We start from the raw sequence: 272,184 nt of genomic DNA, 5'->3' as shown, positions 1-272,184 counted from the left end.
AGATGTGGTGCTGAGGGACATGGTTTAGTGGTGCCCAGGCAGTGATGGGTTAAGGCTTGGACCTGATGATCCTCTAGGTCTTTTCCAACCAAAAGGATTCTGTGATTCTCTGGCTCTAGGTCACAGATTCTGTACTCTAGGAGAATTCAAAGGAGAAGAAGCCTCTTTCTTCAGACCTACGGGCTGGGTGCACCTTGATGTTCACAGCTGTAGAAGACACAGTCCATCAGGCCCTGCTGCTGCGGAGGTGATGACTCATCCTTTCCACCAGGACAAGGCAACAGCTTGCAGGCTGCAGGCACGGCCAGCAGATGCCACCTATGTGAGCAGGAGTTTGGGGAGGACAAGTAGCAGACACTGGTCTTCTGCAAGAAACAAAGGGACAGAGTGAGGAAACCTCCAGCACTGCTGCTCAAAATCCTTCCCATCAGGACGCTGAGCAATTCTCACCTCTCCCTCTGCTAGCCTCAAGGCAAAAAGGTACATCAGCTGCAAGAGAGACAGCAGTCAGGAAGCCAACCACCCTGTTCCACCACGACACCCATCTAGAACCACTGCTTCCACATAAAGCCCTTTACTTCTGCCCAAGTCTCATGTCCTACAAAGACACCAACGAAGATTCTCTCACCAGTAGCCCCTGCACTGACCCTGCTGGAGACTCTGTGCAAGGCCAAGGGTAGGGTTCTGCACTTTGGCCACAACAACCCCAAGCAGCACTGCAGGCTGGGGCCAGAGTGGCTGAGAGCAGCCAGGCAGAGAGGGCCCTGGGGGTGCTGATAGAGAGGAGCTGAAGACCACCAGCCTTTCTCTTCACCCAGTCAAACTCAAGATCAGACTCTTCAGGTCAGGGCTGAGGACAGAATTCTGAGCAAGCCCCACCACAGATACATCACAGAGAGCAGAGAGTGGGCACAGCTACAGCAGTTTCAGGCAGCACTGCAGAGAGGACCAAGGCCAAAGCACTCACAGACCTGTGGCAGTGACTGCCTCAACCTGTAAATCACCTACTGGTGAGACACTGGAATGGACTGCCCAGGGAGCCTGTGGATGTCCCCTCTCTCAACTTGTTCAAGGCCAGGTTGGATGAGACCTTGACCAGCATGGTCTAGTGGGAGGTGTCCCTGCCACAGGGTTGAAACTGGACTATTGGTAAGGTCTCTTCCAACCCCACCCACTCCATGATTCTCTGATTCTACAGTGCTGGGGACATGCAGGAGAAAGCAAGCAGCTCTGCGTGAGCTTGAAAATGGGATGTGCTCCTCAGAGCTCTGCAGCCCCAGGCAGTGACTGGCCTGCAGGTCAGCCTGGGAGTCATCTGCTTCTCAAATCAGGAGCTCTCCAAGGAGCTTGCCTCCTCTCCCAGCTCTATAAATAGCTGGGGTGGCAGCAGGCCAAGAGCTGGAAGTTCAGCCAGGCAGCTCTGACAATTCCCCATGGATTCCTTGGCAAGGTCATCTCAGCAGCTTCAGAGAGGCAGCCAAGTCACCAGTGAGGAATGAACACTGCTTGGCCTTGGGTTAAAGCTTCCCTGGAAGCCCAAAACTACAAGAGAAAGAAGCAGAACGATGACTGTGATCCACAGGCGGTGAAACAGCAGCAGAACGAAGGTGCCCAGACACTGGCTCGTGAGAGATGCATCACAAGGACCTCCTTGGCCAATTCCCCTCTAACGAAGGATGGAGCAGGAACAAAGTGCTGGGCACCTGCTGCTGCTCCAGCAGGGAGCTGGGGAACCCATGGTGTCCTGCTCCCTGCAACACCTGCTGCCAGCTCAACTCAGCCTCTCAGTCTCCTGCTGCCTGTTCAAGCTGGGGGCTCTCTGCAGGTGAATCAGACCAGAGGTGGACACTGGTGGCTTCAAGCTGCTCTGTGGGACCCAGTCTGCAGTATGACAAGTGTGTGTTTGGCTTGGAGATGGGGGCTGGGTGTGTGAGGGGAAGGGCAAGGAGGAGCAAGGGGAAGGAAGAGAAAATGGAAGGGGAAGGGAGAGAAGGGGAAGGAGGAGAAAATAAAAAAAGGAGGAAAGTAAAGGAAGAAGAAAAGCAAAGGGAAAGGAAAAAAGAAGGGGAAAGGAAATCAGTAGAGAAGATCCTGTTCAGAACCCAGTCAGCAGAACTTTTCCAGAGCAAAAAGCCCACAAACAAGAAGGTCCTTTGGAGCTGTCAGAGCCCCTGGATGCCTCAGAGGAGCCCAGGATGCAGATGATGCCATACCCCAGGAGACAGCCCTCTGCCACCAGCACTGGTTACCAGGCCTGAAGTGCCAAGTGCTGTTCCAAGCAGATCCTTGCAGGAGAGCTTTGCTCTGGGCACCTGTGAAGGTGCCAAGGCCTCCACCACTGCCATAGCAATGCAGAGAAGGCCCAGAACATGACTCTTGGTGGCTCCAAGGTCAAGCAGTTTCCAGCCACTCTGCACCCAGGCTGGAGCCTTCCTGGGGTTGGTGTGAGCCAAGTGCAGGACCCAGCACTTGGCCTTGGTGACCCTCATCCCACTGGCCTTATGGAAAGACCCAGGCTTCATGGGAGGAAACAGAATACTGAAGGAAACTGTTATGATCTCTGCTGGTTCCCTTTGCCTTTTGAAGCATAACTTAAGAAATCTGAAGTCTCAGTCCTCTGACAAACAGCCTTAAGTTCCTTCCAGAAAGGCAAAGTGAGGAGCAATTCCCACAATCCCAACAAAAAATCCCAAGGAACTGGAGATGATGCCTTACATTCAGCATAATCTTGACTTCTCTGCTCCACTTCAGCTCGATTTTATTGGGACAGCAACCAGCTCCTGCCCTCAGGCACGTTACAAGCCTTATCCAACTCCTGTCAAATCCTTTTCTACAGCCCAAGCTTCCGGGGAAGAGAGCAAAACTCTTCCAGGTATTTTTTTCCCACTGGAAAAGAGTGGAGCAAAACCTGCCATTTTCACTCCCACTTCATCCTCTCTGGACCCTGCAATGACACCACCACCCCCCCAGATATATCAGACCTCCTGGGAAGCCTCTGATGCTGCTGGTCTCCAAAACCACCTCAGCCCCCAGCTCTACTGCACTCCATTATCACACAGACATGGAATCACAGAATCAGAAGTCTGATTTAATTCATTACCTGTTGTGCTGGTACAAGACTTATTTTCATAGAGACATAGAACCAACCAGGCTGGCAGAGACCTCCAAGCCCATCCAGTGCAACCTAGCACCCAGCCCTAGCCAGTCACCCAGACCATGGCACTAAGTGCCCCATCACTCCCCCACTTCCCACCCAGCTTCTCTTTTCCTATCACTGTACTGACCCAGAGATTACCTTTCCCAGCCCCTCCCAGCCTCCTCACACAGCTATCCTGGGCTGCCCTGCTTCTGCTTGGCCCTGCACATCCAGGTGCTGTCCTACCCAGTGCCTCCCAGTCCCTCCCTTCCCACTCCTACCTTAGCCCAGGTGCCCCTACCCCACCCACCCCTGCCTGTCCCCAGCACCAGCTTTGCCCAGCTGCCCCCAAACACAGCCCTCCCTGCTCCCCACAGCCACCTCCTTGGCCTGCCCCCCCTTCCCTTCCCTTCCCTTCCCTCCCCATCCCACCCTGCCTCGCACATCCCAGCCCCACCCCACGCATTTTAGACCCTACTCGGCCCGAGACCCACCCCACACACCTCAGGCTCTACTCAGACCCACACAGAGCCCCACACACCCCACACCCTGCCCAGGACTCACCCCCACGCTCCCCAGCCTGCCCGTACCAACAGAGCTCACTCCGACACTCACCGGCCCTGCCCCGGCTCACACCCGCCCCAGGCCCTGCCCCGGCTCACACTCACCCAACACACCCCAGGCCCTGCCCCGGCTCACACCCGCCCCAGGCCCTGCCCCGGCTCACACTCACCCAACACACCCTAGGCCCTGCCCAGGCTCACACCCACCCAAGGCCCTGCCCCGGCTCACACCCACCCCATACGCCCCAGGCCCTGCCCAGGCCCACACCCACCCCACATGCCCCAGGCCCTGCCCAGGCCCACACCCACCCCACCCGCCCCAGGCCCTGCCCCGGCTCACACTCACCCAACACGCCCCAGGCCCTGCCCCGGCTCACACTCACCCAACACGCCCCAGGCCCTGCCCCGGCTCACACTCACCCAACACGCCCCAGGCCCTGCCCCACACCTCCAGGCCCACACCCACCCCACACGCCCCAGGCCCTGCCCCGGCTCACACTCACCCAACACACCCCAGGCCCTGCCCCACACCTCCAGGCCCACACCCACCCCACACGCCCCAGGCCCTGCCCCGGCTCACACTCACCCAACACACCCCAGGCCCTGCCCCACACCTCCAGGCCCACACCCACCCAACACGCCCCAGGCCCTGCCCAGGCCCACACCCACCCCACACGCCCCAGGCCCTGCCCCACACCTCCAGGCCCACACCCACCCCACACGCCCCAGGCCCTGCCCAGGCCCACACCCACCCCACACGCCCCAGGCCCTGCCCCACACCTCCAGGCCCACACCCACCCCACACGCCCCAGGCCCTGCCCAGGCCCACACCCACCCCACACGCCCCAGGCCCTGCCCAGGCCCACATCCACCCCACACGCCCCAGGCTCTGCCCAGGCCCACATCCACCCCACATGCCCCAGGCCCTGCCCAGGCCCACGCCCGCCCCAAGGCCCCAGCCCTGCCCGGGCCGAGCTCACCCTGCCCCTCCCCGGCGCTCGCCGTGCCCCTCCCGGCTCTCCCCGCACCTCCATGGCCTGGCCCACATCCCGGTGGGGGGCGACCGGGCGGGCACAGCCCAGGCGGGCACAGCGGGGCCGGGCAGAGAGGCGAGCAGGGCAGAGGAGGCAGCGGCGGGGCCGGGAGGCGGCCGGGCACAGCGCCCGTGGCAGCGCCCCCCGGCGGCCGGAGGCCTCCCGCCGTGCCCGCACAGCGGCCCCGGAGCAGCGCTGCGCTGCGGGGTGGCGGCCTGGCGCCGCCGGTTCCGAGCGCCGAGGCAGGCGGTGAGTGCCCGCAGCCCGCCGGTTCCGCTGCTTGCCCAGCCCGCGGCCGCCGCCCCGGGGGCCAGCGGAGCCTGGCCCGGCCTGGCCCTCCTCGTCCCGGGCCTTTGCGTCCCAGAGTTTCGGGCCTCCCGGTCCTGCCTCTCTCGGTTCTGGGGCTCCGCGGCTTGGCCGTGCCAGCACCCTGGGCTCACGGGCTGAGGCCGGTGGCGTGGCAGGGCTGCGCCCGGTGTGGCCCGGGGGCTTGGAGGGGTGTCCGGCAGAGCCAGGCTGGGCGCAGGGTGGAGCTGGCCGAGGTAAACTCCCGAGGCTCACTCAGGACCTTGAGGCGCTGGGGTGAGTGGCTTGGGGCACCTGAAGCCCCTGGCACCAGGGTTGCCCTCTGGCATTTGCCCAGCGCTGGGCGGGCAGGACAGCATCGTGGCCTGCACCAGCAATGGTGCTGCCAGCAGCAGCTGCCCAGGGCTGCGGGCACTGCTCAGGCCACACCTGGAGTCCTGCGCTCAGCTTTGCGCCTCCTCACTCAGGGGAGGATGTTGAGGTGCAGGAGCAAGTCCAGAGAAGGGCAGCAAAGCTGAGGAAGGGTCTGGAGAAGAAAGTAAAGGGTGTGAAGAACTTGTGAGGAGCAGCTGAGGGGCCTGGAGTTATTGAGCCTAAAGAAGAGGAGGCTGAGGGGAGACCTTCTGGCTCTCTACAGCTCCTTGAAGGGAGGCTGGAGCCTGGTTGGGTTTGGTCTCTTCTCCCAAGGAACAAGTGGCAGGACAAGAGGAAATGGGCTCAGGTTGTCCCACAGAGAAGAGGAGGCTCAGGGCAGAGCTCATTGCTGCCTGCAGCTGCCTGCAGGGAGGCTGTAGCCAGGTGGGGTTGGGCTCTGCTGCCAGGTAAGCAGCAACAGAACAAGGGGACCCAGGCTGAAGCTGTGCCAGGGCAGGTCTAGGCTGGATGTTGTTAGGAAGTTGTTGTCAGAGAGAGTGATTGGCATTGGAATGAGCTGCCCAGGGAGGTGGTGGAGTGGCTGTGGCTGGAGGTGTTGCAGCCAAGCCTGGCTGGGGCACTGAGTGCCATGGGCTGGGTGCTTGGGCAGGGCTGGGTGCTAGGTTGGGCTGGCTGAGCTTGGAGGGCTCTGCCAACCTGCTTGGTTCTATGATTTTATGATCTTAGGAGATTTCCATGATTTTAGAGGAGAATCTGACCCAATAGCTATTAGGCAAACACAGAGGGAGGTCCCTTCACCACTTCAGATGATTTTCTGCCTTCTCCTTTGGCTGCATGTCCAAGACACTGATCAATGTAAAACTCATTTTAGGATTCCACTCCTGCAATATGACTCCATGGAAAGTGCTTCTGTGAAGAGAGAAGGAGAGAACTTGGCTCTGTGCTGACTTTCTGCCTGTGCTGGTTTCCAGGTCAGGGTAAAACTGTGAGATTTAATATTAATTTAAGACTTTAAACTATAGTTTTGATATCCCTCAGGTGTTTGAAGTGCTTTCAGCACCCTTTCTCATTCACAGGGGATTTCCTACTGCTTGGCTGCAGTGAAATCAGCTGGGTGAGACCCTTTAGGTTAGGATTAAAAGTGATTTTAATCATGAGACAAAGAATTATGGGGAAAAAAAATGTCAATTAAAAATAATTCAAGTTGTTTTGCCTCTATGTTCATCCTGTGGCTTTTCTGGCAAGAAGCAGCTGTGAGCTTGGGGGAGTTCTTCCCCCTTGTTTGCTTTGATAACTTGTCCTACACGTTTAGCAAGGGTGAAAAATTGAGGTCATCTCCAAGTGTGTGGGGGGGAGAAAGAAGATGATCAGGAGCAGTCAGCATGGGTTGACCAGGGGGAAATCATGGTTGAGCAATCTGAGAGCCTTCTCTGGTGGTGTGACTGGCTGGGGTAGTGAGGAGAAAGCAGTGGATGGTGTCCTCCTCAACTTCAGACAGTCTTTGGGCACTGTCTCCCAGAACATCCTCCTTGGGAAGCTGAGGAGGTGTGGGTCAGATGAGGTGGAATGAGAACTGGGTGTAGGACAGAGCTCAAAGGGTTGTGATCTGGATGAGGGAACAGAGGGCACTGTCAGCAGGTTTGCTGATGACACAAAGCTGGGAGGAGTGGCTGCCACACCTGGGGCTGTGCTGCCATTCAGTGAGACCTGGGCAGGCTGCAGAGTTGGGCAGGGAGAAATTGAATGAAATGCAACAAGGGCAAGGACAGAGGCTTGCATGGAAAGAACAACCTCATGGTTCAGTTTAGGGGTCCAGTATGGGGACTGAGCTGTTGGAGAGCAGCACAGGGGAAAGGGACCTGGTGGCCCTGGTGGGCAAAAGGAGGAGCATGAGCTAGCAATGTGCCCTTGTGGCCAAGAAAGCCAGTGGCATCCTGGGATGGGTTAGAAGGGCAATAGTAGGTGGAGAAAGGTTCTCCCTACCTCTACTCTGCCCTGGTGAGGCCACGTTTGGAGTATTGTATCCAGTTCCAGGCCCCTCAGTTCAGGAGGCACAAGGAACTGCTCAAAACAGTCCAGTGCAGAGCTACAAAGATGGTAAAGGGAGTGAAACATCTCCCTTCTGAGGAAAGGCTGAGGGAGATGGGGCTTTCTGGCATGGAGGGGACTGAGGGTGACCTCACTCAGTTTCATAAAGGTATGAAGGGCAGTGTCAGGAGGACAGAGCCAGGCTCTGCTTAGTGATATCCACTGATAGGGCAAGGGGCAATGGGTGCAAGCTGGAGCAGAGGAGGTTCCTTGTGAGCATAAGGAAAAGCTTTTTCACTGTGAGGGCTGCAGAGCCTTGGAGCAGGCTGCCCAGAGAGGTTGTAGAGTCTCCTTCTTTGGAGACATTCAAACCCTGCCTGGATGTATTCCTGTGTGACCTAGTCTAGGTGATTCTGCTCTGGTAGGGGTTGGCCTGGATGATCTTTGGAGGTCCCTTGCAGCCCCTAACATTCTGTGATTCTTTGATCAGTGGGGCAGGCTCTAGTTGGAGGCCTGGAGCTCATGGTGCTTCTCAGGACTGGGTCCAGTTTTGTTCAACAGCTTCATCAATGACCTGCATAAAGGGACATTCTGGACCCTCAGCCAGTTTGCTGATGGTGCCAAACTGGGAGGAGTGGCTGACATCCCATCAGGCTCTGCTGCCACCCAGTGAGACCTGGCCAGAACTGGGGAGAGGAAGCTCATGAAGTTCAACAAGGTCTAGCAGAGGGTCCTGCACTCGGGGTGGAACAACCTCCTGCAGCAGTGCAGGGTGGGAAGCAGCTCTGTAGAGAAGGATCTGGGGGCATTCTTCTGCCCCTCTACTCGGCCCCAGGGTGGCCACATCTGGAGTCCTGGGATCAGTTCTGGACTCCCCAGTTCAAGAGACACTGAGAACTGTTGGAGAGAGTCCACTGGAAGCTAGGATGTTGCTGAGGGGCCTGGAGCATCTGTGTGAGGAGGAAAGGCTGAGAGCCCTGCAGCTGTTGAGCCTGGAGAAGAGCAGCCTGAGAGGGGATCTGCTCAGTGCTCAGCAAGAGCTAAAGGGTGGAGGGCAGGAGGATGGAGCCAGACTCTTGTCAGTGGTGCCCAGTGACAGGACAAGGGGCAACAGGCACCAGCAGGAAGCCAGGAGGTTCCATCAGGAGCACCCTGTTGGCTGTGAGGGTGATGGAGCCCTGGAGCAGACTGCCAAACCCACCTGGCCATTGTGATCTGAGCAAGCTGCTGCAGGAGCCTCTGCTGGAGCAGGGGGTTTGGACTGGATGATCTCCAGAGGTCCCTTCCCACCAGCACCACCATGCTGGGCCTGGGAGATGGTTAACACAAAGTCTTTAGATGCAGTGTGCTGAGAGCCTAGAGTAGAAACCCAATCAATACTAGTTCATGTTAATTAGTAGTGTCAGAGTTCATTGTTCGTTAGTGTAGCACCTTAGCACCCCAGTAACTGACCACAGCTCCCTTCAGCAAGCTGCAGCACCATCCAGACCTGGGGGTTATTTGGCTTGAGCGTGAAGAAAGAGCAGGTTGAGGTCACCAAAAGCTGAGAAGACCAAGGGGTGTTGCTGGTCAGGACAACATCTGACAGTCCTACCACGGGAGCTGCTGAGCACTACCAGCCAGAGGACATCTGAGGGAAGGGCCTGCATTTAGAAGCAGAGAATCAGAGTTTGGGTTGGAAGGGACCTTAAAGATCATCTAGTTCCAAACCCCCCACCCCCTGCCATTTGATCTTCACTTTGATACCTCCTGAGGATTTACAGAAGCTAAGGACATGCCCCGGAGTATTTTTGGTCCGATGTTGTCTAAACACCAGAGCTTTTATAGCTCATTTCCTCAGCTCCTCTTGAAACAAACCCAGGGAGGCCTTTTAAACCCTGCTGGCTGTTTCTGCAACCCTCCTGCAAGGGGTGGGAAAGGTGTTTGCTGCTCCTGAGCTCCTCCAGCCTTCTGCAACGAGCTGCAAAGTGTATTTTTTTTGTGCAAGAGCAGAATTTAATCTGCTTAGCCCGGAGGGTTGGGCCTTCAGAGCTTTGGGCAGCTACCGAGCAGCTCCTCACAGACCCATCATTGCAAGCCTTTGAAGCGCCGCTGAAGCTCCTGGACCATATTTGGGCAAGAAAGGTCGTGCAGAAGTGGAGAAGTCTGCAGCTCTGCTCCTCACCCAAGCTGTGGTGAGAGCTTTTGCCGTGCAGAGGGCCCTGAGCGTTGGGAGGGAGGTGTGGTTTGGGGTGTGTTTTTTTTTCGGAGGGCTCCTAAGCAACCCGAGTCAACAGAAGATTTCGCAACCTCCACCGCAGCGCTTGCTACACTTTCATCTATAATTATCTCCTGCATCAGAGCTCTGGAGAGCAACCTGCCCAGATCCTGCAGGATCTTCTGCAGTCTGCCTTGTCTCTCCCCTTGCCAGGCAGGAGAATGCTCTCCAGACACCAGGAGGAACACAAATACCCTGCAGACCAGAGCAGAGCAGAGGAGGGTGCAACGCACTGGAAGCCAAGGAGTTGTCATCTCTCCAACTTTCCCTTCTGATTGCTGTTTATGTTCAGAGCTTTGTTATTTGAACAAGGCCTCCTTGGATGGTGTCTACCTGCACTTCAGCAAGGCCTTGGGCACTGTGTCCCAGCACATCCTCCCAGGGAAGCTTAGGAAGTGTGGGTCAGGTGAGGTAGGATGAGAACCGGTTGAAGGACAGAGCTCAGGGGGTTGTGATCAGTGGGGCAGGGTCTAGTTGGAGATGTGGAGCTTGTGGTGCTCCCCAGGGGTGAGGACTGGGTCCAGTCTTGGTCACCATCCTCACCTGGAGGAACAGATGTTGTGAACCCTCAGTCAGTTTGCTGATGGCACTAAACAGGGAGGGATGGCTGACAACCTATCAGGCTGATGCAAGCAATGAGACCTGGCCAGGCTGGAGGCTTGGGGAGGAGCAACCTTATGAAGTTCAACCAGGGCAAGTGGAAGGTCCTGCTCCTGGGGAGAAATAACCCCCAGCACCAGTACATGTGAGGGGTGACCTGCTGGGAAGCAGCTCCATGGAGAAGGACCTGGGAGTGCTGGAGGACAACAAGGTCACCATGAGGCAGCAGTGTGCCCTGGTGGCCAAGAAGGCCAAGGGTGTCTGGAGGAGCATGAGGAGGAGTGTGGGCAGCAGGTCACCTGGCAAATTGTCCATAGAAAAAGGCACTGCAGAGGAGCCAGCTGAGGAGAACCAGCTGAGCCCACCTGCCTGTTCCTCGGTCAGAGCTGTCTTGCAGATCTGTTGCAGGCACCAGCTCACACTTGGTTTCTCAGCCAAGAGTAGAGCCCAGCATCATGTTCTTATCATGGTCTTCTCAGCCATATTCTAGGTGGAATGGCTTGTCCAGAGATGTGGTGGAGGCCTCATCCCTGGGGACAACCAAGATCAAACTTGATGGGGCTCTGAGCAGTCTGAGCTAGCGGGAGATGTCCCTGCTGACTGCAGGGGAGATTGGACAAGATGACCTGTGAGGATCCCTTCCAACCTGATGGATTCTGGGATTCAGTGATCCTGTTTCTGGTCCTGCAGCCTCCTAGCAGCATGTGCCCCAAACCCTCCTCCAGGTGTGAAGCTTTGAAAGGCTTAGGTTCACTCCTTCAGTTCCAGAACTGGAAAGCCAAAGCTCATGAACCCAAACCCACAAATATTCATCCTCCTCCCAGGTCTCCTCTGTGGTGATCTTGAGATTGCTGCCCAAACCTGGTTTAGAGGCTTTTTGACTGAACTTCAGAAGCAAAACTTCCTTAGAACAGGGTTCAAAGCTTCAAAGAAGTGAACAAACCATCTCAGAGGCCCAGCAAGTCGCACAAGGAGACATGGCTTGGTGTGGCCCCACTGCTTGATGTGTAAATCAGGGACTTCAGGTAAAGGGTGGCAGCATTTCAGGCTCCAAAGTGGATTTAAGGACATGGCCTGGGCTGTGAAAAGACCTGCTGCATGTGTGGAAGACAGGTGAGCCTGCTCACCAGCCTCACTTGAGCCACACCTATCCCAGGAGGGCTCCAGCCTGGGGGCCAAAGGGGCCACCAGCAGCCTGGCTTAGGTCAGCAAGGGTACTGCCAGCAGGACCAGGGCAGGGATTGTCCCTCTGGACCAGATACTGGTGGGGCCCAAAACTGAATTCTTGGGGTCAGTTTTGGGCCCCTCACTCCAAGGAGGACGTTGAGGGACTGGAGCAGGTCCAGAGAAGGGCAACAAAGCTGGGGAAGAGTTTGGAGAAGTTGTGAGGAGCAGCTGGGGGATCTGGCAGGAGGGTTCAGGCTGGAGAAAAGGAGTTTGAGGGGAGACCTTCTGGCTCTCTACAAGTCCCTGAAAAGAGCTTGGAGCCAGGTGGTGGTCAAGGTCTTCTCCTAAGAGATGGGACAGCAGGAAGTGGCCTCAGGTTGCCCCGAGGGAGGCTTATGTTGGGTGTGAGGAACAATTTCTGCCCCTTGAAGGTTATTAAGGGAGTCTCCCCTCAGCCTCCTTCTCTCCAGGCTCAACAACCACAGGTCCCTCAGCTGATCCTCACAAGTCCTCTGGACCCTGCTCCTTCTCCAGGCCATTTCCCAGCTTCACTGCACTTCTCTTGACCTGCTGCAGCCCCTCAGTGTCTGTCCTGGTCTGAGAATGTTGCCCATTTAGTACTGCCTAACACTTGTGGTGGCATTTCCTGGCCAACCCCCCCAGCTCCCATCAAGACCATTATAAATGGTTGATTTTTCTCCCAGTCCTTGCTGGCTCAGTCCCCATTTTCCCTTGTTGGCTCCGTCCCCTGGGTGTGTTTGCCACCACAGCAGCTCTACCCAAGGCTTCCACAGCGGATCTGGCCAGAGGTTCTCCGGCCAACGTGGAGGTTCTCCAGCCAACAGAGGTTCTCCAGCCAGCAGGTTAAATTTTAACCCTCTATTTTCACATTTGTAAGGCCAAGGCCTCAACCAGAACAGTGAGAAGATCCATGGAGGTCAATCCAAGGGCAAGGATCCACCTAGGAACGATGAGGAGAGTTGGCTCAGTTCCCATTGGGATCCTGCATGGTGCTGGCTCTCAGAAGCAGTTTGATCAGATAGGAGGACAAATTTATGTGAGGAAGCACTGAGATCTTCTGAGCTCACTGAGGTCTTCTGAGCCCAATGGCCAAGACAAGGAGATCTCTTTGCAGACTGGGTTCTTCTGGCCTCTGGGTTGTCCCTTTTTCCTTCTCCCCATCGTTTTCCTCCCTCCTCATCCTCACCTCCCAGGACATGGTGGACCAGGTCACCTCAACCTTAACCCACTTACAACCCCCTGGCAGGACCCACTTCACCCACCATTCCTCCTCAGCCCCATAGCAGGTCCAAACTCCAGTGTCTCCTCCCTTCCCCCCAGTTAGTCCTGGTGATCCCAGGGCGTCATCCTCTGTCTTTTGTCCCTATCCCGGGTCCTTGTCTCCTGTCTCCATCCCACCTCTTCTGTCTGCGTGTCTCTTCTTCACTTCCTATCTCCTATCCCTGTCCCTATGTTGCTATCCCTCTCCCCTGTCTTTGTCTCTGGAGCCCCGTCCCTTGTCCCTATCCCTGTCCCCTGTCTCCATACCCTGTCCCTTGTTCCTATGCCTGTCCGTATGTCCCTAGACCCCCGTCCCTTGTCCCTATCCCTGTCCCCTGTCTCCATACCCTGTCCCTTGTTCCTATGCCTGTCCGTATGTCCCTAGACCCCCATCCCTTGTCCCTATCCCTGTCCCCTGTCTCCACATCCTGTCCCTTGTTCCTATGCCTGTCCGTATGTCCCTAGACCCCCATCCCTTGTCCCTATCCCTGTCCCCTGTCTCCACATCCTGTCCCTTGTTCCTATGCCTGTCCGTATGTCCCTAGACCCCCGTCCCTTGTCCCTATCCCTGTCCCCTGTCTCCACATCCTGTCCCTTGTTCCTATGCCTGTCCGTATGTCCCTAGACCCCCGTCCCTTGTCCCTATCCCTGTCCCCGTCTCCATACCCTGTCCCTTGTTCCTATGCCTGTCCGTATGTCCCTAGACCCCCGTCCCTCGTCCCTATCCCTGTCCCCTGTCTCCGTACCCTGTCCCTGCCCCTATGCCCTATTCCCGCCCCGCGGCTTCCCCAGGCCCCGCCCCCCAGCCCAGCCCCGCCCCCAGCCCCGCCCCTCCCCCGCTGCCCCCCCGCGCTGCCAGCCGCGGCGCCGCCGCCATTTTGAAGCCACCGGAGCTCCGCGCCCGCTGCCTCCCGCCGCCCGCTGTCAGCGCAGCCCCGGCCCCGCTGCCCGCCTCGGCCGCGGCCCAGGCCCATGCCCGCCGGCCCGAGCAGCCAGCTAGCGCCGCCCCCGCGGAGGGCCGAGGCCCGAACCCCCCGCTCCCAGCCCAGCAGGTGAGACAGACCCCGCGGCCCCGAGCCCCTCGCCGCCGTCCGCGCCGAGCTGTCACCGCCGCCGCTCAGCCTCCCGCTGCCGCCACAGCGGGGCCAGAGTTGGGGTTGACTGGGCTGAGCCCCACCGAGAGCTGCTTCCGCCTTCCTCCGCCGGGCTGGAAGCGCTGGGCCCGGCCCGGCGGGCGGCGGAGGCGGTGCGCGGCCTGAACCCCTTGCACCCTCTGCCACCCCCTGCCAGCCCCTGTCACCCACCGCCAGACCCTCTGCCACCCCCTGCCGCCCCCCCGCACCTCCTGCCACCCCCTCCGGCCCGCCGCCTTCTTGCTCTCCTGCCGCCTTCGCCCCAGCCTCCCGGGCCGCGGTGCCAGCCCCTTCTCCCCGGCAGAGCCGCGGGAGGGATCGCTCAGCGGGCCCGGAGCGCTGGCGGGCCCGGGGAGAGCGCTGCAGCGCCTTAGGGGTGTAAGCAGCTGGTGCTGGTGGCGTGGCCCCTCCGGCAGCTCTGGGCGCGGAGATCCGAGCCTTGCGACCCTGACCATGCCGTGCGCCCCCCCGCCCCGGACCGGCTCACTCCTGCGTTAAACCTGGTTGGGTTTTGTGCCCGGCAGAGTTTGGCTCTTTGGCTTGGAGAGCGCTGGTGGGGATCCAGGTGTGGTGACTTGTTAATGGTGACCCTTCCGAGAAGAGGTAGTGGCACAAGGTCAGAGGTGTGGGGGTCAACCTCCTGCCGAGCCGCTGGGGACCGGAGCTGGACGGAGCAGATCCCAGCAGCTTCGCGTGTGCTGGTGTGAGGATAAATGTCCCTCTGCTGAGCCTTCTCACCCCTCGCAAAGTGGGGGAGGGAGCTCGATCCGCAGGTGGAATCCCTCCAGCGCCTGATTGTCCGGCGAGGCGACGGCTCCGCGGTTCCTGTTCTGAAGGGCTTGTTTAGGTCTGAGGACAGCAGACAAACTAGGAAGTGAAAAAGAGAAACTGAGAGAGCCGGGGAGGGACCTGAGGTGGTTTTCATGTCTTTCTCTCCCACTTCAAGCTTTTAAAGTAGTCATTTGTCAGCTCGTTTAGTCATGGATTTTCTGTCTCCAAAACCGAAGGAGAAAGTTGTGCTTCCAGCCCTGTCCAGACTGCACCTTTGGAGCCGTCACTTCCTAGCAGATTCTGGTCCCAAAGCAACGTTTGGAGAACAAATGTTTAGGATTTCTCTCTTCTCTGACACTTCCAAAGCCCAGCAAGCTGCCAGAATACTTGGGTGGTGAAAAAATAACCCACCCCAACCTTTGGAGATGGTGATAGAGCCATTGCCATAGCAACTGGTGTGGTGATATCATGGGAAGCAAAGGGAGACTTTGGAACGTGCAGGAGGATCTGGACTGGTTTGGGTGGTAGCAGTAAAGGTTTGCTGGGGGAGAAGATGACTGAGGACTGGAGAAGAGTAAAATTTGGAGGCTTGGTTTGCTTTTTGTGCTGTTTCTGGTGGGGATTTTGTACTTTCCTTGCCTTCTGTTGCAAATCCAAGGATCCAGGACAAGACCTTGCCTAGAAATCCAGAAGGATTCATGGCACTGCAGCAGCTTTTTGGGAAGGCTTGATCAGTATCAGAAAGGATCACAGTTGGAAGTAGATGATCTTCACGATCCCAGCCTAAACCATTCTCTGAATCACAGAATTGTTTGGGTTGGAAAAGCCCTCTAAGATTGCCCGGTCCAACCATCAGCTGGAGGCCACTGTGGCCACTAAAGCACATCCCTGAGTGCCATGCCCCTGTCTTTCTTCAGGGTTGAGGTTTTGGGGAGCTTCCTGCAGTGCTCTGAGAGAGCAGCTGGTGTTGAGTGTTTGTTGTGGGCAGGGTGAGGAGCTCTGCAGCGTCCAGGAGGGACATTGAGGTGCAGGAGCAAGTCCAGAGAAGGGCAACAAAGCTAGGGAAAGGTCTGGAGAACCTGTGAGGAGCAGCTGAGAGACCTCGGGCTGGTGACCCAGGAGAAAAAGGAGGCTGAGGGGAGACCTTTTAGCTCTCTGCAGCTCCCTAAAAGGAGGCTGGTGCCAGGTTGGGGTTGGTCTCTTGTCCTAGGAAACAAGCCATAGGATGAGGGCAACTGGCCTCAAGTTGCCTCAGGGGAGGTTTGGGTTGGACATGAGGAACAATTTCTTGCTGTTGAGGATTATCCAGGCCTGGCCCAGGCTGCCCAGAGCAGTGGTGGAGTCCCCATCCCTGAAGGGCTTTCAGAGCCGCAGAGATGTGGTGCTGAGGGCAGTGGTTTGATGATGCCCTGGCAATGCTGGGTTAAGGGTTGGTGTCCATGGTCTTCAGGGTCTTTCCAGCCAAACCCATCCTGTGATTCTGTGATCCTCAGTCTGAACCTGGTGGCATTCCTTAGCTGAGCTGGAGGAGGGCCAGGGTGAATTTGAAAGCTCACAGCTCAGAAAGCAGAGCCGGCTGGGTGAGAAGCAGCCATCTCTGAGAACTTTGGTGGGGTTGTTGTTCCCTCAGCACTCAAACTGAAGCCCACAGAGCGGGGGTATGTGCTGTAGAAGGCTTCAGGTTGCTGTCAGCTTGTTTTGCAGAGGCTCTAGAGAGGCAGTGAAGACCAAACGCTTGTCAGCCCCTTCTTTCAGAGAGGTGCTGGTGGGGATCTTTCACAGCCGTGATGCTGTGAGCAGAACCTCTGCTCACAGTGTACTGGTTAGACTGGGAGTCAGCTGGAGCGAATGAAATTCTCCCTCTGTGATTCTGAGCTAGGAGGAGGAATCCTTCAGTTCCCCTTTCTCTCCTCTTTGGTGGGACATCTCCCATATGTAGCTGATCCCTGTTTTTCCATGCTCTGGGGAATGAGGGCTTCATTTGAGTCCTGCCTTGAGTTTGTTGCGTGGCAGAGGTCGCAAAGGTCTCTCCCTGAGATGCAAGCAGGGCTTGGTGGGACAGGAGAATTTCATCCAAGAAAGGTGTTTGAGGAGAGCTTGGAGTACAGGGGAGACCAGGATGAACCTTCCAACTTTTTGTTGCTGCTAATAAGGGGGGTGGAAGTGCAGGCAGAAGCTGTAGGAGTGCAAGAGTGGAAGCTGAAGTTAGAGGTCAGTGACTTCAGGTCCATAACTGAACAACTTGATGTCTGGATGGAGGTGGGTGACAAGCAGTGTCCTGCAGGGGCCCCTGCTGGGACCAGTGCTGTGCAATACCTCCATCAGTGATGTGGGCAGTGGGACTGAGCAGCAAGCTTGCTGATGAGAACAAGCTGACTGGTAAGGTTGGTATGGCAGAGGGATGGGGTCTATCCAGAGGGATCTGGACAAGCAGAAAAGTGGACTCAGGAGAACCTCATGAAATTCAACAAGGCCTAGTGCAAGATCCTGCACCTAGGTTGAGGCAACCCCTGCTGTCAGTCCTGGCTGGGGAGCAGCTCTGCAGAGCAGGACCTGGGGCTGCTGGTGGGTGAGAAGCTGGACATGAGCCAGCAATAGGTACCTGCAGCCCAGAAGGTCAGTGGTGTCCTGGGCTACATCTAAAGCAGTATGGCCAGCAGATGGAGAGGGGGGATTCTGCCCCTCTGCTCTGGGGAGACCTCACCTGGAGTACTATGTCAGCTATGGAGCCACCAACACAAGAAGGACATCCACCTGCTGGAGTGGGTCCAGAGGAGGCCACACAGATGGTCAGAGGGCTGGAGAACCTCCTCTGTAAAGAGGCTGAGGGGGGTTGGGCTGTTCAGCCTGGAGAAGGCTCCGGGGAGACCTTCTGGTGGCATTTCAGAACTTGAAGAGGACTACAGGAAGGCTGAGGAGGGGTTGTTGGAAAAGACCTGTAGTGACAGGACAAGGGGCAGTGGTTTTACACTGGAGCAGAGTAGGTTTAGGTTGGACATTAGGAGGAAGCTCTTCACTGTGAGGGTCGTGAAACACTGGAACAGGTTGCCCAGAGATGTGATGGAGGCCTCATCCTGGAGACATTCAGAGTCAAACTTGATGGGGTTCTTAGCAACCTGCTGTGGTTGGAGGTGTCCCTGCTGACAGCTTGGAGGTGTGCCCTGATGATCTTGGAGAGTCCCTTCCAACCCAAACCATTTATTGATGAGCAAGCAGCACATTTTTTTCCCTCACCATGGCTTGGACTCTGCAGTGTTGGTGCCTAAAGGGGCAGCAGCTAAAGCAGTGCTGAGCTGAGGTGTTCCCACATGGTCAAACTGGAATGCCCAGGGAGAGCAGGAGATGCTTCTGAACCAGCAGGGGAATGGTCAGAGCTGGGTAACTGGGGTGTAAGTGACCTGAGAGAAGTGGGTGAATGGTTGCCCAGGGAGATGGTAGGTTGCCCAAGGCATGGATGCCCATGGGAGATGCCCTGAAGACATTCCAGAAACGTGTGGCTGTGGCACTTAGGAACATGGTTTAAGGACCGTGGTGGTGTTGGGTGGATGGTAGGACTTGATGATCTTGGAGGTCTTTTCCAACCCAGACTGTGAGTGAGTGGAGAAGCAGGAGCAGAGTGGCTAGCAGAGCTTTGGATGTGGGAATATTTTGGAGGGCTCCTTGTTGTGTTGGGTCAGGAAGGAGTAAAACAGAGATTGAAGGGGTTGTGGTCATGACTGGTATCAGCTGTTCATCTGAGGCTTACCTCTCAGATCTGGAAGCCTGGTTCAGAGCAGCAGCTTCTTCTCAGCCCTGTACAGGCCCTGGTGAACCTTCTGTGAGTTGGAGAATCACTTGGTTACCTCCTGGTTAACTCCTTCTCACCAAGCATCTCCAGCTGGCTCATGTAAGGACGAGGGAGAGAATGTGGCCTCTGGGTGACCATCCAAGTTGGTCAAGTGTCTTCATGGATTGAGTGTTAGAAGCTAAAGGATGGTGGCTTCTGTGGCCTCTGCTGCGCTTCTAGGTCACTTGCTTCTCCAGCTCTGCATTTCTCTTTCCCTGTCCATCTTCCTCCCACCATCCTCTCCTCCCCCTCTGATGGGCTTCGCTGCTTCTGCCTTTGATCTGCTACAACAGTCATGGGGTGGTAGGGGCTTAAAGTTACCAGGCTGCCCATGAAGCTGTGGATATGCCCTCCCTGGAGGTGTTTAAAGGCCAGGTTGGATGAGGCCTTGAACAGCCTGGTAGAGGATGTCCCTGCCCATGACAAGGGGTTTCAGCCCAAACCGTTCTGTGATGATCTAGTTCCTACTTCCTCCTGAAGGCAGGGACACCTACTAGGTGATGATTGTGGAGGTCTTTTTCAACCTGACTGTTCTAGAAGGGCCACAAAGCTGGGGAAGGGTCTGAAGAAGAGAGAGGAGGGCATGGGGAACTTGGGAGGAGCAGCTGAGGGACATGGGGCTGTTGAGCCTGGAGAAAAGCAGGCTGAAGCAGAAACCTTCTGGCTCTTTACAGCTCCCTAAAAGGAGTTTGCAGCCAGGTGGAGGGTCTCTTCTGCCAAGGAAGAAGAGACAGGACAAGAGGAAATGGCCTCAGGCTGGCCCAGGGGAGGTGATGTTGGCCATGAGGAGCAATTTTTGCTGCTTCACAATGGGCCATGCTGGCCCAGGCTGCCTAGGGCAGTGGTGGAGTTCCCATCCCTGGAAGGGTTTCAGAGCTGTGGAGATGTGCTGAAGGCCATGGTTTGCTGGTGCCCAGGCAGTGCTGGGTTAAGGTTGGACTCTGTGACCTTCTCCAACCCAAACTAATTCTGATTCCATGGTCAGCCTGTGATCAGAAGCTCTGCTGCTTGGGCTTGCTGTCCTCTTCTTCCCAGTGTGCCTAAGTGCCCAGTTCCTCCCAGCACTCCAGTGCTAGCTGTCTGTTGGGTGCTCTCTGCAGCTCCTCAGGGCCCAGTGCCCGCTGGTGACACCAGTGCCTAAGGAGTCACTGTGATGCTGATGTCATTTGGCAGAACTGGGAGCAGCAGCAGCCAGGGGCAGCCCAGTGCTGCTTACTGGGAGGAGGACAACAGCCCCCCTACAGGACTGCTGATGGTTTCTGTGTCAGGAAGGAGGAAGTGGAGCAGCAGATATTTCACTTTCACTTTTGGCTCTGATTGTTTTAATTGGACACTTAATTAGCTGAGGAGCTGCACAGTGGCTTTGTCTTCACCCCATGACAGAAGCTGCTTGGGCTCTCCTTTGGGTTGTGATTTCTTCTCGTTCCTCATGGTCCTTCCAAAGCTGAGCTTGTTTCAGCTCCTGCCGTCTGCAGTGGGGTGGGAAGAGGAAGGTTTGGTTGCCTGCTCTGGATGATCTCTGAGGTCTTTTCTGACCTTAATGAGTTTGTGATAAGAGATAACAGATAAGAGAGTAACAGAATGGTTTGGGTTGGAGAAGACCTTGAATATTATGTAGTCCAACCATGCTCTAACTCTGCCAAGGCTGCTGCCAAACCATGGCCTAGCACCACATCTCCATGGCTCTGAAATCCCTCCAGGGATGTAGACTCCACTGCCTCCCTGGGCAGCCTGTTCCAGTCTTTGAGAACATGTTTAGTAAAGAAGTTTCTTCTGGTACCCAACCTACACTTTCCCTGGTGCAACCTGAGGCTGTTTCCTCTTGTCCTGTCCCTTCTTCATTACGAGAAGAGACAACCTCCACCTGGCTGCAGCCTCCTTTCAGGGAGTTGCAGAGAATCAGGTCTCCCCTCAGCCTCCTTCTCCAGGAGGTGGAGGAGGACCCAGTTCTCTCAGCTGCTTCTCACAAGCTCTCCAGAGCCTTCCCCAGCTTTGTTGTCTTTCTCTGGACCTGCTCTACCCCCTGAATATCCTAGAAGTGAGGAGCCCAACTCTGACCCCAGGATTCCAGTTGTGGCCTCAGCAGTGCCCAGTCCAAGGGGACAATCCCTGCCCTAGTCCTGCTGACCTCACCATTGCTGATCCAAGCCAGGATGCTGAGCACACCTCTTGCTCCTTCAGCAGCTGCTTTGCTGTGTCACTTCTCCCACTTCTTTCCTGCTCAGCCAGATTTCTTTCTCCAGAAGGACAATTGAGATTCTCCAGAGAGGCTGAAACCAAGATTCTGAGCCAGAGGGCAAAGGGCACCGTGCCACAGTGACGTCACTGGGCCCCAGGCCAGGTTGCCATGTGGTGGCCTCGATGTTTGTGTGGAGAGCTCAGAGCTTACCTGGCTGTGGAGGGAGCTAGCTCAGCTCCTTCTCCCAGCTCCAGCTGTGGTTGCACAAAGGGAGGAGGACCCAGCAACCTGTGACCCAGGAAAGCGAAGAGTGACAGGAGCAGGTCTGTGGCCCTGAGGTTTTAAGTGGGGTGTGGTTCAGCTGAACTCATCTCCATGTGTGGTGCAACATCTTCCTGCTGGGTCCTGCTGCCTTGGTGCTGCTCCTCTGCTTAGCAGAAGACCACTTCCCCTTCCCCTGCTCCTCCTCTGCTAAGCACCACTGCTGGAGAGGTGAAATGGGAGGAGGCAGGGAATAGTGGGGCTGCAGCAATGTTAGAAGGTAGGAGTCCAGGCTTGGGGTGAAACTTGGAATCACAGAATGGTTTTGGTTGGAGAAGGCCTTGAAACTCATGGAGTGCAGCCCTTAACCCAGTCACCACAGAACCACAGCTCTCAGAACCACAGCTCCATGGCTTTGATAATCCTTTGATGAGGACTCAACCAGTGCCCTGGGCAAAGGGCAGAAACTGTTCCTTGTGTTCGACCTGAACCACCCTTGGGGCAACTGGAGGTCATTTTCTTTTGTCCTGTCACTTAGAATTATAGAATCAACCAGGTTGGAAGAGAGCTCCAAGCTCATCCAGCCCAACCTAGCACCCAGCCCTATCCAGTCAACCAGACCATGGCTTGGCTGCAACACCTCCAGGCACAGCCACTCCACCACCTCCCTGGGCAGCCCATTCCAGTGCCAATCACTCTCTCTGACAACAACTTCCTCCTAACATCCAGCCTAGACCTGCCCTGGCACAGCTTCAGGCTGTGTCCCCTTCTTCTGTTGCTGCTTGCCTGGCAGCAGAGCCCAACCCCACCTGGCTACAGCCTCCCTGCAGGCAGCAATGAGCTCTGCCCTGAGCCTCCTCTGCTGCAGGCTGCACCCCCCCAGCTCCCTCAGCCTCTCCTCACAGGGCTCTGCTCCAGGCCCCTCCCCAGCCTTGCTGCCCTGCTCCAAACACCTTCCAGCACCTCAGCATCTCTCTGCAATGGAGGAGCCCAGAACTGGACACAGCACTGCAGGGGTGGCCTGAGCAGTGCTGAGCACAGGGGCACAAGAACCTCTCTTGTCCTGCTGCCCACACTGCTCCTGACACAGCCCAGGATGCCATTGGCTCTGCTGCCCACCTGGGCACTGCTGCCTCAGCTTCAGCTCCTCTCTGCCAGCACCCCCAGGGCCCTCTCTGCCTGGCTGCTCTCAGCCACTCCAGAAGTCACTTTAGAAGAAGCCCTTGACCCCCACCTGGCTCCAGCCTCTTCCAAGCTGTTGTATAGAGCCTGGAGATCTCCCCTCAGCCTCCCTTTCTCTAGACTAAACAACTCCATGTCCCTCAGCTGCTCTTCCAACCTGCTTGGTTCTGTGATTCTAAGACCTCTGAGACCATCAACTCCCAGTACCTAAGCTCCTGAGCCAGAGCACCAAATTAATGGTCAGGAGATGTTCTATCGATGCTTGAACACATTAGGAGATAGTAACGAATGGATTTGGGCTTTGTTCTGCTGCATGTTTCTTCTTTTTGTTCATAGATCCATGGAATGGGTTGAGTTGGAAGGGACCTTCCCAGATACCCATAACCCCCTGCCATAGGCAGGGACACTTCCCACTACAACAGGTTGCCCAAGGTCCCATCCAGCCTGGCCTTGAACACATCCAGGGAGGGGGCATCCACAACCTCCCTGAGCAACCTGTGCCAGTGTCAAGGATTGGAAAAATGATCCAAAGATCAAAACTGCTCAGAAAGGGCCAAGGGAAGCCTTGAGCTGTGGGACCTTCAGCAGAGCAAATGATGACACCAGCAAAGTCACACTTCATAGAATCACAGAATCACTTTGATTGGAGAAGATCCTTGAGCTCATTGAGTGCAGCTGCTGACCCAACACCACCATGGCCATTAAACCTTGGCCCAAAAGGCCATGTCACAGAATCACAGAATGTCAGGGGCTGGAAGGGACCTCCAAAGCTCATCCAGTCCTAGCCCCCCTGCCAGAGCAGATCACACAGGAACACATCCAGGCAGGTCTTGAGTATCTCTAGAGAGGGAGACTCCACACCCTCCCTGGGCAGCCTGTGCCAGGGCTCTGTCACCCCCACAGGGAAAAAATTCCTCCTCATGTTTACATGGAACTTCCTGTGCCTCACCTTCCACCCAGTGCCCCTTGTGCTGTCACTGGCATCACCCAGCAGAGCCTGGCTGCAGCTTCCTGGCCCTCACCCTTTCCACATTTACAAACACTCTTGAGGCCAGCCCATGTCCATGGGCTCTGTCCACATGGAGTTTCTGAGTCCTGACCTCCTGCAGAGTCCCCACCAGTTCAGAACTTCTTGGAGGACACAGAGGTTGGAAGGTGAAGGGCTGAGAGCCTGTCCTGCAGGGAGGTTGTCTCCCTTGGTCCTTCTTGGAGTGTGAGGTCCTGCCCAGTAGAGTCATGGAATCGGATGATGGGTTTGGTTGGAGGAGACCTTGAAGCCTCTGACTCCCACTGCTGAGCCAGCATTGCCAGGCCACCACCAAAGCATGGCCCTCAGCACCATGTGTTCACCAGCCCATGGTGCTCAGGACCCTGTCCAACCTGGCCCTCCTGTTTGCCATGCAAGATGGTTTCTCTTGGTGGGTGGTTGGTTGATTCCCTCAGCTTGCTCTTAGTTTGTAACATTTCTTGATCCTGAATTGCCTTTAACCACTCAAATTTTCTTCCATGGCTTTCCAAACCTTTTGTGCCTCTTCTGGAAGTCTTTGCCTTTGCTTCCAGGAGGTTGGAGACCTCATACTGAACTTGACCCATCTCTGGTGGCAGTGTCTCCTCCTGAGGTAACCAGTTCAGGCTGCCTTTTTTAGTGCCTTGTTTGCTTTTTGATGCAGAAGTCAAAAATAGAGTGGAGTTTTTGCTCCAGAAGTGCTCATTTCTGCTCTGCTGCCAAGGGAGCCTGGGTGACTAATTGAGCTTAGTCACTCCCAGCAGGAATGTCTCCAGGGTAGGGGAGATGGAGCCTGCTGGAGAAGACTCCATGTGCTGGGCAGAGGTTTTGCTGGTGACCTCACCTCTTTGAGGTTGCTTTAGAATCGTTTAGGTAGGGAGAAGCCTAGAAGATTGTGGAGTCCAACCTTTGCCTCAGCACTGCCAGGTCACCACCAAGCTGTGGGCCTCAGCACCACGTCTCCATGGCTGTGAAACCCCTCCAGGGACTGGGGACTCCCATCACTGCCCTGGGCAACCTGGCCAGTTCTGAAGGACAGAAATTGTGACTCATGTCCAAACTGCATCTCCCCTGGAACGACCTGAGGCTGTTCTCTCTTGTCCTGTTGCTTGTTCCTGAGGGAAGAGACCAACTCCCACCTGTCCCCAAGCTCCTGGCAGGGAGCTGCAGGTAGCCAGAAACTTTCCTCTCAGCCTCCTTTGCTCCTGGCTCTAACCCCCAGGTCCCTCAGCTGCTGCTCACAAGTTCTCCAGCCCATTCTCCTCCTCCTCCAGCCCCTTCACCAGCCTCCTTGCTCCTGATGAAAGGTGAGGGAGAAACTGGCTGGATTTTGCCATGTGCTCTGTTGTACCTTTAAAGGCCTGTTCCAACCCAAAGCATTCTGTAGCTTTATGGTACTCTGACTCTTCTTCCTCTTCCGTAGCTGGCAGATGAGTTTGAGGTGGAAAGCAGCATTGAGACATGACTCAGAATCATCATCTGAGCTCTTTAAGACCAAGACAATCAGCCAAACTTGGTGTTTTGCTATATCTATGACCAGCACAGGTGGTCTTCTAGCTTCTGAGATACACAGAGGCTAGCTGGAGGAGCGGCTGCACATTGTGACCATCTCCCTACTTTGGACCATAATTAAGCAGTAAACTGTGGTGCAGAAGAGAGAGATTCTCTGTGTTTCACCAATTCCCAGCAAGGTGAAGTGGGAAGGGACCTCGGGAGCTCATCCAGTCCAACCCCTCTGCTCCAGCAGGGGCACTTGCAGCAGCTTGCACAGCATCACAGTGGCCAGGTGAGGTTGGAAACTCTCCAGACAAGGAGACTTCGCAACCTCCCTGAGCTCTGCTCCAGGGCTCCACCATCCTCACAGCCAAGTTGCTCCCGATGGAACCTTCTGGCTTCCAGTTGGTGCCCCTTGCTCCTTCTCTTATCTCTGGCCACTACTGACAAGAGTCTGGTTTCATCCTCTTGCCCCTGACCCTTCAGCTCTTGCTGAGCACTGAGCAGATCCCCTCTTGGCCTACTCTTCTCCAGGCTCAACAGCCCCAAGGCTCTCAGCCTTTCCTCCTCACAGAGATGCTCCAGGCCCCTCAGAAGCTTCAGACCCTCTATTGGACCATCTGCAGTAGCTCCCAGTCTGTGTTGAACTGGGGGACCCAGAACTGGACCCAGGACTCCAGACGTGGCCTCTCTAGAACAGAGTAGAGGAGGAGGAGAACATCTCTTGACTTGCTGGCCGCTGTTCTTCCTGCTGCCCAGGACACCCTTGACCTTCTTGGCCACCAGGGCACATTGCTGGCTCATGGTGACTTTCATGTCCCCCAGCACTCCCAGCTCCTCCTCCATGGAGCTGTTTCTCAACAGATCACTCCTCATCTGTTCTGGTGCAGGAGGTTGTTCCTCCGTGGGTTCAGGACCCTGCAGTTCCCTTTGCTGAGCTTCATGAGGTTCCTCTCCCCAGCATGGCCAGGTCTGACTGAGGATGTGTTGCTGGCTCATGGGTAACTAATGTTAATATCATAGACTCATAGAATGGTTTAGGTTGGAAGGGACCTCAAAGCTCAGCCAGTTCCAACCCCCACCACTAGAACAGGTTGCTCAGGGTCCTATCCAACCTGGTCCTGAACACCTCCAGATCTTTGATCACATTGGGTGGTTCTGTGCTCCACAGCCTTCCTGGACAACCTGTGCCAGTGTCTCACCACCCTCACTGCAAAGAACCCTTTCCTGACATCCAGTTTCAATCTCCCCTCTGCCACTTCAAACCCATTCCTCCTCCTCCTGTCATTCCCAGACCTTGTCAATAGTCCCTCCCCAGCCTTCCTGGAGCCCCCTTCAGATCCTGCAAGGCCACTCCAAAGTCTCCTCCAAGCCTTCTCTTCTCCAGGCTGCACAGCCCCAACTCTCTCAGCCTGTGCTCACAGCAGAGCTGCTGCAGCCCTCTCAGCATCTTAGTGGCCTCCTCTGGACTAGCTCCAACACTTCCATGTGCTGCTTGTGCTGGGGGCTGCAGAACTGCTCCCAGGACTGCAGGTGAGGTCTGAGGAGAGCAGAGCCAAGGGGCAGAGTCCCCTCCCTTGCCCTGTGCCCACACTGCTCTTGCTGCACCCAGCACAGGGTTGTGTCTGGGCTGCACTCACACTGCAGGCTGCACTCACACTGCAGGCTCCTGTGGAGCTTTGCATGAGCCCAGACCCCCAGGGCCTGTTCCTCAGGGCTGCTCTCATCCATTCCCCACCCAGCCTGCAGCTGTGCCTGGGACTGCACCCACCCAGCTGCAGGACCTTGCACCTGGCCTTGCTGAATGTCCTGAGCTTGGCCTGGGCACAGCTCTACAGCCTGTCCAGCTCCTCAGGGACCTGCTCTCAGTGTGGCAGCTTCTATGGCCAGCTTGGTCCTCTTTTTCTTCTCCTTTGTAGGTATCTGAAGAAGGTTGAGTCTTGTAGAACAAAGCTTCACCACTTGGACTTCATTTCTTAGGGGCTGCAGTGAGTTTCAAAGTGGTGGTTTTTGAGTTATCTGGAAGAAAATGTTGGGAGTGAAGTGGTGCAAGCTCCCAAGAACCAAAACTGTTGAGTTATTTTTAGAGCAGGAGACATTTTTAGCTCCTAGTTGGGGGCTGGAGATTCAGTTGAGGTTTTTTAACAAGCGAAGTGAAACTGAAACCTTGCTGCTGTCAGTAGCCTTTGGAGAAGAGGAATGGTTGCATCATCCCAGTTTGTTGGTAGAGTTGGTAGAACTCTGTTCTGCTCCTCAAGGCACTGATTTGGGAAGAGTAAGGACACCCAAACTGCTGACTGAGGTTTGGAGAGACACTCAGAGCCCCTTCAGGGAAAGAAGTGGTCTTGGCTTTGGGTCTCTCGCTCCAAGGACATTGAGGGTGCTGGAGCAGGTCTGGAGTATGGCTGTGAAGCTGGTGAAGGGTCTGGAAAAGATGGAGAAGAAGGGTCTGGAGAGTTTGTGAGCAGCAGCTGAGGGACCTGGGGTTGCTGAGGCTGCAGAAAGGAAGCTGAAGGGAGACCACCTGGATCTCTGCAGCTCCCTGGAAGGAGCTTGGAGCCAGTTGGGGGTTGGTCTCCCAAGCAAAAAGAGACAGGACAAGAGGAAATGGCCTCAGGGTGCCCCATGGGATGTTTAGGTTGGACATAAGGAACATTTTTTGCCCCTTGAGGGTTGTCTGGCCCAGGCTGCCCAGGGCAATGTTGGAATCCCCATCCCTGGAGCAGTTTTGAAGCTGTGGAGATGTGCTGAGGGCTGCAGTTTGGTGGAGTGGTCTCTTCCAAGCCAGCTTGTCGAGTGTTGCATGGTTCCATGCTCTCTGCTGGTTTGCAGGCTCTGGTTGAAGTTCTAGGGGGCTTGGTGAGGATCCTTTGTGCAGGGGCTGATGTTCATTCCTTTCCCTGTCACTGCTGCAGTCCCTCTGGAAACTCGGAGGAGCCAGCGGCATCCTCCTTGGTCCTCTGAAGCCTTCACCTTTTCTGTTGGAGAAGCTTTGGGTTGTTTTAGTGACTTTTGCTTAAAATTCAGGCCATTTTCTTAGCCTGTGAATCCCTTGTTTAGACTCTGCCCTCAAAGGCAGGCTCTCACCTGCATTTCAGCTTGCCACTGCTGCCCAGAAGCTGTCCCCATCTTGCTTCTCACGCCGCTTCTTCACTTCTCCACCCTCCCTCCTGGTTGGCATGAGGCTTTGGGCAGCTCTGTCGTGGAGCAGGCTGGGGCAGGGGTACAGCTGAGTTGTTTCTGGTAAAACCACATGGAGAAAGGAGAAGAGTTGAGTTTTCACTGACATTGCCTGACGTGGCATGGCTGAGGGATGGGATCTGTCCAGAGGGACCTGGACAGGCTGAAGATAATGGCCTGAGGGAAACCTCACAAGGCTCAACCAGCCCAAGTGCAGGGTCCTGCACCTAGGTTGAGGCAACCCCTGGTACCATTCCAGGCTGGAGAAGGAGCCCTGTGGAGAGGCCTTTGGGGTGCTGGTGGGTGAGAAGGTGGACGTGAGCTAGAACTGTGCACTCCCAGCCCATTGGAGGGTGGGTGAAGAACCCTGAGGGAGGTGATTCTGCCCCTCTGCTCCACTCTGCTGAGACCCCACCTGCACAGGACACCCAGTTGGACTGGGGCTGGAGGAGGCCACAGCAGTGCTGGGAGGGCTGGGAGCCCTCTGCTGTGAGGCCAGGCTGAGAGTTGGGGTTGTTCAGCCTGGAGGAGAAGGCTCCAGAGAGACCTTCTGGTGACCTTCCAATGCTCAGAAGAAAGCTGAGGCCAGACTTCTGAGCAGGACCTGCTGGACAGGACATGGCTTGAACTCTGAGAGGTTCAGACTGGAGAGAAGGGAGAAGCATTTGAGGATGGTAAGAGCCTGTCCCAGGCTGCACAGAGAAGTGGTCAGGTTGTCTGGGGCTCTGAGCACCCTGCTGGAGCTGCAGATGTCCCTGCTGACAGAGGGGGGTTGGTCTAGGTCACCTTTGAAGGCCCCTTCAGCCCACCCTGTGCCAATTGGCACACAGTTCCACTTTGTGACCTGTGCTTCCATCTGGATTTCTCCAGGTGAAGCTTGTTGAGCTTCAGAGGGTGGCTCTGAGATTCCCTGATGCTTGTATCCCTCTCAGAGTGTTTTCTGATCAATGAAGCTTTGCCCAGAAGAAAGTCAGTGGTGGCATGCAAGGCAAGCAGGCTGGTGGACCATGGGCATGTATGGCACCTTCAGTCTTCTGAAGGGTCTTCATCTTTATCTGAAGGGCAAAAGGATGGGGCCAGACTCTTCTCAGCAGTGCCCAGTGACAGGATAAGGGGCACAAACTGGAACCCAGAAAGGTTGTGAGGGTGATGGAGCCCTGGAGCAGGCTGCCCAGAGAGGTTGTGGAGTCTCTTGTCTGGAGAGCTTCCAAACCCACCTGGAGCCTGTGCAAGCTGCCATGGGTGCCCCTGTTGGAGCAGGGGAGTTGGACTGGATGTGCTCCAGAGGCCCCTTCCCACCCCACCATGCTGGCACTCTGCAGAGCTGCTCAGGCTCTCTTCCTCTTTGCAGTGAATGACTTCTCCACCTGTGAGGTTTGGGCTCTGAACTCTTCCTCATGGCTCATGTTGGGTTGTTCTTCACCCCAGCCAACGAGCTGGGCTAGGGAACATGCTTGGTGTGTTGGAGCTGGCAGCTGAAGACAGGCCCAGGCTCAGGTGGTGGCTTCCTTGTCACAGGTAAATGATGCAGATTTCTCCCCAGGCCTGAGCTCTTCTCTCCCTGGGATCACAGTGGATCTGTAGAGGTTACAGGGTCCCTCCCTCCCCACCACGCTGTGTGAAGCAGAGGATAACCATGCCCTCGGAGGCAGCACGGAGCTGGTGGCCATGATTTGAGTTCCTTTGTGTGTTTTTAGGCTCCATCTGGTTTTGAGTGACCTAGAAAGAGAGCAGACTATTTTCTCTGGTGTGTGTGTAGGTCTCTCTGGTTTCTCCTTCTGGCTGGGTGTCCTGGAAGCCCTGCAGGTTCTCCAGCACTTGGGTGTGTGGGGTTTAATTAAAAAGGTTCCATTTCCATGGAGAAGCTGTGCAAATGTTGGTCCTTAGCATGGGGTAGGGCCTCAATTAGAAGGTTGTTCAACGAGATGCTAGATGAGGATCAAACTGATCATCAAAACAAAGTGCTCCTTGATAGCATCTCTTTATTATGGAGCTTCAGAAGGCTGGAGTAATGAGGAAGAGCTGTTCATTTTGGGTGCTTGCTTGTCCACCAGACAAACCTTCATCTTTGCTTTTAGTCTGCAGCAGCTTTTCAGTCAAGGAACAGAAGATCCCAGCCCACCGCAACCCCTTTCTCTGCTGCTTTCACCCAGCTCCTGCAGCGCTTCAGACTTGTTTGCTGTGCCCAAGGAATCTAAATGTAGATGTCTCTTCCTCTTCTTTCAGGTGGGAAGGGTCCAGCAATCCTCTCCCAGCCCATGTTTTGCACCAGTTTAACTTTTCCCAGTTACATAATCAACCTTTCAGTCCTCGAAGTGGTCTAGAAGGAAGACAGGGACAATGTTTTTAGCAGGGCCTGTTCTGAGAGGGCACAGAACTGGAACATGTTTTGGCTTTGGAGTCCCTCTCTCCCAAGAAGGACATTGTGGAGCTGGAACAGGTCCAGAGATGAAGCTGGTGAAGGGTTGGGAGAAGGAGAAGGGTCTGGAGAACTTGTGAGGAGCAGCTGAGGGATCTGGAGGTGTTGAGCCTGGAGAAAAGGAGGCTGAGGGGAGACCTTCTGGCTCTGTACAGCTCCCTGCAAGGAGCTTGGAGCCAAGTGGAGGGTGTTGTGTTCTAAGAAACAAGGGGCAGGACAAGAGGAAACAGCCTCAGGGTGGCCCAGAAGATGTTCAGGTTAGCCATGAGGAACAATTTCTCCCCCTTGAGGGTTGTCCAGGCCTGGCCCAGGCTGCCCAGGGCAGTGGTGGAGTCCCCATCCCTGGAGGGGTTTCAAAGATGTGGATCTGCAGTGCTGAGGGACATGGTTTGGTGGTGTCCTGGCAGTGCTGGGTTCAGGGTTGGACTCCATGGTCTTGGAGGTCTTCCCCATCCCATCCCATCCCATCCCATCCCATCCCATCCCATCCCATTGTGTGATGCTCTGAATCACTGTGAAATTGTTAAGAAGAACAAAAAAGATGTTAATTATTTCCAACAGAGGAGTGAAAAACCCCAGTCCTGAGGATATTCTTACATCTTCTCCAGAGCTGTCACGAGTTCACCCTCCAAAACAAGAGAGCAGCTCATCCTTAGGTCACGTTCATCCCTGCCATCTGCACTGCTGCACAGAAATTGGGGCACCAGGGGACTTGGCCAGAGCTGTGTCCTCATACCTCAGACTGATCTTTTTCCCTCCTGTGCTTCCATCCCTCTCCTGACTGCTATGAGGTGCCACCAGTCCAGCTGGGGAGGGCAAGAGCCTGGTTTCATGGAGTGGTTTGGGTTGGAAGGGACCTCCAGGGGTCATCCAGTCCAGCTCTCCCTGCAGTGAGCTGGGACATCCTCTGCTAGATCAGACTGCCCAGAGCCCTGTCAAGCCTCATCTTGAGTGTCTCCAGGGATGGGGTCTCAACCAGTCCCCAGGGCAACCTGTTCCAGTGTTCCACCACCCTCACGGTGAGGGACTTGCCAGCTCTCGTTTGAAGCCATTGCCCCTTGTCCTGTGACCACAGGCCTTTGTGCACAGTCCCTCTGCAGCCTTCTTGCAGGCCCCCTTCAGGTACTGGAAGGCTGCTGGTAGCTCTGCCTGGAGCCTCCTCTTCTCCAGGCTGAGCACCCCCAGCTCCTTCAGCTGCTCCTTGTAGCAGAGGTGATCATTTTCCTGGTCCTCCTTTGGGCCCACTCTGCCAGGTCTGTGCCCTGCCTGTTTCTCTTGCTGTACCATGCTGATGGACCAACCAGCTGGAGCTGGGCATTGGGAGAGTTGAAGCCACCTTTTGGTTCTTTCCATCTAGAAATTCTCCTCCTCAGGATTTTCCTCCTCAGATGCTTTTTGGGGTAAAACCCCCTCCTCTCATAAGTGTTAGTTCATGGCAACTGTGGGTGTGGGATGCTGGGGAGCCTGCTGACACTGGCCTGAGGTGTTGTGTTCAGTTTTGGCTCCCTCACTCCCAAGAAGGACATTGAGGTGCTGGAGCAGGTCCAAAGAAGGACAAGAAGAGGACAGGTCTGGAAAACTTAAGAATGACCTAGAGCTGTTGAGCCTGGAGAAGAGTAGACTGCGGGGAGACCTTCTGGCTCTTTACAGCTCCCTGAAAAGAGGCTCAGGTTGCCCCAGTGGAGGTTTATGTTGGACATGAGCAACAATTTCTGCCCCTTGAGGGTTGTCCAGGCCTGGCCCATGCTGCCCAGGGCAGTGGTGGAGTCCCCATCCCTGGAGGGGTGTAAAAGCTGTGGAGCTGTGGTGCTGAGGGCCATGGGTTGGTGGTGTCCAGGCAGTGCTGGGTCAGTGGTTGGATTCCATCATCCTGGAGATGTTTTTATACCCAAAACATTCTCTGACTTCTGATTACTGGGCACTACTGCAGCCCTTGGGAGCCTTTGGAGATGGACCCAGCCAGGGCTAGAGCTGCCTAACTCTGCTGGACCCAGAGCAACCTCTGTCAGAGGAGCTGTGCTGTGGGTGTGCAGTACTAGTCCTTCCTGCATGGTGCCCAGACTGCCCCTTCCTGCATCACTGTTGATGTTATCCTGGCACATGGTCGTGGAGGTGGTGGGTGGAAGGTTGGACTTGATGATCTCAGGCTTGTCCAGTTTGTTATTTGTGCTGAAAGGTTTAATGGAAGCTCTAAGTTAAGGCCTCTGAATGTGTTTTGCAGGATAAGGAGCTTGAGGAGCATCTCAGGCCGGATGAAGACCATTTTCTGAAGCTGGAGATATTCCAGGAACTGTAACCCAAATGTTTCTCTGTCCGTGGAGAGGATTTCACGTTTGAAAAGCTCTTCTACTGAAGGTGAGTGTGAACATCTGCCCTGTCTGTGTCAGCCCAGGAGGGACTCTGTCCTCGCTGTCACTGTGCTGTGACTTCTTCTCTCGAGGTTCTTCTTCACAGTTATTACCTGGAGACACAGAATCTTCCCATCTCGCTGGGAAGGGCTCTCTGGAGCTCTTCCAGTCCAGTCCCCCCTGCTGATCGGCGTCACCCACAGTGGTCTGCCCAGGATCACTGTGCCTAGCTGGGTTTGGAGTCTCTCCAGAGGAGGAGATTCCATTTGGCATAGAATCACAGAGCTGTTCTGGTTGGAGGAGATTTTTCAGGTCATTGAGTCCAGCCATTCTCTAGCTCTGCAAGGGCTGCTGCTAAACCGTGGCCCTCAGCACCACATCTCCATGGCTTTGAAATGCCCCCAGGGATGGGGGTTCAGTCACCTCCCCTGGGAGCCCATTCCAGTCTTTGAGAACCCTTTAAGTGAAGAAGTTTCTTCTGATGTCCAACCTAAACCTCTCCTGGGCCAACTTGAGGACATTTCCTCTTCTCCAGCCACTTGAGAGAAGAGACCACACCTGTCTTCAGAAAGTCTCCTCTCAGCCTCTTTTTCTCCAGGCTCAGCAACCCCAGGTCCCTCAGCTGCTCCTCACAAGTTCTCCAGACCTTTCTCCTTCCCCAGACCCTCAGCAGCTTCTGTTCCAATGCCTGCCCAACCTCCTCACCAGCTTTGGTTTAGAAAGCTGGAAAAGGGCCTGTGTTGGTAGAAGATTCATCTTCCTTTCCTGAGGCCATCTCCCCAGAGTGGAAGTTCTGAAGAGCCATCATTGACAGACTTCTGATGGATTTGAGCTTGAAAAGTGAGATTTAGGTGTCTTTTTTCCACCTGTGTGCAGAGAACATTTCTGTCTTTGGGTTAAGAGTGCACCCAAACACTCCTCATTTAAGGTCCTTTCCTGCAGCTCTTCACTTGGTGAATTCAGTAGGAAGCAGAGGTAGATAAAAATATCTGCAGAACACTTTGTGAGGAACACACTCTCCAGCCAAGCAGCATTTCTGTCACCACAGTGTCACCTGGGTTGGCAATTCAGATGCCTGCTCCCAGCTCACAAATTCACTTCCTTGAGGGTGCCTTCAGGAGCTGAAGGGACACTACAGAAGCTCTTGTGAAATGCCAGAACTTGACCTGAGTGATTTGTTCCAACACAGACTTGACTGGAACAGCTCCAGAGGTTCACCAAGGCTGAGTAGTGGGTTCTGCTCTTGGGTCACACCAACCCCATCAAGGCTTCAGGTGGGGATGGGCTGGCTGGAAGTGGTGGGAATGGACCTAGAAGGTTTGGTCAACAGTGGCTGGAGATGAGCCATGGTGTGCCCAAATGGACAAGAAGGCTACCAGCATAGAATCACAGCATCAGTCAGGGCTGGAAAGGACCACAAGGAGCAGCCAGTTCCAAGCCCCCTGCCATGCCCAGGGACACCCTACCCTAGAGCAGGCTGCACACAGCCTCAGCCAGCCTGGCCTCAAACACCTCCAGCCATGGGGCCTCAACCACCTCCCTGGGCAACCCATTCCAGCCTCTCACCACTCTCCTGCTCAACAACTTCCTCCTCACCTCCAGCCTCACTCTCCCCACCTCCAGCTTTGCTCCATTCCCCCCAGGCCTGCCACTCCCTCACAGCCTCAAAAGTCCCTCCCCAGCTTTTCTGTAGCCCCCTTCAGATCTTGGAAGGCCACAGGAAGGCCACAAGAAGGTCACCTGGGAGCCTCCTCTGCTCCAGCCTGCACAGCCCCAACTCTTTCAGTCTGTGCTCACAGCAGAGCTGCTGCAGCCTCTCAGCATCCTCCTGGCCCTGCTCTGAACATGCTCCAGCATCCCTCTTGTCCCAGAAGCTCCAGAACTGGATGCAAGCCAAGCATCCTGGCTTGGATCAGCAATGGTGTGGCCAGCAGGAGCAGGACAGGGATTGTCCTCTTGTACTGGACACTGGTGAGGCCACTCCTGAAATCCTGCGGTCAGTTTTGGGCCCCTCACTTTGAGAAGGACATTGATGGGCTGAGGCAGGTCCAGAGAAGGGCAACAAAGCTGGGGAAGGGTCTGGAGAAGGAGGAGCAGGGTCTGGAGAACTTGTTAGGAGCAGCTGAGGGACCTGGGATTGATGAGCCTGGAGGAAAGGAGGCTGAGGGGAGATCTTCTGGCTCTCTACAGCTGCTTGAAAGGAGGCTGGAACCAGGTAGGGGTTGGTGTCCTCTCCTGAGGAACAACTGACACATCAAGAGCAAATGGCCTCGGGTTGTCTCAGGGAAGGTTTAGCTTCGACATGAGGAAAAATTTCTGCCCTTTGAGGGTTGTCCAGGCCTGGCTCAGGCTGCCCAGGACAGTGGTGGAGTCCCCATCCCTGGAGTGGTTTCGAAGCCATGGTGATGTGGTGCTGAGGGCCATGGTCTGATGATGCCCTGGCAGTGCTGGGGCAAGGTTTGGAGTCCATCATCTTTGACATCTTTCCCAACCTGAAGAGATTCCATTCAGCAGTTGCCAGCAGCCTCTCAGCTGAGGGTGCAGTGTGGAAGATGCCTCACAGGGAGGCCAGACCTTTAAACACAGAGTAAAGGATTGAGGCTTTCTAGCTTTTCCCACTTGTCCAGCTCTGGTGAGTGGAAAGCCCTGGCCTCTTCTTCACCTTCCTGGAGCAGAAACTGTTGTGTTCTGAGGGATCATGCCAGAGCTCTGTCCTGGGTGTAGTTATGCAAGTGGTGGAGCTGGCAGAGGCCCAGGCCTGGTACCGTTTTTGGAAGCTGGAAGAAGCAAAAAAAAGTAATGAATGATCAGAGCAGAAATGTTCCTGCTGCTGAGAATCTTGGGATGTGGGGGAGGTTAAAATAGCTGTGATCCCGAGTTCTGGAATCACATGCTGAGGGACAGAGCATCTGGGAGTGCTGCGCTCTGACAGCTCATATGCACAGCATTCCCTGAGCCCAGCATGGTGGGGTGGGAAGGGACCACTGGAGCTCACCCAGTCCAGCCCAGCCTGTTCCTTCAGGGTCTCCTACAGCAGGCTGCCCAGGATCACAGTGGCCAGGTGGGTTTGGAAGCTTTCCAGACAAGGAGACTCCCACTACCTCTCTGGGCAGTCTGCTCCAGGGCTCCACTACCCTTAATTATAGAATCAGCCAGCTTGGAAGAGACCTCCAAGATCATCCAGTCCAACCTAGCACCCAGCCCTTAAGGTAACCCTTTCTTCCTTGCATTTAGATGGACCCTCCTGGGTTCCAGTTTGTGCTCCTTGTCCTGTCACTCAGCACCACTGATGAGGGTCTGGCCCCATCCTCTTGCCCCTTGTCTTTTAGCTCTTGCTGAGCACTAAGCAGATCCCCTCTCAAGCTGCTCTTTTCCAGGCTCCACAGGGCCCCAGGGCCCTCAGCCTTTACTTCTCACAGAGATGCTTCAAGCCCCTCAGCAGCTTCCCAGCCTCTGCTGGACTCTCTGCAGTAGCTTCCAGTCTCTCTGGAACTGGGGAGCCCAGAACTGGATCCAGAACTTTGGTGACCCTCACCACAGAGTAGAGCAGCAGGAAAGTCTCTTCGGACCTGCTGGCCACGCTCTTCATGTCCGCTGGCACACCCTTGGCCTTCTTGGCTCCCAGGGCACATTGCTGGCTCATGGGCAACTTGTTGCCTTTCCAGCACACCCAGGTCCTTCACCTCCAGGCACGGTGACTCCACCACCTCCCTGGGCAGCCCATTCCAATGCCAATCACTCTCTGCCAGCAACTTCCTCCTGACATCCAGCCTAGACCTCCCCTGGCATAACTTGAGACTGTGTCCCCTTGTTCTATTGCTGGTTGTCTGGGAGAAGAGCCCAACCCCACCTGGCTACAGCCTCCCTGCAGGGAGTTGTAGAGAGCAGTGAGGTCAGTGAGGTGCAGCTCCTCTGCTCGGTTGGTGAGTGCCAGAGCCTGACTGCTGTTGTTCCTCTGCCACAGCCAGTTGTGTCCCATCACCATGTTCTGGAAGTTCGATCTGAACACAACCTCGCATGTGGACAAGCTGCTGGACAAGGAGGATGTGACCCTGCACGAGCTGATGGATGAAGATGACATCTTGCAGGAGTGCAAGGCGCAGAACCGCAAGCTGCTGGACTTCCTCTGCCAGCAGCACTGCATGCAGGAGCTGGTCACACTCATCACCCATGAGCCCCCCGTGGACATGGATGAGAAGGTCCGCTTCAAGTAGGTATTGCTTTGCTGCCCTCCTAAGCCTCTTCCTCCACCTGCTCATTCTCCATCTCTCCCTTCACTGCCTCCTAAATATCTTCCTCCATTTCCTCCTGCTCCTCTCCCTCCTCCTCTTCCTAAGTTGAAGAGAAGATCTTTGCTCCTTGTGTTACTGCACTGCTTAGCAGCAGTAAGCCAGGGAGCAACAGGTACAAATTGGAGCATAGAAGGTTTCAGCTCAACGTGAGCAGAAACTTCTTTGCAGTGAGTGGGACAGAGGCCTGGAAGAGGCTGCCCAGAGAGGTTGTGGAGTCTCCTTCTCTGGAGACTTTCAAAACCTGGGGCAATGGGGCGAAGGTGGAGGTGGGTAAGGTCAGACTGAAGATGAGGTGGAAGATATTCATCAATGAGAGTGGAGAGAGCCTGGAATGGGTTGCCCAGGGAGGTGGTTGAGGCCCCATGGCTGGAGGTGTTTGAGGCCAGGCTGGCTGAGGCTGTGTGCAGCCTGCTCTAGGGTAGGGTGTCCCTGGGCATGGCAGGGGGTTGGCACTGGCTGCTCCTTGTGGTCCCTTCCAACTCTGGCTGATTCTGTGATTCTAAAACCCACCTGGAGGCATTCCTGTATGAACTGCTACTAGCTTGGCAGATCAGGGGAAAAAATCAGGCTTCCTAAGGCTCTAGAAATGTGGAGGTTAAATCTTGTGAAGAGCAGTGAAGGATTTGGGGCTGTGTAGTTTGACAAAGAGGAGGCTAAAGGAAGACCTCGTAGCTTTCTACAGCTGCTTGAAGGGACATCGTAGGGAGGTTGGTGCTGGTCTCTTCTCACAGGTGATCAGTGGTAGAACAAGAGGGAATAACCTCAAGCTGTGACTGGGTAGGTTTAGACTGGACATAGGAAAAACTCTTTTCACAGCAAGAGTGGTCAGACATTGGAGTGGTCTGCCCAGGGAAGTGGTTGAGTCACCAAACTGGATGTGTTTAAAGGTCATTTAGATGTGGTGCTTGGGGATATGGTCTAGGGATAAACCTTGTAGGGTTGTGGGTTGGATTTGGTGGTCCTGAGAGTCTTTTCCAACCTGAGCATTTCTGTGATGCTGTGAAATACATTAACAAAACTACCCTAGGGGGTCCTGCCCTGACAGGTTAGTTGGACTGGATGATCTCTGGAGGTCCCTTCCAACCTCTTAAAGTGATTCTGTGACCTTCCTGAGAGTTCTCCTTTCACCTTCAGTTGCTCCTCTTCTCTCCTTGCAGGTATCCTAACACAGCCTGCGAACTGCTGACCTCTGACGTGCCGCAGATCAACGACAAGCTGGGAGGGGATGAAACTCTGCTGAACATCCTCTACGACTTCCTGGACCGAGAGCCTCCTCTGAACCCTTTGCTTGCCAGTTTCTTCAGTAAGACAATTGGGAATCTCATTGCAAGAAAAACGGAACAGGTAGTGATTAGATTTGTCCTGCTACGTAAGCACCAATGAATTCACTGTCTGGGTTGTGTGCTGGGACCTTTACTACCCTCCTGAGATCTCCTTCTGCTCTTAGAGTTGAAAACTAGCTTGCTGGCCTCTTCAAGGTTGGACTTGAAGGGTAGATTGAAGAGTTCTTGGGGTTCCCCAATTCAGGGAGGTGATGGCTCAAGACGTCCTTGTGTAGCTTTGGTTACACAGTGGCTGAGATGTTCCTGTGCCACAGCTAAAGCCTTTGTTTTAATCCTGAGGCATGTTGATGCTTCCTTTAAGGATTTTCCTCACTCCAATTAGGACATTGAGGCTCTGGAGCAGGTCAAGAGAAGGGCAGTGAAGCTGGGAAAGGGTCTGGAGAAGCAGGAGGAGGATCTGGAGGACTTGTGAGGAGCAGCGGAGGGAGCTGTGGTTGTTGAGCCTGGAGAAAAGGAGGCTGAAGGGAGACCTTCTGGCTCTCTACAGTTCCCTGAGAAGAGGCTGGAACTGGCTGCAGTTTGGTCTGGTTTGCCAAGGAACAGGGGACAGGACAAGAGGAAATGACCTCCAGTTGGCCCAGGGGAGCTTTAGGTTGGACATCAGAAGAAACTTTTTCACTTAAAAGCTTCTAGGGGAGGTGGCTGAATCCCCATCCCTGGAGGGGTTTCAGAGCTATGGAGATGTGCTGAGGGCTGTGGTTAGCACCATCCTTGGCAGAGTTAGAGAATGGTTGGGCTGGATGATCTTTAAGGTCTTCTGCAGCCCAAACCATTACCTAAACAGTGCCTCAGTCTCATGCCTGGCATGGAGGTGCTGGAAACATGAGCCCCATAGAATCATAGAATCAATGAGGTTGGAAGAGACTTCCAAGATCATCCAGTCCAACCTACCCCCCAGCCCTATCCAGTGAACTAGACCATGGCACTAAGTGCCTCATCCAGGCTTTTCTTGAACACCTCCAGGGATGGTGACTCCACCACCTCCCTGGGCAGCCCATTCCAATGCCAATCACTCTCTCTGCCAACAACTTCCTCCCAACATCCAGCCTAGACCTGCCCTGGCACAACTTGAGACTGTGTCCCCTTGTTCTGCCGCTGCTTGCCTGGCAGAAGAGACCAACCCCACCTGGCTACAGCCTCCAGCTCAAAACTGACTTTCTAAAGGAAGGTCTTCAGAAACCCTTAGTGGAAAGGAACCTTCTCCAGCTTCAGCAGCTCCTCAATACTTTTCTTCCCATGGGCATGGAAGAAAGAAAAGAGAGCCCTAAAGATGTGGCTTAGCTTTACCTTGCAGAGAGTTTTCCTCTCTTCCTGTTGAGAAGCTCTCAGCGTCAGAGCCCTTTTGCCTCAGGCTTGGTCGCCGCCGTGAGGTGCAGCGTAGGAAGCTGTGTGTTGCCATGCTTCTGGGCTGTGCCACCAGCTGATGACCTCTTTTTCTTTTCAGGTGATTGCCTTTTTAAGGAAAAAAGACAAATTCATTAGCCTGGTGCTGAAGCACATTGATACATCAGCCATGATGGACCTCCTGCTCCGGCTCATCAGCTGCGTGGAGCCTGCCACGCTGCGCCAGGAAGTGCTGAACGTGAGAGTCTGCCTCTGGGCCTTACCCGGCTGGGAACAAGGGTGGGGGTGCTTGGTTTTGCCTTAGAAGTTGAAGGGTTTGCTCATTTAGCCTGAGAGTGGGTCCTGAAAAATGTTTTTCTGAGCCCTGGAGTCACCACGGTGGTGATTTTGGGTACTGCAGCTTGGTGGTGGCTCACAAGGCAGGTGCTTGGTGCGAGCCTCTGGCAGAAGGAGGCCTTCAACTCATTTTCCCATGTGACAGTTGCTGTTTGCTGGAGCTGGGTGTGCTGGAGAGCTTTCAGAAGGGGAATTTGTGGTCTCCAACAGTGTTCAGAAGTTCAGAGTGGTGGTCTGGGACAATGACTGGTTTCATTCCTCACTGTATTGAGCCTGGAGAAGAGCAGCTTCAGGGGGGCTAGGGGAATAGAGCAACCTGAGAGCGGGTGGGGAGCAAGAGGATGGAGCCATGTGCTTCTCAGTGGTGCTTAATGACAGGGCAAGGGGCACCACTTGGAGCCCAGGAGGTTCCATCAGGAGCAGTTTGTTGGCTGGGAGGGTAGTGGAGCCCTACTGCAGGCTGCCCAGAGAGGTGGTGTAGTCTCCCTGTCTGAAAAGCTTCCAACCCCACCTGGCCACTGTGACCCTGTGCAGGCTGCTGTGTGTGCCCCTGCTGGAGCAGGGTGGTTGGGCTGGGTGAGCTCCAGAGGTCCCTTCCCACCCCACCATGCTGGGGTTCAGGGACTGTTTGAGGTGACATGCAGGTGGCAGTTGATCCACCTGAGAGCTCTTTGCTTTATTTGTGGTTTTGCCCAGACTCTCACCAACAGCTCAGCTCCTTGATTTGAGGGGAGGTGTTGGCATGGTGGTGTCATGTGCTTCTGCAGGGCTGAGGGTAGAGAAAGGAGCAGAAGGTGACTGGATGAGCAGAGAGAAGCTGGTGGTGCCACTGTAACTGTTCTTAAACTGTTTGACCAGTCAAATTTGTGGTGCTTTTGCCCGTTCTTGACCTGTCATTGAGGACCTACAGTCAAGAAGAAAGCATGGTCATCCTTCATTTCCATCTCATCAAGCATGACTGCTCATGGAGCTTGTTTTTGTTCTTCTGGGGAGTTACTCCATCAGGAAGGTCCCTTGCCAGCACATGGTGATCCTCTGTAGTTCTGTCCTGATCAGCACTAGGACAAGGGACAGTGGTTTGAAAGTAGAACAGGGTAGATTTAGGTTGAACATGAGGAGGAACTTCTTTACAGTGAGGATGGAGAGACACTGGAACAGGTTGCCCAGAATCATAGAGTGGTTTAGGTTGGAAGGGAGCTCAAAGCTCAGCCACTTCCAACCCTCTGCTTCGGGCAGGGACACCTCCCACTAGAACAGGTTGCTCGAGGGCTCATCCAACCTGGCCTTGAACACCTCCAGGGAGGTTATGGAGCACAGAAGCACCCAATGTGATCAAAGATCACATTGGGTGCTTCTGTGCTCCACAACCTCCCTGGGCAACCTGTGCCAGTGTCTCACCACCCTCACTGCAAAGAACCCTCTCCTAACATCGAACCCTCTCCTAACATCCAGTTCCAGTCTCCCCTCTGCCATTTCAAACCCATTCTTCCTCCTCCTATCATTCCCAGACCTTGTCAATAGTCCCTCTCCAGCCCTCCTGTAGCCCCCTTCAGGTACTGGAAGGCCACTCTAAGGTCTCCTCCAAGCCTTCTCTTCTCCACTTGTAGCCTGTCCTCACAGCAGAGCTGCTGCAGCCCTCTGAGCACCTCTGTGATCTTCTCTGATCATATGTGGTGGAGTGCCCATCCCTGGACTGAGGCTCTGAGCAAGCTGCTGTAGTTGGGGCTAACTGCAGGGAGTTTGGACTAGGTGACCCTTGGAGGTCTCTTCCAACTCAAATAATTCCATGGTTCCATGAAATGTGTTTCAGGATGGTCCAAGTTCAAACACATTAAGCTCTCTGGCCTGAGCTCCTGTGTTGACACAGAGTCCACCTGGAATCTCTTGCCATGGAAGGGAAGCTGAGGCATGGCCTCAAGGGAGGGAGGAGAAGGACAAGTGAGGTTGGCCAGAAGCCTGCAGGAGTCACTGGAGTAGGACTCTTGTTTCCCCCAGAACCTTTCTGCCCCTCTGAGGTGATGAAATGGTTTAGGTTGAAAGGACCTTCAAGGCTTTTAACACTGAGAGTGCTGAGAGCCTGGCCCAGGTTGCCCAGAGAGGTGGGAGATGCCACATCCCTGGAACCATTCCAGGTTAAGCTGCCTGGGGCTCTGAGCAGCCTGCTCTAGTTGGAGGTGTCCTTGCTGACTGCTGGGGTTGGACTTGATGACCTTGAAATGTCCCTTCAGCCCAGACCAGTCTGGGGTTCTGTGAGTTGGACACAAGCAGCACTCTCCAAGGAAGCCTCCAGATCCATCAGAAGTGTGGTGAAGGAAACCTCTCTGTGGTCTACGTTGCACCTTTCCAGCCCTGAGCCCTGTCTGCTGCTGCTTTCTGGACTTTAACCATTGAAAGACTTCATCAGAAGCCTCTAAGGAGACTCCTTCCAGCAGACTCAGCCTTCAGGCACCTTCACTTTGCTATCCTTGGGGAAAGCTGCCGTGGTGCAAGTGGATGATGGGATGTTCTCTTTGGTCCTGAAGTGTCTGTGGATTTGGGAGAGGAGCAGTGCTGACTCTGGATCACTTCCTTCTTGAGCAGCAGGAAAGCTCAGATGTGCATCACTTCTGGAAGCGTTTGTAGCATCAGGAGAGATGAGTGGCACCAAAGAGGGCTCTCCTCTGTCTGCATGAGGCCAGGAGACACAGCCACTGTGAGAAGACTCCAGACTGATGTTGCTGGTATGTGCTGGGCATTGCTACAAGGTGGATCCAGTTACTGTGCAGATCTCTTCTGCTCTCCATCATCTTTTCATTCTTGCCCCAAAAAAGGCACAGCTTCTGTGGTGGAACCCTCAGCCTGTCTTCTTGGCTCAGGTCTGGAGGAGAGACTGCAGCATGGCTCAGCTGTGGCTACTGACATCTCACCACCAAACCTCACCTGTGGGCTGCAGGGAGGGTTACCCCTCACACCTGGCATGGTTTCCTCAGGAGAAGGTGGTATTTGTTATGCCAAGCCTCTCAGCCTTTCCTCCTCACAGAGATACTCCAGGCAGCTTCCCAGCCTCCACTGGACTCTCTCCAGTAGCTCCCAATCTCGCTGAAACTGGACCCAGGACTCCAGCTGTAGCCTCAGCAGGGTGGAATAGAGGTGGAAGAGAAGCTCCCTTGACCTGCTGGCCACACTTTTCTCAGGGTGTTGTCTCTTGATAAGAGCACATCTGCTGTGACTGAGGGACATTATCTCCACCAAGAAGCTCCAGGCACTCCCTGAAGTCTGGGATCTGCCTGACCATGACCTCTCTCAAGATGTCCATGCAGATGTGAAGCCTTCTGTGTGCCAGATAGAGTTGGTGCAGCTGGAGATGGGGACTGTGCCCTCTTGCATGTCTCCCCACTGTGGTTTCACCAATGTCACTGCCCCTCACAGCCTAGAGCTGCACGTCCACACCCCCTTCCTTGCCCCCTGCCTTGTCAACTGCCAAGTCTCAGTTTGTCTGCACCAGTTTGCATTGTGCCACTGGTTCTGTGGTGCCTGATCCAGGCTCCCCAGCAGCAGCTGAGCAGAAGCCCAGTGCTCCCTAGTTGGAAGGCACCAAACAGGAGCTGTGGGGGCCTGCAGGAAGACTGGAGAGGGACTATTGACAAGGTCTTATTATGACAGGAGGAGGTGGAATGGGTTTGAAGTGGCAGAGAGGAGATTGGAACTGGATGTTAGGAAAGGGTTCTTTGGAGTGTGAGTGGTGAGACACTGGCACAGGTGGAGGGTGGTGAGACACTGGCACAGGTTGCCCAGGAAGGTGTTCAAGGCCAGGTTGGCTGAGGCCTTGAGCAACCTGTTCTAGTGGGAGGTGTCCCTGCCTATGGCAGGGGGTTGGAACTGGTTGATCCTTGAGGTCCCTTCCAACCTAAACCATTCTCTGATTCCTGTGTTGACTCCCAAGGCCTGGTCTTGTAGGAGGGTTGGGTTGGAGGGAACTTTGAATCATAGAATGGTTTGGGTTGGAAGTGCCCTCCAAAGGTCATCTAATTCAACCCCCTCTGCAGTAAGCAGGGACATCCTCAACTGGATCAGGATGCCCAGAGCCCTGTGGATCCTCACTTTGAATACCTCCAGCGATGGGGCCTCAACTCAGGCAACCTGTTGCAGGGTGGGGTTGTACCAGATGATCTTTGAGGCCTCTTCCAACCCAAACCTTTCCATGAGGTGCTGAGGGTAAAGCTGTTGGTAGGTCCAAGTGGTTAAGACCTGTAAAGTGTCACAGCTTCTGTTTGAGGAGTGAGCTACAGAATGTTCCTTCTCTTATAAACATCAGGCTCCAGACAGAGAGCTGCTGTCTAGATTCTAGGTTTCCTGACTGCTCTTTGATTCACCACATTTTTATACAGCTCCTCTGATCTCAGCAGTGTTTCAGTTGGGTTTTGTTTCCACAGAATCCCCCAGTCCCAATGGTGGGGTGGGAAGGGACATCTGGAGATCACCCTACCCAGTCCACTAGTGCCATGGAGATGGCAAGAGGGATGTGCTGACACCCAGCAGCTCTCAGCTGCTCTGATGTCCTTGAGAACAAGGTTCAGGAGCTTGGTTCTGGTGCTGGAAAGCTACAAACCAGTGAGAGGACACAAAGAGATGCCTTGGTGGAGGCACTGGTGGGAGTCTGAGAGAGGTGGCTTGGTGGAGGCACTGGTGGGAGTCTGAGAGAGGTGGCTTGGTGGAGGCACTGGTGGGAGTCTGAGAGAGGTGGCTTGGTGGAGGCACTGGTGGGAGTCTGAGAGAGGTGGCTTGGTGGAGGCACTGGTGGGAGTCTGAGAGAGGTGGCTTGGTGGAGGCACTGGTGGAAGTCTGGAGAGGTGGCTTGGTGGAGGCACTGGTGGGAGTCTGAGAGAGGTGGCTTGGTGGAGGCACTGGTGGGAGTCTGAGAGAGGTGGCTTGGTGGAGGCACTGGTGGAAGTCTGGAGAGGTGGCTTGGTGGAGGCGCTGGTGGGGGTCTGGGAGAGGTGGCTTGGTGGAGGCACTGGTGGGGGTCTGGGAGAGGTGGCTTGGTGGAGGCACTGGTGGTTGAAATCCTCTGACTAGAGAACATACTGCTGAGCTCTCCTGGGGAGAAGATCTGCATGGAAGCTCCTGAGACAGAAGGGGAGAGCAGGAGCCAGTTGGTTCTCTCCCATGACTCATCTGATGCTATCGCTTGAGAGCTCTCCACAGGCTTTTGGCTTTTAATTAACGTTTGGTTAATGAGTTCCAAAGCAGCTGGGAAGCCCTTGGTGTGATCTGACTGATTGGTTAGGTTGATGGGAGGACATCACCACTTTGCCTGGCCTGCAGCCTGTCAAGGCAGACGCTGGGCTGGGAGAAGCTGGAAGGTGTCATTTGCAGGCAGCCTACTTGGTTTGCATGTGCTCAGAGGGCACAGTAGGTACCAGGCAGGTGAAGCCTGAGCCAGCAAGAGGAAGTAGTCTGAGGTTGGCTTAGAATGAGGAGGTGGCACAACAGCACTGTGGTGTCATCTGGTCTGAGAAGCTCTTTGGCTCAAAGAGCAGTGAGGCTGTAGGGTAGGAAGTGGCTTGAGAAGAATGTGTGGCTAAAGAAGCTGCTGCTGGAGCTGGGGCAGTGTCCCTGTTCTCCCCCTGAGTCCCATGGGCAGCCTGTACACACCAATGGAAATCAACATCTCAGTGCCTCAAGGACCTTATGTCCTACCTGTGGCTTTGGTGATGAGCTAGGAGGAAAGCCTGCCCTTCTAGAGCAGCTTGTGGCATGCAGAGCTTCCCAAAGAGCTTCTTACCTGCAGTTCTCTGGTGTCAAACCAGGCTTTTCTCCCCCTTCTCTTCCTTCAGTGGCTCAATGAAGCCAAGATCATCCAGAGACTGGTGGAACTGATCCATTCAAGCCAGGATGAGGATGTGAGTATGGCCAGATGGAGCTGTGTCTTTCTGGGTGGTGAGTCCTGTGAGGTGCAGAAGGCTCTCTTTGTCTTGGGCAGTGCCCAGGTGGCTTATGGAAGGAGATGATGAGGGGTGGTGTGTGTAAGTGGACATCCTGTGCTCTGGTTGCTCTATCCCAGAACATTTAGTTGTGCTTCCAAGCAGCTTTGGAGGTTTTACCACCAGTCTCACCAGAGCAGAGCAGAAAGGCAGAGAGCTCTCTCCACCTGCTGGCCACACCGCTTCTGATGCAGCCTAGGATGCCATTGACCTTCTGGGCTGCAGGTGCCCATTGGTGGCTCACATTCAACTTCTCACCCACCACCAAGTCCTTCTCCACAGGGGTTGTTTTTCACCCCTTCATTCTCCACCCTTCCACTTGGCCTAGTTGAACTTCACGAGGTTCTCCTGAGCCCACTTCTCCAGCCTGTCCAGGTCCCTCAGCCATGCTAGCCTTGCCACTCATCTTGATCCCTCTGTCCCTGTCAGTGGTGAAGATACTGAGCAGCTCTGGTCCCAGTATGGACCCCTGAGGAACACCACTTGTCACCCACCTCCATCTGGACCAGCTGATCACTGCCCTTTGGATGCAACATCCAACCAATTCTTTGTCCACTGACCAGTCCACCCATCAAATCCAGCTCTCTCTAGTGCAGAGAGGAGGGTGCTTGAGAGCTTCTGGGTCCTTGAGGTTTTCGCCTTCTCAGCAACGTTAAATTCTCTCTGAGGGCCAGAACAAGCCAAGCAGAGAGGTTTGTCCTGAACTGTCTTTTCTCCACCTTCACAGAGGCAATCCAACGCTTCCCAGACCCTGTGTGACATCATCAGGTTGAGCAGAGACCAGAGCAATCAGCTCCAGGAGATGCCTGAGCCTGATCCACTTCTCACAGCACTGGAATCGTAAGTACTGCTGAGACTGGTCCTGGAGACATTGCTGCTGCTGTTGTCACCTGCTGCCCCCTCTGCAGGCACAGCTGCTCTGTGCCCACCTTTGCTTAACCTGACTTTGGGGTCATGCATTTAAAACAGAATCACAGTACCACTGAGATCAAGTCCAACTGTCACCCAACACCACCATACCTACTAAACTGTGTTCCCAAGGAGCCATGGCTGCATGGTTCTAGAAGACCTCCAGGGATGGTGACTCTACCCCAACCATCAGCCCAACACCACCATACCCACTAAACTCTGTTCCCAGAGAGCCACGGTTCTGGAAGGCCTCCAGGGATGGTGACTCTACAGTGTCCCTGGGCAACATGTTCCAAATCCTGACTACCCTTGCAGTAAAGAAATTGTTCCTTATATGCAGCCCAAACCTCCCCTGGGCTGGGCAGTGAAGCTGGGGAAGGGTCTGGAGAAGGGTGTGGGGAACTTGTGAGGGGCAGCTGAAGGACCTGGGGGTGTTGAGCCTGGAGAAAGGGAGGCTGAGGGGAGACCTTCTGGCTCTGTACAGCTCCCTGTGAAGAGACTGAAGGCAGGTTGAGGTCGGTCTCTTCTCCTGAGGGACAAGGGGACAAGAGAAAGCAGCCTCAGGTTGTCTCATGGGAGGTCCCAGGTTGGACATGAGGAAAAAACTCTGCCCCTTGAGGGTTGTCCAGCCCTGGCTGAGGCTGCCCAGGGCAGTGGTGGAGTCCCCACCCCTGGAGAGCTGTCAAAGCCATGAAGATGTGGTGCTGAGTGCCATAGTTCGATGGTGTCCTGGCAGTGCTGGGTTGGGGGTTGGACTTGATGGTCTGCAAGGTCTTTCCAACGAGCCAACTCTGTGATTCCATGAGACAGCTGGGCAGGACCTCACACTCTAAGCAGCACTGGGGGGCAGACCTCAGACTGAGGTCTTTCAACTTAGAAACTCTGTGCCCTCAAGATGTTCTAGGCTGGTTGTGGCTACAGGGGATCAGGACTCAAACCCTCCATGTGGACATGGCCCCTGAGACAGGGTTTAATGGCCATGGTGGTGTTGGGTCAGCAGCTGCACTCAGTGATCTCAAGGCTCTCTTCCAACCAGAAATGATTCTGTGATGCTATGAAAAGTGATTTTGTTGGTGCCATCTCTCACTCTGCTGGAGGTCCCACAGCTCATGGCTTCCTTTGGCGGCCCCCTCTGAGCAGTTTTGATCTCTGAAGAGTTCTCTAACACTGAAACAGGTTGCCCAGGGAGGTTGTAGATCCCTGGAGGTGTTCAAGGCCAGGTTGGATGGGACCTTGAGCAGCTTGTTGTAGCAGGAGGTGTCCTTGCCCATGGTGGGGGCTTGGAAGGTCCCTTCCAACCCAACCCATTCCCTGGCTCTATGAATTAATGCTCATCTGGTGCAAGCACAAACCACAGCCAAGGTTCTGCATTCAAGATCACATCTCAGTCTTCACCAGCTCTTGGAAACCCTCAATCCAGTTAATCACCACCAGCTGCTTTGCATGCCCCTACCCCCACTTCTGCTGGTGGAGTGCTGTTCAGCTGTTCCTCATGCCAGTGAGTCCACCCCCTGCATTGCTCATGGGTTTCACAGGGGTTTGTCAGCTTTCATTTAGACAAAGGGAGATGAGATTGTGGCCACGGGCAGAGCAGAGGGAAAAGGAGGCTGTGAAGGTGCATTTGGAGGTGGGTGCAGGACTTGGAAGGGCCAGAAGGGCACTTGCTGAGTGCTGGGCTTTGGAGGAGTGTCACTGACAGCCCCACAGTGAGCACAGGGAGAGAGATATGGAGCTAAGCACTGCCCATGGGCCAGTAACATGACCTCATGGCCAGGAAGGCCAACGGTATCATTAGGGGCATGAAGAGGAGTGAGGCCAGCAGATAAGAGAGGTTCTCCTCCCCTCTGTTCTGCCCTAATGAGGCCATAGCTGGAGTCCTAGGTCCAGTTCTGGGCTCTCCAGTTCAGAGAGACTGGGAACTACTGGGGAGAGTCCAGTGAAGGCTGGGAAGGTGCTAAGAGGCCTGCAGCATCTGTGTGAGGAGCAAAGGCTGAGAGCTCTGAGGCTGTTGAGCTGGAGAAGAGCAGCCTGAGAGGGCACCTGCTCAGTGCTCAGCAGGACTTAAAGGGTAGGCCCACACTCTTGTCAGTGGTCCCCAGTGACAGGACAAGGGGCAGTGAGGTACCAGCTGGATCTCAGGTGATTCCATGGATCCAGTCTGGCCAAATCCTTCTGTAGAGCCTCCAACCCTCCAGTGAATTGACCTCCTCCCCAGCTTGGTGTCATCTACAAGCTTCTTAGCCTCACATTGTCTTTGATAAGTCAGCTTGACTGAGCTAGCATTGGATTTTCTTCCTCTGTCTAACTTAGAGCTCTGTCCTGCTGGTGAAGGAGGAGATCAGTTCAGTGTGGGCTCTGGATGGCTAAAACCACCTCCTGCCTTAGTCATGAGCAAGCGAGCTCAGAAACCTGCTGTAGGCCCATTCTTGTCACGGGCCACAGACTGCTTTGCTTTGGGAGGGGCCCTAAAAACCATCCTGTCCAACCCCTCTTCCATGGGCAGGGACACCTTCAGGTAGATCAGGCTGCTCAAGACCTCATCCACCTGGCCCTGTTGTGGGTTAGCTGAGGCTTTCTAGGAGAACATCTCTGTCTCTGTCTGAGCAGTCAAAAATGCAGCTGTTCATTTGTAACTCTTAGAAGACCTCAACCCGGGTCTAGTGTGGTGACAACAACTGCCCAACACTTCTCCTTCTAGCCCTGCTGACGTGTGTGTGTCCCTCCAACAGGCAGGAGTGCGTGGAGCAGCTCCTGAGGAACATGTTTGATGGAGAGCAGACTGAGAACTGCATAGTGAATGGAACCCAGGTCCTTCTGACGCTGCTGGAGACCAGGCGCTCTGGGTGAGTTGGCTTGCAAGGCTGGGAGCAGCTTCAGCCTAGGGCTAGCTGGGGGCAGGGGGTAAAAAGGACATTTCAGGGCTTGATGTGGACTTCTCTCTAGAAAGGAGCAGAAGAAAAAGCTGGTTGGGTTTTTGATGCTGTAGGTGCACCTCAGGGAACCCCTTGGCCACTGGGCCTTCAGTTGGCTCTTCTGGTTCTATTGCATGCCTGAGAGCAGAGCTCTTCTAGCAGAATGTGTGCAGAGGGAATGGGAGCTGCTCCAGCAGCATGGGCTGTGGGATGGTGTCTGCAGATCCAGGGCTGTGGGCATGATCTCCACCTTTTGTTGCATTTCATGGAGGTAAGGGAGAGAACAGGCAAAACTGAGGAGAAGGGGACAACCACAGGACCACCTGCCCTGCTACTGGGCCCATGGTGGAGGAGAAGCTGAGGCACCTGAGGCTGTTGTGATGAATCAAAGAATTATGAAATCAGGGATCTTCAGAGGTCCAACCCTCCTGCAGTCAGCAGGGACATCTGCAGCTGGAGCAGGTTGCTCCAAGGCTCAACCAGCCTGACCTAGGAAGGTTCCAGAGCTGGGACATCTCCCATTTCTGTGGGAAACATGGGACAGATTCTCACCACCCCCATAGTGAAGAGCATCATCATCTTTCCAGTCTAAAGCTCCCTCTTTTGGTCCAAACCATCACCCCTTGTCCCATCACAACAAGCCCTGCTCAAAAGTCTGTCCTCAGCTTTCTTTGGAGGAGAAAACTTGCAGAGGAAAAAATGAGGAGGAGTGAAGGAGCTAATGAAGGATCAGAAGGAGCTGCTGGAGAGGAGGACAGAAGGTGACACTGGGCAGACAAGTTGCTAGTCAGAAAATCGTGTGCAGAGTTAAAACTGAGATGTGGAGATCATGGAATCATTAAGGGTGGGAAAGACCTCCAAGGTCATCAGGTCCAACCTTGTACCCACCACCTCCATGACCACAAGACCATGTCTCATTTCTTGAAAGCTTTGCCAGTGAAGGGGTGGGGTTTTGCCTACTGAAGGTGGTCACCAGGCAGTGTATGCAGTGTTGCAGCCTGGGAGCAGAGTGGCTGGAATCTGTCCCAACAGAAAAGAACCTGGGGACATTGGTGACAGCAGCTGGAGATGAGCCAGAGCGTGCCCAGGTGACCAAGAGGGCCACCAGTGTCCTGGCTTGGATCAGCAATGGTGTGGCCAGCAGGAGCAGGGCAGGGATTGTCCCCCTGTACAGGGCACTGCTGAGGCCAGAGCTGGAATCCTGGGGTCAGTTCTGGGACTCTCTCCAAGAACGTTATGGGGCTGCAGCAGGTCCAGAGAAGAGCAACAAAGCTGGGGAAATGTCTGGAGAAGAGGGAGAAGGGTCTGGAGAAGTTGTGAGGAGCAGCAGGTTCTTGAGCCTGGAGAAGAGGAATCTGAGGGGAGGGAGAGCTTCTGGCTCCTGGCAGCTCTGTAAGTTGCAGAGAGGTAGAGTCACAGAACGGTCAGGGTTGGAAGGGACCTGAAGGCCCATCCAGTTCCAACCCCCTGCCATGGGCTGGGATACTTCACACTAGATCAGGTTGCCCAGAGCCACATCCAGCCTGGCCTTAAAAACTGCCACAAATGAGGCTTCCACCACCTCCCTGGGCAGCCTGTGCCAGTGTCTCACCACCCCTATGGTGAAGAACTTCTTCCTAATGTCTAATTTCAGTCACCTCTCCTCTAGCTTGGATCCATTTACCACAGTCCTACCACTACTCAAACCCTAAGAAGTCCCTCCCCAGCTTTTCTGTAGGCCCCCTTCAGATATTGGAAGGCCACCAGAAGGTCTCCTTGGAGCCTTCTCTTCTCCAAACTGAACAACCCCAGCTCTCAGCCTGTCCTCACAGGAGAGGTGCTGCAGCCCTCTGCTCGTCCTTGTGGCCCTTCTCTGGACACCTCCCAGCACATCCACACCTTTCTTGTAACAGGGCTTCCAGAACCAGCCAGGGTACTCCAGACTGGGCCTCACAAGAGCAGCATAGAGGGGGAGAATCACCTCTCTCAACTTGCTGGCCACACTTCTGCTGCTGCAGCCCAGGATCTGAGTGGCTCTCTGGCTGCAAGTGTCCACTGGGAGCTCATATGGAGCTTCTCATCCACAGCACCCCCAGGTTCTTTTCTTCAGGGCTGCTCTCAAGCCCTGCCCATGTTGATCAGTGCCTGGACTCTGCACTTGGTCTTGTTGAGCCTCATGAGGTAGGCATGGGTCCATCTCTCCAGCCTGTCAGGGCCCCTCTGGATGGATCTCTTCCCTCCAGCAAGCAGCTGCACCACACAGCTTGGTGTCATTGGGGAACTTGCTGAGGGTGCACTTGGTGACACTGTCCATGTCACCAATGAAGATGTTGAACAAGACTGGTCTCAGTGCTGATCCCTGAGGGACTCCACTTGTCCCTGGCCTGCACTTGGCCATGGAGCCATTGACAGCCACTCTTTGGGTGCAGCCATCAAGCCAGTTCTTTGTCCATCCAGTGGTCCATACACCAAAGCCTTATTTTCCCAGCTTGGAGACCAGGATGTAGGGTGGGACAGTGTTGAAGACTTTGTTCAGGCCTGGTTAAGTGATGTCAGCTGCTCTCCCCTTGTCTATTGATATTGTGACCTTGTCACAGAAGACCACCAGGTTTGTCAGGCAGGATTTGCCCTTGGTGAAGCTGTGCTGGTTGTACCCAGTCACCTCTTCATTACTCTTCTGCCTCAGCAGTGCCTCCAAGGGGATCTGCTCCATAATCTTAGCAGGCAGAGAGGTGAGACTTGCTGGCCTGTAGTTCCCTGGATGGTTCTTTGTTCCCTTGTTGGCAGTGAGGGTTGTGTTTCCCCTTTTCCAGTCAGTGGGGACCTCCTCAGACTGCCACCACTTTTGGAGTACACTGGGGAGCAGTTTAGTGACCTCATCTGCCTCAGTACCTGTGGCTGCATCCCCTCGGGTCCGTGGGCTTGTGCACACTCAAGTTCTTCAGGTGATCACCAACCTGATCTTCACTTCCAGTGGGCAGATCCTTCTTCCAGCCTCTGCCATTATCTTCTGTGGCTGGGAGTGTGGCTGGAGCCCTTGGCAGTGAAGACTGAGGTGAAGGAGTTGTGGAGAACCTTGGCCTTCTCCACGTCACCTGTCACCAGTTCCCTCTCTTTCCTTTCTGAGGGGCCCCACACCTCCTTAATTTCCCTTGGGCCATTGATGTGCCTGTAGGAGCTTTGCTGTTCCTCTTGATCTCCCTGGCCAGAGGTAATTCTAACTGAGCTTTGGCTTTTCTGACCAGGTCTCTTGCTGCTTGGACAGCTTCCTTACATGCCTCCCATTCTCCTCCCAAGTGATGTGACAAGAGGACATGGCCTCAAGTTGCCTCAAGGAAAATTGAGGTTGGATGTAAAGAACAATTTCTGTCCCTTCAGGCTTGTCCAGACCTGGCCCATCTTGCCCAGGGCAGTGGTGGAGTCCCCATCCTGGTTCAAGAAACATGTGGGCATGGCACTTTGGGACATGGTTTAATGGCTGTGGTGGTGTTGCAGTGAAGGTTGGACTTGAGCTCAGAGGACTTTTCCATGGATATGTAACTAGCTCCAGGAGCTGGAACTGATCATTTTTTTTCCTGCTCATAGTTTCTGTTTCAGTAGAAGACAACAACATGGGCAGTGGCACTGAAGAACAGCTGATGGTTTTGTCAACTGTGCCCTTGTGCTTCTCTCCCTCACAGGGTGGAAGGGCTGATGGACTCATACACTCAGGGATTTGAAAGGTCTTACACTGTCAATAGCAGCATCCTCCATGGGATTGAACCAAGGCTAAAGGATTTCCATCAGCTGCTGCTCAGCCCTCCCAAGGTAGGACATCTCAGCCTTTTCCAGAAGCTTCTGACCTGTTTCCATGGTTTCCCTGTCCTTGTTCAGTGCTGAAAGTGCCATTTGCTGGAACAGGCAAACATCTTGTGAAGGAACAGTCATGCTTGAGGTTCAGCATGGAAGAGCCTAGGGACTGGTCAGGAGGAGCACTGGAAGCCATCGTGTCCCAGTGACACCCACAAGTAGAGAGAGAATCATTAAGGGTGGAGAAGACCTCCAAGGTCAGGGAGTCCAACCCTTAACCCAACACTGCCAGGGCACCACCAAACCTCAGCACCATGGGCCCTCAGCATCATGTCTCCCTGGCTTTGAAACCCCTTCAGGGATGGGGACTCCACCATTGTCTTGGGCAGCCTGGGGACAGGGCCTGCCTAGACAACCCTCAAGGGGCAGAAATTGTGCTTCATGTCCCACCTGAACCTCCCCTGGGGCAACCTGGGGCTGTTTCCTCTTGTGCTGTCAGTTGTTCCATGGGAGAGGAGACCAATCCCCACGTGGCTCCAAGCTCCTCTCAGGGAGTTGCAGAGAGCCAGAAGGTCTCCTCTCAGCCTCCTTTTCTCCAGGCTCAGCCCCCCCAGGTCCTTCAGCTGCTCCTTACAAGTTCTTCAGACTCTTGCCCAGCTTTGTTCACAGGATCACAGAATGGTAGGGGTTGGAAGGGATCTCCAGAGATCATTTGGTCCAAGCCCCCTTGCCCAGCACGATCACCTAAGGCAGGCCACACAGGAATGCATCCAGATTGGCTTTGAAAGTCTCCAGAGAAGATTTGTAACCCTTCTCTAGACCTGCTCCAGCCTCTCACTGTCCTTCTTGCAGTGAGGGGCCCAAAACTGACCACAGGGTTGCAGGTGTGGCCTCAGCAGTGCCCAGTCTGGGGGAACAGTCACTTAGAACCATAGAACTGCTCAGGTGGGAAGAGGCCTTTGAGATAATCAAGTCCAGCGACTCAGCTGGGGCTCACAATCCCACCACTCCTGCTAAGCTACTACCAAGCAGTACTTCCCCAGTCCAACCAGTCCCACCACCAAATTGGCACTGGTGGCTTGTGTGGAGATGGGGCAGAGGTTAGAGGACAGTTTCAGTTTGATCTTCACGTTTGAAAGTCTGGGCCTCTCGGTGGCAGGACACCTTCTGTGGTGACATGCTTCAGGTTCACCTCCAGAGAGCATGGATGGAGTGAGCTGGTGCTGGGTAGCAAGTGATTGGCCTGAAATCGTGCCAGGGGACATGAAGAACAGTGTCTTGCCTGGCAAGCATGGTCAGGCACTGGAACAGGCTGCTCAGGGTGGTGGTGGAGTCACCATCCCTGCAGGTGGTCAGGAAATGTGTGGGCATGGCTGCTCAGGAGATAGTTTAATGGCCATGGTGGGGTTGGGTTGATGGTTGGACTGGATGTTCTCCTGGTTCAGTGGGCAGGGTGGTGCTGGGTGGGTGGTTGGAGTCAGTGACCTCCTGGTTCAGTGGGCAGGGTGGTGCTGGGTGGGTGGTTGGAGTCAGTGACCTCCTGGTTCAGTGGGCAGGGTGGTGCTGGGTGGGTGGTGGGAGTCAGTGACCTCCTGGTTCAGTGGGCAGGGTGGTGCTGGGTGGGTGGTTGGAGTCAGTGACCTCCTGGTTCAGTGGGCAGGGTGGTGCTGGGTGGGTGGTTGGAGTCAGTGACCTCCTGGTTCAGTGGGCAGGGTGGTGCTGGGTGGGTGGTTGGAGTCAGTGACCTCCTGGTTCAGTGGACAGGGCGGTGCTGGGTGGGTCAGACTCGGTGATCTCAGACCTTTCCCACCCCAGAGTGCTGTGTGGTGGTGTGAGCCAGGGGCAGTGCTGCTCCTGGCTGAGGTGCTCAGCAGTCTGTTCCTCCTGCAGAAGGCAGCAATCCTCACCACGATCGGAGTCCTGGAGGAGCCCCTGGGCAACGCTCGCCTGCACGGCTCTCGCCTGATCGCTGCCCTGCTCCACACCAACACTCCCAGTATTAACCAGGAACTATGCAGACTCAGTACCATGGATTTGTTACTTGTGAGTAAACCAGTTTGGTACTGGGAATGGGGCTGAGGGAAGGACTTGGCCCTGGGAATGTGTTTGCTTTTGGTTTGGTTCTTCTGAGCCAACATCTTCACTGTCTTTCTGATCTGAGGTTAGGAGCCTCAGGAGAGGTTTCTCCTCCAACCTGAGAAGAGCTTTTGTGATGCAGACACAACTGCTGGGTGTTGGAGCTGAGCCCCAGCTGCACCCTTCTGGTGGCACTGGTGTGTGTGACCAGTCTGGGCACGGAGGAGGCTTGGGTGTGTTGTGTGTAGCATGGAACCTCAGCATCCCAGCAGAGTCAGGCGGGAAGTGCCTTCTGGAGACCATCCAGTCCAACCTCACTGCTCAAGCAGGGTCATCCACAGCAGCTTGCCCAGGATCACAGTGCCCAGATGGGTTTGGAAGCTCTCTACAGACTCCATAATTGCTCTGGGCAGCCTGCTCCAGGGCTCCACCACTCTTACAACAGAGAAGTTTCTCCTCATCTTCAGATGGAACCTTCTGGGTTCCAGTTGGTGCCCCTTGTCCTGTCACTGGGGACCACTGACAAGAGTCTGGCCCCATCCTCTTGCTCCTCACCCTTTAGATTTTGCTGAGCATTGATCAGATCACCTCTCAGGCTGCTCTTCTGCAGGCTCAACAGCCGCAGGGCTCTCAGCCTTTGCTCCTCATGGAGATGCTCCAGGCCCCTCAGCAGCTTCCCAGCCTCCACTGGATGCTTTCTGGTAGTTCCCAGTCTCTGTTGATCTAGAGAGTCCAGAACTGCACCAGTTCTCCAGATGTGGTCATGCCAGGGCAGAGTAGAGGGGAAAGAGAACCTTCCTTGACCTGCTGGACACACTTTTCTTCATGCCCCCTGCCCCAGGACACCCTTGGCCTTCTTGGCCATCAAGGCACATGACTCTTTCATGGGCACCTTCTTGTGTCCCAGTGCTGCCAGGTCCTTCTCCATGGAGCTGCTTCTCAGCAGGTCACTCCTCACCTGTGCTGCTGCAGGAGGTTGTTCCTCCCCAGCTTGCTCTGGTTGAATTCATGAGGTTCCTCTCCCCAGGTCTCACTGGATGGCATCAGCCTGATAGGATGTCAGCCACTCCTCCCAGTTTAACAAGCTGGCTGAGGGTGCACAACAGAGGTGTTCAAGCACAGCCTGGATGAAGCACTTAGTGCCATGGTTCAGGTGACTGGCCAGGGCTGGGTGCTAGGTTGGAGTGGGTGAGCTTGGAGGGCTCATCCAACCTGGTTGGTTCTGTGATTCTACATCCCTTTATTGTGGTCATTGCTGAGGGTGTTGACCAAGACTAGACCCTGTCCTGACCCTTGTGGAGGACCACAAGGTTAAAGCAGAGCATACAGAGCGGGTCCAACCAGAAGTGGACACCGAGGCACAGAAATGAGGTGCAGGATTAGAAGGCCAAGGTGGGCAACCTCCTTGAGTGCTTTCAGCCTCGGTGCACGTAGCCCATCCCCGGTGGTGCCAACATCTGACGCTTCAGCACGAGAAGCTCTACCTAGAGTGAATTCTGTGATCTCTCCTTTTTGTCTTCCCCTCCCCAGGACTTATTTTTTAAATACACATGGAATAACTTTTTGCATTTCCAAGTGGAGCTGTCCATAGCAGCCATCCTCTCCCACTCTGTGCAAGAGGCAAAGCCGACGCCCAGCGAGCCGGAAAGCAAAGAGGAGGTGCTGAATGGAAACGTGAGCACAGAGACCCCTGCCGCTCCAGAGCCCACCCCCGAGAACATCATGGTTACTCATGTAAGTGGGGAGCTCACCTGAGGAGTTTGGGCTTGCTGCTTCTCTGACAGCAGGCTGCTCTGGGGGAGGGAGCTCTTGGTGCAGCTTATTTCAAGTGACAGAATCGCAGAGTGGTTTGGAATGGAAGGGACCTGAAAAATCATCTAGGACAGGGACACCTTCCACTAGATCAGGTTGCTCAGGGCCTCCTCCAGCCTGGTCTTTGCCACAGGCCTCAATAGCATGGGTAATAGGGTAAGAGACTATATCCAACAGGTCTTAAATGCTTCCAGGGATGGGGCTTCAACCACGTGACTGGGCAACCTGTTCCAGTGTCTCACCATCCTCAGAGTGGGCTTCTTCCTGATGTCCGACCTAGATGTTCCCTTTTCCAGCTTAAGCCATTGCCTCTCATCCTATCCCCACAAGCCCTTGTGAAAAGTCCCCTTTCAGGTACCAGAAGGCTGCTCTAAGGTCTCCCCAGAGCCTTCTCCAGACTGAGCAGCCACAGTTCTCTCAACCTGTCCCTGTAGGGAAGGTGCTGCAGCCCTATGGTTGTCTTCATAGCCTCCTCAGCAATTCCATATCCTCCCTGTGCTGGAGGCACCACAACTGGATGCAGTGCTCCACCTGAAGTCTCACAAGAGCACAGCAGAGGGACAGAATTACCTCTCTTGTCCTGCTGCTCACACTTCTTTTGATGCCACCTGGGGCACAGTTGCCTTCTGGGCTGCCAGCAGCCACTGTTGGCTCACACTGAGATGTCATCAGCCCCCAAATCCTTCTCCTCAAGACACTTCTTGAGCTGTTCTCCCCTCAGCCTATGTGTGCTGAGATTGTCCTCATTCAGGTGTAGGACCTTGCACTTGGCCTTGTTGAACTTCACAAGGTTGACCTGGGCACACCTCTCCAGCCTGTCCAAGGGCCTACGGATGGCATCCCTGTCCTCCAGCCTGTCACCTGGGCCACACAGCTTGGTGTCAGCCACAGACTTGCTGAGAGTGCTCCAGTCCTACTGCCCATGTGGTTGATGAAGGTATTTGACAGTACTGAGGCCCACTATGGCCCCTGAAGGGACACCACCTGTCACTCCATTTGGATGTTGAGCTGTTGACTGCAACTCTGAGTGTAGTCATCCAGCCAGCTCCTTATGCAGCCAGCTCCTTATGCAGCAGTCCATGATTTTCCAGCTTGGTGACCAGGGTGGCACATGGGCCAGTGTCAAATGCTGCACAAGTCTGGGTAGTTGCTCTTCTCTTCACTGCTGCTGTACTTCTGTCATAAAGTCTCTAGATAGAGCTTGGTTGTAGCTTTGGCCACTGAACATGCAGTTTGAACGTAAAGATGCCACCCACCACACCTCAGATGCTTGAGAATCCACTTTAAGATGGAAAAGGGGAGATTGAGACTAGATGTTGGGAAGAAATTCCTTACAGTGAGGGGGGTGAGACACTGGAACAAGTTGCCTAGGGAGGTCATGGATGCCCCCTCCCTGAAGGTGTTCAAGGCCAGGCTGGGTGAGGCATTGGGCAACATAGTCCAGTGGAAGGTGTCTCTGCCCATGGTGGAGGGCTCAGAACTAGATGATCCCTAAGGTCCCTTCCATCCCAACCCATTCTAGGATTCTATGAGCTAATGCTCAGCTGGTGCAAGGAGAAGCCATGATGGAGATTCCAACTACACTTCACCCTCTACATCGTGGTCCTGGTGAAGGAAAGTTGTGCCTCTAAAATGAGCAGAGTGCTCTTTGTTACTGCTCATGTGGAGCCCCAAAACAGATGGAAGAGGTTGGTGGGTGCTGGACCCTCTCATGCAATAACTGAGAGAGAAGAAGCTTGGAGATCTTGGGAAGAGACCAGTGATGAAGTTCCTGTTGGGTAGCAGTGGAGGGATGAACATAAGTAACCCCAGTGCAGGACAGGACTGTGTGAGGGGTGAGGCTGCCTCTTCTGAAATGTTCTCCTTATCTCTTTTATCTCCAGCTGTTCCAGAAGTGCTGCCTGGTGCAGAGGATATTGGATGCCTGGGAAGCCAATGACAAAATACAGTAAGGGATTTGGGGGTCAGAACATCCATCCTCTGTGGCCAGAGGTTCAGGACATGGCCTGCAGAGGCTCTGCCAGGCTTTGGGGTGATGGACAGATGAGTGGTGTGTGAAATGCCTGGGGTTTGGGATCTGGAATTGGGATTATTTGGATGTCAAAACCCAAACTGGACAAAGAGTTTGAAAGCAGAATTCCTCTTCTGCCATTTCTCACCCCAAACATGAGATGCTTTGCAGAATCCTAGCGTGCTGGGGTGGGAAGGGACCTCTGGAGCTCATCCAGTCCAACCCCACTGTTCAAGCAGGGTCACCTTCAGCACCTTGCTCAGGATAGCAATGCCCAGATGGGTTTGGAAGCTCTCCAGACAAGGAGACTCCACAACTTCCCTGGGCAGCCTGCTCCAGGGCTCCACCACCCTCACAACAGAGAAGTTTCTCCTCATCTTCAGATGGAACCTTCTGGCTTCCAGTTGGTGCTCATTGCTACTTGTCCTGTCACTGTGAACCACTGACAGGAGTCTGTCCTCATTCTCTTGTCCCTGAACCTTCAGCTCTTGCTGAGCACTGAGCAGATCCCCTTCTCAGACTGCTCTTCTCCAGGCTCAACAGCCCCAGGGCTCTGAGCCTTTGCTCATCACAGCAATGCTCCAGGCCTCTCAGCAGCTTCCCAGCCTGCACTGAACACTCTCCATTACCTCCCGGACTGTGTTGAACTGGGAAGCCCAGAACTGGACCCAATTCTCCAGCTGTGACCTCACCAGGGCAGAGAAGAGGGGAAGGAAACTTTGCTGAGGAGACAAGGCCTTGCTTTTCTCAGGAACTTAGAACATGAACCCTTCAGATTCCTCATTTCATTCTTTCTAGAGGGAGCAACTTTGTGGGCACTTTGGTCCCAGTTTTGCCACTCAATTAATGTTTGATCTTCATTAAACACTTGGGTTTCATGCTGCTTGCAGTGATTCCAAGAACCAGTGGTTGTGGCTTCATGATCATCATGGTGATAGGACTCAATGGGCTTGGAGACTTCTCCAGCCACATCAGTTCTGTGGTTCTGTGAAAGGAGATTGTGAGCTCAAGGTGAGCAGTTGGACTTGGTGATCTCAAAGGCCCCTTCCAACCTCAACAGTTCTATAGTTCTAAGTGATTGGCCTCTTGTACTGGGCACTGATGAGGCCACATCTGGAATCCTGGGATCAGTTTTGGGCCACTCACTCCAAGAAGGACAGTGGTGGGGTTAGACCAGGTCCAGAGAAGGGCAGCAAAGCTGTTGAAGGGTCTGGAGAACTTGTGAGGAGCAGCTGAGGGACCTCGGGTTGCTGAGCCTGGAGAAAAGGAGGCTGAGGGGAGACCTTCTGGCTCTCTGCAACTCCCTGAAAGGAGGTCAAAGCCAGATGGAGGTTGGTCTCTTCTCCCAGGGAACAAGGGACAATACAAAAGGAAATGGCCTCAAGTTGCCCCAGGGGAGGTTCAGATTGGACATCAAAAGAGACTTTTCCACCGAAAGGGTCCCCAAAGACTGGAGCAGGCTCCCTGGGGAGGTGCTTGAATCCCTGTCCCTGGAGGTGTTGCAAAGCTGTGGTGCTGAATGCCATGGCTCAGCTTGGTAGAGTCAGGGAATGGTTGGACTAGATGGACTTTTAGGGCTTCTCCAAGCCAAACCATTCTGTGAGCTTGTGACAAGTGACTTGGAAGCTGCTCACCCTCAGTGCTAGCTTCTTAGGTATCATTTCTGTAGAGAGGAGATCTGATGCTTGCACTTTGAGTGTTGTCTTCTCTTGATTTCAAGAACCAGCCCTTCCATGGCAAGTGATGGAAGTAGCAACGATGGAAGTTCTTCCTGCTGTGAGCTGTCTTTAGAGGAAGCCATCATCAGATCATTTATTACTCTGAGAGTGGTGGAACAGTGAACCAGGTTGCCCTGGTTGGTGGTGGAGGCTTGGAATCATAGAAGCAGTCAAGGTCGGAAGGGACTCCAAGGATCAGCCAGTTCCAACCCCTGCCATGGGCAGGGACAACCTACCCTAGAGCAGGCTGCCCAGAGCCCCATCCAGCCTGGCCTGACTTCCTCCTCACCTCCAGCCTCACTCTCCCCACCTCCAGCTTTGCTCCATTCCCCCCAGGCCTGCCACTCCCTCACAGCCTCAAAAGTCCCTCCCCAGCTTTATTGTAAGCCACTTCAGATAGTGAAAGGCTACAGAGAGGTCACCTGGGAGCCTCCTCTTCTGCAGCCTGCACAGCCCCAACTCTTTCAGTCTGTGCTCACAGCAGAGGAGATGATCATCCGTGGAGACATTCAAAGTCAGGCTGGATGCAGCCTGCTCCATGTGGAGATGTCCCTGCTGACTGCCAGGGGGTTGAACTGGCTTTGTTTGTTGTGGACAAACCCATCCTTGCCCTGCTCCCATGGGCAGAGGCCAGTCATGGATTCACAGAACCCTTAAGATTGGAAGGATCACTGAGATCAAGTTTGACCATCAACCCAACACCACCATGAGCTCACCAAGTCCAACCATCAGTGCAACAGCACCATAGCCCATTAAGTCATGGCCACACCTTTCTTGAACACCTCCAGGGAACTCCACCACCTCCCCAGGCAGCCTGGTTCAGTGCCTGACCCCTCTTACAGGAAAGAATTCTTTCCTCATGTCCCACCTGAGCCTCCACTGGTGCAACTTGAGGCCATTTCCTCTTGTCCTTCTGAGCCCTGCTGAGCTCTACCAAGTCCTCTGTGCTAACCCTGCTTTGGAGCAGCCTCTCTCTGTTGGACACTTGCAGTCTTCATGTGGAAACAGCTATCAGTGTGCTCTTGGGGTTCCTCCTCATGTCACTGGCAGCTCTTTTCTCTTTGCAGGGCAGAAGGTGGCATGAGGAGAGGCAACATGGGCCACCTGACCCGGATAGCCAACGCCGTGGTGCAGAACATGGAGAAGGGCCCCATGCAAACTCAGATCAGTGAGTTCATCAAAGGTCTGTGCTCCTTTCTGCTCCCCTTTTTCTCCTTGGCAGCTTTGTAAAGGGCTCACTGCACATTTACCATAGAATCATTTGGTTGGAGAAGAGCTCCAAGTTCGTGGAGTCCAACCACTGATGCAGCATTGCCAGGTCACCGCTCAACCACATCCCTCAGCACCACAGCTCCACAGCTTTGAACCCCCTCCAGGGCTGGGGACTTCACCACTGCCCTGGGCAGCCTGGGCTGCTGTCTCACAACTGTTTCCCTGAGGAAATTGTTCCTCGTGTCCAAGCTAAACCTCCACTGGGGCAACTCAAGGCTGTTTCCACAGACATGGACACATTTCTCACATCCAAGCTGAATGTCCTCCAGTGCAGTCCTCAAAGGCTGTTTCTTGTCCAATCACTCTTTCCTGAACCAGGCTGCACAATAACCCACTGAGCTCCTGCAGCTCCATCCCATGTTGCTTGCACATTCTCCATGGCCACCAAGAGCTGAAGTGCACTTAACAGCTGACTCTGGAGCCCTCTCTGTGCTGAAGAGAGAGTTAAAGCAGATTGATTAAGAGTGACAAACCCCAAAACTTAGAATTGCCCCAGAATGAGCAGCTCCAACCCCACCATCACCTGCCCCAAGGCAGTTGAGACCCAGGACTCCTCTTTGATTAGTGAGATCTTGGAGGTACACCTCCTGCTAGACCAGATTGCCCAAAGCTCATCCAGCCTGCTCTTAAACACCTCCAGGGATGAAGTGTCCTCAGCTTCTCTGGGCAGCCCTTTCCAGGTTCCACCACCCTCGTGGTGAAGAGCTTCTTTGTAATGTCCAACTTAAACCTACCCTGCTCTAGTCTCAAACCACTGCCCCTTGTCCTGTCACCACAGTCCAGGAGCTTCCAGTCTGGGACTGGGGAGCATAGAACTGGACCCAGGACTCCAGCTATGGCTTCACCAGGGCCGAGTAGAGGGACAGGAGAACCTACCTTGCCCTACTGGCCACATTCCTCTTCATACCCCCAGGAGACCATTGACCTTCTTGGCCACCTGACCATACTGCTGGCTCTTGGGCAACTTGTCCCCCAGCATTCCCAGGTCCTTCTCTATGGAGCTGCTTCCCAGCAAGTCACCCCTCACCTGTACTGCTGCAGGGACTTGTTCCTACCCGGGGCAGGACCCTGCACTTGCCCTGGTTGAACCTCTTGAGGTTCCTCTCCCCCAACTCTCCAGCCTAGCCAGATCTGTCCTTACCCTTTGGGACACACAAGAGACGCACCAGAGTCTGGAAGGGTGTACAGCCAGACCTGGAGTGACTGAAGAGCTCTTCTGTGCCATGTGCTCAGCAATAGGAATGGGTGGGACAAGGCCTTGAGGTGGCTTCTGCTCAGAAACTGGCTGGTGGGAAGGGGTGAATGGGCACCAACACCTCTGGGCTGGGTTCTCTTTCCTCTTTACTTACTGAACTTTCTTCATCTCAACCTGTGAGTTTTTCTCACTTGGGGTCTCCAGTTCTTTGCCTTGTCCTGGTGTGGGGTGGAAGGAGCAGTTGGGTGGGTGCTGAGTTGCTAGTTGGGTTCAGCACACCACAGTCCCATGAAAGAAGAGGAAAGGCAAAGTTGACTGCTTGCAGATAGCCACTGGGCCCGAGGGACTGGCTCAGGTCCTTTCCTCTTGAGTTGAGGTGACCTTCTTGTTGCAGAGCTGCCTGAAGATTGCCGAGGGAGGTGGGAGAGCTTTGTAGAAGAGACACTGACAGAAACCAACAGGAGGAACACAGTGGATCTGGTGAGGATTCTGAATGTGTGCAGAGTTCAGAGAGTCATGGAGTGGGTTGTGAAAGACCTCGAAGGTCGTGGAGTGCAGCCTGTGACCCAGCTCTGCCAGGGCACCAGCAAACCACGTCTCCATGGCTTTGAAACCCCTCCACCATTGTCTTGGGCAGCCTGGGCAACCCTCAAGGGGCAGAAACTGTTCCTTGTGCCCAGCTTCAACCTCTCCTGGGACAACCTGAGGCCATTTCCTCCTGTCCTGTCACTTGTTCCTTGGGAGAAGAGAGCAGCTTCCACCTGGCTGCAAGCTCCTGTCAGGGAGCTGTAGTGAGCCGGAAGATATCCTCTCGGCCTCCTTTTCTCCAGACTCAACAAGCTCAGCTGCTCCTCACAAGTTCTTTAGACCCTTCCACAGCTTTCTTGCCCTTCTCTGGACCTGCCCCAGCCCCTCAATGTCCTTCCTGGAGTGAGGGGCCCAAAACTGACCTCAGGGTCCCAGCTGTGGCCTCAGCAGTGCCCTGTACACAAGGACAGCCTCTGGCCCGCTCTTCCCGGCCACACTGTTGCTGATGCAAGCCAGGGTGCTGGTGGCCTTCTTGGCCACCTGGGCACACACTGGCTTAACTCCAGCTGCACTCACCAGTGCCTCCTCAGGTTCTTTTCCAGCTTTTCTAGCCACTCTGGCCTGGCCTAGTACCTTCATGGACCCAACAGTGGGCCTTGGTGAACTTGATGGATGTTGGCAAACTCTGCTCCATGTGTCTGTGTTACTGACTGGGACAGTTGCTGCCTTTGGTCTTTGAGTTTGGTCTTTGAATGAGTTTGGCTGAGTGGGGCCTGTGATCAAAACAAAACGTTTTGGTCCTTGTTTGACTCATGCTTGGGTTTTTTTGTCCTTCCTTCAGGTGAGCACACACCACCTGCACTCCTCCAGTGAGGATGAAGACATTGAGAGTGCTTTTCCCAATGAGCTTTCTCTCCAGCAGGTGAGTTGCCCATGCCCATTCCCACCATCTTTGATCACTTTGGGTGATTCTGCTCCACAACCTCCCTGGCAACCTGTGCCAGTGTCTCACCACCCTCACTGCAAAAAGCTTCTTCCTAACATCCAGTTCCAATCTCCCCTCTGCCAGTTCAAACTCATTCCTCCTCATCCTGTCATGACCAGACCTTGTCAATAGTCCCTCCCCAACCTTCCTGTAGTCCCCCTCAGATACTGGAAGGCCACTATAAAGTCTCCTCGGAGCCTTCTCCTCTCCAGGCTGCAGAGCCCCAGCTCTTGTAGCCTGTCCTCAGAGCAGAGCTGCTGCAGCCCTCTGAGCATCTTCATGGCCTCCTCTGGACTGGTTCCAACAGGTCCATGTCCTTGTGCTGGGGGCTCCAGAACTGCACACAGGACTCCAGGTCCTAAAGAGAAGATGAAGCACGGATGAGTAGACAAGAATCAGAATGTTTTGGGTTGGAAGGGACCTTAAAGATCATCCAGTTCCAAGCCCTCTGCTATGGGCAGGGACACCTCCCACTAGCCCAGCTTGCTCAAGGTCTCATCCAATCTGGCCTTGGACACCTTCAGGGAGGGGGCATCCAGGGGTTGCTCAACCTGTGCCAGTGTCTCACCGAGGAGTAGATGATGAACTTCTCCAAGTCCCTCAGTTTTCTGTCATTTTAGTGCTCTTTGGAGTCTGTGTGAATTGGCACAGTCAATTTGGACCCCTTCCTGATGGCTCTTCCCTGGGTTCTGCTCCTCAGGCCTTCTCCGAGTACCAGATCCAGCAGATGACAGCCAACTTTGTGGACCAGTTTGGCTTTAATGATGAGGAGTTTGCAGACCAGGATGATAACATCAAGTAAGTTGGTGAAACTTGAAGAGCTTTAAGGCTTTTTGCATCTCATCTTCTCTAGGCTCAAGGTGTCAAAAGGGAGCTCGCTGCAAACCTTCTGCTGTTTGAAACTGATGCATGGTTTGGGACGCAACTGACCTTTATTTAGAGGGCTCCACCAGGGTCTCCAAAGGTTGGAGAGCCAAGAACAAGTCCTTCTGATCAGAGGCATTAATAGACCAGACAGTCACCATCCAACCATTGAGGGAAGGTGAAGCATTAGAGCCGACTCCAGGCAATGACACTGATCTTCTCTGGCGCCTTTAGTCCTTGGGGAAATGAGGAGCAGGCAGCAGAGTGTTCTGCTGAAGTGCATGGAAACATTCAGCCACCTTCTCTCTTATGAAGAGGGAAACATGGATCAGACAGGAGCTAAGAAAGGTTTAGGGAAGGCAGGTAGAGGTGGTTCCATCTTCTGTGACTTGCTGAGGTCAAGGTGTGGGGTTGGTGCTGCCTTTCTAGAAGAACCATCTTGAATCCTGGGGTCAGTTTTGTGTCACTCTCTCTAAAAAAATACCAGTGAGGGGCTGGAGAGCAGGTCCAGAGGAGGGCAACAGAGCTGATGAAGGGTCTGGAGGAGGAGGAGTAGGATCTAGAGAGTCTGGCTCTCTGTAACTTCCTGAAAAGAGGCTGGAGCCAGGATGGGGGTCAAGATATTCTCCCAGGTGATGGGACAAGAAGAAATGGCCTCAAGGTTGCTCCAGGGAAGGTTTAGATTGGACATGAGGAACAGTTTCTGCCCCTTGAGGGTCATCCAGGCCTGGCCCAAGCTGCCCAGGGCAGTGGTGGAGTCCCCATCCCTGGGTGGGTTTCAAAGCCGTGGAGATGTGGTGTGGAGGGCCATGGGTTGGTAGTGCCCTGGTGGTGCTGGGTTAAGGGTTGGACTCCAGGATCTTAAAGGTCTCTTCCAACCTGAACTATTTTGTAGTCTTCTGACCCAGGAGTAGTAGCTGAGGAGCTTCCTGGAGCTGTGCTCATCCCACCTGTCCATAAGGGCTCAGAAGTTGTAACCATTTGGAGTCTGTGTGGTGAGAGAAGAGTTCTCCAGGAGGATATCTGCTTACTGTGTTCCCTGCCATCCATTTTTGCCTGTTCACTGTCATCTCCTGCAAGACTCTTCTGGATCAGAGCCGTCACTCAGAGTGACAGAGAGAGCAGAGTGTGTGGCAGCGCAGGCTGGACCATCCGTCCTGCAGCTCACAGCCCAGCAGGTGTTGGGTCTGCTTTGCCAGGAGCTGCAGGCTCCTGGTGTCCTGCAATCCAGGCAGAAGCAGGACACTTTTAGCCCAGAAAGCTCTGGGCAGCTCACACCTCTCCAACCCTTTGGCTGCTCCAGATCTCATTTATTGAGGCTGCTGTTTGGTTTGAAAAAGAGGAGGCTTGAGGGGAGACCTCAAAGGTCCTTGTGGAGAGGTTGCTGCTGGTCTCTTCTCACAGGTCATTAGTGATAGAACAAAAGGGAACAGCCTCGAGCTGCAACAGTGTAGGTTTAGACTGGACGTTAGGAAGATTCTTTTCCTAGCAAGAGTGGTCAGGCACTGGAATGGGCTGCCCAGGGAGGTGGTTGAATCATCACCCCTGCATGTCTTTAAGGGGTGCTGGGATGTGGTGCCTGGGGACAGGGTGCAAGGTGAACCTTTGTGAGAGGGGATGTCGGTTGGACTTGGTGATGCTGAGGGGCTTTGCCAGCCTGCACGGTGCTGTGATTCTGCAGAGAAGAGTGGGGATGGAGGTGGAGGAGAAGGGTTGGTGTGGAGATGGAGGAGGAATTAACCGAGGAGCTGCCTGAAGTGGTGAATGGCTCCAGCTCTGCTGGTGGGGTGGAGTTTCGTGGCCTGCAGCACCCTCTGCTGTTCTTGACCAGGCAGTTCCAGGCTCTCCTGGAAATTGGGTCATGGAAGGAGTTCTGCAGCTCTCCTGTCCTAGTAATGTACGGGAGTTGTGAGGGGTGTCCACCCTGCAGGAGGGGAGGTCCCGTCCCTGGGTCTGCTCTCACGGGGAGGAACTCTGTGGAATTCTCGGGTGAAGATAGGACTGGAATCTCAGAGCAGATGGGTGCAGATCACAGAATCAGTCAGGGCTGGAAGGGACCCCAAGGAGCAGCCAGTGCCAACCTCCCTGCCATGCCCAGGGACACCCTACCCTAGAGCAGGCTGCACACAGCCTCAGCCAGCCTGGCCTCAAACACCTCCTGCCATGGGGCCTCAACCACCTCCCTGGGCAACCCATTCCAGCCTCTCACCACTCTCCTGCTCAACAACTTCCTCCTCACCTCCAGCCTCACTCTCCCCACCTCCACCTTTGCTCCATTCCCCCCAGGCCTGGCACTCCCTGATAGGACAGGATTCTGTTCCTCTTTATTAACTGTGCTTTTGAGTGGTCTTGGAAGCTGAAGATGGCCTTTATACTCCATAGGTCCCACGAGAGGTGCAAAATGTCAGCCAGGCAGTGCTGTGGCTGCCAGGAAGCCCCAAACACCATCTCAGCAAGATGATGACAAAGGTTCTGTGCTCAGGGGTTGAATCAGAGCTCAGAATGCAAAGCCGAAGCTATCTCCCATCTCAAGGAGATAATGGAATGCAATGCATGAGTGAATATTCAGGGAGCAGAGGCAGGAGGCATTGAAAAGTCTCCTGTAGTGCCCTCTGTTGGGATTGGGAAAGGGTTTTCTCCTCCGTGCCCACCGCTGATGTCTTCCTCTTCCTTTTGCAGCGCCCCCTTTGACAGGATCGCGGAGATCAGCTTCACCATCGACGCCGATGACGACAGCGTAAGTGCAGCCTCCCGGGGCAAGGCTGTGCCTCCAGCAGCTTCTGCCTTGTTGGAAGGAACCAACCTTTCCATCTTGTGCTCTGCTAGGAGGTGTCCTCAGAGCTGAGGCTGTTTAGGGAACTCCAGGCACTACATCTGCCCTCAGAGGACATCTGGGGAAGATCTCAGAAGCAGTTCTCTTTAATTATAGAGTCACAGTGGGTTGGGTTGGAAGGGTCCTTAATGACTGTCTAGTTCCAGCCCCCTGCCATGGGCAGGGCTGACACCTGCCAGACTAGGTTGCTCAAGACCCCATCAAACCTGGCTTTGAACACTTTCAGGCTTGGAACCTCCTCAGCTTATCTGGGCAACCTGTTCCAAAGCCTCACCACACTCATGGGGAAAAACTTCCTCCTAATGTCTCATCTCAATCCATCATCTTCCAATCTGAAGCCATCACTCCTGGTCCTGTCATTCCATACCTCTCTCAAAAGTCCCTCACAGCTCTCCTGGAGCCCCCTTCAAATACTGAAGGGCACCAGAAGGTCCCCGTAGAGCCTCCTCTTCTCCAGGCTGAGCAGACCCAGCTCTCAGCCTGTCACAGAATTGTTTTGGTTGGCAGAGACCTTGAAGATCACCAAGTCCAATCTCTAACTTAATACTACCATGCCCAGCAAACCATGTCCCCAGGTGGCATGTCCACGTGTTTCTTGAACACTTCCAGGGTTGGTGGCTCCACCACCTCCCTGGGTAATGTATTCCAATGCCTAAAACATCCTAATCCTCGAGGTTTTCCAGCCCTCTGATCATCTCTGTGGCCTCCTCTGGGCCTACTCTAACAATTCCCTGTCCTTCTTGTGTTGGAGGCTGCAGAGCTGGACCTGCTACCCCAGGCTGAGTCTCCCCAGCGTGGAGCAGAGGTGGAGAACCCTCCCTGCTGCCCATGCTTTCCATCGAAGGACTCTCCCTCTTTTCCCCTGTGGTGTGCATCTGCATCTGTGCTCATTTGGAGCCAGAAGGAAGATTGAGCTCTTCCTTTATCCCCTTTCAGCCCAACGCTTCCCTCTTTGAAGCCTGCTGCAATGAGAGGATCCAACAGTTTGATGACAACGAGGAGGAAGAAGACATCTGGGAAGATAAGGAGATCACCTATGCAACCCAAGTGAAGTCAAGAACACGGTGAGGGGGCCACAGAAGGTGGAGTTACTTCTTTTTGGTCCTAAACTCTACAAAACTCTCTATTTAACAAGGCCAAGGACAAGTTCAGCACTTTGGCCACAACAACCCCAAGCAGCACTACAGGCTGGGGCCAGAGTGGCTGAGAGCAGCCAGGCAGAGAGGGCCCTGGGGGTGCTGGCAGAGAGGAGCTGAAGCTGAGGCAGCAGTGCCCAGGTGGGCAGCAGAGCCAGTGGCATCCTGGGCTGGCTCAGGAGCAGTGTGGGCAGCAGGACAAGGGAGGTTTCTCCTGCCTCTTTACTCTGCCCTGATGAGGCCCCAGATGGAGAACTAGGTCCAGTTCAAGAGAGACTGGGAGCTACTGGAGAGGGTCCAGTGCCTGCTGGGAGGCTGCCGAGGAACCTGGAGCCATCTGTGTGAGGAGGAAGGGCTGAGAGCCCTGGGGCTGTTGAGCCTGGAGAAGAGCAGCCTGAGAGGGGATCTGCTCAGTGCTCAGCAAGAGCTAAAGAGTGCAGGACAAGAGGATGGGGCCAGACTCTTGGTGGTGGTGCCCAGGGACCCAAGTGCAGGACCCAGCACTTGACCTTGCTGAACCTCAGCCCGTGGATCCAGCCTGGCCAGATCCCTCTGTAGGAGCTCCTGATGCCCTGGCAGATGACCTGGCTGCTCTAAGGGCGTTCCTAAATGTGAGCTCTGCATCTAGGTTTGGAGCCTCTCAGACCTCAGAGAGCTCCTCCAAGAGCGATCTTGAGAACGGCGATCACGACGGCAGCGTGGACTCGGAAGAGGAGGAGACAGAGCAGCAGCCACCTCCTGCCTCAGCTGCCACCAAGAGCAATGTCTCTGAGCAGAAGGACTCCTCAGCTTCCTCTGAAGGTAAGGAGCTTCCCACATCACTCAAGGTGAAATGAGTCCTTCAGTTGCTCCACAGAGCAGCAGGGTGGACATTGTCCAGTTCCTGTGGCGGTTCTGTGCAGATGTGCAGCTTCAGTCACAGTCTTCAGCTTGACCTTCTGAAGTACCAATGAGGTTGAGCACAGCTCCTTCATAGCTGGGTGTGGTGATGCTTCACTTGGGCCAAGACCACCATACAGGTCCAAGTGTGATCATACCTCCCTGCAGGGACGCTGTAGCCAGGTGGGTTTGGGCTCTGCTGCCAGGCAGCCAGCAACAGAAGAAGGGGACACAGCCGGAAGCTGTGCCAGGGCAGGTCTAGGCTGGCTGTGAGGAGGAAGTTGTTGGCAGAGAGAGTGATTGGCATTGGAATGGGCTGTCCAGGGAGGTGTTGCAGCCAAGTCTAGCTGGGGCACTTAGTGCCATGGTCTGGGTGATTGGCCAGGGCTGGGTGCTAGGTTGGAACTTGGAGGTCTCTTCCAAGCTGCTTGATTGTATGATTCTCTGTGAGAAGCAGTGAAGTCTTGGTGGTTGGTTGTGACATTAGCTCCTGGTTGTCCAGAGATGTTGTGGACAGCTCATGTCTGGAAGCATTTTAAGGCTGGGCTGGTGGGAGGTGTCCCTGCTGAGTTTGAACTAGATGATCTTTAAGGTCTCTTCCAACTCAAGTCATTCTGTGGTTCCTCACACATGGTTTGGTTTGAAGGGACCTTAAAGATGATCTGGTTGTCAAGTATCTCCACTTGCAGTCTATTGGCTGCACCCAAAGAGTGGCTGCCAATGGCTCCATGGCCAAGTGGAGGCCAGGGGCAAGCGGAGTCCCTCTGGGACCAGTCTTGTTCAACATCTCTGTGGGTGTCATGGGCAGAGGCACTGAGTACAGCCTCAGCAAGGTTGCTGCCCACACCAAGCTGTGTGCTGCAGCAGCCAGGCTGAGGGCAGGGATCCAGCCAGAGAGACCTGGGCAGGCTGCAGAGGTGGGCACAGGCCAAGCTCAGGAGGTGCAACAAGGCCAAGGGCAAGGTCCTGCAGCTGGGTGGAGGCAATGCCAAGCACCAATGCAGGCTGGGCAGTGCCAGGCTGGAGAGCAGCCCTGAGCAGAGGCACTTGGGGGTGCTGCTGGAAGAGAAGCTGAGCAGGAGCCAGCAGTGTGCACTTGCAGCCCAGAAAGCCAAGCAGAGCCTGGGCTGCAGCAGCAGCAGTGTGGCCAGCAGGGCCAGGGAGGGGATTCTGCCCCTCTGCTCTGCTCTGCTGAGACCCCAGCTGGAGTCTTGCATCCAGCTCTGGAGCCCCCGGGACAAGAGGGCTGTGGAGATGCTGGAGAGTGTCCGGAGCAGGGCCAGGAGGATGCTCAGAGGCTGCAGCAGCTCTGCTGTGAGCACAGCCTGAAAGAGTTGGGGCTGTGCAGGCTGCAGCAGAGGAGGCTCCCAGATGACCTTCTTGTGGCCTGCCAGGATCTGAAGGGGGCTCCAAAAAAGCTGGGGAGGGACTTTTGAGGCTGTGAGGGAGTGGCAGGAGTGGGGGGAATGGAGCAAAGGTGGAGGTGGGGAGAGTGAGGCTGGAGGTGAGGAGGAAGTTGTTGAGCAGGAGAGTGGTGAGAGGCTGGAATGGGTTGCCCAGGGAGGTGGTTGAGGCCCCATGGCTGGAGGTGTTTGAGGCCAGGCTGGCTGAGGCTGTGTGCAGCCTGCTCTAGGGTAAGGTGTCCCTGGGCATGGCAGGGGGGTTGGCACTGGCTGCTCCTTGGGGTCCCTTCCAGCCCTGGCTGATTGTGTGACTGTTCTGTGGCTCTGTTGATGACCTCATGGCTTGGTGGCCATGGTGGGCTTGGGTCAGTGGTGTCAGAGGAGGATTTCCAAGCTGGCTGGCTGCAGCCTGTGAGCCAAGCAGCTCTCAAAGCACTTCCCTGCCTTGCTCTGTCTTCTTTTCTTTTCGTCTTTTGGAAGGTTCTGGGGCTGAGCAGAGCTGCTGAGAGCTCCCAGAAGCTGCAGCCCCTTGTTGTGTGCCTGCAGGGTCTGGTTGGACAGCCGTGTTTGAGCCTGTCAGCTCCAAGCCCCCCACGCCCTGCGTCGCCATGGACGTCGGCTCCAGCGTGTGGGACTCGGCGGCGCCGGAGAACACTGCGCCCGAGGAGAAAGGGTGGGCAAAGTTTACAGACTTCCAACCCTTCTGTTGGTAAGAGGGGCTCCTGGCCTTTCTTTGCTCTCTGGCTTGGGCGTGAGACAGGGGCTGGAAGAGTGCTCAGGCCTTGGGTCAGCTGCCCAGGGAGGTGCTCAAGAAGTGTGTGGATGTGGCACTCTGGGAAGTCCTTACTGCTTGTGGTGGTGCTGGGCTGGTGGTTGGACTTGATGATCTCATGGCTTAGTAGCCATGGTGGGGTTGGGCTGGTGGTTGGACTTGATGATCTCATGGCTTAGTGGCCATGGTGGGGTTGGGTTGATGACTTGATCTTAGAGGTCTTTTCCAACCTTAACAATTCTATGACTGTCAGCATGGTTTGGTGAAGTGATGCTGTGATACCAGCATCTTCTTCTTCCCTTTCCTCTTGCTACCTTCTTTATCTTCTAACACTGTTAGCTCCATGCTTGACCTTCCAGTGCTTCCAACTTGTGGTAGCACTGATGTCTTGAGTGGTAAACTGTCATTGCTGCTTCACTGAGAGGATTCAATAGTTCAGTAACTCTTTAAAAGGAGCAAGCCCTGCTCCTTTCTCCTCCTGGGGGTGGTTGGAAGCCCAGCTGAGATACCTGGAGTTGATTCTCAGGGTTGGTTTTCTTTCTCTTCTTGCTTTAGCTCAGAATCAGGTCCACGATGCAGTTCTCCTGCTGACACAGAGAGCAACAATTCCGATGGAAACCCGAAGCAGAGTCAGGACAAGAACTGTAAGTGAGGAGTGTTAGGGGACAAAACCATGGTTGAAAGGGTTGGGCTTGATGATCTTGAAGGTCTTTCCCTACCAGAACCATTCTGTGACTCTAGGAAATGTGAAGTGGCCTCAAGGGAGGTTTAGGTTGAAGAAGAAACACCAAGTGTGGTGCTACACCACAGCCCTCAGCACCGCATCTCTGCCTCTGTGAAACACATCCAGGTGTGGGGATTCAGCCACCTCCTGGGAAGCCTGTTCCAGGGCTTGAGGAGACCCTTAGAAAGGTTGGACTTGAAGAGCTTCAAGGTCTCTTCCAGCCAAGTTTAGGTTCTGTGGCTCAGTGAAGAAGTTTCTTCACTCAAGCTCCATTTCTTCTCCAATGCACGTGGAGAACATGCACATGGCAGAAGGTGTCACCCTGCTTTCCTCTCCAGCATTGCCCACCCCTCAGTGGGGACTGCAGACACCAGCTTGAGTTCCACTAAAGCCCTGGGGTGCATGCAGAAGAGGGTGGGCAGCAGGTTGAGGGAGGTTTTCCTCCCACCCTGCTCACTCCATTGAGGCCACAGCTGGAGTCCTGGGTCCAGTTCTGTGCTCCACAGTTCAAGGACAGAGAACTACTGCAGAGAGTCCAGTGAAGACTCTGAAGATGCTGAGGGGCCTGGGCCATCTCTGAGGAGGAAAGGCTGAGAGCCTTGGGGCTGTGGAGCCTGGAGAAGAGCAGCCTGAGAGGGGATCTGCTCAGTGGTCAGCAAGAGCTAAAGGAGGGGTGGCAAGAGGGAAGGGTCAGGCTATTGTCAGTGCAGTCCAGTGACAGGATAAGGAGCTGGGGTCACCAGCTGGAACGCAGGAGGTGCCATTAGGAGCAGCTTGTTGGCTGTGAGGGTGGTGAAGCCTGGGAGCAGGCTGCCAAGAGAGGTTGTGGAGTCTCCTCCTCTGGAGAGCTTCCAACCCCAACTGGATGTTGTGACCCTGTGCAAGCTGCTGTGGGTGCCCTGCTTAGAGCAGGGGAGTTGGACTGGATGAACTTGATAGGTTGGACTGGATGATCTGGGAGGTCCCTTCCAACCTGCTTGACTCTGAGATTCTGTCAACTCCAGATGTCCCTCCCCACCCCAGCATGCTGGAATTTGGAGATTCTGGGAGCCAAGTGAGGTTAGCAGGCAGCTCAGAAACTTCCTTAGTCCTCTGGTCAGAGTTCTCACCACTCACCAAGTAGAGAGCATCATCTCTTCTGCTGCTTGTGTTCAACCCAGCACATGAGGTGGAGAACACTGAGCTGTGGGGTTGGGCTTTTCTCCTGCCTTCCAGAGAGAACTGTTCTGTGCTGAGGCAGCTGCACAGAAGCCACCACCTGGGCTGTTAGTTGTTGCAGCCACTGCTGCGTGTCCTCCTGCTTGGCATGGTGCCTGGGGAGTTAGTTGCCCCTACCTTGTGACTTCTTTCTTCTCCTCAGCCAGCACTGCCTCCCCCTGCGTTTGGAACGTCTGCGTGAGCAGGAAAGCACCGCTGGTGGCCTCGGACAGCAGCTCCTCGGGAGGCTCCGACAGCGAGGAGGAGGAGGAGGAGAAGGCTGCCGTGGTCACGGAAACCATCAGCACAGGCTCGGGCCAGGAGACCATCAAGCTGAGCATGGATGCCAAGAGCGAGAAGGCTGTGTTCAGCAGGTGAGGAGCAGGGGGCACCACGGGCTGGGCTCTGGCCCTGCACTGCTTTAGCCTCTTTCTGCTGGGCGTTTGTGAGGGACCTTGAAGGTCATCTGGTTCCAGCCTCCCGTGGCCATGGGCAAGGGACACCTCCCTTGTCTTAAGTCCTCATCCCTTTTAGACACTGTGGTGCCCAAAGGAGAATCTGTTGGCTGTGAGGGTGGTGGAGCCCTGGAGCAGGCTATCCAGAGACATTGTTGAGTCTACTTCTGTGGAGAGCTTCCAAACCTCCCTGGACATTGTGATGCTGAGCAAGCTGCTGTGGGTGACCCTGCTTGATCAGGGGGGTTAGACTGGGTGAGCTCCAGAGGTCCCTTCCCACCCCACCATGCTGGGACCTGGGGATTCCATGACCCTGTGAAATGGGTGATGAGGTTGAACATGAGGAGGAATCTCTTCATTAGGAGGGCAATGGAACTCTGGAACAGGTTGCCCAGGGAGGTAGGGGAGTATCTCCCAGCCATGGAGGTAGTCAAGGCTTGATGGGTTCTTGAGCAACCTGCTCCATTCGGAGATGTCCCTGATGACTGGAAGGGGATTGAAGTAGATGACCCTGAGAGGTTCCCCGACCCATTTCCCCCATTCCATGGTGTTGTCTTGCCCCAGGGGGGTTGTGATAAGGAGATACTGATAGTAGGAAGGTTGGTGGTGACTGCTAGCCAAGGAGCCACACATCACTGAAGTATCTCCTGTCTGTCTGCACAAGGGATCCAGGCATGCACTCATGGCAGAGATGTCAGGACAGAGGACACTGAAGGGTCAAGCAAAGCTTCTCCTGGTGGCAAGGCCTGGAGTGGAGTCAGGGTGTGCTCTTGCCAGGAGGAGATCTCAACTGCTCCAGCTCTCACTTCATTCTCCAAGTGGTGCAGCAGAGACAAAAAATGGCAAAGAAAGAACTTGAGTGGGTCTGAAATTCCCTGGCTTTTGGGGGGAATTCCATCTTCTCAAGGCTAACCCACTCTGGTCACTTGAGAGAAGAAGCTGGTTTGCTTTGCCAAAGAGTGAGCTTGGGTGAAATGTTCCTCCTAGCTAGAAATGTAACCCAGGGTGAAGTTGTGTGAGGTTGTTCCTCGTGTTCCTTCCAAGGATGAAGGTCCTCCTGAGTGACACCAGTGTGTCCTCAGCCCAGAACCAATGGCATCCATCCTGGGCTGAGGCCCCACCTGTGGTGCTGGGGCCAGCTCTGCACTCCTCAGCAGAGACCTGGACCTGTAGGAGGAGGTCCAGAGGAGGTCATAGCAGTGATGGGAGGGCTGGAAGCCCTCTGCTGTGAGGCCAGGCTGAGAGAGTCAGAGTTCTTCAGGCTGGAGAAGAGAAGGCTCCAGAGAGACCTTCTTGTGGCCTTTCAGGGCTTAGAAGAAGGATGGGGACAGACCTTTGAGCAGGGCCTGCTGGGACAGGACAAGGGGTGATAGTTTGAACCCAGAAGAGTGACATTTAGAAGAGAGAAGGAAGAGAAGGGAGATGTTCTTCATACTGAGGATGCTGAGACCCTGTCCCAGACTACACAGAGAGGCATTAGAAGCCTCCTGCCTGCAGCCATTCCAGGCCAGGTTGTCTGGGGCTCTGCTCTAGTTACAGGTGTCAAAGATGCCCCTGAAAGGGTCCTGCCACCATTCCATGGTTCTGTGAAAATTCTCCACTGCTGCTGGTTGTCTGCTTGCCTGCACCCCCACCCCCATCGTTTAACCTCTGGGCAGTCAGTGCTTTCCCCTTGCTTGGTTTAGCAGGAGGTCCTTTGTGGGTGTTCTGCCTGAGCTCCTAAGAACATTGCCTACCATAAAGGTCACACAAAACATCTTTCTGATGGATCTAACTAATTTCTTGACTTCCAGAGTATGGAGCCAACCTCCTGGCCTACATTTTATTTTTTATGGGGGTTCCTTGTGCTGAAACAAGGATTTCCCCAGAGCTTCTGGATCCAAAGAGCCTCCAGTTCTGACAAACCTCACTCTTGGATGCCTTCAGGCCACGTGTGTGTGGCCTCAGCAAGGTGCTTTTAGCAGCACATGGAATCTTCTGCCTTCTGGTGCAGAATGATCTGACTTGTCTCTGAAACATGCCCTGTGCAGTGGTTGTCCTCTTGCACACAGCTTCCAGGCCTTCCAGGCAGGAGGATCTCCTGAGGGTAGGGTTGCAAAGTTAACTCTTTTGTCTCATTTTTTTCAGCAATCTTTACTGGTTTGTCTTCTTTCTTTGCTTTCTCTCTCTTCCTGCCTCTCTCTCTTGCTGGGGGTGTTGCTCAAGAGTATTTAGACCTTCAGCCAGAGGGTATGTATGACTATCACCACCTCAGGGTTCCAAACATCCACCTGACAGGTAGCTCCTCATACTGGGCTGGAGTCAAAAAGGTCCTCTTGGACTTGGGAGAGCCTCATCTTACCACAACCTCTTCAGACAGATCTGTTTCCAAACCTGAATGGGAAGCTGTCTGGGGGCCACACTCAATGTGGCCACTAGCCAACCTTCAAAGGCAAAGGGACTGGTTGGTGGGTTCATGCTTGGTGTCCAGCAGCTTCTGCCATCCCCCCTCTTTCTCACCTCTCTCTGCAAACAGCTTCAGTTCTTAATTAGCCTTTTCAAAGCCAGGGTCAGGCTGTGGTTGAGGTGCCTCCAGGGAGGCCCTCACTGCCCTTGTGTGTTAGGCCATGTCCTTGGAGACCACCTCAAGCTTGCATGTTGTGACCCACCATGAAGTAGTGGGTGATCTGCCTTCCAAGGGCTCCTTGTTTAGTCACTGAACACTGATTTTTATCCCCGACCTCCTCTTTCCTAATGTTTCTTTACTAATTATCCTCACAGAAAACAATTACTAATTGTTTTGTAGACCTCACCCATCTAGAAAGTAGCAGAAGCACCACCAACACTTCTCCAAGCTGGAAGTTCAACCTTTAGAGGGTTGTGATCAGTGGAGCAGAGTCCAGCTGGAGACCTGGAGCTTGTAGTGTTCCCCAGAGGTCAGGACTAGATCCAATCTTGTTCAGCAGCTCCATCAGTGGCCATGATTAAAGGGACATTGTTTGCTGCTGGTGCCAAGCTGGGAGGAGTGGCAGCACCCAAACAGCATCTGTTGCCATCTAGTGAGACCTGGCCAGGCTGGGCAGTTGGGCAGGGGAACCTCATGAAGTGCAAGCAGAGCAAGTGCAGGGTCCTGCACCTGGGGAGGAACAACCTCCTGCAGCAGTACAGGTGAGGGGTGACCTGGAGAAGAGCAGCCTGAGAGGGGATCTGCTCAATGCTCAGCAAGAGCTAAAGGATCTGGGGGGGGCAAGATGATGGGACCAGACTCTTCTTAGCAGTGCCCGTTGACAGGACAAGGGGCCAGGGACACCTAGGACCCAGGAGGTTCCATCAGGAGCAACTTGTTGATTGTCAGGGTGGTGGAGCCCTGAGCAGGCTGCCCAGAGAGGTTGTGGAGTCTCCTTGTCTGGAGAGCTTCCAAGTCCATCTGGGCATTGTGACCCTGTGCACGCTGCTGTGGGTGCCCCTGCTGGAGCAGGCAGTTGGTCTGGATGAGCTCCAGCAGTCTCTTCCCCCTCCACCATGCTGGGTTTGGAGGATTCCCTGTGCCCAGTCTCTGGAGACTGAAGGTTTGGAACTGGCAGCTGTGTGCTGAGCTGTTGGCTCTCAGCATGGCCTCGTCTCAGGCTCAAGCTTAACCACTAATGATGCCATTTCCTCAGGCTTGGGCAGGTCTTTTCCTCTTCCAGAAACAGGAGGCTCCATGATGTGTTGATCCCAGAGAGGCTGCTCTCAGGCAGGGCTTTCTGCTGGGATAATGAAGCAAGCATGAAGTGCTCATGAGTGGCCTGGGAGGCTCAGGCCAGGCCACTCTGCACCTGCCTGAATGTTCTCAGGGCTCTTCAAAGCAAACACCAGTGAGGAGGGCTCGGTGTGAGGCTTGGCTGGAGCTGTAGGTGCAGTTGCTGAAATGAAGGGGGTGTGCTGCACCTTCTGGACAAGAGGACTGAGGGTCCTGAGGCTTGCCTTTGGGGGGCACCCAGTCCTCTGCTGTCCCCAGTGTGAGCAGGACCTTGGAGAAGGACACAGGTTCCACTTGCGTCTCTCCGCTTGGTCTTCGGCCACAGGGTGTTGAGCAGCTTTGGACGTGGCAGAACTGCAGAAGCTCGACTGAAGTACTTGCCCAGGTGGCCAAGAAGGCCACCAGCATCTTGGTTTGGGTCAGCAGTGGTGTGGCCTGCAGGACTAGGGCAGGGATTGTCCCTCTGGACTGGGCACTGGAGAGGCCGTAGTTGGAATCCTGTGGTCAGTTCTGGGCCCCTTGCTCCAAGGAAGACATTGAGGAGCTGGAGGAGGTCCAGAGAAGGACAACAAAGCTGGGGAAGGGTCTGGAGAGCTTGTGAGGAGCAGCTGGGGGAGCTGGGGTTGAGCCTGGAGAAAAAGAGGCTGAGGGAAGACCTTCTGGCTCTCTGAAAGGAGGCTGAAGACAGGCCTGGCTTCATCTCTTCTCCCAAGGGACAAGTGGCAGGACGAGAGGGAACAGCCTCAAGTTGCCCCAGGGGAGGTTTAGGTTGGACATCAGAAGAAGCTTCTTCATTGAAAGGGTTGATAAAGACTGGCCCAGGCTGCCCAGGGAGGTGGTGGAGTCCCCATCCCTGGAGTGGTTTCAGAGCTGTGGTGCTGAGGGCCAGGCTTCAGCACCAGCCTTGCTAGAATTAGAGATGGTTGGACTGGGTGGTCCTTAAGGTCTCCTCCAACAGGAATGATTCCATGGTTCTGTTTCTCTCTTGAGTTGTTGTTCAGATGGACCTGGCAGGGTTGAGTTGAAGGTTGGACTCGATCATCTTGGAGGTCTTTTCCAACCTTAGTGATTCCATGATTCTAAGTGAGGTTTCTAAGCAGCTTCTTAAAAGACCGAGTGCTGGAGTGCTTAGGGTGGAAGGGACCTTGGGGATCATCTAATCCAGGATGAGCTATGCAAGAGAAGACATCCAGCTGTAGCTGTGGGTGGTGGGTGTGAGCTGGACGTGTTTGTCACTTCATATTTCTGTTTGTTCACCTCCAGATGTTTTGCTTTCCTTTGAATCTTTTGTTCTTGTCCTTTTCTTTGATGTTTTTGGTGTTCAGTGTCTCCTTCTCCCTGGAGCCACCTCTCCCAGCTAGCCTGGAGAAGCAGCTGAAGGAGGAATTACAGACAGGAGGATGGAATCTAGCTGAAGAGAGTGCTGGCTACCTCTTAAACCCAAACATTGCTTTCTTGTTTGGTGGCACCAGCTCGGAGCTGAGAGGTCCACCAGCTCTGGAGACAAACTCTGTAGGTGCTGCAGTGATGCCCTTAGACCTGAGGTCAGAATGAGAGAGCATAAGCAGAGTTGCTGCAGTTCCTCCCCCCCACCAGAGAAGTGTCCTCTTGTTTCTGGTCACAGCTGGTGCTGGGATGCCAGGACCTAACTTGAGCTCCAGAGACTGAATTGCTGAAGTAGCCCAGAAATTCAGCTGGCAGAGGAACCACCTGGCACTTTGGGTGGACCAGGGGTGTCCAGGCAAGGTGGTCATAGGCTTGAGCTGTCCCCAGGCAAGGATTTGGGGTGCAGCAGAGCTCATCATCCTCCAGGGTCTCCAGCTGGGTGGAGTTGATGTCACAGTGGATGTTTTGAGCTCTCCCATTTCAGGATCTGGGTTTCTTCCCCCTGCCTGCCAACTGTTGGCCTTGCATGAGGTTGGGTTCCCCCTTGCATGTGATGGGCATGGAACAGCAGCATGAGAAGTGGTTGTCCTGCTGCTGTCACCTTTTGCTGCCTAACTGGAGGAGCTGCTGGGATGCTTTGGCGAGAAGATGAGCATGGTGTGGCACATGGGGCATGGAGCAGGACAGCAGCAGTTGGCACCATTTGGCTGCATCTCAATGTATGGTCATGCAAGAAGCCCACCATATGGGGCTCCTCTGGGGTCCCAGTCCACCAGAGGACATTTCCAGACAAAGGCTGAGGGCCCTGGGGCTGTCGAGCCTGCAGAAGAGCAGCCTGAGAGGGGATCTGCTCAGTGCTCAGCAAGAGCTGAAGGCTCTGTGGGAGGCAGCAGGATGGGGCCAGACTCTTGTCAGTGGTGCCCAGTGCTGAGGCAAGGGGCACTACCTGGAACCCAGGAGCAACGTTTTGGCTTTGAGGGTGTTAGAGCCCTGGAGCAGGCTGCCCAGAGAGGTTGTGGAGCCTTCTTGTCTGGAGAGCTTCCAAGTCCATTGTGACCCTGTGCAGGCAGGGGGATTGGACTGGCTGAGCTCCAGAGGTCCCTTCCCACCCTGCCGTGCTGGGGTCTCGTGGAGGCTGACAAAGCTGGCAGCCAGATCCTACCAGAGTGGTGTTTGGAGGCCACAGTCCAAGCTGCTTGAGACCAGCTGAGCAGAGGAACACTCATGGGAAATATTTCCAGTCCTGGAGTTCCTTGTGGGGCAGAAGTGGACCTTGTTCTGCCTCTTCCTCCCTGGGCCATCCTGTGTTGCACACAGCCTCCTTGCTTTGGTTAACCCTGTTACTGCATGTCGTCCTGCAGAGGGCTGCGTGCCCAGCTTGGCTTTTCCATCAGCTGCTGCAGGAGAGTTGAATTTCCACCACCCCTTGGGTGGTCAGATAACCTCAGGGCTTCATACCATGGGAGCCCTTGTGTCATGGAAACTTTTAGTGCTTGAGTTGAACAAAGTTTATCTCTGGGGGATGGAAGCCTCCTGAGCTGCAGTGTCTGGTGTGGGAAGTCATCATTTCATGTAGCTTGGGTCAATTTTCTGCTGTCTCATTTATCTCCACCAGCTCCTCTAAAGTTGGGTTTGGTTTATTGTTGTTGTTCTTCTGGAATTTCTTCTGAGGAGCCTCTTAGTCCTTCAGGAAGATGAATGTTTTGAGCTGGGTTTTCATGTCGATTTTTCCAGGGCATACAGATAAGTAGCTACAAAATCAGAAGCCTGACCCCAGTCTCCACCAGGTCTTCTTTTCCAGGCTTCTTTTTCAGCAGCTGATGATGGGCATCCAGCTTGGTCATCTGCTGAGCTTCCCTTCCATATAGAATCAGGCAGGTTGGAAGAGACCTCCAAGCTCACCCAGCCCAACCTAGCACCCAGCCCTGTCCAGTCACCCAGACCATGGCACTAAGTGCCCCAGCCAGGCTTGGCTGCAACACTTCCAGCCACGGCCACTCCACCACCTCCCTGGGCAGCCCATTCCAGTGCCAATCACTCTCTCTGACAACAACTTCCTCCTATTATCACAAGCTCACAGGTGTCAGGGGTTGGAAGGGACCCAATGAGTCCAAACTCCCTGCCAGAGCAGGACCACACAATCCAGCTCAGGGCTCCAGAGAAGGAGACTCCACAGCCTCTCTGGGCAGTCTGTGCCAGGGCTCTGGGACTCTTACAGCCAAGAAGTTGCCCCTTGTGTTGAGCTGCAACCTCCTGTGCTGCAGCTTCCATCCATTGCTGCTTGTCCTGTCCCAAGGAGCCTGTACCTCCCCTGGCACAACTTGAGGCTGTCCTCCCTTGTTCTGTTGCTGGTTGCCTGGGAGGAAACACCAATGCCTCTTTTTCTCTTGCTTGCTTTCAGAAACCATTCTGCCACCAGGACTGGAGGGATACTCCTCACTAAAACTTTGAGGAACATCACAGAATGCTTTGGGTTGGAAGGGACCTCTAGAGGTCATTCTGGTCCATCCCCAGATCTCAACTGGATCAGGTTGTTCAGAGCCCCATCAAGCCTGGCCTTGAATGTCTCCAGTGCTGGGGTCTCCACCACCTGGAGAACCTGAACATCTTCCATAGCCAAGCTTGTCCTCTGCCTCAGAAGGCAAGCACTAGAGGTGCTGACCAAAGTCACCTCTGCCTAGAGCTGTTGGTCTCCTGCATGCAAATGGGGAAGATCTGGAGATTCTGAGCTCACAGCTTTATTGCTTTGTCAGGATTTGGGGTGGTGTGGTGTAGGGAGAGGAGACATCTTTGGAAGCATTGTCTCTGGGGCATGGGCATCTGTCTCCTGGTGTGTTACTGAAGTGACTTCATTTAACCCAGTTTGGCTTCTGGAGATCACTCACTGAGGTTTGCTTCCTCAGGATTTAGGTCCTATCCTTAAATTGAAGTTGCCTCCAGAAGCATCAGGTGTGACATGGGCCAGGCCTGTAGAGCAGATCAGCATTAGGAGCCTCTGAGGTCACAAACAGGCTTGGCCAAAGCCAGTTTAAGGAGCCTGGAGATCTCCTTGGTGGTGGTGGGCAATAAAGGACAGTCCCTAGGGAGTCTGCTGCTCTCTGACGCCTGTCCCACCACAGGCTGGATCAGAGGAGCTTTCCAGCCTGGGCTGTGTCCTCCAAGGCCTGCAGTCTGCTTTGGGTTTGTCAGTCACCAGTTTGTCACCTCACCTGCTGGACCCTCTAAACTTTCAGTCTTGTCTAAAGGTCCTTCACATTTACATCCTTCTCCTGTTTGTCTCCGTGTTTGTGTGTAGAGGAACACAGCAGCAGAGGGGGTAGCAGAGTGTGCCAGCAGATCTGGTTTGCAGGCATTGGAGATGTGTGGGGAGCTCACAGGTTGGCTTTTGCTGGGGGAGATGGGAATGCCCTTGAGGAGCTGTTTGGTGCCTGTTTGGTGTTTTGTTCACTTGCAGGCAAGACTTGCTGACTTCTAGATGTCTGCTTGAGCTGGAGGTGCTCAAGGAAAGCCTGGATGGGGCACTTAGTGCCATGGTCTGGTTGATTGGATAGGGCTGAGGGATAAGTTGGGCTTGGGTGAGCTTGGAGCTGTCTTCCAACCTGGTTGATTCTATAACTCTAAGTCTGGTTGACCTCTGTGCAGGTTGTCCTGACTTGTAGGCAGGACTCCTTGACTGTCTTCTTGTCTCTGAGACTCCAGGATGCCACCACTGCTGCTTAACCTCAGTTTCTTTCCAGTCCTCCCATCTTCCTGGGACTTTGGTGAGCAGTTGTAGGAGAGGAGGAGGAGGAGGAAGGTTCTTTCCTCTGTGGGGATGCAGGCCCCCCAGGTGGAGGCTTTAGTGTGACCTTGGCTTCTCCCCCCGCAGCGCCGCGGACTGCATGGTCATCGACAAGCTGAGCATCACCGACATCGCCACGCCCAGAGCGTCCAAGCCCCTCAGCAGCCTGGCCCAGCGCCCCGAGGAGCTCCAGAACACTGCCACTGTTGTCACCACTGTCACAGAAACGGCCACAAAAGACAGGTGAGGTGGCTGCAGCTCTCCAGTGCCAGCTTCGGTTGCCACCGTGGCAGACCAGGAGTTTGTGAGCAAACTTACACATCTGGAGGGTCTTGGGACACTTGAGACTACAATGTAGAGCTGGAGTCTTCTGGAGTGGCTGAGGTTGGATTGCAGTGCTGGGTCAATGCTTGGACTCCCTGAGCTTAAAGCTCTTCACAACCCAAACCAATGCCTGATTCTATTGTGGAGGCTCCGAGCCTGGAGATGCCCAAAGCTATGTTGGTTGTGACCAACTCTTGAAATCATAGAATGGTTTGGGTTGGAAGTGATCTCTGAAAGTCACAGAATCATAGAATCAGGCAGGGCTGGAAGGGAGCACAAGGAGCAGCCAGTGCCAACCCCCTGCCATGCCCAGGGACACCCTACCCTAGAGCAGGCTGCACACAGCCTCAGCCAGCCTGGCCTCAAACACCTCCAGCCATGGGGCCTCAACCACCTCCCTGGGCAGCCCATTCCAGCCTCTCACCACTCTCCTGCTCAACAACTTCCTCCTCACCTCCAGCCTCACTCTCCCCACCCCCACCTTTGCTCCATCCCCCCCACTCCTGCCACTCCCTCACAGCCTCAAAAGTCCCTCCCCAGATTTTTTGTAGCCCCCTTCAGATGCTGGCAGGCCACAAGAAGGTCCCCTGGGAGCCTCCTCTGCTGCAGCCTGTACAGCCCCAACTCTTTCAGGCTGTGCTCACAGCAGAGCTGCTGCAGCCTCTCAGCATCCTCCTGGCCCTGCTCTGGACACTCTCCAGCATCTCCACAGCCCTCTTGTCCCAGGGGCTCCAGAGCTGGATGCAGGACTCCAGCTGGGGTCTCAGCAGAGCAGAGCAGAGGGGCAGAATCCCCTCCCTGGCCCTGCTGGCCACACTGCTGCTGCTGCAGCCCAGGCTCTGCTTGGCTTTCTGGGCTGCAAGTGCACACTGCTGGCTCCTGCTCAGCTTCTCCTCCAGCAGCACCCTGTTCATCGAGTCCCAATCCCCTAACCTCTTGTAGGACAGGTCCCTCTCTGCCCATGGCGTGAGGTTGGAATGAGATGATCCTGAAGATCCTTCCCAAGCCAAACCAGTCTATGGATTTATGATTCTCTGATTCTCTAATGGGCATCTTTGGGTTTCTCCTCAGGAAAGAGGAAGCCTTGCCCTGTGCTGAAGCCACGTTAAATGGTCCTGCTTGATGAAGCCAACGCCATGGGACGTGTGTGATCCAGGCCAGGCTGCTCCCTGGTGATGCAATTTGTCAATTATTATTATTATTATTTTTTTGTTTTGGGTTTTTTTTCCCCCTTTTTTTTTTTCTTTTCCTTTTTAATTTTATTTTTTAATAAATGCTGCATTGATGAGAGAGAGCTGCTGGCATTCAGGACCAGACACCCACCAGTCTTGGTTGGAAGAGACACTTGGCATTGGCTAAATGTAGCATTGAGCAGTTGAAGTCATCACAGAAATGATGATGATGATGATGATGAGGTTCTCCTCAAGGAATGATGATGATGATGAGGTTCTCCTCAAGGAATGATGATGATGATGAGGTTCACCTCAAGGAATGATGATGATGAGGTTCTCCTCAAGGAATGATGATGATGAGGTTCTCCTCGAGGAATGATGATGAGGTTCTCCTCAAGGAATGATGATGATGATGATGATGATGATGAGGTTCTCCTCAAGCAAGCCTTCTGCCCAATTTGTGTTCCTTCTCCCTTTCACCCCTCCCTCCCTGCCCCCAAAAATCCTTGGGTTTTTGGTTTTGTTTTGTTTCTCTTTGGGGTTGAGTCCTGTTTTTCCTTGCACACAGTATTCAGCTTCTCTTCAGAAAGGTAGCAGGTCTGACGAGGGGGACTTGGACATTGCACAGGAGTCCCAGAGTCGTGTGACCAAAGTTCCTGCTGGAAGCTGTCGCTGAGGGCAGCGTTTGCACCGCTTTTGTATAGCAATAAAAGCCTTACCAGAAACATTGCAGAGGAGGAGGAGATGCAAACACTTCAAAAAAAAAACAAAAAAGGGTGGTGGAGCAGGGAGGGCTCTGACTTCACAGCTGGGGTGGGGTGGGATGTGATGTCACTGATCTTGTCTCGAGCCAGAGAGGTTGTCACTGACTTGTGATGCTGGAACTCTTGGAGAACCAAGAAGTCTTGGCCTTCAACTTGCTCAAAGCTCTTCTCCTCTGCCCTGGGGACAGCTCACTGAAGGAGCTGGGCTCGGGTAGCAGTTGGGCTTCTTCAAGTCCAGGCCACCCACACCCAGCTTCTCAGCTGGCATCCCTCTCCGCTGGCTGGAGAACACACAAAGCAGGCGCTGTGCTGGTGGCCAGCTGAGAGCATCGTGATCCACTGGACTGCTGCCGTGCAGGAAGTAGAGCAGATGTGGCACAGAGAGGTCACCAGGGGTCTGCTGGCTGGCTTGGGTTTTTGGTGTGTTGGTTTTTGAGACTTGATGTATCTTCACAGGGTTCTGGAGACCCTTTGCTCTTTGTTTTTGGTTTTAAACGTTTTTACTGGATGCAGGAACAGCAACACTTTGCACTTTGTACCTTGTGATGACAGCGTTGGAGAGTGGAAAGGACCCCAGCATAGGACTTCAGCTCTTCCTCCCCAGGTCCTGGAGAGTTTGGGTGAGGAGGACACATACCACTGCCCTGGGGTAGGAGAGCAGAACAGTGTGGAGAACCAGCCTGTGCTTCATGCTGCCTGGGAGCATGGTCAGATGAAGGTGTCTGCTTCAGTCTGGAGCACAGGATCTTCAGTGCAGGCTGAAGGACCTGCTCCTGTGAAGACCATGCTGGTGTCAGAGCCAGCTTTGCACCAAGTGGTGCTGGCCTCTGTGCTCAGCTTGTTCCAGACCTTGCGCACATCACTCATACGGGTGTAGATGCTGGGTGTACAGAAGCAGGCTCAGGTTGGGAAGACCAAGTGGCCACCACCAGTTTTCCAGTACTTCTCTTCCTCTGTAGCACTGACCAGACAGATCTGGGTCTGCTTTTGTGTGCTGGAACCACCTGTCAGATAGTAAGCACCACTTGTGTAGTAGTCCAAAAGCTCAAGTGGAAAGCGGAGTTAAAGCTGGACATGATGGAAGCCAAACAACTCCTCAGATGCATCCTCGTGTGGATAATGAGGGAGCATGACCCAGTTCCTCAGCCAGATCTGGTGTTCCTATCACAGACATCCTCACCAGGTTCCAGCCTTCTGCCAGATCCATTCTTTTTAATGTGTGGTGCAGGTGGAACCTTCATAACCACCTTCAGATGTGGTTTAGGAGGAACAATGAGGTCAACAAAACATCTTCACTGCTGGATCAGAGTCTGGTGGTGAGGTCCCTATAGATAGAGGTCATTCCTGGGGTGTTGAGGAATCAGGGTGAGGTTACTGGGTGCACCTCAGAAGCCACAGCTTCTCCCCCACAAGAGTGGTGTACCACTTGGGTGCTGGTGACCTAGCTGAGGTGTCTCTCAGGAAGCAGGTGGTTGGTTTGGAAGTCTTTCTCACTCCTGCTTTAAACTAGACAAAAGTTTTGTTGAGCTGGGAGGTCAAAACATCTCCACCTTCTGCTTTGGTCTGCCCTGGAGGTGGATTCCACTCTTAGCCAGGACAATCAGAAGAGGCTCCAGTGGGTTTGGGTGCCTCATTGGAGACACATTCAAGTCTTAATTCTTCAGAGGATTGGTGCTAGAGCTTTGGTGCAAATCAGGTTCTCCTTGGCATTCCTTGAGCACCCAAAAAGGATGTTCTGAAACCTGAGAAGTCCTGCACCTAACCCAACATCAGCACAACTCGTTGAGGACCATGGTGATGATTCCAGTTCTCTTCTAATGTGTCCTTATTCGTGGTTCTTCATGGTGCTCGTGGGTCTCACCACACCACAGTTAGGACCAAGTCCCTTCAGGATCATGAGACAAAGTGCCCACAACAGACACAGTTTGATCCTTCTGGATGATCTAACTCCCTCATCCCTGTATGCATGAAGAAGAGTATGGCCAACAGGTCAAAGCAGATTCTTCTGCCCCTCGACTGTCCCCTACCGAGGCCATAGCTGAAGAATTGGGTCCAGTTCTGGACTCACAGTTCCAGAGAGACTGGGAGCTACTGGAGAGCATCCAGTGGAAGCTCTGAAGCTGCTGAAGGGCCTTGGAGCGTCTCTGTGAGGAGCAAAGGCTGAGAGCCCTGGGATGTTGAGCCTGGAGGAGAGCAGCCTGAGAGGGGATCTGTGCAGTGCTCAGCAAAAGCTAAAGGGTGGGGAGCAAGAGATTGGAGCCAGACTCCTAACAGTGGTGCCCAGTGACAGGACAAGGGAACAAGGGGCACCAGCTAGAATCCAGGAGGTTTCATCAGGAGCAGCTTGTTGGCTGTGAGGGTGATGGAGCCCTGGAGCAGGCTGCCCAGAGAGGTTGTGGAGTTTCTTGTCTGGAGAGCTTCCAAACCCACCTGGAGCCTGTGCAAGCTGCCATGGGTGCCCCTGTTGGAGCAGGGGAGTTGGACTGGATGTGCTCCAGAGGTCCCTTCCCACCCCACCATGCTGGCACTCTGCAGAGCTGCTCAGGCTCTCTTCCTCTTTGCAGTGAGTGACTTCTCCACCTGTGAGGTTTGGGCTCTGAACTCTTCCTCATGGCTCATGTTGGGTTGTTCTTCACCCCAGCTAACGAGCTGGGCTAGGGAACATGCTTGGTGTGTTGGAGCTGGCAGCTGAAGACAAGCCCAGGCTCAGGTGGTGGCTTCCTTGTCACAGGTAAATGATGCAGATTTCTCCCCAGGCCTGAGCTCTTCTCTCCCTGGGATCACAGTGGATCTGTAGAGGTTACAAGGTCCCACTGCTTGTGCTCTATCATCTGTCTTTGTCCTTGTTTTGAGCTTGCCTTCTTGCCTTCCCAGATGCTCTGCAGGGCAGCAGGGCTCTGTCTGCTTGCTGTGTCCAGGTGACCATAAGACATGACCCACAGTGACTTTTGGAGCCCTTTGCATGAATGTCTCCATGGTGGTGGTGGCATCTCCGAATACAAGGACTGCTGGAGAGCTGTTACCTGCTCACACCATGTGTGTAAGGTCTTTTATGCAGGGCCAGAGCAGGATGTGTTTTCTACTGCAAAGGATTACTGGATCCTTCAAAAACCTCTTGGCTTGCTTTGATCCATGCTCAGAAGGTGGTGGAGACCAAACAGAGCTTGCATCCAGCACTCTCCTCTTTCATTGACCTGCAGCATTTTGATGTCACCACAGTATCTACCGCTTTAGGTTGCATCTGGAGGCTGCTGAACCTGTCTGTGGGTACCACATATTTGCAGTCTGTGTTGTTGCATCTCTGGATCTCCTGAGATACCTGCTGAAGCTACGACTCAGAGCACCACCAGCCCAGCTTTAGCCTCGACACGGCTCCACAGTCAACAGCAAAGTCTTCGCCGTCCATTGTAGAGGCCCCAACTGTGATAGCTGTGCAAAATAAACCATCTGTACTCGTTTTGGCATCCAGCTGAAGAGTCTTAGTAACTATGAGAACTGTTTATTAACGTCCAAACTTACTCACAAGGTGCAGAAATGCACTCACAAGATTGGGAAATGTGTACACCCAGGGATCAGGCCAAAGCAGAACACTGAGTTCTTCATCTGGCAAACACAAACGCTACACTGGAAGAGAAGGTTCTTGTGGGCTTGCCAGTGGAATGGGCTGCCCAGGGAGGTGGTGGAGTTGCCATCCCTGGAGGTGTTGAAGCCAAGCCTGGCTGGGGCACTTAGTGCCATGCTCTGGTTGACTGGGCAGGGCTGGGTGCTAGGTTGGGCTGGGTGAGCTTGGAGGTCTCTTCCAACCTGCTTGGTTCTGTGACTCTATGATAATGATACTGCTTAACCCCTAGAGGATGCAGGAAGCTCCTTTCTGCCTATGGCAGAAGGCAGTTAAGGAATTGGAAGAGGCTTTTGTTGCCTCACAAACTAGTACCAGCCAGCACCCAGAGCAGGTGGAGGGGCTGCTGCCAGTGGTCTCGAAGCCCTTAGAGGCTTTGGAGTTTCCCAGGCTCTTTTCTCAGGAAGCTGGGAGTCTATGGCACAGTCTCTGGCCTGGTCCCTCTTGATTCCTGACTCAGCAGAAGCCTTGCAGAAGGCAAGCAGGATGCAAGGAGCAGCAGCAGGCACGAATAGAAGAGCAGAGCACAGCACACTGCCCTTACCTGCGTGGTTCTGCTACCAGTGCGGGCTGAGACCAAGGTGCCTTTGGGCACAGAGTAGCCAATCAGAGCAGCAGCCAAGCCTGACCACATCAGGTGCAGCCAGAGGCTTGCTCTACCCAAACTGGGGAAGAGCATGGCCCTTGCACAAGGCAGGCACAAGCTCAGTGTGTGTGTGCCTTGTTTACCACAGGGCATAAACAAGGCTGGGCAGGCCAGAGTCCTTGGGCTCAGCAGCTCCAGGTTCTTCTGTCTTCTTTCCCACGGTTGCTTCTCCCCGAAACAGAAGGAGGGAGAGCAGAAAAAGAGGCCTGGGCAAGCTGGGATATGGATAAGCCTGTTTTGGGCCTATCAGGCCTGCCACGACACCAACCCAGCTGGAAGGTTCTGCCTCAGAGCTTTACCCAGCTGGGTGTTGGTGTGATGGATCATGATGGAGCAGCAGGTTGTGCAGTGATCCTACCACTGTTGTCCATGTCATCTGTCCTGCTGCAGAGCCTTGTCCTGCTGGGAGAGGAGACAAGCCTTAGTGGCTAAAAAGTGATGAGTTCAGCCATCAGAAAGTGATGAGTTCAGCCATCAGTAAGCGATGGAGCGTGGCATGTCCATCCTCTGGCTGGCCTGTGGGAGGAACATGCTCCTGTAGATGTTGTGGCCATCAGATGATGCCATCATCCCATCGAGGTCCCTGTTGTTGGGTGCCCAAACTCCTGTCTTCAGCAGCTGGATCTTCAAACTTGGGTGGAGAGCATGGTTGAGGGCCTGTAGGCAGAAGAGTCTTGTGCTGCAGAAGGACCAAGAGTAGCTAGAGCCATGGAAGTGTGGATCCATAGCAGAAGAACCTCAAGTGCTTTGCATTATCAATCACCAGTTGTTGTTTCTGGAGGTGCCAGCAGCACCCTGGGCAGAGAGGTGGTTTTCCATAATGCTCTTCACCAAAGGAGTTAGTTTGATGGCTTTGAGATGAGGTCCTCTTGAAAGGTGATCCAGCAGTGTCAAGTGGAAGGGTTATCAGAGAATCATGGTGGGAGAAGACCTCTGGGATCATCTTTGGATTGGAAAAGACTTCTAAGGTCATCAACTCCAACCAACAACTCAAGTGGTTTCTGAGATGCTTTGAGGTTAGGTGGAGGCCTTGGAAGGGACCAAGGTGGTTATGGTTCAGCAGTTCCACCAGGAACTGACCCCTGCAGAGCATAATTGTTCTCAACCCATCTTCATCATCATCTTCATGCTGCTTGAGTCTTAACAGTTATGGAGACAGCATCCCAAGTTGGTCATGTGGATGATGTCCTCAGCAAAGCCTGGTGGAAATTGGTGAGCATCCCAAGGCTTTGTCTGTGATTCCTGGTGTCTAGAGAGGTGCAGCTGGCAGCAGAATGGAGGAGCCATGAGTGCAGAGGCTGGAAAAGTAGTAGTAGAAGAAGAAACCTCCATACAGTGCTTGGTCAACAAAGCTTAGCCATCCCAGTTTGACCAGTGAAAGGGTATGGATATGGTGGTGAGGGTGAGGTGGATGAAGGTCATTCCTAACCAACACAGCTAAAGGAAAAGAGGCTGCTTTGTTATCTGGTGGGATCCCAAAATCACCTGAAAATTAGCCAGGGAGCTGTAATGACACAGTGGTGCCTCTGGACATCATGGAGTCTAACCAGTGTGTCCTCCTTCCTGCTCACCTTGGTTGAGTCCTTCCAGCCACCAAGCACCTTAGAGTTAGGGAATCACACAGTGGGTTGGGAAAGACCTTGAAGATGATCCAGTACAACCCTTCTCTAGCTCAACCAAGGCTGGTGCTACAGCATGGCCCTCAGCACCACATCTCAGCTTTGAAACCACTCCAGGGATGAGGCTTCAGCCACCTCCTCTGGGCAGCCTTCTCCAGGGTTTGAGAACCCTTCCAGTGAAGAAGTTCCTACTGAGACCCAACCTAAACCTCCCCTGGGGCAACTTGAGGCCATTTCCTCTTGTCCTGCAGAACAATGTCCTGTCTCCGACTTGGCCACCACGAGCACACAATTCCAGTCATCACTGAGACAACTCAAGATGAAGTTGGAAGTTTCCATTTCACCTTCTTGTGGCAGCTTGAATTGTTTTTTACAGTCTTCCTGGTCCAGGAACCCAGGTGGGTTCCATCGAGTGCTGGACAGTGCCTTAGCTTCTGCATGCAGTTAGTCAGCACCTATGCTCCTTAGACCTCTTGGGTAGCAGATATGGACACCCTGGAGGTACTTAAGGACACCTCAAAGGAGATATTTGAAGCTACCTTGTAGGTATTTGGAACAGAGCTCTGTGAGGAGAGGCTGAATTGCCATTGGAATGGGCTGCCCAGGGAGGTGGTGGAGTGGCTGTGCCTGGAGGTGTTGCAGCCAAGCCTGGCTGGGGTACTTAGTGCCATGGGCTGGGTGCTTGGGCAAGGCTGGTGCTGGATTGGGCTGGGTGAGCTTGGAGGGCTCTGCCAGCTTGGTTGATTCCATGATTTAAGGAGACCTGAGAGCTGTTGAGGATACCTTAGATGTGTTTAAGGACACCTTGGAGGTAACCAAGGGTACCCTGGAAGTGTTTAAGGACACTTTGAGTTATTAAGAACACTTTGGAGGTGCCCAGAGCAGTAGCCCATCTCTGAAGCTCATCTCAGAGAAGGTTGAAGATTCTTTGGAAGTCAGTTTGGGTTCCTGTTGGCTTCACCTTGGCTGAAGTTTGCAGCTTGGCAGGGAGTGGTTTTGTGCAGGTGAGGAAGTGATTTTGGGTGGCTTCCTTCCGTGGAGCTGCTGGCTGGTGGGAAGTGTCTGGAGAACCTGGGCAGGTGTGTCCCATCTCTGTTGTCAGAGGAACCTTCTGGCAGAATTCAGTGGAGAAGGAGGATTTGGGTCCTCAGTTGAAGGAGGGCTTGAGGTGACCAGGTCCAACCTTTCTTTTTGCTTTGGACAACTGCAGCTCCTCATGACTGCTACCTGCCACCTCCCACCACAGAAGAATAAAACCATCAGCTCCCTAAGCTTTCTGGAGGGGAGAGAAGAACCCCTGAAGCTCTCCAAGCTTCTTGGAGAGAAAAATCCATGAAGCTCCTTAAGCTTCTTGGAGAGGAGAGAAGAACCCATGAAGCTGCTCAGGCTTTGTGGAGAGAAGAACCCATGAAGCTCTTCAGGCTTCCTGGGGAGGAGAGGAGAACCCTTCATGAAGCTTAGGGAGTTTTTATCAAGGGCAGGTCCTTCTTCATCTCCTGTCTCTTTGCTGCAGCCTCTGGGCAGATAAAAGCTCTGGAAGCCCACCTCATTTGGGTGCTCAAAGTCTGGTTTTCCAGGAGTGCTGTAAGGAATCTCCCAGCTGCTGGTCCTCTTCTTGCTCTTTCCTCCTCTGGCTGCGTCCTGGAGCATGTGTGGACAGCTCTCCACAGGGGCTTTGCTTTGTAGGTGCCCAAGGTACTTGTTGGGACTGGAGTGTGTTAGAGTGGCTTGGGCTGCTATTCTCCAGATGGCACTGTGGTGGCATGTCCATGGGCCTCGAGTTCAGGGCTCCTCACTTTGGGTGCTTATGCCAGTGTTTGGTGCTCCTGCTGCTCAGGGCTTCTCACATCCACTGCTCCTCATCTTCAGTGGTCTTCACCGTGTGGTGGTGACTTTGTGCTGAAGCTTTACCTCTAATTCTGCTCATCTCCTGACCAAGGCTTAAACACCAAACCATGAGCAAGTTGCCAGCAGCATCTCCTCCTCCTCTCTTTTCTCTTCCTCCTCTGGCTCCTTCTTCTTTCCTGGCTGGGTCCAGTGAGGTTGTCTTCACCAGGAGCTGTGACAAGGACCCCACCCTTTCCTTTCCCCTTTTTCTCCTCCTCCTCCTTCCCTGGGCTTTGAGCAGGGTCAGGGTGTGAAGATGGTTTGAGAGCCATCACAACCTGCTGACTGGTGGTGCATGGAGAACCAGGAGATGTCGTGGTGAGGTCTGTGTTGCCTCCTCACCACCTCCCACCCCAGAATGCCCCAGGAGCCAGGGAATGATGGCAGTTGGGAATGGTTATCTCCATGCAGAGGTCCTTGGCTTGCTGTTGAGGATGAGGCTGTGTGAGGAGAGGAGGTTCCTCCTTCTAAAGGAGCTTTGGTGGTGTTGGTAGAGCAGTGCAGGTAAATCTGATCTACCTCCTGGGACAAGGAAGGTTTTGTTGGTGGCCACCTGCAAGCTGCATGTTGAGTTTGTCCTCTGAGTGTCAAACATCTAAGAAATTGGATTCTACCTCCAAAAGGTCACATGGGAAGCTACCAACAGGCTGCTTCTGGCCAAGTTCCTCCTACTTTTGGGAGCAGCCCAATCCCAGCCCAACTCAGACTGAGGGTGGCACCAGAACATTCCATGGGAAGCCAACATGGCTGGAGTTGGGTCATGCCCCAGCTGTTGGCTCCATCACAGACCCTTTGGGGTTGTACTGGTGGGTTCTTCTTTGGTGGGATCCTGCACATCATGGGAAAGGGGGCATGGGTCAGGGCCTGAGCTGCCCTCACCTTGAACTGAGATGTCTGAGGATGCATCAATGTGGTCACCAGTGAGACAGGAACATCTGCTGAGGCAGGTCCGACTGAGTGGCACTGCCAGGAGCTGTGCACATGCTGGTGTGGCACAGCTTGGCCTTGGCCACTTGCTGGCCCAGCCAGCAGCAGAACCATGGCTGCTTGGGCATTGCCAGTTGGTGCCCAGCTCCAGTCATGGAGCAGTGAAACCTCCCTTGGTCCTGTGTTCTCCTGGTGATGGTCTCAGTGGCAGATGAGATGAAGGTTCTTGTGCCACTTCCCTGTGGTGGCTACACCCAGAGATTTCTCCTGGGCTTGGGGGTGCCTCATGCCTGGCCAGGCTGGAGCTGCCCAGCACTGTGCTGGTGGAGCTGGAGCTCACCAAGAGCTCTGGGGATGGACCTGCCCTGCAGGGCTCAGGAGTGCCCAGCTCTCCTGTGGAGGTTAATCACAGAGGCTGTAGGTCAATAACCCACCTGAGAATGGGACCTTGGGCCAGAGGTGGTGGCTGGGCTTGGTCTTTTCCTGTAGAGGGCTGAGTTTGGGTGTTGCAGGGGTGTCAGAGCAGCCTGGAGAAGTCCTGGCTGGTGTAGGTGGCCAGGGGTGGTGTAGAGCATGCATGGGAGCATGTGCACTGGTGGGCTTGGGCAGCCCAAGACCTGAGGGCTTGGACCATGAGAGGGAAGAGAACAGAGAGACCTTGTGGGGGAAAGATTTATTGGGATCTGGAGAAGGTTCTCCCAACCTTGTGGGAGACCTAAAGAGCAGGCCTGAAGGCGAGAAGTCTGCCTCTGAGATGTTTGGATCTCTTGTGGTGGTTTCCCACCTGCCTGTGCAGATGTTTGGATCTCTTGTGGTGGTTTCCCACCTGCCTGTGCAGATGTTTGGATCTCTTGTGGTGGTTTCCCACCTGCCTGTGCAGATGTTTGGATCTCTTGTGGTGGTTTCCCACCTGCCTGTGCAGATGTTTGGATCTCCTCGCAGTGCTTTGCCCCCTGTTCTCCTGAACACTGCAGGAAGCAGCCTGCTGTCTGCCCTGCTCCTGGGGAGTTGGTCCCTGATGAAAGGCAGTTCTGTGTGAAGGGGCAGGGTGAGGCAGTGGGGCTGATGGGCAAGGCCTGGGGGCAGCCTCGGCTCTGCATCTCTCCCCTCCTGAGCCTGGCCAGCAGCGGGTGGTGGAGGCAGGGACTGCTTCTGGAGGGGTCTCTATTTCCAGCTTCACCTCAGTCCTCTTCCTCACAGCTCTCCTGGGGGGGGCAAGGCTGACCTCTGGGGGGGTTAAGATGCACCTCTGCAACAGCTCTGCCCTTGGTTCAGATCCAGCCACCCCAGCTGCTGGGCTTGGCTTGCACTGGGCTGAGCTGTGGGAGAAGGTCGCAGCTGCTGGTGGCTTTGGGAGCTCTTTGCTCATCCCAGTCCATGTTTTCTCCTGGTAGGTGAAGCAGTTCCCAGGTAGAACACAAAACACCCTCAAGAGCATTGTCTTTGAGGGCCTCTTGGGGTGGCTTGGGCCTGGTTTGGGCCTTCTCATCTTTTTCTGGTGGTCATTTTAGCCTTTTCATGGTGGATTTGCTCTTGGTCTTCTTTCTCTTTGTTGTTTTGGCCTTTTTCTGGTGGTTTTGGTCTTTTTTTTGGTCTTGATCTTCTTTCTCTTGGTTATTTTGATCCTTTTGTGATCATTTTAGCCTTTTTCTGCTGATTTTGGTCTTTCTTTTGGTCTTGGTCTTCTTTCTCTTGGTTCTTTCTACCTTTTTCTGGTCATTTTAGCCTTTTCATGGTGGATTTGCTCTTGGTCTTCTTTCTCTTCATTGTTTTGGCCTTTTTCTGGTGGTTTTGGTCTTTTTTTGGTCTTGTCTTCTTTCTCTTGGTTCTTTTGACCTTTTTCTGGTCATATTGGCCTTTTTGTGGTGGATTTGGTCTTTTTTTGGTCTTGGTCTTCTTTGATTATTTTGACCTTCTTCTGGTCATTTTGGCTTTCTTCTCATAACCACTTGGGCCTCCTTCTGGTGGCTTTGGCCTTTTGTTGGTCATTGTGGCCTTTTTCTGTTAGTCATCTTGGCCTTTTTTGGGTGGTTCTGGCCTTTTTTGGTCGCTTTGGTCTTCTCCTGTTGGTCGTTTTGGCCTCTTTCTGGTCACTCTGGCTGCCTTCTGGTGGTTTTGGCCTTTTTGTGGCCATCTTGGCCTCCTTCTGGGGGTCATTTGGCCTTTTCCTCGGTGAGGCGCATGGCAGAGGTGGTTGGGTTGGGACTTGGGCTTCCCTTGGGCTTCCCCTGTCTCTTGCCTTTCACCTTTTGTGGCCAAACCAAGTGGGAGCATCAGGTTCAGCTGAACCTTGGAAGTTCTGTGGCCACCTCTGGCCTCCAGCTGGGGTTTTGGGAAGCTTGAGCCCATGGAGTGGCACCAGCTCAGGGCTGGAGATGGTTTGGTGTGGCCATGGAGTAGGTACCATTGATGAGGCCTGGTTCTAACACTGCTTTTTACTAGAGCTTGTAGCTCCTGCAGCAAACAGAAGCTCTGCTTCTCCCACCTCACCAGGCCACCCCCCTTCCTCCAGCCCTTACCTTGTGCTTGGCATCTTGGAAGCCTCGAGAAGACTCCAGGTTTTCCTTGGCTACCTTCATCATCTTGGCCCAAGGTCTGTTGAGTTGGAGCTTCTGGAGGTACATCTCCAGGGCTTTTCCACATCCTCCTTTCCCCTTTGGCTGCAGTTTGGGCTTGAGGCTGATGGGATGTGGTTGGCTGCAGCACAAACCACTTCCACCCTTCCCCTGCCCCCAGTTGCCACCTTGGGCTGAGGCACCTCAAAAGTGGTCATTTTAACTGAAAGCCCCAACCTGGGCATTGGCTTCTCTGCAGGAGGAGGAGGAGGAGGGGAGGCTGCAGGGGTGTGCTGGTGCTGGGCAGCTTCCTCCAGGCACCTCCCCAAAGGAGCAGAGCTCCAATTTTGGCGGGGGGGGGGGAGGTGTGGGACCTGGGGCCATGCTTTCTGCTCCTGGGGGCTGCTCTAGGGGAAGAGCCTGGAGATGGTCACCTCTGCAGTCCCTGTGTCACAGCCATGGCAGAGCTGAAGGCTTGGCTCTGAGGGATGTGGGGTGAGACCTTCCTGGGCTGCTGAGGGCAGGAGTTCCTCTAAGTCTAGATGTATCCTGGCTGGATTTTGCAGCTCCATCAGCAACCACCACCCCAGGTTCCAGGTCTTCCTCTGTTCTTGCCCCTGTTTTGTGTCCAGGTGTGTCCCCCCCAGCCCAGGAGCCCAAGTTTCACCTCAGAATCTGCCCTCCAGGCTCCTTGTCCCTGGGGGAGCAGCATGGAGCAGCCTTTCCAGGCAGGATCCCAAGTGGAAAATTGAGGTGGAGCACTGAGGCATCGACACAGCTGAGCCATGGGGAGGTGGTCTGGAGGTGAGGTCCCCTCTGATAGCAATGAGAGCTTCTGAGGGACAGCAGGGGTGACTTGGTGGGGTGGGATCCTGGAATCATCCTGCTTAGGAGGGGGGCACAGGGGCTGAGAGCATGGCTTGGTGGGCTGGGGGTCTGGGATCAGCCCACTTTGAGGGGTGTAAGGGCTGAGAGCGTGGCTTGGTGCCTGGGACTCTGGGATCATCCTCTAGGATCATCCCACCTCCGAGGCATGGAAGGGCTGGGAGCATGGCTTGGTGCCTGGGACTCTGGGATCATCCTCTAGGATCATCCCACCTCCGAGGCATGGAAGGGCTGGGAGCATGGCTTGGTGCCTGGGACTCTGGGATCATCCTCTAGGATCATCCCACCTCCGAGGCATGGAAGGGCTGGGAGCATGGCTTGGTGCCTGGGACTCTGGGATCATCCTCTAGGATCATCCCACCTCTGAGGCATGGAAGGGCTGGGAGCATGGCTTGGTGCCTGGGACTCTGGGATCATCCTCTAGGATCATCCCACCTCTGAGGCATGGAAGGGCTGGGAGCATGGCTTGGTGCCTGGGACTCTGGGATCATCCTCTAGGATCATCCCACCTCTGAGGCATGGAAGGGCTGGGAGCGTGGCTTGGTGCCTGGGACTCTGGGATCATCCTCTAGGATCATCCCACCTCTGAGGCATGGAAGGGCTGGGAGCATGGCTTGGTGCCTGGGACTCTGGGATCATCCTCTAGGATCATCCCACCTCTGAGGCATGGAAGGGCTGGGAGCGTGGCTTGGTGCCTGGGACTCTGGGCTCACCCCCTGGCACCGTCCACCTTCCGAAGGACAGGGGCTGAGAGTGAGGCCAAGGGGGGTGGCATCAGCTCAGTGCTGAAGGGCTGAGGCCATGGCCTGGCAGAGTGCCCCTCTGGGCTCAGCCCCTGGGGGGTCAGCTCACAGCTGAGGGCCAGGAGGGCTGCAGACATGTTTTGGCCAGGTGGTCCCTTGGGGCCATCCCTCCCCTGGGCTCACTTCCCGTGGCTCTTCCTCTCCGCCGGGCAGGGCTGGTGCCAGCGGTGCCCACCTCGGGTGGTGCTCTGAGTGCCAGGAGGCAGAGAAGCCTTCTGCTGCTGCCCGCAGGCTGCTGGCAGCCCTGCCCTGCCCCTGCCCCTTCTGGCCAGGAGGGGACAGACTTCTCCTTCCCTCTCCTGCCTGGGGGGTTCCTGCCCCAATTCCCTGTCCGTTTCCGAAGGAATTCCCCAACCATTACCCCCTCCCCCCCCCGTTTTTATCTTGCAGATCAGCTGCTGGTGGCGTTGGGGCACCGGGGGGGGGGTTGGGCACTTTATTATTCCCTGCCTCTGCGTTTCTTGGGTTCTCTGTTTTACTTTTCTCCTTTTCCCCCTCCCCTTTCTTGTTTCTAAAAAAAAAAAAGAGGAAAAAAAGACCAAAAAAAGGAAAAAAAAATGCAAACTACAACCCCCCCCCCCCCGCCCCCCCCCACTCTGCCTCTCTCTGTTATCAACTTCCAGGCTGTAAAAACAAACCTCCAACTATCAATAAAAGCTCCAAAACTGCAGTCCCTCTGCTGGCCTCCTCCATCCTGCCCCCCTAGACTGCAGTCCCTCTGCTGGCCTCCTCCATCCTGCCCCCCCAGACTGCAGTCCCTCTGCTGGCCTCCTCCATCCTGCCCCCCCAGACTGCAGTCCCTCTGCTGGCCTCCTCCATCCTGCCCCCCCAGACTGCAGTCCCTCTGCTGGCCTCCTCCATCCTGCCCCCCCAGACTGCAGTCCCTCTGCTGGCCTCCTCCATCCTGCCCCCCCAAACTGCAGTCCCTCTGCTGGCCTCCTCCATCCTGCCCCCACCCTCCCCCTTCTGCAGCTCACAGCTCACCTTGGCTCCCAGAACATCCTGCTGGGCTTGGGGACCCTCCAGCAGAGCAGGGAGGAGAGGAAAGGGAGGTGGTGAGGAGGGGAAGGAGGTGAGGGCATGGAGAAGGTGAGGGCAGGCAGGAGGAGAAGACAGGAGTTGAGGACAGGCAGGAGGTGAGGGCATGGAGGTAGGAAGAGGCAGGAGTTAAGGACAGGGAGGAGGACAGGCAGGAGACGAGGGCAGGAGGAGAGGACAGGCAGGAGGTGAGGGCATGGAGGTGAGGACAGGCAGGAGGTGAAGAGCAGAAGACTGGAGGTGAGGATAGGCAGGAGAGGACAGGAGCTGAGAGTGCAAGAGGACAAGCAAGAGGTGAGGAGGGCAGGAAGAAGGTGAGGGCAGGTGGGAGGACAGGACAGGCAAAGAAGGCAAGGACAGGCTGGAGGTGAGGGCAGGAGAAGACAGGCGAGGACAGGGAGAAGGTGAGGTGGAGCAAGTCCTGGTGGCACTGGGCCCACCAGACCACCACAGCTGTGCTGGCACTGGCTCCACTGAACCACTGTGGAGAGGACGAGAACTCGCTGGAGGGAGCAGGAGGCAGGACAGAGTGGCCCTGAGGCGCCCAGCCCCACGGGCACGAGGGGCACAGGGACCAGCACAGCCAAGGGCCACACTGGGCCTGAAGAGCTTGGAGACCACCACAGCTGAAGTTAGGTCCCCCTTGGGCACGAAGGACTTAGGAGCCCACCAGAACCAAGGTGCCTCCTGGAAACGGAGCAGCTGGGAGACCACCACCGGCAAGGTGCCCATTCCTGAGGGGGCCCTGGGGGCACCGAGCAGCGTCCATCCAGCAGAGGAAGGGAGGTGCTCCTGTCCCTGCCCTCCTGCTGCCTGGCAGTGCCAGGGGAGGGCAGTGCCAGGGCAGTGGCAGGGCAGGGCAGTGCAGGGGAGGGCAGTGCCGGGGCAGGGCAGTGCCGGGGCAGGGCAGGGCAGGGCAGTGGCAGGGCAGGGCAGTGGCAGGGCAGTGCCAGGGCGGGGCAGGGCAGTGGCAGGGCGGGGCAGGGCAGTGGCAGGGCAGGGCAGGGCAGTGGCAGTGGCAGGGCAGTGCCAGGGCAGTGGCAGGGCAGGGCAGTGCAGGGCAGGGCAGTGCCGGGGCAGGGCAGTGCCAGGGCAGGGCAGTGCCAGGGCGGGGCAGTGCAGCAGCCGCAGCTGTCCGGAGTTTTTTATTAAAGCGTTAGTCTCTCTGTATAGAATTTAACCCTTTCCTCTCTAGGCACAATACAATACAAGGGCTCGGGGGGGGTGGACACAATGTACAAGAGCTTCCATCATCTACAGCTGCTTCAGGTAGCACCACCCAACGCCCCTCCTGGGGTCCCACCAAGTGCCACCTGCCACAGCTGGAACCCTTGGGTGAAACCAAGCAAAGGGTGGGGGAGTGAGGTGGGTTCAGGGGAGGGGTTTAAGACTGTACAAAGATCTCTGCAGTATAACATTGTCCTCCTTAAAAACAAGGGGGGGGAGAAGCTGGAGCTGGGGTGGGATGGACACCCTGGGGCATCCTGGAGGGGATGGGGGGACAACCCCCCCTGCTCCAGGGACAGTGCAGGGGGTGGGGGGTGAGGTGCTGCAGGAGCTGGCTCTGTACCGAGAGATTCCCACACCCCCACACCAGGCCCCTGCGTGGTGAGCAAGGGGCTGAGAGGGGAGGGTGGGCACATGTAGAGCGCCCCTCGCCTCCCCCCCACCCCAGCGTGGGTCAGTGGTAGGGAGGGGAGCAATGGGGAGAGGTGCAGTGGAGGTCTGTGGGGGGGGTGTGACCTGTGCAAAGAGAGCAGGTGGCACCTGCCACTGCTGCTGTGCCCAGCCCTTGGAGACACCCAGCAGGACTGGGGGTGGGGCAGGGCAGTCTCACTGTGTCCCTCCCCACCCCACCACCACGGCCAGGGGGACAGAGGGCAGGAACCCAGGGCACCCAGACTGGCACCTCCCATGGGAGGTGTGCCCACCACCCTATGCCACCTTTGTCACTTGGCAGCAGAGTGGCCAGGGCCATGTTTCCTCCTGAGCTACAAAGCCTGAGGTGCCACCTGCCACCCTCCTTGGGCAGTTAGGTGGCAGTGTCCCCAGGTTCCTGAAGGACTGGCACATGCTGTCCCTCAGGGCAGGGTGGTCCCAGTGCCCCAGCTGGGTTCCAGCAGTGCCACCACCCTGAGCTGCAGCAGCACAGCCCTGGTGCTGCCCTTGGGTCACCTGCTGCCCCACAGGGTGGTGGGGAGCAGGGCTGGTTGTGCCCCCCCCAGCAGGGGCTTTGGCAGCCCTGGTGGGCCAAGGGAGGTGGCAGCCCCTGCGGTCTCCAGCAGCTTGGGGTTGGGTGCAGGGGGGGACACCCTGGCACCTTCTGCAGACAGGGCAGGTGGGGACGTGGAGGACACACTACTGACAGGGCTCAGACAGGACGAGGGGACAAGGGTGGGGGAGCGACTCCTGCCGGCCCCACCAGCCTGCTGCGAGGTGAGGAGCTCCTGCACCGCAGTCCTACCACCGTGCCACGCGTTGGTCCTGCCCCGCCGCCCGGCGCCGGGCTCGCAGCGGGTGGCAAGGAAGAGCTGCCCCTCGGCATCCTCCCGCTTCTCGTCAGTCCCAGCCCGGGCGAGCACAGCAGCTGGGCAGCCGCCGCGGGGCCAGGCCCGCAGCTGCCGGCGCCCGGCTCGGGAGGCTCCGGGGCTCTGCTCAGGCGTCGGACAAGCAGCTCTGGATGCGGTCGATCCACTGCTGCGCCACCTGCACGTCCTGGGCGCAGAAGTTGTAAACGCGTTTCGTGGTCTTCAGCTGCAGCGGGAGGACAGAGGAGCTGAGGGGGCACGGCTGGGGGCACCCCCACCCAGGGGCATCATTGGCCCTGCCAGGGCAGCCCCCCGCTGCTGTCAGCAGTGACAGCTCCAACTAGCGCAGCTCGTTCAGGGCCTCACCCAGCCTGACCCTGGAAGGTCTCCAGGGATGGGGCTGCTACCACCCCCCCTCCCTGGGCACCCACCTCCAGCGTTCCACCACCCTCACGGCGAAGAACTTCTTCTCAGGGCCAGCCTCAGCCTGTGTTTGTGTAGCCAGCTGGGGTTGGGCTCTGCTGCCAGGCAGCCAGGGACAGAACAAGGGGACACAGCCTGAAGCTGTGCCAGGGCAGGTCTAGGCTGGATGTGAGGAGGAAGTTGTTGGCAGAGAGTGATTGGCATTGGAGGTGGAGTGGCCGTGCCTGGAGGTGTTGCAGCCAAGCCTGGCTGGGACACTTAGTGCCATGGGCTGGGTGCTTGGGCAGGGCTGGTGCTGGGCTGGGTGAGCTTGGAGGGCTCTGCCAACCTGCTTGGCTCTGTGATTCAACCAAACCCTTCTCTAGCTTCAAACCACTGCCCCAAGCCCTTCTGGAAGTCCCTCCCCAGCTTCCCTGCAGGTCTCCTTCAGCTACTGAAAGGCCACCAGAAGGTGCCCCCGGAGCCCTCCCTTGTGCAGGCTCCAGCCCTCCCCCCAGCGGGCTGCTGGCTCCCACACTCACGTCAAAGAAAGCTTTCTCATCCACCGTCTTGGGCGCGCCCATGGTGGGGGCCCCCGGGGTGATGGACTCCACCTCGGCCAGGTCGATGACTCCTTTGCACTCTGTGTCCATCCTGCTGTCGTAGTACCGCAGCTGTGGGGACAAGCCCAGCGTGGGGAGGAGGGGAAGGGACCTCTGGAGCTCCTCCAGTCCACCCTCCCTGCCCCAGCAGGGCACCTACAGCAGCTTGCACCCACAACGGCCAGGTGGGGTTGGAAGCTCTCCAGACAAGGAGGCTCCACAACCTCTGTGGGCAGTGTGCTGCAGCCAACAAGCTGCTCCTGCTGGAACCTGCTGGGTTCCAAATGCTGCCCTCTGTGCCCTTGTCCTGTCACTGGGTACCACTGGCAAGAGTCTGGCTCCAGCCTCTCGGCCCCCACAGAGCCTTTAGCTCTTGCTGAGCGCTGAGCAGGTCCTCTCCCAGGCTGCTCTTCTCCAGGCTCAACAGCCCCAGGGCCAGCAGGACAAGGGAGGTTCTTCTGCCCCTGTGCTCAGCACTGCTCAGGCCACCCCTGCAGTGCTGTGTCCAGTTCTGGGCTCCTCCATTGCAGAGATGTTGCAGTACTGGAAGGTGTCCACAGGAGGGCGACAAAGCTGTGAGGGGCCTGGAGCAGAGCCCTGTGAGGAGAGGCTGAGGGAGCTGGGGGTGTGCAGCCTGCAGCAGAGGAGGCTCAGGGCAGAGCTCATTGCTGCCTGCAACTGCCTGCTACTGAGCAGATCCCCTCTCAGGCTGCTCTTCTCCTGGCTCAACAGCCCCAGGGCCCTTGAACTGTTCCTCACAAGATCTCCAGCCCCTTCTCCTGACCTCAGCATCTTCCCAGCCTCCACTGGGCTCTCTCCAGTAGCTCCCAGTGTCATGCACTGGGGAGCTCAGACCTGGACCCAGTTCTCCAGCTGTGCCTTCCCTATGCCAGAGTAGAGGGACAACAGAAGCTCCCTTGCCCTGCTGGCCACACTCTTCTCCGTGTCCCCCCGGAGACCCTTGGCCTTCTTCCCCCCCGCCCCGCCCTGTAGCAGAGCTGCCAGGGGGGACAGAAGGCTGCAGGCCAAGGCCTGGCTCTGCCCAGCAGCCAGTACCTGGTGTTTGGTTTTGTCCAGCACGAACCAGCGAGGCTTCCACGGCTTCATGAAGGCTCCTTTCTTGTAGAGAGAGCCCTCGTAGGACCTGCAGGGACCAGGCAGGGTTAGGCTGGCAAGGAGACAGGGGCTGAAGGTCAGCTGAGGCACCCCAGTGTCACTGGGCACGAGAAGATGTTGGGGTGCACACCCTGCAGAACCCCAACAACTTCTTCACCACTCAGAGACACCCAGACTGGGTTTGGCTTGGAAGAGACTCTGTGATCAGAGTCCAGCCTGACCCAGCACTGCCAGGGCACCACCAAACCATGGCTCTAGAGATGGGGACTCCACCACTGTCCTGGGTGGCATGGACCAGGCCTGGACAACTCCCAAGGGGCAGAAATTGTTCCTCATGGCCAATGTGAACCTCGCCTGGGGCAACTTGAGGTCATTTCCTCCTGTCCCATTGCCTGGGGGACCTTGATGGCCACCTGGCTGCAGGCTCCTTCACAGCATTTGTAGAGAGCCAGAGTCATGGCCTGGCTTGGGCTGAAGGGACCTTCCCAGCTCATCCAACTGCCCTGCAGCCAGCAGGGACAGCTGCAACGGGAGCAGGCTGCTCAGAGCCCCGAACAACCTGGCCTGGAGTGGCTGCAGGGAAGGGGCATCCACCACCTCCCTGGGCTAAGTGCCCCTCTTCCAGCTTCAGCCCTTCTCCTGTCCCAGCAGGCCTGGCTCCAAAGGGCCTCTGCAGCCTCCCTCCAGACCCTCTGAGCAGGGAAAGGCCACCAGAAGGTCTCTCCGGAGCCTCCTCCAGGCTGACGATCCCCAACCGCCCGGGGCTGGGCTCCAGCGCCCCCTGCCCAGGCCTCCCACCCCCGCCCCGGGCCCTGCCTGTTCTCGCTCTCGGCCATCTGGAAGTGGCTGTAGAGGGTGGAGGTGCTCCTGCGGCCGCCCTGCCTGCCGCTGGAGGGGGTGGAGGTGCTGCTGGTGTCGCTGTCCAGGCTGAGGTTCAGGCTGGAGCCCACTCCGCTCTCCTGCAGGTAGACTCCCAGGGAGCGCCGGTGGTGGGACAGGCCAGAGGACATCAGCAGGGAGCTGGGGGTCTGCGGGGAGCAGGGGACACGGCGTGAGGAGGAGGAGGAGGAGCCCCACGGGCACGACTCCAGCTCCTCTCCCGGCCCCAAAGCCTGCTTGGCCCGGGGCAGGTGAAGCAGCTGCGTGGCTCAGCCTACCCTGCTGCCCTCCTGCCGCGCCTCCGTGCGCTGCGACGCCTTCACCTTGTCCCACGTCTCCTTCCAGCGCTCCGGCACCTGCCCCAGCTCCACCTCCAGGCTCTGCAGCTCCTGCCCAGGCCATGCGACCGTCAGCCCAGCAGGGGGCAGCACCCATGGAACCAGCACCCCTGGCCCAGGGGTCAACCAGCTCCAGCCACCTGTCCCACCCCTGGGGACACCATCAGGGACCCAAACCCAGCAGCAGTGTGGTGATGGTGCCAGCTCCAGCCACCTGCCCCACCCCTGGGGACACCATCAGGGACCCAAACCCAGCAGCAGTGTGGTGATGGTGCCAGCTCCAGCCACCTGTCCCACCCCTGGGGACACCATCAGGGACCCAAACCCAGCAGCAGTGTGGTGATGGTGCCAGCTCCAGCCATGTGTCCCACCCCTGGGGACACCATCAGGGACCCAAACCCAGAAGCTCTGGGTGCCAATGGTGCCAACTCCAAGCAGCTGCCCAGGCATGCAGGGGGCAGGGTGGCAGCCCCGGGACCCCCGCCCCACGGGTGAGGTGGTGCTGGTGCCCCAGCAGCCGGGCTGACCTCCAGCAGCCTGGAGATGGCGTCGGGCTCCAGGCGGCGGCGGCTGTCGTAGCAGGGCCAGATGATCTTGCGCTTGGTCTGAGGGGCGCTGGTGTCCTGCCTGTCCTCCTCCACTGGCTCCACCTGCCCCTGACTCAGCTCCCAGTCGTAGGAAGGGCCCTCAGAAAGGGTCTCCTCTGTGTAGTAGTCCCACACCTTCAGGTTGGAGATGTTGCTGTACGGCCTCAGCACCTGCAGGGGGGCAGGAAAGGGAAGCATCCGCGGGGCTGGAGCAGAAGGGACATCGCAAGGTCACCCAGTCCCAGCCCTGCAGCCAGCAGGGACAGCTGCAGCTAGAGCAGGCTGCTCAGAGCCACAAACGACCTGACCTGGGATGGTTCTTCTGTTGCTGGCTGCCTGGCAGCAGAGCCCAACCCCACCTGGCTACAGCTTCCCTGCAGGCAATGAGCTCTGCCCTGAGCCTCCTCTGCTGCAGGCTGCACCCCCCCAGCTCCCTCAGCCTCTCCTCCCAGGGCTCTGCTCCAGGCCCCTCACAGCTTTGTCGCCCTCCTGTGGACACCTTCCAGTACTGCAACATCTCTGCAATGGAGCAGCCCAGAACTGGACACAGCACTGCAGGGGTGGCCTGAGCAGTGCTGAGCACAGGGGCAGAAGAACCTCCCTTGTCCTGCTGCCCACACTGCTCCTGAGCCAGCCCAGGATGCCACTGGCTCTGCTGCCCACCTGGGCACTGCTGCCTCAGCTTCAGCTCCTCTCTGCCTGTACCAAGAAGGGAAGCTGCTGCTGCTTCCTCTCCCCCAGATGTCCCCAGCTTGTGGTAGTGAAGAGCCCAAAACAAGACCCTGGCAGGTCCAGCCTAGGGTCTCCCAAGCCTCTGCAGCCTGATCCATTTCTCCCAGCTCCTCAGGGCTGTGGAGTTGCTGGGGTCATCTCCAGGTGGCAGAGAACATCTCCTGGGCCCTGCTGTGGCAGGCAGGGAAGGGCACCCAGGGGAGCAAACACCAGGAGCAAGCAGAACCTGGAGTGCCCCCAGAAATCACCAACTCAGGGGATTACAGGATGGGTAGGGAGAGACCTGGAAGGTGATGGGGCCCAACCCTGAGCCCAGCCCTGCCAGGGCACCTCCGCACCACGGCCCTCAGCACCACATCACAGCTCTGAAACCCCTCCTGGGATGGGGACTCCACCACTGCCCTGGGCAGCCTGGGCCAGGTCTGGACAACTCTCAAGGGGTAGAAATTGTTCCTCATGGCCAACCTGAACCTCTCCTGGGGCAACCTGAGGCCCTTACCTCTCATCCTGTCACTTGACAGAAGACCCTGAAGCCCACTTGGCTCCCAGCTCCTTTCAGGGAGTTGCAGAGAGCCAGAAAGTCTCTTCTCAACCTCCTTTTCTCCAGGCTCAGCAACCCCAGGTCCCTCAGCTGCTCCTCACAAGTTCTCCAGACCCTTCTCCTCCTCCAGACCCTTCCCCAGCCTTGCTGCCCTTCTCCAGACCTGCTCCAGCCCCTCAATGTCCTTCTTGCAGTGAGGGCCCCAAAACTGACCCCAGGATTCCAGCTGTGGTCTCCCCAGTAGCCAGCCCAGGGGAGACAATCCCTGCCCTGCTGCTGCTGGCCACAGCATCGCTGATCCAAGCCAGGCTGCTGGGGGCAGCCCCTGGCTCATGCCCAGCTGCTGCTGCCCAACGCCCTGCCCCCAGGCCCTGCTGCAGCTGGCAGCTGCAGGCTCTCACCTCGCCGTCCTCGGGGGCATACATGTAGTTGAAGAAGACAGGAGCCTTCTTGTTCAGCCGCTCGATGTACTCCCAGATGGACTTGCAGACCTGCTGGCCCTTCTTCTCCCCCTTCTCCTCGTACAGCAGCCCTGGCCAGGACACCAGCGCAGAGGGGCAGTTAGAGAAGGGCCTGGGCAGGGGTTGGGGGCAGCTGCTGGCAAGGGTGCCAGTGGGTACCACCCTGGAAAAGGTTAACCCCTCCAGGGGGTGCTCTGACCTGACCCCAGCTCCTCCTGACTGCTCCCTGGGGATGCTCTGACCTGATCCCAGCTCCTCCTGACTGTTCCCTGGGGATGCTCTGACCTGATCCCAGCTCCTCCTGACTGCTCCCTGGGGATGCTCTGACCTGACTCCAGCTCCTCCTCTGGACACCTTTCAGCACCTCAACATCTCTCTTCACCAGGCTGCACACCCACAACTGCCCCAGCCTCTCCTCAGCCTGGCCATGAGGAGGAAGTTGCTGAGCAGGAGAGTGGTGAGAGGCTGGAATGGGTTGCCCAGGGAGGGGGTTGAGGCCCCATGGCTGGAGGTGTTTGAGGCCAGGCTGGCTGAGGCTGTGTGCAGCCTGCTCTAGGGTAGGGTGTGCCAGGGCATGGCAGGGGGGTTGGCACTGGCTGCTCCTGTGGTGCCTTCCATCCCTGGCTGTCTCTATGGCTCAGGGTGCCCGCCAGGCTGTGCTGGGGAGCCAGCCCAGCCCCGCGGGGCCTCACCCAGCTCGATGCGCTCGTAGTCGGAGTCCAGCAGGAAGGTGCGGAAGCGGTTGGAGATGTAGTGGTAGCTGAGGAACTTCAGGTAGTACTGGCTGAACTCAAACTCCATGGGGAACTGCAGGTGGATCTGCAAGGGGCGGGCGGTGAGGCGCCCGGGGAGCCGCGGCGGGCAGGGGCTGGGGGGCACGGCCGGGCCGTGGCGGGCAGTGCCAGGGGGCCGCGGCGGGCTCCACGCGGCTCACCTGGTGGACGCAGTCGAGGAACTGGAGGAAGATGGGGGCGAAGCCGCTGCTCTGCCCCGCCAGCGTCTGCGCGCCGCGCTGGCTGAAGCGGTGCCCGAAGGACAGCCACTCCTTCTCCACCAGCAGCCGGAACCCCTCCAGCGTGCGGTAGTAGGGGTCCGACAGCAGCTGCACCAGCGACACCACCTGCCAGGGCGGCCGCGGGATGAGCCGCCCGTGGGGGAACAGCCACGGCTAAGGTGGCTGGGCACAGGCAGAGGTGGCTGGGCACGGGCAGAGGAGGCTGGGTAAGGGCAGAGGAGGCTGGGCACGGGCAGAGGAGGCTGGGCACGGGCAGAGGAGGCTGGGCACGGGCAGAGGTGGTTTGGCACAGGTAGAGGTGGTTGGCTATGGGTAGAGGTGGCTGGCCACAGATGTGGTCAGCCACAGGTGGAGGTGGTTGGTGGCAGACAGATGTGGCTGGCTGTGGGCAGATGTGGTGCTGGGTGGCTGCAGTGCTCCTACCTGTGTGGTGATGTCCCAGCCATCCTCCAGGCTGACAAGCACAGAGGAGCCTGTGTCCAGGAGCTCCACCACCAACACTGAGATCTGCAGGATCTTGTGGATCTGCCAAAGCAAGGGTTGAGAGTTACTCCTTGGGTGGAAGTTGTGACCTGCTCTCCTGGCAGTGGGTGAATCCCAGCATGGTGGGGTGGGAAGGGACCTCTGGATCTCTTCCAGTCCAACCACCCTGCTCCAGCAGGGTCACCCACAGCAGCTTGCCCAGGATCGCAATGGCCAGGTGGGGTTGGAATCCTTTCCATGCCCCTCACCAGACCCTTGGCTTTCTTGGCCACCAGGGCACACAGCTGGCTCATGGTGACCTTGTTGTCCCCCAGCACTCCCAGGTCCTTCTCCATGGAGCTGCTTCCCAGCAGGTCTCTGCCCACCTGTACTGCTGCAGGAGGTTGCTCCTCCCCAGGGGCAGGACCCTGCACTTGCTCTGGTTGAACACCATGAGGTTCCCCTGCCCCAGTTCCCCAGCCTGGCCAGGTCTGGCTGGGGCCACTGACCTGATGAGGTACCAACCACTCTCCCCAGTTCAGTGGCCCTGGACCAACCCTCTACAACATCCTGCAGGCTGCATCCTGCTTCCCCAGCCGGACACCGATGGTTCGAGTCCAGAGCCACCAAGCTCCACCGTGCCCAGAGCCACCAAGCAGGACTCCAGATTGTTCCATCCTTGTCCCTCACACCAACCTTGCTCCCCACCAAGCTCCACCAAGCCCAGAGCCACCAGAGCCACCAAGCAGGACTCCAGATTGTTCCTTCATCGTCCCTCACACCAACCTTGCTCCCCACCAAGCTCCACCAAGCCCAGAGCCACCAGAGCCACCAAGCAGGACTCCAGATTGTTCCTTCATCGTCCCTCACACCAACCTTGCTCCCCACCAAGCTCCACCATGCCCAGAGCCACCAGAGCCACCAAGCAGGACTCCAGATTGTTCCTTCCTCATCCCTCACACCAACCTTGCTCCCCACCAAGCTCCACCATGCCCAGAGCCACCAAGCAGGACTCCAGATTGTTCCATCCTTGTCCCTCGCACCAACCTTGCTCCCTTGGTGTGCCCCACCCCAAAGCAAACCTCTGGAGGCGGCCCCCAGGCCCCCACTGTCACTCTGCTGAGCTAGGAGCAGGTGTCCTTCCACCCCATCCAAGCATGAGCCACAGCAGGGTCCCAGCAGCCTCTGGGTGACAACTGACCTGAGACAGCCACTCGGACTCCTCCAAGGACCTCAGGTAGGCCAGGCTGGGCTCCGTGGAGGGGCAGCCAGGCACACAGGCCTTCATCAGCTTCTTGAAGCTGGCCTTCACCTGCCTGACGTCGAACACCTCGATGGGCACCACCTCCCAGTGCTGCAGTGGGTCTGGCTTCACGCCCTGGGGCAGGAGGAGACCAGTAACAGCCCAAACAGACCCACAGCACCCAGCAGCTGCACCCAAACCATCAGGGGCTGCCCCTCCCCTGCCAAGCAGGCCCTGGCCATCACCACCACCACCACACCACTGTCATGGTGGTCTCCACCACGTTGTGGAAGGCCAATAGGCCTACCAGATGTGCTGGCTTGCCCCACCCTCCTGCTGATGGGGGAAGCAAGGGCAGGAGGAAAGCAAAGGCTTGGGCCATTGTGTCCCCTCCCAGGGTGATAAACAGGGACCCACAGGTGCTAGGGACTTGCTGGTGCCTTGCCCACATAAGGGTGAGCAAGCCCTGGGTCACCTACTATGGTCAGTTTGGCAAATGCCATCTGGGTGGTGACTCTGTGTGGCCAGAGGAGCCTCTGCCCTTGGGCAAGGCACAGAAACGGAGCTGAGCTGCAGTGAATGGCACCACACAGGCGCCGCGGGACGGTGGCAGCAGCAGGGGGGGGCAGGAGCAGAGGGGTGGCAGCAGCAGGGGGGGCAGGAGCAGGGGCTGCCAGGGCTGCGGGTACCTTCAGCTGGGACTTGTCCCCGATGATGTAGAGCGAGGCGCGGTGCGGGCGCAGCAGGGCGGGCTCGGCGGCGGTGCCGTTGTGCGGCGCTGCCAGCAGGTCCTTGCCGGCCAGGCGGGAGCCGATGTCCACGCTGAGGGCGTAGCCGCTGCCGCGGCCGCTGGCGCGGATGCTGCCCCACTTCCCTGCAAGAGGCCGGCACAGGCTCTGCGGCTGCGCCCCGGGCACGCCGCCTGCCGCCCCCCGCGCAGCGCCCCGCGGAACATGCTGGCAGCGTGCGGGGAGCAGCCCTGCCTGGGCTCCTTCTCCTTGCTGGGCGCTCTGGGACCTGCTGCCTGGCGGACACGGAGGCAGACTCCGCGGCTCGGCAACCTGCGCGACCACAGCGCCCCATGCCTGCGCCCACGCCACCAGGAGCTGCCCCTTCCCTGCCACCCACACCCTAGCCCTGGCCACATCACCACCACAGCATCACCATCATCATGGTGACACCATCGCCACTGCCACCGCCATCACCACTATCATCATCTCCACCATCACCACCACCATAACGACTGACACCATCACCACCACCACCATCATGATGGTGACACTATAACCACCATCATCATCACCACCATCACCATGATAGTTACACCACCACTGTCACCTCCAGCACCACCATCATGATAGCTACACCATCACCACCATCATGACTGCCACTACCATCACCACCACAAACACCATCATGACTGCCACTATCATCATCATCACTATCACTATCATCACCATCACCACCACCATCATCATGATGGTGACACCATCACTACCACCATCATCACCATGACAGTTACACCACCACTGTCATCATCACCACCAGCACCATCATGTTACAACATCACCACCATTATCATCATCATCATCACCACCAGCATCATCATGTTACAACATCACCACCATTATCATCATCATCATCATCACCACCAGCACCATCATGTTACAACATCACCACCATTATCATCATCATCATCACAGTTACACCACCGCCATCATCACCATCTCCACTATCCCCATGACAGTTACACCACCATCATCACCACCACCAGCAGCACTTTCACCATGCCAGTTACAGCACCACCATCACCACCACCTCTACCACCATCATCATGATGGTGACCCCACCCCCACTCCCTAACAAGCCACAGCAGTCGCAGAAGGAGCCCAAAGCAAAGCTGCTAGGAAGTTGTGGAGGTGCTGGGGCCAGGCCTGGCACTCAGCACAGCCACCAGGAGCTGGCCCGAGCCAGGGCCATGCTGGCAGGGCCGTTAGTGGGCTGAGGTGGGTGTTACTGGGAGGTTAGTGGTGGGGCTGGTGGAGCCTGCATGTCTGGTGGCACAGGTGAGGTTAGCACTGCAGTGGGGGTGGCACTGTACCTCGGGGGGGGTCCCGGCCCTTTGGAGACACGCACTTGGGAGTGGACAGGGTGATGACCCGAGCTCGGTGAGCGAGCCCTGGGGGCACAGGAGGAGACAACTCAGCAGGGACACCAGGGCTGGGGGCCTTGAGGGACAGCAGCCTCAGCAGGGACACCAGGCTGAGGAGGACAACCAGGGTGGGCCCAAGGCGGGATGAGACCTCAGAGGGCACACCAGGGTGAGATGGATACCAGGACCCAAGGTGGGATGAGAGCAATCTCAGAGGGGACATCAGGGTGAGATGGACACCAGGCTGAGGGAGACCCAAGGTGGGATGACAACAACCTCAGAGGGGACACCAGGTTGAGGGGGACCCAAGGTGGGATGAGAGCAACCTCAGAGGGGACACCAGGTTGAGGGAGACCAAAGGTTTAGGTGGACCTAAGGTGAGATGAAAGCAGCCTCAAGGTGGAGACCAGGTAGAGACCTCAGCCCATGGGGTCCATTCTCACCTGGGTCCAAGCTGGTCCCATGGTGGGATAAGGGCAACCTCGGGGAGGACACCAGGCTGACGGGGACACCAGGTTGAGGTGGACCCAAGATGGGATGAGAGCAACCTCAAGGTGGATACCAGGTAGACCTCAGCCCATGGGGTCCATTCTCACCTTGGGCCAAGCTGGTCCCATGGTGGGATAAGAGGAACCTCAGAGAGGTGGGCACCAGGTTGAATTGGACACCAGGCTGAGGTGGATCCAAGGAGGGATGAGAGCAACCTTGGAGGGGACACCAGGGGCGAGGTGGACCCAAGATACAGTGAGAGCAATCTCCAAGAGGACACCAGAGGGAGGTGGACACCAGGCTGAGGGAGACCCAAGGTGGAATGAGAGCAACCTCATGGGGAACACCAGGCTGAGGGAGATCCAAGGTGGGATAAGAGCAACCTCAAGCTGGACACCGAGACTGAGGTGGAGCCAAGGTGGAGCGAGGCATGTGGCCAGGTGAGACGGAACCATGGATGATGATGATGATGATGATGATGATGATGGGTGGGATGGAGGAGATGTCTTTGGAAGGTGCTGCAGTGGTGGCTCCCTCCCCCTCCTGCTGCTGCCCCAAGGCTGGAGAGCTCTGGGGCTGGAGCGTGGTGGAAGCATCTACTCTACAAGGCCCAGGGCTCTGGCGGGGTGGGGAGGTCTCGGGCAGAGCCCCTGGAGGCAGCTGTGCCCTGCCAGGTCCTCACCTCCACGGCCAATCGTGCTGGGCCCATCGTCCTTCCCTCCCATCACCTGCTTCATCAGGGATCCCAGCTTGGGCTGCCTCCTGTCGGACACATCTGCGGCACCAGCACAAGGTCAGCGCTGCTCCTGCCACCGGGACCTCCCCACAGCCCCCCAGCAGGGGCAGGAAGGGACCACAAAGGACAGAGAGGGAAAGCAGCAGCAAGCAGCAGAACCCAGGGCTGGGAGCAGGTCAGTGTGCAGGAGACACCTTCCAGCTGGAGCCATGGCGAGAAGGTAGTTAAGGAGAGAGGAGTTGACCCTCCCAGGTGGGCATCACCCAAGCACCAGCAGCTCCCTGCTCTGAGGTTCTGCCACCACAGCAGGTCACCCTCTGCCCCCCACCCTCCTTCAGCTGCAGCTCTAGAGATGTCCCTCAGCATCGAGGGAGAGGCTCTGCAGGGCCTGGGGCAAGTCCTCTCCTCCTCTGGCTGTGGTGAGCACCTGTCTGGGTTCCTCCCTGGTCCTTCTTGGACAGTGGTCACCTCCACAGCAGGGATGGGATGGGATGGGATGGATGGGATGGGATGGCATGGATGGGGTGGATGGCATGGATGGGGTGGGATGGCATGGATGGGGTGGAGGCAGAGGCTTACCAAGGCTTCCAGCAGACCCCAAGCAGGGATGGTGCTGGCACCACAGCCCACGAGGTGCATCCCAGCCAGAGCCAAGGCCAGCCTGCAGCTCCCAGTGCCTGCAGTCCCAGGGCCATTGGGTTTCCCAAATCCCACCCACTGCCCCCCACCCATGGAGACCCAGCCAGGGCTGGAGCTCTGGAGAGCACCTCCAGAAGGTTCTGCTGCCTCCTCCAGAGGGGAGAACCAGGGAGGGCAGCCCAAGCCGTGAGCTGATGGACCACAGATGCCACAGTGGCTGGCTGCTGGGCCACCACCAGCCCTCCTGCACCCTGCCATGATGCCCCCAGCCCACCCTGGAGGCAGCTCCTCACCTGTGCTGCTCATGTGGGCCGAGGTGAAGCCGCTCAAGGTGTTGCGCCCACCGGCGTCGGCGTAGTGAGGCATGGAGTTGATGACAGCCTGCAGGTACTTCTCCTGCTCCAGGCTGGTGGAGTCTGTCTGGGAGGGGCCTGGGGGGCACACAACCACCAGCTACACCCCTCTGCCCCACCAGCAGACTCAAGGAGGGGTCTTGAAGGCCACCAGCACATCCAAGGTGGGGTCTGAAGGCCATCCCCAGAGCCAAGGCAGGGTCTGAAGGCCATGCCCGGAGCCAAGCTGGGGTCTGAAGGCCATGCCCGGAGCTAAGGCAGGGTCTGAAGGCCATGCCCAGAGCCAAGGCAGGGTCTGGAGGCCATGCCCGGAGCCAAGCTGGGGTCTGAAGGCCACACCCAGAGCTAAGGCAGGGTCTGAAGGCCATCCCCAGAGCCAAGGCAGGGTCTGGAGGCCATGCCCGGAGCCAAGCTGGGGTCTGGAGGCCATGCCCAGAGCCAAGGCAGGGTCTGAAGGCCATGCCCAGAGCCAAGGCAGGGTCTGAAGGCCATGCCCAGAGCCAAGGCAGGGTCTGAAGGCCATCCCCAGGACTAAGGCAGGGTCTGGAGGCCATGCCCGGAGCCAAGGCAGGGTCTGAAGGCCATGCCCGGAGCCAAGGCAGGGTCTGAAGGCCATGCCCGGAGCCAAGGCAGGGTCTGGAGGCCATGCCCGGAGCCAAGGCAGGTGAGGGCAGGGTGCAGCGTGGGAGGGGGCGGCAGGTACCTGGGCTGGGAGCGTTCTGGGACTTGAAGAGCCCCACCACGCCCTTGCCGTGCAGCCCCCCCGAGCGCAGCAGCACGGCCTTGGTGCGGGCGCTGCGCCAGCACACCACGGGGAAGCGGCTCTGGCGGTAGCAGCGCGAGATGCGCTGGATGGTGTTGTCCTGGATGCTCTGCGGCACGATCAGCAGCCCCGGGTAGCTGTGGGGACACAGAGCAGCAGCCTCAGCCCCGGCAGCACGGAGCCCTGCGGCGGGCTCAGGGCTCCGCAGCGCCAGCGGCAGGCAGCAGCGCTGCCAGGCACCGGCGAAGCGCAGCCCTCGGCACCGCCGCTGCGGCACTGCCACGCAGCCCGCCGGGGACAGGGCTCCAGCGCCGCCCGGGGCGGCCTCTGCAGGCATGGACGACCCTCAAGGGGCAGAAATTGCTCCTCACGGCAGAGCTGAAGCTCCCCTGGGGCAACCTGAGGCCATTTCCTCGTCCTCCATCGCTTGGGAGAAGACCTCACAACTTCTCCAGACCCTTCCCCAGCTTCGTTGCCCTTCTCTGGACCTGCTCCAGCCCCACAAAGTCCTTCTTGGAGTGAGGGGCCCAAAACTGACCTCAGGATTCCAGCTGTGGCCTCCCCAGTGCCCAGCACAGGGAGAACAATCCCTGCCCTGCTCCTGCTGGCCACAGGCTGCTGGTGGCCTTCTCGGCCCCCTGGGCACACCCTGCCTCACCCCCAGCTGCTGTCACCAGCCCCACCGTGTCCTCTTCCACTCTTTCCAGCCTCTCTGCCTCACACCTGGATCCTCCATGGGGTTGGTGTGACCCAAGAACAGGACCCAGCAGTTGGCTTTGGTGATGCTCGTTCCACTGGCCTCAGCCCATGGATCCAGGCTGGCCAGAGACCCCTGCAGATCCTCCAACCCCCCAGCAGATAAACATCCCACCCAGCTTGGTGCTGCCTTCAGACACATGGAGGTTGCTCTCATCCAGGTTACGGATGAAGACATTGAGCAGAACTCGTCCTAGATCCCAGGTCCCAGGTCCCAGGCTGGCCAGAGGCCTCTGCAGATCCTCCAACTCTCCTGCAGATCAACATCCCACCCAACTTGGTGCTGCCTTCAAGCCCATGGAGGTTGCCCTGCATGTTCCCATCCAGGTTATGAAGACACTGAGCAAAACAGGTGCCAGGGTGGCCAGAGGCCTGTGCAGACTGTGGCAAGCCTGCAGTAGAGAGCAGAGTAGGTGGTAGAGTGATAGAATCAGTCAGGGCTGGAAGGGACCCCAAGGAGCAGACAGTGCCAACCCCCCTGCCATGCCCAGGGACACCCTACCCTAGAGCAGGCTGCACACAGCCTCAGCCAGCCTGGCCTCAAACACCTCCAGCCATGGGGCCTCAACCACCTCCCTGGGCAACCCATTCCAGCCTCTCACCACTCTCCTGCTCAACAACTTCCTCCTCACCTCCAGCCTCACTCTCCCCACCTCCACCTTTGCTCCATTCCCCCCACTCCTGACACTCCCTCACAGCCTCAAAAGTCCCTCCCCAGCTTTTTTGTAGCCCCCTTCAGACCCTGGCAGGCCACAAGAAGGTCACCTGGGAGCCTCCTCTGCTGCAGCCTGCACAGCCCCAACTCTTTCAGGCTGTGCTCACAGCAGAGCTGCTGCAGCCTCTCAGCATCCTCCTGGCCCTGCTCTGGACACTCTCCAGCATCTCCACAGCCCTCTTGTCCCAGGGGCTCCAGAACTGGATGCAGGACTCCAGCTGGGGTCTCAGCAGAGCACAGCAGAGGGACAGAATCCCCTCCCTGGCCCTGCTGGCCACACTGCTGCTGCTGCAGCCCAGGCTCTGCTTGGCTTTCTGGGCTGCAAGTGCACACTGCTGGCTCCTGCTCAGCTTCTCCTCCAGCAGCACCCCCAAGTGCCTCTGCTCAGGGCTGCTCTCCAGCCTGGCACTGCCCAGCCTGCATTGGTGCTTGGCATTGCCTCCACCCAGCTGCAGGGCCTTGCCCCTGGTCCTGCTGCAGCTGCTGAGGCTGGGCTGTGCCCGGGGGGCAGCTCACCTGCGGCAGATGGCGTACATGCGGTTGACGGTGGAGATGCGGAAGGGCTCGCTCTTGGAGCGCGTCAGGCTGCTGCTCAGGGTGCCCAGCCCCAGGCGCTGGTAGTCCTTGCAGCAGGCCCGCTCCACCAGGTGGTTGATGGTCATCTTGTCTGAAGGCCTGATGGTGGTGCTGGGGGTCAAAGTGCTTCTGTCCATCTCTTCCGACACTGCGGAGAGGGCAAAGGGAGCCTGGGCTCGGGTGGAGGTTCCCAGGGGCTGGAGGCTGCTCTGGGCCAGCAGAGAGGGCTCGAGGCAGGAGCAACCTCCCACCACCTTCAGCTGAGGAGCTCAGCTGCTCCCCCGCAGGGCTGGGCTTCAGAACTTGGGGTGAGAGCTTCTACTTGAGGGGCTAAAGGGACCAGAAGTCAAGCACTGGGTCCTGCTGTTAGAGCTGATGGTGCAACTCATCAGCAGAGCCAAGGAGGGGTCCACAGCCCATCAGCAGAGCCAAGGAGGGGCCCACAGCCCATCAGCAGAGCCAAGGAGGGGCCCACAGCCCATCAGCAGAGCCAAGGAGGGGCCCACAGCCCATCAGCAGAGCCAAGGAGGGGCCCACAGCCCATCAGCAGAGCCAAGGAGGGGCCCACAGCCCAACAGCAGAGCCAAGGAGGAGACCACAGCCCAACAGCAGAGCCAAGGAGGGGTCCACAGCCCAACAGCAGAGCCAAGGAGGGGTCCACAGCCCAACAGCAGAGCCAAGGAGGGGCCCACAGCCCAACAGCAGAGCCAAGGAGGGGTCCACAGCCCAACAGCAGAGCCAAGGAGGAGACCACAGCCCATCAGCAGAGCCAAGGAGGAGACCACAGCCCATCAGCAGAGCCAAGGAGGAGACCACAGCCCATCAGCAGAGCCATGGAGGGGTCCACAGCCCAACAGCAGAGCCAAGGAGGGGTCCACAGCCCAACAGCAGAGCCAAGGAGGAGACCACAGCCCATCAGCAGAGCCAAGGAGGAGACCACAGCCCATCAGCAGAGCCAAGGAGGAGACCACAGCCCAACAGCAGAGCCAAGGAGGAGACCACAGCCCATCAGCAGAGCCAAGGAGGGGGCTGAATATCATCACCAAGCCCACAGAGAGGTCCACAGCCCACCAGCAGAGCCAAGAAGCTGCCCCCCAGAGCTTCCCTGCCCTCTGCTGCAGGCTCTGCCAACCTGAGATCTCATCCTCGTTGTCCTCTGGGAAGTGCTGGCTGCCCCTCTGGTCCCAGGTGGGGGGGGTGTACTTCTTCCTGGTCACGTACTGCCGCCCGATGGTCTTCTTGGCGTTCTTCACCAGGTTCTTGGACAGGGTCCTGCAACCAGAGCGCAGCTTGGGGCCAGCAGCTCCCAGCCTTGAGCCACCACGGCCCCAGAAGAGAAGAAGCCTCTCCAGAGATGCCCAACCTCAGTCACACCCAGAGCAAAGCAGAGACAGGAGTGTGTCCCCCACCACCGCCGCAGGGAAGGTGGCACCTGCTGGTTCTTCAGCTCTAGGAGGGCACCGCGACAGAGGTTTGTCTTCTCTGGGAGGACCCAGGTGCCCAGGGAGGCTGGATGGGGCAGTCAGGTTGAGCAGGTGCCCCAGGCTCCAAACCTAAGGGGACATCAGCCTTGTCCTGGCCTCTAGAGCCATCATCTCCATACTGGACCTCCCATCAGCTTGTCCCTTGAGTGGGAGGTGAGCTCCAGCTCATGACAAGGGCTTGGGGACCCACCACAGCCAGCCCAGCTTGGACACTGCCCCTTGGCTGAGGGACAGAAGGTGACCTGCTTGATTCCACCTAAGGGGCAGACGCCACCAGGGCAGCCCAGGGAGAGGAGAAGACCTCCCGAAACCCAGAGGCTAGCAGGCTGCACGACCAGACCAGGCTCCACATGCTGGAGCTCCAGAAGGAGGCAGGAAGGGTCTGCTGAGAGCAGCACCTCTTGCTCCTCAGCGGTCTGGCGAGATGCAGGGCCAAGAGGGGCACGCTGAGAAGAGCTGAGCTGCCCATCAGCCAGGGCAGGGCTCCTCCCAGCAGGACACCTACGTGGTGCAGACTCCTGGAACCCCAACCTTCCCAGGGTGGGGGAGCCCAGGAAGTGCCTCAACCTGCTTTGGCAAGCAGCTGGGGGAGGAACCCAACTGCCCCTGCATCTGGCAAGGCCAGGCAGGCCCTGGGCTGGAGGAAGAACATCACTGGGGACGTGCCTGGGTCTGGAGCTGAGGACCAGGGGGAGAAGCCCTGCAGATAGTGTGGGGCACTGGGAGCCAACTTGGAGAAGGTGACAAAGGCCACCTCAGGAGACTCAGGGTCCTGAGAGGTCTCTGGAAGTTAGTGGCAGAAGCTCATCTGCCTCAGCAGGTCCTGAGATCCAGCAGAGCACCAAGAAGCCCCTTGGGTGGGTGACCAAGTGGCAGAGCGCGGTGCTATGACAGCGACAGCACTGCCCCAGCCCTGACCCTCACACCAGCAGCCTCGGAAGAGGGTGGGATGTCCCCAGGAGAGAAGCCCCCAGAGGCCAGGTTGGACATGCAGAGCAAGTGAGAAGAAAGCCTGGGAGCAGTGAAGGCTGAGCCAAGGTCACCAGGCAAGCTCCCACCCAAGGCTGAAGGCATCTTACGTGGTTGAGTGGCCAAGGTGCCCAAGGGACAGGACCCCCACTGTCAGGCCCTGGAAGATATCGGTCACCTGCTGGGAGCTGAGTCACAAAGAGACATGGGACAGAAGCTTAGGGGACACCAAGCACGGACACAGCAGCCACCAGAGCCCAGCTTGACCCAGCCCCAAGCTGGTTGCAGGCCAGCAGCACGTGGAGAACTTGGCTGCTGTCCCACAGCGCTCCCCCTCCTCCGGCCTGGCACAGGCTGCCCTCTGCTGCCCACCAGGACCTCTCCTAGGAGAAGCTGCTCCCAAGGACCAAAGGATGGGTCAAGAGGAACCCTGAAAGGAGCTTGGAGCCAGGTGGCCATCCAGGTCTTCTCCCAGGTGATGGGACAAGAGGAGATGGCCTCAAGTTGCCCCAGGGGAGGTTCAGGTTGGCCATGAGGAACAATTTCTGCCCCTTGAGGGTTGTCCAGGGCTGGCCCAGGCTGCCCAGTGCTGCAGTCCCCATCCCCAGAGGGGTTTGAAAGCTGTGGTGCTGAGGGCCATGGGGTGGTGGTGCCCTGGCAGTGCTGGCATAAGGCTTGAACTGGGTGGTCTTAAAGGTCTTCTCCAGCCAAATCCATGCTGTGACTCACACAAGCCCAGCATGGTGGGGTGGGAAGGGACCTCTGGAGCCCACCCAGTCCAACCCTTCTGCTCCAGCAGGGGCACCCACAGCAGCTTGCACAGCATCACAGTGGCCAGGTGGGGCTGGAAGCTCTCCAGACAAGGAGGCTCCACAACCTCTGTGGGCAGCCTGCTGCAGGGTTCCACCACCCTCAGTGCCAACAAGTCACTCCTGCTGGAGCCTGCTGGGTTCCAGCTGGTGCCCTTTGTGCCCTTGTCCTGCCCCTGGGCACCACTGACAAGGGTCTGGCTCCATCCCTGGAGGGGTTTCAAAGCTGTGCTGCTGAGGGCCATGGGTTGGTGGTGTCCTGGCAGTGCTGGCTCAGTGCTTGGACCTGATGATCTTTAAAGGTCTCTCTCAACCAAACCCTTCTCTGGTCCCAGACCTCCTTGGGGCTTGCATCATTTTGGCCCAAGCAGCAGGACCTGGGGTGCTGCTGGAGCTTCACCCTGCAGCCCCAGGCTGACCTGTCCTCTGGGTGGGGTTAGGAGACTGCTACCTGTGCAGCAGGTCCCACCTCAAAGCCAAGTGGAGACGTCTGAGCAACGCAGGCTCAGGAACCTGAGCTCCAGCTCAGGAGCCTGTGGCCCAGCTCCTCTCCAGTGCTCAGTGGTGGCAGCAGCTGTCTCCAGTGACCTCACCCAAGATCTGGATGAAGGGATGGAAGGCAACACCATGTTGGGTGAGCTGCTGGAGGGCTGGAGGGTCTACAGAGGGGTCTGAGGAGGCTGGATCCAGTGGAATGAGGGTCACCAAGGAGGACAACTGCTCTGTCCCACTCTTGGGTCACACCAACCCCATGAAAGCTCCAGGTTGGAGGCAGAACAGCTGAAATGGATGGGGAATGACCTGGTGGGGCTGGTGACAGCAGCTGGGGATGAGGCAGGGTATGTCCAGATGGCCAAGAAGGTCACCTGCAGCCTGGCTTGGATCAGCAATGGTCAGCAGGAGAAGACTGGGACTTCCCCCCTGGAATTGGGCACTGGCAAGGCCACAGCTGGAATCCTGGGGTCAGTTTTGGGCCCCTCACTCCAAGAAGGACATTAAGGGTCTGGAGAAGGTCTAGAGAAGGGCAACAAAGCTGGGGAAGGGTCTGGAGAAGTTGTGAAGAGCAGCTGAGGGACCTGGAGGTGTTGAGCCTGGAGGAAAGGAGGCTGAGGGGAGACCTTCTGGCTCTGTACAGCTCCCTGAAAGGAGGCTGGAGCCAGGTGGGCATCAAGATCTTCTCCCAAGTGGTGGAACAAGAGGAAATGGCCTCAGATTGTCCTAGGGGAGGTTCAGGTTGGCCACGAGGAACAATTTCTGCCACCTGAGGGTAGTGCACGCCCGGCCCAGGCTGCCCAGGGCAGCAGAGGAGTCCCCAGCCCTGGAGGGGTTTTCAAAGCCCTGGAGCCATGGTGCTGAGGGCCACGGTTTGGTGGTGCCCTGGCACTGCTGGGGCAACCTTTGCCCTGCACTCTCCCAGAGCCCTGTCCCACCTGGGTGACCTCTGCGAGTGCCTCCAGCTCAGCAGCTCCCCTGGAGAAGAAGACCCTGCAAGTGCCCCAACAGTTTGCAAGCAGAGCTGAGGAGCTGGGGCAGTCCCCAGGGCGCCAGGTACCTGAGGGAAGGGTTCTTCTCCTTGGCCTTGGGCTGCATGGCCTGCTTGGGGGACTGGCCCACGGTGAAGGCGAAGGTGCCGCGCACGTGCTGGGGGTAGCGCAGCTTGTGCAGGTGCTTGCGGAAGACCTCGGCGCTGTCCGACGCCACCTCCTCGTCGAAGGCGATCTTCAGGAGCTGCGGGGGAGAGGAGCACAGGCTGCAGGCTCAGGGGGCCTCAGCAGCAGGCCCCTCGGACTCACTTGGCTCTGCTCAGGCCACAGCCTCAGTGTTGCGTCCAGCTTTGGGCACCGCAACACAAGAGAGAGGTGGAGGAGCCGGAGGGAGGGCAGAGGGCAACGGAGCTTAGACTCACAGAGCCAAGCAGGTTGGCAGAGCCCTCCAAGCTCACCCAGCCCTGCCCAGCACCAGCCCTGCCCAAGCACCCAGACCATGGCACTAAGTGCCCCAGCCACGCTTGGCTGCAACACCTCCAGGCACAGCCACTCCACCACCTCCCTGGGCAGCCCATTCCAATGCCAATCACTCTCTCTGACAACTTCCTCCTCACATCCAGCCTAGACCTGCCCTGGCACAGCTTCAGCCTCTGGCCCCTTCTTCTGTTGCTGCTTGCCTGGCAGCAGAGCCCAACCCCACCTGGCTACAGCCTCCCTGCAGGCAGCTGCAGGCAGCAATGAGCTCTGCCCTGAGCCTCCTCTGCTGCAGGCTGCACCCCCCCAGCTCCCTCAGCCTCTCCTCACAGGGCTCTGCTCCAGGCCCCTCCCCAGCCTTGCTGCCCTGCTCCAAACACCTTCCAGCACCTCAACAGCTCTCTGCAATGGAGGAGCTCAGAACTGGACACAGCACTCCAGGGGTGGCCTGAGCAGTGCTGAGCACAGGGGCACAAGAACCTCCCTTGTCCTGCTGCCCACACTGCTCCTGAGCCAGCCCAGGATGCCATTGGCTCTGCTGCCCACCTGGGCACTGCTGCCTCAGCTTCAGCTCCTCTCTGCCACCACCCCTAGGCCCTCTGCCTCCCTGCTCTCAGCCACTCTGGCCCCAGCCTGCAGTGCTGCTTGGGGTTGTTGTGGCCAAAGTGCAGAACCCTGCATGTTGCTGGGAAGCTGGGGAAGTGACTGGAGAATCAATTTGATGAGGAGCAACTGAGATGACAAGCAAGAGGTTGCTGCTGTGGACAACAGGACTGCAAGTGGAGGACCTTCCCTGTGAGGCCCAGCTGAGGGAGCTGGGGTTGGTCAGCTTGGAGAAGAGAAGGCTCCAAGCAGACCTTCTGGTGGTCTTTCAGGACTTAAAAGGGGGCTACAGGAAAGCTGAAGTCAAGAACATGTAATGACATGACAAGGTTCATCACCTTTGAAGGCCAGGGCCAGGAGCAGCTGCCAGGCTGCAGTGTGCTCACCTGGAATGTGCAGGAGCGGAGCTGCAGGCCCTCCTGGATGAACTGATCCACCTGGGCCTGGACGCTGATCTTCTTCTCTTTGGTCAGCGAGGCGATGGGGAAGGATCTGATCACCACCTGCTCCCCCACTGCCACAGGGATGGCAACAGGTTAGCCACAGCAGGGCACACTGCACTGCCCCTGCTGCCTTCACCAGCTCTGCTGAACAGCCCCTGCTGGCACTGGCAGCAACCATCTCTTGTGGCACTGGCAGCAACCACCTCTTGTTTGTGGCACTGGCAGCAACCACTTCTTGTTTGTGGCACTGGCAGCAACCACCTCTTGTTTGTGGCACTGGCAGCAACCACTTCTTGTTTGTGGCACTGGCAGCAACCACCAAGCTTGTGATGGCTGCAGCGACCCCCAGCAGCACCAGGACCTGGTGTAGCTTTGGCTACCTGAGGCACCACAAGAAGCTCAGGTCCCAACCCGAGGCCTTATCAGGAAGAAGTTCTCCTTATCAAGGATGGAGCCAGGTGGGGGTTGGTCTCTTCTCCCAAGGCACAAGGGACAGGACAAGAGGACACAGCCTCAGTTTGCCCCAGTGGAGCTTGAGGCTAGGGCGGGAGGTGCAACTTCTCCTCCCTGAGGGTCACCCAGGCCTGGCCCAGGCAGCAGTGGTGGAGTCTCCATCACTGGGGCCGCTCCTGCAGTGAGCTGAGCAGCACCAGCTGCTGGGGGCGAGCTCCTGGCCACCCCCTCCCCACGCCCCCTCCTGGAGCCTGGAGCCGTGGGGCAGCAGCAGGCCCTTACCCAGCGGGTCGGTGGGCGTCCCCTTGAAGATGATGCGGTAGGTGGTGAGGAAGATGGCTCCCTCTGCAGGGAGCAGGGGGGGGCCCCCCACGCTGCCCCCCGCAGCCTCCTCCCGGCCGTCGGGCAGCAGGTACACACGCAGCCCCTCCAGCACACACTCCTCACCCGCCAGCAGGCTGGGCCGCAGCAGCTTGGGCTGCAGGGAGACACAAACACAGCTTCAGGGCCCTGGCAGGGCTGGAAGGGGCCTTGATAAACCCCAGCAGCACCAGCACCTGGTGCAGCTCTGGCTGCCTGAGGCACCCCAAGAAGGTCAGGTCCATGCTGAGGGTGGAAGGGGTCTCGAGAGGCCCCAGTAACACCAGCACCTGGTGCAGCTCTGGCTACCTGAGGCACCATAAGCTCAGGTCCATGCTGAGGCTGAAAGGGGTCTTGATAAAACCCAGCAACCCCAGGACCTGGTGCAGCTTTGGCTATGGGAAGGCACCACAGAAGGTCAGGTCCATGCTGAGGGTGGAAGGGGTCTCGAGAGGCCCCCAGCAAGCCCAGGACCAGGAGCAGCAGGTGAGATGCATAGCAGGTGAGATGCATACCTTCTGGATGGGAGGAAGCCTCTTGCTCTCCCTGTGGACAGCATCCAAGGTCTCTATGTGCATCTGCACGATGTCTGTGGACAGAGAGGCAGCTGCAGAGGAGAGGCTCCCCCCCAGCTGCCCCTGCCCAGCTGGCCTGCAGGGACCCCCCGGGGGAGCCCCAGGAAGCCCTACCAGGGATCATGACGTGCAGCCCCTTCAGGTGCTCGTTGGTGACGCCACTCTCGGTGCAGACCTTGTCCACGAAGCGGTTGATGAACCTCACCACGTAGTTGGCCACGTCCGAGCTCTCGGCGTCCTCGAAGCCGCTCTCCGTGTCGTAGCTCTCGGCCACGCTGCCGGCGATGCTGCCGCCCGGCGGTGGGAAACGGCACACAGCACAGGGGCACGGACACAGCATCACAGCCACGGCCATGGAGCCAGGGAGCAGTCGCAGCATCAGAGTCACAGAGTCACAGTCATAGAATGACAGTCACAGAGTGATAGAGTCACAGAATCAGAGTCATAGAATGATAGAGTCACAGCGTGATAGAGTCACAGAATCACAGAGTCAGAGAGTCATAGAATGACAGTCACAGAGTGATAGAGTGATAGAGTCATAGAATGACAGTCACAGAGTGATAGAGTCATAGAATAATAGAGTCAGAGAGTGATAGAGTCACAGAATCAGAGTCATGGAGTCATAGAATGATTGAGTCACAGAGTGAGAGTCACAGAATCAGAGTCATAGTCATAGAATTAGAGTCACAGAATGAGAGAGTCATAGAATCAGTCATAGAGTCATAGAATGATAGTCACAGAGTCATAGTCACAGAATCACAGTCACAGAGTGATAGAGTCATAGAATCAGTCATAGAGTCATAGAATGATAGTCACAGAGTCATAGTCACAGAATCACAGTCACAGAGTGATAGAGTCATAGAATCAGTCATAGAGTCATAGAATGATAGAGTCACAGAGTGATAGAGTCAGTGATAGAGTCATAGAATGAGTCATAGAATGATAGTCACGGAGTGATAGAGTCATAGAATCAGAGAGTCATAGAATCACAGAGACACAGAATCATCAAGTCACAGCACCACAGAACCACAGAGTCACAGAGACACAAAAACACGGTCATAGAGTCATAGAGGCACAGAATCACAGATTCAGAGTCACAGAATCAGAATCCCAGCACCACAGAATCCCAGCACCACAACATCACTGAATCATAGGAGGCTCCAGGCTGGAAGGGACCTCTAGAGCTCATCTAGTCCAGCCCAAACCTCCCCTGGCACAGCTTGAGGCTGTGTCCCCTTCTTCTGTCCCTGGCTGCCTGGCAGCAGAGCCCAACCCCACCTGGCTACAGCCTCCCTGCAGGCAGCTGCAGGCAGCAATGAGCTCTGCCCTGAGCCTCCTCTGCTGCAGGCTGCACCCCCCCAGCTCCCTCAGCCTCTCCTCACAGGGCTCTGCTCCAGGCCCCTCACAACTTTGTCGCCCTCCTGTGGACACCTTCCAGTACTGCAACATCTCTGCAATGGAGGAGCCCAGAACTGGACACAGCACTCCTAACATCCAGTCTCAATCTGCTCTTCCCAAGCTGGGACCCATCACCCCTCCCCCCTCACTGCAGGCCTTTGCAAACAGCTTCTCTCCATCCCTCCTGCAGGCCCCCTTCAGGTGCTGGCAGGCTGCTATTAGGTCCCCCCAGAGCCTCCTGCTCTCCAGACTGAACACCCCCAGATCCCTCAGCCTGTCCTCAGAGCAGAGGAGCTCCAACCCTCTGGTCATTGTCGTGTCCCTCCTCTGGACCTGCTCCATCGGGACCATGTCCTGCTTACAAGGAGCGCTCCAGAACTGTGCGCAGCTGAAGCCCACCACAGCTGGGGCCTGAGGACCTTCTGCTGCTCCTCATATGGATCATGGAATGGGCTGGCCTGGGAGAGATCTTTGAGATGATGGAGGCCAACCCTTAACCCAGCACTGCCAGGGCACCACCAACCCATGGCCCTCAGCACCACAGCTCCATGACTCCAAAACCTCTTCAGGGATGGGGACTCCACTGCACTGGGCAACCTGCACCAGGCCTGGATACACCTCAAGGGACAGAAACTGTTCCTCATGGTCAACCTGAACCTACCCTGGCACAACCTTGATGCCCACCTAGCTCCAAGCTCCTTTCAGTGACTTGTAGAGAGTGAGAATCTTGGAAGGGGTGCACTGAAGGGACCTTCTGAGGTCATGCAGTCCAACCCCTGCAGCCAGCAGGGACAGCTGCAACTAGTGCAGGTTGCTCAGAGCCACAAACGACCCAAACGACCTGGCCTGGGATGGTTCCAGGGATGAGACATCTCCCACATCTGGGCAGCCTGGGACAGGCTCTCACCACCTCCACAGTGAAGAACATCTTGCCATGAAGTCTAAACGTCCTTCTTTTAGCTTCAACCCCTCACTCCTTGGTCCTGTCACAACAGGCCCTGCTCTAAAGTCTGCCCCCTGCCTTCTTCTGAGGCCTGAAAGACCACCAGAAGGTCTCTCTGGAGCCTTCTCTTCTCCATGCTTGAGGCCCTGAGTGACCTGTTCTAGTGGGAGGTGTCTCTGCCTGTGGTGGGGTCAGAACTGGCTGAGCTCTGAGACTGCTGAGGCTGCACCTGATGTTCTCCAGAGGCCCCTTCCAACCCCTACCTGTGGTTCTACGAGCCTGATGTCCCAGGTACCGCACTGTGGAGCTCCCACCTCAGCTGAAGTTGCTCTGGTGGCTCCACAGCATGGTCCTGAAAGGCCACCAGAAGGTCTCCCTGGAGCTAGAGGTATCCCCCCAGCTTTCCATGGAAGATCCCAAGAAGGGAAGCTGCTGCTGCTGCTTCCTCTCCCCAAGATGTGCCCAGCTTCTGGCACTGCACACTGCAACCTCCCCCAAGCCTGACGGCAGCTGAACGAGCGCTGCGGCAGGACTCCAACTCCAGAGGTGCCTTCCAACCCCCACCCACGACTCTGTGACTCCAATGCCCCAGGTACCACCCTAAGGAAGTCTCCCTGGTGGCCCCCCCAGCACGGTGCTGCCAAGGAGCCCAGGCCTGGTCACCTGTTGGTGACGAAGCTGTTGCTGACGCTCTCCACGTCGCCCAGCCCCGAGCTGCGCAGCAGTCGGCTCTTGCTGGTGTCCAGGGGCAGCAGCAGGTAGCTCATGCGGTTGGCATAGTGGATGGCCTGGCTGAACACTGTGCTCTCCTCCTTCTGGATCAGCTCCTGCTGCTTCTCCTTGCTCATGGTGGGCCACAACCTCAGCTGCTCAGATGCAATCTCCAGGGCAGATTTGGCTTCTTGGTTGTCCTCCTGAAGGAGTCGGAAAGAGACACTGGCTGCATGGAGAGACCTTCGTCCCCCACCCCCCTGCTCCCCAGGGAACCTCCCAGAACCAGGCAGCAGCTTGGTCCACCACCACAGAATCACAGATCACAGAATCAGACAGGGCTGGAAGGGAGCCCAAGGAGCAGACAGTGCCAACCCCCTGCCATGCCCAGGGACACCCTACCCTAGAGCAGGCTGCACACAGCCTCAGCCAGCCTGGCCTCAAACACCTCCAGCCATGGGGCCTCAACCACCTCCCTGGGCAACCCATTCCAGCCTCTCACCACTCTCCTGCTCAACAACTTCCTCCTCACCTTCAGCCTCACTCTCCCCACCTCCACCTTTGCTCCATTCCCCCCACTCCTGACACTCCCTCACAGCCTCAAAAGTCCCTCCCCAGATTTTTTGTGGCCCACTTCAAATCCTGGAAGGCCACAAGAAGGTCACCTGGGAGCCTCCTCTGCTGCAGCCTGCACAGCCCCAACTCTTTCAGTCTGTGCTCACAGCAGAGCTGCTGCAGCCTCTCAGCATCCTCCTGGCCCTGCTCTGGACACTCTCCAGCATCTCCACAGCCCTCTTGTCCCAGGGGCTCCAGAGCTGGATGCAGGACTCCAGCTGGGGTCTCAGCAGAGCAGAGCAGAGGGGCAGAATCCCCTCCCTGGCCCTGCTGGCCACACTGCTGCTGCTGCAGCCCAGGCTCTGCTTGGCTTTCTGGGCTGCAAGTGCACACTGCTGGCTCCTGCTCAGCTTCTCCTCCAGCAGCACCCCCAAGTGCCTCTCCTCAGGGCTGCTCTCCAGCCTGGCACTGCCCAGCCTGCATTGGTGCTTGGCATTGCCTCCACCCAGCTGTAGGACCTTGCCCTTGGCCCTGTTGCACCTCCTGAGGTTGGCCTGTGTCCACCTCTGCAGCCTGCCCAGGTCCCTCTGGCTGGATCCCTGCCCTCAGCCTGGCTGCTGCAGCACACAGCTTGGTGTGGGCAGCAACCTTGATGAGGCTGCACTCAGTGCCTCTGCCCATGGCACACACAGATGTTGAACAAGACTGGTCCCAGAGGGACTCCACTTGCCCCTGGCCTCCACTTGGCCATGGAGCCATTGGCAGCCACTCTTTGGGTGCAGCCATCAAGCTACTTTTTTACCCATCTCCTGCTCCACCCATCCAACCCATGTGGCACCAGCCTGGAGACCAGGCTGTGGTGTGGGACAGTGTCAGAGGCCTTGCTCAGGCCCAGCTCAATGCCATCAGTTGCTTCCCCCTTATCTATTCATGTTGTGACCTGCCCATAGAAGGCCACCAGGTTTGTCAGGCAGGACCATCATGGCCCTTTCCTAGATTCCATAGGTTGGCAAAGACCTTCATTGCCCAGCTCCTGGCAGGGGTGCTGGAACTAGGTCATCAGAGAACAGGCTGGCTTGGAAGGGACCTCAAAGATCATCCAGTTCCAACCACCCCACCACGGGCAGGGAAAGCTTCCACTAGACCAGGCTGGTCAAATTCCCATCCAGCCTGGCTGTGGAGAGCTGCAGCTGCTGGCCCCCAGTGCTGCTGCCCCCTCCTGACCTCCTCCAGGTGGCTCTCCTCGGCGCTGTCCAGGTAGAGGGCGCGGATGTGGTTCTGGACGTCGCAGTAGAACATGGCCTCCCAGAACTGGATGTTGGTCCACACCACATGCTCCTGCACGCAGCTGTAGGCAAACTGGGTGATGCCTGGGCTCAGTTTCTGAGGGAGAGGAAGATGGAAGAAGGCTCTTCAGCCTGGAGAAGAGAAGGCTTCCAGGAGACCTTAGAGTGGCCTTCCAGGATCTGAAGGGGGCCACAGGAGGCTGGGGAGGGACTATGGACAAGGTCAAAGAGGAGGAGGAGGAATGGGTTTGAACTGGCAGAGGGGAGACTGGAACTGGATGTTAGAAAGAGTTCTTTGTAGTGAGGGTGGTGAGACACTGGCACAGGTTGCCCAGGGAGGGTGTGGGGCTGCTTAGTCTGGGGAAGACTGAGAAGGGATTTAATCAATAACTCTCTGAGGGCTGGGGGTCGGGGGGGGGGGGACAGGCTCTGCTCACTGCTCCCTGGGACAGGACAAGCAGCAATGGATGGAAGCTGCAGCACAGGAGGTTCCAGCTCAGCACAAGGGCAACTTCTTGATTGTAAGGGTCCCAGAGCCCTGGCACAGGCTGCCCAGAGAGGCTGTGGAGTCTCCTTCTCTGGAGCCTTCCCAGGCCTGTCTGGATGTGTTCTGTGAGCCCTGAGCTGGATTGTGTGGTCCTGCTCTGGCAGGGGGGCAGGACTGGATGCTCCCCTTGGTTCCTTCCAACCCCTGACACCTGTGACCCTGTGATGCTGTGTGATCCTCTGCCTCCCTGATGGCACCGGACAGAGCCTCCAAGAAGCAGCAAGGGGGCAGCCTCCCTGCAGCGCTGGGTCTCAGCCCCCGGCCCGTGTCCCCCGCGCAGGCCCCGGGGGCGCTCACCCGGCAGAAGGCGGTGACGAGCGGCAGCAGCGCCGCGGCGATGCCGTGCTCGTCCATGGCCGTGCAGTCCTGCAGGAGACAGCAGGCAGCCCGGGGAGCGTGGCTCCGGGCCCGCAGCCGGGCGGCGGCGCAGGGGGGGGGGGGGGCGCGGCCATACCTGCAGGCAGCAGTTCATCATGCGGATGACGAAGTCGAACTGCTGGTGGTCCAGCACGGCGCGGTTCTGCTGGACGTGCAGGTGCAGCTCCTGCGCCAGGCACTGCCGAGCCGCTCGGCCCTTCATGGCCCGCAGCACGGCCGGGAACAGCTGCGGCACGGACAGCGGGGACACGGCTCAGGCACCGGCACCGGCACCGGCACCGGCACCGGCTCCGCGCCCAGCGCCGGCAGCCCTGCGGCGGCCGCAGCCACGGCCCCCATGGACCGGGCACTGCTGAGGCCACAGCCAGGGGACAGTCCTGGGCCCCCCACTCCAAGAAGGGCACTGAGGGGTTGGAATAGGTGCAGAGAAGGGCACTAAAGCTGAGGAAGGATCTGGAGCAGCAGCGGGGGGACCAGGGGTCGTTGAGCCTAGAGAAAAGGAGGCTGAGGGGAAACCTTCTGGCTCTCTGCACCCCCCTGAAAGGACCTTGGAGCCAGTAGGGGTTGGACTCTTCTCCCAAGAAACAAGTGTCAGGACAGGAGGAACCAGCCTCAAGTTTCCCCAGGGGAGGTTCAGGTTTGCCATGAGGAACAATTTCTGCCCCTTGAGGGTTGTCCAGGGCTGGCCCAGGCTGCCCAGGGCAGTGGTGGAGTCCCAGTCCCTGGAGGGGTTTGAAAGCTGTGGGGCTGTGGTGCTGAGGGCCATGGGTTGGTGGTGCCCTGGCAGTGCTGGGTTGATGGTTGGACTCGATGACCTCAAAGGTCTTTCCCAACCTATCCCATCCCACGATATCCAAGTTGAAGGGCAGCCCACAGCCAGGAGGTGCAGGAGGAGCTCCACACTCCACCTGTGTTGGGTGACACCAAGCTCTTTACAGAGGGTCATCTGCACTGGCACCAGAGCAAAACCCCAGGTGGTCCCTACAGGACCCCAGCCTGGCCACCTCCATCAGAAGGGCCCTGGAGAAAACCAAGAGATACAGCAAGAGTGCAGCTGGAGCAGGGAGCAGCCAGAAGCCCAGAGCTACAAGGAGGAGGAACAGTTGAGGGAACCACATCAACATCAGGACATGGAGCTGGCAGGCAGACACGTGGGCATGGGCAGGGATTGTCCTCTCCACCCTGCCACCAACAAGAGCCAGAACCTCTCCTCTCCCGCCCTCAGCCACCAGCTCCTCAGGAGTCACCTTCTCACCTTTTTGGCTTCCAACATCTTGTTCTCAAAGACGTAGGAGATGCAGTTCCTGACCACCTCCAGGCGCCGGGCGCTGTTGGCCATGGCGTTGCCGTTGCGCTCCATGATGGCAGCTGGGGAGAGAAGCACTTGGTGGGGCCACCAGGGAGGGGTCTTCACCCTGGGGTGGGGTGGGATGGGATGGGTGTCCCCTCCCCTGCTCCATGTGGGCAAGGCTCTGAGCTCCAAGATCTCATTGATGGAAGGACACTACAGAGTGGAAGGATGCTATGAGGTCTCCAGCTGGAAGGACACCAAGGGATCTGCAGCTAGAGGAACCTCACAGGGTCCTTAGCTGAAAGAACACCACAGGGTCTTTAGATAGAGGAATACTGTGAGCTCTCTGCTGCCAGGCACCCAGCCACAGAAGAAGGGGACACAGCCTCAAGCTGTGCCAGGGCAGGTCTAGGCTGGCTGTCAGGAGGAAGCTGTTGTCAGAGAGAGTGATTGGCATTGGAATGGGCTGCCCAGGGAGGTGGTGGAGTGGCTGTGCCTGGAGGTGGTGCAGCCAAGCCTGGCTGGGGCACTTAGTGCCATGGGCTGGGTGAGCTTGGAGGGCTCTGCCAACCTGGTCCATTCTATTCCATTCCAATCCAATGTATTCTGTTCCATTCCACTCCTATTCTATTGCATTCTATTCCATTCCACTCTATTCCATTCTGTTCTATTCCATTCCTTCCCACTCCACTCCACTCTATTCCATTCTATTCCATTCCACTCCACTCTATTCTACTCTATTCCTTTACATTCCATTCTATTCTATTCCATTCCATTCCACCCCATTTTATTCCATTCCATTTCACTCTATTCCATTCCATTCCACTCCATTTTATTCCATTCCATTTCACTCTATTCCATTCCATTCTATTCCACTCCACTCTGTTCTATCCCATTCCACTCCACTCCATTCTACTCCATTCCACTCTACTCCACTCTACTCCATTCTACTCCACTCCATTCTATTCCATTCCATTCTCTACATTCTATTCCACTCCATTCCATTCCAGCTGCAGCTGGGGGAGCACCGTGGGGCCTCCAGCCATTCCCTCCTGCTGCTGACAGACTCCATGGAGCAGAAGCTGGTGGGGACAGTGCTGCTGCTTCTCCAAGCTGGTGGCACTGCCCACATCCAGCTCTGCTCACTGGGCCCCTTGGGCATGCCAGGGTCAGCAAAGGAGCTCCAGCTGCTCCTGGGGGCGTCTGAGGCAGGTTCTCTGCTCACACCTACCGATGGGAGGTCCCGAGGGCACCATGCACTTCACCTCAGCCTTCACAGCTGGAGGAGCTGTCTGCAGCTTGGCAGTGGCCTGGTCGATGATCCACTGCACCAGGCCCTCGTCCAGCCTGGGGAAAGGCTTCTGCTGGGCCCGCAGGTGGTGACCTTCCTTGGGCTTCTTCACCGTGTGCATGGTCACCGCCGGGTAGGGGTTCTCCTGCAGGCATGGAACCAGGCATGGCTTGGCTTGGGAAAGTCCTCTGCATGGAGCCCAACCACCAATCCAGCCCCTCCGAGTGCACACCCAACCACGTCCCACAGACAGCTTCTCCTCTGGCCTGAGGGCATCACATGTCCTCTCCCAGGCCAGAAGCCCCCAGCAAGGTCTTCAGCTGTGAGGCCCAAACCCTCTCCCAGCCCAGATCTCTATGCCAGAGGTATCTACAGCACCCAAAGCCCTGTGGTCACAGTGCTTCCAGGCAGTGGAAACATGTTCTGCTCCCAGCAGCTGTGAGGACAACTTGTTTGGGCTCCAGACATAGCAAGAGAGCAAAGCTCCATCCAGGAGCTCCATCTCGAGATGCCTGAAGGTCCTGCAGAGCTGATGTGATTTCAGAAGAGGTTTGTTGGCCAATAATGAGGACAAGGACAAGGCATGGGGTGCCCAATGCTATGAATCCAAGGAATTCTGCTCCTGGAGCAGCTCAGAGACTTCTGGAATCATCATCAGATGTCAGCAGAGGGTTGGACAGGAGCAGAGACCTTAGTGGTGCCCAGGGACAGAAGAGCAGCCTGAGAAGGGATCTACTCAGTGCTCAGCAAGAGCCAAAGGGTGGGGGCCAAGAGGATGGAGCCAGACCCTTGTCAGTGGTGCCCAGGGGCAGGACAAGGGCACAAAGGGCACCAGCTGGAACCCAGCAGGCTCCAGCAGGAGTGACTTGTTGGCACTGAGGGTGGTGGAACCCTGCAGCAGGCTGCCCACAGAGGTTGTGGAACCTCCTTGTCTGGAGAGCTTCTGACCCCACCTGGCCACTGTGATGCTGTGCAAGCTGCTGTGGGTGCCCCTACTGGAGCAGGAGGGTTGGACTGGGTGGGCTCCAGAGGTCCCTTCCCACCCCACCATGCTGGGCTTGTGTGAGTCACAGCATGGATTTGGCTGGGGAAGACCTGTGAGGTCATGGAGTCCAACCATCAACCCAGCACTGCCAGGGCACCACCACCCCATGGCCCTCAGCACCACAGCTCCACAGCTTTCAAACCCCTCTGGGGATGGGGACTGCAGCACTGGGCAGCATGGGCCAGCCCTGGACAACCCTCAAGGGGCAGAAATTGTTCCTCATGGCCAACCTGAACCTCCCCTGGGGTAACCTGGGCCACCAGGACCACTGGTCCTTAGAGAGGTTGGACAGGTGGAGCTCTCCCTGCCCCTTCTCTTCTCCTGCCCTTGGCTCTGCAGGACTCACGTTTTTGTAGAGCTTCTCTGCCAGCTCCCTGATGTGCCTCAGGACCTTCTGCTTGTTGCCTTCTTCTGCCCTCATGCGCTTCACTTCATAAGCCACCAGCTGGGAGAAGAAGACACAGGTGAGAGGAGCTGGGCAGGACCTGACCACCCCTCCCCTACCCCAAGCTCCATCTCACGTCCCAAGGCATCCCAGTAGGTCCCTTGAGGGCCAGGGGATGTGACAGAAGTGTGGCCAGCAGGGCCAGGGAGGGGATTCTGCCCCTCTGCTCTGCTCTGCTGAGACCCCAGCTGGAGTCCTGCATCCAGCTCTGGAGCCCCTGGGACAAGAGGGCTGTGGAGATGCTGGAGAGTGTCCAGAGCAGGGCCAGGAGGATGCTCAGAGGCTGCAGCAGCTCTGCTGTGAGCACAGCCTGAAAGAGTTGGGGCTGTGCAGGCTGCAGCAGAGGAGGCTCCCAGGGGACCTTCTTGTGGCCTGCCAGGACCTGAAGGGGGCTCCAAAAAAGCTGGGGAGGGACTTTTGAGGCTGTGAGGGAGTGGCAGGCCTCGGGGGAATGGAGCAAAGGTGGAGGTGGGGAGAGTGAGGCTGGAGGTGAGGAGGAAGTTGTTGAGCAGGAGAGTGGTGAGAGGCTGGAATGGGTTGCCCAGGGAGGTGGTTGAGGCCCCATGGCTGGAGGTGTTTGAGGCCAGGCTGGCTGAGGCTGTGTGCAGCCTGCTCTAGGGTAGGGTGTGCCTGGGCATGGCAGGGGGTTGGCACTGGCTGCTCCTTGGGGTCCCTTCCAGCCCTGGCTGATTCTGTGATTCCAGGGAGAGCTGAGAGTGAGCCACCTGGGGGTGGCTGGGCAGGGGGGAAGCCCTCAGCTGCTCTCCTACCTCATCGAAGAGGTCGATGGAGCGGTAGGGAGCTCCCCGCTCGGTGACGAAGCCGGCGAAGGCCATGCCCTCCAGCACCTTGGTGAGGAAGTCATCTTCTGTCAGCCCCCTCTGCCCCAGGAAGGCTGCCTGCAAGAAGAGAAGGTGCCTAGGGTCACCAGCACTGCCCTGCCATCTGCCCCCCCGGCAGAAGCAGCAGGTGCCCAGGGGGTGGAAGGACCAGCCCAGAGAATCGGTTTGGTTGGAAGATATCTTCAAGGTCATCAAAACCTTCCTGACCTTCAGGACCATCCAGGACAAGCATTCTCTGACTCTACCAAGGCTGCTGCCAAACCATGGCCCTCAGCACCACATCTCCATGGCTCTGAAATCCCTCCAGGCATGGAGACTCCACCTCCTCCCTGGGCAGCCTGTTCCAGTCTTTGAGGACCCTTTCAGTCAAGGAGGTTCTCCTCATATCCAACCTAAACCTCCCCTGGTGCAACTTGAGGCCATTTCCTCTTGTCTTGTTGCTTGTTCCTTGTTCCTCAAAGGCTGCCTGAGACCTTCTGTGACCCTCAGAGGCCGCTTGAGATCTTCTGTGAGGCTTAAAAGCTGCCTGAGACCTTCAGTGAGCCTCAAAGGCTGCCTGAGACCTTCAGTGAGCCTCAAAGGCTGCCTGAGACCTTCAGTGAGCCTCAAAGGCTGCCTGAGACCTTCAGTGAGCCTCAAAGGCTGCTTGATTCCTTCAGTGAGCCTCAAAGGCTGCCTGAGACCTTCAGTGAGCCTCAAAGGCTGCTTGATTCCTTCAGTGAGCCTCAAAGGCTGCCTGAGACCTTCAGTGAGCCTCAAAGGCTGCCTGAGACCTTCAGTGAGCCTCAAAGGCTTCCTGACACCTTCCAGGATCCTGAAATTGTCCCTGACACGAGGCAGAGTGGACACCAGCTGCATCCCATCACAGCTGGGTATAAAAAAGGAAGCACAGCTTCACCCACAAGACCTTGAGATGGCCAAGAACAAACAAGGGACGCAGACAGACCAGGAAGAAGACGTCAAGAGAGGTCAGTTGCAGGAAGCACTGACCTAGCTTCTGGGCACGGCTGTGTGGAGGCAAAACTCTTCGTGATCAGCTCACCCCAAGCTCCACCCTCCCAAATGCCAGAGCTGATCCCCAGGGACAGGCTGGAGCAGCAGCTGGAGCGTGGCCACGGGAGGTGCTCACCTTGTGGAAGCGAATGACAGGCTCGGGGTGGATGCGGATGATGTGCAGGCACCAGCGGTAGCCCTGCAGCAGCTGAGCAAACAGGCGCAGGAAGACAGCTCGGATCTCCTTGTCCTGCCAAGGAGGGCACAGCGTGCTCACTGCATGGCCACAGTGTGGTCACAGCATGGTCACAGCATGGTCACTGCATAGTCACAGTGTGATCACAGAGTGGTCACTGTATGGTCACAGCGTGCTCACTGCATGGCCACAGCGTGGCCATAGCATGGTCATGACATGGTCACTGCATAGTCACAGTGTGGTCACAGAGTGGTCACTGTATGGTCACAGTGTGGTCATAGCATGGTCATGACATGGTCACAGCACAGTCATAGTGAGGCTGTAACATGGTCACAGTGTGGTCACAGCACAGTCACTGCATGGTCACAGCACGGTCACAGCATGGTCACAGTGTGGTTGCTGCATGGTCGCAGCACAGTGACTGCATGGTCACTGCATGGTCACAGTGTGGTCACTGCATGGTCACAGCACAGTGACAGCATGGTCACTGCATGGTCACAGTGTGGTCACTGCATGGTCACAGCACAGTGACAGCATGGTCACTGCATGGTCACAGCACAATGACTGCACGGTCACTGCATGGTCACAGTGTGGTCACTGCATGGTCACAGTGTGGTCACTGCATGGTCACAGCACAGTGACAGCATGGTCACAGCATGGTCACAGTGTGGTCACTGCATGGTCACAGCACAGTGACAGCATGGTCACTGCATGGTCACAGTGTGGTCACTGCATGGTCACAGCACAATGACTGCACGGTCACTGCATGGTCACAGTGTGGTCACTGCATGGTCACAGCACAGTGACAGCATGGTCACTGCATGGTCACAGTGTGGTCACTGCATGGTCACAGCACAGTGACAGCATGGTCACTGCATGGTCACAGTGTGGTCACTGCATGGTCACAGCACAATGACTGCACGGTCACTGCATGGTCACAGTGTGGTCACTGCATGGTCACAGCACAGTGACAGCATGGTCACTGCATGGTCACAGTGTGGTCACTGCATGGTCACAGCACAGTGACAGCATGGTCACTGCATGGTCACAGTGTGGTCACTGCATGGTCACAGTGTGGTCACTGCATGGTCACTGCATGGTCACAGTGTGGTCACTGCATGGTCACAGCACAGTGACAGCATGGTCACTGCATGGTCACAGTGTGGTCACTGCATGGTCACAGCACAGTGACAGCATGGTCACTGCATGGTCACAGTGTGGTCACTGCATGGTCACAGCATGGTCACTGCATGGTCACAGTGTGGTCACTGCACGGTCATAGCGTGGCCATAGCTGTGGTGTCCAGCAGGGCCCCCCGGCAGGTGCCCATCTCCTCTTGGTGCCACCCACCTGCATCTTGAGAGAAGAGGCAGAGATGGTGGAGGGGGGGAAGGCCAGGTCGGCCACCTCCAGCTCCGGGTCCAGGACCTGGTGGGGAAGACACAGAGGGCAGTGAGGAGGTGGCCCAAGGACAGCCCCAGGGCCGGGCAGACAGGAGCGCTGCTGCGCTGTGCTGAGGGCAGAGGTGCAGCGGTGCAGCGGTGGTGTGCAGAGCGTGAGGAGGAGTGTGGCCAGCAGCTCCATGAAGGTTCTCCTCCTCAACCTTGCCTTCCTGAGGCCACATCTGGAGTCCTGCCTCCAGTTCCTGGCTACCAGTTGAAGAGGGACTGGGAGCTACTGGCGAGAAGCCAGGGGAGGCTGGGAAGCTGCGGAGGGGACTGAACTCAGCAGGTTCCACCAGGAGAAGGTTGCTGGCTGCGAGGGTGCTGGAGCCCTGCAGCAGGCTGCCCAGACAAGTTATGGAGTCTCCTTCTCTGGAGAACTTCCAACCCCACCTGGCCACTGTGACCCTGGGCAAGCTGCTGTGGGTGTCCCTGCTTGAGGTTGGACTGGATGAGCTTCAGAGATCCTTTTCCACCCCTCACCACACTGGAGACTCCCCAGAGTCCCACCAGCACCCACAGAGAAGGTCTGAGGTGCTCAGAAGCAAACCCACCGAGCAGGAACCACCACCAGAGAGCAGACAACACTCTTCGGTGCAAGGAGAGCCTCAAGCTCTGACATTTTACCTCCTGAAGCCTCATGTGTGGACCACAGGGGACATCTCAGTGGGCTGAGGGCGGTGGGAAGGAGGCTAGGACAGAACCAACCCCTCCCCCTGCCCAAAGCTGAGGAGCAGCAGCCAAGTTCTGCAGCGTTTGTTTGGCACCAGGGTCCTTGGGCACGTTCCCAGGTGGCCGGAAGGGTCCTCTGGGAACATCTCCAGAGCTGCAGCTGCTTCCTGCTCCAGGGCTTGGAGCCAACCACGGTTCCCAGAAACCTTGGGCAGAGGAACACCCCCTCCAGCTCCACCAGAGACAATGGGGACCAGGAAAGGTCTCCTCTGACACATTTTTTTGTGCCAGGAGTGGTTTATCACAGAATGCTTTATGTTGGAAGGGACCTCAAAGCTCAGCCACTTCCAATCCCCTTGCCACAGGCAGGGACACCTCCTACTAGAAGAGGTTGCTCAAGGCCTCATCCAACCTGGCCTTGAACACCTCCAGGGAGGTTGTGGAGCACAGAATCACCCAATGTGATCAAAGATCACATTGGGTGATTCTGTGCTCCACAACCTCCCTGGGCAACCTGTGCCAGGGTCTCACCACCCTCAACCTGTGCCAGTGTCTCACCACCCTCACTGCAAAGAACTTCCTAACATCCAGTTTGAATCTGCAGGGAGGGAGCAGCCCACTCCATGGTTTAGGTTGGACATGAGGGCCAAGCTCTTCATGGAAAGGGTTGTCCAAGCCTGGCCCAGGCTGCTCAAGGCAGCTGTAAAGTCTCCACCTCTGGAGAGGTTTCAGAGCTGTGGAGATGTAGTGCTGAGAGCCACAGGCTGGTGGTGTCCTGGCAGTGCTGGGGCAAGGCTTGGACTTGATGAGCTTAAAGGTCATGGTGGGAGGAGGTTGCAGGGAGCATCTCACGGTGGGAAGGAAGGGCTTGGATGGAGCAGCTCATGGTGGGAAGGGAGAGGTAGGATGGAGCAGCTCACGGTGGGAAGGAAGGGGCTGCAGGGAGCATCTCATGGTGGGAAGGGAGGGGCTGCAAGGAGCATCTCATGGTGGGAAGGGAGGGGCTGCAAGGAGCATCTCATGGTGGGAAGGAAGGGGCTGCAGGGAGCATCTCATGGTGGGAAGGAAGGGGCTGCAGGGAGCATCTCATGGTGGGAAGGAAGGGGCTGCAGGGAGCATCTCATGGTGGCAAGGGAGGGGCTGCAGGGAGCATCTCATGGTGGCAAGGGAGGGGCTGCAGGGAGCATCTCCTCCCTGGCTGCCCCAGCTGTGTCCTGCTTGGGCAGGCTTCCTTCAGTTCATGAAGGTGCTGAGGTGCAACAGAGAGACCAAATCTCCTCAGGAGAGCAACCTCAGAGCAGGACAGCTCTGGAGAGTGGAATGGGTAGGGACATTTGAGGGCAGCTCCCACAGTGACCCAAGGTTGGAATTGGATGAGCTCAAAGGCGTCCTCCAAGCAAAGCCTTTTGGTGGGTCTGTAGGATGGCCAACAAGACGCTGGGCTATGGACCTGCTGCTCCCTTCCCAGCTTCCCTGGCCAAGCTGGGCCCTTCCCAAGGTGCCCACACCCTGCAGCCAAGGAGAAGCTGAGGCACTCACCATGGAGAGGGCTTCCCGCGTCTGCTGCAGCAGCGGCTCGGGCAGCAGGGAGATGTGGACGCACTCGGGGACGCTGACGGTGCCCCCATCCAGATCCGCGATGACCACGTCCAGCTGCAGGGCAGCACAGGCATGAGCCCAGGCCAAGCCACCCAGCACCTCCCCAGCACCTGCCATGCTGCTCAGGAGAGGAAAGCCTGGGAGCAGTGCCTCTGTCCTCTCCACCTGTGGAACTACACCAAGGAGCTGCTGCAGACAGTCCCCTGGAGGTCGAGAAGATGCTGGTGGGCTTGGAGCATCTCTGTGAGGGGCAGTTGAGGGACCCAAGGCTGCTGAGCCTGGGGAAGAGCAGCCTGAGAGCAGAGCAGCTCCGTGCTCAGCAAGAGCTAAAGGATGAAGGTCATGAAGAGGACAAGGCTCATCTCTTCTCATTGCTGGCCAGGGATAGGACAGGGGACACTGGGCACAAACTGGAACCCAGGAGGGTCCAGCAGGAGCAGTTTGGTGGTGGTGGAGCCCTGGAGCAGGCTGCCCAGAGAGGCTGTGGAGTCTTTATCTGGAGAGATTCCAAATCCACCTGGACACTGTGACCCTGGAGAAGCTGCTGTGGGTAGCCTCGCTGGAGCAGTGGGGTTGGGCTGGATGATCTCCAGAGGTCCTTTCCCACTGCACCACGCTGGGGTGCTGGGATCCTCTAGGAGCACTCTTGCCCTCCCTCAGCAGTTACCTGCTCTTGCCCACTGCCACCAAAGCCAAGCACTTCACGAGCAGAAGCTCTCACACCACCCCACCACTCCCTGCCCTGAAGATGGCAGAGGCAGGCCAGCCTGGCAGGAGCAGCACACAGCCTTGCTCAGCAGGCACCTGCCATGGGTGCCTCCAGGACAGGGTTTGCTGCTCTCTGAACCACCTGCCCCCTCCCTGGAGATGTCAAGGCTAGGCTGGACAAGGCCTTGAGCCTCCTGGTCTAAGGAAAGGTGTCCATGGCTATGGCAGGAGGTTGAGACCAGGTGATCTTCAAGGTCACTTCCAACCCAACCCACATCATGGTTCCATGAGAACCCTCTGCCCCTCTGCCCCTCTCTCCCGTGCCCATGGCATGGGCTTCATGGCATCTCACCAGCTCCTGAGTCTCTGACTGGAAGATGGAGTGGACCCCGATGATGAAAGGTGTTGGAGTGCTCAGGACCTCCAGCAGCTGTGCAGGCAAGATGGGCACGTAGGTGAAGCTGCAACCAAGAGCACAGCATCACTGCAGGCAGTGGAGCTCAGCCTCCAGCTCCAGAGCTTCTGGCTGACCACATCTCCAGTGAGGCAGCTTCCTCCTGCCCCTCTCAGCCCTTCAGGTGCTTCATGTCCTACAACTCTGCAAGGAGTCTGAGGGCCTGGGGACACTGAACGTGGGCAAGGAGGCCAGGGAAGGCTCTGGAGAAGGAGGGGAAGGGTCTGGAGAACTTGTGAGGAGCAATGAGGGATCTGGGGCTGTTGAGCCTGGAGAAAAGGAGGCTGAGGAGAGACCTTCTGGTGCTCTACAGCTCCCTGCAAGGACCTTGGAGCCAGGAGGGCATCCAGGTCATCTCCTAAGTGATGGCACAAGTGGAAATGGCCTCGGATTGCCCCAGGGGAGGTTCAGGTTGGCCATGAGGAAGTATTTCTGCCCCTTAAGGGCTGTCAAGGCCAGGCCCATGCTGCCCAGGGCAGTTGTGAGGTCCCCATCCCTGGAAGGGTTTCACAGCTGTAGAGCTGTGGTGCTGAGGGCCATGGGTTGGTGGTGCCCTGGCAGTCAGCTGTTGGACTCCATCACCTTAGAGGTCCCTTCCAACCCAACCCATTCTGTGCTTCCACACTTCAGGGAAGGCTCCGAGCCAGGCTGTCTGAAGCAGCTCTGAGCAACCTGCTCCAGCTGCAGAGGTTCCTGCCCAGGGTAGGAGGTTGGACCAGAGGACCTTTAAGGTCTCCTCCACGCCAAGAAAGGCTCTCTCAGCAGAACCAACACCTGTGGGCCACCTCCTTCCTAGCCCTCAGTGCCAACACAGCGACCTTCCAGTTGGACCAGCAAGCAAAGCAGGAGGCTGTGAGTGCTGCTGAGGAGGGTGTGGGGCTGTGGAGCTGCTCCCTCACCTGTACTTGAGGGGGAACATGAGCGCCAGGAGCGCGCGGCAGGCGTCGGTCAGCCGCTGGTAGCTGCTGGAGAGGAAGAGGATCTTGTGCTCCGTCAGCGCCGCGCAGAAGAGGTGCAGCACGTTGGTGATGCCTGGGGGCAGGCAGCAGCCCTCAGCAGGGAAGCTTCTCCTCTTGCCACCCCTCCAGGGACCACTCAGCCCCGCCCCAGCTGGGTCCCCGGGCTGCATCTCCACCTTTGGTAAGATGCTGGTGGGACTGAAGCGTCCCTGAGAGAGGCTGCGGAGGCTGGAGAAGAGCAGCCTGAGAGGGGATCTGCCCAGTGCTCAGCGAGAGCTGAAGGGTGGAGGGCATGAAGAGGAGGCTCAACTCTTTGTCAGTGGTGGCCAGGGACAGGTCAAAGGGCAATGGGCACAAACTGCAACCTAGGAGGTTCCACCAGGAGAAACACACTGACTCTGAGGCTCTTGCAGGAAGAGGTGGACAAGGCTGGAGAAGGCCCAGAAAAGGGCCACAAAGACGAGCCAAAGGTTGGGATCCAAGGCTGAGAGAAGGGAGTTTGCTCAGCCTGGAGAGAAGGTGGCTCTGGGGAGACCTTCTCACCATCAGAGGTTCCACTGGATCAAGAGGAGAAACATCTCAGCCTTGAGGCTGGTGGAGCCCTGGAGAAGGCTACCCAGAGAGGTTGTGGAGTCTCCTTCTCTGGAGAGCTTCCAGACCCACCTGGGTGACCTTACTGTAGACTGGATGATCTCCAGAGGTCCCTTCCCACCCCACTGTGCCAGGCTTCTGCACAACAGGCCCAAAAAGCCACTCTGGAGCCACCCAGGTGAGTGGTCTCCCAAGGAAGCCTCTCTCCTGAGGGACCTTCAGCAGCTCGGGGGAACTTCTGGTGTCCCTCAAGCAGGGGCAGCCCCTCTGGGCACAGCTTCTCCCACCCAGGCTGGGGCAGCCCCTCTGGGCACAGCTTCTCCCACCCAGGCTGCTGCTCAGGAGAGCTACCCACACTTCCATGACCAGGCTGGGGCAAGCAGCCAGGCAGCTGCCCTCCTGGGGCAACACAGGAGCTGGGCAGGCCTCAGTCTGAGGTGGCTGCAGCTGGCAGAGGGCCCAGAGCCAGCCAAGCTGAGGAATGTGGTGAGAAGGGATGTGGAGGGAAGTCCAAGCAGAACTTGTCCGGCTGGATTTGGTACAGGAGATTGAGGAGATGGAGGTGCGAGGAGGAGGAGGAGGTGGTGTGGGGAGGAGGAGGAGGTGCGAGGTCTCACCCAGCTGCCGGAAGAGCAGGGCCACGCTGCAGCTGCTGACGGGCAGGGAGTCGTTGATGGGGGTCTGGATGACCTGCCTGTCCCCCGCCCCCAGGCAGATGGTCCTCTGCAAGACAAAAGAGCTCCTCAGCAGCTGGCCGCCAGGGCAGGCAGCCACCCGGGCACGCAGGCCAGCCTGCTGGCAACCCAAAGCCCACAGCCTTCAGGGGCTTGTGACCTCAGCACAGCCCTGGTGCCATCAGGGAACTCTGTGAGATACCCACGGAGGTGCCAGGAGCAAGAAGAGGACCTTGCAGCAACACCTACCATGAGCTACAGGGGGGAAGGAGACCTTCCAGCAGGTCCAGCCAGCACAGCCAGCTCCTGAAGGGCTGGCAGAAGGTGGCTGTGACCCCAGCACAACCCTGGTGCCATCAGGGAACCCTCTAGGGTGTCCCTAGAGATGCCAGGAGCAAGAAGGGGACCTTGCAGCAACACCAGCAGGTCCAGCCAGCACAGCCAGCTCCTGAAGGGCTGGCAGAAGGTGGCTGTGACCCCAGCACAACCCTGGTGCCATCAGGGAACCCTCTGAGGTGTCCCTAGAGATGCCAGGAGCAATTAGAGGACCCTGCAGCAACACCCAAGAAGTGCCTGGCTGCCACCATGGGCTGCAAGGGGGAAGGAGACCTTGCAGCAGGCCCAGCCAGCAGAGCCAGCTCCTCAACAGCTGGCAGAAGGTGGCTGTGGAGCTCAGGACCTGCATGTAGGTGCCAGGGCTCTCCAGGACCAGGCAGCAGGAGGCAACACCTCCGTGGTGCCTCTCCTGCAGGCCAAGGTGCCAAGGCAGCAGCTGACATCTCCAAGACCTAAGTGGCCCAGAGAAACCCACAGGTCCCCACCCTCCTGCAGGCCACCATAAGGGCTGGAGCAGAAGCAGATGGGTGACCCAGATCATGGACCCTCCTTCAGGGGGGTCTCCAGGGGACCCTCAGCTCTGCAGCAGTGGTCTCATCACCAACCCACCTCCCAGCTTAAAGCCACACCAGCAGGACCAGAAATGTCTCATCCCTGGAACCATTCCAGGTCAGGTTCCTGGGGCTCTGAGGGACCTGCTCCAGCTGCAGATGTCCCTGACAGGCACAGGGGGGTTGGACTGCATGAGCATGGAAGGTCCCTTCAGGCCAGGCCTCTATGACAACCTCCTCCAGGCTGCCACCAGGCAGCAGCCCTGACCTGACCTTCCACCACATCTTCTCAAGCCCCAGGAGGTGCCAACAGCACAAGCATGGAACCTCCATCCTTAAAGCCTGGAAGATGCTCCCTGGAGACCCCAACCCTGGAGGGCTTCCAAAGCAGTGGAGAAGTGGTGCTGAGGGCCACGGTTTGGTGGTGCCCTGCTGGGCAAAGGGACTCCATGGTCCACAAAGGTCTGCTCCAACCTAAAGGCTTCCACTATGCTTCTAATTTCTATAACCAGGTTGGCAGAGCCCTCCAAGCTCACCCAGCCCTGCCTAGCACCAGCCCAGCCCTGCCCAAGCACCCAGACCATGGCACTCAGTGCCCCAGCCAGGCTTGGCTGCAACACCTCCAGCCACAGAGACTCCACCACCTCCCTGGGCAGCCCATTCCAGTGCCAATCACTCTCTCTGACAACAACTTCCTAACAACATCCAGCCTAGACCTGCCCTGGCACAGCTTCAGCCTCTGGCCCCTTCTTCTGTTGCTGCTTGCCTGGCAGCAGAGCCCAACCCCACCTGGCTACAGCCTCCCTGCAGGCAGCTGCAGGCAGCAATGAGCTCTGCCCTGAGCCTCCTCTGCTGCAGGCTGCACCCCCCCCAGCTCCCTCAGCCTCTCCTCACAGGGCTCTGCTCCAGGCCCCTCCCCAGCCTTGCTGCCCTGCTCCAAACACCTTCCAGCACCTCAACAGCTCTCTGCAATGGAGCAGCCCAGAACTGGACACAGCACTCCAGGGGTGGCCTGAGCAGTGCTGAGCACAGGGGTGGGCACAAGAACCTCCCTTGTCCTGCTGCCCACACTGCTCCTGACACAGCCCAGGATGCCATTGGCTCTGCTGCCCACCTGGGCACTGCTGCCTCAGCTTCAGCTCCTCTCCCCCAGCACCCCCAGGGCCCTCTCTGCCTGGCTGCTCTCAGCCACTCTGGCCCCAGCCCCAAGTGCTGCTTGGGGTTGTTGTGGCCAAAGTGCAGAACCTGCCCTGGGCCTTGTTCAGTCTCATCCCCTTGGCCTCTGCCCACCCATGCAGCCTGGCCAGGTCCCTCTGCAGGGCTCTGCTACCCTCCCACAGCTCCACACTGCTCCTAGCTTGGTGCCAGCTGCACACTCACTGCTGCTGGACTCAGTGCCCTGCTCCAGATCAGCAATGAAGACACTGACCAGGCCTGTGCCCAGCACTGACCCCTGGGGCACAGCATGGGTGCCAGCTGCCAGCTGGGTGTGGCACCATTCAGCACCACTCTCTGGGCCCAGCCCTGCAGCCAGTTCCTGACCCACAGCAGAGGGACTCTGCCCAGGCCAGGAGCTGCTTGTGGCAGAGGTGCCAAAGGCTTAGCTGCAGCCCAGGCAGCCTCCAGCCACAAAGTACCAGTTCTGGGACAGAGATATACTGGGATGGAGCTGTACTGGGATGGAGATAAAATGGGATAGAGATAAACTGGGAAGGAGCTCTACTGGGATGGAGCTCTACTGGGATGGGGCCAGTGTCAAGGGCCTTGCTGAAGTCCAGGTAGACTACACAGACTCCTAGAATCAGTCAGGGCTGGAAGGGACCCCAAGGATCAGCCAGTTCCAACCTACCCCAGAGCAGGCTGCCCAGAGCCTCCTCCAGCCTGGCCTCCACCACCTCCCCACGCTGGCCTATTCTCCCAGGCAGCAGCAAAAGCTGTGGCTGGACCCAGTGCTGGTGTGCATGGTCCTGACCTCAAGCTGCCCCAGGGGAGTTCACCCCATGTTGGACACGAGGAAGAATTCCTGCCCCTTGAGGGCAGTCCCCATCCCAGGAAAGGTTTCCAAGCCTTGGGGCTGTGGTGCTGAGGGCCCTGTTTGGGCAGGCATGGTGAGGGTGGGTTGATGGGGCAGTGGGCATGGTGGCACTGGACTGATGATCCTGGGGGTCTCTTCCAACCTTGACGCTTCCATGGCCTTCAAGGCCTTACCCAACCAAACACCACTCTTTGATTCCACGGTTCCCTGACTCCCTGCTGCCCACCAGTGCCACACACACACCCTGCAGGGGTGCCCTGCCCCAGGCCACCACGTGTGCCCCCCCCTGGAGAAGCATTAGAGGGAGAAGCTGAGGAGGAACCACCACCCCGAGTTGAGGAGAGGAGAGGTCTGCGTACCGCTGCTTCGTCCTCCAGGTCAGGCTGAGGTGGAGACAGACAGAGACAGCACAGTCAGTTAGAAGGACACCAGGCCAGCAGGACAAGGAGGACATGGGGACACCAACCCAGGCCAAGGAGGGCCCAGGGCTCAGGGTGAGGACAAGCACTCGACACACACAGCGAGCACAAGCACATGGCCACAGCGCTGGAGAGGGCGTTGGGACGCAGCAGAAGGAGGAGGAGGAGGAAAGCAGAGGAAGGAAGGGGCCACCAACATTGGCCTCCCTGGAGCACACCACAGCTTGCCACAGCCCAGGCTGGTCCTGCAGGAGCTGGGAGGTGGTGGTGACAGTGCCAGAAAGCTCTGCTTGGTGAGCTACAGGAACTGGAGAGGGCAACACCACGGCGGAGCCAGACGGAGGTGGCTGGATCCAGTCAGGAGCCACAGGACCATTATGGCCCTCACCCAGAGCAGATCTGGGAGGCTTGGCCTGGACTGGGTGTGGGCAGCACCCTGTCTTCTCCTCTGGAGGACCCAGGTGTGGCTGGCAGCCAGCCCTCTCCTGCAAGCACCCTCCCAGCATCTGCAGCACCAGAGCAAGCACCAAACCCAGCCAGAGTGGGCCGTGAGGGCAGCCCAAGGGCCACCAGCAGAAAGCAGCCACCCAAGAAGCCTCCACAGATGGCTGGGCTGAGGGCAGCAGCCTGCCCTTGGCATGTGGGGCTGCAGTGGGGGGAGAGTCCTTCTCCTCTGACAGGCTGCAGCCCCTCTGGGTGAGGACAGGCTGAGAGTTGAGGTTCTACAGCCTGGAGAAGGCTCCAGGGAGACCTTCTGGTGGCCTTTCAGGTCACAGAAGAGAACAGGGGACAGACTTTGGAGCAGGGCCTGCTGGGACAGCAGAAGGGCTGATGGCTTGGACCAAAAGAGGGACATTTAGAAGAGAGAAGATGCTCTTCATCATGAGGGTGGTGAGGCCTTGGCCACACTGCCCACAGAGGTGGGAGAAGCCTCATCCCTGGAACCATCCCAGGTCAGGCTGTTGGGGGCTCTGAGCAGCCTGCTCCAGCTGCAGATGTCCCTGCTGACTGCAGGGGGGTTGGGCTGGGTGACCTCTGAAGGTCCTTTCCAACCCAACCCATCCATGGTTCCAGGATTTCCCTGTCAGCAGGGACCTGCATGGCTGTCCCAGGCTCACCAAGGATCCTCTGCTCAGCTCTGAGGGAACTCAGCAGCTTTTGGCTGGGGGAGGTGAGGCTCAGCTGAAGCCACTGCAGGAGACCACTCCATGGCCATGGCTACATTCCAGGAGCTGCCATGGCAGAAGAGCTCCAGGGCTGCTACCTCCAAACCCCTCCTGCCAGAAGGTCCAGCTGGGCTCTCCCTCCTGCTCTTTCATCTCCAGGTCAGCTTCAATCAACCTTACCTTACCCATCTGCTGCTGCCCATGAGCCAGACAGAGCCCAGCTGGGACCTCCTGGAGCAGGAGAATCTCTGCTGGAGGAACACATGGCTGTGGGGGGAGGGTACCAGGAGGGTCATCTTGGATGGCTTCAGCCCTGGGTACGAGCAAGGCTGCTGCTCCTCAGCCCTGTCCCTCCGAGCAGCCAGCCAAGGCAGGGCTCTGAGGGGAGCTCCAAGCTGCTCACATGGCAAACGCTCAGCTCCGAGGCTCATCTGGGCCTTGCCTGGCCAAGAGCCCACGAGCTGCCTCCTCCCCTTGCCCACTTGGCTGTGGAGCAGCTCTCCAGACAGGGCTGAGTGGAGGAACAAGACCTCCTTGAAGCAGCAACGACCAAGAGCCCACGGCCACCGTTTGCGCGGCTCTGTGGGCGGTGGCCAGGCAAAGCCAGGGGTGGCCAAGCCACCCTGAGGCCTCCCCTGGAAGGACCAAGGAGCCAAGGCCATGCTGCCTGGGCAGGGCGAGCCACAGCCAAGCCAAGCAGCAGCATCTCAACTCAGCTGGGGGTTGAGCAGCTCCAAGCCACACAGGCTTCTACTCTCAAGCACTTGAGAAGGTGCCACCTGCACCTCGCCAGCAGCTCTGCGCTGGAGTAGGTCCTCCACTGGCAGCTCCACCAACCAGACCCTGCCCACCAGTCCAACCAGCCTCATCCAGGTCATCCCAGCACAGGATCCAGTGGAGCAAAAGTCCAGCCTGCTTCTGCTGGAGCTGCTGGAGAGGCAGGAGAAAAAGTCCAACCTGCTTCTGGTGGAGCTGCTAAAGAGGCAGGAGGAAAAGTCCAACCTGCTCCTGGTGGAGCTGCTAAAGAGGCAGGAGGAAAAGTCCAACCTGCTCCTGGTGGAGCTGCTAAAGAGGCAGGAGGAAAAGTCCAACCTGCTTCTGCTGGAGCTGTTAAGGAAGTAGGAGGAAAAGTCCAACCTGCTTCTGCTGGAGCTGCTAAAGAGGCAGGAGGAAAAGTCCAACCTGCTTCTGCTGGAGCTGCTAAAGAGGCAGGAGGAAAAGTCCAACCTGCTTCTGCTGGAGCTACTAAAGAGGCAGGAGGAAAAGTCCAACCTGCTCCTGGTGGAGCTGCTAAAGAGGCAGGAGGAAAAGTCCAACCTGCTTCTGCTGGAGCTGCTAAAGAGGCAGGAGGAAAAGTCCAACCTGCTTCTGCTGGAGCTACTAAAGAGGCAGGAGGAAAAGTCCAACCTGCTCCTGGTGGAGCTGCTAAAGAGGCAGGAGGAAAAGCCCAACCTGCTTCTGCTGGAGCTCCAAAAGTCCACCCTGCTCCTGGTGGAGCTGCTGAGGAGACAGGAGCACAGGGAGGAAGGAGAGCAGGGGCTGGTGACCCACCTGAGCCCCTCCAGTGATGGGGATGGTGCAGGTCAGGAGGTTGCCCACGACGCTCTCCAGGGCCACGCTCATGCCATCCACGTAGATGGTGTAGATCAAGCCCAGGCTGTTCTGGAGAGGACAACAGGGACCCAGCTGAGCACCAGGGTAGACAGCAGCAAGCACGTGGAGAGGCAACCAGGGCTCCTCTCCAGCCAGCACACACCCTGTGACAGCCAACTCTTGGCTGCAAGTGCTTGAGGTCCTCTCCCTCGGACCTCTCACACCAAGTCCTTGGCAGCAGGGATGGCATCTTCAGCCTCGCTCAGCCTGCTTCCAGCACCTCCTCACCCCACCACTGGTCCCACCACACATGTCCCCTGGGCTGCAGCTCGGCAGAGGCAGCATGGAGAAGGCTCCAAACCCCTCTGCAGGGGTGGCTGAGAAGAGCTGCACTTCCCCAGCCCCTTCCCACGAGGCAGAGGTGCATCGAGCTGCTCAAAAACTGCACTCCAGGAGAACCACTTCCCCCCCACAGCTGGCCAAGAACATCCCAGTGGCATCCTGGCTGGGGCCAGAGCAGCTGAGAGCAGCCAGGCAGAGAGGGCCCTGAGGGTACTGGCAGAGAGGAGCTGCAGAGGAGGCAGCAGTGCCCAGGTGGGCAGCAGAGCCAATGGCATCCTGGGCTGGCTCAGGAGCAGTGTGGGCAGCAGGACAAGGGAGGTTCTTGTGCCCCTGTGCTCAGCACTGCTCAGGCCACCCCTGCAGTGCTGTGTCCAGTTCTGGGCTCCTCCATTGCAGAGAGATGCTGAGGTGCTGGAAGGTGTTTGGAGCAGGGCAGCAAGGCTGGGGAGGGGCCTGGAGCACAGCCCTGTGAGGAGTCACAGACTCAGCTCATCCAGCCCAACCTAGCAACCAGCCCTGCCCCATCAACCAGAGCATGGGGAGCAAGAGCAGCACCAGGCAGACACTGGGAGCCAAGGGGTTCATTCAGGAGAAGGCTGGTGGCTGGTCAAGCCTTGCCACGATCTGAGCTTTGGTGGTCCTGAGCTGGAGGCATTGGCTGCTGCAGAGCCCCACAGGGAGACCTGGGCACACAGAGAGACCTTTCTGGGTGTGTGTCAGAGCCAAGAGGGCACAGAGCCAAGGAGCAGAAGGTCCAAGCTGGAGGGCCCTTGGGACTCCTTGTTCCTCAGAAACCACCCAGGTGGAAAATGAGCAGGAAGCTCAGGGAGCTGAAGGTGTGGTGGGAACCAAAGCAGGCAGGGAAGGTGGTGGAGAGTCTGGAGGAGAAGCAGAAGGATCTGGAGAACTTGTGAGGAGCAGCTGAGGGGCCTGGAGGAAAGGAGGCTGAGGGGAGACCTGGATCTCTACAGCTGCCTGAAAGGCTGGAGGGAGGTGGGCACCAAGGTCTTCTCCTAAGGGACAGGACAAGAAGAAATAGCCTCTGGTTGCCTCAGGAGAGGTTCAGGTGTGACATGAGGGACAAGAGCCTCATGGAAAGGGCTGTCAAAGGTTATCCAGCACAGTGCTGGAGTCCCCACCCCAGGAGGGGGTTCAGAGCAGTGAAGGTGCAGTGCTGAGGGCCATGGTTTGGAGGTGCCCTGGCAGGGCTGGGGCAAGGGTTGGGCTCCCTGAGCTCTGATCTCCAACCCAAACCACTCTGCGGTTCCACCAGGCACTGGGAACGCTGTTGGGATTCCTCCTCTGGATGGAGGGAGTCCTACCCTGCCATGGAGCTGAGGACACCTCAGAGGTGGTGCCAGGTTGTCACCTTGCCAGCCCACACCCTGCCAGGCCTCACCCAGCCACACAATGGAGCAGGCCTGAGGAAGCCAAGGCTGAAGGAGATGAAGGTGCCCAGGAACAGGCTGCTCCTCACTGCTGCTCTAGGAACAATCTGGGTCAAGGCCTCCAGCTGCTTGTGGCCTTGGGGGGCTGTTCTGCAGCCAACACTTGGAGTTCCACCTAAAGCTTCTGACCACGCTCCTGGAGCTTCAGCACCACGCCAAGAGTGGGTTGGGCTAAGCTGCTCCCCCACAGTGCCACCTGAAGCCACCACAGCTCCTGAGGAAAGGGGACTGAGGGCCACCAGCAGCCTGGCTCGGATCAGCACTGGTGTGGCCAGCAGCAGGGCAGGCATTGTCCCTCCCAGGCTGGGCACTGCTGAGGCCACAGATGGAATCCTGAGGTCACTTTTGGGCCACTCACCCCAAGAAGGACATTAAGGGGCTGGAGCATGTCCAGAGAAGAGCAAGAAAGCTGGGGAAGGGTCTGGGGAAGCAGGAGAAGGGTCTGCAGACAACCTATGAGGAGCAGCTGAGGGACATGGAGGGGGTTCAGCCTGGAGAAGAGGAGCCTGAAGGGAGACCTTCTGCCTCTCTGCAGCTCCTGAGAGGAGCCAGGGGGGCATGGATCATCACAGAACTATCACAGAGTCATCACTGAACCAGCATGGAACCAGCATGGACTCAAACCAGGTGGGCAGAGCCCTCCAAGCTCACCCAGCCCTGCCCAGCACCCAGCCCTGTCCAGTCACCCAGACCATGGCACTAAGTGCCCCAGCACAGGGGCACAAGAACCTCCCTTGTCCTGCTGCCCACACTGCTCCTGAGCCAGCCCAGGATGCCATTGGCTCTGCTGCCCACCTGGGCACTGCTGCCTCAGCTTCAGCTCCTCTCCCCCAGCACCCCCAGGGCCCTCTCTGCCTGCCTGCTCTCAGCCACTCTGGCCCCAGCCCCAAGTGCTGCTTGGGGTTGTTGTGGCCAAAGTGCAGAACCTGCCCTGGGCCTTGTTCAGTCTCATCCCCTTGGCCTCTGCCCACCCATGCAGCCTGGCCAGGTCCCTCTGCAGGGCTCTGCTACCCTCCCACAGCTCCACACTGCTCCTAGCTTGGTGCCAGCTGCAAACTCACTGCTGCTGGACTCAGTGCCCTGCTCCAGATCAGCAATGAAGACACTGACCAGGCCTGTGCCCAGCACTGACCCCTGGGGCACAGCACTGGTGCCAGCTGCCAGCTGGGTGTGGCACCATTCAGCACCACTCTCTGGGCCCAGCCCAAGGTCTTCTCCCAAGTGATGAGACAAGCAGAAAAGGCCTCCTGCAGCGCCAGGAGGCTGTGGGGAGAGCTGCAGCCCTTTAGGTCTCCTCTGTGAGCAGGGTCCTGCTCCCCTGCCCCAGCAGCCTCTGCACTCACCCTGAACACCTCCGCGTGGTCCAGGCGCGACACCAGCACCAAGCTCTTGGGAGCAAAGAGCTGCGTGGGCTGAACAGGAGATGATGCTTCCTCCTCTTCCTCCTCCCCACCATTCCTGGGGTGGCTTTGAGCCTGGGGAGACAGCAGGTGGCAGGGTTACCAAAAGCTCTGTGCTCCCCAGCCCTGGAGAGATTGGGAGCTACAGGGGAGTGTCCAGTGGGGGCTGGGAAGATGCTGAGGTGGTTCCCTCAGGAGAACTTTGTTGGCTTTGAGGGTGGTGGAGCCCAAAGAGGCTGTGGAGCCTCCTCTGCAGCGCTTCCAAACCCACCTCACCACTCTGACCCTGGGCAGCCTGCTGGGGGTGACCCTCCTGGGGACTGCAGGAGCTCCACAGCTCCTTCCCACCCTGCCACGGAGGCCTTGGCTGACTGCAGCCCAACAGCCACAGAGTGGCTCCAAAGAAGCTGCAGACTCCCTTTGGGCCAGGAGTCTCCTGCACAGCTTAAGGGGTGGCAGAGGCTGCTCTTCCCTCTCCCAAGCCTCTGGTGCCAGGGCCCACTCTGCTTGAGCAGGAGCCACCAGCACAGCTGAAGGTGGGCAGGAGCCTCAGGCACAGCTGAAGGTGGGCAGGGGCCTCAGGCACAGCTGAAGGTGGGCAGGGGCCTCAGGCACAGCTGAAGGTGGGCAGGAGCCTCAGGCACAGCTGAAGGTGGGCAGGAGCCTCAGGCACAGCTGAAGGTGGGCAGGAGCCTCAGGCACAGCTGAGGGTGGGCAGGGGCCTCGGGCAGAGCTGAGGGTGGGCAGGGGCCTCGGGCAGAGCTGAGGGTGGGCAGGAGCCTCGGGCACAGCTGAGGGTGGGCAGGGGCCTCGGGCAGAGCTGAGGGTGGGCAGGGGCCTCGGGCACAGCTGAGGGTGGGCAGGGGCCTCGGGCAGAGCTGAGGGTGGGCAGGGGCCTCGGGCAGAGCTGAGGGTGGGCAGGGGCCTCGGGCACAGCTGAGGGTGGGCAGGAGCCTCGGGCAGAGCTGAGGGTGGGCAGGAGCCTCAGGCACAGCTGAGGGTGGGCAGGAGCCTCGGGCAGAGCTGAGGGTGGGCAGGGGCCTCGGGCAGAGCTGAGGGTGGGCAGGGGCCTCGGGCAGAGCTGAGGGTGGGCAGGGGCTGCCGGTACCTGGCTGCTGTCCAGCGGCTCCCAGAAGGTGAAGCAGGCGCAGTAGTGGCGCTCGGAGTTGATGTCGGTCAGCACGGCCACGAAGAAGCTGGGCGGGTTCATCTCGGGGAACAGCTGCCAGCCGCTGGGCTGGCAGAACTGCAACACAGCAAGGGCCGGCAGGGGCTCAGCGGGGGCTAACCCAGCTCCCGGGGGGCTCCGTGCGGCAGCAGACCCACAGCTACCAGCAGCGAGCAGCAGCACCTCCTGCTACCCCTGCGGCAGCTGCCACTGCCACCACCCACCACCACCAGCTGCCACCCACCCCACCCTGCCACCTCCACCACTAGCAGATCAGAGAACCACACACTCGAGCAGGTTGGCAGAGCCCCCCAAGCTCACCCAGCCCTGCCCTGCTCTGGCCAAGCACCCAGACCATGGCACTCAGTGCCCCAGCCAGGCTTGGCTGCAACACCTCCAGGCACAGCCACTCCACCACCTCCCTGGGCAGCCCATTCCAATGCCAATCACTCTCTCTGACAACAACTTCCTAACAACATCCAGCCTAGACCTGCCCTGGCACAGCTTCAGCCTCTGGCCCCTTCTTCTGTTGCTGCTTGCCTGGCAGCAGAGCCCAACCCCACCTGGCTACAGCCTCCCTGCAGGCAGCTGCAGGCAGCAATGAGCTCTGCCCTGAGCCTCCTCTGCTGCAGGCTGCACCCCCCCAGCTCCCTCAGCCTCTCCTCACAGGGCTCTGCTCCAGGCCCCTCCCCAGCCTTGCTGCCCTGCTCTCAGAACCTCCCTTGTCCTGCTGCCCACACTGCTCCTGATACCACCACTACCACCACCACCAGCAGACACCACCACCAACAGCAGTAGCAGACACCAGCACCACCAGCAGACACCAGCACCAGCAGCAGACACCACCAGCAGCAGCAGATGCCACCACCACCAGGTGCCACCATCACTAGGTCCTGTCACCACCAAGTACCATCACCATTGGGTCCCACCACCACCAGGTGCCACCCACCAGAGCTTATCAGCATCTGGAGAAGGGAGCCTGGCATGGTAGAACATCACCTATGAGCCCTGAGGTCTCTTCCAGCTCTTCTCTCATTCTATGAGACCCTGGACAACCTGTGCCAGCAGGCCCCTCAGCAGGGGCCTCCAGAGCTGCCCCAGGCTCAGCCAGAACTGGTTTGAGTAGAGACCTCCAGAGCTGTCTCCAAGCTCAGTCAGGAGTGGTTTGAGACCTCCAGAGCTGTCTCCAAGCTCAGCCAGGAGTGGTTTGAGACCTCCAGAGCTGTCTCCAAGCTCAGCCAGGAGTGTTTTGAGACCTCCAGAGCTGCCTCCAAGCCCCTCCCGTGGTGGACCCCTGGGCAGAGACCTTCCCTTGCCTATGGGGACAAACTCAAGCTGGGAGGAAGGGTGGCAGGACACCAGAGTCAAGCTGAACACCTTCACCACCCTGCAACCACCTCTGAGCAGTTAGCACCAAGCCTGTGAGGTTGGCACCAAGCCCTGCAAGGTTCCTGCAGCCCCTCAAGGTGCCTGGGAGCCACAGGTGGGCAACCTGCATCTGTTGTGAAGAGCAGGGTGAGGTCCTGGCAGGGCAGGGTTGGGTCCTGGCACCTGTGATGCCCCAGGAGGTGGCAGAGCTCCAGTGGAAAGCACCAAGCTGGGCTGTGCCAAACCCCCCACGTCCTGTGGGTACTTCCTGGGGACTTTCCAACGGGGCTGGGGGGTAATTCCAGCTGGTGGCCATGGGGGCTCCTGCCAGGCTTCCACCTCTCAAGGGGCTTTCTGTTCTGCTTCCTTTCCTCACCATCTGCAGCTGGCTGGTGGCAGAGTCCCAAGGCTCTGGGGGGAACCTCAGCAGCAGCAGAGCTTGGCCCCTCCTGGAGCTGCTGAGCCTCACACAGGCTCAAGATGCAGCTTGAGCAGAAACCAAGGATGGGAATGGGATGGCAACAGGGCAGGAGTGGGCAGAGGCACTCTGAGGTGGCCAAGGCCAGAAGAATGAGGATCACCAAGGCCAACTGCTGGGTCCTGCTCTTGTGGCACACCAATGCCATGGAGGCTCCAGGTTGGGGGATGAGTAGCTGGAAAAGGACTAGGACAGGGGTGGGGGTTGGTGACAGCAGCTGGAGGTGAGCCAGGATGTGCCCAGGTGGCCAAGAAGGCCACCACCATTCCTGGCTTGGGTCAGCAGGGCAGGGATTGTCCCCCTGGACTGGGCACTGCTGAGGCCACTCCTGGCATGCTGGGGTCAGTTTTGGGCCCCTCGCACCAAGAAGGGCATTGAGGAGCTGGAGCAGGTCCAGAGAGGAGCAACAAAGCTGAGGAAGAGTCTGGAGAAGCTGTGAGAAGTACCTGAGGGGACCTGGGGGTGCTGAGCCTGGAGGAAAGGAGGCTGAGGGGAGACCTTCTGGCTCTGTACAGCTCCCTGAGAGGAGGCTGGAGACAGGTGGGGGTCAAGGTCTTCTCTCAGCTGATGAGACAAGAGGAACCAGCCTCAGGCTGTCCCAGGGGAGGTTCAGGTTGAACCTCTGAGGGTTGTCCAGGCCTGGACCAGGCTGCCCAGGGCAGCAGTGGAGTCCCCAGACCTGGAGAGTGGTTTCAAAGCCATGGAGCGGTGGTGCTGAAGGCCATGGCTTGGTGGTGCCCTGGCAGTGCTGATTAAGGGTTGGACTCCATGGCTCTGAAGGTCTCTCCCATCCCATCCCATCCCATGACCAGGGCATCTCCAAGGGCCTGCAGAGCCCCAGACTGCTGAGCTGCCCTGACCTGAGAGCTCTGGGGTGTCCCATGCCCAACCTCCAGCAGCTCAGATGGGAGTTCTCCAGCAGCAGCCCACAGCAGCATGGGAGGTGACAGCAGCCCTGGGGGAGGTCATGAAATGGGAGCGAGTGGAGGTGGCCACAGACCCACTGCTCAGCCTGGTTTGGCTTGGAATGGACCTTCAGAGGTCATCTGCAACCAGCAACAGGGTGCTCAGAGCCAGGTCTACTTGGACTTCAGCAAAGCCTTTGACACTGTCTGCCACAAGAAGCTCCTGGCCAAGCTGGCAGCTCATGGTTTGGACAGATTCACTCTGTGCTGGATCAAGAACTGGCTGGATGGCAGAGCCCAGAGAGTGGTGGTGAATGGTGCCACATCCAGTTGGCAGCCAGTCACAAGTGGTGTTCCCCAGGGATCAGTGCTGGGCCCAGTCCTGTTCAATATCTTTATTGATGACCTGGACGAGGGCATTGAGTCCAGCATCAGTAAGTTTGCAGATGACACCAAGCTAGGAGCAGGTGTTGATCTGTTGGAAGGTAGGAGAGCCCTGCAGAGGGACCTGGACAGGCTGGATGGGTGGGCAGAGGCCAATGGGATGAGATTGAACAAGGCCAAGTGCAGGGTTCTGCACTTTGGCCACAACAACCCCAAGCAGTGCTACAGGCTGGGGACTGAGTGGCTGGAGAGCAGCCAGGAGGAAAGGGACCTGGGGGTACTGATAGATCGTAAGCTGAAGATGAGGCAGCAGTGTGCCCAGGTGGCCAAGAGAGCCAATGGCATCCTGGCCTGCATCAGGAGCAGTGTGGCCAGTAGGACAAGGGAGGTTATTCTTCCCCTGTACTCAGCACTGCTCAGGCCACACCTTGAGTGCTGTGTCCAGTTCTGGGCCCCTCCATTCAAGAAAGATGTTGAGGTGCTGGAACATGTCCAGAGAAGGGCAACGAAGCTGGTGAGGCCTGGAGCACAAATCCTATGAGGAGAGGTTGAGGGAACTGGGCCTGTTTAGCCTGGAGAAGAGGAGGCTCAGGGGTGATCTTATTACTGTCTACAACTACCTGAAGGGACATTGTAGCCAGGTGGGGGTTGGCCTCTTCTCCCAGGTAACCAGCAATAGAACAAGGGGACACAGTCTCAAGTTGTGCCAGGGTAGGTATAGGCTGGATATTAGGAAGAAGTTCTTCACAGAGAGAGTGATTGGCATTGGAATGGGCTGCCCAGGGAGGTGGTGGAGTCACCATCCCTGGAGGTGTTCAAGAAAAGACTGGATGAGGCACTCAGTGCCATGGTCTAGTTGACTGGCTGGGGCTGGGTGCTAGGTTGGACTGGATGATCTTGGAGGTCTCTTCCAACCTGCTTGATTCTATGATTCTATGATTCTATGAGGTCCTCCCCCCCAGCCTCCTCTCCAGCTTCACCAACCCCAGGTCCCCCAGATGCTCCTCCAAGCACTGTCCTCCAAACACTCCCCCAGGGCCTCCTTCTACCCCAGCCTGAAGCAAACATCTTCTGGGGATGGACTTGGGAGGGTCCAGGGGGAGAAGGGATGAAGGGCAGGGGGAGAAGGGATGAAGGTCCTGCTCCAGGGTAGGGTGTCCCTGCCCACAGCAGGGGCTTGGGACTAGATGATCCTTGTGGGCCCTTCCATCCCTGACTGATTCTGTGACTCTGTGATTCCAAGGGATCAAAGTTCAGGGAGAGAAGGGATGAAGGACAGGGGGAGAAGGGATGAAGGTTCAGGGGGAGAAGGGATGAAGGTTCAGGGGGAGAAGGGATGAAGGTTCAGGGGGAGAAGGGATGAAGGTTCAGGGGGAGAAGGGATGAAGGTTCAGGGGGAGAAGGGATGAAGGTTCAGGGGGAGAAGGGATGAAGGGCAGGGGGAGCAGGACAAGAGTTGGGATGAAAAAGGAATGATGAAGGAGAAGGGATAAAGGACAGGAGACAAGGGGCAATGGGTGAAGGAGAAAGGATGATGGAGACGGGAAGGGGAAGGGGATGAAGAGAAAGGGGATAAAGGGGAAGGCAAGGAGGGGAAGGCAAGGAGGGGAAGGCAAGGAGGGGAAGGCAAGGAGGGGAAGGCAAGGAGGGGAAGGCAAGGAGGGGAAGGCAAGGAGGGGAAGGCACGGAGGGGAAGGCAAGGAGGGGAAGGCAAGGAGGGGAAGGCAAGGAGGGGAAGGCAAGGAGGGGAAGGCAAGGAGGGGAAGGCAAGGAGGGGAAGGCAAGGAGGGGAAGGCAAGGAGGGGAAGGCAAGGAGGGGAAGGCAAGGAGGGGAAGGCAAGGAGGGGAAGGCAAGGAGGGGAAGGCAAGGAGGGGAAGGCAAGGAGGGGAAGGCAAGGAGGGGAAGGCAAGGAGGGGAAGGCAAGGAGAGGAAGGCAAGGAGGGGAAGGCAAGGAGGGGAAGGCAAGGAGGGGAAGGCAAGGAGGGGAAGGCAAGGAGGGGAAGGCAAGGAGGGGAAGGCAAGGAGGGGAAGGCAAGGAGGGGAAGGCAAGGAGGGGAAGGCAAGGAGGGGAAGGCAAGGAGGGGAAGGCAAGGAGGGGAAGGGAGCCACATTTTCTGCTTCCTCCTGGGTGCTTGGCCACCAAGTGCTGGAGGTGGCCACCGTGCAGGGTGTTTGAGCAGCAGGGTGAGCACAGGATGGGACGAGGATCCTCAGGTGGTGGCTGGTTCCTCACCCCACCCTCTGCTCACCCAAGCTCCACTTTGGGACTGGAGTCTCCTGCTGCTTCCTGCTTGGCTGCAGAGGACCTCTGGCAGCTGCCCCCTCCCAAAGCAGAAGTAAACAAGAGGACAGCTGCAATTTTTTATCTGGGTTTTTGGGTGACCTCCTGAAGGTCAAACTCCAACCCCCCCTCAAAAAAACCAACAACCACAAACCCCAAAACCATCCTTGGAATCTAAACAAGGTCCTGCTCAGTGGCTTGGAGCCTTCCCACGAGCTCTCAGCAGGACCTTGATTGACATCAGGACAGCATCAGATCAAAGGCCCCACTCTGTTGGCATGGCTCTTGGGGGGGGAAGGGAGGAGGGAGGGGGGAAGGAGAAGTTCTGTGGTGGCTTCGAGGGAGCTGGAATTTGTAGCTTCTGCCCTGGAGTAACTCCAAAGACAAGCACTTGGGATGGGGGGAAGGAGACAGGATGTCAGCGTGGCTCCTCCTGCACTGCCACAGGCTCACAGCATGTTAGGGGCTGGAAGGGACCCAAGGAGATCACAGAATCAGTCAGGGCTGGAAGGGACCCCAAGGAGCAGCCAGTGCCAACCCCCTGCCATGCCCAGGGACACCCTACCCTAGAGCAGGCTGCACACAGCCTCAGCCAGCCTGGCCTCAAACACCTCCAGCCATGGGGCCTCAACCACCTCCCTGGGCAACCCATTCCAGCCTCTCACCACTCTCCTGCTCAACAACTTCATAGACTCACAGAATCAGGCAGGGCTGGAAGGGACCCCAGGGAGCAGCCAGTGCCAACCCCCTGCCATGCCCAGGGGCACCCTACCCTAGAGCAGGCTGCCCAGAGTCCACTCCCCCTGCCCACAGATGCCATCTACAGCAGCCCTCAAGCCGAGGGAGGGGAGAAGCTGGGACATGGAGCTGTGGACTGAAGGCCAGGTTGGGTTGGAAGGGACCTCCCAAGGCCCCAGAAGCCCACACTGACAGCTTCTCAGACTGGGGAACAGCTTCAGGCTCCTCCAGTCCAGCCACAAGTTTCACACTGCCAAGTCCTGGACCAAAGCAAACCCTCAGCACCACAGCTGGTCACTGGGGATCACTAGAGTGGAGAGGATCACCAGCAGCAGCCAGCCCAACCTTCACCCCAGCAGCCTTCAGCACCAGAGCACAGCCTCAAGCACCACAGCCACTCTCCTCCTAAACACCTCCAGGGGTGGTGACTCCACCAGGCCCAGGCAGCCTGCCCCAGTGTCTGGCCTCCTGCTCAGGGAAGAACTCCCTCCCAACACAGAACCATGGAATGGGCTAGGCTGGAAGGGACCTCAAGGACCAAGGTGCCATCTGGGCCACCAAGACTCTCAAGGCCACCAGAAGGTCTCCCTGCAGCCTTCTCCAGGCAGAACAGGCCCAACTCTCTCAGCCTGGCCTCACAGCAGAGAGCTTCCAGCCCTTGGATCATCTCTGTGACCTCCTCTGCACCTGCTACAGCAGCTCTGTGCCTTCCTCTGGGACAAGGGCTCCAGAGCAGCAACAGCACAGGGAGCTCACCCAGGCTCACCAAGGTGCTACCTGAGCCACTAAGACTCTCATCTACCCAGAGGCCTGCACATGGGCAGGGATCAAGTCCAAGATCCCACCACGAGGTGTCCTGAGGGCCCAGGACGCTTCTGCTCTCAGCTGGACTCTATGGATGACCCTGATGGATCCCTTCCAAGCTGAGAAGCTCTCCGAGTCCATTCCACAGCACATCAAAGCCCTGGAGAAGCAGAGGGAGCTGAGACATCCTTTGCTGCCCCAGGTGCCTCTGCACACCTTGGCCAAATGCAGTCCTCTGGCCACAGAGCATCCCCCAGCGAGCCCTGGGCAGCTGCAGCCCCTCTGAGCACACCAAGGGAAGCAGAAGGGGTTGGCTGCTCCCATCCCCTCCCCTCCAGCCCTGCTGATGTCCCCACACTGAGCACCACACCTTGGCCTTGGGAGTCACCAACCTCTCCCAGCACAGCAAAGGTACCTGCAAGGCCTTGAGGAGCACGGTGAGGATGGGCCCAGCAGCAGGGTGAGGACCCTCTGCAGCCTCCCCTGCCCCCAGGCTGTGCACTCGTGGGATCACAGAGTGCTCTGGAGTCCAACAGCTGACTGCCAGGGCACCTCCAAACCACTGCCCTCAGCACCACAGCTCCACGGCTCTGAAACCCCCCTCCAGGCCTGGGCACTCCACCACTGCCCTGGGCAGCCTGGGCCAGGCCTGGACAACCCTCAGGGGGCAGAAATTGTTCCTCATGGCCAACCTGAACCTCCCCTGGGCCACCCTGAGGCCATTTCCTCTTCTCTCACCACTTAGAAGACCTTGGCCTGCACCTTGGCTCCAAGCTCCTCTCAGGGAGCTGCAGAGTGCCAGAAGGTCTCCAGCTCAGCCTCCTTTTCCCAGGCTCAACAGCCACAGCTCCCTCAGCTGCTCCTCACAGGTCCTCCAGACCCTTCCCCAGCTTTGCTGCCCTTCTCTGGACCTGCTCCAGCCCTCAATGGCCTCCTTGGAGGAGCCCAGGATTCTAGATGTGGCCTCTTGCCCTGTCAGCTGGAAAGAGCTTCAGGAGGAGGAGAGCAATGCAGGAGGGGGCTCAGTGGAGTGGTGACAAAGAAGTGTGGACAAGCAGTGGCTGGCAGTGGAGCATCAACTCAACTCCTTCAGAGCTCCTCAGTGGCAGCAGGGAAGGGTCTGAGAACTTCCACCTGGAGGAGGACAATCCTCTTGGCCACAGCCAGTTAAAAGCTGGTTTGGGAAGAAGCCACCCAGAGCCTGAGGAGCTTGGGTGTGACCCTTTTGGGTCTGACCCAGCCAGGAGCCCAACCTCAAAGGCTTCCCAACAGCAGGCTGATGTGTCCAGAGGGGTGGAGTAGGGACTCAAGAGCCCAGGAACCTCCTGCTGGGGTGGATGCAAACAGAGCACACCCAGACCTGCCCCAGGAAGCACCTGGGAGAGGGCCAAGCCCTGCTCCCTGTCACGCTGCAGCAACCTCTGCTGAGGCAGCATCACTGTGGCTCTTCCAGGAAGGGTTCCAGCAGCCAGAGATGTGGACAGGGCTGGAGGAGGCCTGGGAAAGGGCCACAGGGATGCTCCATGGGTTGGGATGCAAGGCTCAGAGAAGTGACTTTGTTCAGCCCGGAGAGAAGAAGGCTCAGGGGAGACCTCCTCACCATCAGAGCTTCCACCTGATCATGAGCTCAAACACCTCTGAGGGTGGTGGAGCCCAAAGAGGCTGTGGAGCCTCCTCCTCTGCAGAGCTTCCAAACCCACCTCACCACTCTGACCCTGGGCAGCCTGCTGGGGGTGACCCTCCTGGGGACTGCAGGAGCTCCACAGCTCCTTCCCACCCTGCCACGGAGGCCTTGGCTGACTGCAGCCCAACAGCCACAGAGTGGCTCCAAAGAAGCTGCAGACTCCCTTTGGGCCAGGAGTCTCCTGCACAGCTCAAGGGGGGGGTGGGGATGCCTGAGGAGGTTCCACCTGCACACAAGAGCAACCTCTGTCACCACAAGGACAATCACCAGCACTGGGATCCTCTCCCCAGGGCAGTGCTGCAGCCCAAGGCTGGGCACTTGGCAGGTGCAGCTGGCACAGGAGCTGGGCCTGCTTGTCTGGAGCAGGCTCTGCCCAGCACAGCTTGGCCCAGCTGAGCCCTCAGCTCCTTGCCAGCTGCTCTGCTGGCCTGCTGAGCTGGCAGGCAGCTGGAGGATGAGGATGGGGCCCAGGCCAGCTGTGCTGGGGGGTGGCCACCCTGGCTCCCGTGGCTCTCCAGAGCTGGAGGTGCACTGAAGGTCAGGTGGAAAGCCTCTGGCACCAAGTGCCCTGGCCAGACCAAGCCCGGGTGGCAGTGCAGCCTGCCTGGAGCCCCCACGCCAAGGGGCAGCTCACTCACCAGCTCAATGCCCTGTGGGAAGGGGTTGTCCTCCCAGTCCTTCTCTGGGAAGCGCTGCAGGATCTGTCCCTGGCCGTCCCCGCTCCCTGCGGAGAGAAGAGAGTGCTCAGAGACAGCCAGCCCCAGCCCCAGCCAGCCCCAGCCCCAGCCAGCCCCTGCCCCAGCCAGCCCCTGCCCCTGCCCCAGCCTGCCCCAGCCTGCCCCAGGCCCAGCACAGGGCAGCTCCTGGCCTCAGGGGCAGCACCAACCACGCTCAGCACCTGCCAGGTGCCCAGCCAGGGCCCACCACAGGGAGAAACAGCTGAGGTGAGAAGCAAACATCTCAGGAGCATCTCACCACGTCCTCATGGCCAATAACATCTCACCACGTCCTCATGGCCACCACCATCTCACCACGTCCTCATGGCCACTAACATCTCACCACCACCTCATGGCCACCACCATCTCTCCACCTCCTCATGGCCACTAACATCTCACCACCTCCTCATGGCCACCACCATCTCACCACCTCCTCACGGCCACTAACATCTCACCACCACCTCATGGCCACCACCATCTCTCCACCTCCTCATGGCCACTAACATCTCACCACCTCCTCATGGCCACCACCATCTCACCACCTCCTCACGGCCACTAACATCTCACCACCACCTCATGGCCACTAACATCTCACCACCTCCTCACGGCCACTAACATCTCACCACCACCTCATGGCCACCACCATCTCACCACCACTTCACAATCATCATCTCACCACCACCTCCCAGCCACTCATTTCTCACCACCACCTCCCAGGCACCTGAAGGCAGCAGGAGAGGCAGGGGTGGGGCAGGTCTCTGCTCAAGCCCCAGGCCAAGCTCCCTTCCTTGTGTGGCAGCCAGAAGGTCAGAGAGCAGCAGACAGTGAGGCTGCTGCCCATAAGCTTCCCTTGATGCCTTCCCAGCACAATGACATCACAGCTTGGTTTTACTTTCACCTTCTGCCTCCATGTGGCCTCCACCACCTGGAGCTTGGCCCACAGCTGGAGAACTTCCAGCCACACCAAGACCAGCAGGAACCTGTTCTGCCTCCAGCTCAGCCTCCTCCAGGCTCAACCACCCCACATCCCTCAGCTGCTCCTCATGAGTTCTCCACATCCTCCCTCAGCTTCACTGCCCTGCTCTGGACCTTCTCCAGCTCCTCAGTGTCTTCCTTGGAGGGGCAATCACAGAATGGTTTAGCTTGGAAAGGACCTCAAAGCTCAGCCACTTCCAACCCGCCTGTGCCATAGGCAGGGACAGCTCCCACTACAACAGGTCACTCAAAGGCCTCATCCAACCTGGTGCTGAACACCTCCAGGGAGGTTGTGGAGCACAGAATCACCCAATGTGATCTTTGATCTGTGCCCCACAACCTCTCTGGGCAACCTGTGCCAGGGGCTCACCACCCTCACCCTGTGCCAGTCTCTCACCACCTTCACTTCTCCCTAACATCCAGTTTCAGTCTCCCCTCTGCCACTTCAAACCCATTCCTCCTCCTCCTCCTATCATTCCCAGACCTTGTCAATAGTCCCTCCCCAGCCCTCCTGGAGCCCCCTTCAGACATTGCAAGGCCACTCCAAAGTCTCCTCCAAGCCTTCTCCTCTCCAGGCTGCACAGCCCCAACTCTCTCAGCCTGTGCTCACAGCAGAGCTGCTGCAGCCCTCTCAGCATCTTGGTGGCCTCCTCTGGGCTGCCTCCAACACTTCCATGTCCTGCTTGTGCTGGGGGCTGCAGAACTGCCCCCAGGACTGCAGGTGGGGTGTGAGGAGAGCAGAGCCAAGGGGCAGAATCCCCTCCCTTGCCCTGTGCCCACACTGCTCTTGCTGCACCCAGCACAGGGTTGTGTCTGGGCTGCACTCACCCTGCAGGCTCCTGTGGAGCTTTGCATCAGCCCAGACCCCCAGGGCCTGTTCCTCAGGGCTGCTCTCATCCATTCCCCACCCAGCCTGCAGCTGTGCCTGGGACTGCACCCACCCAGCTGCAGGACCTTGCACCTGGCCTTGCTGAATGTCCTGAGCTTGGCCTGGGCACAGCTCTACAGCCTGTCCAGGTCCCTCTGGCTGGATCCCTGCCCTCTTGCAAGTGACTGTGCCACACAGCTTGGTGCCATCTGCACACTTGCTGAGGCTGCACTGATTGCTCTGCCCATGGCACTGACAAAGCTGCTCCACAGCACTGGTGCCAGCACTGACCCCAAGAAGCCTGAAACTGACCCCAGACTCATGATGTGACCTCATCAGCTCTCCAGAGCCTTCTCCTTGTTCTCCAGCCCCCTCTCCAGCCTTGTTTCTCCTCTCTGCACAGGCTCCAAACATAGCTCCTGCCACTCTCACACCCTGCAGGGCTGGAGAAGCTCCTCACATCCTTCAGCACTTGCAGCTCTGCTCCAGTGGACCAAGCTGGAGCCTGAGAGCTCTCGAGAAGGTTCTTTATGGTGCCCCTCCCAACCCAACCCATTCCAACTCCAGCCTTTGGCCCACACCATGAGCCAAGTACCAGCAGCACCACTGAGGTGGGACCATCTCAGTGTTCCTGAGGGGACTCCCAGATCAATCCTAGGAGGTGTGACCACCTCTCTGGTCCCTCAAAGTGCTGTCCCCACACACAAAGGCCACCACTCTCCCTCCTGCATCAGCCCTGAGACTGCTGATGGAGTGGAGGAACAGGAAGAACCTCACCAGAAGCAAGCAAGCACCACTCAAGGACTGTTTTGAGCAGCAAGGACCTCTTCCCACTTGCTCTGCTCACCACCAGCCAGCCACAACTGGATTTAGCAGAAGGCAGCAAGACAGAAAGTGCCACTTAAAGAGTTCTGAGGACCCAAATGGAAAAGTCAAGGCCAAGCTGGGAAGAAAATAGAGCAGAGGCAACCAGGCTGACCCAAATAGTGCCAAGCTGACCAAAAATAGACTCAGGCTGACCAGAGCTGGTGCTAAACTGACCAAAAATAGTCAGGATGACCAAAAATAGGCTGAGGCTGCCCAAAACTGGTGCTAAGCTGACCAAAAATAGTCAGGATGACCAAAAATAGACTCAGTGTGACCAAAACTGGTGCTAAGCTGACCAGAAATAGAGTCAGGATGACCAAAAATAGAGTAAAGTTGACCAGCACTCCCCCTTGGACAGGTCCCAGGCACTCCTGGTCCAACCTGCTGAGCCAGCACTTCCTTCTCTGAGCACAGCCAAGGTGGCTGCAGCTTCACAGGCAGGAGAAGTCCTTCTAGATGGGTTGCAACTGCAGCTCTCCAGCAGCCTGCTCTTGGTGAGGGCTTTCCATGATGGTTTGCTCCAGGGTAGGGAGAGCTTGGCCCAGGTTGCCCAGAGAGGCAGGAGACATCCCAATGCCCAGAACCATGCCAGGACAGGTTGGTTGGAGCTCTGAGCACCCTGCTCAGAGTGCAGATGACCTTTGAAGGTGCCTTCAACCCAAAGCAGTCGTCACTCACACCCTCTTGGCTGCAAGACACAGGACCACAGACAGCCCCAGCGTGGTGCTGGCGGTGGGAAGGGACCTCTGGAGCTCATCCAGTCCAACCCCACTGCTCCAGCAGGGGCACCCACAGCAGCCTGCACAGGAACACAGTGTCCAGGTGGGGTTGGAAGCTCTCCAGACAAAAAGATTCCACAACCTCTCTGGGCAGCACCACCCTCACAGCCAACACGTTGCTTCTGCTGGAACCTCCTGGCTTCCAGCTGCTGCCCTCTGTTCCCTTGTCCTGTCACTGGGCACCACTGACAAGAGCCTGGTCTCATAGCCTTGCCCCCCACAGGTCCTTCAGCTCTTGCTGAGCACTGAGCAGATCCCCTCTCAGGCTGCTCTTCAGGCTCTCAGCCTTTGCTCCTCACAGAGAGGCTCCAGGCCACCCAGCAGCTTCCCAGCCCTACACTGCCCTCAGGCCAACCACCACAACCAGCCCAGGAGCTGCTTAGCTCATGAGGGAACTTCTCCCCTGGCTCTTCTCCAAGCCATGTGATTCAGTGGTCCACAGGCTACATCCATCCTGCCTGCCTGCCAAACCCACTTGGCCTTTTCTCCTGGAGGTCTTGTCCTGGAGGCTCCCAGGTGACCTCTTGTGGCCTGCCAGGATCTCGAGGGGCCTCCAAAAAAGCTGGGGAGGGACTTTTGAGGCTGTGAGGGAGTGGCAGGCCTGGGGGGAATGGAGCAAAGCTGGAGGTGTGGAGAGTGAGGCTGGAGGTGAGGAGGAAGTTGTTGAGCAGGAGAGCGGTGAGAGGCTGGAATGGGTTGCCCAGGGAGGTGGTTGAGGCCCCATGGCTGGAGGTGTTTGAGGCCAGGCTGGCTGAGGCTGTGTGCAGCCTGCTCTAGGGTAGGGTGTGCCAGGGCATGGCAGGGGGTTGGCACTGGCTGCTCCTTGGGGTCCCTTCCAGCCCTGCCTGGCTCTATGCCTTCCACCTTCCCAGCAGCGGCGCCCAAGCAGTGTCCCATGGGCACATCCCCTCCTGCTCCCTGTGCCTGGGAGCATGGAACTATCTCAGCAGCTTCTCCTGACCTCTTCCTTCCTGCCTGCCTGCCAGCAAGGCTGGAGGTGACACCTGGCTGCCCCTGGGATGGTCCCCAGTGGGGCCTCAGGCTATATTTGGAAGGCTGAGATGCTATCGGCAGGCAGGAAGCTCTGAGTAAGCCACGATCAGCTGCCACGACCCCGGCAGCTGACCTCGGCTCTTGGGCAAGCACTGGGGATGGGCTCCTGGAGCAGTCACTGCTCCAGCCAGCGGGGTCATGCTCGAGTGGGACACTGCTGCCTTCCCTCCTCGTGTCCCTGCAGGGATGGGAGCTCTTGTGGAGCTAAGAGCCTGGAGAAAGACTCAGCCAGGCAGGGCTGTGGCCACACCAACCTGAGCAGCACTGCAGGCTGAGAGCAGCCAGGCAGAGAGGGCCCTGGGGGTGCTGGTCCAGCAGCAGTGAGTGTGCAGCTGGCACCAAGCTAGGAGCAGTGAGTGTGGAGCTGTGGGAGCTTAGCAGAGCCCTGCAGAGGGACCTGGCCAGGCTGCATGGGTGGGCAGAGGCCAAGGGGATGAGACTGAACAAGGCCCAGGGCAGGTTCTGCACTTTGGCCACAACAACCCCAAGCAGCACTTGGGGCTGGGGCCAGAGTGGCTGAGAGCAGGCAGGCAGAGAGGGCCCTGGGGGTGCTGGGGGAGAGGAGGTGAAGCTGAGGCAGCAGTGCCCAGGTGGGCAGCAGAGCCAATGGCATCCTGGGCTGGCTCAGGAGCAGTGTGGGCAGCAGGACAAGGGAGGTTCTTGTGCCCCTGTGCTCAGCACTGCTCAGGCTGCTGGAGGCCTCCCAAGGGCCTGCTGGGGCCAAGCTGAGGTGACTTCAAGCATCATGAAGCACTCCAAACAGAGTTTCTGAGGTGGCTTCAGGCCCAGGAGCTGGAAGCCACAGGGCAGGAGGCCACGGAGCACAACCTGCCAGAGGACTGCTGCCAAGGGCGCTTCAGTGCTGGGCTCTGTGGCCAGAGGTGGCAGCCAGCCACAGCCTCCCTGCAGCCCTCTCAGCAGACACAGCTCTCGCCCCGGGGCTCTGGAGGTCCCTGCTGGTGCTCCTGCAGCCAGCCAGCACCCCTGGGGAGCCCTGGCAGCGCCAGGGAGCCGCGGGGAGCCCCAACCGCCAGGGGCAGCAGGTGCTGCAGCGACCGGGGCAGTGCCAGCACTGCCCTTCCTGCCGCCTGAGCTGCCCCTCCTGCCCTCCACACAGGCCCTGCGCTGCCCCTGGCACCGCTGCAACAGCCTGGGGCCAGCCTCCTGCCCCAAGGCTTGGAATGCAGTGGAGTGGAGTGGAGTAGAGAAGAATGGAGTAGAGAAGAGTAGAATAGAGTAGAACAGGAGTGGAGTAGAATAGAGTAGAATAGAGTAGAATAGAGTAGAATGGAGTAGAATAGAGTAGAATGGAGTAGAATGGAGTAGAATGGAGTAGAATGGAGTAGAATGGAGTAGAATGGAGTAGAATGGAGTAGAATGGAGTAGAATGGGAGTAGAGTAGAATGGAGTAGAGAAGAGTAGAATAGAGTAGAATAGGAGTAGAATAGGAGTAGAGTAGAATGGGGTAGAGAAGAGTAGAATAGGAGTAGAGTAGAATGGAGTAGAGAAGAGTAGAATGGAGTAGAACAGGAGTAGAGTAGAATGGAGTAGAGAAGAGTAGAGAAGAGTAGAGTAGAACAGGAGTAGAGTAGAATGGAGTAGAGAAGAGTAGAACAGAGTAGAACAGAGTAGAACAGAGTAGAATAGAGTAGAACAGAGTAGAATAGAGTAGAATAGAGTAGAATAGAGCAGAATAGAGTAGAATAGAGCAGAATGGGGTAGAATAGAGTAGGAGTAGAGTAAAAGAGAATAGGAGCAGAATAGAGTAGAACAGAACAGGAATAGAAGAGTAGAGTAGCAGTAGAGTAGAACAGAACAGTAGAACAAAGCACAGTAGCATAGAACAGAACAGAATGGAAGAGAACAGAATAGGAATGGAGCAGAGTAGAGAGAAGGGTGGGATGGAACAGAACAGAAGCAATGATGTTGGCAGAGCCCTCCAAGCTCACCCAGCCCTGCCAATCACCCAGACCAGGGCACTCCTTAACTGGGTCTTGCTCAGGACCCCTCAGCTTCAACCTGCTTGGCACACCTCAGCTGGATCCTGCCTGGGATGCCTTAGCTGGATCCTGCCTGGCACCCCTCAGCTGCGACCTGCCTGGCACCCCTCAGCTGGATCCTGCCTGGGATACCTTAGCTGCCACCTGCCTTGAATACCTTAGCTGGATCCTGCCTGGCACCCCTCAGCTGGATCCTGCCTGGGATATCTTAGCTGGATCCTGCCTGGGATACCTGAGCTGGATCCTGCCTGGCACCCCTCAGCTGGATCCTGCCTGGCACCCCTCAGCTGGATCCTGCCTGGCACCCCTCAGCTGGATCCTGCCTGGGATACCTTAGCTGGATCTTGTCTGGCTGAGGAGCTCCGGGGCCACCTCCCACCCCCAGCCTCTTCTCCTTCTCACTACGAGAAACGCCTTGGAGCTGCTGCCCACCTGAGCGAGCTGCAGCTGGGGGCTGCTGCGGGCAGGACTCGAGCGCCGCGATGCTGAGCATGGCACAGGCACAGGCACGGCACGGGCACAGGCACGGGCACAGGCACGGGCACCGCAGGCAGCAGCGCAGCGCTGGGGACACCCTGCCAACAGCGCCCAGCTTGGGCACCACGGAGCGGGCAGGAGGCCGCAGAAGCGACCCAGCCAAGCCCTCCCCACCCTGGCCCACCCACGCCACGCCAGAACAACACCCGCAGTGTGCCAGCAGCACAATGCCCCCTCTGTGCCCCGGGAGGAGCGGCAAGAATGGGCAGCCTATGGAGCCCAACAAAGCGGCTGTGTGCGGGGCCGGGCTGCGGGCTGCGGCTGCGGGCTGCGGGCTGCGGGCTGCGGGCTGCGGGCTGCGGGCTGCGGGCTGCGGGCTGCGCCTCGCCTGCCAGGCCCCCAGGGCAGCCACCAGGGCAGCCACCAGTCAGCCAGGGAACCCTGGGGACACAGCAACCTGCCCCCCGTAGCCACCCTCCCGGATGTCCTCATCCCACGGGCAACAGCACCCTGCAGACACCAGACAGACACCCACCCACGCAGCTCACCCACTCTGCTCCACGCAGCTCACCCACTCTGCTCCACGCAGCTCACCCACTGCAGCCCCACGCAGCTCACCCACTGCAGCCCCACGCAGCTCACCCACTCTGCTCCACGCAGCTCACCCACTGCAGCTCCACGCAGCTCACCCACTGCAGCTCCACGCAGCTCACCCACTCTGCTCCACGCAGCTCACCCACTCTGCTCCACGCAGCTCACCCACTCTGCTCCACGCAGCTCACCCACTGCAGCCCCACGCAGCTCACCCACTGCAGCTCCACGCAGCTCACCCACTGCAGCTCCACGCAGCTCACCCACTGCAGCTCCACGCAGCTCACCCACTCTGCTCCACGCAGCTCACTCACTGCAGCTCCACGCAGCTCACCCACTGCAGCTCCACGCAGCTCACCCACTCTGCTCCACGCAGCTCACCCACTCTGCTCCACGCAGCTCACCCACTCTGCTCCACGCAGCTCACCCACTCTGCTCCACGCAGCTCACCCACTGCAGCCCCACGCAGCTCACCCACTGCAGCCCCACGCAGCTCACCCACAGCAGCTCCACGCAGCTCACCCACTCTGCTCCACGCAGCTCACCCACTCTGCTCCACGCAGCTCACCCACTGCAGCCCCACGCAGCTCACCCACTGCAGCCCCACGCAGCTCACCCACTCTGCTCCACGCAGCTCACCCACTCTGCTCCACGCAGCTCACTCACTCTGCTCCACGCAGCTCACCCACTGCAGCTCCACGCAGCTCACCCACTGCAGCTCCACGCAGCTCACCCACTCTGCTCCACGCAGCTCACCCACTGCAGCCCCACGCAGCTCACCCACTGCAGCCCCACGCAGCTCACCCACTGCAGCTCCACGCAGCTCACCCACTGCAGCCCCACGCAGCTCACTCACTCTGCTCCACGCAGCTCACCCACTGCAGCCCCACGCAGCTCACCCACTGCAGCTCCACGCAGCTCACCCACTGCAGCCCCACGCAGCTCACCCACTCTGCTCCACGCAGCTCACCCACTGCAGCTCCACGCAGCTCACCCACTGCAGCTCCACGCAGCTCACCCACTCTGCTCCACGCAGCTCACCCACTCTGCTCCACGCAGCTCACCCACTCTGCTCCACGCAGCTCACCCACTGCAGCCCCACGCAGCTCACCCACTGCAGCCCCACGCAGCTCACCCACTCTGCTCCACGCAGCTCACCCACTCTGCTCCACACAGCTCACCCACTGCAGCTCCACGCAGCTCACCCACTGCAGCTCCACGCAGCTCACCCACTCTGCTCCACGCAGCTCACCCACTGCAGCCCCACGCAGCTCACCCACTGCAGCCCCACGCAGCTCACCCACTGCAGCCCCACGCAGCTCACCCACTGCAGCCCCACGCAGCTCACCCACTGCAGCTCCACGCAGCTCACCCACTGCAGCCCCACGCAGCTCACCCACTGCAGCCCCACGCAGCTCACCCACTGCAGCTCCACGCAGCTCACCCACTCTGCTCCACGCAGCTCACCCACTGCAGCCCCACGCAGCTCACCCACTGCAGCTCCACGCAGCTCACCCACTCTGCTCCACGCAGCTCACCCACTCTGCTCCACGCAGCTCACTCACTCTGCTCCACGCAGCTCACCCACTCTGCTCCACGCAGCTCACCCACTGCAGCCCCACGCAGCTCACCCACTGCAGCTCCACGCAGCTCACCCACTGCAGCTCCACGCAGCTCACCCACTGCAGCTCCACGCAGCTCACCCACTCTGCTCCACGCAGCTCACTCACTGCAGCTCCACGCAGCTCACCCACTGCAGCTCCACGCAGCTCACCCACTCTGCTCCACGCAGCTCACCCACTCTGCTCCACGCAGCTCACCCACTCTGCTCCACGCAGCTCACCCACTCTGCTCCACGCAGCTCACCCACTGCAGCCCCACGCAGCTCACCCACTGCAGCCCCACGCAGCTCACCCACAGCAGCTCCACGCAGCTCACCCACTCTGCTCCACGCAGCTCACCCACTCTGCTCCACGCAGCTCACCCACTGCAGCCCCACGCAGCTCACCCACTGCAGCCCCACGCAGCTCACCCACTCTGCTCCACGCAGCTCACCCACTCTGCTCCACGCAGCTCACTCACTCTGCTCCACGCAGCTCACCCACTGCAGCTCCACGCAGCTCACCCACTGCAGCTCCACGCAGCTCACCCACTCTGCTCCACGCAGCTCACCCACTGCAGCCCCACGCAGCTCACCCACTGCAGCCCCACGCAGCTCACCCACTGCAGCTCCACGCAGCTCACCCACTGCAGCCCCACGCAGCTCACTCACTCTGCTCCACGCAGCTCACCCACTGCAGCCCCACGCAGCTCACCCACTGCAGCTCCACGCAGCTCACCCACTGCAGCCCCACGCAGCTCACCCACTCTGCTCCACGCAGCTCACCCACTGCAGCTCCACGCAGCTCACCCACTGCAGCTCCACGCAGCTCACCCACTCTGCTCCACGCAGCTCACCCACTCTGCTCCACGCAGCTCACCCACTCTGCTCCACGCAGCTCACCCACTGCAGCCCCACGCAGCTCACCCACTGCAGCCCCACGCAGCTCACCCACTCTGCTCCACGCAGCTCACCCACTCTGCTCCACACAGCTCACCCACTGCAGCTCCACGCAGCTCACCCACTGCAGCTCCACGCAGCTCACCCACTCTGCTCCACGCAGCTCACCCACTGCAGCCCCACGCAGCTCACCCACTGCAGCCCCACGCAGCTCACCCACTGCAGCCCCACGCAGCTCACCCACTGCAGCCCCACGCAGCTCACCCACTGCAGCTCCACGCAGCTCACCCACTGCAGCCCCACGCAGCTCACCCACTGCAGCCCCACGCAGCTCACCCACTGCAGCTCCACGCAGCTCACCCACTCTGCTCCACGCAGCTCACCCACTGCAGCCCCACGCAGCTCACCCACTGCAGCTCCACGCAGCTCACCCACTCTGCTCCACGCAGCTCACCCACTCTGCTCCACGCAGCTCACTCACTCTGCTCCACGCAGCTCACCCACTGCAGCTCCACGCAGCTCACCCACTGCAGCTCCACGCAGCTCACCCACTGCAGCTCCACGCAGCTCACCCACTGCAGCTCCACGCAGCTCACCCACTGCAGCCCCACGCAGCTCACCCACTGCAGCTCCACACAGCTCACCCACTGCAGCCCCACGCAGCTCACCCACTGCAGCTCCACGCAGCTCACCCACTCTGCTCCACGCAGCTCACCCACTCTGCTCCACGCAGCTCACCCACTCTGCTCCACGCAGCTCACCCACTGCAGCCCCACGCAGCTCACCCACTGCAGCCCCACGCAGCTCACCCACAGCAGCTCCACGCAGCTCACCCACTCTGCTCCACGCAGCTCACCCACTCTGCTCCACGCAGCTCACCCACTGCAGCCCCACGCAGCTCACCCACTGCAGCCCCACGCAGCTCACCCACTCTGCTCCACGCAGCTCACCCACTCTGCTCCACGCAGCTCACTCACTCTGCTCCACGCAGCTCACCCACTGCAGCTCCACGCAGCTCACCCACTGCAGCTCCACGCAGCTCACCCACTCTGCTCCACGCAGCTCACCCACTGCAGCCCCACGCAGCTCACCCACTGCAGCCCCACGCAGCTCACCCACTGCAGCTCCACGCAGCTCACCCACTGCAGCCCCACGCAGCTCACCCACTGCAGCTCCACGCAGCTCACCCACTGCAGCTCCACGCAGCTCACCCACTCTGCTCCACGCAGCTCACCCACTCTGCTCCACGCAGCTCACCCACTCTGCTCCACGCAGCTCACCCACTGCAGCCCCACGCAGCTCACCCACTGCAGCCCCACGCAGCTCACCCACTCTGCTCCACGCAGCTCACCCACTCTGCTCCACACAGCTCACCCACTGCAGCTCCACGCAGCTCACCCACTGCAGCTCCACGCAGCTCACCCACTCAGCTCCACGCAGCTCACCCACTGCAGCCCCACGCAGCTCACCCACTGCAGCCCCACGCAGCTCACCCACTGCAGCTCCACGCAGCTCACCCACTGCAGCCCCACGCAGCTCACCCACTGCAGCCCCACGCAGCTCACCCACTGCAGCTCCACGCAGCTCACCCACTCTGCTCCACGCAGCTCACTCACTGCAGCACCACGCAGCTCACCCACTGCAGCCCCACGCAGCTCACCCACTGCAGCCCCACGCAGCTCACCCACTGCAGCCCCACGCAGCTCACCCACTGCAGCTCCACGCAGCTCACCCACTGCAGCCCCACGCAGCTCACCCACTGCAGCTCCACGCAGCTCACCCACTGCAGCTCCACGCAGCTCACCCACTGCAGCCCCACGCAGCTCACCCACTGCAGCTCCACGCAGCTCACCCACTGCAGCCCCACGCAGCTCACTCACTGCAGCTCCACGCAGCTCACCCACTGCAGCCCCACGCAGCTCACCCACTGCAGCCCCACGCAGCTCACCCACTCTGCTACACGCAGCTCACCCACTGCAGCCCCACGCAGCTCACCCACTGCAGCTCCACGCAGCTCACCCACTCTGCTACACGCAGCTCACCCACTCTGCTACACGCAGCTCACCCACTGCAGCCCCACACAGCTCACCCACTGCAGCCCCACACAGCTCACCCACTGCAGCCCCACACAGCTCACCCACTGCAGCCCCACGCAGCTCACCCACTGCAGCTCCACGCAGCTCACCCACTGCAGCCCCACGCAGCTCACCCACTGCTGCTCCACACAGCTCACCCACTGCAGCCCCACACAGCTCACCCACTCTGCTACACGCAGCTCACCCACTGCAGCCCCACGCAGCTCACCCACTCTGCTCCACACAGCTCACCCACTGCAGCCCCACACAGCTCACCCACTGCAGCCCCACGCAGCTCACCCACTGCAGCTCCACGCAGCTCACCCACTGCAGCCCCACGCAGCTCACCCACTGCAGCTCCACACAGCTCACCCACTGCAGCCCCACACAGCTCACCCACTGCAGCTCCACGCAGCTCACCCACTGCAGCCCCACACAGCTCACCCACTCTGCTACACGCAGCTCACCCACTGCAGCCCCACGCAGCTCACCCACTCTGCTCCACGCAGCTCACCCACTCTGCTCCACGCAGCTCACCCACTGCAGCTCCACACAGCTCACCCACTGCAGCTCCACACAGCTCACCCACTGCAGCTCCACACAGCTCACCCACTGCAGCTCCACACAGCTCACCCACTGCAGCTCCACACAGCTCACCCACTGCAGCTCCACACAGCTCACCCACTGCAGCTCCACACAGCTCACCCACTGCAGCCCCACGCAGCTCACCCACTGCAGCTCCACACAGCTCACTCACTCTGCTCCACGCAGCTCACTCACTCTGCTCCACGCAGCTCACCCACTCCTTCTGAGCCCTTCCACACCTTCTCAACCCACCCACTCCTGCTCCAGACAGCCCCTGCACACCTCAGCCCACCCCCAGCCTCTCTTGCAGCCTGAGGTGCAGCCTGTCAGGACCGAGGAGGTTGGGCAGCTCCTGCCCTTCCTGCCGCTGAGCAGCAGCAGCTGGTGCTGGCAGCAGCTCCATCCCCAGAGCCTCACACGGCCAGGCTTGGACCACATCTGCCCAGCTGTGGGCCACATCTGCCCCAGCTGTGGGCCACATCTGACCCAGCTTTGAACCACATCTGACCCAGCTTTGAACCACATCTGACCCAGCTTTGGACCACATCTGACCCAGCTTTGGACCACATCTGACCCAGCTTTGGACCACATCTGACCCAGCTGTGGGCCACATCTGCCCAGCTTTGGGCCACATCTGCCCAGCTTTGGGCCACATCTGCCCCAGCTTTGGAGAAGGCCCAGAGGAACTCCTGCAGGACAAGAGAAGGCTGCTGGAGGAAATTCCACCTCTCCCAAAGGGCCTCTGGAGGAGATCCAAGGCAGAAGGCTCCACCAAACGCCCAAGTCCCAGCAGAGGACCCAACTCTCCTCCTGCCTCTCACAAACCAAACCTCTTAAGGGGAGGGGGGGATGACCTCATTGTGTGTTTGGTGATCACCCTGGAGATGCCTGAAGGCCATATCTGACTCTGTAAACAGCAGCAGATAACCATCAGAAGGACAAACAGTTTGGGATGGGGCTGGAGGTGACCAAGCAAGTTGCCCACATGCAGCTGCAGGTCAGAACGAGACTGACTTGGTGCTGGGAAAGTCCCTCAAGGGGCTGAAGCATCTCCTAGGGGAAGAGCAAACAGTCCCTGCTTGGGTCATCCTGGAGGAGAGGTCTCCACTGCTGGTGCTGCTTCCCCAACACAGCCCTTCCACTCTGGGAGGAGCTGCTGAAGCAGCTGCTTGGTAGGGAGGTATTTATAGAGCAGCTAAAGTGAAAGGCTCTGGAGCAGGGCAGCAAGGCTGGGGAGGGGCCTGGAGCAGAGCCCTGTGAGGAGAGGCTGAGGGAGCTGGGGGGGTGCAGCCTGCAGCAGAGGAGGCTCAGGGCAGAGCTCATTGCTGCCTGCAGCTGCCTGCAGGGAGGCTGTAGCCAGGTGGGGTTGGGCTCTGCTGCCAGGCAAGCAGCAACAGAAGTAGGGGCCAGAGGCTGAAGCTGTGCCAGGGGAGGTTTAGGCTGGATGCTAGGAGGAAGTTGTTGGCAGAGAGAGTGATTGGCATTGGAATGGGCTGCCCAGGGAGGTGGTGGAGTGGCTGTGCCTGGAGGTGTTGCAGCCAAGGCTGGCTGGGGCACTTAGTGCCATGGTCTGGGTGCTTGGGCAGGGCTGGGTGAGCTTGCAGGGCTCTGCCAAGCTGCTTGGCTCTGTGAGTCTAAGCAGAAGATGGAGCTGGGCTACCCTCAGGTCCCTGTGCTCTGCTCTCACCCAAGCTCCCTGCAGGGTGTCCTCTCCTCCCTCAAGCCTCCTCTAACCCATCCCAGGCTGAGCTCAGCCTGCCTCATCCCAGCCAGGCACCTCAGCTCCAGCAGCACACAGCACACAGCCAGGGCCTCACAGGAGGCTTTGGGCTGGGAGAAGCCTTCAAGAGCACCAAACCCAGCAGTGAACTGCCAGGGCACCACCAACCCATGGCCCTCAGCTCCACAGCTTTCAGACCCCTCCAGGCGTGGGGACTCCACCACTGCCCTGCACAGCCTGGGCCAGGCCTTAGACAACCCTCAAGGGGCAGAAATTATTCCCCATGGCCAACCTGAACCTCCTCTGATCCAACCTGAGGCCATTTCCTCCTGTCCCCTCCCCTGGGAGAAGACCTTGGTGCCCACCTGGCTCCCTTCAGGCAGCTGCAGAGAGCCAGAAGGTCTCCCCTCAGCCTCCTCTTCTCCAAGCTCAACAGCCCCAGGCCCCTCAGCTGCTCCCCACAAGTTCTCCAGACCCTTCCTCAGCTTTGTTGTCCTCTGGACCTGCTCCAGCATCTCAATATCCTTCTGGGAGTGAGGGGACCAAACCTGAGCCATGGAATAAATGCCCAGGGACCAAGCCCAGCCCTGGGCACAGCTCTGCAGGGAAGAGTCAGCAGAGAAGCAGGCAGCAGCTCTGCAGAAGGCTGGGCAGGGCCCAGGCTCATGGGGCAGGTCCCTAGGCCAGGGAGGTCTGCAGTTCCTGGAGCAGCTGCCAGCAGGAGCTGTGCTGCTCTTGAGGAACATCTCAGGCAGAGGAGGAAGTCGTTAAACAAAAATCCCTCCAGCTGCTTCCAGGAGCTGGGCCCAGGGAAGGGCTGCTGGGGCCAGAAGGTTCCTGGCAGAGAGATGGAGATAAAGGACCTGCAGCTGCAGGGATGGAAGTCCTCCTGCCAAGCCCTTCACAACCATCTCTGGGCTTGACTCAGCCATCAGAGCCTCCAGCCCCACCCCAAACCACCCCAGACACCAAGCTGTGCTCAGTGCCACCTGCTAAGTCACCACCCAGCAGCCCCTTCCAGTCCAGGGACCTTCAGGTCACAATGGACCTGAGATGCTACAGCACAGGAGCTCAGGAGGTTTAACCAGGCCAAGGGCAGGGATCCAGCCAGGGCCACCAGGGCTGCAGAGGTGGGCACAAGCCAAGCTCAGGAGGTGCAACAAGACCAAGGGCAAAGTCTTGCAGCTGGGTGGAGGCAATGCCAAGCACCAATCCAGGCTGGGCAGTGCCAGGCTGGAGAGCAGCCCTGAGCAGAGGGACTTGTGGGTGCTGCTGGAGGAGAAGCTCAGCAGGAGCCAGCAGTGTGCACTTGCAGCCCAGAAAGCCAAGCAGAGCCTGGGCTGCAGCAGCAGCAGTGTGGCCAGCAGGGCCAGGGAGGGGATTCTGCCCCTCTGCTCTGCTCTGCTGAGACCCCACCTGGAGTACTGCATCCAGCTCTGGAGCCCCTGGGACAAGAGGGCTGTGGAGATGCTGGAGAGTGTCCAGAGCAGGGCCAGGAGGATGCTGAGAGGCTGCAGCAGCTCTGCTGTGAGCACAGCCTGAAAGAGTTGGGGCTGTGCAGGCTGCAGCAGAGGAGGCTCCCAGGTGACCTTCTTGTGGCCTGCCAGGGTCTGAAGGGGGCTACAAAAAAGCTGGGGAGGGACTTTTGAGGCTGTGAGGGAGTGGCAGGCCTGGGGGGGATGGAGCAAAGGTGGAGGTGGGGAGAGTGAGGCTGGAGGTGAGGAGGAAGTTGTTGAGCAGGAGAGTGGTGAGAGGCTGGAATGGGTTGCCCAGGGAGGTGGTTGAGGCCCCATGGCTGGAGGTGTTTGAGGCCAGGCTGGCTGAGGCTGTGTGCAGCCTGCTCTAGGGTAGGGTGTCCCTGGGCATGGCAGGGGGTTGGCACTGGCTGCTCCTTGGGGTCCCTTCCAGCCCTGACTATGCTTCTGTGAAGCAGGCCAAGGGCAGGGTCCTGCAGGTGGGATGAGGCCACCAGTGATGGCAGCCCAGGCTGGAGAGCAACCAGCCCTGCTGAGCCCCCACCTGCAGTGCTGCCTCCTGCTCTGCAGCCCCCAGCACAGCACAGCTGTGGACCTGTTAGAGCAGGGCCAGAGGATGCCATGGAGCTGGTCCAAGGCTGGGAAGCTGTGAGGCCAGGCTGGAATTCCACCACCACTGCCCTGCACAACCTGGGCCAGGCCTGGATAACCCTCAAGGGGCAGAAATTGTTCCTCATGGCCAACCTGAACCTCCCCTGGTCCAACCTGAGCCCATTTCCTCTTGTCCCATCAGCTGGCAGAGGACCTTGATGCCCACCTGACTGCAGGCTCTTTCCATGCAGTTGCAGGGGCCCAGAAGGTCTCTCCTCAGCACCCTCTTCTCCAAGCTCAGCACCCCCAGGTCCCTCAGCTGCCCCTCACAAGCTCTCCAGACCCTTCCTCAGCTTTGCTGCCCTGCTCTGGGCCTGCTCCAGCTCCTCAGTGTGCTTGGAATGCAGCAGCAGCTCAGTGTCCTTCGGTGGCTGCAGAAGGCTGGAGTGCAGCTCTCACTTCTCCACCCCATGGTGCTTTCAGTTCTGCTCAGCACTGACCTCTTCCTGTTCCAGGCTGGGCTGTGCCTGCCTCACTCTTACCCAGGGCTCCTGCAGGGACCACTCTGCTCACCTGCTCCTGAGCCTTCCAGCTCTTGCTGAGTTCATCCACTCACAGAGCCAAGCAGGTTCCTCCAAGCTCACCCAGCCCTGCCCAGCACCCAGCCCATGGCACTCAGTGCCCCAGCCAGACTTGGCTGCAACACCTCCAGCCACAGCCACTCCACCACCTCCCTGGGCAGCCCATTCCAGTGCCAATCACTCTCTCTGCCAACAACTTCCTAACAACAGCCAGCCTAGACCTGCCCTGGCACAGCTTCAGGCTGTGTCTCCTCCTTCTTCTGTTGCTGCTTGCCTGGCAGCAGAGCCCAACCCCACCTGGCTACAGCCTCCCTGCAGGCAGCTGCAGGCAGCAATGAGCTCTGCCCTGAGCCTCCTCTGCTGCAGGCTGCACACCCCCAGCTCCCTCAGCCTCTCCTCACAGGGCTGTGCTCCAGGCCCCTCCCCAGCCTTGCTGCCCTGCTCCAAACACCTTCCAGCACCTCAACATCTCTCTGCAATGGAGGAGCCCAGAACTGGACACAGCACTCCAGGGGTGGCCTGAGCAGTGCTGAGCACAGGGGCACAAGAACCTCCCTTGCCCTGCTGCCCACACTGCTCCTGAGCCAGCCCAGGATGCCATTGGCTCTGCTGCCCACCTGGGCACTGCTGCCTCCTCTGCAGCTCCTCTCTCCCAGCACCCCCAGGGCCCTCTCTGCCTGCCTGCTCTCAGCCACTCTGGCCCCAGCCCCAAGTGCTGCTTGGGGTTGTTGTGGCCAAAGTGCAGAACCTGCCCTGGGCCTTGTTCAGTCTCATCCCCTTGGCCTCTGATCAAGTCCTGCCCTCTGCCCAGCACTGCCAGGCCTGGGGTGGAGCAGGAGCCACCAAGGGGCTGTTTTTAGAGCTCAAGTAAATGTTGGTGTCCCAAGGCTGTAATTATGGGGAGTGGGACCCAGAGCTCCGCTGGGAGGCAGCTGGAATTTGCCACCAGGTAAAAATAGAGCAGGATCCTTCCCAGAGCCCCTCTGGTGGCTCCACACATGGCCACAGAGCCACCAGTGGGCCACTCTGTGGGGCAGCCACCAAAGTCCTGTCTTATGTCACCCACAGTGTGGCCAGCAGGAGCAGGGCAGGGACTGTCCCCCTGGACTGGGCACAGCTGGGCTCCTGGGCTCAGTTTCAGAGCCCTCACTCCAGAAGGGGCATTGAGGAGCTGGAGCAGGTCCAGAGAAGGGAAACAAAGCTGAGGAAGGGTCTGGAGAAGGAGGAGAAGGGTCTGGAGAGCTTGTGAGGGGCAGCTGAGGGACCTGGGGGTGCTGAGCTTGGAGAAGAGGGTGCTGAGGAGAGACCTTCTGGGCCCCTGCAACTGCATGGAAAGAGCCTGCAGTCAGGTGGGCATCAAGGTCCTCTGCCAGCTGATGGGACAAGAGGAAATGGGCTCAGGTTGGACCAGGGGAGGTTCAGGTTGGCCATGAGGAACAATTTCTGCCCCTTGAGGGCTGTCCAGGCCTGGCCCAGGTTGTGCAGGGCAGTGGTGGTGGAATTCCAGCCTGGCCTCACAGCTTCCCAGCCTTGGACCAGCTCCATGGCATCCTCTGGCCCTGCTCTAACAGGTCCACAGCTGTGCTGTGCTGGGGGCTGCAGAGCAGGAGGCAGCACTGCAGGTGGGGGATCAGCAGGGCTGGTTGCTCTCCAGCCTGGGCTGCCAGCAAGGTCTTCTCCTGAGTGACAGGACGAGAGGAAGCAGCCCCAGGCTGCCCCAGGGGAGGCTCAGGTTGGCCATGAGGAACAATTTCTGGCCCTTGAGCATTGGCCAGGCCTGGTCCAGTGCTGGAGTCCCCATGGCTGGAGGGGTTTGAAAGCTGTGGAGCTTGGTGCTGAGGGCCATGGGTTGGTGGTACCCTGGCTAAGGGTTGGACTCCATCACCTTCAATATCCCTCCCAACCAACCTGGGATCCCACATCCAGCCTCCATCTCCCTCTTCCAGGTGAGCTGCTCCCCCAGAGCAGCCCCAGGCCCTTCCCCCCAGCCTGCAGTGCTACCAGGGCCTGCTCCCAGCCAGCTGCACAGCCCTGCACTTGGCCTGCCTCAGCCTCCTGGGGCTCACACGGACCAACCCCTGCAGCTCCCAGCCCTCAGCAAGGAGGCAGCTGTGGAGAGCCAGGGCCTGGCTGCTGGGTGGGCAGCTCCTGAGAGGACCATGGCATCATGGGGCTGGAAAAGGCCTCCAAGTCCAAGCACCCACCCAGCACCACCCTGCCCACTGAACCATGTGCCCAGGTGCCACATCTACTTGGCTTTTGAACCCCTCCAAGGATGGTGTCTCCAGCAGCTCCCTGAGCAGGGCAGAGACACCACCAAGAGCCTCTCAGTTCAGCCAGTGCTGCTATGCTCTCTCACATCCTCCTGGCACCACTGCAGCCATCCCCAGGCTGCTCAGGTAGGACAGGGCTTGTGTCCATATAAGGGAAGGCAGCTGGAGGTCTGCAAAGCCACCCAGCAAGCCTCAGCTTCCCCTTTGGGCCTCTTCAACCCACACAAGACAGGCTTCTGGCAGAGTGACAACAGCAGAGGACCAGGAGCAGGACTTGGGTCAACAGCAGAAGGAGCTGGAGCATGCAGAAGTGCTGTGACCTCAGCATGTCCTCAGAGCTCCTCTCCATCAGTCCTGCTCGATGTCTCTCCTGATGACCTGGAGCAGGGCACTGAGTCCAGCAGCAGTGAGTGTGCAGCTGGCACCAAGCTAGGAGCAGTGTGGAGCTGTGGGAGGGTAGCAGAGCCCTGCAGAGGGACCTGGCCAGGCTGCATGGGTGGGCAGAGGCCAAGGGGATGAGACTGAACAAGGCCCAGGGCAGGTTCTGCACTTTGGCCACAACAACCCCAAGCAGCACTTGGGGCTGGGGCCAGAGTGGCTGAGAGCAGGCAGGCAGAGAGGGCCCTGGGGGTGCTGGGGGAGAGGAGGTGAAGCTGAGGCAGCAGTGCCCAGGTGGGCAGCAGAGCCAATGGCATCCTGGGCTGGCTCAGGAGCAGTGTGGGCAGCTGCTCCTCATGAGTTCTCCACATCCTCCCTCAGCTTCACTGCCCTGCTCTGGACCTTCTCCAGCTCCTCAGTGTCTTCCTTGGAGGGGCAATCACAGAATGGTTTAGCTTGGAAAGGACCTCAAAGCTCAGCCACTTCCAACCCGCCTGTGCCATAGGCAGGGACAGCTCCCACTAGAACAGGTCACTCAAAGGCCTCATCCAACCTGGTGCTGAACACCTGCAGGGGGGTTGTGGGGCACAGAAGCAACCAATGTGATCTTTGATCTGTGCCCCACAACCTCCCTGGGCAACCTGTGCCAGGGGCTCACCACCCTCACCCTGTGCCAGTGTGTCTCCACCTTCACTTCTCCCTAACATCCAGTTTCAGTCTCCTCCTCCTCCTATCATTCCCAGACCTTGTCAATAGTCCCTCCCCAGCCCTCCTGGAGCCCCCAGCAGATCCTGCAAGGCCACTCCAAGGTCTCCTCCAAGCCTTCTCCTCCCCAGGCTGCACAGCCCCAACCCTTGTATCTTGCCAAGAGCACCTCTGTGGTGAGGAGCAGAAGAACGTGGCTGGAGGAGCAGGTGACACAACAACTCCTCCAGCACATGGCAAGGCCTGAAGAGCAGCAGCAGCTTCTCCAGCACTTCCCACCCCATGCTAACTGGGAGCAGATGTCTCTGGTGAATGACTCAGAGCAATGAAGCTGCTGAGCTGCCCTCCAACGCCTGTCTCATGACTCTGCCCAACAACAACAACAACTCCACTGCCTGTATCTGCTCCAGCAGCAACTGCAGCCCCCCTGCAGCCCACCAGGGTGAGCCCAAGGCAGGGGAGCCAGCAGACTGGTGCTCCTCGGCAGGATGCCACCCGAGAGCCTCCTCTGCAGAATGCAGAGCCAAGGTCACGGAGTCATGGAGACTGAGAGAGCCAGAGAGGGTCACAGAGGCTCACAGAGTCATGGAGTCACAGAGCCATGGAGAGTCATGGAGCCATGGAGTCACTGAGAGTCATGGAGCCATGGAGTCACTGAGAGTCATGGAGCCATGGAGAGTCATGGAGTCATTGAGAGTCATGGAGTCACTGAGAGTCATGGAATTACAGAGCCATGGGGACTCATAGAGAGTCATAGAGTCATGAAGTCATAGACAGTCATGGACTCACAGAGAGTCATAGAGAGTCATGGAGAGTCAGAGTCCTGGAGTCACAGGGAGTCATAGAGAGCCATGGAGTCACAGTGACATGGAGTCATAGAGAGCCATGGAGTCATAGAGAGCCATGGAGTCATGGAGAGTCACAGAGCCATAGAGAGTCACAGAGCCATAGAGGGTCATGGAGTCACAAAGTCATGTAAAGTCATGGAGAGTCAGAGAATCATAGAGAGTCATAGAGTGTCACAGAGTCATGGAGTTATAGAGAGTCATGGAGCATGGGACAGACATGGAGTCACACTGAGCCATGGAGCCATGGGGTGTCATGGAGAGTCATGGAGTTAGAGAGTCACAGAATCAGAGAATGACAGAGTTGTAGAGTCACAGAGGCAGAGAATCACAGGATCAGAGCCACAGAGTCACAGAGCCAAGCAGGTTGGCAGAGCCCTCCAAGCTCACCCAGCCCTGCCCAAGCACCCAGACCATGGCACTAAGTGCCCCAGCCAGGCTTGGCTTCAACACCTCCAGCCACAGCCACTCCACCACCTCCCTGGGCAGCCCATTCCAATGCCAATCACTCTCTCTGACAACAACTTCCTCCTCACATCCAGCCTAGACCTGCCCTGGCACAGCTTCAGCCTGGGTCCCCTTCATCTGCTGCTGGCTGCCTGGCAGCAGAGCCCAACCCCACCTGGCTACAGCCTCCCTGCAGGCAGCTGCAGGCAGCAATGAGCTCTGCCCTGAGCCTCCTCTGCTGCAGGCTGCACCCCCCCAGCTCCCTCAGCCTCTCCTCACAGGGCTCTGCTCCAGGCCCCTCCCCAGCCTTGCTGCCCTGCTCCAAACACCTTCCAGCACCTCAACATCTCTCTGCAATGGAGGAGCCCAGAACTGGACACAGCACTGCAGGGGTGGCCTGAGCAGTGCTGAGCACAGGGGCAGAAGCAGCTCCCTTGTCCTGCTGCCCACACTGCTCCTGAGCCAGCCCAGGATGCTCTGCGGCTCGCTCCCATCTGCCTGCTGCTTCCTCTGGGTGCTGGGCAGGTCCTCCTCATCCTCCCCTAAGCTCTGCTCACCCACACAAACACCTGACACATCACCAGCAGCAGCCTCTAAGCTCCTGGGTGAGCACTGCTGGAGATGGTGAGCAGCACAGGAGCCTCCCCCTGCCGCAGCAGCTGACCCGGAGCAGCCTCCCTGCCCCGCAGCCTAACTGGGGCTCCTCAGCTCAGCCAGCAGCTTAGCTCTCCTGCCTCCTAATCACCCCCACGGGCAGCTGCCACCCAGCTCCACGGCAGCCTCCAGCCTTCTGCTTCCTCCCACATGAGTCTGCTGATGCCCAAACCCAGCAGACCTCCATTCTAGCTGCTCCCAGACACAGCTCCTAAGCCACCTCCTTGCTGAGGCCTCTGCTGGCACCGCAGCCACTCCTGCAGGAGCAGCACACAGTCAGCCAGGGCTGGAAGGGGCCCCAAGGAGCAGACAGTGCCAACCCCTGCCATGCCCAGGGACACCCTACCCTAGAGCAGGCTGCACACAGCCTCAGCCAGCCTGGCCTCAAACACCTCCAGCCATGGGGCCTCAACCACCTCCCTGGGCAACCCATTCCAGCCTCTCACCACTCTCCTGCTCAACAACTTCCTCCCCACCTCCAGCCTCACTCTCCCCACCTCCAGCTTTGCTCCATTCCCCCCAGGCCTGCCACTCCCTCACAGCCTCAAAAGTCCCTCCCCAGCTTTTTTGGAGCCCCCTTCAGATCCTGGAAGGCCACCAGAAGGTCACCTGGGAGCCTCCTCTGCTGCAGCCTGCACAGCCCCAACTCTCTCAGTCTGTGCTCACAGCAGAGCTGCTGCAGCCTCTCAGCATCCTCCTGGCCCTGCTCTGGACACTCTCCAGCATCTCCACAGCCCTCTTGTCCCAGGGGCTCCAGAGCTGGATGCAGGACTCCAGCTGGGGTCTCAGCAGAGCACAGCAGAGGGGCAGAATCCCCTCCCTGGCCCTGCTGGCCACACTGCTCCTGCTGCAGCCCAGGCTCTGCTTGGCTTTCTGGGCTGCAAGTGCACACTGCTGGCTCCTGCTCAGCTTCTCCTCCAGCAGCACCCCCAAGGGCCTCTGCTCAGGGCTGCTCTCCAGCCTGGCACTGCCCAGCCTGCATTGGTGCTTGGCATTGCCTCCACCCAGCTGCAGGACCTTGCCCTTGGTCTTGTTGCACCTCCTGAGCTTGGCTTGTGCCCACCTCTGCAGCCTGCCCAGGTGCCCCTGGCTGGATGCCTGCCCTCAGCCTGGCTGCTGCAGCACACAGCTTGGTGTGGGCAGCAAACCTGCTGAGGCTGCACTCAGTGCCTCTGCCCATGGCACCCACAGAGATGTTGAACAAGACTGGTCCCAGAGGGACTCCACTTGCCCCTGGCCTGCACTTGGCCATGGAGCCAGTGACAGAGAAGATGAAGCCAACCATTGGCCTCCAGCTTGATCCACTCCACGGAGATCACAGAATGGTTTAGCTTGGAAAGGACCTCACAGCTCAGCCACTCCCAACCCCCCTGTGCCATAGGCAGGGACAGCTCCAGCTAGAACAGGTCACTCAAAGGCCTGCCCTAGAGCAGGCTGCACACAGCCTCAGCCAGCCTGCCCTTAAACACCTGCAGCCATGGGGCCTCAGCCACCTCCAAGCCAGGTCTCCTCCTAAGTGATGGAACAACAGAAAAGACCTCAAGTTGCTCCAGGGGAGGTTGAGGCTGGCCATGAGGAAGCCCTATGGACCCAGCACTCCTCCCACAGCCTCCCCAGGACAGCCTGCAGTAATTCACCACAAGGCAAACTCATCCCAGCTCAGCACCTCCAGAAGGACACTGGACCTTCTCCTGGCTTGGAAGCCAGCATGGGTCACCTTTGGAAGGGGTAGGGACTCGACCTGACCAGGAAAAGCCAAGGTTTTGGTGGCAACCAGCTCAGGTGGGAGCCTTTTGCAGCGGGGAGGAAGATGCTGCAGAGAGGAGATGAGCACCACCAGCAGCTCTCTGCTGCACTTCCTACAGCTGCCCACAACCCAGCCTCACTTCAACCAAAGAGACTCAACTTCTCCACCCCAGAGAGCTTCCTCCACAAAGGCTTCACCAAGCCCAACAGCCACCTGCAGGACTTCTCCCCGATGCTCTTCCTTGTGCCTCGTCTCCACCGCCTGTCCCAGCCCACCTCCTCCAAACCCCCCAGCTGGCTTGGGTGGAGCAGCCTTGGACAGCAGAAAGGAGGGCTCCTGCAAGCAGGATGACTCCAGGATGTCAGTGTGGTGGTGGGAAGGGACCTCTGAAGCTCACCCACCCTGCTCCAGCAGGGGCAGGCACAGCAGCTTGCACAGGATCACAACATGCAGGCAGGGTTGGAAGCTCTCCAGAGAAGGAGACTCCACAACCTCTCTGGGCAGCCTGCTCCAGAGCTCTACCACCCTCTGAGTCAATCATCTTCCCTTGATGGAACCTCTTGGGCTGGCCAAGCCAACCTGACAGAGGCTGAACCCCACCAGGATGGGGCTGAGAGAACTTTCCACCATGTCCTACTCAGGTTCTGACCTGGTGGAGATGAGCCCATGGAGAAATTCACACCAAGATGTTCCCTGTGCCATATTTAGACTCTTTCAAAGCTCTCATCCCACTCAGTGACCTTTGGGAGCCACCAACTAACCACATGAGACATCTGCAGGGCCTCCAGCCACCCCAGCAGCTCCAGGAGAGGCTGGCAGCAGGAGGTGCAACCCAGCTGAGCTCCGGCAGCCACAGGAAGCAGCCAGCCCAAAGATGCAGAGGGCAAGGAGAAGTGGTGAGGGACCTCACAGCTCCTGCACAGCCCTGCCAGGGAGCAGGCACCCCAAGCCAGCCTGAGGCAGCCACCTTGCATGCCATGGCTGCAAGCACAGCTGCTGGACAAGCCAGCAACAGGGTGCCAGGGCCTACGAGCCCAGGAAGCCATCGAGACAAGGAGGTGACCACCTAGAGACCACCTGCTGCTGAGACCCCACCTGCAGTGCTGGGGCCAGCTCTGCACTCCTCAGCACTGCAGAGCCAGGGACCTGCTGGCCTCTGGGCTCTCTGCAGCAGCTCTCTGCACCTGGGGGGCTGGGACCTGCTGGCCTCTGGGCTCTCTGCAGCAGCTCTCTGCACCTGGGGGGCTGGGACCTGCTGGGCTCTGGGCTCTCTGCAGCAGCTCTCTGCACCTGGGGGGCTGGGACCTGCTGGCCTCTGGGCTCTCTGCAGCAGCTCTCTGCACCTGGGGGGCTGGGACCTGCTGGGCTCTGGGCTCTCTGCAGCAGCTCTCTGCACCTGGGGGGCTGGGACCTGCTGGGCTCTGGGCCCTCTGCAGCAGCTCTCTGCACCTGGGGGGCTGGGACCTGCTGGGCTCTGGGCTCTCTGCAGCAGCTCTCAGCACCTGGGCAGCCTGCTCTAGGGCAGGGTGTCCCTGGGCATGGCAGGGGGGTTGGAACTGGCTGCTCCTTGGGGTCCCTTCCAACCCTGACTGATTCTATGACTCTCTCCAGCAGCTCTCTTCAACTGGGGAGCCCAGAACTGGACTCAGTTCTCCAGCTGGGGCCTCACCAAGGCAGAGTAGAGAGGAAGAAGAACCTCCCTTGACCTGCTGGCCACACTCTTCCCAGGTTGCCCAGAGAGGTGGGAGATGTCCCAGCCTTGGAGCCATACCAGGTCAGGCTGGGGTGGGCTCTGAGCAGCCAAGCTGCAGATGTCCCTGCTGAGTGCAGGGGTGCTGGGCTGGATGACTTCTGCAGGGCCCTTTTCACTGGGCCAACCCCCAGCAGTGCCCAGGAGAGCTCTGAAGGTTCCCTCTCCACCCCAGCCAGTCTGGGCTTCTACCTCCACAGACACCCAAAGGCTACCTGAGGTCCCACTGCCTTCCCCTGTGGCACAGCCCACTCTCTGCCCACACAGAAGGTCCCATCCAGCCCCTCCTGGGTGCTGTGAGGGTTCCTCAGGCCTGGTTGGGTTCTGCTGGCAGGGAGATGGTGGCACAGCTCAGCATGGCACAGCCACCTGAGCTCTGGCTCCAAGAGCAACCCAACCTGCCCAGCAATTAGTCACCTGCAGAGGAAGGTGGCACTTCCTCCAGGCATGTCAGCTCCAGGCAGGGTGTGGAAGGAGACAGGGCAGGACATGGGGAATGAGCCACACTGATACACAGAATCCAGGGGACCATCTCCACATCCTCAGTGAAAGGGCCTTGGTGATGCCCAGCAGAGGCTGGCACATCACCTGGGCACGAGTCTGGCCTCAAAGCACCCAGCACAGCTTGGGAAGGCCCAGAAGATGCAGACTGGGGTGGGGAAGCCTGACCCCAACTCACTGAGGTGGTGCTGGACAAGGTCATCCAACAAGAGAAGCTCAGAGCATCAGGCTGGGAGGAGCCTCAGCATCATCTGGTCCAACCCCTGCTCCAGACAAGGTGGCCTAGCCCCCAGGCAGCTAAACCTCCGAGGTGGCCACTGATGGTGCCCACTGCTGCCCTGGGGAGATCACTCCAGGGGCTGACTGTCCTTGTGGTGGAGAAGGTCTGCCTGCAGGTCCCCATCACCCCCCAGTGCCCACCCAGGCAGGGCTGGGAGGGACCCCAAGGAGCAGACAGTGCCAGCCCCCTGCCATGCCCAGGGACACCCTACCCTAGAGCAGGCTGCACACAGCCTCAGCCAGCCTGGCCTCAAACACCTCCAGCCATGGGGCCTCAACCACCTCCCTGGGCAACCCATTCCAGCCTCTCACCACTCTCCTGCTCAACAACTTCCTCCTCAGGCCCAGTCTGAACCTGCTCACCTCCAGCTTTGCTCCATGAGGTTGCCCCAGCTCCTGGCACCTCACCCCAGCAAGGTCCTCCATGACTGTGGCATCTCAGCAGCTCTGCAGCAGAAGGTGCCCACAGGGTCCTGGACACTTCTCCATCCTCACCTCTCCATTAGAGCTCAGTCACAGAATCAACCAGGTTGGAAAAGATCTCCAGGGTCATCGAGTCCAACCTCTCACCTAACACCTTCTTGTTAACTAAGCCCTGGCACTCAGTGCCCCAGCCAGGCTTGGCTGCAACTCCTCCAGGCATGGCCACTCCACCACCTCCCTGGGCAGCCCATTCCAATGCCAATCACTCTCTCTGACAACAACTTCCTAACAACAGCCAGCCTAGACCTGCCCTAGCACAGCTTCAGGCTGTGTCCCCTTCTGTCCCTGGCTGCCTGGCAGCAGAGCCCAACCCCACCTGGCTACAGCCTCCCTGCAGGCAGCTGCAGGCAGCAATGAGCTCTGCCCTGAGCCTCCTCTGCTGCAGGCTGCACCCCCCCAGCTCCCTCAGCCTCTCCTCCCAGGGCTGTGCTTCCCAAGCAGCTCTTCTCTCACTCTGTTCTAAAGACCAAGTCCAAGTGCTCCTGGACTCACACACTTGTGCAATGGGTTGGGTTGGAAGGGACCCCAGAGATCAGCCCGTTCCAACCCCCCTGCCACGGGCAGGGACACCTCCCATCAGCCCAGCTCGCTCAAGGCCTCATCCAGCCTGGCCCTGAGCACCTCCAGGGAGGGACATCCATTCTCCTGCCACCATCTCCACCAGAGCTGCCCAGTTCTGTGCCCCACACCAGCAGCCAGGGCCCCAAAGCCTGCCCGAGGGGTACAAAGCAGTGCAGGCGACAGCAGATTCCCAGCACAGACACACACAGTCCTCAGCTGGGGGCTGACCATGGAGCCCCCCCAGGGTCTCCAGCCACGGGCAGGAGGAAGTGGAAGCTCCACTCAGTCAAGATACCACCTTGGGAAGAGCTCCACCACTAAAGAAGGAGGACCAGGGGCTGTGTGCTCCGGGCAGGACAGGGTCCCCTGGTCCCAGGGACAGCCACCCCCAGACCAAGGGCTGCAGCTTCTGCTCAGCCTCCATCCCACCCACACCTGGTGACGGCCTCCAAGCCACTGCCGGGTGACCTGCCCAGGCTGGCATCACCCAAACACGGCGGGACCGGCACGGCCGTGCCCGTAACGCGGCGGGACCGGCACGGCCGTGCCCGTAACGCGGCGGGACCGGCACGGCCGTGCCCGTAACGCGGCGGGACCGGCACGGCCGTGCCCGTAACGCGGCGGGACCGGCACGGCCGTGCCCGTAACGCGGCGGGACCGGCACGGCCGTGCCCGTAACGCGGCGGGACCGGCACGGCCGTGCCCGTAACACGGCGGGATCAGGCCTGTGTGCTCAGGTGGAGAGGTGAGGGCTGGGGGCTGAGCTCCCCTGCTGCAGCAGCCCCGCCAGAGCCCAGCAGCCACCGAGCACCACCTGGCAAACACGGGCGGAGGGAGGCCAGAAGAAGGGCTCGGAGGGCAGGGCCGGGAGCGAGGTGCCGGCGGCGCCAGCCCTGCCTCGGCCCCTGCCGCAGCTGCTCCCGGCTGGCGCTGCCATCACAGGCCCTCGGCCTCCCGACCGCGACACCGGGCGCGGGCTGAGGGAAGATGCCCATGGGTGCGTCTGGAGCCTCCAAGGCAACAGCTTCAAACCCATCGTGACGCGGAGCCGGCCCCCGAGTGCCCGGCGCAGGGGCTGCGGTGACAGCTCGGCCAGCGGTGACAGCCCGGCCCGGTGCTGCCAGGCCCTGCCCGGCGCTGCTAGGCCTTGCCCGCGTTCCCACACCCCACCCCAGGCCTCCTCGCAACCCCGGCCGGTTAAAGCACCCTGCTGGTCCCCCTGGCTGTCCAGGCCGGTCCCTCCCCACCGCCGGTACCGGCTGCAGAGCCACCCGCGGGCCCAGCCAAGCCCCCGCCACGTCGCTCAGGCGCGGCCCGTACATTCAAGGCGCCTCCCCTGGCCCCTCCAGGCTTGGCACAGGCCCGGCTCCCCGGTGTGTGCACCCCTCCCGTCCCCTCCACCTCCACTCCGCCGCAGGTGACAGCGATCGAGCTCCTCCCGCCGGGCCCCCCCACACCACCGCCACCGCTTCTCACCGCGTTTGCCGGGGTCGTAGCCTACGAGGACGAAGTAATCGGCCAGGCGGGCCATGGCGGGGCGGGGCGGGCGCGGCCGGGCCGGCAGAGGAGGAGAGGTGGGCTCAGAGCCCCGGTGCCGGTGCCGGTGCCGGTGCCGCCGCCGCTGCGCCCCGCAGCCGCCCGCCGCCCGCCGCCATCTTGGCCCCCAGCGCGGCTGCAGCGGGCCGGGCGCAGCGCGCGTGCGCGGCAGGCGCAGGGAGGGGGCGGGCGAGGCCCTATTGGACAGGCGCGGGGATGGGGGCGGGGCCGAGCGGGGAGGGGGCGGGGCAGGGCTCAGGGGCGGGGCTCCCGAAGGGGCGTGGCGCCCCGAGGGGGCGTGGTTCGGGGCAGTGGGCGTGGCCTGCCGCAGGGAGGGGCCGCGGCGGGAGGGGTCCCCGGGATGGGCAGGTGGAGAGTGCTGGGGACGGGGGAGAGAGGAGCCGGCGGGGAGGGACCGCCCGCTGCGGGGGACCGAACCCACGCACACCCCGGGCACGGGTAGGGCAGGGCAGAGCAGAGCAGGGGTAGAGTACAATAGAGTAGAGTAGAACAGAGGAGAATCGTATAGAACAGAACAGGAGTAGAGTAGAATGGAACAGAACTCAAACCAGGTTGGCAGAGCCCTCCAAGCTCACCCAGCCCAGCCCAGCACCCAGACCTGCCCAGGCACACAGACCCAGGCACTGAGTGCCCCAGCCAGGCTTGGCTGCAACACCTCCAGGCACAGAGACTCCACCACCTCCCTGGGCAGCCCATTCCAATGCCAATCACTCTCTCTGACAACAACTTCCTCCTCACATCCAGCCTAGACCTGCCCTGGCACAGCTTCAGCCTCTGGCCCCTTCTTCTGTTGCTGGCTGCCTGGCAGCAGAGCCCAACCCCACCTGGCTACAGCCTCCCTGCAGGCAGCTGCAGGCAGCAATGAGCTCTGCCCTGAGCCTCCTCTGCTGCAGGCTGCACCCCCCCAGCTCCCTCAGCCTCTCCTCACAGGGCTCTGCTCCAGGCCCCTCCCCAGCCTTACTGCCCTGCTCCAAACACCTTCCAGCACCTCAGCATCTCTCTGCAATGGAGGAGCCCAGAACTGGACACAGCACTCAAGGTGTGTCTCCCCCTCCAGTGCATGGGGGATCCCCAGTATGAACAGACACTGGAGTGCAGGGACCCTCCCCACCACCACTACACACGGAAACCCCTCTCAGATGTGTCTGCACCCTCCCTTCTCGGTTCCATCTTGCACAGCCCCTCCAGATGTGCAACACTCCTCCCAGATGTTCATGGTCTCCTCATTACCATATGTCCCCTCCAGATGTGCAACACTCCTCCCAGATGTTCATGGTCTCCTCATTACCATATGTCCCCTCCAGATGTGCAACACCTCTCCCAGATGTTCATGATCTACCCTGCCCCATTCCACTGCCAACCCTTTCTATCTCATCCCATTCCCATTCCCTATCCCACTGCACCCCCATCCACCCCAGCCTCATCTCATTCCCACCCCATTCCCATCCCCCTTCCCACCCCTTTCCATCCCCTCTCAGTCCAGCCCAGCCCCATCCCATTCCCATTCTGTACCCATCCCAGCAGGGCTGTGCCCAGCTGCCCAGGGGATGAAGCCCAGCAGGCACAGGCCATGGCACAGCTGCTGCCAGAGCCGGGAGTGAGTCACCAGAGCAGAACACGCTTCCCACTCCCACGCGGGAGCAGGACGTGGGGAGCGTGTGGAATGGGGGGGCAGCTCCAAGCTGGGCACACTGATGGGCACTGGAGCCGGAAATGCCAGAGGGCAGGGAATGGGCAGTGCCAAGGCTAAGCTGGATTCCATGGGATCCCTTGGGAAGGGGGTGCCAGGGCTGCATCTGTGTGATTCCACAGGAAGGAGGTGCCAGGGCTGGGCTGGATCCCATGGGATCCCTTGGGAAGGAGGTGCCAGGGATGGACTTGGCTGCTCTCCATGGATATGGTGTGCCAGGGCTGCTCCTGCTCCTTCCCCTTCTCCTACTCTGCTCCTGCTGCTCCTCCTGATCTGCTCCTGCTCCCAATTCTGCCCCTGATCCTGCTCCTCCTCTTCCTTCTCCTTATTCCTGCCTTTTCTTTCCTCTGCTCCTGCTCCTCACCTTGCTTCTTTTCCTCACCTGCTCTCGCTCCCAGTCCTGCTCCCAGCCCTGCTCCCAGCCCTCCTTCTGCTCCCAATCGGACCCTGCTCTGGTCTTGCTCCTGCTGTTCCTTTTCCTCATCTCTTCTTTCTCCTCCTTCCCCTTCCCTTTCTCCTTCTCCTTCTCCTTTCCCATCTCCTTCTCCTGCTTCTCCTCTTCCTCCTTCTCCTGCTTCTCCTCTTCCTCCTTCTCATCCTTCTTCTTTTCCTTCCCCTTCCCCATCCTTTTCCCTTCCCCTTCCCTTTCCCTTTCCCCTTCTCCTTCTCCTCCTTCTCCTTCTCCTTGCTCTTCCCCTCCTCCTCCTCTTTTTCCCAGCATGTGGCATGTGTGCCTCCACCATGGCACACAGACACCAGCTTGGGCACCCTAGAGTTTTGGGAGCTCCTTACCCCAGCCTGGCACCATGGGCATGGGGGGCAGCAGGAAGGGGATGCAGCGTGGGCACCCCCACCACGAAGCACAGCTCCCAGTTTGGGCACCCTGTGGTACTGGGGCTCCTTGCCCCATCCCCACCCTGGCACCACAGGGGAGTAGGGGGTGGCAGTGAGTATGGGGACCCCTCGAGTGCCCAACATCCAGGGGCACCCCCACAGCCTGGCAACCTGGCCGGTGCCACCCTGCCAGCAGCACTTCCCACAGCTCCCAGTTTGGCCCAGCAGCTTCCTGGAGGCGGCGGGGGTGGAGGGGGGGGGGCTGGGACTGGTCCTTACTGGTTTGGGAAGGTCCCGTGGGATGGGAACGGCATCGACCTGACTTGGCCCCGTGCGAGCAGGGGCACGTCCCACAGCCACGCAGCTGGCAGCGCTGGCGAGCACCGGAGCACTGCCGCTGCCCTGGGATGCGCTGGCAGCAACGGGATGCTGGGCTGGGCTGCACCGGGAGCACTGAGGGCGTAGGGGGCACTGGGGCACTGGGCTGCACAGGTGGCACTGGGAGCACTGGGAGCACTGAGGGCATAGGGGGCACTGGGGCACTGGGCTGCACAGAGGGCACTGGGTTGTATTGGGGGCACTGGGAGCACTGAGGGCACAGGGGGCACTGTGGCACTGTGCTGCTCTGGGGGCGCTGGGTTGTACCGGGGGCACTGAGGACACAGGGGGCACTGGGGCACCGGGCTACACAGAGGGCACTGGGTTGTACTGGGGGCACTGAGGGCACAGGGGCCACTGTGCTGCTCTGAGGGCGCTGGGTTGTACCGGGGGCACTGAGGGCACAGGGGGCACTGTGCTGCACAGGGGGCACTGGGATGTACCCGGGGACACTGAGGGCACAGGGGGCACTGAGGGCACAGGGGGCACTGGGGCACTGGGCTGCACAGAGGGCAGGGGGTTATACTGGGGGCACTGAGGGCACAGGGGGCTCCCGTCGCAGTCCCCCCGCGGGCGGGTTCCCGGTCGATGCCGGGGAGCGCAGCCGGGGGGTGAGCGGAACCGTTGCGGGGTGCCCACCCCCGCCCCTTCGCCCCCGTCCCCTCCCAGTCCCCCCCAGTTTCCCCAGAGGCTCCTCCCTGGCCCCTCCCGCTCCTGCCGGCCCTATTTAACCGGGAGCGGGACGGGAGCGGCCGCAGCGAGCCGGGCACGGAGCCACCGCGCCCCCGCCACTTGCCCGCCGCACCGGTACCCCCTCCCGGCGCAGGTACCCCCGGGACGCCCCCACCCCCCGGGCTGCGGGGCTGGGCAAGCACCGGGACGGACCGGCAAGGGCTGGGAGGGACCGGGAAGGCCCCGGGGGGAGGGGAGGGAGCGGGGAGGGGCGGGGGGAGCGCCGCGGTGCGCCGCGGTGCGGGGCTGGGACCCAGCGCCGCTCCTGTGCCGCCCGCAGCCCCCCGGTGCGGCCCCGCCATGAGAGCCCGGTGGGCACTGCGCTGCTGCCTCAGCCTGCTGCTGCCGCTGCTGCGCCTGCCCCGCGCCGCCCGCGCCAGGTGAGATGCCAGCTGCCTGCCCTGCCCTGCCCCTGCCCCCTGCCCGCACCCCTGCCCCTGCCCCTGCCCCTGCCCTGCCTGCCCTGCCCCTGCCCTGCCCGCACCCCTGCCCCTGCCCCCTGCCCCCTGCTCCCTGCCCTGCCCGCACCCCTGTCCGCACCTCTGCCCCTGCCCCTGCCCCCTGCCCGCACCTCTGCCCCTGCCCCCTGCCCTGCCCGCACCCCTGACCCTGCCCCTGCCCTGCCTGCCCTGCCCCTGCCCCTGCCCCTGCCCTGCCCGCACCCCTGCCCCTGCCCCTGCCCCTGCCCTGCCTGCCCCTGCCCGCACCTCTGCCCCTGCCTGTGCCCTGCCTGCCCCTGCCCTTACCCCTACACCTGTCTGTGTCCTGCCTATGCCCCTGCCCGCGCTCCCCGCGGGTGTCTCTGCCTGCACCCTGATGGTGCCTCCTACCTGTGCCCCCTGTCCCTCCCTATACCCTGCCGGTACCTCTTGCCTGTACCTGCCTACACCCTGCCTGTGCCTCTACCGCTGCCTGCACCTTGTCTTTACCCCTGCTTGCACTCTCTGCCCTGCCTGCATCCCCTGTGTCCCCTGCCTGGGTGGGCTCCTTCCCCTGCCTTCACCTTGCCTGTGCTTCCACGCCCCCTGCCTGCAATTCCTGCCTGTACCATGCCTGTGCTCCTGCCTGTAGCTCTTGTGCCCCCTGCCTGCAGTTCCTTCTTGTACCCTGCCCGTGCCCCTGCCTGTACTCTGTGCCCCTTGCCTGCACCCTCTGCCCGTGCCCCTGCCTGTACCTTTACCCCTGGCTGACCTCTGCCTGCATCCCCTTCCCGAGGCAGTTCTGTGTGTCCCCCCCCCGCTCTGGCCCTGCCCATCCCCTCCCTGTGCCACCCTCGTGGGGAACTGGCGACACTGGGCTCAAGGGTGGGCACCTCCTGCCAGAGCTGTGGGATGGCACTGGGGATTCCCCAGGATAGGGAAAGCAGGCAGCAGGCAGAGGGTAGGTTCCTCCTGCCACAGCTGTGCCAATGTGCCGCCAGAGCCATGTGCCCCGTGGCACCACATGCCACCACCACGTGTCTGGTGCCAGCACTGGGTGCCACCACCACGTGCCACCACTGCCAGAGCCACCTGGGTGCCAGGGATTCCTGCTGAGCACCGACCTGGAGTGGCAATGGGTAGCACAGCCCCAGGAGTGCCAGCTCCAGCATGCCAGCGGGCAGAGGCACCCTCATTTGCCACCCTGGGGGATGGCCTGGGGGGGTGGTGGTGGCAGTGCCAGGTGGCTTGGCATCAGGCTTGGCACGGGGCTGACACAGGGGCCACACAGGGTCCTTTGCCTGAGGGAGACCAGTGGGGGGGCATGGGGGTGTTCCAGTGCCACTGGGATGGGGGGAAGGGGCTGTGCCAGGCAGCTGTGCCAAGCACGTAGCACATGGGGAGCACCTTCCCTGCTGCCTCCTCCTCTTCCTCCTCCTCCTGGGCTGAGCAGAGAAGCTGGGAGGGGGCAAACAACGTGGCACTCTGGGCACTGCCAACCCCCCTCTGCCCCTCTGCCAGGGCTCTGCCCACTTCTACTGACCTCCTGCCACTCTCTTTTAGAGCCCACCCGGAGCAGGGACCTGCCCTGCCCTCACTCCTCGGGGACCACCCTGGAATGCTGCCACCCACCCTGGCACAGCCCACAGGCAGCCCCCAGCACAGGGTGATCACTTCAAAGCTGGCACCTCAGCTCGGCGCCCACCTGGCACTCCAGCACAAGCTGCTCGCCCCCAAGCTGGCACCTGGGCGCAGACTGCTTGCCCTGAGGCTCTCTCCACACCGTGGTGCCCGCCTGGCACCCCAGCAGAGACTGCTCGCTCCAAAGCTGCCACCTTGGCTTGGTGCCCACTTGGCACCCTGGCACAAGCATCTGACCTCGAAGTTCACCCCACAGCTCCGACTGCTGACCCCACAGCTGGCACCTCGCCTCGGTGCCCACTTGGCACCCCAGGATGGACTGCTGCCCCCGCAGCTGGCACCTCGCCTCGGTGCCCACCGGCGCAGGCTGCTGACCCCACAGCTGGCAGCCCGCTTCCACCTCGGTGCCCGCCTCGGTGCCCGCCGTGCCCAGGGTGCCCGCCGTGCCCAGGGTGCCCGCAGCCGGCGGCATGCCGGAGGGCAGCTGGTGCGGGTGGGCTGCGTGCTGGGCACGTGCCAGGTGCAGAACCTGAGCCACCGCCTGTGGCAGCTGGTGGGGCACCCTGGGCACCGCGACCTGGCCCCCGTCAACCCCAACAGCCCCCATAGCTACGGCTGAGGGCACCAGGGCGGGCACCTCGCCAGGCACCCCCTGCTCAGCCAATGCCAGATGTGCCCAGGGTCCCCTCTTGAGGGGGTGCCCGGTGCCACTTTGCAGCCCTGGTGGCCCCAACAGGGACATGTGGCCTACGGAAGAGGGAGAGGGGACAGCGGGCACAGGATGGGCACCTTGTGCCAGGGCTGTGGAAAGGCATCAGGGGGTCCCCAGGACCAGGGGACAGTGGGCACAGGGTGGGCAACCTGTGCCAGGGCTGTAGGAGGGCATCCAGGGGTCTCTAGGATGAGGAAACAGGAGCCAGTGGGCATAGAGTGGGCATCTCATACCAGCATTGTGGGATGGCATCAGGGAATCCCTAGGATGAAGGGACAGTGGGCACAGGGTGGGCACCTTGTGCCAGGGCTGTGGAAATGCATCAGGATGTCCCCAGGACCAGGGGACAGGGGGCACAGAGTGGGCACCTTGTGCCACAGGCGTGGCATGGCATCAGGGGGTCCCCAGGGTGAGGGCACAGGGTGGCACCTCATGCCAAGGCCGTGGGATGACCCCAATGCCATCAGGGCACCGAGATGCCCACAGGGGTGGCTTGGTGACCCGAGGTGGCCTTTTGTGCCTGCTCTGGCTGGGACAGGGCATGAGTCCAAGGGGCACTGGGGGGCGTGGGGTGGCACTGGTGGCACTGGTGCTGACTCCAGCCCCATGCCGTGCCCAGCCAGGGTGGCACAGCTCCCCCCCCACTACCCTGGAGGGCCCAGCAGCGGGTGAGGGGCACCCACGGAGGTCCCAAGCTGGCACATTAAGGGTGGGAGTGCCTTGCCCTGTGCCCACCCCCTCCAGTGCCCAGCGTTTGAGCTGAAGGATGCACTGCCCACGTGGGCACCTGCTTGACTGTGTCCCACAGCACCCTTGGGTGCCCTCGAGGCTGTGGGCAACCCAGGTTGGCACCAGGGTGGGAGTGGGCACTGCATGGCATTTTGGGTGCAAACTGGATGGGTTTGTGTCAAATAAAATCCATGAGGAGCTGGCACAGCTGGCACCGAGGAGGGGCATGGGCTGGGGGGCAGGAGGTGCTCACCCTCCTGGCAGCCACAGCTGGCACTGAGGAGGGGCATGGGCTGGGGGGCAGGAGGTGCTCACCCTACTGGCAGCCACAGCTTCCAGTGCCAGCCCAGTGGGCACAGCAGCCTGACACCCCCCAAGCAATGGGGGGGAGGAGGAGGAAGATGAAGGCTTTAGAGAGAGGGCGTACAGGGATGGTGCCCACGGCGGGGGGGCAGTGGGACAGTGCCAATTGCCAGCGCTGTGCCCAGGGCAGGGGGGGAGCACAGCAGTGACCTGGCACAGCCCCTCCCCACCGTGCCCCTGCCCAGGCTTTGGGGTGCCCAGCTCGGGCACCAGGCTGGGGGGCACCAGCTGCAGCCTCACTCTCGGGGGTGCCCAGTTCAGAGCTCAGGCATCGGTGGCTCAGGTTCGGGGGGGGTCACAATTTGGGGTCCCCAACTTGGGGGTTAGATTTGGGGGTCCCCAGCCCGGGGGTTGGTTTGAGGGTCCCAGTTCAGGGGCAGTTCGGGGTCCCCGGTGCAGGGGGACGCTCGGGGGTCCCCACGCGGGGGTCGGTTCGGGGTCCCCGGTGCAGGGGGACGCTCGGGGGTCCCCACGCGGGGGTGACGTTTGGGGGTCCCCGGTGCGGGGGGACGCCCGGGGGTCTCTCCGGGGTGCCGCGGGCCGGGCGGCGCTGGCGGTGCCGCTGCGGCTCAATGATTAACCGGGGCCGGGCTGTGACCGATGGCCCCGCGGCCCCCCCCCGGCGAGGGGATATAAGGCTGGGGGGTCCCGCGGCCGCCCCCCAGCTCCGAGCGGCGCCACCATGAGCAGCCCCCGCGCCGTGAGTCAGCTCCTGCGCCCCCCCGCCCGAGGGCGACCCCCTCCCGGCTGGGCGTCGGACCCCCCCTTTGCACCCCCTTTGCATCCCCCTTTGCACCCCCCACGCTTTGGGGTCGGACCCCCCCCAACTTTGCACTGCCCCCACACTTCGGGGTCAGCCCCCCCCTTTGCACCCCCTTTGCACCCTCTCACGCTTTGGGGTCGGAACCCCCCACTTTGCACCCCCCTTTGCACTCCCCCCACACTTCGGGCTCAGCCCCCCCCCTTTGCACCCCCCCGCACTTCGGGCTCAGCCCCCCCCTTTGCACCCCCTCCCCCCCCACTTTGGGGTCGGATCCTCCTCCCGCACTGTGGGGTCAGGCTCCCGCCCCCCCAGCCCCACTGCAGGGGAGGGGAGGGGGGCGCAGGCTGTGCCCCCCCCGACGCGGCTGCTGCTGCCCCCTCCGCAGGCCGCCGGGACCGGGGAGCGCAGAGCTGAGCTGCGGAACTACAGCGTGAGGGGGGGGCGGGGGCTGAGTCACCAACCAAGCTGGGGGGGGTCGTGAGCCAGCAGAGTGGTGCCGGGGGGGGGATGCTGAGGCACCAGAGTGGGGGTTGGGGAGGTGTTTTTGGGGGGGGCGGGGGGGTGTCTTGTGGCACCGGTTTGGGTACCGGGGGGGCTGGGGGTGGGGGGAGTTGAGGCATCAGTTTGGGGGGGGCTGAGTGAGCAGTGTGGGGGTTGGGGGGGGTCTTGTGACACCAGTTTAGAGGGGGGGGTTCTGCGTAACCAGGCTGGGGGCTGCTGGGGGGTGGGGTACTGGGGGGGTCTGGGGGTGGGGGGAGGCTGAGCAAGCAGTGTGGGGGTTGGGGGGGGTCTTGTGACACCAGTTTAGGTGGGGAGGGGTCCTGAGTAACCAGGCCTGGGAGGGGGAGGGGCTGTCTTGTGACACCAATTGAGGTGGGGGGGGGAGGTCTTGAGGCACCAGTCTGGGGGCGGGTCCTGAGTGCCCAGGCTGGGGGCTGGGGGGGGGTCCTGTGCCATGATGGGTGCTGGGGGGGGAGTCCTGTGCCATGAGGCTGGGTGCTGGGGGGGGGGGGTCCTGTGCCATGAGGCTGGGTGCTGGGGGGGGGGGGGGTCCTGTGCCATGAGGCTGGGTGCGGGGGAGGTTCCTGTGCCCTCAGGCTGGGTGCTGGGGGGGGTCCTGTGCCATGAGGCTGGGTGCTGGGGAGGTTCCTGTGCCCTCAGGCTGGGTGCTGGGGGGGGGTCCTGTGCCATGAGGCTGGGTGCCGGGGGGGGGTCCTGTGCCATGAGGCTGGGTGCCGGGGGGGGGTCCTGTGCCATGAGGCTGGGTGCTGGGGGGGAGGGTCCTGTGCCATGAGGCTGGGTGCTGGGGGGGGGGGGGGTCCTGTGCCATGAGGCTGGGTGCTGGGGAGGTTCCTGTGCCCACAGGCTGGGTGCTGGGGTGGTCCTGTGCCATGAGGCTGGGTGCTGGGGAGGTTCCTGTGCCCTCAGGCTGGGTGCTGGGGTGGTCCTGTGCCATGAGGCTGGGTGCTGGGGGGGGGGGGGTCCTGTGCCATGAGGCTGGGTGCTGGGGAGGTTCCTGTGCCCTCAGGCTGGGTGCTGGGGGGGTCCTGTGCCATGAGGCTGGGTGCCGGGGGGGGGGTCCTGTGCCACCAGCGCAGTCTGGCCGCTGGAGCCCCCTGCCCCTCGGCTGGCTCCAGTCCCTTCACTGGCACGGGAAGGGTCGGGTGGGAGGTATCTGGGGGGGGGAGGTTGGGGGCTACCTTCAAGGCCGCTGCCCCTGCCTGCCCCCCCGCAGGACGGGAAGCTCCTGGAGCGGGTCTATGGCACCTACAAGCTGATGCACACCCACCAGACCGTGGACTTTGTCCGAAAGAAGGTTCTAGAGCCCCCCCCCCCGACCCCCCCGGGGGCAGGAGGCGGCCGGGGGGGGGCGCTAAGCCTGTGCGTGTGCTGCCCCCCCCAGCTGGCCCAGTACGGGTCCTGCTCCCTGCGCAGGATGGGGGTGATGGAGGTGCTGCAGATGCTGGACCAGGTCGTGGACGAGTCCGACCCCGACGTGGACTTCCCCAACTCCCTCCACGCCTACCAGACGGCGGAGGGCATCCGCCGGGCGCACCCCGACAAAGGTCAGACCCCCCCGGGCCCCCCCCGGCCACTCTGACCCCTTGCGACCCCCACCCCTGGCACTTTGCCCTGCGGGACGCTGCCCGCAGCAGCCTGCGGCGCCACAGCAATCAACTCCCTGCTCGGGCAGCCAGGGAGGGGAGCGGCGACAGGAGACCCCCCCCGAGGCACTTTGCCCCCTTACGACCCCTCCCCAGTGCAACCGGACCCCCCCCGAGGCACTTTGCCCCCTTACGACCCCTCCCCAGTGCAACCGGACCCCCCTCCATATCCCACCCCCCATATCCCACCCCAGCTTGTGAGGGACTTCAGTGTCTCTGCTAGGGAGGGGGCAGCAAAAGGAGGACACTCCCAAGACCCCCCCCCCAAAGTCACTTTGTCCCCTTAAGACCCCTCCCCAATACAGCCAGACCCCCCCCAAGTCACTTTGTCCCCTTAAGACCCCTCCCCAATGCAATCAGACCCCCCCAAGTCACTTTGTCCCCTTAAGACCCCTCCCCAATACAGCCAGCCCCCCCCAAGTCACTTTGTCCCCTTAAGACCCCTCCCCAATGCAATCAGACCCCCCCCAAGTCACTTTGTCCCCTTAAGACCCCTCCCCAATGCAATCAGACCCCCCCAAGTCACTTTGTCCCCTTAAGACCCCTCCCCAATGCAGCCAACCCCCCCCAAGTCACTTTGTCCCCTTAAGACCCCTCCCCAATGCAGCCAGACCCCCCCCCATATCCCACCCTGCCACCCCCCCAGCTTGTGAGGGACTTCAGTGTCTCTGCTAGGGAGGGGGCAGTAAAAGGAGGACCCCCCCAAGGCACTTTGCCCCCTCGAGAGCCCACCCAAAGTCACTTTGTCCCTTAAGACCCCTCCCCAATGCAGCCAGCCCCCCCCCAGCCTGCGAGGGAGGTGAGTGTCTCTGCAGCAGAAGGAGCCCCCCCCGGCCGCTTTGCCCCTCCCGCCCCCCCGGCGCCGTGCCCCCTCACCCCCCTGCCCTCTGCCGCAGACTGGTTCCACCTCGTGGGGTTGCTGCACGACCTGGGCAAGGTCTTGGTGCTCTTTGGGGAGCCGCAGGTGAGAGCGGGGGGGGGGGGCTGCGGGTCTGGGCTCCCCCCACACCCCCCCCCGGTGAGGAGGGCTGCGGCATGGCTGCTGTGTGCCCCCGCAGTGGGCAGTGGTGGGGGACACCTACCCCGTGGGCTGCAAGGTGCAGCCGTCGGTGGTCTTCGCGGACAGCACCTTCGGGGACAACCCTGACGCCACGGACCCGCGGTACAGGTCAGCAGCGACCCCCCCGCACCCCCACCGCGGCGAGGGGGCGCCGGGGCTGGCCCCCCCCGCCCCTGAACCCCGCTTTGTCCCCAGCACCGAGTGTGGCATGTACCAGCCTGGCTGCGGGCTGGAGAACGTCCTCATGACATGGGGGCACGACGGTGAGGGCACGGGGGGGCACCGGGATGCACTCATGGCATGGGGGCACGACGGGGAGGGCACGGGGGGGCACCGGGATGCTCTCATGGCATGGGGGGCACGACGGGGAGGGCACGGGGGGGCACCGGGATGCTCTCATGGCATGGGGGCACGACGGTGAGGGCACGGGGGGGCACCGGGATGCACTCATGGCATGGGGGCACGACGGGGAGGGCACGGGGGGGCACCGGGATGCTCTCATGGCATGGGGCACGACGGGGAGGGCACGGGGGGGCACCGGGATGCTCTCATGGCATGGGGGCACGACGGTGAGGGCACGGGGGGGCACCGGGATGCACTCATGGCATGGGGGCACGACGGTGAGGGCACGGGGGGGCACCGGGATGCTCTCATGGCATGGGGGCACGACGGTGAGGGCACGGGGGGGCACCGGGATGCTCTCATGGCATGGGGGCACGACGGTGAGGGCACGGGGGGGCACCGGGATGCACTCATGGCATGGGGGCACGACGGTGAGGGGCACGGGGGGGCACCGGGATGCACTCATGGCATGGGGGCACGACGGGGAGGGCACGGGGGGGCACCGGGATGCTCTCATGGCATGGGGGCACGACGGGGAGGGCACGGGGGGGCACCGGGATGCTCTCATGGCATGGGGGCACGACGGTGAGGGCACGGGGGGGCACCGGGATGCACTCATGGCATGGGGGCACGACGGGGAGGGCACGGGGGGGCACCGGGATGCTCTCATGGCATGGGGGCACGACGGGGAGGGCACGGGGGGGCACCGGGATGCTCTCATGGCATGGGGGCACGACGGTGAGGGCACGGGGGGGCACCGGGATGCTCTCATGGCATGGGGGCACGACGGTGAGGGCACGGGGGGGGCACCGGGATGCACTCATGGCATGGGGGCACGACGGTGAGGGGCACGGGGGGGCACCGGGATGCACTCATGGCATGGGGGCACGACGGTGAGGGGCACGGGGGGGCACCGGGATGCACTCATGGCATGGGGGCACGACGGGGAGGGCACGGGGGGGCACCGGGATGCACTCATGGCATGGGGGCACGACGGGGAGGGCACGGGGGGGGCAAGAGAGGGGGCGGGGCGGGGGTCACTCCCATGTCCCCGATGCCTGGGGAAGGGACAAGGGGTGACAGAGCCCCCCCGTGTCCTGGGGGCACACAGTAAGGGATGGGGGTGACAGAGCCCCCCCGTGTCCTGGGGGCACCGTGGAAAGGGACGCGGGGGGGGCACACACACGCACAGAGTGAGGGGTGGGGCGCGGGGGGGGGCTGGGCACTGTGCCCTCCCCCCCAGCCGGCTCCTGCCCCCCCCAGAGTACATGTACAGGGTCATGAAGGTCAACAAGTTCGCCCTGCCCGAGGAGGTGAGGAGGGGGGGGGCAGCGACACGAGGGTGGGGCACCTGGCACCCCCCGACCTGGCGCCATAGGACCCCCCCCAGCACCCATCCCGGCACCACAGGACCCCCCAGCACCCATCCCAGTGCCACAGGACCCCCCCAGCACCCATCCCAGCGCCACAGGACCCCCCCAGCACCCATCCCAGTGCCACAGGACCCCCCCAGCCCCCATCCCGGCACCACAGGACCCCCCCAGCACCCATCCCAGTGCCACAGGACCCCCCCAGCCCCCATCCCGGCACCACAGGACCCCCCCAGCACCCATCCCAGTGCCACAGGACCCCCCCCAGCACCCATCCCGGTGCCACAGGACCCCCCCAGCCCCCATCCCAGTGCCACAGGACCCCCCCAGCCCCCAGCCCGGCGGCACAGGACCCCCCCAGCCCGGTGGCACAGCCCCCCCGCTGCCCGTGCCCCCCCAGGCGTTCTACATGGTGCGGTTCCACTCCTTCTACCCCTGGCACACCGAGGGCGACTACAGGCACCTCTGCACCCCCCGCGACCTGCAGATGCTGCCCTGGGTGAAGGAGCTCAAGTGAGTGCCTGCGGGCGCGGGGGGGGTCCCCCTGCCGCCCCCCCCCAGGTCTGACCCCCCCTCCCCTCCCGTCCCCAGCAAGTTCGACCTGTACACCAAGCAGGAGGACCTGCCCGAGGTGGAGCAGCTGCAGGGCTACTACCAGAGCCTGGTCGACAAATACTGCCCCGGGCAGCTCTGCTGGTGAGGGGGGGGCACACGGGACCCCCCCCGACCCCCCCAAGCCACTTTGTCCCCTTGGGACCCCCACCCCTGTCACTGTCCTGCGGGGAGCTGCCCGCAGCAGCCTGCACTGCCACAGCAATAAACTCACTGCTCGAGCAGCCAGGGGGCATGGGGGGGCAAAGGGAGACCCCCCCCGGGCACTTTGTACCCCCGAGACCCCCCCAAGGCGCTCTGTCCCCTTAAGGACCCCTCCCCAATGCAAAGAGAACCCCCCCCAGGTCACTTTGTCTCCTCAAGACCCCCCCTCAGGTCACCCTGGGTCCCCCCCACATCTTGTGAGGGGCTTGAGTGGCTCTGCTGGGGAGGGGCAGCAAAAGGAGACCCCCCCCAAGCCGCTTTGTCCCCTCAAGTCACTCTGGGGACCCCCCCCCCACATCCAATCCTGCCCCCCCACATCTTGCCAGGGACTTGAGTGGCCTTGCAATGGGGGACACACAAAAGGACCCCCTCTACCCCCCAGGGACTTTGGGCACCTCCCCTGTGACACTGCCCCTTGGAGCCCCCACCCCAGCCACAAAGCTGCCAGGGAGGTGCCCCCCTTAGACCTGTCTCCTGCCCCAGCCCAGTCCCTTTACACCCCCCCAAGGTGGCACCGTGGGCACCACTCCATGACCCATGCCAAGCTGGGGACCCCCCCCAAGGTGAGGATACCCTCGCCCAGTTTTAGGGCCCCCCTGCCCCCCCCCAGTCTGAAGAGGCCTCTGCACTGTGCAAGGTTTATTTAGAAAAGCCAGGGGCTGGCCCTGGCACAGCTGTGCCCACCCCCCCCACAGTGCCAGGGCACCTGGGGGGCACCACCCCACCCAGTATGCCCCCCCCACCCTGCGCCCAGTACAGGCAGCCAGGGGAACTGGGGGGAAGACACAAGGGGGTGGGCACAGTGCCAGAGCTGAGTGCCAGCCAGCCCCGTGCCAGGGCCAGGCATGCCCTCACCCACCTCAGGCAGCTTCCCCCACCAGTGCCAACCTCCATCCCACCACTGCCAGGCACCCCCCAACTCTGGGGCCAGGGAAACCCCCACCAGTGCCAAGCACCCCCATACAAGTGCCAAGCATCTTCCCACTGGTGCCAGGCACCTGCCCACCAGTGCCCCCTGCTGGCTTTGAGTGACCCTCAAGCCCAGTGCCCCTCTGCCAGCTCACCTTGGCACAGTCCTCCCACACAGGGACTAGACGTGCCCTGTGCTGCCTGGCACTGCCACCTGCAGGTGCCCACAGCCCTGAAGCAGTCAAGAGTGGGGGGCACCCAAGCAGTGCTATGTGAGGGGGGTGCCCAGTCTGGCATATCAGAGAGGTCCAGGGTGGCATCTCAGAGGTGGATCTCAGGCTGGCATCTTGGTGGGAGCCAGGCTGGCACCTCAGGGAGGTCTGGATTGGCACTTGAGGGGAACGTCCAGTTTGGCCTTCTGGAGGTGTCCAAGTTGGCATCTTGGTGGAGCCCAGGCTGGCATCTCAACAGTAGGGCCCAGGCTGGCATCTCCAGGGAGCCATGCTTGGCCCCTCAGGAAGCTCCAGGTTGGCATCTCCATGGGAGCTGGGGCAGCACCTCAGGGACGGTGCCCAGGCTGGCATCCCAAGGGGCTGGCACCTCAGGGCCATCCGGGTTGGCATGTGATGGGGAGCCAGCAGGGTGCTTTAGGGCATGCCCAGGCTGGCACCTCAGGGAAGCCCAGGTCTGCATCTTGGTGCGAGCCAAGCTGGCATCTCAAGGGCAAGGCATCTGAAGGAGGGCTGCAGGCTGGCATTGCAGAGGGGTGCCCAGGCTGGCACCTGCAGAGGGTCACTTCCTCCTCCTGGCCGCCTTCAGCCTGTCCCCGTGCCCCTCTGCCCTCTCCTCCTCCTCTCTCCTCCTCGGGTGCCCGTTCCTGTGCCCGTTCCTCTCGCCCCCGGCCGTGCCAGCCTCCGCCCCTCTCCGGGGGGGGCCTTTGTGCCGCACCAGGGCGGTGCCCGCGGGGGGCCGGGCCGGTGCCCGCAGTGCCCGCAGCGCCAGCACGGAGGCCAGCAGCAGGTAGAGGCTCCAGAGCAGGGCCGGGGCTGGCACGGGCTGGCACAGCTGGCGCACGGCCAGCAGCAGGCTGGGCAGCGGCGCCGCGGGGGGCGGGCGCGGGGGGGCCGGCTCCTGCGCGGGGGGGGACAAGGCATGAGCAGCGCACCCCGGCCCGGGCACCAGGGGGCAGCAGCGCTCCCGGCTGCCAGGGGGACACTGGGGGTGCCAGGGGGACACTGGGGAGGGTGCCAGGGGGACAGGAGGGCTCTCAAGGGTGCCAGGGTGACACTGGGGAGGGTGCCAGGGGGACACTGGCGAGGGTGCCAGGGGGACATTGAAGCAGGTCAGAGTGACACTGGGAGGGCCTCAGGGGTGCCAGGGTGACACTGGGAGGAGGGTGCCAGGGTAAAAGGAGGGCTCACAGGGGTGCCATGGAGACACTGGGAGGAGGGTGCCAGGGTAAAAGGAGGGCTCTCAGGGGTGCCATGGAGACATTGGGAGGAGGGTGCCAGGGTAAAAGGAGGGCTCTCAGGGGTGCCATGGAGACATTGGGAGGAGGGTGCCAGAGTAAAAGGAGGGCTCTCAGGGGTGCCATGGAGACACTGGGAGGAGGGTGCCAGGGTAAAAGGAGGGCTCTCAGGGGTGCCATGGAGACAGTGGGCAGGGGGTGCCAGGAGGGCTCTGAGGGGTGACAGTGAGGCAGGCCAGAGTGACACTGGGAGGGCTCTCAGGGGTGCCAGTGGGGAGGGACGGGAGAGGGTGAGTGTGCCAGGGGTGCCAGGCTCACCTTCATGCCCATCTGCTGCAGCAGGCTGTCCAGCATGGGGTCCCCCAGCGCCACGGGGGGGTAGAAGTCCCCCACCAGCTGCCGCTGCCACCAGAGCCCCGAGCTGAGGAGAGACAGGCAGGAAGGGCACAGTGAGACCCCCCCCTCTGCCCACCCCCCCCAGGCAAGAGCTGGGGCAGCGTGGGAGGGGGCAGGAGCAGCTCGGGGAGGGGGGGGCAGGGGAGGTGCCACTGACCTGCCCGGGGGGGCAAAGTAGTAGCGGTAGAGCTGGGCACGGAGGTAGCGTGGGGGGCGGGCACGGAACGGGTACTGGCAGCCCCCCCCCTCCAGCAGGGCCACCACTGCGGGCACAGCCAGGCCACCTGCTGGCACCGGGGGGCACAGCCCCAGAGCCACCACGGCCACCACCCAACCCCTGCCCCCCAGGGAACAGCCCAGACCAGCCTGCGGCCACCACCCCCCCCCCAAAACACACCTGGGGACACCCAGTGACCCGAGGGACCCCCCAAAACACACCTGGGGACACCCAGTGACCTGAGGGACCCCCCAAAACACACCTGGGGACACCCAGTGACCCGAGGGACCCCCCAAAACACACCTGGGGACACCCAGTGACCCGTGGGACCCCCCAAAACACACCTGGGGACACCCAGTGACCCGAGGGACCCCCCAAAACACACCTGGGGACACCCAGTGACCCGAGGGACCCCCCAAAACACACCTGGGGACACCCAGTGACCTGAGGGACCCCCCCAAAACACACCTGGGGACACCCAGTGACCTGAGGGACCCCCCCAAAACCACAACCCACCCTAAGGACCCCCCAAACCCCCATGAGAAGACCCCAAAACCCTCCTGGGACCACCTCAAATCCCTCCGGGGACTCCCCAAGGCACCCCAGGAAGGACCCAAACCCCTGTGAGGAGACCCCAAGGCCCCTCTGAGGCCACCCCAGCCCACCACGGGGACTCCCCAGGGCTCCAGAGGAAGACCCCAGAGGCCGGTGCCCCCCCCAGAGGCGCACGAGGAGCCCTGGCACCCTGGCACCCCGGTGCCCACCCTGCTCCTGGCCCTGCAGCAGGCGGTGCACGAAGCTGGAGAACCAGGGGCTGGAGCTGTGGTGCTCCAGCGCCGCGAACCACATCTGCCAGTCGAGGCGCGGCTGGTGCGGGGCCAGCACGGGGGGGGCCCGGCTCAGGTTGCCAGGCTTGTAGGGGAACTCGATCTCCTGGGGGGCAGAGGGCAGGGCTCGCAGTGCCGCCCGCCGCTGCCCCCTGCTGCCCTCCCGCTGCCCTCCGCCGCCCTCGGTGTGCGGGCCCCGGGCGACAGCACGGCCACGAGGGGGCCAGGCTGTGGGCAGAGTGGGTAGGAGAGGGCCTGGGGGCAGCGGCTGGATGAGGCAAGGGGTGCCAGAGGGGCCGAAAAGGGCACCGGCAGCCTGGCTAGGGTCGGCAATGGCAGCAGGAGCAGGGCAGGGATTGTGCCCCCTCTGGGCAGGGCACTGCTGCGGGCACACCCCGTGTGCTGCTGGCACTTGGGGCCACTCACTGCTAGGGCACCGCCGGGTTGGGGCAGGGCCAGGGGACAACAAAGCTGGGGGAGAGCAGGGGGAGGGCAGGGGGAGGGCGAATGAGGGAGGGAAAGGGCAGGGAGGGAGGGAAGGGAAAGGGCAGGGAGGGAGGGAAGGGAAGGGACAGGGAGGGAGGGAAGGGAAAGGGCAGGGAGGGAGGGAAGGGAAAGGGCAGGGAGGGAGGGAAGGGAAGGGACAGGGAGGGAGGGAAGGGAAAGGGCAGGGAGGGAGGGAAGGGAAGGGACAGGGAGGGAGGGAAGGGAAAGGGCAGGGAGGGAGGGAAGGGAAAGGGCAGGGAGGGAGGGAAGGGAAGGGGCAGGGAGGGAGGGAAGGGAAAGGGCAGGGAGGGAGGGAAGGGAAAGGGCAGGGAGGGAGGGAAGGGAAGGGACAGGGAGGGAGGGAAGGGAAAGGGCAGGGAGGGAGGGAAGGGAAGGGACAGGGAGGGAGGGAAGGGACGGGACAGGGAGGGAGGGAGGGACGGGAAGGGACAGGGAGAGGGAGGGAAGGGAAGGGACAGGGGGAGGGAAGGGACAGGGAGGGAGGGAAGGGACAGGGAGGGAGGGAAGGGGCAGGGAGGGAGGGAAGGGAAGGGGTAGCTGAGGGACGTGAAGGGAGCTCAGGCTGGAGGAAAGGAGGCCGGGGGCAGCCTTTGTGTCTCTGTACAACTCCTCAGCAGGAGCCTGGGGCCAAAGTCTTCTCCTGAGCCACGGCAGAAGGGAAAAGGGCCTGGGGCTGCCCCGAGGGGCAGCTGAGGTGGCACAGGAGGGAGGAAGCTGTGCCCGGGGCAGCGGTGGAGTCCCCCTCCCCCCCCCCCCCAGAGCTTCCCAGGCAGCGGTGCCGAGGGCAGCGCTGGGTCGCTGGCGCCCAGGGGCAGGGGCAGCAGCAGGGGCAGCAGCAGGGGCAGGGGCAGCAGCAGGGGCAGGGGCTGCTCACCGTCCAGCTGCGGCCGTCGTGGCTGCCCTGCAGCACCACCTCGGGCCGCCCCCCCGGTGCCGGTCATCCTGCGGAACAGGCCGTAGGAGGACACCAGCTGGAACCGCTCCAGGCTGCCCAGCAGCTGCCGCAGGCCGGGCCACAGCTGCCGGCTCGACCCGGGGTCGATGGCCGTGAAGGGCACCTGGGGGGGACACGCCACAGGGAGGGGCTGGGCCACAGCTCCTGCTCCACCCAGCCTCAGCTGCCCACTGGCACCCGAGCCCACCCCCAGCCCCATCGTCTTCTGTCTCCCCCCATGTCACTGTCTTGCCCCCTTGGGTCACCCCCAGCCCCACTGTCCTCTGTCTCTCTCCCCCCATGTCACCACTTTGTGCCCCTAGGCCACCCCAGCCCCACTGGGGGTCCCTCACTGTGTACTTGTCCCTTGCCCAGCTGATGTCCTCAGACTGCCCCCAAGCCCAGGTGCCCCTGGTCACAGGGTAGGATGTGCCCATCCCATGTCCCCATCCTCACCTCTCGACAGCATGAGGTGCCCCCACCCCACACCCCCACCCAGAGGGGCTGCCTGTCCCCACCTCAGTGTCCTCAATGGGACAGGGCTGTCCCCATGGCCTGTGTCACTCCACCAGCTCAGATGTCCCCCAAGTGACCCTAGTCCCATACTCCCCCCAACCCTTGCCCCCAGCTGCCCCTCATCTCACCAGGCTGATGGCAAAGACCCCCAGGGTGGCAGAGGTGAAGATGCCCCACTGGAGGGTGGCCCACAGCTTCCAGCAGCACCCAGGGATGCTGAGGGACCTGGCAAGGGTGGGGGGTGACACCCATCAGAGCTGCTCAGCACACCAGGGTGCGGCTCTGGGTGGCACCCAGATGCCTCCAAGCTCACCCAAAGGCCCTCCCAAGCCACTCCAGGCACCTCCAAAGCCACACAACAGCCTCCCCTCCCCAGCACCCACCTGTAAAGGGCCAGAAGGATCTCCCAGGACAGAGAGAGGAATCCCAGTCCCACCAGTGGCAGTGTCACTGTCCCCAGCCAGGTGGTGAACTCGTGGTAGGTAAAGGCTGCAGCAGGAAAAGAGAGCCAGGAGGTTGGACAGGAGCTTCCTCCGGGGGCCAGGAACCCCCAGGGCAAGGCAGGAGCTGGTCACAGGCTCACAGGTGTCAGGGGTTGGAAGGGACCCAAGGAGAGCATCCAGTCCTGCCCCCCTGCCAGAGCAGGACCTCACAATCCAGCTCAGGGCACACAGAACACATCCAGACAGGCCTGGGAAGGCTCCAGAGAAGGAGACTCCACAACCTCTCTGGGCAGCCTGTGCCAGGGCTCTGGGACCCTTCCAGCCAAGAAGTTGCCCTTGTGCTGAGCTGGAACCTCCTGTGCTGCAGCTTCCATCCATTGCTCCTTGTCCTGTGCCAGGGGGCAGTGAGCAGAGCCTGTCCCCCCCTCCTGACCCCCAGCCCTCAGATACTGATAAACATTGATCCAATCCCCTCTTGGTCTTCTCTTCTCCAGACTAAGCAGCCCCAGGGCCCTCAGCCTCTCCTCACCAGGCAGTGCTCCAGTCCCCTCATCATCCTCACAGCCTCCACTGGACCCTCTCCAGCAGTTCCTGTACCTCTGCAGCTGGGGAGCCCCAAACTGAAGGCAGTGCCCAAGATGAGGTCTCAGCAGGGCAGAGCAGAGGGGCAGGAGAACCTCCCTTGCTCTGCTGGGCACACTCTGCTCAGTGCCCCCCAGGACCCCATTGGCCTCTTGGCCCCCAGGGCTCACTGCTGCCCCATGGATGTTCTCCCCCAGCACCCCCAGGGCCCTCTCTCTGGGGCTGCTCTCCAGCAGTCACCTCCCACTGCTGCAGTTTGTTGTCCCTCCCCAGGGGCAGGACTCTGCACTTGGCCTTGTTGCACTCATCTGGCTCCTCTGTGCCCAGCTCTGTGCCCAGGGCTCTCTGGGTGGCCTCACAGCCTGCAGCTGTCCCAGCCAAGCCTCCCAGCTTGGTGTCAGCAGCAGACTTGCTGGGCAGCCTCTGTCTGTCTGTGCCCTCAGCAATGGCACTGATGAAGATGTTGAAGAGGACTGGACCCAGCACTGATCCCTGGGGGTCTGCACTGGCCACAGCTCTGCAGCTGGCCCTGGCACCATTGACCACCACCCTCTGAACTCTGCCTTGTAACCAGTTCCTAATGCACCTCCCTGCCTGCTCTGCCTTCCCACACCTCCTGAGCTTGCTCACTACAGCAGCATGGGAGATGCTGTCAAAGGCCTTGCTGAGGTGCAGGTAGACTCCATCCACTGCTTCTCCTGCACCTACCCATTCAGTTATGGACCCATTCACCTGGCACCTACCCACTTTAGAGTCCAGCAGCTTCTTCTCCCAGTTGATCTCCAGGCCAAAGTAGTGAGAGGTCCAGTAGATGAGAGAGCCATAGGTGAGCAGCTCCAGCAAGGTGGAGAAGAAGGAGAAGAAGCTGGGGGGCCAGGCTGGGGGCAAAGAGGAGTCAGGAAACAGCTGAGGAGGTGGCTCTGGAGGGCTCCCTCAGCCTGACCTGTCCCAGCTGAGAGCTGGGCATGATGGCCAAGCCAGCAGCACCCAACCTGGGGAGCAGGCAGGAGCACCCAGAATGTCTGTCCCCTCCCTCCCTGAGGGAGGACAGAAAGGAGGTGACTGTGTCCCCTCCCTTCCCACCAAGGGTCTCACCACTGCTCTGTTTCTTCTTGCTGGGGGTCCCTGAACCCCCCAGGTGCTCCTGGTCCAGCAAGGAGAAAGCCAAGGTGATGGTGAGGATGTTGAAGAAGTTGTAGTTGCCAGTGAGGATGATGAGGAGCTGCAGCAGGACCTGGCGAGGAGCGAAGGCAGGGCTGGGGGGGGGATGGGTGCAAAGGACATCAGGTAACCCCCCCCACTGCCACCAGTACCAAACCAGCACCAAACCAGCACCACCAGTCAGCCCAGTGACCCAGGAGAGACCCTGCTGCAGGGCAGAACATCTGGAGGTGGCTCCTGGGATGTGTGTGTGGGGTCCCAGGGGGCACAAAGAGGGGCAAGGGGGGTCCCAGGGCACCCCAAATGAGGAAAGCATCTTGGGGTGGATCCTGGGATGTGTGCTGAAGGGATCTCAGGGGGCACAAATTGGGGCTGGGGGGGTCCCAGGGTTCCCCAAAGGAGGAAAGCATCTTGGGGTGGATCCTGGGATGTGTGCTGAAGGGATCTCAGGGGGCACAAATTGGGGCTGGGGGAGTCCCAGGGTTCCCCAAAGGAGGAAAGCATCTGGAGGTGGCTCCTGGGATGTGTGTGGGGGTGCCAGGGGGCACAAAGAGGGGCTGGGGTGGTTCTAGGGCACCCCAAGGATGTGTGTGAGATCCCAGGGCACCCCAAATGAGGAAAGCATCTCGAGGTGGATGCTGGGGTGGGGTGGAAGAGCATCCCAAGGCACCTAAAGAAGGGTGGGAGGCATCCCAGAGGAAGTGCAGGAGCCACAGGAGCAGCCAGGTGGTGACCCCCATCACGGGGACACCAACTTGGGGACTGGCACCTCAGCATGGAGAGCCACCAGCACAAGCAGGATGCCTGCTCCCAGCAGGAGGCTGTCCCCGGGCTGGGAAGGGAGCTGTGGAGCTGATCCAGCCCAAGCTCCTGGCCGGCAGAGGCAGCCACAGCAGCTCGCCCTCGGGCACAGCCCACTCGGAAGCTCACCAGAAGAGACGTCCAAACCTCTCTGGTTTCCACCACCCTCTAAGTGGGGGGTCCCCAGAGCAGGCTGGGGGCGTCCCAGAGCACCCAAAAGCAGGGGCTGGTGGCCCCTGTGTGCCCACCCACCTGGCAGTAGAAGGCGAAGAGGCGCAGGCGGCGCAGGGGGGCGAAGAAGAGGACGGGCACGGGCACCTCGATGACGAAGGTGGCCACCACGCTGAGCTTCTGGAGCCAGCCTGGCAGCTGGTGGGCAAACCAGGCCCCCGGCGTGGGCAGGCACTGCGACTGGTAGTGGTAGGTGAGGGCTGGCGGCGGCAGGACCGGGCAGCGCCCAGGCGTGGCGTCAGCGGAGGCAGCGCACAGGCGGCCCCCAGCCCTGCCCACCCCTCCCGATGCCCTCCCAACCCCTTCTCAAGCCCTCTCCAATTTCCCCCCAAGCCCCTCCCAATCCCACCTCCAAACCCAATTCCCTCCCAACCCCTCCCAGTCCCAACTCGCTCCTCAAATCCCTCCCAATCTCAAGCCCTTCCCAACCCCTTCCCAATTTCCTCCCAAGCCCTCCTCAATTCCCTCCCAATCCCAACCCCTTCTTAAGCCTTCCCCAATTCCCTCCCAAGCCCCTCCCAATCCCACCCTCCTCTCCAATTCCCTCCCACCTCCTCCCCAGTTCCCTCCCAACCCCAATTCCCTGCCAATCCCACCTCCTCCCCAATTCCCTCCCCATCCCACCTCCTCCCCATCCCACCTCTTCCCCAATTCCCTGCCAATCCCACCTCCTCCCCAATTCCCTCCCCATCCCACCTCTTCCCCAATTCCCTCCCAGCCCCAAGCCCCTCCCAATCCTATCCCCAATCCCCTCCCGATCCCAACCCCAAAGCCCTTCCCTGTCCTGACCCCTCCCAAATCGCATCCTCAAGCCCTTCCCAAGCCACTCAGCGGGTTCGAGGTACCCCAAAAGCCTCCCTCCCCCCCAGCCCCTCACCAGTAAGCCCCCACCAGGTGGGGCAGCGACTGGTGAGCTTCACCACGCCGGAGGAGAACATGAGGCGGAAGAGGAGCCAGCGAACCAGCCAGAAGGTGACCCCATCGTGGGGCTGCCAGCTGGTGGACTTCCTCCTCAGCAGGTGCAAAGGAGCCACCAGCACAGCCAGGAAGCCTGCTTCCAACAGGAGACTGTCCCTGGCAGGAGAAAGGGAGCAGAGAATGGATTAGCTTGGAAGGGGTCTCACAGCTCAGCCAGTTCCAAGCCCAAGCCTGTGCTGTAGGCAGGGACAGCTCCAACTAGGAGAGGATGCTGAAGGACTCAGCCAGCCTGGTCCTGAACACCTCCAGGGGGGCTGTGGAGCACAGAATCACCCAATGCCATCAAAGATCCAGACTGAGACTCCAACTCCTTACTGAATCCCTGACTCCAAACCCAAGACTCAGATCCAGAGCCCAGAAGGAGATCTGCACCCCAGACCCAGATGCCAGGACAAGACCAAGACCCCAAACCCAGAGCAAGACCAAGGCACCAGGCAGAGGTCCCACACCAGGATCCAGACCCCAGACCAAGGCCTGGGACTCAGACTGAGATCAGATCCAAACCAAGACCTTGGCCCCAGCTCGAGATTCAGATCCAGATCCCAGAAGGAGACCCAGAGCAGGCTGAGACAAAGACACCAGGCCCACATCAAGGCTCAGACCAAGACCCTGACCTCAGACCCCTCCCTAAGAGCCAGCCCCCAGGCCAACAGCCACACCCAGCCTGAGATGCACAGCCCAGGCTCAGGCTCAAGTTGAGACCCAGACCCGAGCTTGAGACCCAGACCACAACTCAGATGGAAACTGAGATCCAGGCCCCAGACAGCAAGATCCAGACCCCACAGCCAGGCCCTGCGCCAAGCTCCACACCCCAGACCAAAGCCCTGCGCTGAGATCCACCTCCCAGGCCAAAATCCACACCCATGGTAAGACCCAGGCCAGGAGCTGCACCCCAGAGCAAGAGTCAGAGCCCAGCACCAGGCTCCAGATCTTAGGCTCAGGCAGAGCAAGACCAGATCCAAGACCTCTGCACCCAGGCTAAGGCTGAGACCCCAGAGCCAGACTGAGACACAGACCCCAGATTCCAACCCTGGGCCAGAGTCCAGATCCAGACCCCAGACTGAAACAGGGACTCAGGTCAAAGACCCTGGCACAGGTTGAGGGCGGTGAGACCCTGGCACAGGTTGCCCAGGGAGGTTGTGGAGCACAGAATCACCCAATGTGATCAAAGATCAAAGATCACATTGGGTGATTCTGTGCTCCACAACCTCCCTGGAGGTGTTCAGGACCAGGCTGGATCAGAACCAAGCTCCTGAAGGTGAGAAATAGGGTCAAGATGTGTCCCAGGCCACAGAAGCCCATCCCAGGAGGGTCAGTGTGGGGTTGACTCACCACTGGAAGTAGAGAAAGACCTGTCCCACCTGTGGAGAGAGGGAGCAGAGGTGAGAGGGGCCTCTTCCCAACACCTATCCCATGGGAAAAGCAGTTGAGGGGCAGCCAAAGATTCCTCCTTGGCACAGAAGCTAAGTTTGGGTGTGGGGAGGGAGATCTGCAGAAGGTCTGCAGCCAGGGGAGGGAGGAGGAAAGCTGGAGGTGGGGAAAGGGAGAACTGTTGGTTGGGCATGGCAGAATCCTTGTGGGACAGGGGAAAAGGGCCTGGGAGAGAGTAATTTGGGTTGCAGAACCCTCATGGGAAGTGTGGAAAGGGTCCCAAGAGATTTGTGAATTAGCTCCAGACTCCCATTTAGGGGGAAAAATGGGATAGGATTGGAACTTTATCCCTCCCTTAAGAGGGGTGAGGGAGCTGCCAGCAGCTTCTCCCAGCTCCACGGGGGAAATGGGAGCACTGAGAGCCCGTGGGATGGTCCCAACACGCAGATCTCACCCTCACCCCATCCCAAACAGCCCAAAGCCCCCTCCTCAAACTGCCTACCTGGTAGAGGGAGAGGTAGCAGGCCCTGAGCAGGGCAAAGAGCAGGCAGTCCCTCAGCGGCTCCAGCAGCACAGCTCCCAGCGACATCAGAACTCCCAGCAGGCACAGCAGCTCCATGCCCAGCTCAGTATCCAAGCCCAGGTAGGGGCTGAGCCAGAGCAGGGTGGGGAGATCCCGCAGCTGCTCCCAGAGCCCCTTCCCGGTGAGGCGCAGCAGCCTGCGGGCAGGCAGGATCCCGGCTCTGCCGTACAGCCCTGGGGTGGAGCCAGCCCAGTACAGACCAGTCAGGAGAGGGGGCAGAACTGGGAGCCACTCCCCACCTCCCCCTAGCTCCCAGAGCTTCTGCCCTCCCTGCCCCTAACCGAGATGCCCCTTTGCATCCCTTGGCGTCTCACCGAGAGCCCTGAGCCCTCCTCACGCTCACAGATGTCAGGGGCTGGAAGGGACCCAAGGAGCTCATCCAGTCCAACCCCCTGCCAGAGCATGGCCACACAATCCAGCTCAGGGCACACAGAACACATCCAGACAGGCCTGGGAAGGCTCCAGAGAAGGAGACTCCACAACCTCTCTGGGCAGCCTGTGCCAGGGCTCTGGGACCCTTCCAGGCAAGAAGTTGCCCCTTGTGTTGAGCTGGAACCTCCTGTGCTGCAGCTTCCATCCATTGCTGCTTGTCCTGTGCCAGGGAGCAGTGAGCAGAGCCTGTCCCCTCCTCCTCACCCCCAGCCCTCAGAGATTTACAGACATTGATCCAATCCCCTCTCAGTCTTCTCTTCTCCAGACTAAGCAGCTCCAGGGCCCTCAGCCTCTCCTCATAGGCAGTTTAGCCCTCTCCTCATCCTCACATCACTCCGCTGGCACGTTTCCAGCGGCTCCCCGTCCCTCTGCAGCTGGGGAGCCCCAGACCGGACGCAGCTCTTTCCCCCTGCATCCTCAACTAAACTCCCTCAGGCGCCAGCCGGGCAGGCTGCAGGCAGTGCCGCACTCACTGCATCTCCCCAGACCCGCCAGCCGACGGCAGGCAGAGCCCCGCCAGGCCACGTCGAAGGAGCAGAGCAGGGCGGACAGGCCCAAACGAGGCGTCCCGCTGGGGCCTACCCCCGGCGGGTCCTACCCTCAGCGCGGCCTATCCCCGCTGCCCCGCACCGCCCCTCACTAACGGTCCGGCGGACTCCCAGCGGGTGAGCCGAGTCCTCCTGCTGCCGTTACCGGGAATCTGGACGTAAAGCGAGGCGAAGGCGGCGAGATAGACGGCGGCCAGGCCGGTGAGGAAGAGCGAGCGCGGCCGCACCGGAGGGACCCCCATGGCAGCGGCGGCGCCGCGCTGGAGACCCCGCCAGGGCGCCACACGTCAGCGCGTACGCACGCACGCACGCACGCATGTCAGCGCGTACGCACGCACGCACGCACGCATGTCAGCGCGTACGCACGCACGCACGCACGCACGCACGCACGCCGCGCCGGCACGCAAAGGCGTCCGGGGGGCAGAGGCGGCGGCGCCGCGCCAGAGACCCCCCGCGGCATTATGACGTCAGAGCGCAGAGAGGGCGTGGCGCCTGGGACGCACAGGGGGGCTGCGTGGTGACGTCACCGCGCCCCGCCCCCCCGCGTCACGTCGGGCGGGAAAGCCAAAATGGCAGCGAGAGGCGCAGGCGGCTGCGGCGGCGGCGGCTGGTGGTGAGCGCCGGGCACCGAGCGCCCTCCTCAGCGGGCCGCGGCGGGCTCGGGCCGGCGCTTTCGGCTGCGAGGGGCCGGTCTCGTTGCGCGGTTCTTGTTCCCTGCCTGGCCTTCTCGGATCTGGGGCTCGGGTCCGGCTTCTCTCTCTGCATCCGGAATCTCCATCTGCGGCTGTCGGTGCGCGGCTGTCGGTGCGCGGCTGTCGGTGCGCGGCTGTCGGTGCGCGGCTGTCGGTGCGCGGCTGTCGGTGCGCGGCTGTCGGTGCGCGGCTGTCGGTGCGCGGCTGTCGGTGCGCGGCTGTCGGTGCGCGGCTGTCGGTGCGCGGCTGTCGGTGCGCGGCTCTCGGTGCGCGGCTCTCGGTGCGCGGCTCTCGGTGCGCGGCTCTCGGTGCGCGGCTCTCGGTGCGCGGCTCTCGGTGCGCGGCTCTCGGTGCGCGGCTCTCGGTGCGCGGCTCTCGGTGCGCGGCTCTCATAACCGAGTCTTAGCCTGGATCTGCGGGTCGGTGTCTCGGTCCGGCGCTGGGGGCGTGGGGGTCTCGGTCTCGTTCTGGGGTCTGTGTCTCAGTCTGGCTCTGGGATCTCAGCCTTAGCCTGGGTGCAGAGGTCTTGGATCTGGTCTTGCTCTGCCTGAGCCTAAGATCTGGAGCCTGGTGCTGGGCTCTGACTCTTGCTCTGGGGTGCAGCTCCTGGCCTGGGTCTTACCATGGGTGTGGCTGTTGGCCTGGGGGCTGGCTCTTAGGGAGGGGTCTGAGGTCAGGGTCTTGGTCTGAGCCTTGATGTGGGCCTGGTGTCTTTGTCTCAGCCTGCTCTGGGTCTCCTTCTGGGATCTGGATCTGAATCTCGAGCTGGGGCCAAGGTCTTGGCCCAGGCCTTGGTCTGGGGTCTGGATCCTGGTGTGGGACCTCTGCCTGGTGCCTTGGTCTTGCTCTGGGTTTGGGGTCTTGGTCTTGGCCTGGCATCTGGGTCTGGGGTGCAGATCTTCTGGGCTCTGGATCTGAGTCTTGGGTCTAGAGTCAGGGTCTTAGTGTGGATCTTGGGCTGGCATCCAAGCCTTGGTCTGGGGTCTCTGTCAGGTCTGCATTTGGGTCTGGGGTGCAGATCTCTTCCTGGGCTCTGGATCTCAGTCTTGGGCCTGGGGCTTGGATTTCAGTCTGGGGTCTTGGTCTTGGCCTGGTGCATCTGGGTCTGGGGTGCAGATCTCTTCCTGGGCTCTGGATTCCAGTCTGGGGTCAGGGTCTTGGTCTGAAGTTTGGCCTGGCTCTGGGGTCTTGGTCCTGGCCTGGCATTTGGCTCTGGGCTCTGGCCTGGTTCTGTGGTGACCTGCTGGGTGGCTCTGGCAGACCTCCAAGGCCCCCTCTGACCCACTCCATTCTGGGTCCCCTCTTCCCTTTCCACCCATCTCCAGCTGAGCTGAAGCCTGCCCTGGCTGTGCCAGCCGCGGGCGTCCTGTGCCCTGGGGTGCCAGCCGTGGGTCCCTCCCTGGCCGAGGCTGCTGCCCAGCACCATGGAGGAGGTGGAGTCTCGCTTCCTGCACCTCCTGCAGCCCATCAGGGACCTCACCAGGAACTGGGAGGTGGATGTGGCTGCCCAGCTGGAGGAGTACCTGGAGGAGGTGAGGAGGAGGAGCCCTGCACCCCCCGGGGGTGGGTGGCAGCCTTCTCCCTGCCCCTGGGCTTTGGGTGGCCTTTGCCTTACTCTGTGTCTGCTGCAGCTGGACCAGATCTGCATCTCCTTTGACAATGGCAGAACTGTCATGAACTTCGTGGAGGCTGCTCTGGTGATCCAGGGCTCTGTTTCCGTCTACAGCAAGAAGGTGACAGCCCCTTGGTGTCCCCCTTGTCAGCCCTGCTGGCCCTCAGCTGGGCATGGTGGGGCTCAGCATGGCTTGGACGCAGCTGGAGGTGAAGGGATGGGGGGGTCTGCCTCCTGGCTGGTAGGTTGGTTGGGTTGAGGAACCTGCAGGGGTCACCTGCAACCAGAGCAGGTGGCTGAGAGCCCCAAAGAACCTGACCTGGAATGGGCTCTCTCACCACAGAGGGCATCTCCTTCCTCTCTGATCCAGATCTCCCCCTTCTAACCCAGGCCCTCCCTCCCCTTGCCCCATCCCTGCTGAGGGAGCTGGAGCAGCTCTTCTGCCACCTGCTGCTCCTTCACCGAGCCTCTGGTTGCTCTTTCCCAGGTGGAACATCTCTACCAGTTGGTCTACCAAACCCTTGACTTCATCTGCAACAAGAAGTGAGTGGAGTTCTCCTCACCCACACAAACGCATCCCCTGGAGGAGACCCTGGGGAGCTCCAGCCCTGTCCTGCTGCCGAGCTGGTGGGAAGGGCCACGCCTGGGGGCTAGGGAAGGGACTGAGGCCACACCTTGAATCCTGGGGTCAGTTTTGCTCCTCTCACTCTAAGAAGGACATTGAGGAGCTGGAGCAGGTCCAGAGAAGGGCAACAAAACTGGTGGAGAGGGTCTGGAGAAGGAGAGAGAGATCTGGAGAGCTTGTGAGGAGCAGCTGAGGGACCTGGAGCTGCTGAGCCTGGAGAAGAGCAGCCTGAGAGGGGATCTGCTCAGCGCTCAGCAAGAGCTGAAGGGTGAGGGGCAAAAGGATGGGGCCAGACTCTTGTCAGTGGTGCCCAGTGACAGGAAAAGGGACAGTGGGCACAAACTGGAAGCCAGCAGGTTCCAGCAGGAGCAGCTTGGCAGGGAGGGTGGAGGAGCCCTGGAGCAGGCTGCCCAGAGAGGTTGTGGTGTCTCCTTGCCTGGAGAGTTTCCAACCCCACCTGGACGTTGTGACCTTGGGCAGGCTGCTGTGGGTGCTCCTGCTGGAGTGGGCGGGGGGGTTTGGACTGGATGAGCTCCAGAGGTCCCTACCCCACCCCAGGGGGATCTGTGGGACCATCTCCCTTCTGTTGGAAGAGGTCAGGGCTGAAGGTCTGACAGAACTCTCCTTGAGCTGGAGCGAGATGAAGCTCCGTGGAGGTCCCCAAAGCCTGCCCTTGGGGTCCCCTCTCTGTGCTCTCCAGGGGTGGTCCCACTTGAAGCCCCCACAGCAATAAGCAGGGTTGGAGGCCTCCTGGCTCCATTGCTCTTCCAGCTCCTGGTTCCCACCATGGGCTGCTCCTGATCCCAAGCTTTTGCTCCCTGCTGCAGGAGGCAGAAGCAGCCTTGCTCCGTGGGCCCTGATGGCAGGGACGCTGATGCCACCTTTGGGACTGAGCAGGAGGTGAGGGGTGGCCACTCCCCAGGGTCCCTGTCCCCCAGAATCTCTGTCCCCCAGGATCCCTCTCCTCTCAAGCTCTCTGTCCCAAAGGCCTCTGTGTCCCCTCAGGGGTGACCTCTGTGCTCCCAAGATCCCTGTCCCTAAGGGCTGCCACTTGGCCCCTCTCTCCTTTCCACACCCACGGACCTGCTGCAGTAGCTCCCAAGCTGGTCTCTGCCCCTGGCTTGGCACCTCTTGGTGGCAGCAGGGTGGTGGCAGGGGGGGAGGTGACAGTGCTGTGTCTCTTGCAGGAGTTCCTGTCCTTGGATGACATTGGGGACAGCATCGAGGCCAGCGTGGACCTGAGGAGGGACCAGCAGCCCAACGTGAGCCCAGCTCCTCTCCTGGCCCTGCTCCCCTTTCCCAGGAGGAATCCTATGGGATCTGGGCTCTGGAGACACGGGGGCACCTGGGCAGTGCCCTTCTTAGGCTCCATCCTGGCTCTCTGGGCTCCATTGTAGCTCCTCAGTGCCCTCCCTGGGCTCCATCCCATGTTCCCAGCTCCCTGGGCTCCATCCCATGTTCCCAGTGCCCTCTCTGAGCTTCATGCCAGCTTCCTGCACCCCATCCCAGTTTCCCACCGCCCTCCCCTGCCCCATCCCAGTTTCCCCATCCCAGTTTCCCAGCGCCCTCCCCTGCCCCATCCCAGTTTCCCCATCCCAGTTTCCCAGCGCCCTCCCCTGCCCCATCCCAGTTTCCCAGCGCCCTCCCCTGCCCATCCCAGTTGCCCCATCCCAGTTTCCCAGCGCCCTCCCCTGCCCATCCCAGTTTCCCAGCTCCCTCCCCTGCCCATCCCAGTTGCCCCATGCTGGTTTGCCCACAGGCGGTGGAACTGCTGCCGCTGACCCCCATGTGCCTGCTGCCCCCAGATGACAACGAGAAAAGGTCCCACCCCCTCCTGAGGTGACAGCTCTGGGCCCTCCCACTGCACACTGGCTGGCAGCAGGGATGCAGCTTCCCAGGGGAGAGTCCTAGGGGGAGTTTTGCCCAGCAAAGGCTTGGCAGGAGGGGACAGGCTGGGGCTGTACTGGGAAGTCCAAGTGGGACTGGCCAGCAGGGCTGTGCTGTCCCAGTTCAAACTGGGGCTGTACTGGGAAGTCCAAGTGGGACTGGCCAGCAGGGCTGTGCTGTCCCAGTTCAAACTGGGGCTGTGCTGGGAGGTGCAGGTGGCACTGGCCAGCAGGGCTGTGCTGTCCCAGTTCAAACTGGGGCTGTGCTGGGAAGTGCAGGTGGGACTGACCAGCAGGGCTGTGCTGTCCCAGTTCAAGCTGGGGCTGTACTGGACAGACTGGGGCTGTACTGGGAAGTGCAGGTGGCACTGGCCAGCAGGGCTGTGCTGTCCCAGTTCAAACTGGGGCTGTACTGGACAGACTGGGGCTGTACTGGGAAGTGCAGGTGGCACTGGCCAGCAGGGCTGTGCTGTCCCAGTTCAAACTGGGGCTGTGCTGGGCAATGCAAGGTGAGCAGATGCAGTGGGAGCCGTGGGGCCGCTCCCCATGGGGTGGGGTGGGCTGGGGCCAGCTGCCCCCCCCCAGAGGGCTGGCTCTGGGCTGCCCCTCCCCTGACTGCTGCCGTTCCCAGCTGCAAGGGGGAGCTGCTGGCCAGCCGCAGGGATTTCCGCATCAACACCTGCACCCCCCACGCCTCTGGAGCCTTCCTGCTGGAGCCCTACGGCCTCTCCCCAGCCTGCAGGCTGCAAGGTATTGGGGGGGGCTGGTTCTGGGGGGTGCTTGGGGTTGGGGTGGCTCCTGATGTCCCTCTGACCCCACGGCAGGCTTGGCAGCTGGTGGCCCCCGGGACGTGAGGGAGCAGCTGGGAGCTGCTGTCCAGGCTCTGGACTTCTCTGAGGGAGCAGGTGAGTGGGGCTGGGAGGGGCTGGGGAGGCTGAGGGACTGGGAAGGTGGGCAGGGAATGGGAGGGTGAGGATGAGGAGGGACTGGGAGGATGAGGAGGGACTGAAGGAAGAGGGCCTGGGAGGGTGACAAAGCTGGGAGGGTGAGGACGGTGGGGAAAGGCTGTGAGGATGAGGATGAAGAGGGACTGAGAGGGTGAGGAGGGGCTGAAGGAGGAGAGCCTGGGAGGGTGACAAACTGGGAAGGTGGGGAAGGATGGGGAGGGTGAGGATGAAGATGAAGAGGGCTGGGAGGGCGAGGAAGGGCTGGGAGGATGATGAACTGGGAAGGTGGGGAGGAACTGGGAGGGTGAAGATGAAGAGAGGCTAGGAGGGTGAGGAAGAGCTGGGAGGAAGGGGAGGGGCTGGAGCCCATTTGATGCCCCCCCCAGATGCTGCAGGCCCTGATGAGGATGACATCAGAGATGACTTCATCCCCGAGGATGCCATGGAGTTGCCCCCAGCTGCCACCCAGCATGTGGAGGCACAGAGGGTGGGTGCAAGGCCCTGGGGACAGTGCCAGGCCCTCGAGGACTGTGCCACCTCCTTGACCCTCGCCAGCACCTTACCAGCTCGTTCCATTCCTTCCAGAGCCTGCCCCAGCCCAAGGGCTATGCCCTGCGGGTGCCAGCCCCTGCCCAGGACCCCAAGACCCACCTCAAGGTAAAGAGGATTTGGAGTAGGTCCAGAGGAGCTTCAGAGCTTCTCCAAGCCTGCCTAAGACGTCCCTGTCCTCTCCCTGTGCCAATGGTGGGGCAACCCCTTGGGCAAAGTGGCTCCTGTGTGCCCACCCTGAGGTGGCACATGGAGCTTTGGTGGCTTCATCTCCACTTGTTCCTCCCCCAGGAGAAGTTGGACCCTTGGCAGAGCCTGGATCCCTTTGCTGACTCTGAGGACAAGCCCCTCAAGAAAGGTGGTGGAGGAGGAGGTGGAGGTGGTGGTGGTGAAGGAGGGGGAGGTAGTGGAAGAGGAGGAGGAGGTGGAGGAAGAGGAGGTGATGGAGGAGGAGGCACCAAGGGGCTGCTCCTCAGGGTTGGGTTTCCCCTGGAGCAGGTCACAGCCTGATTGGGAAGGTCCCAGTTATCCCTCAGCATTCCCAGAGCTGTGGTGGCTCTGTCCCAAGCTTGGGATGGGCAGCACAAGCTCAGGGCAGAGAGTCCAGGACCTTCAAGGGTGCCCAGGCTGGTGTTGGCACAGCACCAGGAGGCTCTGCTGACCGTGGCCTTGGTTGCAGGGAGGCCTTTTGTGTTGCCACCCAGCCTGAAGGATGTGGCTGGGGGCAAGAGGAGGAGGAAAGGACCAAGGAAGCTCCAGGACTTCATGAAGTGGTTCTCAGCAACCTGTGAGTGTCCTGCCTGTGATGTATCCTGTGGGATCCCCCCCGTGATCCATCTGGGAATGGCTTCTCCAGCCTCACCTCTGCTGTGGGCATCCTGCTCCTGGCCCTCTTCAGTGCTGCCTTCAGTCCTGTGGCCACTGTTGGCCCCAGCCTGGCCCTTCTGGACCTGCTCAGCAGCTCCATCCCCCTCACCAAGCAGCATGTGGACACCTTTCTGAGCCCAAGCTCTCACTCATGCTTGTCCCTGGCACCTTTGGAAGGGTTGGAGGTGGCTCTGGAGGTGACCACCACAGGGTGGTGGCACTGGAGTGCTGCCAGCTCCTCCTCAGCACAGAACCCACCAGGTTGGAAAAGACCTCCAGGATGACTGAGTCCAACCTCTCACCTAACCCTGCTGAAACAACCCTGGCACTGAGTGCCTCCTGCAGCCTCCTGCACACCCCCGGGATGGGCACTGCACCACCTCCCTGGGCAGCCCATTCCAGTGCCAATCACTCTCTGCCAACAACTTCCTAACAACATCCAGCCTAGACCTGCCCTGGCACAGCTTCAGGCTGTGTCCCCTTCTTCTGTTGCTGCTTGCCTGGCAGCAGAGCCCAACCCCACCTGGCTACAGCCTCCCTGCAGGCAGCTGCAGGCAGCAATGAGCTCTGCCCTGAGCCTCCTCTGCTGCAGGCTGCACCCCCCCAGCTCCCTCAGCCTCTCCTCACAGGGCTCTGCTCCAGGCCCCTCACAGCTTTGTCGCCCTCCTGTGGACACCTTCCAGTACTGCAACATCTCTGCAATGGAGGAGCCCAGAACTGGACACAGCACTCCAGGGGTGGCCTGAGCAGTGCTGAGCACAGGGGCACAAGAACCTCTCTTGTCCTGCTGCCCACACTGCTCCTCAGCCAGCCCAGGATGCCATTGGCTCTGCTGCCCACCTGGGCACTGCTGCCTCAGCTTCAGCTCCTCTCCCCCAGCACCCCCAGGGCCCTCTCTGCCTGCCTGCTCTCAGCTGCTCTGTGCCCAGCCTGTGGCACTGCCTGGGCTTGCTGTGGCTCAAGTGCAGCACCTGGCACTTGGCCTTCTTCTCACTCATTCTCCTCCTTGCTGTCCCCAGCAGTGCCCAAGGTCTCACCCCTGGCTTGTTGCTTGTTGAGGGCACCTTTGAGGGGTTGGAGGTGGCTCTAGAGGTGATAACCATGCTGTGGTGATACCAGCAGAGTGCTGCCAGCCTGGCTGGTGCCCCCAGGAGGGCCTGTGGGGTTGGCACCTCTGACCCTTGAGTACCTTTAACCCTCTCTGCTTCCCCCAGACTACAATGGCAGCGACGGCAGAAGAACCAACAGGAAAGGTCCAACCTTTGCGGGTGAGTGGGACACCTTGGGCACATCCCATTGTCCCCTTTGCCCCCTGCCTGCTGGCCACATCCTCTCTGGGTGGCATCTGGGGGGGTCCCCAACATCCCCAGTGTCCTTCCTCCCAGATTTGGAAGCCTTCTACTGGAAGGAGCAGAAGGAGCGGATGGCGGCGTGGAAGAAGCTGCAGCACCCACTGGTGAGGTGGCACCGGGGAGGGGGGGGCACTTGGGCACCTCTGTACCCTTTCCTTTGGGCATTGTGGGGGGTGACTGACGGTTGATGCCCCCCAGGAGCCACTGTGGCCAGCAGAGCACCAGCTGGAGGTGCCTGAAGAGGAGGAGGAGCAGGAGGCGCCAGAAGAGGAGCGTGGGGTCGACTGCCAGGGGGACGACGGTGACTTGGGCAGCCCAAATCTGCACCCACCCCCCAAAACTGGGGGTCCTGGGGGGTGGGCTGAGGGCAGGAGGGGCCGCTTGTCTCCAGGGGAGTGGCACTGAGGCCTTGTCCCCTCCCCACAGGGGACTTCATGGAGCACGAGGAGCTGCCACCCGAGAGGCCGCTGGAGCTGGCAGAAGGAAACCTGGGTGAGGGCAGGGAGCTGCTCTGCCCCATCCCCAGCTCCTGCCCTGTCCTTGGGGGGGTGTCCCCCTGTCCTTGGGGGGGTGTCCCCCTGTCCCCCCCCTTGCTGACACTTTGCCCTCCCCCAGCCCCAGCCTGTGACGTGAGCTACGAGGAGCTGGTCCGCAGGAACGTGGTGGGTGCCACTTTGGGGGCTTGGAGGGGCTGCAGGGCAGGCTCTGGGGGGGACAGCAGAGCGTTTAGGGGGGCAGCAGGAGGCTCGGGGGTGTCCCCAAGCTGGTCCCCGTTGTCACCTCTGACCACTTGCCCGCAGGAGCTCTTCATTGCCAACTCCCAGAAGTACCTGCAGGAGACGGAGCTGTCCCACAGCCTGCGCAGCTGGGAGGACAGGATCGGGCCCCTGCTGCAGGAGCAGGCAAGGCACAGCCCCGCCGGGGGCAGGCTCTGGGGTGGGCATCACCCCCCTCATGGGCAAGGGCTGACAGTGGGCAAGGGGCTAGGGTGGGCAGGGAACCCCTGGGGACAAGGGGTTGGGGCTCTGGGGTGGGCGGGGGCACCATCGGGAAAGGGTCTAGGAGCTGGAGTGGGCAGGGATCCCTGCGGGCAAAGGGGTTTGGGGTGGGCATGGAACTGCATGGGCAGGACTTTGGGGGTCCAAGTGCCCCCTGGTGCCCCCCTGAGCCCTTGGTGTGCCCACAGGAGGAGCGACCTACCTTTGACATCCACAGCTATGGAGTGGCACTGGCAGAGAGGTGCCAGCCTTTGGGGCAGTGGCACCCCTTTGCCAGCCTGGTGTGTGGCCTGCCCCCCTTCGAGGTCAGCAGGTACCTGCTGGCTGCCCTGCAGCTGGTGAGTGTGGGGATGCCCACCTGAGCCCTGCCAGCCCCCAGTGCCCCTCACGGTGCCCTCTTTGCTCTTTCCCCAGTGCCCCTCACGGTGCCCTCTTTGCTCTTTCCCCAGTGCCCCTCACGGTGCCCTCTTTGCTCTTTCCCCAGTGCCCCTCACGGTGCCCTCTTTGCTCTTTCCCCAGTGCCCCTCACGGTGCCCTCTTTGCTCTTTCCCCAGTGCCCCTCACGGTGCCCTCTTTGCTCTTTCCCCAGTGCCCCTCACGGTGCCCTCTTTGCTCTTTCCCCAGTGCCCCTCATGGTGCCCCCTTTGCCCCCTCCCGACTGCCCTCAGAGCTGTGCCAGCCCGCAGTGCCCCTCACGGTGCCCCCTTTGCCCCCTGCCCTGCAGGCCAACGACCTGGTGGTGGAGCTGGCGCAGGAGGAGGGGCTGGAGGAGGCTGTGGACACGCTGCGGCTGCGCCTGCTCAGCGCCCCCCAGGAGCCGCTCCAGCGCCTCCGCCGCCTGCAGCTCTCGGCAGCCTGCCCCGCAGCGCCCCCCGCAGGTGTGCCCCCGCAATAGCGCCCCAATAAACGCCCCCTGGGCAGAGCTCTGCGGCCGGACACCAATGCGCCCGGGGGGGCAGAGAAGGTGGCACAGGGTGGGCAGGGGTCTGTCTGTTTCCCTAGCTGGGGTCTCCTGCTCCATAGAATGGTTCAGAGGGGGCACAGAAGGTGGCACAGGGTGGGGAGGAGTCTCTCTGTTCGCCTAGCTGGACCACAGGGAATCCTTCACCCTTGGCACCTCCTGCCCCTTGGCGCTGTCCTGGTTGGCAAACCCCTCCCTAGTACCACAGAGGGCACTTGGGCTGGGGGATGGCACAAAGCATCTAGGTGGGCAGGATGCTGGGGCAGGGGCTGCCAATCAAGTGCCAGTTTTAATGCCCCTGGGTGGGCACTGGGAGGGGCTGGTAGGTGCCCATATGAAGCTAATTGCTTTTACTGCCCTGGAGTGCCAGTTTTAATGCCCTGGGGGCAGCCCTATCAGTCTGGATGGCCCCGGGGTGGGTGCCAAGCAGTTTTATTGTTCTCAAGATGGTGCCAGGCACCTTCTCTGCCCCTCAGTGGGCACAGGCAGGAGCTGGTAGATGCCCATGTGGCACCAATCACTTTTACTGCCCTGGAGCAGTGCCACTTTTAATGCCCTGAGGTGGTGCCAGTCAGTCGGTGTGCCCGGGGGGTGGCAGGGGCCGGTAGGTGTCCATGTGGTGCCAGTCAGTCGGTGTGCCCGGGGGGGGGCAGGGGCCGGTAGGTGCCCATGTGGTGCCAGTCAGTCGGTGTGCCCGGGGGGCGGCAGGGGCCGGTAGGTGTCCATGTGGTGCCAGTCAGTCGGTGTGCCCGGGGGGGGGCAGGGGCTGGTAGGTGTCCATGTGGTGCCAGTCAGTCGGTGTGCCCGGGGGGCGGCAGGGGCTGGTAGGTGTCCATGTGGTGCCAGTCAGTCGGTGTGCCCGGGGCGGGCAGGGGCTGGTAGGTGTCCATGTGGTGCCAGTCAGTCGGTGTGCCCGGGGGGTGGCAGGGGCTGGTAGGTGTCCATGTGGTGCCAGTCAGTCGGTGTGCCCGGGGGGGGGCAGGGGCTGGTAGGTGTCCATGTGGTGCCAGTCAGTCGGTGTGCCCGGGGGGGGCAGGGGCCGGTAGGTGTCCATGTGGTGCCAGTCAGTCGGTGTGCCCGGGGGGCGGCAGGGGCTGGTAGGTGTCCATGTGGTGCCGCACGCTGCGGGCGATCTGCTCCTCGCTCTTGCTCCTGCCGTAGTAGTCCAGGAGGTGCCCGTCGGGGCCCAGCAGGTAGAGGGCGATGCTGTGGTCCACCAGGTAGTCGCCGCTGGCATCGGGGGGCCCCGCCTGGGCATAGACGCGGTAGGCTCTGCCCACCTGGCGCACGGCCTCGGCGCTGCCGGTGAGCGCCAGCAGGCGCGGGTGGAAGTCGCGCAGGTAGCGGGCGAGCGCCTCCACCGTGTCCCGCTCGGGGTCCACCGTGATGAAGAGCGGCTGGATGGCACCGCGCCGGGCACCCTCCGCCTCCAGCAGCTCCACCACCCTGCCCAGCTTGTCCAGCTCCTCGGGGCACACGTCGGGGCAGTGGGTGAAGCCGAAGTAGAGCAGCACCCAGGTGCCCAGGAAGTCCTCCTTGCGGCGGGCCCTGCCCGTGTGGTCCACCAGCTGGAACCCGCCGCGGCCCAGCGCCAGCGCCCGCAGCTCCTCCTGCCGCCGCGCCCGCCGCCGCCGCCGCTTCTCCTCCTCCAGGTACCGCCACCCTGCCGCCGCCGCCGCCGCCGCCCCTGCCACCACGGCCACGCGGCCCCAGACGGGCATCCCCGCGCCCCTGCCCGCCGAGGGGGCGCGGAGGCGGCGGCAGGGGGGCACCGGCTGGCACCGGGCGGGGAGGAGGAGAGGGCGAAGGGGAGGCAGGCGGCGGGGCAGAGGCATGGTGGGGCTGTGGGGAGGGAGAAGGGGTGAGAGGGGCGCCGGGGGGCACGGGGCGCTTGTGCCAGGCTGCCAGGGCCAGGCTGCCGCTGCCACCTGACTCAGCACCCTCACCCCCGGTGCCCTTGGAGCCCCGGTCAGCGGACCGTCGGCTCTGCCCCTGCTGTCCGCTGCCCACTGGCCCCTCAGGGCAGGTCCCGGTGCCCCCTGCCGCTGCTGTCCCGGTGCCCTTAGACTACTCATGGCAGGTCCCGGTGCCCTTTAGCCCCTTATGGCAGGTCCCGGTGCCCCCTGCCGCTGCTGTCCCGGTGCCCTTAGACTACTCATGGCAGGTCCCGGTGCCCTTTAGCCCCTTATGGCAGGTCCCGGTGCCCCCTGCCCCTGCCGTCCGGTGCCCTTAGACTACTCATGGCAGGTCCCGGTGCCCCCCGCCCCTGCCGTCCGGTGCCCTTAGACTACTCATGGCAGGTCCCGGTGCCCCCGCCCCTGCCGTCCGGTGCCCTTAGACTACTCATGGCAGGTCCCGGTGCCCCCTGCCGCTGCTGTCCCGGTGCCCTTTTAGGCAGGTCTCTGCTGCTCTTTGCCCCCCCCATGGCAGGGCCCAGTGCCCTCTGCCCCCTGCCGCCGCTGTCCCGGTGCCGGACGCCCTTTGCCCCCTCCCCGTGCCCCATCCCGGAGCCTACCGGAGGAGCTCCGCTCCGCGCGGCGCCGGCAGCGGAAGTGACGCGCTCAGGGGGGGGCCGCGCGGCGCCGGCAGCGGAAGTGACGCGATCGGGGGGGGGGGGGGGGGGCCGCGCGGCGCCGCGCGCCCCGGCACACGCGCGCTGGGCGGGGCCCGGCAGAGCGCAGCGCCCCCCGGAAGTGACGCAGCTCCCCCCCTCCCGCCCCGCCCCGGAAGTGAGGCCTGGCGGCAGCAGGCGGCTCACAGCTCCAGGCGCCCCCCGGGCATGTCGGCCGCGGGCAGCAGGGTCTCGGTGGCGAACGGCGGCGGGCCCGGGGGAGGCTCCGGGGCCAGGCGGAGCGCCGCCTGCAGCGCCCTGCGCCCCTCCTCATCCAGGCCGCCGTCGTGGTGCACCCGCAGCCAGGCCTCGCCTGCGGGTAAAGGCCGCGGTGGAGTCGAAGCCTTCAGAGGCCTTCCCCCACCCATGACGACCATAGAGGCACAGAGCAGAGCGGGTGGCAGAGCCCTGCGAGCGCCCCCAGCCCTGCCCTGCCCAGAGCCCTGCGAGCGCCCCCAGCCCATGGCACTCAGTGCCCCAGCCAGGCTTGGCTGCAACACCTCCAGGCACAGCCACTCCACCACCTCCCTGGGCAGCCCATTCCAATGCCAATCACTCTCTCTGCCAACAACTTCCTCCTCACACCCAGCCTAGACCTGCCCTGGCACAGCTTCAGCCTCTGTCCCCTTCTTCTGTCCCTGGCTGCCTGGCAGCAGAGCCCAACCCCAGCTGGCTACAGCCTCCCTGCAGGCAGCTGCAGGCAGCAATGAGCTCTGCCCTGAGCCTCCTCTGCTGCAGGCTGCACACCCCCAGCTCCCTCAGCCTCTCCTCACAGGGCTCTGCTCCAGGCCCCTCCCCAGCCTTGCTGCCCTGCTCCAAACACCTTCCAGCACCTCAACATCTCTCTGCAATGGAGGAGCCCAGAACTGGACACAGCACTCCAGGGGTGGCCTGAGCAGTGCTGAGCACAGGGGCACAAGAACCTCCCTTGTCCTGCTGCCCACACTGCTCCTGAGCCAGCCCAGGATGCCATTGGCTCTGCTGCCCACCTGGGCACTGCTGCCTCAGCTTCAGCTCCTCTCCCCCAGCACCCCCAGGGCCCTCTCTGCCTGCCTGCTCTCAGCCACTCTGGCCCCAGCCCCAAGTGCTGCTTGGGGTTGTTGTGGCCAAAGTGCAGAACCTGCCCTGGGCCTTGTTCAGTCTCATCCCCTTGGCCTCTGCCCACCCATGCAGCCTGGCCAGGTCCCTCTGCAGGGCTCTGCTACCCTCCCACAGCTCCACCCTGCTCCTAGCTTGGTGCCAGCTGCACACTCACTGCTGCTGGACTCAATGCCCTGCTGCAGACCAGCAATAAAGACACTGACCAGGCCTGTGCCCAGCACTGACCCCTGGGGCACAGCACTGGTGCCAGCTGCCAGCTGGGTGTGGCACCATTCAGCACCACTCTCTGGGCCCAGCCCTGCAGCCAGTTCCTGACCCCTCAGGCTCCCTTTCCCTCACCTTCCTGCAGGTGCTGCCCTGCTGTCACCAGCAGCTCGGCTCCCACCCGGTGGTTTATGCTGTCCCCAGCCCGTTCCCGGCCAGCTCCCAGCCGGTGCAGGACTTGGGCAAGAGGCAGAGCCTCAATCTGCTGCACCCAACCTGGGAGAAAGGTGTGGGGGGGAAGGGGAGCCTGGTGTGGGTGTGCCACATCCACAGGGGATCAGGTGTGAGGAGCCTTAGGGATGGAGATGGAGGGGTGCAGAGTTTGGGGGTTGGGGGCTTTGAGAGTGGGGGTGTGGGACAGAGTGTGAGGGGTGCAGAGTTTGGGGGTCTGGGAGCTTGGGGAGTGTGTGTGTGGGAGATGAAGGGGTGCAGAGTTTGAGGGGTGAGCAGCTTTAGGCATGGAAATGGGGGGCAGGGAGCTCGAGGGGTATGGGATATTTGGGGGGGCTCCAGATCTGGGGGATTGGAGGCAGGGAGGTGGAGGTCAGGGAGCTTGGAGGGTGCAGAGCTTAGGGTCTGGGGGGGCTTGGGAGGCTTCAGGCACATGGGATGTGGGGCTGTGGGCTGTGGGGAAGGGCAGCCCCAGAGGGTGGCAGGTTCAGAGGGTGAGGTTTGGGGGTAGGGGGGATGGGGTCCCAGGAGGCAGCCCTGAGGAAGGTTTGGGGGATGCTATGGGACCCTCCTCCCCCGCCCCCATCCCATCCCTTTACCTCCTGCCAGTGCCTTCAGCTCCTCCTGGCTGCTGGCCCTGCCCAGGACCTGCCAGCGCTGGGCGGGGGTCCCGGTGCAGAGCAGCTTGGCGGTGTTGGGGGGCACCCCCTGCGCCCCCAGCATGGCCTCGAACGTGGCCAGCGCTGAGCCATCGTCCAGCGCCGCCCCCAGCAGCTGCTGCCCCTGCTCGGCCGCCTCGGCCAGGCCACACTGCCACAGCAGCAACCCCCCTGCGGGACACTGCCTGCTGCCGGGGCACGGCCACCACCCCTGCGCCCCCAGCGCCTCCCGCCTGCCCCGAGACCCCCCCAGCGCCTCTCTCTTGCCCCAGAATGCCCCCACCCCCCTTTTGCACCCTAACAATCCTCTCTGCACCCCAAAACACCCCCAACCCACCTCCAGCACCCCAAAATGCCCCCACCCCACTTCGCACTCTAACAACCCCCCCTGTACCCCAAAATGTGCAGGGCTGGGGGGGGAGCGGAAACAGGGACCCCAAGGCTGTGTGGAGGTCCCAGAGAAGGGCTATGGGGGCGCGGGGGGCACAGAGAGAGACCCCAGAGCCAAGAGGGGCTTGGGGCAGGGGAGGGGCACAGCAGAGAAGGGTCTTACGGCCATGGACGGGGGGTGCAGGGCTGGGGGACACCCAAGGAACCTGAGCGTTTTGGGGGGGTCTAGGGCTGAGGGGGGTGCTTGGGGAGGGGAAGGGGGAGCGTGGGGGGCGCAGGGTCCCTCCTCCCCGCAGCTGCGCGGCGCTGCCCCCTACCCAGCATGGTGACGAGGCGGCGCAGGTCGGGCGGGCCCCCCCCGCGCAGCGCCTCCAGCGCCTCCAGCACCTCCAGCGAGTGCCCCAGGCGGAGCCCCAGCGGCTGCCCCATCGGCGTCAGCACCGCCGCGCCCCGCAGCCCCAGCCGGGAGCTCACCCACACCTGCGGGCAGCGGCGGTGAGGGGCAGCACCGCCGGGACGCGGCCCCCCCGCCTGGGCAGAACGGGAACGGGAATGGGGGCAGCACCGCCGGGACGCGGCCCCCCCGCCTGGGCAGAACGGGAACGGGAATGGGGGCAGCACCGCCGGGATGCAGCGACCCCCGCCTGGGCAGAACGGGAACGGGAATGGGGGCGGCACCGCCGGGATGCAGCGACCCCCGCCTGGGCAGAACGGGAACGGGAATGGGGGCAGCACCGCCGGGACGCGGCCCCCCCGCCTGGGCAGAACGGGAACGGGAATGGGGGCAGCACCGCCGGGATGCAGCGACCCCCGCCTGGGCGGAACGGGAACGGGAATGGGGGCAGCACCGCCGGGATGCAGAGACCCCCGCCTGGGCAGAACGGGAACGGGAATGGGGGCAGCACCGCCGGGATGCAGCGACCCCCGCCTGGGCAGAACGGGAGTGAGGTGAAACGGGGACCGGGGTGGGAAGGGGACGGGGAAAGGATAGGAGTGGAATAGGGCCGGGAATGGGGGAAGGGGCGGAGGTGAAGTAGGGACAGGGGAAGGGGAAGGGGCAGGAGTGGAATAGGGACAGGAGGGAGAAAGGGACGGGGAAAGGACGCGGCGGGGCTGGGAACGGGACAAGGATGCGAATGTGGCGGGGATGGGGAGGGGACGGGATCAAGGGAAGGGAAGGGGCAGGGCGGAGATGGGGACAGGCAAGGGAAGGGAAGGAAGTGCAGGTGAAAGAGTAACCGAGGTAGGGGAGGGGTGCCCGGGGCTCACCAGGCTCCGTGCCAGCCGCCGGGCACTGTCCATGGTGGGGCACAGCGCCGCCCCCCCGTACTTGACATCCAGCACCAGCGCCGAGAGCCCCTCCGCCGCCTTCTTGCTGAGGATGGAGGCTGTGCCAGCGGTCACTGCCCTGTCCCCCTGCCCCCGGTGCCCTCCCCGGTGCCGCCCCCGGTGCCCCCGGTACCGGTGATGAGCGGCAGGCTGTCCACGGTGGCCGTCACGTCCCGCAGCGCGTACAGCACCCGGTCCGCCGGGCACAGCTCCTCGCTCTGCCCCACGATGCAGCACCCGACCCGCTCCAGGGCATCCCGCATCTGCCATGGCACCGGTGCCTGCTGCCAGCCCTGTCCCCTCTGCCATCCGCTGTCCCGCCCCGGGTCTCCTCTGCCAGTCCTGTCCCCTCTGCCATGCCCTGTCCCACCTCGGGTCCCCTCTGCCAGCCCTGTCCCCTCTGCCATCCTCTGTCCCCTCCTGTGCCCCATTCTGTCCCCTCTGCCATGCCCTGTCCCCTCCTGTGCCCCATTCTCTGTCCCCTCTGCCATCCCCTGTCCCCCTCCGTGTCCCCTTGTGCCCCCCCGCACCCACCAGTGTCCCCTATGCCCTCGGAGCCCAGGACACGGGCGGGGTGCCAGCGTGCCAGGGTGCCAGCGTGGGCGGGTGCCAGGGTGGCAGTGCCCACCCCTCACCTCCTCGGGGCTGAGGCTGACGCGGAACCCGGGGATGGCCTCCAGCTTGTCCAGCGTCCCCCCCGTGTGGCCCAGCCCGCGCCCGCTGATCATGGGCACCTGAGGGCACAGCAGGGGTGGGCACAGAGGGTGGCACAAAGCAGGGGGTGACACCCGTGCCCGGCCCGGGTCCCTCTCACCTTGCAGCCGCAGGCGGCCAGCGCCGGGGCCAGCACCAGGCTGACCTTGTCGCCAACGCCCCCCGTCGAGTGCTTGTCCACCAGGCGCCCGTGCCAGGCTTGGGGCCAGGCCAGTGCCCGGCCCGAGGCCGCCATCGCCCGCGTCAGTGCCAGAGTCTCACCCATGTCCATGCCCCGCAGCCTGATGGCCATCAGCATGGCACCTGGGGACACGGTTTGTGGTGGCACCGCCAGCTCCGATGGCTCCCTTCCTGCCACCGTGTCCCGCTCGGGGATCCTCTGTCGCGTCCCGGGGCTGGCAGTGCCACCCCGCCCCTGCCTGTCCCCGCTGTGCCAGCCTTTGCAGCGTGCCCATGCCAGGTCCTCCGCGGACCTGTGCCTCCCATGTGCCATTCTGTGCCATGTCCCCGGCTGAGTCGCCTGCCAGGTTCCTGTGCCACGTCCCCTGCTCGGGACCCTCTGCCACGTCCCACTGCCATCCTGCACACCACAGGTGCCCGCCCTGCCCTGGCTCTGTGTCCCCATTGTGCCAGCCTTCGCCGTGTCCCCGTGCCAGGCCCCCTGGTGATGTCCCCTCTACTTGAGTCTGTGCCATCCACGTCTCCCCTGTGCCATGGCCCTTTGCTGTGTCCCCCAGCCACGTTCCACTGCCACCACCCCCCTGTGCCCTCGGTGTGCCACTGAGCTGTGCCACCCACCCTTTTACCCTGTCACGGGGCTGTGCCACTCACCCCATGGCACCTCCCTGGGCTTTGTGTTGTGTCCCTTGCCTGTGCCACCCACCATGTGCTGTGTGCCTTGTTCATGCCACCCACCCTTTGACCTGTCCCTGGGCTATGGCACCCATCCTGTGCCATGTCCCTGGGCTGTGCCACCCACCCTTTTACCCTGTCACAGGGCTGTGCCACTCATCCCATGGCACCTCCCTGGGCTCTGTGTTGTGTGCCTTGCCTGTGCCTTCCACCCTGTGCTGTGTCCCTTGTCCATGCCAAGCAGCCTTTTACCCTGTCCCTGGGCTGTGCCACCCACCCATTCACCCTGTCACAGGGCTGTGCCACCCACTCCATGGCACTTCCTTGGTCTCTGTGCTGTGTCCCTGGGCTGTGCCACCCACCCTGTGCTGTGTCCCTTGTCCGTGCCAAGCAGCCTTTGTCCTGTCCCTGGGCTATGTCACCCACCCCGTGCCAGGTCCCAGGGCTGTGCCACCCACTCCATGGGCTCTGTGCTGTGTCCCTGGGCTGTGCCCCCCAGCCCGTGCCGTGTGCCTGAGCTGTGCCCCCGCAGCCGCTGGCACCCACCGATCTGTGCCTGCTGAGCGGTGCCCAGGGCGGCGGCGCTGACGAAGCTCTGGATCTCCGCCTCCTCCAGCCGCTGCCCATCTCGCTTCTTGCCGATCAGGGCTGGCAGCGAGCCCTGGGCAGCCATGGGCACCTCGCTCCTGACGACTGGCACCCCGACCCTGGCTGGCACCTTGATCCTGCCCAGCTGGCACCTCGATCTCAGCTTACTGCCTCCTCGATCCTAAGTGACGCCCTGGTCCTGCCCAGCTGGCACTGTGATCCCGACTGTACTCTGACCCTGCCCGGCTGGAACCTTGACCCTGCCTGATGGGCACCTCGAGCCTGCCTGCCCAGCACCCCGACCCTGCCTGACTGGCACCTTGATCCTGACTGACTGGCACCCCAAGCCTGCCCGACTGGCACCTCGATCCTGTCTGCCTGGCACCTCAATCCTGCCTGACTGGCACTCTAACCATTCCCACTGGTACCCTGATCCTGCCTGCCTGGCACCTCGGTCCTGCCTGACCAGCAGAGCCTGCCCAGCCTGGCTCGGTGCCCACGAGGCACTGCTCTGGACTCTGCCCCTGGGGCAGCGAGCAAAGGCCGGGCTGAGGAGAGGGCCTGGCACTTGGGTGGGTGCCAGAACTGGGCACCCATCGCCCACAGGGCACTCTCAGGGGGTGCCCAGGGCTCTGCATGGGGTCTGTGCTGGGCTGAGTGTCCCTACCTGTGGCACCTACAACACCCATGGCATGCATGAGACCCACAGCAGCCATGGCACACCTCGCAGCCATGGCACCTGCAGCTGCCGTGGCACCCACAGCTGCCAGAGGTCCCGTGGCACCCACACCACTTACAACAGCCATGCCACCCATGGTGCTCACGACAGCCGTGGTGCCAGCAGACCCATGGCACCCGCGGCAGGAGCAGATGCCAGCCGGGTGCTCGGGCACCAGAGCAGGTCCTGATTTGGGCATCGCATCCTCTCCGCCTGGCAGCCAGCGGTGGGGCAGAGCCATCCCTGCCCCTCCCATGCCAGCCTTGCCCAGCACCGCAGCAGGAGGCCAGGCCAGGCCCTGGGGCTGAAGGTGCCCGTTTATTGGCATGGGATGTGCTCACTCCTGTGCCACCTCAGTCGGGCACATCCACGATGAGAGGTGCCAGGTACGGCGAGTGCCGGATCCCGAAGGTCACCCCCTGCCGCCGGCTCTGTCGGGTGGGCACCAGGGGCACAGGTGAGAACCTGGGCTGGGGGCGTGCCAGCTGCTGCTGCCAGCCTCCTGCCCCACCTTACCTGCTCAGGGTTGTAGGTGCCAGGCCCGGGCTTGGCAGTGCTGTCACTAGGGAGGGTGTTCCGTGCCACCATGCTGAACTCCGGTGCCCGCCGCTTGTACACGTTGGTGGCCACCGTGTTGTAGCCACAGGGGCCTGGTGTCTGTGGGCACAGGGGGTGCTGATGGGCACCATGCCAACCTAGCACCCTGGACACCCAGCACCCCAGACCCACAGACCCTTGCCACCCTGACCACCCAGAGCAGCAGAGCCTTGGCACCCTGCCACCCTGGCCACCCTGCACCCCAGACCCTTGCCACCCTGGCACTTCCACTCAGTCACTTGGCACCTTGCCACCCTGGCCACCCAGCACCACAGAACCTTTGCAACCTGGCACCCTGCTATCCTGGCATCTCTGCCAGCCACCAACCCAGACCTCCAGAGCCTTGGCACCCTGGCACTCCACTCAAGCACATGGCATCCTGCCATGCCAGCCAGCCAGTGCCCTAGACCTACAGAACCTTGGCACCCTGGCACTCATAGCCTTGGCACCATGTCACCCTGGCCGCCCAGCACCTTGATGCCATAGGACTCAGCTAATTGGCACCTGGGCACATTGGCAGCCTGGTACTCAGGCACTTGGCACTCTGTTCACCCATCACACCAACCACTCACATGCCCTGGCGCCCTGGCACCCAGAACCTCAACACCTTGGCATGCCAGTACCATGGTTTCCTGAGTCGCCTGATGACCCTAACCCCTTGGCACCTTGGCACCAGAGCTGCTTGGCACCCAGAGCAGCGGGCACCCAGCAACCTGGGGCCCTTGGCACCCGATCCATGGCACCTTGGCACTCACCTTGCTCAGGTCCTGGTAGAAGGCACCAACGTTGCTGCGCCCAGGGATGGAGTAGTTGGGAGCTGAGCTCTTGCTCACCACGTGGGCACCCAGCATGGCAGGCAGCAGGTAGGCAGCGGGGCCTGGCGGGCACGGGGGGCACTCAGCTGGGCATGCTGGGCTCTGAAGGGGGTTCTGAGGGGGGTACTGAGGTGGGCATGGAGGGCACTGAGAGGGATACTGAGGTGGGTACTGAGAGGGGCATGGAGGGCACTGAGGGGAGTAATGTGGGGTATTGAGGTGGGCATGGGCGGCACTGAGGAGAGTAATGGGGGTTAATGGGGTGGGCATGGGGGGCACTAGGGGAAGTGCTGGAGGGTGTTGAGGTGGGCATGAGGGGCACTGAGGGGGAGCTGAGGTGGGTGCTGAGAGGGGCACAGGGGACACTGAAGTGGGCCACCAATGAGGTGGGCATGGGTGTAGTGGGGGGGCACTGGGGGGGTATTGAGGTGGGCATGGAGGGCATTGGGGTGGGTATGGGGAGCACTGAGAGGGATGCTGAGGTGGGTACTGAGGGAGGGATGAGGGGCACAAGGGGAAGTGCTAAAGGTGGGCATGAGGGGGAACCGAAGTGGGTACTGAGAGGGGGATGGGGCCACTGAGGTGGGCACCGAGGTGGGTGCTGAGAGGGGGCTGGGGAGGCAATGAGGTGGGCAGTGCGGGGGGGGAGGGGGTGTTGAGGTGGGCACGTGGGGCACTCAGGTGGGCACCGACTGGAGCGGTGGGGAAGGCAAAGTGGCAGCCCCGGCGGGAGGGCTCCTACCTGGCGTCTGCTGGGAGCTGCCCATCTTGGTGCGGGAGCGCAGGGCATAGGCGGGGGCCGAGGGGAATGCCACCCTGTCTGCCCTCTCCGGGCAGTAGCGCCCTGCGGGGGGCGGCAGCACGGTGGGCACCGAGCCTTGGCAAGACCACCCACACCCCCCCGCAGCGGGCAGGGGTCTCCTGCCCGCCCCCTGCCCACCCCTACCCCAACTCACCCGGGCCGGGCGTGTCAGCGGGCAGCAGGTCCCGCGGGCGGCTGTAGATGGAGAAGGCAGGGGTGCCAGGGGGGCCCTTGGCAGTGGTGCCAGGGGGCAGCAGGTAGGCAGGGCCCGGCGAACTGGGCAGCGTCTGCTGGCACCCGCGGATGCCGAAGCTGTAGGCGGGGGCACGGCAGCGGGAGGGGTCGTGGAGGCGGTAGCCTGGGGCAGAGGCAGCAGCCTGAGCGCCTTGGCACATGGCAGCGTGGCACCCTGGCACCCTGGCATCACCCTACTCTGGCACATGGCAGCGTGGCACGCTGGCACCCTATATCCTGGCACCTTGGCTTCAGGACACTGGCACCTTGGCATCATGCTACTCTAGCACATGGCACCCTGGCACCCAATGTCCTGACACCTTGGCATCATGACATCCAGCACCCTGGCACCTTGGCATCATGCTGCTCTGGCACATGGCAGCATGGCACCCTGGGAGCCAATCTCTTGGCATCCTGGCTTCACAACACCCTGGCAGCTTGGCACCATGGTAAGCTGGCACACAGTGCCCTGTCAGCTTGGCACCACGATGCTATGGCACGTGTTGTCACGCTAACTTGGCACCTGGGCATCATGGCACCCTGACATCATGGCACCTTGGCAGATGGCACATGGGTATCTTGCCATCACAGCACCCTGGCACTATGACACCCTGGCATCACCATTCCTCAGCCTGTGGCACCTTGGTACCATAGTAACCTGGCCCACAGCACGCTGGCACTGCGCTGCCCTAGCACCTGGCACCCTGGCACCCCCACATCCCGGTGCCCACCCTGCCATGCCCCCTCCCGCCGTGCCCACTCACCCACGTTGGTGGGCAGCCCGTACTTGGGCCCGGGGCTGCTGTAGAGGGCGGCGATGGGGCCGCGGGGGCGGTGCGGCCGCCAGGTGCCCACCCAGGGCTCTGCCATCGCCGGGCGTGGCCACCCCGCGGCGTTCCTGGCACGGGCAGTGGGGACTGGCTGGCAGCTGGGCACCGAGAGCACAGGCAGGCTGGGGAGCGAGGGTGGGCACCGGCTCCGTGCGTGCCCGCTGCATGGCCTCGGGGCCCCAGAGCTGGGCACCGGGGCCCCATGAATGCCCCCAGCACCCCTAAAGGGGCACTGGCACCCCACAGAGGCCCCCAGTGCCCCTTAGATGCACCCCTGGCCCTCACAGATGCCCCCAGTGCCCCAGAGATCCCCCCAGCACCCCACAGATGCCCTCAATGCCCCTTAGATGCACCCCAGCACCCCAGCGATGTCCTCAGTGCCCCTTAGATGCCCTCAGTGCCCCCTAGGTGGCCCCAGCGCCCCACAGATGCCCTCAATGCCCCTTAAATGGACCATAGCACCCAAGAGATGCCCTCAATGCCCCTTAAATGGACCCTAGCACCCCACAGATGCCCTCAGTGCCCCTTAGATGCACCCCAGCGCCCCACAGATGCCCTCAGTGCCCCTTAGATGCCCTCAGTGCCCCCTAGGTGGCCCCAGCGCCCCACAGATGCCCTCAATGCCCCTTAAATGGACCCTAGCACCCCACAGATGCCCTCAGTGCCCCTTAGATGCACCCCAGCGCCCCACAGATGCCCTCAGCGCCCCACAGATGCCCTCAGTGCCCCCTAGGTGGCCCCAGCGCCCCACAGATACCCTCAGTGCCCCTTAGATGGATCCCAGCGCCCCACAGACACCCTCAGTGCCCCACAGCCGGCCCCTGCCCCCCCCAGATGCCCGCAGCGCCCCAGGGATGCCCCCCAGTGCCCCCATGGATTGCCGCCCCCCTAAGCGGCTCCGCGGTGCCCGCGCGGTGCCCGCCGTGCCCTCGGGCGGCTGGGGGTGCCAGGAGCGCAGCCCTCACCCTGCTGTGCCAGGCGCCGGCCGGACGCTGCCTGCCCCCCGTCGCTATGGCAGCGCCACAACAAACGGGCCGGGGGGGGCGCGGACCCTGGGGGCCTTGGGCACACGGAGGAGGTTGGGGACGTTGGGGACGTGGGAGGGTGGAGGGGAGCGGGGGGGGTGTGGGGACAGGGGGCAGGGGACAGGGGACAGAGGGACCTGGGGATAGGGGACAGGGGGACATGGGGACAGAGGGACATGGGGACAGGGGGCAGGGGACAGGGGACAGAGGGACATGGGGACAGGGGGCAGGGGACAGGGGACAGAGGGACATGGAGACAAAGGGACATGGGGACAGGGGATAGAGGGACATGGGGACAGGGGACAGAGGGACATGGGGACAGGGGACAGAGGGACATGGGGACAGAGGGACACAGGATGGGGACAGGGGGACACAGGATGGGGACAGAGGGACAGAGGGACACAGGATGGGGACAGAGGGACACAGGATGGGGACAGAGGGACATGGGGACAGAGGGACAGAGGGACATGGGGACAGAGGGACATGGGGACAGGAGGACATGGGGACAGGGGACAGAGGGGCATGGGGACAGAGGGACAGAGGGACATGGGGACAGAGGGACATGGGGACATGGGGACAGAGGGACATGGGGATAGGGGACAGGGGGACATGGGGACAGAGGGACATGGGGACAGGGGACAGGGAGACATGGGGACAGGGGACAGAGGGACATGGGGACGGGACAGAGGGACATGGGGTTAGGGGACAGAGGGACATGGGGACAGAGGGACATGGGGATAGGGGACAGAGGGACATGGGGATAGGGGACAGGGGGACATGGGGACAGAGGGACATGGGGACAGGGACAGAGGGACATGGGGATAGGGGACAGGGGGACATGGGGACAGAGGGACATGGGGACATGGGGACATGGGGACGGGACAGAGGGATATGGGGACGGGGCAGAGGGATATGGGGACAGAGGGACATGGGGATAGGGGACAGAGGGACATGGGGACAGGGGACAGGGGGACATGGGGACAGAGGGACATGGGGACAGAGGGACATGGGGACATGGGGACAGGGGACAGGGGGACATGGGGACAGAGGGACATGGGGACATGGGGACAGGGGACAGGGGGACATGGGGACAGAGGGACATGGGGACATGGGGACAGGGGACAGGGGACAGGGGGACATGGGGACAGAGGGACATGGGGACAGGGACAGAGGGACATGGGGACAGGGGACAAGGGACAGGGAGAAAGGGACATGGGGCCAGGGGCCAGGTGTCAGGGGGACATGGGGATAGGGGCCAGGGGGACACAGAGGCAGGGGCCAGGGGGCAGGGGCCGGGGCAGAGGCAGGCAGGACAGAGGGACACGAGGGTCCCGCGGGTCCCGTCCCCTGTGGGTGCCCCCAGCCCAGCCCCCAGCTGGGGGTGTCGCTGTCCCTGTGCCCCCCCAGGTGTGTGAGCTGTGCCCAGTGCGGGCAGCGTGACAGAAGGCTGCGGAGACCAGGCTGGGCTGGCACCTTTACTGCGCTGCGGCACGGGGGGCACCGCGGGGGGCATCGGGGGGGGGGGGGCTGGGGGGCACTGGGGTTGCTTAGAAGTGCACTGGCTGGTTACTGGGGATGCTGGGGGGCACTGAGGGGGGCGCTGGGGGGGCACTGGCTGGTTACTGGGGATGCTGGGGGGCACTGGGGGCTACTGGGAGTGCTTGGGGGGGCACTGGGTGGTTACTCAGGTACTGGGGTGGGCACTGGGGGGGCGCTGGGGGATGCTGGGGAGAGCTGGGGATTGCTGGGGGGTTACTGGGGGGGGCTCAAGGGCTGCTGTTGGCTTACGGGGGAGGTACTGGGGAGGGGACTGGGGGGCACTGGGGGGGCACTAGGGAGGGACTGGGGAGTTACTGGGGGGGACTGGGGGATGCTGGAGGGGGTGGGGGGGCTGGCGGAGGTAGAAGGGGGCAGTGGGGGGGCAGTGGGGGGCAGTGGGGGCCGTGGGCAGGGGTCCCTAGGCAGTGGCCCTGCAGACGAAAGGCTTCCTGTCCCCGCAGCTGTCACTGTGCCACCGGCTGGGCTCTGCGGGAGAAAGGGACAGTCAGGGGCACCCCCCCGGGCACCACACGGGGCACCCAGCCCTGGCACCCCCTGGCTAGGTGGTGCCAGCCACTGGGGGCGCTGCTGGGCAGGGACACGATGGACTGGGGATGGTGGTGCCCAGGGATGGTGGTGCCCAGGGAGAGTGCTGGTCAAGGGCACTGGTGCCCAGGGATAGTGGTGCCCAGGGATGGTGGTGCCCAGGAATAGTGCTGGTCAAGGGCACTGGTGCCCAGGGATAGTGGTGCCCAGGGATGGTGGTGCCCAGGGATGGTGGTGGGCAAGGACTCTGGTGCCCAGGGATGGTGGTGGCCAGGGACGGTGGTGCCCAGGGATGGTGGTGCCCAGGGATAGTGGTGGCCAGGGTCAGTGGTGCCCAGGGATGGTGGTGCCGAGGGCCGGTGGTGGCCACCACAGATGGTGTTGCCCGGTGCCAGGAGTGGCCAGAGCAGGCGGTGCCCGCAGCCGCGGGGGGCAGGCGCCAGGGTGCCCATGGCGGGCGGGGCCAGTGCCAGCCGCTGCTCACCAGTGGTGCCCTGCAGCGCGGCGCAGCCTCTGCCACCGTGCCCCAGCTGCCAGGGGCCGAAGTCCAGCTGGGAGCCGTCTGACCACTGCCAGTGCTGGCTCTGGGGGGACAGCCACAGCTCTGCCCCCCCTGCCCCTGCCGCCCTTGCCCCTGCCCCCACTGCCTCTGCCACCCCTGCCTCTGCCACCCCCTGCCCCTGCCACCCCCTGCCCCTGCCGCCCCTGCCCCTGCCACCCCTTGCCCCTGCCCCCCCTGCCCCTGCCACCCCTGCCTCTGCCACCCCTGTCCTTGCCACCCCTGCCCCTGCCACCCCTGCCTCTGCCACCCCTGTCCCTGCCACCCCTGCCCCTGCCGCCCCTGCCCCTGCCGCCCCTGCCCCTGCCACCCCTGCCCCTGCCGCCCCTGTCCCTGCCACCCCTGCCCCTGCCGCCCCTGTCCCTGCCACCCCTGCCCCTGCCGCCCCTGCCCCTGCCACCCCTGCCCCTGCCACCCCTGCCTCTGCCACCCCTGTCCCTGCCACCCCTGCCCCTGCCGCCCCTGCCCCTGCCACCCCTGTCCCTGCCACCCCTGCCCCTGCCGCCCCTGTCCCTGCCACCCCTGCCCCTGCCGCCCCTGCCCCTGCCACCCCTGTCCCTGCCACCCCTGCCCCTGCCGCCCCTGTCCCTGCCACCCCTGCCCCTGCCGCCCCTGTCCCTGCCACCCCTGCCCCTGCCGCCCCTGCCCCTGCCACCCCTGCCCCTGCCGCCCCTGCCCCTGCCACCCCTGTCCCTGCCACCCCTGCCCCTGCCGCCCCTGTCCCTGCCACCCCTGCCCCTGCCACCCCTGTCCCTGCCACCCCTGCCCCTGCCGCCCCTGCCCCTGCCCCCCCTGCCTCTGCCCCCCCTGCCTCTGCCCCCCCTGCCCCTGCCACCCCTGCCCTTGCCACCCCTTGCCCCTCTTGGTGCTACCAGGAGGTCCCATGGGGTGGTGCTGGACCCACGGTCCCCAACCTCAGCCCATGGTCCCCAACCCCAACCTCTGGTCCCCAACCCCAAACCCTGGTCCCCAACCTCAGCCCATGGTCCCCAACCTCAGCCCATGGTCCCCAACCTCAGCCCATGGTCCCCAGCCCCAACCTCTGGTCCCCAGCCCCAAACCCTGGTCCCCAGCCTCAGCCCATGGTCCCCAACCTCAGCCCACGGTCCCCAACCTCAGCCCACGGTCCCCAGCCCCTCACCCTGCTCCCCGCCCCCGGTGCCAGCCCCCGCCCCTCATTCCCAGCCGTGAGCTCACCCCCAGGGGATGGTGGAGGCCGATCCAGACTCCTTCATCCAGCTCCTCCTCCTCCTCCTCCTCGGTGTCGAGCGCGGGGCGGGCGGGCCGCAGGGCAGCGACCACCTCCTGCTCCTGCTCGCTGTGCACCGACGCCAGGTGCCCGCCGAGGCGCTGGCAGAAGGCCTGAGGGGGTGGGGGCAGCTGGGTGGCCGTGGGGGTCCCCCGCCCCAGAGTTTGGTCCCCAAGCCCTGCTCCCCAAACCATGCTCCCCAGCCCCAAACTCTGCTCCCCAAACCCAAACTCTGCTCCCCAGCCCCAAACTCTGCTCCCCAAACCCAAACTCTGCTCCCCAAACCCAAACCCTGCTCCCCAGCCCCAAACTCTGCTCCCCAAACTCAAACTCTGCTCCCCAGCCCCAAACTCTGCTCCCCAAACCATGCTCCCAAGCCCCAAACTCTGCTCCCCAACCCCAAACTCTGCTCCCCAGCCCCAAACTCTGCTCCCCAAACCCAAACCCTGCTCCCCAGCCCCAAACTCTGCTCCCCAAACTCAAACTCTGCTCCCCAGCCCCAAACTCTGCTCCCCAAACCATGCTCCCAAGCCCCAAACTCTGCTCCCCAACCCCAAACTCTGCTCCCAGCCCCAAACTCTGCTCCCCAAACCCAAACCCTGCTCCCCAGCCCCAAACTCTGCTCCCCAAACTCAAACTCTGCTCCCCAGCCCCAAACTCTGCTCCCCAAACCATGCTCCCCAGCCCCAAACTCTGCTCCCCAAACTCAAACTCTGCTCCCCAAACTCAAACTCTGCTCCCCAGCCCCAAACTCTGCTCCCCAAACTCAAACTCTGCTCCCCAAACTCAAACTCTGCTCCCCAGCCCCAAACTCTGCTCCCCAAACCATGCTCCCAAGCCCCAAACTCTGCTCCCCAACCCCAAACTCTGCTCCCCAACCCCAAACTCTGCTCCCCAGCCCCAAACTCTGCTCCCCAAACCATGCTCCCAAGCCCCAAACTCTGCTCCCCAACCCCAAACTCTGCTCCCCAGCCCCAAACTCTGCTCCCCAAACTCAAACTCTGCTCCCCAAACCATGCTCCCCAGCCCCAAACTCTGCTCCCCAACCCCAAACTCTGCTCCCCAAACCATGCTCCCCAGCCCCAAACTCTGCTCCCCAACCCCAAACTCTGCTCCCCAAACCATGCTCCCCAGCCCCAAACTCTGCTCCCCAACCCCAAACTCTACTCCCCAAACTCAAACTCTGCTCCCCAGCCCCAAACTCTGCTCCCCAAACTCAAACTCTACTCCCCAAACTCAAACTCTGCTCCCCAAACTCAAACTCTGCTCCCCAGCCCCAAACTCTGCTCCCCAAACTCAAACTCTGCTCCCCAAACTCAAACTCTGCTCCCAAAACCCAAACTCTGCTCCCCAGCCCCAAACTCTGCTCCCCAAACCCAAACTCTGCTCCCCAGCCCCAAACTCTGCTCCCCAAACCATGCTCCCCAGCCCCAAACTCTGCTCCCCAGCCCCAAACTCTGCTCCCCAACCCCAAACTCTGCTCCCCAACCCCAAACTCTGCTCCCCAGCCCCAAACTCTGCTCCCCAAACCATGCTCCCAAGCCCCAAACTCTGCTCCCCAAACCATGCTCCCCAGCCCCAAACTCTGCTCCCCAAACCATGCTCCCCAGCCCCAAACTCTGCTCCCCAGCCCCAAACTCTGCTCCCCAACCCCAAACTCTGCTCCCCAAACCCAAACTCTGCTCCCCAGCCCCAAACTCTGCTCCCCAAACCATACTCCCCAAACCCAAACTCTGCTCCCCAAACCCAAACTCTGCTCCCCAACCCCAAACTCTGCTCCTCAGCCCCAAACTCTGCTCCCCAAACTCAAACTCTGCTCCCCAGCCCCAAACTCTGCTCCCCAACCCCAAACTCTGCTCCCCAAACCCAAACTCTGCTCCCCAACCCCAAACTCTGCTCCCCAGCCCCAAACTTTGCTCCCCAGCCCCAAACTCTGCTCCCCAGCCCCAAATCTTGCTACCCAGCCCCAAACCCTGGCCCCAACTCATGGTCCTCAATCCCAAACCCTGGTCCCTAGCCCCAAACTCTGCTCCCCAGTCCCTAACCCTGATCCCCTGCCCCAAATTTTGGTTCCCAGCCCGAGGATGGCCAAGGCCATGGTGCCCACCCCACAGCCCTGGTGCCCAAGCCCAGGATGGCCAAGGCCATGGTGCCCACCCCACAGCCCTGGTGCCCAAGCCCAGGATGGCCAAGGCCATGGTGCCCACCCCACAGCCCTGGTGCCCAAGCCCAGGATGGCCAAGGCCATGGTGCCCACCCCACAGCCCTGGTGCCCAAGCCCAGGATGGCCAAGGCCATGGTGCCCACCCCACAGCCCTGGTGCCCAAGCCCAACCTCTGTCTCCGCTCCTCAGCCTCATTCCCCTGGCCCTGACCCAACCTCTGGTCTCAGACCCCAGCCCTTGGCTGCCATCACGATGCCACCTGCCCCTCTCTGGTCCCACACGAGGCCACCACGGTGCCACCTGGTCCCATTCTGGAGCCACAGGCTCCAGAACTGCCTGGTAGAACAAGGTGGCACCAAACCCTGCCGTGCCAGCCAGCAAAGCCCAACACTGCCCAGCCATGGCACAGGCGAGGTGCCCCATGGTGGGGCCATGCCCAGTGCCACCTTGTGCCCTCCCAGCCCCTCACCTCTGCCCTCCTCCAGCTCAGCTCCTGGGAGAAGAACCTGTAGCACCCATCCCCAAAGGGCACCCAGCCCCGGGCACAGGTGGGCACCTCTTGTCCTGGGGGAGGGCAAAAAAGAGGGGGTCAGGGAGTAGAGGACACCCAAGGGGCACCCCAAGGCCCCTCCCCAGCCCCACACTCACCACGCAGGGAGGAGGCCAGCAGCAGGCATCCCAGTGGCACCAGCAGCAGTGGCATGCAGGCTGTCATTGTCACCTCGCCTGGGGGGCATAGGGAGGGTGGCAACCCCAAACTGGCAGCACGGGTGGGCACACTCCCAGACGGGAGAGTGCAGGGCCTTGGGGTGCAGGGATTTGGGGTGCCAGGGTGCAGGGGGCACAGGGTTCATGGCACAAGGGCACAGGGCATGGGATGTGGGGTGAGTGGCACAGGAGGCAAGGGGCAGTGGGTAGGGGAACAGGGGCACAGGGCACAGGATGTGGGGTGGAGGGCACAGGGTGCACAGGGTGCAGGATGTAGGGTGCCAGTGAGCAGGGATGCAGGGCACGGGGAGCATGGCACACGGGCATAGGGTGCAAGAAGCATGGCTCACGGGCAGAGGGTGCAGGGCACAGGGACTTGGGGGCTGCCATGGGCACAGGCTGGCACAGGAGACTCCCCCAGACCCAGAGCTCAGCCTCCTCTGCTGCAGGGACTCACCTGCGTGCTGGGCACGGCGTGGGCACGGTGTGGGTGCTGGCTGGACCCTCAGGGTGCCAGGCCATAGCCCCCAGGGGATTTTATCCCCAGGCAGGGGCGGGGAGGTGGCAGTGCCACCCAAGGTGCCACCCATGGCCCACGTAATCAGGTCCTACGCACGGGCACATCGACGCAGGCTGGTGCCTGGCATCACTGCACCCTTTGATGTGGCACCTACCTGGCACTGGCACCACACACCAAGGGTGCCAGGGTGCCAGCTGTCAGTGCTGGGCAGTGGCTGCCTCCCATGCCCAGTCACATGGCACCAATGCCAAGTATGTCTTTTGTCCCAGGTTGGCACTTGGGTGCTGGCATTGCCCCAGCCTGCAGAACACCCGGGGAAGGGAGCTGGCATAGGGGTGGGCATGGAGGGGAAGAACCACATAGCCCCCAGGATGGGGGGCAGGGAATGCCCATCACTGTGCCAGGGTGGTTGGCAGGAGATGCCCAGCCTTGTGCCAGGCTGGAGGGCAGAGGATGCCCAGTTTAGTGTGAGGACACAGGGCAGGCAGTGCCCAGATCTGTGCCAGGACAATGGCAGAGAGTGCCTACCTTAGTGCCAGTGCAGAGGGCAGAGGATGCCCAGATTCATGCCAGAACAGTGCCCAGCTCTGTGCCAGAATGGAGGGCAGCAAATGTCCAGTTGCATGCCAGGATGGAGAGACAAAGATGCCCAGTTCTGTGCCAGGTCAGAGGGCATGGAATACCCAGAACTGTGCCCTTACAGTGGGTAGGGAATGCCCAGGTCTTGCCAGGGTGGAGTGCAGGGGATCCTGAGCTCCATGCCAGGATGAGGGGCAGAGAGTGCCCAGCTCTGTGCCAGGTGATGCCTTGGTCTGTGCCATGCTGGAGGGCAGAGAGTGTCCAGGTCTGTGCCAGGACCGAGGGCAGGCAGTGCCCAGCTCCATGCCAGGCACTGTCCAGCTCTGTGCCAGGACAGAGGGCAGAGAATCCCAGCCCCATGCCAGGAGCTGCTCAGTCCCATCCTAGGGCAGAAGATGCCCACTTCACTCTGAGGGCAGAGGGCAGGCAATGCCCAGCTCTGTGCCAGGACAGGGCCAGGGGAGGTGCCACGGGCAGAAGGGCACTGGCCGGGGGTCCCCCCCACTCAGCCATCCCTGGCACAGGGCCGCTGGCAGCGATGCCAGCCCTGCCTGCCCCCGCAGCCCTGCGCCCGTCACGCCCCGAGATCAAACCGGGCACAGCAGGCACCAATCCTGCCCGGGCTGTGCCAGCCGGGAAAGCCCTGGCAGAGTGGGCAGGCACAGAGCTGCCTGGGGGCTCAGCACCCAAACAGTGGGGCTCAGCACCCAGCCATGGGGCTCAGCACCCAAACAGTGGGGATCAGCACCCATCTGTGGGGCTCAGCACCCAAACAGTGGGGATCAGCACCCAGCCGTGGGGCTCAGCACCCAGCCGTGGGGCTCAGCACCCATCTGTGGGGCTCAGCACCCAGCCGTGGGGCTCAGCACCCAGCCGTGGGGCTCAGCACCCAGCCATGGGGCTCAGCACCCAAACAGTGGGGATCAGCACCCATCTGTGGGGCTCAGCACCCAGCCGTGGGGCTCAGCACCCATCTGTGGGGCTCAGCACCCAGCCGTGGGGCTCAGCACCCAGCCATGGGGCTCAGCACCCAGCCATGGGGCTCAGCACCCAAACAGTGGGGATCAGCACCCATCTGTGGGGCTCAGCACCCAGCCGTGGGGCTCAGCACCCAGCCGTGGGGCTCAGCACCCAAACAATGGGACTCAGCACCCAGCCGTGGGGCTCAGCACCCATCTGTGGGGCTCAGCACCCAAACAGTGGGGATCAGCACCCATCTGTGGGGCTCAGCACCCAAACAGTGGGGATCAGCACCCAGCCGTGGGGCTCAGCACCCAGCCGTGGGGCTCAGCACCCAGCCATGGGGCTCAGCACCCAAACAGTGGGGATCAGCACCCATCTGTGGGGCTCAGCACCCAGCCGTGGGGCTCAGCACCCATCTGTGGGGCTCAGCACCCAGCCGTGGGGCTCAGCACCCAGCCATGGGGCTCAGCACCCAGCCATGGGGCTCAGCACCCAAACAGTGGGGATCAGCACCCATCTGTGGGGCTCAGCACCCAGCCGTGGGGCTCAGCACCCAGCCGTGGGGCTCAGCACCCAAACAATGGGACTCAGCACCCAGCCGTGGGGCTCAGCACCCATCTGTGGGGCTCAGCACCCAAACAGTGGGGATCAGCACCCATCTGTGGGGCTCAGCACCCAGCCGTGGGGCTCAGCACCCACCCGTGGGGCTCAGCACCCAAACAATGGGACTCAGCACCCAGCCGTGGGGCTCAGCACCCATCTGTGGGGCTCAGCACCCAAACAGTGGGGATCAGCACCCATCTGTGGGGCTCAGCACCCAGCCGTGGGGCTCAGCACCCAGTCATGGGGCTCAGCACCCAAACAGTGGGGATCAGCACCCAGCCGTGGGGCTCAGCACCCAGCCATGGGGCTCAGCACCCAAACAGCAGGGATCAGCACCCAGCCGTGGGGCTCAGCACCCATCTTTGGGGCTCAGCACCCATCTGTGGGGCTCAGCACCCATCTTTGGGGCTCAGCACCGATCCATGGGACTCAGCACCCACCTGTGGGGCTCAGCACTCTCTCAGGATGCTCAGCACCGATCCGTGGGACTCAGCACCCATCTTTGGGGCTCAGCACCCAGCAGCCAGGGAGGGAGGCTGCAGCAGTGGCCCTGGCACAGCCCATGCCCTGTCACCCATCATCGCCCTGCCAGTGCCAGCGCTGACGCAGGGCTGATGCTGTGGGTGGGGGCAGCAGGCACAGCCTGGCACAGCTCCAGGGAGGAGTCCTGGCACGGGTTGGGCTGGAGACAGCTCCAAGCTGGGATCCAAGATCACATTGGGTGATTCTGTGCTCCACAACCTCCCTGGGCAACCTGTGCCAGGGGTCACCCCTCTCACTTCCTCCTAACGTCCAGTGCCAGTCTCCCCTCTGCCACTTCAAACCCAGCACACGGCCATGGGGCTCAGCACCCATCCTTGGGGCTCAGCACCCATCTGTGTCATCCAGGCTGCACAGCCCCAACTCTCTCAGCCTGTGCTCACAGCAGAGCTGCTGCAGCCCTCTCAGCATCTTGGTGGCCTCCTCTGCACTGCCTCCAACACTTCCATGTGCTGCTTGTGCTGGGGGCTCCAGAACTGCCCCCAGGACTGCAGGTGGGGTGTGAGGAGAGCAGAGCCAAGGGGCAGAGTCCCCTCCCTTGCCCTGTGCCCACACTGCTCTTGCTGCACCCAGCACAGGGTTGTGTCTGGGCTGCACTCACACTGCAGGCTCCTGTGGAGCTTTGCATCAGCCCAGACCCCCAGGGCCTGTTCCTCAGGGCTGCTCTCATCCATTCCCCACCCAGCCTGCAGCTGTGCCTGGGACTGCACCCACCCAGCTGCAGGACCTTGCACCTGGCCTTGTTGGCTGTCCTGAGGACAGCAAGGAAGCTTCCAGCACTGCTCTGGGCACCCTGGCACAGGCTCTCAGTGATCTTCCACCACCACTCAGCCTGAAGCCACCAGGGCTGAGGCTGGGCTCTGCTGAACCCCAGGGCTGGGCTGTGCTGAACCCCAGGGCTGGGGCTGGGCTGTGCTGACCTCCAGGAGCTGAGGCTGGGCTGTGCTGAACCCCAGGGCTGGGCTCTGCTGAACCCCAGGAGCTGGGGCTGGGCTGTGCTGAACCCCAGGAGCTGAGGCTGGGCTGTGCTGAACCCCAGGAGCTGAGGCTGGGCTGTGCTGAACCCCAGGGCTGGGCTGTGCTGAACCCCAGGAGCTGAGGCTGGGCTGTGCTGAACCCCAGGAGCTGGGGCTGGGCTCTGCTGAACCCCAGGGCTGGGCTGTGCTGTGCTGAACCCCAGGGCTGTGCTGTGCTGAACCCCAGGGCTGGGCTGTGCTGAACCCCAGGGCTGGGCTGTGCTGTGCTGAACCCCAGGGCTGGGCTGTGCTGAACCCCAGGGCTGGGCTCTGCTGAACCCCAGGGCTGTGCTGTGCTGTGCTGAACCCCAGGGCTGGGCTGTGCTGTGCTGAACCCCAGGGCTGGGCTCTGCTGAACCCCAGGGCTGGGCTCTGCTGAACCCCAGGGCTGGGCTGTGCTGTGCTGAACCCCAGGGCTGGGCTGTGCTGAACCCCAGGGCTGTGCTGTGCTGTGCTGAACCCCAGGGCTGTGCTGTGCTGAACCCCAGGGCTGTGCTGTGCTGAACCCCAGGGCTGGGCTGTGCTGTGCTGGACCCCAGGGCTGTGCTGTGCTGAACCCCAGGGCTGGGGCTGTGCTGTGCTGAACCCCAGGGCTGGGGCTGTGCTGTGCTGAACCCCAGGGCTGGGCTGTGCTGTGCTGAACCCCAGGGCTGGGCTGTGCTGGACCCCAGGGCTGGGCTGTGCTGTGCTGGACCCCAGGGCTGGGCTGTGCTGAACCCCAGGGCTGGGCTGTGCTGTGCTGAACCCCAGGGCTGGGCTGTGCTGTGCTGAAGCCCAGGGCTGTGCTGTGCTGAACCCCAGGGCTGGGCTGTGCTGTGCTGAACCCCAGGGCTGTGCTGTGCTGAACCCCAGGGCTGGGCTGTGCTGTGCTGGACCCCAGGGCTGGGGCTGTGCTGTGCTGAACCCCAGGGCTGTGCTGTGCTGAACCCCAGGGCTGGGCTGTGCTGAACCCCAGGGCTGGGCTGTGCTGTGCTGAACCCCAGGGCTGTGCTGTGCTGGACCCCAGGGCTGTGCTGTGCTGAACCCCAGGGCTGGGGCTGTGCTGTGCTGAACCCCAGGGCTGGGCTGTGCTGTGCTGAACCCCAGGGCTGGGCTGTGCTGAACCCCAGGGCTGGGCTGTGCTGTGCTGAACCCCAGGAGCTGGGGCTGTGCTGTGCTGAAGCCCAGGGCTGTGCTGTGCTGAACCCCAGGGCTGGGCTCTGCTGAACCCCAGGGCTGGGCTGTGCTGTGCTGAACCCCAGGGCTGTGCTGTGCTGAACCCCAGGGCTGGGCTCTGCTGAACCCCAGGGCTGGGCTGTGCTGTGCTGAACCCCAGGGCTGGGCTGTGCTGAACCCCAGGGCTGGGCTGTGCTGTGCTGAACCCCAGGGCTGTGCTGTGCTGGACCCCAGGGCTGTGCTGTGCTGGACCCCAGGGCTGTGCTGTGCTGAACCCCAGGGCTGGGGCTGGGCTCTGCTGAACCCCAGGGCTGGGCTGTGCTGAACCCCAGGGCTGGGCTGTGCTGTGCTGAACCCCAGGGCTGTGCTGTGCTGGACCCCAGGGCTGGGCTGTGCTGTGCTGAAGCCCAGGGCTGTGCTGTGCTGAACCCCAGGGCTGTGCTGTGCTGTGCTGAACCCCAGGGCTGTGCTGTGCTGAACCCCAGGGCTGTGCTGTGCTGAACCCCAGGGCTGGGCTGTGCTGTGCTGGACTCCAGGGCTGGGCTGTGCTGTGCTGAACCCCAGGGCTGTGCTGTGCTGAACCCCAGGGCTGGGCTGTGCTGTGCTGGACCCCAGGAGCTGGGGCTGTGCTGAACCCCAGGAGCTGGGGCTGTGCTGAACCCCAGGAGCTGAGGCTGGGCTCTGCTGAACCCCAGGGCTGGTTCCTCACTGCACGGCTGGGTCATGATGCTCTCCTCAGGGCACTGAAGTGCTGCTGGGAGAGATGTGGGAGAGGAGGTTTGGGGCTTGACCTGTGGTTGGGTCTGGATGTTCTGGAGCCATGGAGAGGCCTGGAGCAGCAGAGGAGGCCCCAGGAGGAGGTCATGGACATCAAATCCAAGCTCTGGCCCAGGAGGCAACCCCAAAGCCCTTTTTATTCAGAGCAAAGTTCTGCCCCTGCCCTGCTGGCACCTACAGAGCTCTGCAGCCCAGCACCACCCTTGGCACTTGGGCTGCCTGCAGCTGCTGGCACCAGCATGGCACCTGCTGGGGGTGCAGGGAGCTGGATCCTACCCACCCCATGGCCCCCGTGGGGGTGGGTCACAGCACACCAAGCCACTTCTGAGCACCCCAGCTCCTGTGCCACAGCTCCAAAGGCTGGCACAGCTCCTGCCAGGCCTCTGCTTGGCACCTCCAGAGGTACCAGCTGCAGCCCTCACAGCACCCAGGGAGAGGACAGGGAGGGGGACAGGGAAGGGGACAGGGAGGGGGACAGGGAAGGGGACAGGGAAGGGGACAGGAAGGGGACAGGGAAGGGGACAGGGAAGGAGACAGGGAAGGGGACAGGGAAGGAGACAGGGAAGGGGACAGGGAAGGGGACAGGGAAGGGGACAGGGAAGGGGACAGGAAGGGGACAGGAAGGGGACAGGGAAGGGGACAGGGAAGGGGACAGGGAAGGGGACAGGGAAGGGGACAGGAAGGGGACAGGGAAGGAGACAGGGAAGGGGACAGGGAAGGGGACACAACTCATCCCCCAGCAAGGTTCTGAGCCCCCTCCCCCAACCCTGCCTCTGTCCCGCTGCACACCTGAGGGGGGGTCGGTCTGGGGGTGCCAGGGGGGTCCCAGTTCGGAGCCGGGGAGGTGGCCCAGAGGTCAGCAGCACAGAGACATGCTCCAGGCACCGTGACCCGAGTGAAGGAGCTCCCAAGGGGAGGGGGGGGGCTGCTGGTGTGTGTCCCCCACCCCACCTCAGTAGAGCCCCTCAGAGCCAGGCGCACCCCAAAGCATGAAGGTGGCCAAGGGGCTGTGGGGTGGCACTGGGGGTGCGGGCAGGAGGTTGGCAGAGAGGTGCCCACGAGCCTGGGGGGGCAGCAGGACCAAAGGGGGGGGCTCCAGGGGCTGCCAGGGAGCTGCAGGAGGGCTGCCTGCGGGATGCAAATGGGGAGGGGGTCGGGAAGGGTCCCCAGCCCCACAGGGTGCCAGGGGGCACTGGTACCCTGCACCAGGGTGGGGCTGGGGGTCAGTGAGGGGTGGGCAACATGCCAAGCCCATGCAGCCTGGGGGTCCCCACACCCCAGGGGTCCCAGCACCCCAAAGGGGTCCCACACCCAGCTGCTGCCCCCCACCCTGCTCATACTTGGGGTCCCAGCACCCCAGGGGGTCCCACACCAATCTACTGCCTCCCACCCTACTCAGGGACCCAGCACCCCAAAGGGGTCCCACACCCAGCTATTGCCCCCACCCTGCTCATACTTGGGGTCCCAGCACCCCAAAGTGTCCCACACCCAGCTGCTACCCTGCACTCTACTCATACTTGGGGTCCCACCACCCCAGGGGGTTCCATCTCCAGCTGCTGCCCCCCCCAGCTGCTGGGGGTGCCAGGCCCCTGCCAGCCTGCTTACCAGAGCAGGACTGGTCCCCCCCCGGAGCTGCAGAGGTGCAGAGGGGCTGAGGCAGCAGGGAAGCTGCTGAGGACATGGCTGTGGCCATCACCCTGCCCATGGGCCAGGCCCTGGCTGTGGAGGGGCTGTGATGGGCTGGTGGAGGTGGCCAGGAGGTGCTGGATGGGGAGCAGAGAGTAGGATGTCATGGACCAGACTGTGACCATGATCATGACCAAGACTATGACCATAACCATGATCACAACCATGACTATGACCATGACCAAGGCCATGACCAATGCCACAACCATGACCAACACCATGACCGTAACCATCACCATGCCCATGACCAACATTGTGACCATGGCCAAGGCCATGACCATCACCGTGCCCATGACCAACACTGTAACCATGACCACAACCCTGACCATGGAGAGGCTGTGGTGAGTTGATGGAGGTGGCCAGGAGGTGTTGGATGGGGAGCAGAGTGGGATGTCATGGACCACGACCATAGCCATGACTCTGACCAAGACCATGACCAATGCCATGACTATAACCATGACTGTAACCATAACCATGACTATGACCAAGACCATGACCAACGCCATGGCTATAACCATGACTATGACCAACACCATGACCATAACCATGACCATGACTATGACCATGACCAACACCATGACCAAGGCCATGACCAATGCCATGACTATGACCATAACCATGACCAAGGCCATGAACAACACCAACACCATGACCATGGCCATGACCACGGAGAGGCTGTGGTGAGCTGGTGAAGGTGGCCAGGAGGTTCTGATTGGGGAACAGAGAGCAGGATCTCATCCGTGGGGACACCTTGGAGGGCACCTTCCATGGTGGCACCAGGAGAGCCCCTCTCTGGCTCATGGCCTGCAGAGGCTGCCCAGAACCTCCTCAGCAGCTCATTCTCAGGCTGTGGGGTGGGAAGGGACCCCCCAAGCATCTCCTACCTGTGTGGAGCTGGTGGCTCTCGTGGGCAAGGGGCAGAAAGCAGCCATGGCCACACCACAGGGCAGGAGCCAGTCGTGCCAGGAGCCTGGGAGGGGGGAAGGGATGGCAGCGTGGTGAGGATGGCACCACCTGTGCCACCAGCTCTGCTTTTGAGGCTGGGATGGCAGCTGGTGACTTGGGCACCGTTTGTGCCACCAGCTGTGACACTGGCAGGGTGAAGACCACCTCAGGCTGGTGGTGGGACACAAGAAGGTGCCCACCTCCTCTGCACAGCCCTGGAACTGGGGAGCAAAGCAAGCTGCCCAGTGCCCAGTTTCAGCTCTGCCCACCCCTGGACTCCAGCCACTCCCTCCCCTTTCCCTGGGCACCAGGTGCCACCTTCTGTCCCACTCCAGCCTGTGGGTTGTCACCTGCAGCCCCAGCAGCTTCCAGCTTCTGCCTGGCCTGGCGCCTCCACTTGGCTCTTCGGTTCGAGAACCACACCTGGGGAGGTTGGAGGGCAGCTCTGCAGGTGCCAGCCCCCACCCCCTGGCACCCCCATCCTTGGCACATGGGTTCTTCACACACCCCTGGCCATGGGCATGGGCAGAGGAAGTACTCTGAGCCTGGGGCAGCTCCACCTCGTGGTGCTGCAAGCTCAGGCCAAAGGTCCAGAGGTCATCTCCAGCGCAGGGCATGGCAGCCACTAACGGGCATTGCCAGGGCATCAGGTGACTGCCTGTGTGGGCACCACTGCCCTGGCACAGGAGGGCACTGCCTGGGCACCAGGGTGGGAGAAACTGGGCCGAGAGTGGGAAGGGGAGGGAGAAGGGAAGGGAAGGGAAGGGAAGGGAAGGGAAGGGAAGGGAAGGGAAGGGAAGGGAAGGGAAGGGAAGGGAAGGGAAGGGAAGGGAAGGGAAGGGAAGGGAGAAGGGAAGGGAAGGGAAGGAAGGAAGGGAAGGGAAGGGAAGGGAAGGGAAGGGAAGGGAAGGGAAGGGAAGGGAAGGGAAGGGAAGGGAAGGGAAGGGAAGGGAAGGGAAGGGAGAAGGGAAGGGGATGGCATGAAACTGGCAGAGGCTTGACAGAAGACAGGGCGTTCCCAGAGCGTGCCCTGGACGGGTGTGTGCCAGGGAGCATGCCAGGGGGTGTGCCAGGGGGGCCTGTCATGGAGTCTGTGGTGCTTTGTGCCACAGAATGTGCCATGAAGCATGCCAGAGAGCATGTTAAGCACTGTGCCATGGAGTATGCCACAGAGTGTGCCAGGCAGTGTGCCATGGCTTGTGCCAGGGAGCATGCCAAGGATTGTGCAGCAGAGCGTGCCAGGGAGCCTGCCATGGCTCCACAGCCTCACACTGCCCACCCTTGCCCCACGGCAACAAGGTCGCAGCAGTGCTCCCACAGGCCCTGGGCAGAGCTGAGGTGCCAGGCACAGAGGCTGCTGCCTGAGGGTCCCTATCCTCTGTCCCTGCAGACATCAGAGTCTGGCACCTCCTGGCACTGCCAGCCCTGCCCCACTCATGCCATCAGATGGCACAGAATCTTGAGGTGTCCACTAGTGCCAAGGTTTGGAGGTGTCCCCATGTGCCAGGAGGGTGCCCTGTGTCCCCCCAGAGCTGGCAGGCTTGGCACTCCTGAGGCCAACAGCTCGTGTGGGCATGCTTTGGGCGAGCAGGACCATGCCAGGAGAGGTACCAGCAGCTGGTGGGGCACCTCCTTACCCTGATGGTTGCGTGGGGCAGCTGGGTGACCTCTGCCAGCCTCTCCCTGGTGGCACTGTCTGGGTATTGTCCTCTCTGGAATTCTGCAAGGTGAGACCCAACCTGTGTGGGCACAGCCACCCCCTGGCACCTTTGGTGGGTGATGCCAGGCTGGGTGGCTGCAGCTGCTCCATCACCAAGCCCTCGGGGAGGTTTGGGGCACCACAACCATGACCCAAAGAGTGCCCACCCGAGAAAGGACAATTCCCACCCTTGGCAGTGGCTTTGCTTCAGCCTGGCACCACACAACGTGGCACAGGAGATGCCAGTCGCTTGGTTGGCATCTCCAGCAGAACCAAACCTTGCTCCAGAGCTTCTGATTGCTGGCTGGAGAAGATGGTCCTGGTCCTCTGCTGGGTGCCCAAGAGCAGCTGCTGGCTGGGTCTGGACCTCTGAGCTGGGTGCTGGGTGCCCAAGGAGATGGTGGCACCAGTTGTGGTGGGTGAGTGGCATCCTGGGGAGCGTGGGGCAGAAGGGGCACTGGGAGGGGACACTGTGGGGACAAGAAAGGCAGGAGGTAGCCCAGGTCTGCATGCACAAGTGGGTGGGTGGCAGCAGGAGCAGATTCAGCCTGGATGTGGTGCCCTGGCATCACCCAGGGCTGGGCTCAGGGGTGGGCTCTGGGACCTCCCCACACCAACTGATCTCCCTAACCCTCTGGCTCCACTCTGACTCGAGCTTGGCACTGAGCCTCTGTCCTGCCCTCCTCATGGCCTCTCAGAGCCCCAGCTCAGCTGGGTCAAGCTGGCAAAGTGCCCTCCAAGTTGCCTCCACGCCTGGCACTGTGGGCAGAGGCACTGAGTGCAGCCTCAGCAAGGTTGCTGCCCACACCAAGCTGTGTGCTGCAGCAGCCAGGCTGAGGGCAGGGATCCAGCCAGAGGCACCTGGGCAGGCTGCAGAGGTGGGCACAGGCCAAGCTCAGGAGGTGCAACAAGACCAAGGGCAAGGTCCTGCAGCTGGGTGGAGGCAATGCCAAGCACCAATGCAGGCTGGGCAGTGCCAGGCTGGAGAGTAGCCCTGAGCAGAGGCACTTGGGGGTGCTGCTGGAGGAGAAGCTCAGCAGGAGCCAGCAGTGTGCACTTGCAGCCCAGAAAGCCAAGCAGAGCCTGGGCTGCAGCAGCAGCAGTGTGGCCAGCAGGTGGAGGGAGGTGATTCTGCCCCTCTGCTGTGCTCTGCGGAGACCCCAGCTGGAGTCCTGCATCCAGCTCTGGAGCCCCTGGGACAAGAGGGCTGTGGAGATGCTGGAGAGGGTCCAGAGCAGGGCCAGGAGGATGCTGAGAGGCTGCAGCAGCTCTGCTGTGAGCCCAGCCTGAAAGAGTTGGGGCTGTGCAGGCTGCAGCAGAGGAGGCTCCCAGGTGACCTTCTTGTGGCCTGCCAGCATCTGAAGGGGGCTACAAGAAAGCTGGGGAGGGACTTCTGAGGCTGTGAGGGAGTGCCAGGCCTGGGGGGAATGGAGCAAAGGTGGAGGTGAGGAGGAAGTTGCTGAGCAGGAGAGTGGTGAGAGGCTGGAATGGGTTGCCCAGGGAGGTGGTTGAGGCCCCATGGCTGGAGGTGTTTGAGGCCAGGCTGGCTGAGGCTGTGTGCAGCCTGCTCTAGGGTAGGGCAGGGCATGGCAGTTCCAAGCCTGCCACAAAGGAGCCAGGGCCGAGCTTGGCATTCCTGCTCCACCGCAGTAAGTGGCACAGGCTCGCCCCAAGGCTGCAGGCTGCCCACTGCTGAGTGTGGCAGTGCCACTCTGTGGCCAAACCCCTGCCAAGGTTCTGACCCTCCCCAGGGGATGAGTGGCCCAGAGGCAGCCTTGGGCAGACTTTTCCCACCCAATTAGAACCCAATTAAGGTAATTAATGGGTGTGGAGTTGTGGGTGGGGCTGGCAGAACGCGAGTGAGCTGCTGCTGCCCCTGAACCATGCCAGCTGCATCAGTGCTCTCCCGCGGGGTGCCAGCCCCGGGGTGCCAGCCCCAGCAGGGCTCACCTGTCTCGGGCACCAGCTGGAGGTCGCTGGGTAGGCTCCGCAGCACTCGGTTGATGGAGGAGACCTGGGCAGGGGGAAGGTGAGGTTGGGCCACAGGGAAGGGCTGAGGGGTGGAGAGTCCACCTGAGTGGGCACTGCTTGGGCTTATGGGCATCCCCTGCTCCCTGGGCATCCCCTGCTCCCATGGGCATCCCCTGCTCCCATGGGCATCCCCTGCTCCCATGGGCATTGCTTGCTCCCTTGGGCATCCCTTGCTGCCATAGGGATCTCCTGCTCCCATGGGCATCTCCTGCTCCCATGGGCATCCCCTGCTCCCATGGGCATCCCCTGCTCCCTTGGGCATCTCCTGCTCCCATGGGCATCCCTTGCTGCCATAGGGATCTCCTGCTCTCATGGGCATCCCCTGCTCCCACGGGCATCTCCTGCTGCCATGGGCATCCCATACTGCCCACTGCAGGAGCTGGAGATGTGCTGAGGCTGATGCCCCAAATCCCATGCCCAAGGTGCTCTCCTGCACATGCCATGGATGCTCCATGCCAGGGACTCTCCATGCCTTGGACTGTTCATGCCAGGCCCGTGCCCACCTGCTCCTCTCTTTGCTGGCCAGGCCACCCTTCCCCTTTGCTGCACCACCACCATCCACCACGGGGCAACCTGCACCCTGGCACCGTGAGCTGCCCACCCCCAGGAGCTGCCATTTCATGGCCTATGCTGACCAGTGCCACTCGTGCCAGTCCCACCATGGCCTCCCAGTGCCCCAAACGGTGCCAAGCTCCCTGGGGAAGACTTCTCCTCACCTGCTTCTCCCAAGCTCTTCCTTTCACATCCCTCCCCATCCCCACCAGAGATGGACACCATCCTACACCACCCCCTCTGCAGGGGTGGGGAGCAGCACCCCCAGCCCTCCCCCAGCCCTCCCCCAGCCCCCCCGGCTCTGCCCACCCAGGGACTCACGCTGGGGGTCCTGTTGCTGGCACAGATGCCCTCAGCATGCAGCTGCTGTTGGATCTCCCAGGCAAAGAGCCAAGGCTGCTCCAGCTTCAGTTGGGTGATCCTGGCCACCACCTCGGGGGTCACCATGCGGGGCCTGCTGCCACCCCCAGCCTTGGGCTCCAGCCTGCCTGTCCTGTAGTAGTGGCCCAGGATCTTGCTGACACAGCCACTGGAGACCTGCAGGGCAGGGAAGCAGGGAGTGGGGTGGGCTGGGAGGGAGCCTCCAAGCTCTTCCTGTCCATGGGAACATAGAATGGGATGGGCTGGAAGGGAGCCTCCAAGCTCTTCATGTCCATGGAAGCATGGAATGGGATGGGCTGGAAGGGACCCTCCAAGCTCTTCCTGTCCATGGAAGCATGGAATGGGATGGGCTGGAAGGGACCCTCCAAGCTCTTCCTGTCCATGGAAGCATGGAATGGGATGGGCTGGGAGGGACCCTCCAAGCTCTTCCTGTCCATGGCAGCATGGAATGGGATGGGCTGGAAGGGAGCCTACAAGCTCTTCATGTCCATGGGAGCATGGAATGGGATGGACTGGAAGGGACCCTCCAAGCTCTTCATGTCCATGGGAGCATGGAATGGGATGGGCTGGAAGGGACCCTCCAAGCTCTTCCTGTCCATGTAAGCATGGAATGGGATGGGCTGGGAGGGACCCTCCAAGCTCTTCCTGTCCATGGCAGCATGGAATGGGATGGGCTGGAAGGGACCCTCCAAGCTCTTCATGTCCATGGCAGCATGGAATGGGATGGGCTGGGAGGGACCCTCCAAGCTCTTCCTGTCCATGGCAGCATGGAATGGGATGGGCTGGAAGGGAGCCTCCAAGCTCTTCCTGTCCATGTAAGCATGGAATGGGATGGGCTGGGAGGGAGCCTCCAAGCTCTTCATGTCCATGGGAGCATGGAATGGGATGGACTGGAAGGGACCCTCCAAGCTCTTCATGTCCATGGGAGCATGGAATGGGATGGGCTGGAAGGGACCCTCCAAGCTCTTCCTGTCCATGGCAGCATGGAATGGGATGGGCTGGAAGGGACTTGGCCTTGTTCAAGCTCATCCCACTGGCCTCTGCCCACCCATCCAGCCTGGTAAGGTCCAGTCCCAGAAGGGACCCCTTAGGGACACCATTTGTCACCCATCCCCACTTGGACATCAGCTCATTGAGCACTCCCCTTTGGATCCAACCATCCCACCAACTCCTCATCCACTGAGCAGGCCACCCCTCAAATCCATCTCTCTACAGAGCTCCAGGGATGTGCTGGACCTCCTCAAAGGCTTTAGAGAGGCACCAACAGATGCCAGCTGTTGCTCTTCTCTTGGCCACTGCTGTAGCTCCTCCATCCTAGAAGGCCACCAGGTGGGCCAGATGCCCTTGGTGGTGCCACCAAATCCACCATCCTAGAAGGCCACCAGACAGGACCTGCCCTTGGTGATGCCACCAAATCCATCCCTCCACTTTGGAGAGCAGGAGGCTGGGGTGGACCTCCTCAAAGGCTTTAGAGCAGCACTGGCAGATGCCAGCTGCTGGTCTCCCCTTGGACACTGTTGTAGTTCCACCATGCTAGGAGGGCACCAGGTGGGTCAGACAGGCCCTGCCCTTGGTGAGGCCACCCAACCCCCCCACCAAACCCATCTCTCCCCTTTGGAGAGCAGGAGGTGGTGCTGGACCTCCTCAGAGCCTTCAGAGCAGCAGCGACAGATGGCAGCTGCCAGCCTCCCCTTGGCCACTGCTGGGAGAGGCAGGGCAGAGGCTGGTAGGGAGAAGGCTGTGGAGGAGCAGGAGCTGTCCCCAGCCCCCCCCTGCCCGAGGGGCACCTTGAGGCTGCGGGAGATGTCCGAGGTCCTCAGCCCGCGGGCTGCCAGCTCGATGATGCTCCTCCTCTTGCAGGCGGGCAGGGGGCGCCCATTGACGAAGACACCTCCCAGCTGGTTCACTCCACTGCCCCCTGCGGGAAGCCCAAGCAGAGGGTGATGGAGCTGGGGGGAGGGACACAGACCTTGAGGGTTCCTCCCTCCTGGGGGGTCCTCCTAGAGACCCCCGAGGTGAAGAAGTGGTGGAGTTGGGGACCTCTGTGCACTGAGTGGGGTGGAGTCAGCACCCCTGCAGGTGTGGCACGGGGGGGATGTGGCACCTGGGGACAGCGTTTAGTGGCAGTGGTGGGCAGGGGTTGGTGGTTGGACCAGGTGACCTCAGAGGTCTTGTCTAACCTTAATGGTTTTGTGGCTTGCTGGCTTGTGGGGCAGGGAATGGTGAGGAACATCCCAGGTGGAGCAGGAGTGGGCAGGGACTGGTGAGGAACATCTCAGGTGGGGCAGGAGAGGCAGGGACTGGTGAGGAACATCCCAGGTGGGGCAGGAGAGGCAGGGAATGGTGAGGAACATCCCAGGTGGAGCAGGAGAGGCAGGGAATGGTGAGGAACATCCCAGGTGGGGCAGGAGAGGCAGGGACTGGTGAGGAACATCCCAGGTGGAGCAGGAGTGGGCAGGGAATGGTGAGGAACATCCCAGGTGGGGCAGGAGAGGCAGGGAATGGTGAGGAACATCCCAGGTGGAGCAGGAGAGGCAGGGAATGGTGAGGAACATCCCAGGTGGGGCAGGAGAGGCAGGGAATGGTGAGGAACATCCCAGGTGGGGCAGGAGTGGGCAGGGACTGGTGAGGAACATCCCAGGTGGAGCAGGAGTGGGCAGGGAATGGTGAGGAACATCCCAGGTGGGGCAGGAGTGGGCAGGGACTGGTGAGGAACATCCCAGGTGGAGCAGGAGTGGGCAGGGACTGGTGAGGAACATCCCAGGTGGAGCAGGAGTGGGCAGGGAATGGTGAGGAACATCTCAGGTGGAGCAGGAGAGGCAGGGAATGGTGAGGAACATCCCAGGTGGAGCAGGAGAGGCAGGGAATGGTGAGGAACATCCCAGGTGGGGCAGGAGAGGCAGGGAATGGTGAGGAACATCTCAGGTGGGGCAGGAGTGGGCAGGGAATGGTGAGGAACATCCCAGGTGGGGCAGGAGAGGCAGGGAATGGTGAGGAACATCCCAGGTGGGGCAGGAGAGGCAGGGAATGGTGAGGAACATCCCAGGTGGGGCAGGAGAGGCAGGGAATGGTGAGGAACATCCCAGGTGGGGCAGGAGTGGGCAGGGAATGGTGAGGAACATCCCAGGTGGGGCAGGAGTGGGCAGGGAATGGTGAGGAACATCCCAGGTGGGGCAGGAGTGGGCAGGGAATGGTGAGGAACATCCCAGGTGGAGCAGGAGTGGGCAGGGAATGGTGAGGAACATCCCAGGTGGAGCAGGAGTGGGCAGGGAATGGTGAGGAACATCCCAGGTGGAGCAGGAGAGGCAGGGAATGGTGAGGAACATCCCAGGTGGGGCAGGAGAGGCAGGGAATGGTGAGGAACATCCCAGGTGGGGCAGGAGAGGCAGGGAATGGTGAGGAACATCCCAGGTGGGGCAGGAGAGGCAGGGAATGGTGAGGAACATCCCAGGTGGGGCAGGAGAGGCAGGGAATGGTGAGGAACATCCCAGGTGGGGCAGGAGTGGGCAGGGAATGGTGAGGAACATCCCAGGTGGGGCAGGAGAGGCAGGGAATGGTGAGGAACATCCAGGTGGGGCAGGAGAGGCAGGGAATGGTGAGGAACATCCCAGGTGGAGCAGGAGAGGCAGGGACTGGTGAGGAACATCCCAGGTGGGGCAGGAGAGGCAGGGACTGGTGAGGAACATCCCAGGTGGGGCAGGAGTGGGCAGGGACTGGTGAGGAACATCCCAGGTGGAGCAGGAGTGGGCAGGGAATGGTGAGGAACATCCCAGGTGGAGCAGGAGTGGGCAGGGAATGGTGAGGAACATCCCAGGTGGAGCAGGAGTGGGCAGGGAATGGTGAGGAACATCTCAGGTGGAGCAGGAGAGGCAGGGAATGGTGAGGAACATCTCAGGTGGAGCAGGAGTGGGCAGGGAATGGTGAGGAACATCCCAGGTGGGGCAGGAGAGGCAGGGAATGGTGAGGAACATCCCAGGTGGAGCAGGAGTGGGCAGGGAATGGTGAGGAACATCCCAGGTGGAGCAGGAGAGGCAGGGAATGGTGAGGAACATCCCAGGTGGGGCAGGAGAGGCAGGGAATGGTGAGGAACATCCCAGGTGGGGCAGGAGAGGCAGGGAATGGTGAGGAACATCCCAGGTGGGGCAGGAGAGGCAGGGAATGGTGAGGAACATCCCAGGTGGGGCAGGAGTGGGCAGGGAATGGTGAGGAACATCCCAGGTGGGGCAGGAGAGGCAGGGAATGGTGAGGAACATCCCAGGTGGGGCAGGAGAGGCAGGGAATGGTGAGGAACATCCCAGGTGGAGCAGGAGAGGCAGGGACTGGTGAGGAACATCCCAGGTGGGGCAGGAGAGGCAGGGACTGGTGAGGAACATCCCAGGTGGGGCAGGAGTGGGCAGGGACTGGTGAGGAACATCCCAGGTGGAGCAGGAGTGGGCAGGGAATGGTGAGGAACATCCCAGGTGGAGCAGGAGTGGGCAGGGAATGGTGAGGAACATCTCAGGTGGAGCAGGAGAGGCAGGGACTGGTGAGGAACATCTCAGGTGGAGCAGGAGAGGCAGGGAATGGTGAGGAACATCCCAGGTGGAGCAGGAGAGGCAGGGAATGGTGAGGAACATCCCAGGTGGGGCAGGAGAGGCAGGGAATGGTGAGGAACATCCCAGGTGGGGCAGGAGAGGCAGGGAATGGTGAGGAACATCCCAGGTGGGGCAGGAGAGGCAGGGAATGGTGAGGAACATCCCAGGTGGGGCAGGAGAGGCAGGGAATGGTGAGGAACATCCCAGGTGGGGCAGGAGAGGCAGGGAATGGTGAGGAACATCCCAGGTGGAGCAGGAGAGGCAGGGAATGGTGAGGAACATCCCAGGTGGGGCAGGAGTGGGCAGGGACTGGTGAGGAACATCCCAGGTGGAGCAGGAGTGGGCAGGGACTGGTGAGGAACATCCCAGGTGGAGCAGGAGTGGGCAGGGAATGGTGAGGAACATCTCAGGTGGAGCAGGAGAGGCAGGGAATGGTGAGGAACATCCCAGGTGGAGCAGGAGAGGCAGGGAATGGTGAGGAACATCCCAGGTGGGGCAGGAGAGGCAGGGAATGGTGAGGAACATCCCAGGTGGGGCAGGAGTGGGCAGGGAATGGTGAGGAACATCCCAGGTGGGGCAGGAGTGGGCAGGGAATGGTGAGGAACATCCCAGGTGGGGCAGGAGTGGGCAGGGAATGGTGAGGAACATCCCAGGTGGGGCAGGAGAGGCAGGGAATGGTGAGGACCATCCCAGGTGACTCCATGAAGGAGCTGAAGAAGGCTCCTGCAGACAGAGGTGACAGCAGAAGACAGCTCCAAAGCTGGTGGCAGCCTGGGGTGGGCTGGGGGAATCCTTCCTCAAGGCTGGGCACTGGAGGAGGTGCTGGAACCTCCACTTCTGTGCTTCCCCTGGGGCTGGGAGGAGCCTGCAGAGCCACATCTGGAGCAGCTTCTGGCACCGAGTGCAGCTGCCTTGGTTGGTAGGGCAGAGGCCAGGAAGAGACCTCTCCAGCTCCCCCCCACCCCAGGAGCAGAAGGGTGCACCCCAAAGCCAGCCTGGGCAGCTGCCATCACCCACCTTGGTGCTGCATGCTGGAGCTCCACAGGGCTTCTGCTGCCTTGGGCTGCCCCAGGGGAGATGGACCTGCTGGGGGGGAGCTGCAGGTCAGGCCCTGGCCACCCTGCCCTGCCCACCCCGCTGGGAGGAGGATGGGGAGCAGAGGGTGGAGAGGCTTTGGGGTCCTTTCTCCTGTCCTCCTGCTCTGCCCTGCCTGCAAGACTGGGGCCAGAGAGGCTGGGAGCTGCTGGAGGGGGTCCTGCGGGGGCTGGCAGGGGGCTGAGGCTGAGAGAAGGGCAGGAAAGGGGGAGAAGGCTCTGGAGAAGGAGGAGAAGGGACTGGAGAAGGAGGAGAAGGTCAGGAGGAGGAGGAGAAGGGACTGGAGAAGGAGAAGAAGGTCAGGAGGAGAAGGAGAAGGGACTGGAGAAGGAGAAGAAGGTCAGGAGGAGGAGGAGAAGGGACTGGAGAAGGAGGAGAAGGTCAGGAGGAGAAGGAGAAGGGACTGGAGAAGGAGAAGAAGGTCAGGAGGAGGAGGAGAAGGGACTGGAGAAGGAGGAGAAGGTCAGGAGGAGGAGGAGAAGGGACTGGAGAAGGAGGAGAAGGTCAGGAGGAGAAGGAGAAGGGACTGGAGAAGGAGAAGAAGGTCAGGAGGAGGAGGAGAAGGGACTGGAGAAGGAGGAGAAGGTCAGGAGGAGAAGGAGAAGGGACTGGAGAAGGAGAAGAAGGTCAGGAGGAGGAGGAGAAGGGACTGGAGAAGGAGGAGAAGGTCAGGAGGAGAAGGAGAAGGGACTGGAGAAGGAGGAGAAGGTCAGGAGGAGGGGGAGAAGGTCAGGAGGAGGAGGAGAAGGTCTGGAGAAGGAGGAGAAGGTCTGGAGAAGGGGGAGAAGGCCTGGAGAAGGAGCAGAGGGCTCAGGTTGTGCAGTGTCCTTGGCTGGAGAGCTTCAGCCCCACCTGGCCCTCTGCTCCTGGGCAGGCTGCTGGAGCAGAGGGCTTGGGCTC

At 60.2% G+C, this 272,184-nt stretch overlaps 11 protein-coding genes and 1 long non-coding RNA gene across 24 annotated transcripts in view; 4 read left to right on the top strand and 8 right to left on the bottom strand.

Moving 5' to 3' along the window:
* Positions 1–4,835, bottom strand: part of LOC135175017 (uncharacterized) — a 5,039-nt gene extending 204 nt beyond the window's left edge. Inside the window, exons 1-2 of the long non-coding RNA XR_010302179.1 lie at positions 4,728–4,835; positions 1–365 (exon numbers count right to left, since the gene is read on the bottom strand). The exon at positions 1–365 is cut by the window's left edge and continues 204 nt beyond it. This is a non-coding gene — a long non-coding RNA (uncharacterized LOC135175017). The remainder of the gene's footprint in view (positions 366–4,727) is intronic.
* An 8,834-nt stretch (positions 4,836–13,669) lies between these two features.
* Positions 13,670–89,889, top strand: PPP6R2 (protein phosphatase 6 regulatory subunit 2). 7 transcript variants are annotated; one of them, XR_010302178.1, is made up of 26 exons: positions 13,671–13,799; positions 32,420–32,553; positions 36,511–36,756; positions 37,996–38,182; positions 39,626–39,763; positions 45,678–45,743; positions 46,552–46,664; positions 49,463–49,576; positions 53,305–53,431; positions 55,304–55,456; positions 57,020–57,223; positions 59,185–59,249; positions 62,098–62,213; positions 63,892–63,977; positions 64,867–64,947; positions 65,711–65,808; positions 68,554–68,611; positions 69,644–69,771; positions 70,472–70,644; positions 72,672–72,834; positions 73,453–73,541; positions 74,982–75,192; positions 77,479–77,502; positions 84,249–84,404; positions 85,557–85,931; positions 86,087–89,889. XR_010302178.1 is itself a non-coding variant. In XM_064142820.1 (25 exons), exons 3-25 carry the CDS (start codon positions 36,530–36,532, stop codon positions 85,606–85,608), a joined length of 2,793 nt encoding a protein of 930 aa, XP_063998890.1. In that variant the 5' UTR covers positions 13,670–13,799; positions 32,420–32,553; positions 36,511–36,529; the 3' UTR covers positions 85,609–89,889. The 7 variants fall into 7 exon arrangements, 3 of the variants coding, with proteins under 3 accessions (XP_063998890.1, XP_063998888.1, XP_063998889.1); XR_010302176.1 differs by having other exon boundaries at positions 86,019–89,889; XR_010302177.1 differs by having other exon boundaries at positions 85,557–85,962.
* Positions 89,890–101,532: 11,643 nt separating this feature from the next.
* On the bottom strand, positions 101,533–194,346 carry SBF1 (SET binding factor 1). Of its 7 annotated transcripts, XM_064142810.1 has the most exons (43): positions 194,216–194,346; positions 164,902–164,987; positions 155,561–155,698; positions 154,396–154,527; positions 151,226–151,331; positions 148,444–148,472; positions 145,106–145,211; positions 143,838–143,970; positions 142,837–142,945; positions 141,717–141,830; positions 139,414–139,491; positions 138,004–138,117; positions 136,803–136,931; positions 135,934–136,032; positions 134,483–134,687; positions 133,216–133,328; positions 132,037–132,186; positions 131,880–131,948; positions 130,974–131,132; positions 129,147–129,397; positions 126,257–126,429; positions 126,083–126,156; positions 125,490–125,685; positions 124,698–124,825; positions 123,300–123,475; positions 119,618–119,757; positions 118,426–118,633; positions 116,379–116,575; positions 115,616–115,753; positions 114,630–114,722; positions 113,408–113,485; positions 111,996–112,180; positions 111,265–111,441; positions 110,025–110,126; positions 109,521–109,706; positions 109,279–109,405; positions 108,527–108,657; positions 106,793–107,023; positions 106,206–106,316; positions 105,865–106,076; positions 104,989–105,076; positions 103,873–104,004; positions 101,533–103,154 (listed from the first exon to the last, which is right to left on the bottom strand). In XM_064142810.1, the coding sequence occupies exons 1-43, from the start codon at positions 194,268–194,270 to the stop codon at positions 103,056–103,058; spliced, it is 5,757 nt and encodes a 1,918-aa protein (XP_063998880.1). In that variant the 5' UTR covers positions 194,271–194,346; the 3' UTR covers positions 101,533–103,055. The 7 variants fall into 7 exon arrangements, with proteins under 7 accessions (XP_063998880.1, XP_063998881.1, XP_063998883.1 ...); XM_064142811.1 differs by lacking the exon at positions 148,444–148,472 and having other exon boundaries at positions 151,221–151,331; XM_064142813.1 differs by lacking the exon at positions 113,408–113,485.
* On the top strand, positions 194,269–201,638 carry ADM2 (adrenomedullin 2). The gene is made up of 4 exons (XM_064141609.1): positions 194,269–194,734; positions 197,878–198,024; positions 198,211–198,310; positions 199,913–201,638. The coding sequence occupies exons 1-4, from the start codon at positions 194,269–194,271 to the stop codon at positions 200,607–200,609; spliced, it is 1,410 nt and encodes a 469-aa protein (XP_063997679.1). The 3' UTR covers positions 200,610–201,638.
* Positions 201,639–202,462: 824 nt separating this feature from the next.
* Positions 202,463–208,330, top strand: MIOX (myo-inositol oxygenase). The gene is made up of 10 exons (XM_064142938.1): positions 202,463–202,494; positions 202,943–202,987; positions 204,293–204,373; positions 204,461–204,623; positions 205,619–205,686; positions 205,781–205,890; positions 205,978–206,045; positions 207,388–207,437; positions 207,895–208,007; positions 208,086–208,330. The coding sequence occupies exons 1-10, from the start codon at positions 202,477–202,479 to the stop codon at positions 208,192–208,194; spliced, it is 825 nt and encodes a 274-aa protein (XP_063999008.1). The 5' UTR covers positions 202,463–202,476; the 3' UTR covers positions 208,195–208,330.
* Positions 208,331–209,920: 1,590 nt separating this feature from the next.
* LMF2 (lipase maturation factor 2) lies at positions 209,921–221,503 on the bottom strand. Its single transcript, XM_064142809.1, is given in 15 exon segments — positions 209,921–210,350; positions 211,006–211,108; positions 211,241–211,346; positions 212,065–212,233; positions 213,509–213,562; positions 213,564–213,692; positions 214,213–214,309; positions 214,468–214,573; positions 215,853–215,987; positions 216,205–216,343; positions 217,324–217,502; positions 218,180–218,376; positions 219,613–219,641; positions 220,154–220,407; positions 221,360–221,503. Coding segments are annotated over 15 exon segments (2,133 nt in total). The 5' UTR covers positions 221,457–221,503; the 3' UTR covers positions 209,921–210,011.
* Positions 221,504–221,753: 250 nt separating this feature from the next.
* Positions 221,754–231,664, top strand: NCAPH2 (non-SMC condensin II complex subunit H2). The gene is made up of 21 exons (XM_064142807.1): positions 221,754–221,827; positions 223,232–223,438; positions 223,538–223,639; positions 224,006–224,061; positions 224,971–225,043; positions 225,331–225,405; positions 225,903–225,982; positions 226,661–226,779; positions 226,854–226,934; positions 227,363–227,463; positions 227,562–227,633; positions 227,817–227,883; positions 228,205–228,312; positions 229,607–229,660; positions 229,778–229,848; positions 229,943–230,045; positions 230,171–230,236; positions 230,360–230,406; positions 230,545–230,646; positions 230,931–231,080; positions 231,467–231,664. Exons 2-21 carry the CDS (start codon positions 223,331–223,333, stop codon positions 231,635–231,637), a joined length of 1,806 nt encoding a protein of 601 aa, XP_063998877.1. The 5' UTR covers positions 221,754–221,827; positions 223,232–223,330; the 3' UTR covers positions 231,638–231,664.
* A 455-nt stretch (positions 231,665–232,119) lies between these two features.
* Positions 232,120–234,268, bottom strand: LOC135175012 (protein SCO2 homolog, mitochondrial). The gene is made up of 2 exons (XM_064142808.1): positions 234,219–234,268; positions 232,120–233,545 (listed from the first exon to the last, which is right to left on the bottom strand). Exon 2 carries the CDS (start codon positions 233,536–233,538, stop codon positions 232,768–232,770), a length of 771 nt encoding a protein of 256 aa, XP_063998878.1. The 5' UTR covers positions 233,539–233,545; positions 234,219–234,268; the 3' UTR covers positions 232,120–232,767.
* A 157-nt stretch (positions 234,269–234,425) lies between these two features.
* Positions 234,426–240,508, bottom strand: TYMP (thymidine phosphorylase). The gene is made up of 9 exons (XM_064142937.1): positions 240,341–240,508; positions 239,043–239,245; positions 238,864–238,962; positions 238,362–238,491; positions 238,169–238,287; positions 237,217–237,379; positions 236,450–236,680; positions 235,755–235,895; positions 234,426–234,627 (listed from the first exon to the last, which is right to left on the bottom strand). Exons 1-9 carry the CDS (start codon positions 240,465–240,467, stop codon positions 234,458–234,460), a joined length of 1,383 nt encoding a protein of 460 aa, XP_063999007.1. The 5' UTR covers positions 240,468–240,508; the 3' UTR covers positions 234,426–234,457.
* A 900-nt stretch (positions 240,509–241,408) lies between these two features.
* CIMAP1B (ciliary microtubule associated protein 1B) lies at positions 241,409–245,376 on the bottom strand. The gene is made up of 7 exons (XM_064142936.1): positions 245,344–245,376; positions 244,313–244,500; positions 243,469–243,672; positions 243,255–243,356; positions 242,453–242,574; positions 241,617–241,757; positions 241,409–241,531 (listed from the first exon to the last, which is right to left on the bottom strand). Exons 2-7 carry the CDS (start codon positions 244,416–244,418, stop codon positions 241,454–241,456), a joined length of 753 nt encoding a protein of 250 aa, XP_063999006.1. The 5' UTR covers positions 244,419–244,500; positions 245,344–245,376; the 3' UTR covers positions 241,409–241,453.
* Positions 245,377–247,360: 1,984 nt separating this feature from the next.
* LOC135174327 (struthiocalcin-2-like) lies at positions 247,361–252,758 on the bottom strand. Its single transcript, XM_064141595.1, has 6 exons — positions 252,626–252,758; positions 252,109–252,186; positions 251,930–252,024; positions 249,245–249,409; positions 247,973–248,072; positions 247,361–247,428 (listed from the first exon to the last, which is right to left on the bottom strand). The coding sequence occupies exons 1-6, from the start codon at positions 252,756–252,758 to the stop codon at positions 247,361–247,363; spliced, it is 639 nt and encodes a 212-aa protein (XP_063997665.1).
* A 10,100-nt stretch (positions 252,759–262,858) lies between these two features.
* LOC135174321 (paired box protein Pax-4-like) lies at positions 262,859–271,219 on the bottom strand. The gene is made up of 5 exons (XM_064141582.1): positions 271,207–271,219; positions 267,403–267,533; positions 265,556–265,771; positions 264,602–264,665; positions 262,859–263,121 (listed from the first exon to the last, which is right to left on the bottom strand). Exons 1-5 carry the CDS (start codon positions 271,217–271,219, stop codon positions 262,859–262,861), a joined length of 687 nt encoding a protein of 228 aa, XP_063997652.1.
* Between the last annotated feature and the right edge of the window lie 965 nt (positions 271,220–272,184).

The sequence above is a fragment of the Pogoniulus pusillus genome, chromosome 4 (genome assembly GCF_015220805.1).
Source record: "Pogoniulus pusillus isolate bPogPus1 chromosome 4, bPogPus1.pri, whole genome shotgun sequence".
Taxonomy (NCBI): Eukaryota; Metazoa; Chordata; class Aves; order Piciformes; family Lybiidae; genus Pogoniulus; species Pogoniulus pusillus.
This window is presented reverse-complemented; position numbering and strand designations above follow the sequence as displayed.

Bases quoted from the DNA above. Each gene is read 5' to 3' on its own strand.
- PPP6R2 (XM_064142818.1), top strand. From the start codon at position 36,530: ATGTTCTGGAAGTTCGATCTGAACACAACCTCGCATGTGGACAAGCTG. The intron at 36,757-37,995 runs GTAGGTATTGCT...CTCTCCTTGCAG, and splicing joins GATGAGAAGGTCCGCTTCAA to GTATCCTAACACAGCCTGCG. The intron at 62,214-63,891 runs GTCTGTGCTCCT...TTCTTGTTGCAG, and splicing joins GATCAGTGAGTTCATCAAAG to AGCTGCCTGAAGATTGCCGA.
- ADM2 (XM_064141609.1), top strand. From the start codon at position 194,269: ATGGCGGGGCGGGGCGGGCGCGGCCGGGCCGGCAGAGGAGGAGAGGTG. The intron at 194,735-197,877 runs GTAGGGCAGGGC...AGTCCCCCCCAG, and splicing joins CACGCACACCCCGGGCACGG to TTTCCCCAGAGGCTCCTCCC. The intron at 198,311-199,912 runs GTGAGATGCCAG...ACTCTCTTTTAG, and splicing joins CCCCGCGCCGCCCGCGCCAG to AGCCCACCCGGAGCAGGGAC.
- SBF1 (XM_064142810.1), bottom strand. From the start codon at position 194,270: ATGGCCCGCCTGGCCGATTACTTCGTCCTCGTAGGCTACGACCCCGGC. The intron at 141,831-142,836 runs GTGAGATGCCAT...GCTGCCCTGCAG, and splicing joins AGTCAGAGACTCAGGAGCTG to CTGGACGTGGTCATCGCGGA. The intron at 123,476-124,697 runs GTGAGCACACTG...TCTCCCCCGCAG, and splicing joins TCCGCTCCTGCACATTCCAG to CTCCTGAAGATCGCCTTCGA.
- MIOX (XM_064142938.1), top strand. The intron at 206,046-207,387 runs GTGAGGGCACGG...TGCCCCCCCCAG, and splicing joins CATGACATGGGGGCACGACG to AGTACATGTACAGGGTCATG. The intron at 207,438-207,894 runs GTGAGGAGGGGG...GTGCCCCCCCAG, and splicing joins AGTTCGCCCTGCCCGAGGAG to GCGTTCTACATGGTGCGGTT.
- NCAPH2 (XM_064142807.1), top strand. From the start codon at position 223,331: ATGGAGGAGGTGGAGTCTCGCTTCCTGCACCTCCTGCAGCCCATCAGG. The intron at 227,464-227,561 runs GTGGGTGCAAGG...CATTCCTTCCAG, and splicing joins AGCATGTGGAGGCACAGAGG to AGCCTGCCCCAGCCCAAGGG. The intron at 227,634-227,816 runs GTAAAGAGGATT...TTCCTCCCCCAG, and splicing joins ACCCCAAGACCCACCTCAAG to GAGAAGTTGGACCCTTGGCA.
- LOC135175012 (XM_064142808.1), bottom strand. From the start codon at position 233,538: ATGCCTCTGCCCCGCCGCCTGCCTCCCCTTCGCCCTCTCCTCCTCCCC.
- TYMP (XM_064142937.1), bottom strand. From the start codon at position 240,467: ATGGCTGCCCAGGGCTCGCTGCCAGCCCTGATCGGCAAGAAGCGAGAT. The intron at 239,246-240,340 runs GTGGGTGCCAGC...CCGTGTCCCCAG, and splicing joins CGCTCAGCAGGCACAGATCG to GTGCCATGCTGATGGCCATC. The intron at 238,288-238,361 runs GTACCGGGGGCA...CCGCTGGCACAG, and splicing joins CAGCCTGCCGCTCATCACCG to CCTCCATCCTCAGCAAGAAG.
- CIMAP1B (XM_064142936.1), bottom strand. From the start codon at position 244,418: ATGGCAGAGCCCTGGGTGGGCACCTGGCGGCCGCACCGCCCCCGCGGC. The intron at 243,357-243,468 runs GTGAGTTGGGGT...CGCCCCCCGCAG, and splicing joins CGCTGACACGCCCGGCCCGG to GGCGCTACTGCCCGGAGAGG. The intron at 241,758-242,452 runs GTGAGTGCCAAG...CTGTGCCCACAG, and splicing joins TCTACCAGGACCTGAGCAAG to ACACCAGGCCCCTGTGGCTA.
- LOC135174327 (XM_064141595.1), bottom strand. From the start codon at position 252,758: ATGGGTGGCACCTTGGGTGGCACTGCCACCTCCCCGCCCCTGCCTGGG. The intron at 252,187-252,625 runs GTGAGTCCCTGC...TATGCCCCCCAG, and splicing joins ACGCCGTGCCCAGCACGCAG to GCGAGGTGACAATGACAGCC. The intron at 248,073-249,244 runs GTGAGCTCACGG...CTGTCCCCCCAG, and splicing joins GCCTCCACCATCCCCTGGGG to AGCCAGCACTGGCAGTGGTC.
- LOC135174321 (XM_064141582.1), bottom strand. The intron at 264,666-265,555 runs GTGAGTCCCTGG...CCCCCTGCCCAG, and splicing joins CCAGCAACAGGACCCCCAGC to GTCTCCTCCATCAACCGAGT. The intron at 263,122-264,601 runs GTGAGCCCTGCT...TTGTCCCCACAG, and splicing joins CCAGCTGGTGCCCGAGACAG to TGTCCCCTCCCAGTGCCCCT.